This window comes from Castor canadensis, chromosome 1, assembly GCF_047511655.1.
Source record: "Castor canadensis chromosome 1, mCasCan1.hap1v2, whole genome shotgun sequence".
Lineage (NCBI taxonomy): Eukaryota > Metazoa > Chordata > Mammalia > Rodentia > Castoridae > Castor > Castor canadensis.
The window spans coordinates 51523055-51811412 of NC_133386.1; the positions used below are offsets into that span (position 1 = coordinate 51523055).

At 39.6% G+C, this 288358-nt stretch overlaps 4 protein-coding genes and 3 non-coding genes across 8 annotated transcripts; 1 reads left to right on the forward strand and 6 right to left on the reverse strand.

Annotated features, from left to right (window-relative positions):
- Nucleotides 1-8164: 8164 nt before the first annotated feature.
- On the reverse strand, nt 8165-161320 carry LOC109700795 (sodium-dependent glucose transporter 1). The gene is given in 9 exon segments (XM_074076705.1): nt 8165-9656; nt 9659-9696; nt 9698-10676; nt 14870-14986; nt 15185-15353; nt 72618-72761; nt 95141-95594; nt 97426-97570; nt 160825-161320. Coding segments are annotated over 9 exon segments (2553 nt in total). The 5' UTR covers nt 161162-161320; the 3' UTR covers nt 8165-9486.
- LOC141416766 (small nucleolar RNA U13) lies at nt 77067-77166 on the reverse strand. The gene has a single exon (XR_012441363.1). It is a non-coding gene; the product is annotated as a small nucleolar RNA U13 (small nucleolar RNA).
- A 46310-nt stretch (nt 161321-207630) lies between the features above and the next one.
- On the reverse strand, nt 207631-240059 carry Rpf2 (ribosome production factor 2 homolog). The gene is made up of 10 exons (XM_074076720.1): nt 239906-240059; nt 237659-237791; nt 234476-234513; nt 229770-229809; nt 227099-227180; nt 225040-225116; nt 223175-223274; nt 215013-215115; nt 210775-210919; nt 207631-209829 (listed from the first exon to the last, which is right to left on the reverse strand). Exons 1-10 carry the CDS (start codon nt 239926-239928, stop codon nt 209650-209652), a joined length of 921 nt encoding a protein of 306 aa, XP_073932821.1. The 5' UTR covers nt 239929-240059; the 3' UTR covers nt 207631-209649.
- On the reverse strand, nt 234254-234378 carry LOC141416574 (small nucleolar RNA SNORA28). The gene has a single exon (XR_012441224.1). It is a non-coding gene; the product is annotated as a small nucleolar RNA SNORA28 (small nucleolar RNA).
- Nucleotides 240060-244174: 4115 nt separating the features above from the next.
- Gtf3c6 (general transcription factor IIIC subunit 6) lies at nt 244175-253323 on the reverse strand. Its single transcript, XM_020169037.2, has 6 exons — nt 253058-253323; nt 252786-252866; nt 250296-250359; nt 250152-250196; nt 246775-246888; nt 244175-245440 (listed from the first exon to the last, which is right to left on the reverse strand). The coding sequence occupies exons 1-6, from the start codon at nt 253127-253129 to the stop codon at nt 245145-245147; spliced, it is 672 nt and encodes a 223-aa protein (XP_020024626.2). The 5' UTR covers nt 253130-253323; the 3' UTR covers nt 244175-245144.
- Nucleotides 244225-244331, reverse strand: LOC141416148 (U6 spliceosomal RNA). The gene has a single exon (XR_012441007.1). It is a non-coding gene; the product is annotated as a U6 spliceosomal RNA (small nuclear RNA).
- A 20271-nt stretch (nt 253324-273594) lies between the features above and the next one.
- On the forward strand, nt 273595-280267 carry LOC141424131 (uncharacterized). Of its 2 annotated transcripts, XM_074076744.1 has the most exons (4): nt 273595-274441; nt 275479-275613; nt 276588-278464; nt 279214-280267. In XM_074076744.1, the coding sequence occupies exons 3-4, from the start codon at nt 276964-276966 to the stop codon at nt 279351-279353; spliced, it is 1641 nt and encodes a 546-aa protein (XP_073932845.1). In that variant the 5' UTR covers nt 273595-274441; nt 275479-275613; nt 276588-276963; the 3' UTR covers nt 279354-280267. The 2 variants fall into 2 exon arrangements, with proteins under 2 accessions (XP_073932845.1, XP_073932835.1); XM_074076734.1 differs by having other exon boundaries at nt 275479-278464.
- The last annotated feature ends 8091 nt before the right edge of the window (nt 280268-288358 follow it).

Below are 288358 nucleotides of genomic sequence, written 5' to 3' on the forward strand. Positions count from 1 at the left end.
AGTAGCCAAGGTAGACATTTACCTTTACATTTTAATTCAAAATTCATTTTGTGTCATACCAGCCACATTTTGAGGGTTAAATTCACCCAAATGTGGCCAATAGAGAAAGTGGGCAGTACAGATAAAAGAAAATGACCATGATCACAGAAACTTCTATAGGATGGTACTACATTAGAGGCGAGCCTCCATGAGGCAGGAACCCTCTTGTCAGTGTGGCTCACTCCTGTAATGTTAGCTACTTGGAAAGCTGAAATTAGGAGGATGGAGGCTCAGGATCCCCCTGGGCAAATAGTTCATGAGACCCCCATCTCAAAAATAACTAGAGCAAAATGGCAAAAATGGAATGGAGGTGTGGTTCCAGTGCTAGAGTGGCTGCTTTGCAAACACAAAGCCCTGAGTTCAAACCCCAGTCCCACTGAAAAAAAGAAAAAGTAGGACGTACTCAACAAACGTGGAATAAATGACCAACAGCCAACATGGTAAGGGGGGATGAAATAACAGTTTTAGAGCATTTGGGGGGCTGCAGGCATAGTTCAGTGGCAGTGCTTGTGCTTGGCATGTGTAAGGCTCTGCATTCACCCCCCACAAAAGACATTTTAAGTCTAACTTTGAATCATATCTTATTTGTTTCTGTATCTCTTCCCTACCTCCTCTATCCCCATGGCACCCCCCAAATATAGGGGTTTCGTGCCAGTACCATGTTGTTTTTTATTACCACAGCTTTGCAGCATAATTTGAAGTCTGGTATTGTGCTACTTACATTGCTCTTTTTGCTCAGAATTATGCTGTTCAAGTTCTATTCTGCTTTTATGTGGATTTAGTATTGATTTTTCTAGTTCTGTGAAGAATGACTTTAACATTTAATGGTATTGCATTGACTCTGTATATTACCAGTATAGCTATTCATTTTGCCGATCCATGAATGTGGGAGGTCTTTTCATTTTCTGGTGTCTTCTTGAATTTGTTTCTTCAAGGTTTTGTAGTTTTCATTATAGAAGTCTTTTGCCTCTTTTGTTAAGTTTATACCGAGGTATTTTTTAGGCTATGGCGAATGGAATTGTTTTCCTGATTTCTTTCTTAGACTGTTCATTATTGGCCTATAGAAAATATACTGATTTTTGCATGTTGATTTTATAGCCTGCTACTTTGCCTGAAGTGTTTATCAGATCTGGGAGTTTTTAGTGGAATCTTTAGGGTCTTTTAAGTATAGGATCATATCATCTGCAAATAGGGATATTTTGGTTCCTTCCTTTGCTATTTGTATCTTTTTTATTTCTTTCTCTTGCCTGATTGCTCTGGCTGGGAATTCCAATACTATATTGACTAAGACTGAAAGTGTGGACACCCTTTTGTTATTTCTGACTTTAGAGAAATGATTTCAGTTATTCTCTATTTAGTATGATGCTGGATATAGGTCTGTCATATACAGCCTTTATTGTGGTGAGGTATGTTTTTTCTATTCCTAGTTTCTTCAGAGCTTTCATCATGAAAGGATGTTGAATTTTGTAAGACTTTTTTTTTTTTTGCATCAATTGAGATGATCATGTGATTTTTTTCCCCCTGGATTCTGTTTATGTGCTGTATTGCACTTATTTATTTATGTTGAACCATCCTTGAATCCCTAGAATGATACCAGGAATTGTGGTGTAAGGTATTTTTAATATGTTGTTGAATTCAGTTTGCAAGTATTTTATTGAGAATTTTATGTCTATTTTCATCAAAGAGATTGGCCAATAATTTTCTCTTTTTTGCTATATTCTTGTCTGGTTTTGGTATGCGTGTGACACTGGGTTCATAAAATAAGTTTAGTAGTGTTCCTTCACTTTCTAGTTCATGGCATAGTTTGAGGAGCTTTGATGTTAGTTCTTTAAAACTCTGATAGAATTCAGCAGTGAATCCATCAAGTCCCGGGATTTTCTTTGTTGGGAGACTTTTTAATATTGCTTCAATCTCATTGCTTGTTATAGATCTATTTAAGTGGTTTATATCTTCGGCTCAATTTTGGAAGATCAAATGCATCTAGAAATTTATCTATTTCTTCTAAATTTTCCAGTTTATTAGAATATAAGTTTTTAAAGTATTCCTTCCTGATCCTCTGGATTTCATTGGTATTTCTTGTGATATCCCTATTTTCATCTCTAATTTTATTAATTCAGACCTTTTCCCTCCTTCCTTTGGTCATTTGGTTAAGGGTTTATGAATACTATTTATCTTTTCAAAGAACCAACTTTTTGTTTCATTGATTCTTTATATTGTCTTTTTTAGTCTCCAGTTCATTGATTTCTGCCCTAATCTTTCTTTTTTCTTTCCATTTGCCAATTTTGGATTTGGCCTATTCTTGCTTTTCTAGAAACATGAGGTACATTTTTAAGCTATTTATTTGCGATCATTCTGGCTTTATGATGTGGGCACTCATAACTATAAACTTTCTTCTTATCATTACCTTTGCTGTATCTCAAAGGTTCGGTAGGTTGTGTTTTTGTTTTCATCAGACAACAGGAACTCTTTAACTTTCCCTCTTTTTTCTTCAATGACCCGCTTCAACAATGCATTGTTCAGTCTTCATGTATTTTAATATTGTCTGCAATTTCTTTTGCTATTGAGTTCTAGTTTTATTCCATTATGGTTTAGTAAAATATAGAAGGTTATTTCAATTTTCTTATATTTGTTAAGACTTGCTTTATGTCCAAAAATATGGTCTATTTTGGAGAAAGTTCCATGGGCTCCTCAGAAAAATGTATATTGTACAGCTGCTGCATTATTCTATACATGCCTGTTGAGTCTATTTGATTTATAGTGTTGATCAATTCTGAAGTTTTTTCTTGACTTTTGGTCTGGATGACCTTTTTACTGGTGAGAGTGAGATAGTGAAGTAGCCCACTATTATTGTGTTGCATTTATTTGTGCTTATAAGTCCAGTTGTGTTTGTTTAATGAAATTGGGTGTGCCAACATTTGGTGCATGTATGTTAATCATTGCTATCTCCTCTTGATTGATTGTTCCCCTTATTAATATGAAGTGAGCATCTTTGTCTCTTCTGACTAATTTTGGTTTGAAGTCTTGTTTTCTCTGATATTTGTATAGCTACACCTGCCTGTATTCAGGGTCCATTTGCTTGGAAATTTTTTTCCATTCTTTTACCCTAAGCCTATGTTTGTTTTTGTCAGTGGGATGTATTTCTTGTATGCAAAAAATGGTTGGTCTTGCTTTTTAATCCAACCATTGAGAATATTAACTTTCACTGTTAATTTGAAAGGTATGTAATATTTCCTGGGTTTTATTTTGTCATGTTTGCTATTTTTCAAATCCTCATTTGATAGTCTACTCATCTAGTGGGATTTTTTTTTTTTTAGTTTTGTCTTTCACAGATTAAGATTTTTTTTTAATTTCTTTTATTCATATGTGCATACAATGTTTGGGTCATTTCTCCCCCCTTCCCCCCGCCCCCTCCCTTTTCCCCCACCCTCTCCCTCTCCCCGCCACCCCCTCACCACCAGGCAGAAACTATTTTGCCTTTATCTCTAATTTTGTTGAAGAGAGAATATAAACAATAATAGGAAGGACCAGTGTTTTTGCTAGTTGAGATAAGGATAGCTATACAGGGAGTTTACTCACATTGCTTTCCTGTACTCACATTGTTTTCCTGTACATATGTGTTACATTCTAAATTAATTCTTCACAAACTAACCTTTTTTGTTTGTGCAGTATTCCTTTAAGTATATTCTGTGGAGCAGGTTTACTGGTCATGAATTCTTTTAGTTTTTGTTTACCATGTAAGGTTTTTATTTCTCTTTTAATTATGATAGATAGCTTTGCTGGATACACTAATGCAGGTTGGCAGTTCTTTTTATTTCAGGACTTGAAAAATATCATTTCATGCTTTCCTTGCATTTAGAATTTCTATTAAAATCTGCTGTTATTCTGATGGGTTTCCCTTTATATGTGACTTATTGCTTCTCTTTTGCAGTTTTCAATATTCTTTGTTATGTATATTTAATGTCTTACTTATCACATGCTTAGGGGTGTTTCTTCTCTGATCTTGCTTGTTTGGTGTTCTGAAAGCCTCCTGTACCTAAATCACCATCTCTTTCTCAAGATTGGGAAGGTTTTCTGGTATTATTTTATTGGGTATGTTTTCTATGCCTTTGGCTTCTATCTCTTCTCCTTCCTGTATACCCATGATTCATCTTTTGATGGTGTCACAGAAGACTTGCATGTTCCATTTGTATTTTCTTAGTATTTTTTTTGTCCTTGTCTGAGTGATCTAATTTCTCTATTTTATCTTTGATCCCTGATGCTCTATTTTCTTCAACTTCTTCTATTCTATTAGGAAGGCTTTCAATTTAGGTTTTTATTTAGGCTATTGAACTTCTCATTTTCAGTATTTCTATTTGATTTTTTTTCAGAATTTCCACACCTTTATTAAATTCCTCCTTCATTTCCTGTATTGTTTTCTTTATTTCACTCATTTGGTTATCTGAATTCTCTTTAATTCATGCAGCTGTTTATTTTTATCTTCTTTTCATTCCATTAAGGTGCTTATATGTGTCTTCTTTAATTTTGTTCATCATTCTTTTCATTTTTCTTTTGAGTTCATTGTTTAAGATTTCTTCTGCATCACTATCAGTCGAGTCTTTTGTTGTGATTATTGATTCATTAAGAAGACATGTGGCTTTTTTTTAATATTATTTGTGCTTCTATGTTGAGATTTATGAATCTGAGGCCAAATAATTGGTTGGAACTTTTACTCTGTATTCTTTCAGCTGAAATAGTCTGAACATTATTTCAGACAGAACAGTGTAGTGGCTCAGTTGAGGTGCTATGTCTCACAACTACACTGGGGAGCATGGCTCAGTAAATAAGCTTTTGTCCAGTGCTCAGGGTAGCAGGGCTATTCCCTGGCATTGTTCAGATTGAAGTTAATAAATTAGCTGGAATCTCTTGTAGAAGAGTTGGTTGCCCAACTGTGTTGCTTTTACTTCCTTGTGTATTAGGAACCACTGTGGCTGCAGAGAGCTTTACAGCTTGTGGGCCAGGCAGAGTTAACACTTGCTCTGTGCACCGCCTGGTTTGTGTCCCCAGGGGTAACAAGCATCAAGCCTCAGGATGACCCCTGAATGTGACAGAGAATGGGAAGAGGGAACAGTGTTCTGCCCTTGTTGGGGGAGGACTGAGGGACCTAGGTACTACCTGTTGATCTCAATACATTTACAGACTCCATTTAGAAATTCACCTTTGTTTGTGGGGGAGGAGGCTGTGGAAATTCTGTGATTCAGAGGGTCTGGTTTTAGGTCTTCAGTCCTGTGAGCACACCCTCCAGGATGCATTTTCCAGGGGCAAGTCTCCATGCTTTTTTCTCCTGCCCAACCAGTCACCTCTCTGTGGGGTATAAGAAGTTATAGGTATCACATGATTCAGAGGGTCTGGGGAACAGGGCTCTGATCTACCCAGCAATCTACAATCTGAGCCAGAAGGCAGGCCCAGGAGGCTCAATACTTTGTCAGTCACTGGTTGGAAGCTTTGTTGTCACACTAGCCTCAGGGGATGGGAATCACTCCTGGTCACGGAGGGCAGGGCCTTCTGACAGCAAAAGCCTAATGTTCATGGCTCCTGAGCCTCTGCACACCATGTAGGCTACTCAGGACCACTGCTGCACACAAGCAGTGGGTGATTTTCCCTCTGGTGTTTATTGATCTGGCCTGTAGGGATCATTTTATCTCCTCAATCATTCTGTCTATCCCCTCACTAGTACACTCAATGGACTGTACCTATAATCACTTTCAGTGAGTTATGAAGATTTTTTTAAAAATCCATTTCATAGCTTTGAGCTATTTATTTTGATTTTGACCTGAATGTGGCAGACACACTTTATGGTGAGCTACATTGAGTCACATGCCTGTTTTAGTCTCTCCCCTTAAGGTTAGGCAGAACCTATGTCTTGCTTTGAGTCAACCAAAGATGGCTAAGGTGTTGGAATGTTATTCCCATAATCACATTATGTGATATACAATTGCAGATTAGCAGACTGGCACAAGAGATTCTCCTGCTGGCTTTGAATTGGCTGCATGTTGAGAAGATCTACTAGAGGGCCACATGACAAGGCACTGTGGAAGTCCCCCATAAGCCGAGAGTGGTGCCCAGCTGACAGAAGGAAACAAGGATGCCAGTCTATGACAGTGAGAAAATCATTATTGCCAATAAACACATGCCCCTGGAAGAGATGCCCAAGCTCCAGCAAAGAATATGGAGTATACCCCGTTTTGACCCATATGAGAGTACATAATTATGCTCAGTTTCCTGAGCCATAAAAATGTGAGTTAATAAATGTATGTTATTTTAAGCTGCCAAATTTGTGGTCACTTGTTAGTAAGCAATAGAAAACTTTGGTTGTGTTTGTTGAATATCAACAACTACTTGCCTAAGAACTGATCATTAAGATGAATGCTAATTCACGGAATTGTGCTTTTTTTCAATAGGGGATCATATTTTCAAAACATGGTTTCCAATTGCTGCTACAGTTTGGATCTTTGACTCTCAAAGGCCTACATGTTAAAGGCTTGGTCACCAGAGTAGTACTATTGGGAGGTGGTGGAACCTACCAAAAGTGGGGCCTATTGAGAGGCCATTAGGCCATCAGGGGTGTGCCCCTTCCTGTCTTGTGCTTCCTGACCATGAGGAAAGTGGTCTTATTCTACCATGTGCTACCCTCATGCTGTGCTGTGTTGACAAAAGCCCAAAACCAATGTGGCCAACAGGTTATGGACTGGAACCTCCAAAACTGTGAGCCAAAATAAACTTTCCTTCCTTCCTTTCTTCCCTCACCCTTCCCTCCTTCCTTCCCTCCCTCCCTTCTGTCTTCTTTGTGGTACTCAGGCTTGCCAGGCAGGCACTCTACCACTTGAGCCATGTCCCCAGCCCTTCTTGCTTTAGGCATTTTCTGTAAGGGTCTTAACTTGATGCCCAGCTAGCTTGGACCATGATTATCCTATTTACTCCTCCTGCTTAGCTGGGATGATAGGTGTGCGTCACCACACCCAGCTTTTATTGGGTGAGGTATGGTATTGTAAATTATTTGCCCAGGCCAGCCTTGAACCACAGTTCTGCTGATCTCACCCTCCTGAGTAGCTAGGATTACAAGCTTCAGTCACTTCACCTGGACTAAACTTCTCTCTTTCTAAGTTTATAGTTTCATGTTACAATAATGGAAACTGTTTAACACAGAAAGTTTGCACCAAGATGTTGGGTCTTTGCTGTTATTATATAGCTGATTATGTGGAAGAGTCTTAGGAAATTTTATGGGAGAAAGAATAGAATGCTATAGGAGCATAATGCATGATTCTGGGGAGGGCTCAGAAGACCAGAATACTGATAGGAATGTGGATTGTAAAGACTAAGCTGGTGAGATTTCTGATGGAAATGAGAATTCTGTTGGAAATTAGTCTGGAGGCCATCCTGGTTACACTGGAAAAAAAACTGGCAGCATTTGTCCAGACTTTGTAAGAGGTTGAACTTAAATTGATGGACTAGTTTACTTAGTGGAGGAGGTTCAGAGTCAGTCAAGTATTTAGGCAGTGGACCTGAGTTTTACTGGCTACTTTGAGTGAAATTTGTAGTGACAGGAACAACAACAACAAAAAATAGGACAGAGATGAATGATTTTTTTTAATTCCCAGCTTGGCCAGATAAGGAACATGTGTAAATTTTCAGAAAGGAGAATGCAGTAATTAGAAGTAGCCAAGGATTTTGCACAGGAAAAATAGGAAAGATACATTAAGGGCAGCTAAGGAATCTCCAAGCCACTCCAAGCAACACAGGCACAAAGGTGTAGAAATGCAAATTTGTTTCAAAGACTTTCCTTTAAGAGCTCTGGGGTACCATATGTGCCCCCAAATATCTATGCATACTAGAGTAGTAACCTTCAAACATCTTCTAAAATTGGAACATAACGTCTCCAAATTCCGTCACAACATACCTAGAAGAAAACTAACTATAAAAATAACTTGCCTCCAGGGTTCCTATAAAAATAACTTTCTTCTCAACTTACTGGTGGAGTAGTTGCTTAGCATGGTCGAATGTGAACAAAATATTTTTAAAAAGTCTTCGAAAATAAAATAAGCTCAGTAATTGGATGAATTACTGTATTTCATTGAATATAAGACACTGATTAAAAATGTTATATTTTATTTATGTATATGAGAAAAAACTTGGTCACAATGTTAAATGATCACTAATTTTAAGACTATACCCTAATTTCAAAGATGTTTAAAAGATATATCTTTGGATCAATTAAATTTAGCACTAAAAACAGTATTCTTTACAAAAGTGTTAAACATTAAGTATAGTAAATTTGCACATATAATTAGTAGCACATTTTCTGGGGGCAGTACTGGGGATTGAACTCAGGGCCTTGTATTTGCTAAGCACAGGTGCTCTACCTCTTGAGACACAGCCTCAGCCCTCTTTACTTTAGTTTTTTTTTTCTACTAAGATATCACTTTTTTGCCAAGGAAAGACTCAGTCCACAATCCTCCTACCTCTATCTCCCAAGTAGTTTGGTTTCAGGTACGTGAACCATGTATGCCCAGCTTGTTTTTGAGATAGGGTGTTTCTAACCTTTATGCCTGAATTGACCTCAAACTGTGATCCTTACATCTCTGCCAAATGTAACTGGAATAGTTGCACATTCTTAAAAGCTACTTATCATTTTTCTTTCACTTTCATTTGAAAGGAAGAATAGACTGGAACTTACATTAATTTCTAGTAGATATCTTGCTCAAACTTTAAAACTTAATGATTTTCAATTTGAAAAGCATCTCATTTTAATTTCTAAAATCAGAGATCAAGACATGACATAAAGAAGGCCTACATTAAGTGCTTTAGTGTAGAGCCAGAAGGTAGAGTCATTCTTGAAGCCAGGTATCTTGAACCCTGCTCTGTGTTTCCTTCATAGAAATCAAAAGTCAAATCAATCATTAGCATTCTTTGGTCCAACACTACAAAGAAAGTAAATCAGTTAATAAAAATATCTGTCCACACCAAGTATACTCTTTAATGAAATAAAATTTATATGCCTGATTATTTGTTTAGCCAATCTATTCTACTTGTGCAACAGTTTTTGTTTGTTTGGGGATAGTGTATGGTTTTGCTATATTAGAATTTTATCCAACTTCTCCCAAAGGCCTTTACACATTTTAAATGGTGGAGATCATAAAATAATACCTAGTTAGTCTTCTGCCAAATAAGAATCTCACAGCAAGATACTACTGTACTAGACCACTTGGTAGTTTATGGAAGACTCCAGGAATTATGTAACGTTTCAAAACTTTTTAGCATTTTATGTAAATGGATCTAGAATTTGAATGTCAAAGCATGCTGAAAATCTGCAAACACTCTGCTCTGCTCTGGTTGCTTTGAAAGTGGCGATTATTCAATGAAGTCACTAATAGTCTATCTTCTCTAAGTGACAGTCCTTTCTGTCAAGGGGCTTCATAGGGCAGTCACCAGTATTAACTGAGAAAGACTCAGACCCCAGTTCATGGAGAGGAATTGGTTAGAGACATCAGCTGTGGGGTCCATTAAAATATTTCCAGATGTCTCTATTACAGAATTCTTTCTTGTGTCATTCAGCTCAACCACTTCAAAATCCATTTCATCTATTTCTCTGCATCCTCCCCTTCATTTTCTTCTTCATAGCCTAGAACTATAAGCCTGAGCTTTCTGGTCCTCACACTTTCTTTGCTGGTGCTTCAGAGGCGAGGTGGCTAATTTATACATCACAGGAAATAAAACAGCAGTGAATACTGCTGACCCCAAACAGGTGTATAGAACTACTGGCAAATCCGGGTATTGTCCCTGAAGAATTCCGATTACTGCAGGAATAGCCATATCTCCGAAGGAGGCACCAATTACAAAAAATGCTGCAGATTTCCCAGTTATGGTTGTGTACTGTTCAATCCAAGAAACACCACTAGGAAACGTGGTGGCCATTGAGGCCCCATACACTGAAGTTGCTATCCAGAGACAAAGTGGGCTCTTGTCAAACAGCACCAGAAATAAAGATGAGGTCAGACTGCTAACATTGCTCACCACAATCATGGTTCCAGGTTGTAAACATGTAGCAAAGAAGATTGCCAGGCCCCTGCAGGCTGCAAAGGTCCCCCAGAAGATGGAGTTCAAGCCAGCTGCTTCCTTTTCATCCATGCCAACATGAGTGGTTGCAAATGAGAAAATGTAAGAGCCATAGGTTATCTCAGCTCCAACATAAAAAAAGAAGAACAGGAAAAGGAGACAGAGAAGGGCCTTGTGGTATTTAGCTCTTCGATATTCCTGAGCAGATGCTGTTGATTTTTTCTGCCTTGAGCTTTTCTTAAAAAACAGAGCAAACAGAAAAAAAGAAGCTACTAGAATGTAAGTGCCAATGAAAACATAAGCCCACAGTAAATTCAGGTCATCAGGTACTCCAAATAGAAAGCCTGAGTCAGCTTCAGACGATCGGTTCAGGGCTGAAGGGAGAACGCCATTCTCTGTGTGGTTCTCAGCAGACACTGTGGTTGTACCGAAGGCCAGTTTAGCCAGAAGGGGAGCCAGAAAGGCACCCAAGGCAAAACTGAAGTGTAAGGCTTGCATGTGTGGAGCTCCTTTGTCTCCCCAAATCGCCAAGATGAGGACATTCGCACCTATCAACAAAAGACAGAGAAAATGGTTTAAATTATACACAGTAACTTAGTAATAAAACATCTCATTTACACTATCAGAAAGAGAATGAGTCCATAATTGCATAGCATAAGCACTGTTATTTCTAGTTTATTCATACATTGCTCTGAGTAAATTCTGTGAAAAGGAATTCTGACTCACTACCTTCAGAGAACAATGTGTTATAATGTCTCATACTCATATATGGATTTCTACAAGCTGGTCAACAGTTTGTGGTACTAGAGATCAGGCTTAGAGCCTTGTACATGTCAGGTAAGTGTGCTCTACTACTGAGCTACATTCCTAGCCCTCCAAAGATTTTTATAAAACAGGACTAACACCACACTAGGGGATAATATGACATACTTATTTATTTACAAGTATATAGATTTACAAATATATATATATATGTATATATATCCTAGTAAAATAAAATTTCACTAGGCAAAATTTTATTATCACATAGTGGCCAAATTACCAAAATGTCCTGTACTTGCAATTGAATTGGTAACCACTTGAGGAATATTATTTATTTATAAAGCAGATATAAAACACTTATCCTGTCATCTCAATAGATGCAGAAAAACCCTTTGATAAGATCCAACACCATTTCATGATAAAAACGCTAAGAAAACTAGGAATAGAAGGAAAGTACCTCAACATTATAAAAGCTATATATGACAAACCTACAACCAGCATTATACTTAATGGAGAAAAACTGAAATCATTCCCTCTAAAATCAGGAACTAGACAAGGATGCCCACCATCTCTACTCCTATTCAACATAGTACTGGAATTCCTAGCCAGAGCAATTAGGCAAGAAGAAGGAATAAAAGGAATACAAATAGGTAAAGAAACTGTCAAAATATCCCTATTTGCAGATGACATGATCCTATACCTTAAAGACCCAAAAAACTTTACTCAGAAGCTTCTAGACACCATCAATAGCTACAGCAAGGTAGCAGGATATAAAATCAACATAGAAAAATCATTAGCATTACTGTACACTAATAATGAACAAACTGAAAAAGAATATATGAAAACAATTCCATTTACAATAGCCTCAAAAAAAAATCAAACACCTAGGTGTAAACCTAACAAAAGATGTGAATGGCCTCTACAAGGAAAACTATAAACTTCTGAAGAAAGAGATTGAGGAAGACTATAGAAAGTAGAGAGATCTCCCATGCTCATGGATTGGTAGAATCAACATAGTAAAAATGTCTATACTCCCAAAAGTAATCTACATGTTTAATGTAATTCCCATCAAAATTCCAATGACATTCATTAAAGAGATTGAAAAATCTACCATGAAATTTATATGGAAACACAAGAGGCCACGAATAGCCAAGGCAATACTCAGTCAAAAGAACAATGCTGGAGGTTATCACGATACCTGACTTCAAACTATATTACAAAACAATAACAATAAAAACAGCATGGTACTGGCACAAAAACAGACATGAAGACCAGTGGAACAGAATAGAGGACCCAGATATGAAGCCACACAACTATAACCAACTTGTCTTTGACAAAGGGGCTAAAAATATATGACGGAGGAAAAGCAGCCTCTTCAACAAAAACTGCTGGGAAAACTGGTTAGCAGTCTGCAAAAAACTGAAACTAGATCCATGTATATCACCCGATGCCATATTAACTCAAAATGGATCAAGGATCTTAATATCAGACCACAAACTCTAAGGTTGATACAGGAAAGAGTAGGAAATACTCTGGAGTTAGTAGGTATAGGTAAGAACTTTCTCAATGGAACCCCAGCAGCACAGCAACTAAGAGATAGCACAGATAAATGGGACTTCATAAAACTAAAAAGCTTCTGCTCAACAAAAGAAATGGTCTCTAAACTGAAGTGAACACCCACAGAGTGTGAGAAAATATCTGCCAGCTACACATCAGACAAAGGACTGATAACCAGAATATATAGGGAACTTAAAAACTAAATTCTCCCAAAACTAATGAACCAATAAAGAAATGGGCAAGTGAACTAAACAGAACTTTCTCAAAAGAAGAAATTCAAATGGCCAAAAAACACATGAAAAAATGCTCACCATCTCTAGCAATAAAGGAAATGCAAATTAAAACCACACTAAGATTCCGCCTCACCCCTGTTAGAATAGCCATCATTAGCAACACCAACAACAACAGGTGTTGGCGAGGATGCGGGGGAAAAAGGAACCCTCTTACACTGTTGGTGGGAATGTAAACTACTACAACCACTCTGGAAAAAAATTTGGAGGCTACTTAAAAAGCTAAACATTGATCTACCATTTGATCCAGCAATCCCACTCTTGGGGATATACCCAAAAGACTGTGACACAGGTTACTCCAGAGGCACCTGCACACCCATGTTTATTGCAGCACTATTCACAATAGCCAAGTTATGGAAACAGCCAAGATGCCCCACCACTAACGAATGGATCAAGAAAATGTGGTATCTATACACAATGGAATTTTATGAAGCCATGAAGAAGAGCGAAATGTTATCATTCATTGGTAAATGGATGGAGTTGGAGAACATCATTCTGAGTGAGGTTAGCCTGGCCCAAAAGACCAAAAATCATATGTTCTCCCTCATATGAGGTCATTAGATCAAGGGCAAACACAACAAGGGGATTGAACTTTGATCATAAGATAAAAGCGAGTGCACACAAGGGAGATATGAGGATAGGTAAGACACCTAAAAAATTAGCTAGCATTTGTTGCCCTCAACGCAGAGAAACTAAAGCAGATACCTTGAAGCAACTGAGGCCAACAGGAGAAGGGGACCAGGAACTAGAGAAAAGGTTAGATCAAAAAGAATTAACCTAGAAGGTAACACACATGCACAGGAAATTAATGTGAGTCAACTCCCTGTATAGCTATCCTTATCTCAACTAGCAAAAACCCTTGTTCCTTCCTATTATTGCTTATATTCTCTCTTCAACAAAATTAGAGATAAGGGCAAAGTAGTTTCTGCCGGGTATCAAGGGGGTGGGGGGGAGAGGGAGGGGATGGAGTGGTTGGTAAGGGAGGGGGTGGGGGCAGTGGGGATAAATGACCCAAACATTGTATGCACATATGAATAATAAAAAAATAAAAATTAAAAAAAAAAAAACACTTATCCTGGACCCAAATATTCCAGGATCCTGGTGTGCCCATTAGAGGAAAAAGATTGCCTTTCAGAACCTCTACTGTCTGAGCATCTACAAGGTGAAAGACCAAGGCATCAAGTCTTTGGCTGTCTCTTTCATATTTTCAGATAAGCATGTAACTCCAGTCTGTTACTTTACAACAAACTAAGTCTGAAGTATAGTATATTTCCACAATCTGTCACATAATATTAGAGCTGGGTAGGGAAGGTTAGAAACTGGATTTTGCAGTAAACAAATAATCATGTGTGTCAACTAGCAGGTTTTGAAAGACATGATCACACATGGAGAATGTCCATGGTAGGAGACCACGAATTTTTTTTTGTGTGTGATACTGGGGTTTGCACTCAGTGTCTACGCTTTGAGTCACTCCGCCAGCCCTTTTTTGTGATGGGTTTTTTCAAGATAGAGTATCACGAACTATTTGCCCAGGCTGAATTCCAACCACCATCTTCCTGATCTCTGCCTCCAGAGTAGCTAGGATTACAGGTGTGAGCTACCAGGGCCCAGCTAGAGACCAAGAACTTTTGAGAGAGAGAAGAAAACAAACACAAGGAAAGTAGTAAAACACGAGTTTCTCTTAGCTCAGAGACCAGGGTGTATTTTAACTTATATATCTCCTTCTGTGCTTTCACAGCCAAATAATGTTTGCACACTTGTTTTAGCCTATAAAATGACCACTTACTCTTACTCTACATTGATAAAATGCTATGTGAAAATGAAAACCCACCTACCTGCCCTGGAGTTACCCACAAGAAGGGATCCTTCCCTGCCTGGATACTGTAACTCAACAGTGTCTCAGAGAACAAAATCCATTATGTTAATTTTATAGTTGGCTGTTCAGAAATTGGAGCTCTAACTGGCAAAAAGCATAGTTACTAGAAGGGTGGTTCTGACTGAGTGAACACATGACCAACTCAGTAAGTCTATACCATTTCAAGAGCATTGCAAGGTATTGTTTAATAATAATTCACTCAGTTTTGCTAGTAGAAAGTCCCCTATCACAGATATGACAGCAGAGGGCCACTAACCTGTATCCACAGCACCAACTGAAACACCAAAAATAGACATTGTCGCAATCAGCAATACTGCAGTCTTGCAGAAAGGGATAAGATAAAGACCAACTGTGGTGGCCAGCATTGACACCCCTGGAAAGAAAGGGGAGAATGTTAACTAAAAAATGGTATTTTCCAGGTGTGGTGGGATACACCTTTTTCCAATCTTCAGGCGGTTAGGGCAGAAGTATCTGAGTTCCAGATTAGCATGGGCTGCATAGTGAGACCCTGTTTCAAAACAAAACAAAACTCATTGACTGTCATGCAAAGTGAAAACCAGTGTTTACTTACCCAGAAGTAAAACATGATTCATACAGTCAAAAAGAACTCCACCAATCATAGAGCCACACAAAAATCCAGAAGCACGGCTCACGAAAATCATAGACAGGCCGCTAATATTGCGGTTCACATTTGTTGCCAAATCTTGAAAGGTGGGTCCGAGTATACCAACGCTCATTCCCTAAAATTAAAAAAAAAAAAAAGCTTTTTACTTAGAATCATTAAAAGAATATCTAAGAGGAAGTAAACTTTTCAACTATAAAAATGTGAGGTGGTGGTGGGGTGGCCAGGTGCCAGTGGCTCACGCCTATAATCCTAGCTACTTGGGAGGATGAGATTGGGAGGATCGTGATTCTAGGCCAGCCCCAACAAAAGTTCATGAGACCTCATCTCCAAAACAACCACAGCAAAATGGACCAGAGGTGTGGCTCAAGCAGTAGAGCGCCTGCTTTGCCCTGAGTTCAAACGCCAGTCTCTCCAAAAAATAAATAAATAAATAAATAAATAAATAAAAATGTGAGGAGGGAGATTACAAGGTGATATGGGGTAATACTTTTAAGGTCCCACAATCAGAAAAATGTATGATAATACTTTTATTACTAGAGCTATACATTCCTACGGTTTTTCTTCTATCCACAGTGCTCGAGTTTTAAAAAATTATTTAATTCCTCTGGCTTTTTGTTGCAATTCTTTTTCTTTGTGAACAATACATTTAAAAATTCTGCATAGAAAATTCATGAAATGTAATGCCAAATATTCTTGAAACAGTTTTGTTTATATATAACTTTTTAGATGTTAAAATTTTAATTATTTAAATATACTCATTTTTGATGTTGAAACAACATTTCTGCTATATAGAGTTCTTCCTCTGAACTACAAATACACAACATGCAGGTGATAAACAATTTAAGTATTTTCAAATCTACATTTTTCTTCAAAGAAATCCCAAAGCCATCAGAAGAACAGTATGACAGGCTTCCTTAGAAAATATTGCATAAACATGTATAAAATGACTTTAAAAATGAAATGTTACTGAAAGATAAAATACTGATAAATTAATTTAAATTTGGCCTAATACTATCTTCATATGTACCAAACTGTAATTGAACTTAATATGTCAACAACCACAACCTAAGTATATTCTTGTAACAAATACATAAATTTGGCCAAACATAGCAGCCAAGTTTTCAGTGAACAACAGACTGCAAACCATTCAGACAGACATGTCCAAATAAAAAAATGTTAATTTGCAATCAATCATGGCATATCTGTATGTCATTTCTCTTCTTGGCCTATAAATGCCGCCTGCCCACATGGCTGGGTGGAGTCCTCTCAATCTTTATTGGCTCAAGGTGCTGCCAAATTCATGAATTACTCTGCTAAATTTAAGTTTTTCTTTTACAGATTCACATTAGAAATGGAATCTTAAGTAGCCTCCCAGGGCCACAGAAGGATTAAGTGAATGTTCCATTCAGAATATCTTGTTTCCACTGATCTCACCCAGAGACTGGGGCTATGGGCAAGTTGTCTCTCATTTGTTTGCTATGAATTTGTGTATCAACTTCTCTAATTTCATTTGAGCATGTTTTTACTGGAGTAAATCCAGAACTACATTGGATCTGATAGTTATATACAGTTAGATGTCTCAGGTAGAATCTTGAAAATGGAACCCAACTAAGGAGTGTGGTAGTCTACTTTCTGGGACACACACTAACTTTAGGCACAATCATTATAAGCCAAGAGCCTGTGTACTTTTATGATAAAAATTGGTTAACCTTACTAGCACACTTTAGTGCTATAGTGATCATGATGGGGAAGTTTCTCCCGTAGATGAAATTGTTCACTCAAGAGAAGAAGTAGAAAAGCAAGGACCCAAATACCACAAAAGCAATGCCTTGAATTTTTTAATTGGTACACAGAGGCATTGAAAAGATTAAATGAATCCAAGTTCCCCTCTTTATAAGGCTCCTTACAGAAGGCATATGAAAAATTCTTAAAAGTTTTTCACAAATGTTAGTCAAAGTCTTTAGCCTACTGGGCAGGAAATTTTGTTCCATTGGCCAAAAATGCAATTCGGATCCAGATATTCTTTAATAAATTAGTGAATTTTATATTATTTACCAGATGCATGACCAACTTTACTAGTGACTGCTAAAAGACCTGTTTTTGCATTGATCTACCATTTGATCCAGCAATACCACTCTTGGGGATATACCCAAAAGACTGTGACACAGGTTACTCCAGAGGCACCTGCACACCCATATTTATTGCAGCACTATTCACAATAGCCAAGTTATGGAAACAGCCAAGATGCCCCACTACTGACGAATGGATCAAGAAAATGTGGTATCTATACACAATGGAATTTTATGCAGCCATGAAGAAGAACGGAATGTTATCATTCGCTGGTAAATGGATGGAATTGGAGAACATCATTCTGAGTTAGGTTAGCCTGGCCCAAAAGACCAAAAATCGTATGTTCTCCCTCATATGTGGACATTAGATCAAGGGCAAACACAACAAGGTGAATGAACTTTGATCACAAGATAAAAGCGAGAGTGCACAAGGGAGATATAAGGATAGGTAAGACACCTAAAAAATTAGCTAGCATTTGTTGCCCTCAATGCAGAGAAACTAAAGCAGATACCTTAAAAGCAACTGTGGCCAATAGGAGAAGGGGACCAGGAACTAGAGAACAGGTTAGATCAAAAAGAATTACCTAGAAGGTAACACCCACGCACAGGAAATCAATGTGAGTCAATTCCCTGAATAGCTATCCTTATCTCAACCAGCAAAAACCCTTGTTCCTTCCTATTATTGCTTATACTCTCTCTTCAACAAAATTAGAGATAAGGGCAAAATAGTTTCTGCCGGTTATTGAGGGGTTGGGGGGGAGAGGGAGGCGGCAGAGTGGGTGGTAAGGGAGGGGGTGGGGGCAGTGGGGAGAAATGACCCAAGCATTGTATGCACATATGAATAATAAAACAATTTTAAAAAAGACCTGTTTTTGTTTATGTCTGTGCAGATGATATATATATGTCTAATATCTATCATCTCCTTGTGATTTAATTGCAAAATTTGTCAGTAAGAATAATCACTAATAATAGCTAGCAGTTTAATCTCTCATATTTACAAGCAATAAAAGCACAAATATTAAAAGTAGGTGAGTTAAATAGGTATAAAATAGAATTCTCATGTAAAAGATGTTCTTCCCATGGCAAAATATTTTAGCATTCTTATCATCAAGAATTGAAAGATGAGGCTGAGAGAAATCTAACAAATAATAATTAAATTCTTAGGGCTATCAAAAAAAAAAAAAACAAGACCTAAAGGGACAGGAATAAATTTTGCCTCCTCTATAGTTTCTTATGACAGAAAGACTAATGATATTTGAAACTAGTAGTAAACATGTCTACCACATTGACTAGTTGTACTATAGAGAGCACATTCTTCCAGAAGTTATGATTCAGAAATTTGCCAATCTACACATTGTGGCAAAGCATTCACTGCTTCCTGGTGGTCACTAGAAATTGTCACTGAAGGGTAAAAATTCCAATTAATATATGAAACTAAAATTACTACAAACAACAAGGGGGAACCCCTACATGAAATTATACAAGGAAGATAAGATGTAGTTTTGATAAGGACAAATTAGAAGGTATGAAGATGTTTTGTTTTCTTAAGGGAAACTAGAGTAATTTTTGTGCTAAACTAGAATGACTGGTTGTTCTGAAATAAGAAGAAAGACTAGGACCAAAACTGGATGGATGAGAACACAGTAGAAGGTTTGTGGAAGATGAACCTTGTGAAAGAAATTTTGGTGTTACCAAGCTGGTTGAGATCAGAAGGGAATTATTTAGAAGTTTTTCTAACAATTGAGTGTTAATATCTAATGTACACGGCAAAACTAGAATTTGGTCCTGTTAAAACAAGGGTTTCTTGGAGTATTAGCTGATTCTTAAAAGGAAATTTTGAAAGTTTTTTCTTTATGTTTGAGGTACTTGGTCTGGGAAACAAAGCTTATAGGTTTCACCCATACAATTTCTTTGCTTCGTGTTATACTTAACTAGATTATTGATCATTTAAGGAAACTGAGTCCTCTCTATTAAAAGATTTAAGCTTCCTCAACAGTTATATAATTTGCCTTTGAAGTGGTAATATCACTTGAATTAAATGAAGGACTGTTTACTATGACCTGTGATCCTACTTTAAACAAGTATTTTAATCCTTTGGTATTTTTTTAAAAAATGTTTTTATTAGTATATGATAGCTATACAGGGGGTTTCACTGTGACATTTCCATATACAATATATGTATATTATAGCTTGGTTTGGCTTATTCCCTCCATTATTCTCCCTCTTTCCCCACTCCCCCTTTTAAAGTGACTTTGACAGTTTTCAATGTTCCATCTTCACATATGTATAGAAAGTACCTCAACCATAGTCACCTTCCTTTATCCTCTTACCCTCCCCCTCTTGCTATTACCTTACATGACCTGTTTTACATTCCTGTCCTTCATTGACCCTTTGATATTTTTGATGAACTCCCCAAAATCAAATTAAATTAAGTCTTTTGGCTGGAGGTGTGGCTGAAGAAGTAGAATGCTTGCCTAGCAAGTTCGAGGGCCAAAGTCTAAGTCACAGTACCATGAAACAAAATTACCATTTTAAGTCTTCTACTTGACCTTGAGTTAATGTGGGGATTTTCCAGATGGGCCCTTGGAATATATAAGATATTTCTCTTTATAAAAAGAGAGATATTAAACTAATAGGGTTTATTTGATACATTAAGGTATACGGGAGGCATTGTCAATCACTAAGCAATGCTAAAATCTCTTTGAATATGGATGTGTTATTAGTATGAGCTTCAGAAATTGTATGAAATGTTTAAGATTCTAACAGTCCTAGTATTACACTATTAGACATAATTTGAATTGATATTTTTATATTCCTATGTAAAGTCTGGCACAGGGGCCTCTGCCTGTAGTTCTAGCTGAGGCAGGATGATCAGTTGAGCCCAGGAGTTTGGGTCAGCATGAGCATCTTAGCAAGACCTCTTCTCATAAAAAAATGCTGGATTAACAAAACGGACCAAATGTTATCAATTGTATTACTACTGTAATGAACTCCAATCAGACCTTTACCTTGGCCATTTTAAATCTTGTCATTTATACAGAGTTAATTGCACAATCTGGAAATTTCCTGAGCCACTCTCAAGGACATTCATTGAAAGGACTCTGTCAAGTATAGGGCCCTGGTAACTTTAAGATCATTCCATTGCACTGAGTAAGAATTTTCAGATCTGATGAAGAAACTAAATACCTCATTAACCCAACATCAAGCAAAATAAGAAATACTCAGGAAATGACTGGGTAGATTTTCATGCTAAATTAGCACTAAAATTGTTAAGATATGCGATCTGAATGGATTCCATAAGACTGATCAAGTCTAATTACCTATTGCAGCCTATATAATAAACAGTCCTAAGTACCTCAATTGGAAAAACAAAATTCATATTTAAGGCTGGGCGCAGTGGCTCATGCCAGCAAGCCCAGCCCTCAGAAGGTGGAGACTGGAAATATTGTGGTTCCAGGCCAATTGGGCAAAAAAATAGTGAGACCCCAATCTCAACCAAAAACTGGGAATACTGGCATCTGCCTCACATATCATACATGGGAGGCAGAAGTAGGAGAATAAAGTTCTGAGTGCTCCTCCCTCCCACCCTGGTCCAGGGGGAAAAAAGAAACTAACAGAAAAACAACTACAGCAAAAAGAAGCTGTGTCATGGCTCAAGTAGTCAAGTGCCTGTCTGGCAAGCAGAAAGCCTGAGTTCAAACCATAGCACCACACACACAAAAAATCTTATTTAAGAGTTTGTAAATCTATTGCTAAGCATGGACTCAGGGATAGATCGAAAGACTGTCTGGTCCTTGCTGAGTCTTTAAAGCTTCCATTATTAACAGTTCTGCACTCAAAAGACTTCTTATGGAAAAGATGAAATGAACTATTGTGATAAAATAAGTATTTTTAATTGCAAAAAATGGCTTATAACCAATGTTTGGTTAGCCAAACATATAATTCTGGTTAAGGCAAGAAAAACTTCAAATAACATACTCCACACCTCCTGGATCATTTGAACACTTACAGATGAATTTTGATCACTTGCCAGCTTCCATGCAGATCTTCTGGTTGTATAGAGGCTTTGCCATGCAAAATGGCTGACATGTAGCTACGGTTAGTAGAAACATGTATTTCCTCATGGGAAATTCCAGGTGAAAGCTCCAGTGCTAGAGGTACTCATTTCACAGCACAAGTTGTAAAATAGTTAAATAAGGTATTACGAATACAATTGCATCAGGCAAATCTCCCAGAATGAGTTGATTACCTTAATCAAAGCTATTACCAGTTGGTGGCAATTGGATCCATTCCCACTGGAGAGCAGAGATTGACCTCTTGTAAAAGAGCCTCACATATCTCCCACTGTCATAAACTCTGACATAACTCAATACTGCTAGACTCCAGTGCATTACAGCAAAGCGCAGTTTCACTGGGTGAGAGAAGCCCTTCGTGACCCACCAACTGATGACAATCAGGAATTTCATGATTTGGAATTTTAACAGTGGATCTTTTGGAAAAACCACCAGTAAATGACTGCACTTGACTCTGTTGGAATGGACCATGACAGGCTTTTCTCTGAAGAAAACTCCAAGGCCTGGAGTATAAGCAATTCTTTATATGATGTCACAGCACCAAATCCAGTTGGCTTCCTTCTTACTACGTGAGGTTATGAACCCTTACAGCAAGCTCTAAAGAATTATTAAAAAGGTTTCCCACTTGATCTTGTCTGTGCAGACTTACAGTTTAACTAATTAACCTCTGCTCAATCACCACTAAGTGGTAGACTTTTCCAGCACCAAGGGCAGATATCGTGTCTGTGGAGAATTTGTGTATTCTGATTTGAATCTTATTCTTTGGCCTGGCACTCTCTCTTCTGAATAGTTTTCCCTGAAAGCTCCTATGCTTCCTATAATCAGAGACCAGAGCAGTCAATATGCAAAATCAGTACCCTCATTGAAGTAGATAAAGTTAGTTTTCCCTAAGAGAAAGTTTCTAAGTTCTTTTGCATTCACTCTCAGCAGTAATGGGGTACCACTTGTATAGAATTTGAAGCTAGCCTGTAAGTTAGAGGAAATGTTGGATCTTGTAGCCAATCAGACCTCCCAGTGGTTCAGAAGGGTGGAAGCCACTGTGTGAAAGGTAGATAAGAACAATAATGTTCATCAAAACCAATTAGTGGAACAAAATTTAGCTGTAGAGCTCATTGTTGCCTATGTTGAGGGCTTGCATGCGATGTTAAAGAACACTGAATGTTGTACCTAAACTTCCCTAGATTTAACACAAGGAGCAATAAAAAGTTGGCTGAGGAACTAAGAGATAGCATAGATAAATGGGACCTCATAAAACTAAAAAGCTTCTGTTCATCAAAAGAAATGGTCTCTAAACTGAAGAGAACACCCACAGAGTGGGAGAAAATATTTGCCAATTATACATCAGACAAAGGACTGATAACCAGAATATACAGGGAACTTAAAAAACTAAATTCTCCCAAAACTAATGAACCAATAAAGAAATGGGCATGTGAACTAAACAGAACTTTCTCAAAAGAAGAAATTCAAATGGCCAGAAAACACATGAAAAAATGCTCACCATCTCTAGCAATAAAGGAAATGCAAATTAAAACCACACTAAGATTCCACCTCACCCCTGTTAGAATAGCCATCATCAGCAACACCACCAACAACAGGTGTTGGCGAGGATGCGGGGAAAAAGGAACCCTCTTACACTGTTGGTGGGAATGTAGACTAGTACAACCACTCTGGAAAAAAATTTGGAGGCTACTTAAAAAGCTGGACATCGATCTACCATTTGATCCAGCAATACCACTCTTGGGGATATACCCAAAAGACTGTTACTCCAGAGGCACCTGCACATCCATGTTTATTGCGGCACTATTCACAATAGCCAAGTTATGGAAACAGCCAAGATGCCCCACCACTGACGAATGGATTAAGAAAATGTGGTATCTATACACAATGGAATTTTATGCAGCCATGAAGAAGAATGAAATGTTATCATTCGCTGGTAAATGGATGGAATTGGAGAACATCATTCTGAGTGAGGTTAGCCTGGCTCAAAAGACCAAAAATCGTATGTTCTCCCTCATATGTGGACATTAGATCAAGGGCAAACACAACAAGAGGATTGGACTATGAGCACATGATAAAAGCGAGAGCACACAAGGGAGGGGTGAGGATAGGTAAGACACCTAAAAAACTAGCTAGCATTTGTTGCCCTTAATGCAGAGAAACTAAAGCAGATACCTTAAAAGCAACTGAGGCCAATAGGAAAAGGGGACCAGGAACTAGAGAAAAGGTTAGATCAAAAAGAATTAACCTAGAAGGTAACACACACGCACAGGAAATCAATGCGAGTCAATGCCCTGTATAGCTATCCTTATCTCAACCAGCAAAACCCCTTGTTCCTTCCTATTATTGCTTATACTCTCTCTTCAAGAAAATTAGAGATAAGGGCAAAATAGTTTCTGCTGGGTATTGGGGGGCTGGGGGGGAGAGAGAGGGGGCGGAGTGGGTGGTAAGGGAGGGGTGGGGGCAGGGGGGAGAAATGAACCAATCCTTGTATGCACATATGAATAATAAAAGAAAAATGAAAAAAAAAAGAATAAAATCTATCCTGAGCTGGAGACATAGCTCAGAGATAGACCACTTTCCTAAAAAAAAAAAAAAGAAAAGAAATTGTAAATAAATCTTATTTTATGAAGGAAAAAAAAAAAGTTGGCTGAGGGGTTAGTTTGTAGAGCATGAGCTTAGCACCAGAAAGCGCTAATGATACTGCCATTTTTCAGACACTGCTACTGAATACATAAGGGGAGTGGGGGAAGAAACATATGTGTTCATGGGAGCAGCTAACAATGGTTTTGCAGGCTTCCTAAATGGTGAATCCCAAGTCTGGCTATTCCAAGGTTTTCTGATCTTCATTTTTAGTGTTCCTCCAGGTAAGTATGCCTTGTTTTATCAGGCTAACTACAAAAATGAATGCCTCTCTCAATCAGGCAATTGTACAGCCAACTGCGGGATGTGGTCACCAACAGACCCTGAACAAAGATGATCAGATGCACTCAAAGACCTTTGAGCTCTCTTTATTGAATGAACTTTAAGTTGCTTGATTTTGATCTGCTCGTTTATGGAGGTATCTGTGACAGAGTATACTTTAGTTTCTGGATACTATTTTCCTGGTAACCATCATAATAGTCTTCCTGTGTTGTAGCTCCTCAGGAGTCATGAATGTTCCTATACAGCCATCCTTTATACTTCAAATGGTCAACAGAAATGTGAAGCATAAGGAATCATCCAGCTACTTTGTCATGATAAATTATGAATCCCATAATTAGACCAAACTGGCCATTAACATGATGAAAGAAAGTGCTGTCAATGCTCAATGTTTCAATCTGTCAAGATTGAGATCTGACCTAAATGGAGGAATTGTTAAATTTGGCCTAAGGCTTCCATGCTGTACATGCAGGGATCTGTAACCACCTTAATGTGTTAATAAACTGCAACCTGAGAGACTTGAAATAGCTGAGCAATCAAGCGTTCAGTCTATCAGAGGGCAACTGCCCAGAAATGTGCAAAGGTGGCAAATCCTTCTTCTTCGGTGGCAATGTCACTTTCTTGTTTCTCTCCAAAGACACTGCATGGCCATGTTCCTATGTGGAGCTTTGTGAATTGTTGCTGGATCATTTATTTGTGCAAAGAAACCAATAAAAATAGCACATCTAGCTTTTTTTTTTAAATAGGTGTTAGCAAAACCAACTAGATGGCTTACAAATAAAATTCCTTAAACCCTTTAAGAAAAACTGTTTCTAATTCATGTCCATTTCAAGAGTAACTGATTCTAATTGCACTGCTCTGTTCCAAAGGCAGGGTGTGCCCCTTACCCAAGGAGGAGCAGCCAGGACTAGAGTGAGCACAGTTGTGCAGCAAGCACCTAGTACAAGGAGAAAAGCCAGAATATTGGCTCTACTCAAATTTGTTGGAGCCTTCTAAGGACTTACAAGGTCTTACACAGTGAGGGTCACCAAGTATCTGTAGTGATTCCTTTCTCACCCTCCTACCTACCAAAACAATCTAACAAATAATTGTGGCTCATAGTCTGAGATAGGTGACCAGAAATTACTCTCCTTAAAGGACTATTATCAAGTCATAAGGGGAATGAATTGATGGATAGTGCAGGGGTTCCGCTCCAAAAAAAAAAAAAAAAAAAAAAGCACGATCTGAAGGCTTGATTTAAATAGGATTGTGGGCAGAGGAAGAGATGTTTCTGACTCAACCACTTAAGAAGCTTGTGACTCAGAAACGTGACTTTCTGCTCTGGTCCTATTTCTGTACCTGCAAATTAAATGACTGGCTGAATTTGGTCAGGCCACGAGTTAGAGGAAATCCCAGAGAGCAGGGGTAATGACACAAGCAATCCCCCTCATGCCTTCCCATCTCACAGAGACGTTTTGCTGCAGTTGGCAAATATTAGGAAAATCACTTTGGCACTTGACAGTAACCCTCCACGATTAGAACAGTGCTCGTGCGTTAGAAGACGAAGCTGAGGCCCGGCAGATTAGCTAAAGCGCCCAAGATCACACAGTGTGCAGGTGGTGAAGGAGTTCGAACTGGGAAGGCCAGGTTCTGCCTGCCTGGCCCGGGAGGGACGCGGCTCCAGCTCTCACCAGCCCCAGGAAGCCCGCATACAGGACGATGGTGGTGAACCAGCGCAGCGCGCTCCCCGCCCGGCCACTCGGCCCCCGGGACCCCGCCATCGCCTCGGGCTCCTCCGGGTCCTCGACCAGGTAGCGCCGCTGCCCAGATGCAGGGACCGCGGCCCTGCGGACGTCCGCTTCCAGCTCCAGCTCGGCAGCTGCGAAGGGCTTTTGTTGCCTGTAGAGACCGTGGCGCTCCGAGGTCCGTCTCCAGCCCGCAGGTCCTTCCTGTGCCGCCCTCCCTTCTGCGACTGTCCGGAATCAGGACCTCGGAAAAGTGGACGTTGGACCTCGGGGCAGTTGGGAGGAGCCGACGCTGGCGTTTCATTTTGCCCCAGTCTGCGAGCCTCACGTGGCGGAAATGACGCCTCTGGCCAATGACCGACCTTCAACCCGGAAGTGAACGCGGTTGCCTTAGAAACAAGAGGAGTCTCTCAGGGAGCCCATCGCTTAGCTGAGCCCAGTGAGGTGAGTGGACCAGTGTCCAGTGTCGCAGCGGGCTGGGCTGCAGCGTCGCAGGTGATGCCTGACGAAATCCAAAACCTGCATGCGGTAACTCGCGCTCTGGGCCCGGGCAACGAAGGTCTTGCCATCGGATCTTCTTCCAATCTCCGTCCTGTTGTCTTCCTCCGCGGAGGTTCTTGGTCTGACGTCCAACTTTCACTCCACAAACACGTGTTGAACCTCGTGTCAGGTCTCATATGTCAGTTAATCCTCACAACAGTGCTGATTCACCTTAGCTCCATTTGCAGGGGGAAGGGCGAAGGCACAAAGAGCAAGTCACACCTTGCCCAGGGTCACTCAGCGCATCATTGGCCTTACATGGCCAGTGCGACCAGAGCTCAGGACACAGAGCTGGGCTTGCAAGCTGTCACCTGTCGTTATTCCTCAGACAATTGGTTGTTATATGATCTGCATGATTGCTGTCTGAGTAGTTGTGCCAGCTAAGAAAGACTGTGTGTGTGTGTGTGTGTGTGTGTGTGTGTGTGTGTGTGTGTGTGTGTGTGTGTGTGTTGGGGTGTGTTGGGGTGTGTGTGTGTGTGTGTGTGTGTGTGTGTGTTTGGTAGTACTGGGGTTTGAACTTAGGGCTCCACGCTTGGTGAGACAGGTGCTCTACTGCTTGAACCTCGCCTCCAGTCCTTTTCACTCTGGTTATTTGGTCGGACTGGGCAAAAAGCGAGACCCTATCCCAAAAATAACTAAGCAAAAAGAGCTGGGGGCGTGGCTCGAGTGGTAGAGTATCTGTTTAGCAAGTAGAGGCCCTGAGTTCAAGACCCAGCACCACTTAAAAAAAAATGTACTGAATTGGATCTGATTAGCTAGGTTTCCAACTGTTGCCTGGCTTCTTGGATGATAATTTCATTAAGAAGCAAAATAAGCTGGGCATAGTGGTTCACACTTGTAATCTCAGCACTCTGGAGGTGGAGGCTGGAGCATCACGAGTTCAAGCCAGACTGGGTTGTATAGTGAGTTTGAGGCCACTGGGCTACATAGCAAGACTCTGTCTCAAAAAACAAACAACAACAACAAAATTCAAAAAGATCAAAATTCAAAAAGATCAATCAATATTGTTTTGTGGTTTTAATGCATAATAGCTGAATTATGCTATTCAAACAAACAACAACAACAAAATTCAAAAAGATCAAAATTCAAAAAGATCAATCAATATTGTTTTGTGGTTTTAATGCATAATAGCTGAATTATTTGTTATAACTGAATAGTTTCTCTAATTCTTAAATATTTCAAATAGAGATGATTATTAAACCTTTAAAAAGTCCTGTTTTGTAAGGGGTACTGGCGTTTAGATTTGGTAAAAAGAGGGAAGGAGAGAGAGAATGAATATGAATGAATATAATGAATGAATGAGACAGATCACTTCTCAGGCTAGACCCCAAGATCAACTCTCTTCAGACCACAGCTTTCCCAGGTGAGAAACTCAATCATGAGACCGTCCAGAACTGAATAGCTACCAGAGAACTTACTGATATGACCCAACCCACAAGATAATGATCTATAAACAGAGCATGCCCTGTATGTGGTATTTCCTAGGCACCCCTTCCTACTATGTAGGACTAGTCTGGAAGCCAAATGATAGTTAGTAAGGGTCAGCAAATTACAGCTCACAGGTCCTATATGAGCACATCCCATTTTTCGTAAATAAAGTTTTATTGGAACATGATTATGCCTACTGGTTTATACACTGTTTATGCCTAAAGTTGATTAGTTGAGACAGAGACCTCATTTACTCTCTACCACTTTCTAGAAAAAGTAGGAAAAAATTAGAACAGAAGGAATTATGTATATCTTTAAAATTGTGGAACCAAATTAATTGCTCTTTTCCACTGAAAGACTAAATATTTGGTTATATTAGAAAAATCAGAATCCTACAACTGTTTGGACTATGTTGACAATTTTTTAATATCTAATGCTTATTTTAAAATATCTGGATTACAAACCTTCCCACCTCATTGTTACAATTTTAAGTTTCTGTCTTATTCACAATTTGATGAAAACACATTTGCATCACATCTCTATATTCATTACTTAGATTAAAAACCTACATATTCATTAGAAACATACATATTCATTAAAAATAACTCCTTGGTAATTGCATCCTAGGAAATCCACCATAAGAAAATAGTCTGAAGCCAGGTACCAGTGGCTCATACCTGTAATCCTAGCTACTTGGGAGGCAGAGATCCCAAGGATTACGGTTTGAAGCCAGCCTGGGCTGGCTCAAGACCCCATCTCCAAAATAACCAGAGCAAAATGGACTGGAGACTTGGCTCAAGCAGTAGAGCACCTGCTTTGCAAGTGTGAAGCCCTGAGTTCAAAGCCCAGTACCAACAAAAAATAATAATGATCTGAAATGTAGAAGAAATTTTATGTTAAAATGTTCATAGCAGCATTTGTATTTAATAGGAAAATTAAAATATTGCATGTCTTAAATATAAAAGTGGTAAGATAAAAATAGGGTGGTGATGGTTCTGCAACATCGCAAATATACTTAATGCCATGCAAAATATTATAAAACGGTAATTTTTATGTGTGTTTTACCACATAAAAATAAGAATAAAATATTTTCTTTTCTTTTATTATTCATATGTGCATACAAGGCTTGGTTCATTTCTCCCCCCTGCCCCCACCCCCTCCCTTACCACCCACTCCACCCCCTCCCTCCCACCCCTCAATACCCAGCAGAAACTATTTTACCCTTATTTCTAATTTTGTTGTAGAGAGAGTATAAGCAGTAACAGGAAGGGACAAGGGTTTTTGCTGGTTGAGATAAGGATAGCTATACAGGGTATTGACTCACATTGATTTCCAGTGCGTGGGTGTTACCTTCTAGGTTAATTCTTTTTGATCTAACCTTTTCTCTAGTTCCTGTTCCCCTTTTCCTATTGGCCTCAGTTGCTTTAAGGTATCTGCTTTAGTTTCTCTGCGTTAAGGGCAACAAATGCTAGCTAATTTTTTAGGTGTCTTACCTATCCTCACCCCTCCCTTGTGTGCTCTCGCTTTTATCATGTGCTCATAGTCCAATCCCCTTGTTGTGTTTGCCCTTGATCTAATGTCCACATATGAGGGAGAACATACGATTTTTGGTCTTTTGGGCCAGGCTAACCTCACTCAGAATGATGTTCTCCAATTCCATCCATTCACCAGCAAATGATAACATTTCGTTCTTCTTCATGGCTGCATAAAATTCCATTGTGTATAGATACCACATTTTCTTAATCCATTCGTCAGTGGTGGGGCATCTTGGCTGTTTCCATAACTTGGCTATTGTGAATAGTGCCGCAATAAACATGGGTGTGCGGGTGCCTCTGGAGTAACCTGTGTCACAGTCTTTTGGGTATATCCCCAAGAGTGGTATTGCTGGATCAAATGGTAGATCGATGTCTAGCTTTTTAAGTAGCCTCCAAATTTTTTTCCAAAGTGGTTGTACTAGTCTACATCCCCACCAACAGTGTAAGAGGGTTCCTTTTTCCCCGCATCCTCGGTGCTGGCTGATCTTGATTGTCAACTTGATTAGGTTGGAAAGCAGCTAGGAGATTAGTAAAACACACCTCGGGGTGTGTTGCAAGGTGCTTCCAGAGAGGATCAAGGATGAAGAACTGCCTTGAAGGTGCGTGGTACCATAGGCTGGGAACCCAGAGAGGGTAAAAGGAAAAAGCCAGCTAGCGCAGGAACACTCACTCTCTGTCTGTTTCTTGGCTGCCATGATGTAAGCTGCTCTGCTCCTCCATGCCCTCCCTGCCGTGATTGATTGAAAACTCAGAAATTGGGAGTCAAAATAAATAAATTCTTTCCTTAAGTGTTTATGTAGGTATTTTGTCACAGTGACAAAAACTCTAATTAACACACTCCCTAACATGGGGACTAACCTACTGGACTGCAGTTTTGGTATTCTATTCATATGTAGGTTGCATGTATTTTTAGAAGAAGAAGGAAAACAGGAAATTTTGCCTTACTAGAGAGTAAGGTGTGCATTAATGTAATTTTACTTTCAAAGTAATACATTTATATTTTTCCTCTGAAGAAAGCATTTCATTTAGTAGAAAAAGAATCTTTGGAGTTAGACAAATTAGATTCAAATCCCATTCCCCATTTATTAGCCTGGGAAAGTTATTTAACCTCTTTAAGCCTCATATTCCTGAACTGTAAAAAAAAATTCTGAGGATAATATAAAATGAAATGTGAAAAATGCCTAGTACAATAGAAAGAACTCAGAAGATGGTGGTGGTGGTGACAGTGTCCATGATAATAATAGTAAAGCAGAGATTTTCAACTCTGGAAATCCAAATGCCCTTCTTTACAACAAATATTCTTTTTTTTTCATTTTTCTTTTATTATTCATATGTGCATACAAGGCTTGGTTCATTTCTCCCCCCTGCCCCCACCCCCTCCCTTACCACCCACTCCCCCCCTCCCTCTCCCCCCCCAATACCCAGCAGAAACTATTTTGCCCTTATTTCTAATTTTGTTGTAGAGAGAGTATAAGCAATAATAGGAAGGAACAAGGGTTTTTGCTGGTTGAGATAAGGATAGCTATACAGGGCATTGACTCACATTGATTTCCTGTGCATGGTGTTACCTTCTAGGTTAATTCTTTTTGATCTAACCTTTTTTCTAGTACCTGTTCCCCTTTTCCTATTGGCCTCATACAACAAATATTCTTTTGTATCTCTTGTACTATTCTGAGATAAAATTCATAACATAACATACCTTTGGACATCATTAAAAATAAATATACAACACCCTGATTGTCATCTATAACAGAGATAATTTTTTAAAACAATTCATGGTAAAATAATACTCATTTCAAAAGGTGAGTGCTTTGATCACTGCATTATAAGGTAGAATAAAATAATCAGATTTCTGCATTTATATATGATGATTTAATACATCATTTCCAAAAAGAAGCACAAGAAAATGAAAGAATAGACATATGCATAAGCACTAGAATAAAAACAACTGTTAGTGTAAATAACCATCGCTTTGTAAATAAGAGGTAGCGGGAGGGAACCTTAATTAAAATAGGATAACATACAAAGAAAGGAACTAGTTCACCAAGAGCTGTGTTTCATAAGTATACTAAAAAAAATTCTGTACATGTTTACTGTAGGAACAACAACAAAACTCCTATCTTAAATACCACCACATTTTGAACCTATAACCTCTAATATTCTAAAAGACCTTGAAGTGCATATCCAAAAGGTGGTGAGGAATAGGAAAAGAAAAGGAAGGAAGGGAGGGATGGAGGGAGGGAGAAAGGAGGGAAGGAGAGAGAGAAAAAAAGTTGTATTTACAACTCTGAGGATAACACCAGGGTATTAAAAAATAACAGGCAAGCTCCAAATAAATAACTTCAACATATAATTTTTATAACTTAGATTTTTTGTGTGTGTTGCTGGACACTGAACCCAGAGCCTTGCACATGCTAGGTAAGTGCTTTAGCATTGAACTACAGCCCAGCCCCACAACTTAGATTTCTTTGACAACTATTCAACAGGAAAAGGATTGATATACAAAGAGCTCAAAAAACTAAACAAAAGAACAAATAATTCAACTAATAGGTAAATGAGTTGAACATACAGTTCTCAGAAGAAGAAACACAAATGGCTAGTAAAGTCATGAAAAAATATTTAACATCTTTAGCCATCAAGGAAATGCAAATCAAAACTACACTAAGAGTTCATCTCACTCCAGTCAGATTGCATTCATCAAGAAAGCAACAACAAATGTTGGTGAGGATGCAGGGAAAAAGGAACCCTCATACAGTGTTGGTAAGAACGTAAATTAGTACAACCACTATGGAAACCAGTACGGAGGTTCCTGAAAACACTAAAAATAGACTTGCCATACCACTCAGGCATATATCCAAGGAAGTATAAATCTACATACAAGAGAGATACCTGTACACCCATGTTAATTGCAACTCTGTTCACAATAGCCAAACTGTGGAATCAGCCAAGGTGCCTGACAACCAATGAATGGATAAAGAAGACATATATACACATACCATGGACTATTACTAAGCCATAAAGAAAAATGAAATTATGTCATTTGTGAGAAAATGGATGGAACTGGAGATCATCATGTTGACTGAAATAAGCCAAGCACAAAAAAGTAAAATATTGCATGCTCTCACTCATTTGTGGAGCCTAGACCTAAAATGGTTGTGATTATTAATAATGGGACATGAATGTGAAAGAGGGAGGGTCTTGAGGGGGATCCGCAGAAGGGGGAAAGAAAGGGATACTGAGGGGTGAGACAATACATATATATAAAGATAGTATATTGAAACCCACCAAACACTGTTTGAAAAAAGGGGAAATATAATGGAGGAGTGAACTTCTTCAAATTATCACAATGAAGTGCCTTCATACTATTAATGAATGCTAACTTAAAAATATAATAAAACTATTTAAAATTGTAAACACACACATACACACTGGTATGGGCTGAATACTGTCAGTCCCCTTGGAAGCACATGTTGAAGTTTAATCTCCAGTGAAGTACAAGATGGTGGAAATGCAATGACTATGGTGTTTAGAGGTGGGGGTCTTCGTTAGTGATTAGGATTAGATAAAGTAACCAGGGTGGAGCCCCCATGTGTGAATACAGAGGCTTTATAAGAAGACAGAGGACAAAACACACAGTGACATATTTTTTAAAATCCTTGATTATGGAAATTCAAAACTGCTGTATTTCATGTTATCTGTAATTTAGCAATATTTAAGTCTATTGAAAGGAATCTTGAAACTCTTTTATTTTTTATATTTGCAGTTTCATTGAAATCTTTTACCAAATACATACTTGGAAGTATTGTAAAAAGTAATTTAGCTTCTTCCTAAAGAATAGGAGACTGAGGCAGGAGGACCACAAGTTCAGGTCCAGCCTGGGCTACATAATGAGGCCCTTTCTCAAAAATAACAATAACAACAAAAATGAAGTTGATATGAAAGTCTTAATGCATTCAAAAATCTTTCATAATTCGAGTGGTACTAAATTGTGCTTTGACCTCAAGGTCATGTTTTGAAGCTCAACTCTTCCTTAGCCACCTTAGTCACCAATCTGGTGAAGTTCCTGTAAATCTTCAAGTCTAATCATCACCCCCCTTAAGTAGCAACAAAATAAGAATACTATATTTTAAATTTGACATCTTTAATCTTATTTTTTCTGAATTTCTACAAAAATGGAAATTATAAAACTGTTCAGAAATTGAGTATTTTTAAATAAGTTTATTGACAATTCCTTCAGAATGAGACTGTAGTATAAGAAAGAGCTTCATTAACTTTTCCAATAAATCTACAATATATGTCAGATCACTTCAAAATATTTTAATTTTTATGTTTTTACTATGGAAAAAATGTCAATAGAATCTAGAGTGAACACACTCTTTAAACATTCTGCTTGGGGAGCCATTTTACTTATGAATGTAGGTCAGGCACTCAAATCCTTCCTTAATATCACTGCAGTTTATGAAGTGACTTAACCATTCAGTGATCACTCAGTTCAGTTTGTTGTTGTTTTTTTGATACAGGGTCTTGCTATGTAGCCCAGGCTGGTCTTAAACTCATGATCCTCCTGCCTTAGCCTCTCAAGTGCTGAGATTGCAGGTGTGTCCCACCACACTTGTTCCAGTAACTTAGTTTTATTCCCTTTTATTAGCACTGACTACATTCAATGATGTCTTTTCTTCTTTTTTTGTGATACTGGTAGTTTGAACTCAGGGCCTTGTACTTGCTAGGCAGGTGCTCTACCACTTGAGACATGCCTAAGCCATTTTTTGCTTTAGCTATTTAGGTAGCATCTCAGGTTTTTGCCCAGGACAGCCTTGGGTATCTGCAGCCTCCTGTCTAACTGGAATTACAGATGTGAACCACCACACCCAGCTTATTCATTGAGATGAAGATTCACTAACCTTTTGCCCAGGCTGACCTGGGTTTGGGAGGGTTTCTGTTATTTCTTTAATCTTTCTACCCCTTCAGCATTCTCAGATCCTTCTTGGGCCCCAATTACATGAATATTTTCCTTTTAATACTGTTCCAAAGCTCCTGTAAGCTTTTGTCATTCTCTTCATTCTTTTTTCCCTCCAATCATGTGTTTTCAAATAGCCTATCTTTGAGCTACAAATTTTTTCTTCTTTTTGACCAATCCTGCCATTGATGTCCTTGTCACATTGTTAATTTTGCTGAGTGTATTTTTCAACTCAAGAATTTGATTTTTAATTGCTTTCATCTCTGGTCAGTTTCTTCTTTAGAATATGAAAATGTTTCTCTGTGTTTTCTTCAGGTTCATTGAGTTTCCTTCAAACAGCTGTTCAAATTCTCCATGTGAGAGTTCTCCCATACTGATTACTGCTGAGTCAGTTCTCGAACCTTCCTTTGAGTGAGGTCATGGTTTCCTGAAAAGGGCTTGACACTTGTTGGCATGCAGTGTTACCTGGGCATTGAAGGACAAGGCATTTATTCCATTCCCCTAATCTGACTGTGTGCCTGGCATTTCAGAAATCCTCACCAGGCTGCTTACTTTCTTAGCCTATAGTCATTTCCACCATTTCAGCACTGGACAGTGCCCAGGTCCTGGTTTGCTGGACGTTCACTGTTGGTGTGTTATCATGGCTTCACACTGTTCAGAAAGAACCAGTCTGTCCCACAGCTTCTCCTGGAGCCAGGGTAGGCCTAGATGCCTAGAGGGCCCCCAATTTGATAGTACCACCCTCCTCCTCTCTTATTCCATAAAATGGGTTGGTCATTACTTCAGGGTGACATGATTTCGGACGTTGAGTCAGCACCTTCTCCCCCCAGGTCTCAGACCTATCTTGGACCAGTATTTTTCAATCCCAGTACTCTTTGTCCAAAAGATTGGGAAGCGGGGGCTCTTTTTTTCTGCTAGATTTGATAAAAAGAATAGCTTGGAGTTGGGGGAAGAGCTCACCTGAGTGCAGCCTACTAAACTTTTTACTCTTCCCTAAGCCAGTTTAATTTGGTTTTTATCACTACCAACAACAAAGTCACAATAAATATAACATGGAAAGATATTTACAATTATTAAATGAAAAACTGTTTCAGAATAGGATGTGTAGTATTTCTTCACTTTCAAAAAGCATTTCCATAGATAGTCTTAAGGGAGACAGTCTGTGTGATGGTTAATCTCAATTGTCAACTTGCTTGGATTGACAAGTGCCTAGGAGATTCGTAAAGCCAACCTCTGGGTGTCTGTGAGGGTGTTTCCAGAAAGGATTAACTAAGAATAAGACCTGTCCTGAATGTGGGGTGACACCATTACACAGGCTGGGGGCCACATGGAATAACAGGGGAAAAGGGAGACTGCAGGCTGCCTCCCTCTGCTTCCTGGCCACCATGAACTGAACAGCTCTACTACACATGCTCTCCCACCATGCCACAATGGACTGAAAATGTGAGCCTAAATAAATCCTTCCTCCCTTTAAGCAGTTCTCTCAGGTATTTTAGTCACAGCTTCGGAAAGCAACAATCTGTAATGTTTTCTCTGGATGATGGGATTATGGATGCTTTTTATTTTTTATTTGTTTAATGTCTTAAGGCTAGCTTTTCACTTTGTATAAAATTAGAACACCCTGTAGGTTGTCCATGAGTCCATCTTCAGCTTCATGATGTGTTGTATTTTAAATTTAAAATATGTATAGGGAGCTTCTCTTTAATGAAGTATCTATCATCTGAGTCCTGCTGTTCCAAGGTTGCATATGGAAGTATACTCATTGCTACTGGAACATCCATTGCTTGTAGGCCCTCTCAGTGGACAAAGCTAGGAAATACATGCATGAATTCACTTGCATGTTCACATATATTCACACCATGCTTTCCACTTCCAGTCCCAGAACCACAGTGTTTATTCTACCTTCCACCTTTCCACACATGAACCACTCTTCTCTAATAGCAATGGGCCCCCTTGCCCATCTTCTATGTATTTACTTGCTGGTCAAGCCCCTGTAGGTAGAATCACTCTCCTGCCATCATGGCCCTGGCTACATGCCAGCCTCTGCCCAGTGCCAACCCTGACACCGTAGATGTACCCTAGCTGCATTAATAGGGAAACGATTAAAAGAACTTGTGGAGAGTGGAGTATGAGAAGCCTGTGAAAACTTGACATGAGCACAGCTATGTCTGATAATCTGTAGGCTGGGATTGGCACAGGCCTCCAGCTGCAGAAAGGGGTGAGGGCAAAATGCAGCACAGCTGCTTTCCCTAAGATGTTTACGTCCAGAGAGTTGTGATTGCAGGTTCCCATTCTGATAACTACAATGTCCTGCCACCCTAAGAACTGTTGCTCCACCTCGTTTGCCATTATATATAATAAATGTACTGGAGGTGGTAGAGGCTGTTGTGTGTCTCCACCAGAGCAACCATCCCAGTTGATCCCAGCTTTCTGCATGTTTGTCTTCTGTCATTTGTCTTTTCTCAATCTCCTGTTGCTCCCAGTTAGGTTTCTAGGAAGAGCTCACACAGGCTGTGAGGAGAACTAAGACAAAATCAATATGTTAATGTTGAAAAGTTTGGAAACCACTCATTTATTCAACAACTAGCTATTGAATACACATTCCATGCCAGGCACCTTTGTAAATGTTGGATATAAAAGGATAAAACAGATCAAAAAGCCCCATCCTTGTGGAATTTACTGTCTAGTGGAGAAAACAGATAAACAAGATAAATAAAGCATATAGTATGCTAGTGATAAGTGCTAAGGAGAAAAAAATTAATCTGGGAAGGGGTATACGTATCTGGGAAGGATCATGAGATTGTAGCTGGTCAGGGAAGGCTTTGCAGCAAAGGAGACTTCTGAGTCAAGACAGGAGGTGAGGGGAAGAGCCCCCCAGGCCTGGGAAGCCATACAAAGATAGAAGTGAAGGAGGCCAGAGAGAAGCAGGAGAAAAGACCAGAGAAGTAGCTGAAGCCAGGACATATGGAGCTGTGCCAGTCATGGCAAGGACTTTGGCTTCTGGGGAAAGATGGGGAACCACAGAAAGATTTTGAGCTGAGGCTGATTTTGTCTGACATGTTTTGACAGGATCATGCTGGCTGCAAGACAAAGAATAGACTAAAGGTCTATAGGTGGGGGTGGTGGGAAGTAGTGAGAAATTCTGGCTATACTTTGGAGTAGAGACAATGGAATTATTGGTACACCAAAAGTGTGTGTGAGAGGAAAAGGGGAGTTAAGAACAACTCTAAAGTTTTTGATCTGTGCAACTAGAAAAATGAAGTTACTATGAACTGAAATGAGGATAACTTCAAAAGAAGCAAGTTTAGGAGAGAATGTTAAGAGCTCAGTTTGCACATGTTAAATTGAAAGGTTCTTTTTTGGGATTCCAAGATGGCAGCTAGAGTGAGGAAGCAGAAAGGGTGCTTCCTAAAGTAAAATCTTGGAGAGACGCTGGAGATACACCTTATAGGAAAAACCACCGAGAAGAGGCAAAACTTTGACTCCTCCGCACCTCCAGCCTGCCCATAGCATCTCCACTTCATGTTAAATGGAGAAATCAGGAGGGCTCCTGTGCCACTGCCAGACTGCAGTGCCCAGACAGCTTGGGAAGACGCAGACCAAAGGTGAGCTAAGAGGCACGTGGTACTCCCACAGACAATCCTGGGCCAGATCAGCATAGCCCCCTGGACAGACCAACACTGACCCAGGGAAAAGAGAGAAACTGAATAATCAACAACAAAAAAGACTCATAGCAAAGAGGGTGGGGTGCCCTGAGCACTGAAGCAGGTGAGGGGCAATCCCTCACAACAAGCCTGCTGGAGAAGATAGGAGCGGTGGCACATGCCCAGCAACCAGGAGCAGGAAAGCTGTAAAAGTAGCAGTGGAAGGAAAACTCCACAGAAGGGGGAAACCCACTTCCCATGTGAACTGTAAATAAAAAAATCTGCCTGAGAAAGCTGGTGCAGTGTCACCTCCCCCAGTGTGCTTGGAAAGGGGAAAGATTGTAGCAGTGTTGGTCGTGCCCAGGAGAACTCTAGGTAAACAAAGCCTGAGGGACTAGGTGAATGTTAAGCTCACTCCTGAGATCTGGATAAATAAAGCCTCCAGCAACAGCAGGCTGACAGCAGCAGGTAGGTGAGCCAAAACCCCAGATAGCCATTCACAGAACTGTCTCCAGACTCTTTATTTTCTCTCTCTTCCTTTGATGAGACAACAACTGAACTACACCTGCATGATGAAAAACTTACTGAAACTGTATTGCATTTGAACTTAGGACACTTTGTGGGTTTTTTGTTTGTTTGTTTTTTGTATTGCTTTGTATGGTTTGGTTTGGTTTTCTTCCCCTTTGATGAGACAATGACAATGAGATGTCATCCTCCAGGATTGGAGGATGAGGGACTAACACCAAAATTAGTAAGACTGAAACTTTATTCCATTTGAACTTGGAGAATTTTAAAAATTTTATTATTTTTTTTCCATTTATTTTTTTTTCAATCCTCTGTCTCTCTAATCCCTGTTCAGCTTACTGTTGATTAGTACACTATCTCTCCCTGTTTATACCTTTGAAACTTTTGTTTGTTTGTTTTTGTTTTTTCTACTTGTTTGTTTTTCCCTTTTCTTTAACTTCTTTGCTTTCCATCTCTTCTCACCCTTCCATTCTAAATATCACCATTGTTATTATTACAAGCTAAAAAATACTTAATTGCACACAGTACAGGGACAGTAACAACACCAAAGACAATGACGGGAAGACAGAAAAAACAGGGAAACCAGTTTCCCCACAGCAAAAAATTAGTACAGGAACCAGATGGAAATGAAGAAAACAGATACTCAGATCCAGACTCCAACAAAATGAAGATAAACTATGCGAAAGAACCCAATGAAGCCCACAAGAATAATATTAAAGAAGAAATACTACAGGTAATCAATGAGAATTTTACAGAGATGATACTGGATAGGGTCAACTAAAATGTACGGGAGATACTCAAGAAATTCCAAGACAACAAAAATAGAGAATTTGAAAAAGCAAAAGAAGAAATAAAGGAAACCATAGAAGCACTGTATAAACACCAAAGTGAAACAGAGAACACGATTAATAAAGAGATAAATGAACTCAGGACAAAACTAGACAACATTAAAGAGGAAACGACCCAGCATATGGAAAACCTCAGAAAAAAGAACGAAACAGAATTGCAAAACAAATTGGAAGGTCAATCCAGCAGAAAAGAACAAACAGAAGACAGAATCTCAGAACTCGAAGATGAAATGGTAATTAAAGGAAAAACCAAACACCTATTAAACAACTCAAGACCTGTGAAAAGAAAATGCAAGAACTCACCGACTCCATCAAAAGACCAAACCTGAGAATCATGGGCATTGAAGAAGGAGAAGAGGTGCAAACAAAGGGAATGTGTAATATATTCACAAAATAATAACAGAAAATTTCCCAAATCTAGAGAAATCTGTTCCCATACAGATGCAAGAGGCCTCCAGAACACCAAACAGACCAGACCAAAATAGATCTACCCAACAGCATATTATCATTAAAACAACAAATACAGAGACCTGAGAAAGAATACGGAAGGCTGTAAGAGAGAAAAACAAATAACATACAAAGGTAAACCCATCAAAATCACAGCAGACTTCTCAACAGAAACATTAAAAGCATTAAGAGCTTGGGGTGAGATATTCCAGGCATTGAATGAAAATAACTTCAACCCCAGGATACTCTACCCAGCAAAACTATCATTCAAAATAGATGGAGCAATAAAAGTCTTCCATGATAAGTAGAAACTAAAACAATATGTGACTAGAAAGCCATCACTACAAAAGATTCTTCAAGGGATTCTGCATGAGGGATTCCAAGATGGCGGCTAGAGGGAGGAAGCAGAAAGCGAGCTTCCTATAGTGAAATCTTGGAGAGATGCTGGAGACACACTATGCAGGCATAATCACTAAGAAAAGGCATAACTTTGACCCCTCCACACCTCCAGCTGGTGCAGAGAATCTCCACTTCATGTTAAACAGAGAAACCAGGAGGGCCCCCAGGCCACCAGTCGCGAGCGCCCAGAAGGCTTGGGAAGACACGGACCAGGTGAGCTTCGTGGTACCGCGGTACTCCCACAGACAAGCCTGGGCCTGGGCAGCATAGCCCCCTGGACAGACTGACCCCCACCCGGGGAAAAAAGAGAAACTTAGTAATAAGCAATAAGAGCAATAAAGACACGTGGGAAAGAGGGTGGGGCACCCTGAGTGCCGAAGATTGGGGGAAGGGAATCCTTCCCAGGACTGTAAATAAACAAGCTGGGCAGGCAGGAGAGGCTCTGGCGGGAGCAGGGGCACACCCAGCAACCAGGAGCGGGAAAGCTGGTGAGAGTGGTAGAGGGAGGAAAACTCCACAGGAGATGAGGGAAGACCCACTTCCCACGTGAACTGTAAACAAACATGGTGGCTGGCAGGAGCAGCAGCACCGCCAAGTAATCAGGAGCAGGAAAGCTTGTGAAAGTGGCGGTGGGAGGAGAAATGCACAGGAGAGAGGGGAAGATCCACTTCCCACATGAACTGTAAATAAACACACAGGCCTGAGAACGCGGGTGCAGTGTCACCTTTCCCAGTGCTTGGAAAGGGGAAAGCTTGTAGCAGAGGCTCACAGGAAAACTCTGAGTAAACAACGCCTGCAGGGCCAGGTGAGTGCTAAGCTCACCCCAGAGATCTGCAGAAATAACTGCTCCAGCAACAGCAGGCTGACAGCAGTGGGCAGGCAAGCCACAGCTGCAGATACCATTCTCAGATTTTTTCTTTGTCTCCCTACCTTTGATGAGAGAACAACCAAATTACACCTGTAAGCCGAAAAACGTACTGAAACTGTATTGCATTTGAACTTGGGACACTTGGTGGGGGGTTTTTTTGAGCATGTGTATGTAGTTTTGTTCTACTTTATGCGTCCCCTTTGATGAGACAACTACAAAAGAACATCTGAGGCACCATCTCCAGGATTGGAGACTGAGACGGACACCCAAATTATTAAGACTGAAACTTCATTGCATTTGAACATGGAGATTTTTTGGTTTTTTGGTTTTTTTAATTTTTCTATTTTTTCATTTTATTTTAATACATTTTTATATATAGATTTTTCTTTCATTTACTTATTTTTTATTTTTATTCTTATCTTTATTTTTTATTTTCAATTCTCTCTCTGTCTCTCTAATGTCTGTTCAGCTTACTGTCGAGTAGTACACTAAAGCTCCCTGTTTATACCTTTGAAACCTTCTTGTCTGATACCTTGTTCTGTTTTCTCCTTCCAGTCTGTGTATTTATTTTTCCCATTTCTTTAACTTCTTGCTTTCCATCTCAGCTCACCCTTCCATTCTAAATATTACCATTGTTATTATTACAAGCTAGAAAATACTTAGTTGCACACAGTACAGGGACAGTAACAACACCAAAGACAATGATGGGAAGACGGAAAAAAACAGGGAAACCAGTTTCCCCACAGCAAAAAATTAGTACAGGAACCAGAGGGGAGTGAAGAAAACAGGTACTCAGATCCAGACTCCAATAAAATGAAGATAAACTATGCCAAAGGACCCAATGAAGCCCACAAGAATAATTTAAAAGAAGACATACTACAGGTACTCAATGAGAATTTTACAGAGATGATACTGGATAGGGTCAACCAAAATGTACAGGAGACACTCAAGAAATTCCAAGACAACAAAAATAGAGAATTTGAAAAAGCAAAAGAAGAAATAAAGGAAACCATAGAAGCACTGTATAAACACCAAAGTGAAAGAGAGAACACGATGAATAAACAGATAAATGAACTCAGGACAAAACTAGACAACATTAAAGAGGAAACCAGCCAAGATATGGAAAACCTCAGAAAAAAGAACAAAACAGAACTGCAAAAAAAAAAAAATGGAAGGCCAATCCAACAGAATAGAACAAACAGAAGACAGAATCTCAGAACTTAGAGATGAAATGGTGATTAAAGGAAAAACTGAAGAACTATTAATTAAACAACTCAAGACCTGTGAAAAGAAAATGCAAGAACTCACCGACTCCATCAAAAGACCAAACTTGAGAATCATGGGCATCCAAGAAGGAGAAGAGGTGCAAGCGAAGGGAATGCGTAATATATTTAACAAAATAATAACGGAAAATTTCCCAAATCTAGAGAAAGATATTCCCATACAGATGCAAGAGGCCTCCAGGACACCAAACAGACCAGATCAAAACAGAACTACCCCAAGACATATCATCATTAAAACAAGTTCAGAAACTAGGGAACGAATATTGAAGGCTGTAAGAGAGAAAAAACAAGTAACATACAAAGGTAAACCCATCAAAATCACAGCAGACTTCTCAACAGAAACATTAAAAGCAAGAAGAGCGTGGGGTGAGATCTTCCGGGCACTGAATGAAAATAACTTCAACCCCAGGATACTCTACCCAGCAAAACTATCACTCAAAATAGATGGAGCAATAAAAGTCTTCCATGATAAGCAGAAACTAAAACAATATGTGACCACAAAGCCACCACCACAAAGGATTCTTCAAGGGATTCTGCACACAGAAAGTGAAACCCAACTTAACCATGAAAAGACAACCAGCACCAAACCAAAGGAAAAGAAAAAGTAAGACAGTAGAGAGTAACCTCAACTTAGGTACACACAATCAAACCTTCAAACAACTAAGACAACTAAAATGACAGGAATCACTTGATCATCTCAATAGATGCAGAAAAACCCTTTGATAAGATCCAACACCATTTCATGATAAAAGCTCTAAGAAAACTAGGAATAGAAGGAAAGTACCTCAACATTATAAAAGCTATATATGACAAACCTACCGCCAGCATTATACTTAACGGAGAAAAACGGAAACCATTCCCTCTAAAATCAGGAACCAGACAAGGATGGCCCATTATCTCCACTCCTATTCAACATAGTACTGGAATTCCTAGCCAGAGCAATTAGGCAAGAAGAAGGAATAAAAGGAATACAAATAGGTAAAGAAACTGTCAAAATATCCCTATTTGCAGATGACATGATCCTATACCTTAAAGACCCAAAAAACACTACTCAGAAGCTTCTAACATCATCAATAGCTATAGCAAGGTAGCAGGATATAAAATCAACATAGAAATATCATTAGCATTAGCATTTGTTCATTAACAATGAACAAATGGAAAAAGAATAAATGAAAACAATTCCATTTACAATAGCCTCAAAAAAAATCAAATACCTAGGTGTAAACCTAACAAAAGATGTGAATGACCACTACAAGGAAAACTATAAATTTCTGAAGAAAGAGATTGAGGAAGACTATAGAAAGTGGAGAGATCTCCCATGCTCATGGATTGGTAGAATCAACATAGTAAAAATGTCGATACTCCCCAAAGTAATCTACATGTTTAATGCAATTCCCATCAAAATTCCAATGACATTCATTAAAGAGATTGAAAAATCTACCATGAAATTTATATGGAAATACAAGAGGCCACGAATAGCCAAGGCAATACTCAGTCAAAAGAACAATGCAGGAGGTATCACAATACCTGACTTCAAACTATATTACAAAGCAATAACTATAAAAACAGCATGGTACTGGCACAAAAACAGACATGAAGACCAGTGGAACAGAATAGAGGACCCAGATATGAAGCCACACAACTATAACCAACTTGTCTTTGACAAAGGTGCTAATGGTGGAGAAATAGCAGCCTCTTCAACAAAAACTGCTGGGAAAACTGGTTAGCAGTCTGCAAAAAACTGAAACTAGATCCATGTATATCACCCTATACCAAGATTAACTCAAAATGGATCAAGGATCTTAATATCAGACCACAACCTCTAAAGTTGTTACAGGAAAGAGTAGGAAATACTCTGGAGTTAGTAGGTATAGGTAAGAACTTTCTCAATGAAACCCCAGCAACACAGCAACTAAGAGATAGCATAGATAAATGGGACCTCATAAAACTAAAAAGCTTCTGTTCACCAAAAGAAATGGTCTCTAAACTGAAAAGAACACCCACAGAGTGGGAGAAAATATTTGCCAGCTATACATCAGACAAAGGACTGATAACCAGAATATATAGGGAACATAAAAAACTAAATTCTCCCAAAACTAATGAACCAATAAAGAAATGGGCAAGTGAACTAAACAGAACTTTCTCAAAAGAAGAAATTCAAATGGCCAAAAAACACATGAAAAAATGCTCACCATCTCTAGCAATAAAGGAAATGCAAACTAAAACCACACTAATATTCCACCTCACCCCTGTTAGAACAGCCATCATTAGCAACACCACTAACAACAGGTGTTGGCGAGGATGAGGGGGAATAAGGAACCCTCTTACACTGCTGGTGGGAATGTAAACTACTACAACCACTCTGGAAAAAAATTTGGAGGCTACTTAAATAGCTAGACATTGATCTACCATTTGATCCAGCAATCCCACTCTTGGGGATATACCCAAAAGACAGTGACACAGGTTACTCCAGAGGCACCTGCACACCGTTTATTGCGGCACTATTCACAATAGCCAAGTTATGGAAACAGCCAAGATGCCCCACCACTGACAAATGGATTAAGAAAATGTGGTATTATACACAATGGAATTTTATGCAGCCATGAAGAAGAACAAAATGTTGTCATTTGCTGGTAAATGGATGGAATTGGAGAACATCATTCTGAGTGAAGTTAGCCTGGCCCAAAAGACCAAAAATCATATGTTCTCCCTCATATGTGGACATTAGATCAACGGCAAACACAACAATGGGATTGGACTTTGAGTACATGATAAAAGCTTTAGCACACAAGGGAGGGGTGAGGATAGGTAAGACACCTAAAAAACTAGTTAGCATTTGTTGCCCTTAACGCAGAGAAACTAAAGCAGATACCTTAAAAGCAACTGAGGCCAATAGGAAAAGGGGACCAGGAACTAAAGAAAAGGTTAGATCAAAAAGAATTAACCTAGAAGGTGATACACACGCACAGGAAATTAATGTGAGTCAACTCCCTGTATAGCTATCCTTATCTCAACCAGCAAAACCCCTTGTTCCTTCCTATTATTGCTTATACTCTCTCTACAACAAAATTAGAAATAAGGGCAAAATAGTTTCTGGTGGGTATTGAGGGGATGGGGGGGAGAGGGAGGGGGCAGAGTGGGTGGTAAGGGAGGGGGTGGGGGCAGGGGGGAGAAATGAACCAAGCCTTGTATGCACATATGAATAATAAAAAAAAAGAGAGAAAATATTTTCGAGAAAAAAAAAAAAAAGGGATTCTGCACACAGAAAGTGAAACCCAACATAACCATGAAAGGACAGGCAGCACCAAACTACAGGAGAAGAAAAAGCAAGAAAGTAGAGAGTAACCTCAACTTAGGTACACACAATCAAACCTATCAACAACTAAGACAACTAAATGACAGGAATCACCACATACCTATCAGTACTAACACTTAATGTTAATGGACTTAATTCTCCCATCAAAAGGCACCGTTTGACGAAATGGATTAAAAAGGAAGATCCAACAATTTGTTGCTTACAGGAGACCCATCTCACCAACAGAAATAAGCTTAGGCTTAGGATGAAAGGCTGGAAGAAGATTTACCAAGCCAATGGATCCTGAAAACAGGCAGGAGTAGCAATACTTATCTCTGACAAAGTAGACTTCAAACCTACATTGATCAAACAAGATAAAGAAGGACATTCCATACTAATAAAAGGGGAAATAGACCAAAAGGAAATAACAATTATCAACCTATATGCACCCAATGTCAATGCACCCAATTTTATCAAACATACCCTGAAGGACATAAAAGCATATATTAACTCCAACACAGTGGTTGTGGGAGACTTTAACACCCCATTATCATCAATAGATAGGTCATCCAAACAAAAAATCAATAAAGAAATCCTAGATCTAAAATACACAATAGATCAAATGGACCTACTTGATGTCTACAGAACATTTCATCCAATTTCTACACAATATACACTCTTTTCAGCAGCCCAAGGAACCTTCTCCAAAATAGATCATATCCTATGGCACAAAGCAAGCCTCAGCAAATATAAGAAAATAGAAATTATACCATGCATTCTATCTGATCACAATGCAATAAAACTAGAACTCAACAACAAAAATAAAGACAAAAAACATGCAAACAGCTGGAAACTGAATAACTCAGTGCTTAATGAACAATGGGTCACTGATGAAATAAAAGAGGAAATTAAAAAGTTCCTGGAAGACAATGAAAATGAAAACACAACCTACCAGAACCTATGGGACACAGCAAAGGCAGTCCTGAGAGGAAAGTTTATAGCCATGAGTACATATATTAAAAAGACTGAAAGATCCCAAATCAATGACCTAATGGTACATCACAAACTCCTAGAAAAACAAGAATAAGCAAATCCCAAGACAATTATGAGAGAAATAATAAAAATAAGAGCTGAATCAATGAAATAGAAACCAAAAAAACCGTACAAAGAATTAATGAAACAAAAAGTTGGTTCTTTGAAAAAATATACAAGATTGACAGATCCCTGGCAAACATGACTAAAATGAGGAGAGAAAATACCCAAATTAGTAGAACAGGAATACAAAAGGGGAGATAACAACAAACACCATTGAAGTCCAGGAAATCATCAGAAACTACTTTGAGAACCTATATTCAAATATTTTGAAAATCTTAAAGAAATGGACAAATTTCTAGATACATATGATCATCTGAAACTGAACCAAGAGGATATTAATCACCTGAATAGATCTATAACACAAAATGAAATTGAAGCAGCAATCAAGAGTCTCCCCAAAAAGAAAAGTCCAGGACCTGATGGATTCTCTGCTGAATTCTATCAGACCCTTAAAGAAGAACTGATACCAACCCTCCTTAAAATGTTCCACAAAATAGAAAGGGAAGGAAACCTGCCTAACACATTTTTTGAAGTCAGTATTATCCCAAACCAGGCAAAGACACCTTCAAAAAGGAGAACTATAGGCCAATCTCCTTAATGAACATTAATGCAAAATCCTCAATAAAATAATGGCAAACCGAATTCAACAACACATCAAAAAGATTATTCACCATGACCAAGTAGGCTTCATCCCAGGAATGCAAGGGTGGTTCAACATATGAAAATCAATAAATGTAATAAACCACATTAACAGAAGCAAAGACAAAAACCACTTGATCATCTCAATAGATGCAGAAAAAACTTTTGATAAGATCCAACACCATTTCATGATAAAAGCTCCAAGAAAACGAGGAATAGAAGGAAAGTACCTCAACATTATAAAAGCTACATATGACAAACCTACCGCCAGCATTATACTTAACAGAGAAAAACTGAAACCATTCCCTCTAAAATCAGGAACCAGACAAGGATGCCCACTATCTCCACTCCTATTCAACATAGTACTGGAATTCCTAGCCAGAGCAATTAGGCAAGAAGAAGGAATAAAAGGAATACAAATAGGTAAAGAAACTGTCAAAATATCCATTTGCAGACAACATGATCCTATACCTTAAAGACCCAAAAAACTCTACTCAGAAGCTCCTAGACACCATCAATAGCTACAGCAAGGTAGCAGGATATAAAATCAACATAGAAAAATCATTAGCATTTCTGTACACTAATAATGAACAAACTGAAAAAGAATAAATGAAAACAATTCCATTTACAATAGCCTCAAAAAAAAATCAAATACCTAGGTGTAAACCTAACAAAAGAGGTGAACGACCTCTACAAGGAAAACTATAAACTTCTGAAGAAAGAGATTGAGGAAGACTATAGAAAGTGGAGAGATCTCCCATGCTCATGGATTGGTAGAATCAACATAGTAAAAATGTCGATACTCCCAAAAGTAATCTACATGTTTAATGCAATTCCCATCAAAATTCCAATGACATTCATTAAAGAGATTGAAAAATCTACTGTGAAATTTATATGGAAACACAAGAGGACATGAATAGCCAAGGCAATACTCTGTCAAAAGAACAATGCTGGAGGTATCACAATACCTGACTTCAAACTATATTACAAAGCAATAACGATAAAAACAGCATGGTACTGGCACAAAAACAGACATGAAGACCAGTGGAACAGAATAGAGGACCCAGATATGAAGCCACACAACTATAACCAACTTGTCTTTGACAAAGGGGCTAAAAATATATGATGGAGAAATAGCAGCCTCTTCAACAAAAACTGCTGGGAAAACTGGTTAGCAGACTGCAAAAAACTGAAACTAGATCCATGTATATCACCCTATACCAAGATTAACTCAAAATGGATCAAGGATCTTAATATCAGACCCCAAACTCTAAAGTTGATACAGGAGAGTAGGAAATACTCTGGAGTTAGTAGGTATAGGAAAGAACTTTCTCAACGGAACCCTGCAGCACAGCAACTAAGAGATAGCCTTGATAAATGGGACTTCATAAAACTAAAAAGCTTCTGTTCACCAAAAGAAATGGTCTCTAAACTGAAGAGAACACCCACAGAGTGGGAGAAAATATTTGCCAGCTATACATCAGACAAAGGACTGATAACCAGAATATATAGGGAACTTAAAAAACTAAATTCTCCCAAAACTAATGAACCAATAAAGAAATGGGCAAGTGAACTAAACAGAACTTTCTCAAAAGAAGAAATTCAAATGGCCAAAAAACACATGAAAAAATGCTCACCATCTCTAGCAATAAAGGAAATGTAAATTAAAACCACACTAAGATTCCACCTCACCCCTGTTAGAATAGCCATCATCAGCAACACCACCAACAACAGGTGTTGGCGAGGATGCGGGGAAAAAGGAACCCTCTTACACTGTTGGTGGGAATGTAGACTAGTACAACCACTCTGGAAAAAAATTTGGAGGCTACTTAAAAAGCTAAACATTGATCTACCATTTGATCCAGCAATCCCACTCTTGGGGATATACCCAAAAGACAGTGACACAGGTTACTCCAGAGGCACCTGCACACCCACGTTTATTGCGGCACTATTCACAATAGCCAAGTTATGGAAACAGCCAAGATGCCCCACCACTGACGAATGGATTAAGAAAATGTGGTATCTATACACAATGGAATTTTATGCAGCCATGAACAAGAACAAAATGTTATCATTCACTGGTAAATGGATGGAATTGGAGAACATCATTCTGAGTAAGGTTAGCCAGGCCCAAAAGACCAAAAATCGTATGTTCTCCCTCATATGTGGACATTAGATCTAGGGCAAACACAAGGAGATTGGACTTTGATCACATGATAAAGCAAGAACACAGAAGGACGGTATAAGGATAGGTAAGACACTTAAAAAACTAGCTAGCATTTGTTGCCCTCAATGCAGAGAAAGTAAAGCAGATACCTTAAAAGCAACTGAGGCCAACAGCAGAAGGGGACCAGGAACTAGAGAAAAGGTTAGATCAAGAAGAATTAACCTAGAAGGTAACACACATGCACAGGAAATTAATGTGAGTCAACTCCCTGTATAGCTATCCTTATCTCAACTAGCAAAACCCTTGGTCCTTCTTATTATTGCTTATACTTTTCTTCAACAAAATTAGAGATAAGGGCAAAATAGTTTCTGCCGGCTAGTGAGGGGGTGGGCGGGGAGAGGGAGGGGGCAGGGGTTTGTGGGGTACGGGGGAGAAATGACCCAAACATTGTATGCACATATGAATAAAAAAAGGTTCTTTTTTGTCAAGTAATTATGAGATGTTGGGTTGTCAGATACAAGGCTCTGGAGTGCAAGGGAGAAGTATGGGCTCTATCAGCATCAACTTGGTAATTCAAGGAAATAGGATGAGATCACCTAGGGAGTGTGTGAGTATAAAGAATGGGTTCAAAAAAAAGAGTCCAGTATTCAAGAGGTTGAAACCAGGAGGATCACAAGTTATAGCCCAGCTTGGGGTATGTAGTGAGACCCTGCCTCAAAATAGAAAGACTCTGTCTCAAGAAAAAAAAAAAGGGGGTGGGTCAAAACTCATGATGTACTCCCAATACTTAGAGGTTCTAATCCCTCATCTTCTAAGGTGAGCAGGATTCAGCAAAGGAGAGACCAGAAAGATAAGAGGAGAAGTAGGTAGGTATAGCATCTGGAAACCTGATTCTGAGATCAGGAATCAATTCAAATGCTGCTGATTGAAATAAAGAAAATAAAATGAGGACTGAAGAATGACTGTTGGGGCTGGGAAGCTTGCTCAATGGCAGAGCACTTGACTAGCATGACAAGGACCTGATTTCAATCCCCAGTACCACACACACAGACACAAAAGACTTGGATTTGGTGCTTATGGAGGTCATTAGTAATCTGATGATGAGAAAAGTGCAGTAGGATCAAAATCCAGATGGAATGGATTCAAAAGAAAATAGCAGCTCAGAGCTCAGAGATAGAACACTTGCCTATATGCACAAGGACCTGGGTTACGTACCCAGGAGAGGAAGAGAGACAGCTGAGGGTGAGAGAGGGGGTGGGGGTTAGGGTTAGGAAGATAAAATTAGAGAGGGTGATATACATTTCTTCAAGGAAAATTTTGTTTTGTATTTTGTACATAGAAATGAACCAATAGCTACAGGGGATGTGGGTTTTTAAAGTGTTTTTTAAAAGATGGGCAAAAGAAATAATAGCGCACTAACATATACGCGGATGGAAATGACTCAGTTGAGAGAGGAAAGTTGACAATAAGAGAGAAGAGACAGATGAAGAAGCAGGAGATATTTAATTTGGAAAAAGAAAAAAAGACACAAGAGGCAACCAGTCAGCTGAACATTGAGAGAGCTGACTGACTAGCATTTTGGGGTAAGGATTAGGGAGGGAACAGAGCAACAACAGAAGAGCACTGAAAGACTGGGAATGAAGATGGGGAGAACATGAAGCAATCAGTGGAAAGAAGACCTCAAAGATGAAGAACAGGTACAAGGGGATAGGAAGTTGTAATAAGAGAATATTGGGATCTCAGCTTCCCAAGATGAGGCCATTTCCAGAAATGACAAGGTTTCAGAGTTGCTATTATCAGTACAGATAAAGTTACTCACATGAACAATGCACCTTGAACCAGAAGCCACTTGCTAGAGTAACTGCTGTAATGACCGGGAAGGTTCACAGATGACTGTGACAAGGATAGATAAAACGTGGTAGAGGTGGATGATATAAGCATGGGAGGCAGAGGTCCCCAGCTGCGGAGAGGACCACTGTGGGGGTGGTTCACTTCCTATCTCTGGAAGGGTTCAAGACACTGGAGACTCTGCATCCAGGATTTTAAAGAACTCCTGAATCTAAAAATGTTTAGTCTCATCTGTAGGAGACTATGAGAACTTTCAATCCTGAAATTCTTATGCCATTGTATACAGTACTATTTTTTTGCATAAAACTTTTCTCAGAAGAGTGAATTTTATACTGCTTAGGATCAGTAGTTTTTTTGTTTTTTTGTTTTTATCTATTTTCTCCCTGATTTCTCAAAGACCCTTTAATGGCCTGAATATTCTGGCATGTAAATCATTATAGAATTAAATTAGAAACCACACATGACAACTTAAGTTTAATGTGTTAAATCCTTTTACATTAAACATAAATAAAAATTTGCTCTGTAGTTAGGGCTAACTAAATAATAAAGAGTCAGTTTTTGTCCAAGTGGGTAATTCTGTTTTGTTTTTTTTAACTTTCAACCATATAGAAATAGCTTGTGATCTAAGGTTGTGGCTCAGTGATAAAGCACTAGCTTATCACCGGTAAGGCATTGGTTCAATCCCCAGCACCGCCAAAAAAAAAAAAAAAAAAAAAAGGTTTGAGACCTTTCAACGAGTTGGAGATTTCTAACCATTCCCTGTCCTAGAGAAACAGCAATGCTCAAACACACCAGGAATACATACCTGCAGCTTAAAAACCACACAACTTATTTCTTTTCTATTCAACAGACTATTTCTTTCATTTCAGTAATTCCCCACCCAGAATTCCATAAATGTAAGCACAGAGACTTAAAGGACTTTGCTAAAAAATTTTATTGCATTTACTGAGAATATCACATTTTTCCACAGTAAAATGATCTTATTACCCAAATTACAAAGTCCTTTTCATTAAAAAAGAGTAGTTATCTGTATTAAGTTTCACATTTAAAATTCAATAACAAATGATGCTCTAAGAAGAAACATGAAATTTCTTAAAGGTACTGAAATACTGCATGCTGGTCAAATCCAGCATGATTATTTAGCATAGTCACCTATCTTTAAACAGCTATTGTGCCAAAAATGCCCTTCTGTGTGGAGCAGGAGAGAACAGGATGGCACGCTGGTGTGCGGCACACACTGCAACATTTGGTTTTGGTATCTAAGTGTGTCTTTTTAACTTCCAAAATATACAAAATCACTTAAATATTTTCAGATAAACACTGAGATAAACTAAGTTGACATGAAAAATGTCATGCTATACTAAAAGATACTTAAAATATCCAAGCTCTCCTTTACTAATACTGCAGTGTTCTATTTGCTGGAGCTGTGACTTTCAGGTTAAAATGAACTGGCAGAAGAACAGGGTGATAATGTGCAAATGGATCAAGTATATGCACCATCTTTATTCATCTTACATTTCTCATCCACCATACATTTTTACATCAGACATTATCAGAGGGATGTTGTAACTTCTAATAACCCCCGTGCCCCTGTTCTCCACATAGTAGAAAGGAGTTTTCATGAACAGAGTACACTCAACTGTGAATGCATGACCTTTTTAAAAATTATTTTTATGGGCATATATTAATTATACAAAGAGAGGTTTCATTGTGATTTTTTCATTCATGAATGCATGGTCTTTCAAAGAAAATGATAATGTTTTCCTAGATTATTTTTATAAAATATTTAGAAAACACAGTTAAGGCAAAGTCTCTAAAAGAGAGAAGGATTAAATGAAAACCTATGATCTTAAATTCTAAACTGAATCCTACTTACAGGAACATTAGGCCTTAGAGGCCCACATGGAATTTTTGGTGGAATTTCAGGTGAATATTACACAATCACCACCATGGTGCTGAGAGCTCTGGATAAATCTGGGATTTGTTGATGCTGACCCTGATGCAATACCTACTAATTTAAGTCTCTATATTAAATCTGAAAGATGAACAATACTTCTAGTGAGAAAATTTTTTAAAATTATAAAAATGTAATCATCCAAGTTTTTAGTCTGATTTTAGCCCCCCAAAATACCTAAATATCTTCAAATGTTCAAATGTCTACTTAACCCAGCCCAAATTATATATATTATGTTATATATATATCACATTATATATATATTTTTTTTCAGATTCCCACAGAGTTACAGAATATTTTTGAATGGCTTACTTGTGCTAAAAACATTGATGAGGGATGTTTTCTTCAAGATTCTTACCCTGGGAGGCCATGTTCACTATAAAGATTTCATCTGGTGATCACTTCCTTCTGAGTTTCACAATTTCGATTCTTAAGTGTTAGCAATTAATGTAAAAATTACATACTTCTAAGTACTTGAACTCAGTAATTGCTGTATAGGTGAAGTTTTCCTCTCATATATGTATACAACATACACGTATAATACTGTTGGTTCTACAATTTTGTATTGTTATACGTATTTAAAAAGAAAAAATAATTTTGAAAGGAACATGAAGTTTAGCACCAATCTTGATCTAATCTTTGTTTGGTAGGGGAAAAAGAGGCACCAGCTACGCAATCTGTTCATAGTGAGGGGTCAAAATATAACACCATTAATAACAAATTGGTCCCTGAAATAATATTCCAGTATAGACTGAATTATGAAAGACAATTTGACTCATCAGGGAAGATCATAGTAGAAAGTTTACATGTTTACACACATTTAAAGTGTTTAACAAATTAATCCTAATAACTGACAGATGTTGAAAAATGTTATCTAGTAAGAAAATAAAAGTTGTATCACAGGCTCCAAAATGGTATCATAGATCTAATTTGGTTTCTAAGCATTGTTTAGTTATTGATAGCTCCTATCACATACATGTTGCCTAATGACATTCAACTCCAAAATATTCTTTCAGCACTCATAATGAAAAGCAATGAACCCTCTGTAATTAGATTGGGAACTCTTATGCTATTGTCAGACTTAATGACAGCACATTGAAAAACCCCAGTGAGATCACTGCCATGGCCTGTGCCATGGTTCCACTAGGAGAGGAGAGATACTGCTTTCCTAGGGCGAATGGTAAGGTTCAGACACAGATTTATGCTGTCATCAGTGGTTGTCTATCCTCATGCTACTGAGAAGACCTTTTCATTGTTAAGCTGCTAGTGTCACTTGAAAAGCCACTGGTGATGCCTTTTTTAGCAAGTGTTCATTAACCTATCCAGATTATTAATTTCTTCAGTTTCTCCTGTCAAGACCTCCAGATATCAGTTGGTTACTGTTTGTTACTTTTATATCCATTCATCAGAAAAAAAAAAACACTGAAGAAATTTTACTTATTTTGCCCCATTAATCAAGTACTTAGGAAGGTTTTACTTCATTCCCAACATATTTCCAACTTAAAATAGTAAAAATACTGAAAGTTTGTTTCAGAAATGAGGTAGCCTTGTATATTATTCACTATCTTTTAAGAAAATACCATGGGGGGGATTTTTCCCCCCAGAAAGTAAAATTGTACCACTGAACTTTAGAAAAGGTCTAAAAAGAGGTTTCCTTGAATGTGTAGGTCAAGATGACTAATATTTGCTATGTAAAATTTGATAATTTTAAAAAGGACAAGCTAACTACCATGTCTGAACTTTTAGTTTCTCTGAGTGATTAAAAAATGTGACAATGAATTTTATCATGGGTCTTACTGTCTCAGGAGTTATCTGATAAAGTCTATATTTATGGTGGTTTAATAATTGTGGTTCTAACATGTATGCAAGTTTTACATTTAACTATGCACATTTGGCTCTTTACTTTTGAGAATTGTACTGTATTATTCTACAGCTTATAAAAAAGTGTTAGTCTTTGCCAAAAGTAAAATAAATGTAGCTGTGGCTATAAAATTATAGTGAGCCCAGGTGTTGTCTGTCCGCCTTACTTACCCCTGGAACCATTATCAAACTCAGCTCTAGAGTTCTTTTATCTCCTTAGATCAAAGCACCAAAAAAAAAAAAAATCAGTATAATATGAGCCAGGATAAGTCAATAGATTAGCAAGTCTTTTTCCTATGGTATGCTCTTATCTCTCTTATTACATACCATTATGAATGACAAATTGCTCTTTTGTTTAAATGATACAAAGTTTTCCTTTTTGAAGACTTGGTTAAATTGTGTGATACATTCTTTTTCTATTAGCAAAAGACACTAGCCTTTATTTTTTTTTTATTGTGGCACTGGGGTTTTTGAACTCAGGGCCTCACACTTGCTAGGCAGGTGCTCTTACCACTTGAGCCACTTCACCAGCCCTTTTTTGTGATGTTTTTTACAAGATAGGGTCTCACGAACTATTTTCCCAGGCTGGTTTTGAACCATGATCCTCCTGATCTCTGCCTCCTGAGTAGTTAGGATTATAGGTGTGAGCCACTGATGGCCAACATTACTTGCCTTTCAAATTAAAAAAGAATATAAATATAAAAGCAAAGTAATAAAATTTCACTTCCTCCTTTTAAGACAACACATTGGAAAAGCAACAATCTTTAGCCTAATATAAAATTGCTCCGTAATGTTTACTCTAACAATGAAGTTTTCAGTGTTTTAAATAATTTAAAAACTGTTTACATATATTCAAATTGGAGCTAATTAGCTCATGCTTTCTACCTGTATCTGTAAAGTCTGAGACTTTATACTAACCTCATTCAAATCCAGGCAGCTCCTTCCTAATGAGCAATCATTAAGAACTGCTTCTGAGAGGCCCACTGCATTCCTAACCTCTCCCCATGACATGCTCAAGACTAAGACTTAATAAACCTTATAAAAATATGAAAATCAAAGTAAAAAATTATGCTTTCTGATAACATTTATAGTAAGACCTTGGCAGTCTTTTCTCTCAAAGCATTTACCTTAAGTAAAAAAATTTAGAAGTTAGCACAAAAGACGACCATTATATGAAACAGTTTTCTTAAGTGTTTTAATCATGTAATTTTTAAAACTTCATAAGATGAACACTTGGAGCAAGCCATTTCCACTTTACGCAAAATTGGGTTGGGATCCATTTTGTGATTCTAAGAACCAATAAGTAGTGTAGAGCCACAGTGTAACTAAGCAAGGTTTATGGACTCTTGAGGTTTTTGAAGGATAAGGGGAAATAAAAGGAAAAGTGAAAGAATGATGAAGAAAACAAAAAGAATAGAAAGAAAGGGCATGTGGAAGGGTGTGACAGTGCACCACAGGAACTCCTTAGCCATCCATGGTGCATGTTGTCTGCCCCTAACCTTGAATCACATTGTCTTTCTATTAACATCAACTCATCTGCCTACAGGACTGTTTACAGTAACACTGGTATAAATTAAAGTTTCTTAGATGCATTTAAAAGAATTAGCATCATTAGAAGTAAACACATCTTTCTATAACTAAGTATACATTTACTTTTAAGTGTGGAAGTTGAAACTAATAGTATTAAAGGTAACTGCAAATTTGGGTGAAGCCTTTGAGATCATCTACAAACAGGTATAAGTGGATGTTATATGGATTGTGAAAAATAAATGAAGTCTCATTTCTATGAATAGAATTTGAAGCTTAATATAATCACTACTTAATTTTCGGTGGAAATTGCAAGTCTTGTAGCAGGGCTATCGAGTGAGCATTGAAACTGTAATCAGAGAGATTTATAAATTTTAAAGTATTAGTAATCTGGATGGTATATTATTACCACTCAACTGGATGTGTCCAGCTGAGTACTAAAACATACGTGTATATTCATTTTGTATATAAATATCAAATATACAGGATCTGTAAGTGAATGGATCCCAACAATATCCCCTGCAATGAAGTTTAACCAAAATCTTTCTGGGAAGTCCTTGGGCTTCTGTGACAACAGTATCTGATCCAGTTTTCCATAAAGAACAATTGATCCCTTTCTTGTGTTACCATTGGTTGACCTCAAATGCCAGAACTTTTGAATCTGAGAATTTACTGAGTATTACGAGAGTTTGGTGATGAGATAAAGAGTTCTGACACTGGCAGAGTAGCTCCAGTGGTAGAGCACCTGCCTAGTAAGTGTGAAGCCCTCAGTTCAAACCCCAGTACCACTTTAAAAAAAAAAAGCTCTGACACTATTGTTTTCCCTAGAAAAGTGTTTGGATTGAATTAAAAAACTAGAAAAACTAGTTCGTTAGGTAATTTTATTGTAGCAATAATATTCTGCTCAGAAATTAGAATTTACTGTGACTAAACTCTTATTTCTTGTTCTAAAAACACATTATTTATGAATATTAGCATTTTTATATTCTTGGTTTATATATTTTAGTTTTGAACTTTCCTTTCCAAATAACATATTCCTAAATACTTATTTCATAGAATTTAGCATCTTACTTTCATTCCTTTTCTAACTTTTTATGATCACAGCAGAGTATCCTCCATAAAAATCTATTAGAGTTTTTTATTGTTGTAGATCAGATTGAGTCATTCCATTAAACTGCAAACTACACCTGTGCAATGTTATAGTACAAATACTAGATGCTGAGATCGAAGTATTATTATTACTTAAGTCACTTTGTTCTTTTGTGAAAACTAATCAAGCAAGACCAAGTCTTTGGGTTTCAGATTATTACCAGCTTTCTATTGTAAAAATTGGCCAAATTTTGAAAGAAAAAACATTTTGGAGGTCTTTACATAGTAAAATTTCCATTTCAGAGTAACCTTTCTATAAACTAGGAGGGTGTCTTTAGTAATTGTTGATGCTGAGAATGTAGGTAAGTTAAGTTGGTTTCAGAACACTTGCCTGGCATATGCCCTAAAACTGTAAAAAAAAAAAACAACAACAAACCAAAAACATTTTTCAATGGTAGGTTTAATTATTGGTCTTAGTTGTATGCTTTTATTGAACTTTTCAAAAGCATCAGTGATGATAAAAAAGATGTTTTCGATAACTGAGTGTGAATAAAGGACTTGCTAATGTTATATTACAGGGACTTAATGCATATTATCATGTCTCAATTCTCTTCTAAAAGTTTAAAACAAGAACATGCAAGGACAGTATGGTCAACATGTAGATCTTTTTTCTGCAACAGACCTTTTGCAAACAAATTGCCAAAGACACTGAATATGAGATACAAAACTACTGGAAGTAGTAAATTGTAACTATGTGTATGGCATTGTAAATTGCTGAATGTCTTCAAAATCATTACCAAGCATGGTGGAACACATCTGTAATCCTAGCTACTCAGTAGGCTGAGGCAAGAGGTTCATGAGTTCAAGGCTAGCCTGGGCAAAATAGGTTCTCTCTCTAAAATATGAACAAACAAAACAATCAAAATCGTTTAAAATCCTGTTAAAAATAAATCTCACATTTCACATTTATACTGTGAACCTTCACGATGGCAGATGAGAATGGTGTTACTGAAAGGAAACATCACTGGATTTTCTAGATTTCGATTAACAGCCTTACTTCCCCCTCCAGCCCTCTGCCTATCTCTCCCTAACAAACCAACAGCTACAAATTCAAATGCTCCAGATAGCCCATTTCTTAGGTAGATGGAGAATGGGTAACTGTCTTTTAAAGACAATAGAAGATAAAAAGTAGTGAGATAATAGAATTGAATTTCTCCCCCAACAGGTAATTTAGAAATGGAGATTCTAGAGGTACTTTAGAAAATAATAGCATTATTTTCAGGCAAACAAAGCTACATTCAAATTAAGATTTGATATTCATCTATACTTAGGATTCAAATACACTATGCACATTATTTTTAGTGGTCTAAAGAATAATTTCAAAGACACAGGAGAGTGTTCCTATTTTTGATCATTAAATGAATAATGATCATGGCATGACTTTAGTTTTAATTTTAGGTCTTTGAAACTAATAGCTTTCTTATAATAGTTAATATATAAATAGAAAAAAAAAAACCAGGAAAGCTAATGAGGAATACACTAGAACAAACACATTCACACAGCATATAACAACACTTCAGTCAACAAAGGACTGCAGGTACAATGATGGTCCCATAATATCATTCTATCACCTACTGACATTGTACTCATCTTAGTTTGTGTAAGTAAACTCTATGATATTCACATAACAATGAAATCACCTAACGCTGTTTTTCTCAAAACATCCCTGTCATTAAGCGATGCATGACTGAACACATGAATGCAAATTTTTGCTAGAAAAATTTGGAAATGTAAGAATTGTTTCTAAGTATTTTTAACCTTTTAAGACCCATTAATTTCATAAACCAATTTAAGCAACTGCTTCTAGCAGAAAGATATTTTCTTGATGAATACAAAGGGTTTTGCCCCCCTGCTTAGTAAGACTGTTTAAACACCAGTGCTAATAAACCCAGAAGTCAGTTAAAATTGCCAGAATATCTTTCATGCATTCTATTTTACTTTATTGTTTACACAAATCAGAAAGTTTGGATGTTTCTGGCTACTGGAATAAAACACGTTGCAAACCCAAAGGGAACAAGCATAAATGGAAGAAGTGCCTGACTTCTGAACTGCTTTGCCTCATACAGAAGGTCCTTTCCATCTCACATATCCATTCTGAGTGCATTGCTAGCATCTCTTCCTGGAAGGTCTCTTGACACTGGAGCAAGTCAAAATCTCCCAATTTCATAGTTTAAATATTTAACAGTAGACTTGAAGCTTAGGTAGATCTGTTATTATTTAGAATCCAGGATTAAATTTTGCAAAAAGTTTCCAAAATGCAAAAGAAATTAAAACACTGGAACTAAAGACACCATATGAAATACAAAGTATTTCCAGTCCTAACCAAACTGCAACCCTTTCAATATAGCTCGAGGTATTTAAAAAATATTTGTATAAACTAAATAGCATTCACAGTTTCCAAAGTGGTTTTACTGAGATAGCATCAAATGTTCACAATATTTGACTTTCAGACATGTTTTCCTGTAACAGTCTCTTCCCTCACACTCCTGGAAATATAAGACAGCTATTTGGTAACAGAAAATGGTTCTTGTAGTAATAAGTGTTCCATTTCCCAATTATTGTGCTATTCTGAGGATGTGATTAAAAAAATAAGAAATTTGCAATTCATATAAAAGGAAAACTTGCTTAAAATTCAAAAGCAAGTCTAGTCTTGTGGAGGTATGTAGCACATTAAATAATAGAGTCAGATTCTTTCTTGAAGATTCCAGGCGAGCTAGACAAAGAGTTTTGATTCTCCAACATTTTCTCCATCTTTTCTCCTCCAGTGGTTTGACTGATCTCTCTTTGCTTCTTACTATGGATCCATGGAACAAAGCAAAGTACAGCGCCTCCAATAAGGGGAGGGATCCCCGCAAGGTAGAATGCCACATTATAGGAGCCCAGCTTGTCACGAAGCAAGCCTGAGAAGGGAAACAGCTGTCACCAAGAGACAACAAGTTTGGCTCTCAGAGCAGTCACACTGATGGCTTAGGCCCAGCCTCATAATTTCATCTCAGCAGAACTGGTTCACACAGATCAGATATCAGACATTTTTTAAAGAAAGAGACCTGAAATATAAACCTTTTCTGATATGAGGAAGGAAAAATAATTTCCTATCTTTAATCTTGTCACAACATACAGGCCTCTGAATTTTCACACTGAAATGCTACTTTGGAAAAATACTTGCTACTAAGATTTGGTTTTCTTAGAGCCCAGCAGAGGTTATCTGAGATATTCCAACTGTGGTGAAAGGTCCTTGACTCAGATGAAAGCAGCAGAACATCCAGCTGAAATTTCTCTCAAATGTTTACAGTTCAACCAACTTGGGGCCCATTTGATTTTAAACTATAATCCAAAAGCTCAAAAAATTATAAATCTAAGAGTTGGAATTTTAAAAAGTTAGTTTGTTAAATACACTTCGGAAGGATATGAAGGCTTGTTAGTCCTTGAGAAGAAAAGATATAATGTATGTTGGCACTCTACTAGACCATGGGCTCTGCTTCTGCAAATTATAATTTAGAGCATTAGTTAGTTCTAATTTCAATAACAACAAGGATGTGGAGTTTTAAAAGGATTTTTAGTGTTTTAAACTATATAACTTTACTTGTCTGAAATATCCAGGGAAGAATATCTACTGAATATCTATATTTGACTTTGTTAAATAAACAGCTGAGGACGTGTCCAGTTGAGTACCAATGCATACAAATTAACGTGGACACTCATTCTGGATATAAACATAACATACATAGCATCTCTAAATAAGTCTTCTGAATCAGAATGTCCCACATGTAACTGAACCTTTCATTCTCATGTACACTAACAACTGCTGGATGACTATGACACCCTCAGAACCTACTGGTGAGCTAGGGACTCTGTGCTGTCAGTTGCTGTGTGTTGGCTCTTTTGCTCACTTTGGAAGCTTCCTGTTTCCTCCCTTATTCTTGGTTCATTAGCAGTCACTCGTGGTACCAGACACCACGCCTACTACAGTGCTGCTTGTAAACTACTATGATTTGAAAACCCTAAAACCAAGCTTGTAGGATATAAAAATAAGAGTGACTAGTGTATTATCCTGGAGCAAACAGGAAGAAGTGGAAGGTTCTCTAGGAAGACTGTCAGCTTTAGGACTTAAACTCTGTTCACTCTGCTTAATAGTAACTCTGCTTGCTTGATTCATGAATGGGAGTATAATTTCAGATGTAAGAAAGAATTAAGCTGAATTTTCACTGAGGCCCTTGAGTAGACACAGATGACAGTACATAGTTTAAATTTTATCCTAATTCTATTGAATTTTCTTATACAAATTCGCGCTGGCACCCAAGTAACACTGAACATGAGACATCTTTATACTATCACTCAGAAAGAAGATTTCTAAAGGTGAAATTCACTTAACATAAAATTAACTTTTAAAAGTGAACAATTCAATAGCATTTAGTAAATTTACAATGTTGTACAACCATTACATCTACCTCATTCCAAAATATTTTCATCATGCTAAAAAAGAACTCTGTCCCCATTAGTAGTTACTCTCCAGTCCTCCTTCCCTCCAACCCTCTGTAACCACCAATCTCTTTCTTGTCTCCATGGATTTAACTATTCTGGATATTTTACATAAATAGAATCATAAAATATATGGCCTTTTATATTTGGCTTTTTTGACTCAGCATAATGTTTTTAAGGTTCATCCACCTGGTAGAATATATCAGTACAGAATTTCATTCCTTTCTATGGGTAATAGTCCATGGTATAGATATGCCACATTTTTCCATTCATCCAATGATGGACAGCTGAGTTTTTTCTATTAAATGTTATTTTTCATTAATCATTTTTCAGAGGAATAGTATCTCTTACACAAAGCATACATATCTAGAAATCTTTCAGGCTCTTCATCTTTTTAAAGAAGACATGCTCCCATTTGTTTAAAGCATATATAAAGTAAAAGATAGTAACTGTGAAAACTGAAGGGCTTGGGATACAGCTCAGTGGAAAAGCGTATGCTTCTTAGCTTGCCTATGTACTGGGTTCAATGCTCAGCAACTCCCCACAAAAAAAGAAAAAAAATTTTGACAATTTAAAGTCTAGAAATTTACTGTTATAAATTTTATTGAGGGTTCTAGATGCTAGGAAGGATAAGAGGGGCTCCCCAGCCAACTTCTTACTACTACATACTACTTACTGCTAGTCTTATTAAAAATGGGTGAGGGAAGGCACACATAAACACACACACACACAAAACCTCAGAGGATCAGTAATAATAAATTATAGTATGCTTTACGTATAAGTGCAGCTCAGGACCTGAAATAGAAAATGCTATGAATTAATATAACTACTGGAAAATTATATTTACCTGCAATGGGTGGGCCCACAGTCATGGGTATAGACATGAATCCAAGAAGAAATCCGATTGCTTGGGAGACATCCTGAGCACCAACTAATTCAAAGGCAATGGGGGCCATAATAGAAATGAAGCATCCATCGAAGAGACCCATGATGAGACAGACGGCAATGAGGGCCCCGAAGACGCTACACAGGGGGATCATCATGGACATCAGACCAATGAAGAAAAAGGAGAGCACCTAGGGCAGATGGCCACATGTCAACTCTGCTTTCAGGACAAGGGGCTCCTTCTTTCCCCTTGACCTTACAGAATCTACTCTCCCAAGATTCTCTCTCACACTTTTTTTTGTGAATTACTAATGTCCTATATGAATACACAATTATACCATGATTTTAAGACACAGAACTCAATTTTATAACTATAGCATAATTTCATCTTATTTCTACATATTTATAATTTTCCCCTCATTTTGGTTATTATAAGCAGAATTGTATGATAAACATCACTGTACATACATTAAAGAAAAGATGTTCCTTATTAGCTAAGTTGAGCTCTCACACTTTCTTAATAGTTCCATTAAGGGACAAGGAGAAGGTAACTATTTTATATACTTACTTTCATTGCTAGCCTGCAAACTCTTTGAAGTCAAAATTTGTTTAAAAAAAATCAAGTTCGAGTTGGTGGAGTGGCTCAAGTGGTAGAGCACCTTCCTACCAAGCATGAAGCCCTGAGTTCAAGCCCCAGTACTGCCAAAGCAATGAATGACAAATTTGGACTAGATATTATGAGGTTTAGGGATTGAGCATGTGGTCAGTGCTCAATCAGCTCAAATTCATACATCAAACACTTTTTTTTAACCTTTGAAATTATACCTCATAGGCAAATATTACAGACATGTTTGAGCACCTCAGAGTTAAGTTTCAGAATATTTATTTGGACCCACTGAACACTTTCATCTTAGTGTTAGTTTATATAATAAACTACTGTTTATATAATAAACACCTGATTTTGTCTGCCTTTTGGTAGGCACTGAGCTTCAAATGAAATGTTTGAGATGCTGCCATAAGTATGGTGGGTACAAAAAAGAAGAACAGACAATTCAGTAACTTTTTAGTTACAGAGCTAATTAAAAACTGTATAGGAAAAATAAAACATGTTGAAACTATTCTAAGAAGTGAAGAGGGGAATAAAGAAGAATGATGGAGGGGGTAAATTTGACTAAGATATATTGTAAGCACTTTTGTAAGTGTACCAATAATATAATAAAAATAAACAAATATAATAAAAATTAAACTGAATAATTCACTAATCAAAAGGAGAAATGTAAAAAGCATAAAGTTGTTAGGTTTTTTTGTCATAATATTATATGCTCTAGAAGAAAGAGTCCTCCATGAGTTAGTTCAGGTTTTAAGAAAGTACATGCACAAATAGCAGCTATCACTTATTTAGTGTTTATGAAGTTACTTTCATTGTTCAGTCACTTTCTGTGTATTATATCACTGATGATCCTTATAGAAATTTATGAGTTGAGTACTGATGCTATCCCCACTTTAGAAATGAACACAGTGATGCTGAGAGAAGGTAAGTAATGCACCCACAGCATACTAGATGGAGCTAGACTAGAACCTGTGGTCCATGTGGACAGCAGCAGGGAGCAGACAGAACTGTTTCGGTAGGGCTCCCTCCAGTGACAGTGGGGGTAGGGAGAAGAGAACAAATGAAGCACCCATGTGGATCACTGTCTCATCCCTCCTGTTCTTCACAGGACCCATGGGGACACTGTGCAGTGCCAAGCTGGTACTGCTCATCAAGGCGGCCACACACAGCCTGAGGCTCTAAGGATGCAGAGTGGGAGCGGGAGGTCAGATTCAAGAACGCAGCTTCCATAAACACCACCACAAGAAACATGGTCTTAAAAATCATGTCATGTTGTTGGTGGAGTGTCTCAAACAGTAACAGCACCTGCCTAGCAAGTGTGAGGCCCTGAATTCAAACCCTAGTACTGCTTTAAAAAAAAAAAAAAAGAAAGAAAGAAAAGAAAAAAAAGAAACAGTTTGAAAAAAATTAAAAACAAACAAAAATCATGTCACGCTCAGGCTAGGGATGTGGCTCAAATGGCAAAGCACCTGACTAACAAGCACAAGGTCCTGAGTGCAAACTAAAGTACTGGCCAAAACCAAACAGACAAAAAAACCAAACTAAACAAAAATAAGGAATCATGGTATTGCCAGGTGCCAGCAGCTCACACCTGTAACATCTGTAATCTTAGCTGTTTGGGAGGCTGAAATCAGGGAGGATCTCAGTTTGAGGCCAGCCCAGGCAAATATTCTTGAGACTCCATCTTCAAAATAACCATAGCAAAATGAATTGCAGGTGTGGCTAAAGCAGTAGAGCACCTGCTTTGTAAACACAAAACCCTGAGTTCAAACCCCAGTCCCACCAAAAAAAGTGTCATGCTCCAGATTAGTTAGTTCTCTTTATGACATCAACATAACATATAGCTGAATATATTTCTCCTAAAATATGGCTTTAAAATAAAATTATGATTAGTTTAAGAATTTGAGCTGGTTATTTGAAAAATGAGTCTGACATTTCACACTAGCATTTATTTTTTCATTTGCTTGCTTTCTTGAGACAGGATCAATATGTAGCACAGGCATACCTTGAAATCACAGTCCTCCTGCCTCTGCCTCCTCAAGTCTGGGATTACAGGACTATACCACTATGCCCACTTAAGATTTATTAATTTGTTACTTTAAAGTAAATCTTTTTGGTTTTCCTTTAAGAATTGAGCTTATATTGGGCTGAGAGCATTGTTCAACAGGTGGAGTGCTTGCCTAGTATGCACAACACATGGGTTCAATTCCCAGTACAGAAAAAAATATTGAGCATATAGAAATGTACACATTTATCCTTTAAGCATTTGTCAGAAAAATAACTTCTTTTACCTTACTTATAGCTGTAGTAAGAAACAATGCTTTTCCCAGATCTTACTTCCCAAAATATCTCCAAGCTGGTGAGAACATACTTGCTGCTGATGAGTAAACACGATTCCTTATATGCAAGGATACCTGGGCCCCAAAGATCACATGCCAAGGTTTAACAACCTGTCCATATAGAGGTTCAGTACTTCCTCATCACTTACCAAAATCAATATTGATCTGTAAATACTGGGACCCAGTTTAAAAGACAAATTTAGCATTACACACAATCTTTTTTCTTTCCCTTAAATACAGCATCTGGTTAGATTTATAAAAGGGATTCAGAAGCCCCTAATTCTCTTGTAGACTCTGACACAGACGTGTAGGAAGATGGTTTCAGTTTAGCTATCTATATTGCTTTTGTTTTCTTAAAACCATCCAAGATAATCTGTTTTGTCATAATAGTGTAGTCTCTAAAAGAAAGTTCATGTACCTAAGAATAACTATTTTTTGCTAATACCTTTCCCATTTGAATCATAAAGAAAGCATTCTTGGAGAAATGTCAGTTTAAGTTTTGCTCAGGAATCTACATGTAACTGGAGAGGAAAAATAAGCTACACCTGAATAAGCAGAAGGCATTTTTGGAGACAGACACACAATTGGGCACAATTAGACTCAAGTGTGTTGCTGTTACTAGATTTACTTAATATAAAGTTTCCAGACTTTCAGAGCCTGCAGCTAGGCACCCAAGGCAGAAAGCAGCTGTCAGCAAAGTCCTGTTCATCCTCACAAGCTAAACAGAGTATTTAGGTCATAGTGGGTGGATGGCTTCTTTTTTTAACCAGCCATTTTACTCTTCTTTTATTCTACTGTCTCTGGGCACATATCTTATTTGGCACCAACTTTTTTATTTTTTAAATTTTTTTGGCAGTACTGAGGTTTGAACTCAGGATCTCATGCTTGCTAGGTAAGCTCTACACTTGAGCCCCTCCGCCAACCCTTGGATGGCTCTTTCTGAGGCAGAAAGGTCACAGTTCTTTTGAAGTGCTTTATGGGGAGTCTGTTCAACCATCCATCTGTCCATCCATTCCCCCGACCCCGCTTAGCACATGAGTACTTTCCTTTCTGCCTGCTGGAGAACTGGTACTTGAATATTCACACCAGTGCACAGTTTAGATGAGCCTAAGGGGCCTCTGACTCCTTGTTCAAGCTGGGGAATAGTTAAGTATTTGGACACTATTTCAAAATAGCTTACATTTGGTAGTCTATACCTTCATCCCAAGGTATACAGACTTAGGAAAATATAAAATGCTAAAATGGAGTGAAAAACAAAGTTAAGCAACACTGATCAATTCATTCTACCTAAACTGGAAAGGGAAAATTTAAATAGGAAGATGGATCTGAAAGTCATTTTTTCTAGATTACAAATGTAACTCATTAATACAGTCTTTAAACTTTAGAGAACTGTAGACAGTAATATATGAAAGGCTTTCTGCAACCCCTCCCACTCCCACCCATGTTCTCTTGGCAATTTGGTTTATGCCCTCCCCATGCCATTCCTGTGCAGGCACATGTTATCTACTTTACATGGACGGACACAATGTCCACACTACAGTATATCCATGGCACAAAGAAATATGATACAACAGAAATGATATAAATCCCAAGTTTTCAATTCTTTCATAGTTATAACCTTCAAATCTTTCACTCTCACCCTTCTAAAACACTTACAAAGACACAAACACATGTGTAGTAATTTAATGGTCCCCAGAAAAACTAGAAGGGCACATATAACCCTTCTAGTTTTTAAGAACATACTCCAGGAGCCTTTGCAAGCTTTTCTTTAACCTTCTGTGTAATGCAATCCAGACATCTCTTCTCTGCCAGGAACAGAGACTTCACTCAGCCTTCAGAATCATTAGGTTGATAACCAAAGACCTCTAATTCAGCATAACTAGGGTCTCCTTCCTTGAGATTTTCCAAATCAAGGCTTGCCTTCTATACTTACATAATATTAAAATATAATTTAAAAACACCATACACTTTGGTCAGGTGTTTTATATAAATTGTCACCAATAATCTGCCAGTTCTAGCTGGGCGCTGATGGCTCCTGTCTGCAATTCTAGCTCCTTGGGAGGCTGACATTGGGAGAACTGCCCCAGCAAAAAATTAGTGAGACCCCCATCTCAATGGTAAAGAGCTGTTACTGTGGTATGTACCAGTCATCCTAGTGACCATAAGAAGCATAAAACAGGAGGATCACAGTCCAGGTCAGTCTGGACAAAAAGCAAGACCCTATTTCCAAAATATCCAGAGAAAAAAGGGCTGGAGGTGTGGGTCAAGTGGTAGAGCAAGCATGAAGCCCTGAATTTGAACCCCAGTACCACCAAAAAAAAAAAAAAAAAAAATCTGCTGGTTCTAAAGACAAGGTAGTGGTAGAATAAAATGAACTCATCTCACTCCAGAGTCTGTGTTCTTCTTCCCTGTGGCCTCCCAAACCCAAGATGACTGAACTTAGACCACAAGAGGGCTGTGAAGTATGTCTATGTCACTAATATTCCAGACCTGCCTGCTACTCAGAACTGGTTTCAAGGGAACAAGGAGAGAAGAAAACTGTCACAGCCCTATGAGTTTGAACTATAAGAGACAAAAAGATCACATATGTTTGAGAAATCCCACTACCAACAGAAGTAATGAAGTAAAGGTAAGCAAAAGAGCTAAGTCAAAAGGCAGACAGCCCGGGATGGAGGGAGAAGCAGAGAAAGAACAATGAACAAACAGGAAGAGCTAGAGTCTGTGGCAGTAAAGAAAACTGAGTCAAGAATCAAAAACCTTGGGCTAAGAAAGCCAGGAAAAAGCAAAGACAGAGGGGCATGACTCCTATGACTCATAGACAACCTATGACTCCTTCATAGGTTGGGCCTGTGTTATCTCCTGCACTCTTGTATTCACAAGACAAAGCTCATCAGTGACTCCCAGCAGCCACAAGACACAAAAGGACTTTTTTGCTTCTTAACTGACCTCTTTGAAATATAGTAATCCTGCCCATGACTCAGCATGTCATGTCACAAATACTGCTCTACTTCTGGATGAAACAAATTGGATAAGGCCTAAAATAAGCCAGATTATAGTTAACTTTTCACCCAAAATGAAGTGTCTGACCCTCAATAATTACTTAACTCACTGCTATATGTGGACCAAATACAGAACAAGTTAGGAAAGGCTCTATTTTCTTTTGAAAGTTACTTGAAACTTGGGTAGTAAAATATATCCCTCAAATGTTACACATGACCTATTTGTCCCTTCTGTAGGGGTGAAAAGTTTTCAAAAAATGTTTTGAGGAAATGTTGATGTATAAACTCTACCATGATTTCATCCACTCTAGTCTAGTCTTCCATCATCCCTTACCTGGACCACTTTACCATCTCCTAAATGCTCCTGCACTCTTGCAATCTCTCCCTGTAATCTATCCTATACACACACACACAGCACCTACAGTGCCTTTAAAATGAAAAAACCAGACCAACATTCTCCAACAAAGCCCCACTATAATTAAAATAAAATCTGTTCATTTTGGTTCTCAAGGCCAAGACAGCTAGCCCTTCTTAGCTTTCCAACCTCTTCGATGCCACTCTTTCTGTCCCAAATACACTTAGCTTTTTCCTGCCCCAATCCTGCTCAAGGAACTCAGGGATCACATCTATCCTGCTTGTATCACTCCACCAATGTCAGGGTGATAAATGGGGCAAGGGGTATTCTCAGACTTCTTTGAAAGAACTAAAGCTGAAAGTCTGTAATACAATAAGTGTCCATTAGAGGGCCTCCTTGACACTTGAGAACAGGATTAACTGTTCAGTTAAATGCTAGATAAGGATACCCTACAATGAGGTATTCTTAATAAATGGAGGAATGATCATAATACAAAAAATACATTTTTAAAAGAAGCATACAAACATATGTTAGGCCCTGAGTTAGATCCTAGTTGTGTGACCAGGCTCCTTCCCATGACAGCCTGCCTAGACTTACATACGCATAGACACCCACAGTGAGGAAGCCTCTCTATTCCTCATTGTTCACATCTATAAACGGAAATAGAGACGATACCTAAGGTATCAAGGATTGATGAGATAATGCATGCAGAGCACTAATTTATGGCGTGGCATGTGAAAGTGCTCAATAAGTGCTGGTTATTACCTGTAGCCAATGAATGTCTTTTCCAATCATTTTTCTGTTCCCAAACTTCACCTTTTTTTCCAAAGCACTGGTCAAATGCTGCTTCTCATGCTTAATCCTAAGTCTTCTTTTGGCTTTCCTTTGCCTTCCTTCTCTAAAGCCAACCTTTTGGAAATACACAATTTCCACATATTCAACTGATCATGATCAGACTTCTGCCACTCCACTGGAACTCCTCTCTGTATGGTCTCTCTGTTGCTGAATCCAGTGAAAACCTTTTAGTCTTCTCACTAGCTACTGACACTGCTGGCCACGCTTGGCCCCTAGAAGCACTCTATTATCAGACTTTTCCTATCAAGCTTGCCACTCCCTATAAGTCTCCCTGGTCTTTCCCTCACCCCAGAGAGCCCATGAACACCAAAGTTCCATAGGTCTCTAATGCACCCCGTGAGCTCCAATCTCAATTTGAGTTTTTCATCAGCACCACACATTTTACATGGCAAAAATGAACTCATTATCCAATTTAGTGAATTACTGATTAAGACACCAAAACCATCTACTCTGTTACCCAAGCTAAAAGTCTCAGGCCCAGCCTAAGTGGCTCTAATAAACACACATTCTAGTATCCTCAGTTTACTCTGTTTGATCCGCCTTGGTTTTTCCTGCCTAGGCTACTTCAATAGTCACCAACTAGTACCTGTGCCTCTACTCTTTTTTTAATAATAGCTTTATTGAGAGATAATTAACATATCATAAAATCCACTGATTTTAAGTGTACTATTCAGTGAATTTTAATATAGTCACCGTGTCTGTACAACCTTCATCACTATAATTTTAGAACACTTTCATCACCCTGAAAGAAATTTCATAGAGTAGCAGTTACCAGTCCTTCCTTTTCCCCAGCCCCCGACAACCACTAATCCACCTCTGTCTGGATATTTTATATAAGTGGAATCATTCAACATGTGGCCTTTTCTGATTGTCTCAACTCTCACCTAATCTTCCACTCCATTCTATTCACGATTAACCACACTTTATAAAACACAACTCATGTCAGCAGCCCCTTGCTTAAAATCCTTTTATGGCTCCCCATAGACTGCAGAATGAAGTACATCCTCATTTATGCACGTAAAGGACCCTCCCACCCTGGCCCTTTCCTCAGGCAACCCATATACTATTCTCCCTTCATTCCATTCAAACATTTAGTTTCCCAGTCATACATGCCATGTCACTCCTCCACATCTCTGCCCATGTGGTTTTCTTTGCTTGGAACACCCATCTCTATCTTTATCTATCCATCTATTTATCCATTCATCCATCCACCCACCCATATATAACTATAACTCACCTCCTGTGTGCACAGGGCCTCATAAATGCTAGTCAAGCAGTCTACTACTAGCTACATCCACAGCATTTTAACTACTACTTCCCTTTTAAGACTGCTCAGACCCTTGGCAGTGATTCCAATTGTCTCAGGGCCCCTATCTATCATACTCACTGTTCCACTGTATTGCAACACTATTTTATCTGCCTCCACATGAGACCTTTAGCTGTTGTGGATAATAGGCTAGCTTCATTTAACTCTGCAGCATTTAGCACAGGGTCTGTATGAAGAAGTCACTTAACTACCTGTTGATTGAGTGTCTTGGAATTAACATTTGTTTATATATACCCCATAACACCCAACAGGCAATTTGCAATAAAGCACCTCAAAAGTCTTCTTCGTTTCTTCTTCCTCCTCTCCCCTCTTCCTCCCTCCTCCACTTCCTCTTCCTTCTTCCTCCTCCCTCACTCACTCTCTCTCTCACACACACACATGCACACACGCACACACACATACATGTACACACAATTATACAAAAGGTACCAGATCTTCACGTGACTATGAGAACTATGCCAAAAATAAACAATTCTTCTTAGAATCAGCAATAGGCAAAAACATTTTGGTTTGGTAGTGTTCCCTAACAGAACAAAGAAGATTGTTGTTTGAATGCCAATATCTTATGTTTAAAACTCAAGCTTGTAACTGACTTTGTCCTTGAAAAACTGCCTGTAGAAGTTAAGTTCTAGAAGTATTTTTCATATGTCTGAAAGAAATTAAGCATATAAATACACTTAATGAGCCATCAGACACTAAGAATAAATCTGCTAGGGAAGAAAAATGTAAGAAAGTACCTGTAGATAAACCTTCTTCACACCAGGCACATAATCTGCAATGCGGCCAAAGAGAAGTCTTCCAACTCCTGAAGTGATGCCAATGCACATGAGAACCACCTCTTTATTCTTTTCATCTTGAAATTTTTCATTCACATGTTTCATCTGTACACCAAAGAGAAAGAAACCACACTAAATATACAGGAAAACTTGACAAGGTTTGATGTTCTGCATCAAATATGTTTGTTTCTCTACAGTATTAAAGACTTTCACCCCCTTGCAAATGAAAATACTTATTTATTCTGTGATAGGTTTTCAGGAGCACATATGAAGAAATTCTAACATGATTTAGTTTGCATAAAAAAGAAGACTTCTGGGCTGGAGGAGTGGCTCAAGTGGAGGGTTGCGTGCCTGCCAAGAACAAAGCCCTGAGTTCAAACCCCAGTACTGCACCCAACACATACACTAAAAAAAGAAGAAAGGAGTTCTTATAAGAAGTTTCAGTAACTGTTACTAGCACGCACTTTATTTTTTTTCTTTTTTTTTTTCCTTTTATTATTCATATGTGCATACAAGGCTTGGGTCATTTCTCCCCCCTGCCCCCACCCCCTCCCTTACCACCCACTCCACCCCCTCCGTCTCCTCCCCACCCCCTCAATACCCAGCAGAAACTATTTTGCCCTTATTTCTAATTTTGTTGTAAAGAGAATATAAGCCATAATAGGAAGGAAGAAGGGTTTTTACTGGTTGAGATAAGGATAGCTATACAGGGAGTTGACTCACATTAATTTCCTGTGCATGTGTGTTACCTTCTAGGTAATTCTTTTTGATCTAACCTTTTCTCTAGTTCCTGGTCCCCTTCTCCTATTGGCCTCAGTTGCTTTTAAGGTATCTGCTTTAGTTTCTCTGCGTTAAGGGCAACAAATGCTAGCTAATTTTTTAGGTGTCTTACCTATCCTCACCCCTCCCTTGTGTGCTCTCGCTTTTATCATGTGCTCAAAGTCCAACCCCCTTGTTGTGTTTGCCCTTGATCTAATGTCCACATATGAGGGAGAACATACAATTTTTGGTCTTTTGGGCCAGGCTAACCTCACTTAGAATGATGTTCTCCAATTCCATCCATTTACCAGCGAATGATAACATTTCGTTCTTCTTCATGGCTGCATAAAATTCCATTGTGTATAGATACCACATTTTCTTAATCCATTCTTCAGTGCTGGGGCATCTTGGCTGTTTCCATAACTTGGCTATTGTGAATAGTGCCGCAATAAACATGGGTGTAGCACACACTTTATAATCTAACATAGAGCTATTCATCAAAGGAAGACAAAGACTTTCGAGTACTCTATATAACTGTGGTCTCAAGGTTACCCCAGACACAGCATATTATCTACCCCCGAAAGACAACTAAAGGTCAATTTTGGAGTTTTATTTCTTCTAATGAGCTGGCATCCCTGAAATAAGTTTTAGCAAAGCTTCCATGACGAAAGTATGAGCTTCCCTGGTTATGTATCTGTGTAGCACTAGAACAGATAAAGATACAGGAGCAGTTTCACACAATGGTTAAAAGATTTAGACCTCTGGAGAGTTGGTTTGCATGGGCTCAAGTCCTGGTTCCATCCCTTATCAAACCTGTGACTTTGAGTGAGTTCTTAATCTATAGGATCTCAGTTTCCTTTTCTACAAACTGGAAATAGCAGCAGTACCTAACTCAAAGGTACTATTTTATGAGGATCGAGCAGAAGGCCTATGTCTGTAGCTAGAGGGTTGGGGGTATAGGTAAGTGGTACAGCGCTTATGTGAGGCCCTGGGTTCAATCCCCAGCACTGGAAAGAAAAAAAAAAAGAAAGAAAGAAAGAAAAGAAAACAAAGAGTGCCTGGCAAAAATATTGATCAGGTATTAATTTTAGTCTTTTTAAAACAGGACCTTTTGGAGCCAGTTGCTCTAGAAGTGGAGGAAGAGGGAGAGGGAGAAAAGGACTTTTCCTATCCATTTATAGTCTACTTAGAACAGTGACTACAGTAACCTTTCAGCCATAGATAGCTAGTAAGCAAGTTTTGACTGTTCCGTAACAACCTCGGTATTCACTATCCCTTATACCAAACATTGGAAGTCTGCAAGGAAATTTCCCACCAAGCTCAATGGCCTACATGGTTACAATGTGGCAGTAGACTTTCTGAATGACATCTCCTTAAGACACTTCTGTTTAGCTTTTTATTTTTGTGTGTTTTTTCAAATAGAGTCTCGCTATGTAGTCCAGGCTGGCCTCAAATTCACAATCCTCCTGCCCCAGTTCCTCCCCCACACAGCACTGGGATTATAAGCATATACATACCACCACGCCTGGCTTCACTCAGTTTGTTTTACATTTTAAGACCATTTGTATATCACACCATCTTATTTCTTTCTTCCCTTTCAAAATGGTAACTGTTCTAACCTCTCTATTTTCACATTGGTCTAGAATAATCTCCTAAATATGGCTTTAATCTCATGAGTCCCTTCTTCAAAAGGCTGCCCACTGCTGACATTTTATACTCCTTAGTTTGGTATTCAAAGCTCTTATAATCTGTTGCTAATCCATCTTTGAACCTTTATTAACTACTGATTCTTGGCTCAGAAGCTGAAAATTTAAGTGTCTACAGGACCCAGGCAAGTTAACATAAAGTAGTAAAACATTCACCAGAGAGACAAGGCATATACTTCAGTTGATTATTACTACCAATGTTGCCAATTCTACCTCCCAGGCCCTATTTATATATATATATAAAACCAGAAAGTCTGGATTTTATGTGGAAATGCTGGCATCTAACTTAAGCTTGGAACATTGTTTATCCAACCATACAAAAGCCAAGCAAAATGTATCTGCAAACCGCATTAGGCGGGCTTTGATCTCAGCCCTAACCCCAGGTGGCCCAATAGGGCAGGTTTATTCACAATGTTGCTTAAACATGCTAATATGTTCCTACTCTTCTACATCTCTGCTGCCTATCTACCCTCCAAGACTTCCTTTCTTCTTGTTATTATCTAAAGTTACCATTTAGTTCAATATTGCTTACCTTGCCTTACTAGCTCCTTACTGTGCACATTCTCTTGACTAAATTCTTCACATCAAAGAAGATATTTTCCACTTGCCTGATTCAAAGGCACCACAAAGTCAACATGCCCTTTGCTAAACTCACCTCCCCTTCACTAACTGCCCTCCCTTTTTGCCCCTCATTTTAGTTAATGCTATTCTGGGCCACCTACCCATAGTAGAAACCCAAAACCATCCCAGATTACTCTGGCTTCTTTTCTTCAAATTCAATAGTCATCACCAAATCTCTTATTGGACACTTCCTGTGGTCCCTGTTCCCCTGGTATTTTAGTTCAGGTTCTTCTCACTCCTTACTGGACCACTACAGCAGCCTTGTAACATGCTTCTTGCTAAGCCCTCACCCCTAAATCTCTCCCCTCTAGCCTATATTCCCAGAGGAGACTAGATTAAGTTTAAAAAAAATTTAGATTAAAAAAAATCTCTTAAATATCATATTTTTGGGAAGTACTGGAGTTTGAACTCATGCTTGCTAGATAGTTGCTCTACCACTTGAGTGACTTTTTTGTATTGGGTATTTTCAAGACAGAGTTTTGAGAACTGTTTGCCTGGGCTGGCTTCGAATCTCAATTCTCCTGATCTCTGCTTCCTATAATAGGCATGAGCCATTGGCATCCAGCTTAAATGTCACTTTGAGGCTTAATATTCTCATATGGCTCATAAGCTTCAGGATAAAACTTCAACTCCTGGCTTGACAAAGACCTCTGCTTTGCCATTGTAGCCTCACCTCCAGATACCTCCTTCAGCACACTATGCTCATGCTGTGTGGGTAACCGAGCACTGAAATATGGCTAGTCCAAACCGAGATGTGCTGTAAGTGCAAAACATGCAGAGGAATTAGAATTCTGTGGGGTGAAAAAAGCATGCATATAACTCAATAATTTCATATGACTCCCTGTTAAAATAATATTTTAGCTATGAGGTTAAGTGAAATATGTTGTAAAAACAAATGTCATCTCATTTTATTTTTTTAATGTGGCTACTTGAAAATTTAAAAGTTCACCATGGCTTGCATTATTTCTTTTCTTTTTTTCTTTTTCTATGTTATGTTCCTTAAAGAAACCCACTATGGTTGCAAAGATAAAGATAGCTGCTGATGAAGGGGACCTCAAACTTTTAGATAAAGTTGATAGAAATGGAGACCTGTTCTATAGGAAAATGATTTAAGACAGGTGTGAGATTATGTACATTTATTGGCTTTACTTGACTTTGAATCCAAACGCTAATGCATCAATTCACCTAAGGAAGCACCAAAAAGATCTATTATGGCTTTTCCCTCCAGTGCTCAGGATCAAACTCAGGGCTAAGCCAATGCTATACCACTGAGTTACACCCCAAGCCCCTATTTTAACAGTTATTCATTTTTTTGCCAAGTTCACGTCAGAAGGGTAATGTGCCAACGTAACAAGGTTTGAGGGAGGCATATGTTATGCAAAGGCATGAACACCCAGTCATCACACTACGAACCAAAAAAGCACCTATTTTAACTTTTAAAGAGACTTTCTTTAATATTTGCAAAAGACTAAATTTAGCAGTCATTCATCTGATGAAACTAAGAACACCTGTCTACCAAATTGCTATTATTTCTTTGTTAGTACAGCTTTTGCTCCTCCCCCAATCTACTTTATAATCTTTAAAAGAAATAATAGGGTGAAATGTTTGAGATATTCTGAAAGAGGGTAAATTGGGTAAGTTAAAATTATACTAAGTGGAAACTTAGTTCTTTAATGATAAAGGACATTATTTCATCGAATTTTGTTACTGTTGTCACTGTCGTTTATAAAGCAAGAATTTCGACTTCCATTATTACTCCCTGTCCTTCCACTAAAACTGGCAAGCTAAGAGTTTCTCTGGTCAATAAGTGAGGGAATCTGGGGGCTAGAGGAGCCAACACTGCGCATGCTGGATCTAGGACTCCTTGAGATCCTTCCTCACTGAGACAGCCAGCAGTACCCAGGAAGTTTGGTGTGTTCCATTGGTGGCCTGGGTTTCCCACCACTGCTGTGATCTGTTTTATAAATTTCTGCACCCTCTCATCCTCTAGGGACCACCATTCACTTTGTTTGGCAGAAAACATGACACTGGCAAAACTAGTATTTCTAATAGTCACATGGATAGAGACATAAAAATGTTGAACAGATATTTTCATATTTAACCTTATTTTTTAAATGAATACAAAGCTTATGTTAAAGTCAACCGTCTATCCAGGAGATAATGTTATTTTTAGAACAGTTGTTTAAATTTAACTTTATTGGGGGCAAGGGGTATAGCTCAGCAGTGGTCTGTGTGCTTGGCATCTGAGAGGCACTAGGTTCAGCCCCCCCCCATACCAATAAATGAATAAATAGCTAAGTTAATTTCATCTTTTAAGTGAGACTTTGAATGCACAAGTGTCTTCAGGGCAGGAAGTAGTGTTTTACTTCTGCTCTCAAACATGTTTAATCCAGGGCTGCACAACTCTAGGAATTAACAAAGTCTGATGACTGACACCTTTGATACCACCTACTTCTGAAATATTTTCTATCATTCAAACAATGGCTTTTTCTGACCACAGAAGCTAGTCTTACAGATTGTGTGAAACACTAATTATCGTTTTGTTAACCAAGAACTGATATCCTTAGAATATATGTGCCCACTCTATATCCACAGGTCACAGATAAGACAACCCAGTTCAGTTTCCCCTTCCTCTAGACATCTCCAACTTAAATAAATGCTGGTACACCTCTCCATGTAGATGACATGTAGTTGGTTTCTGACCAACCAACTGAAAGCAAGCTCCTCTCCCCTCACCCTGCCCAGGGGTAGAGTAGGTCCCATTTTAGAGATCAAGATAGCAGCCCATGAAAGCAATCATCTCACTGGAATGGCCTCTTCCCTAGGTTCTATCCTCCCTACCATTCTCCCCCAGTGCAAGACATTTGGAGGACATCAGATGAGTACTTTCATTGAGAATTCATGGCAGAGTCCTCTGGGCCCAAGAAATTCAACCACAAAGGAAGTTAAATGGGTGGCCATAGCACATCCCAGCAGTATAGTGAAAATCAGTGGTAGCACATATCTGTAGACCAAAGATGCCATGGGTCAAAAAGGTCCAATACGTACCTGCTGTACTGTGCTATTTGGTCATGCTACCATGGTCACTATATCACCCATCCTATCTGGTCCCCATTTTACAGCATGAGTGCTTTTTGTTTAATATCTGTTATGTAACGTTTATATAATTGCATAAAGAATATAATTAAAATTTCAATATATATATATACAGGTTAGACTGTACATCTTTGGGGAAAAGTAGTTAAAAAAGAAAGGAACTACTGGAGACTACAACATGATTTGTGATAGTGGACTTGAAGTGACAATGCACTGACTTAACAAAACATAAACAAAGACCATACCATGACACCAAGAAAGCGGAGCAAAAACAGGTCCAATGCAGCACCGCAGACTGAGATGTCTTTGCAGAACTGAACAGAAAGATAAAAACAAAAACAAAAATCCCACAATCTTTACCCTTCCCTATTGTTGCTGTTAATTGTGTTCTTCGGAAGATAAAAGAGATTTCAGTCAGGCAACATCTGTTTGATTGTGATGATTTTGATCCCCACCTTTCCTCCTGCGATACACATCGTCAAACTGCATGCTCATTTTGTCTCTAGGAAAATAAACTCTACCATTAAAGTTTACATGGCAAATCCAAAAATGGGCTAATAAATGCTATGTAATATTTTCAGTGATTATAGAATTCAAACTGATTCCTTCAACTCCTACTTTCCACGAGGGATACTCCTCCTCCTCACTGCTATCAATGACAGGTAAATGTGAGCTTGTTGCCGTGCATTTGTGTGTAGTGTGCAGTATAATTTCTAAGAATACATACATCTAACATTTGAAAAGCCATTGCATAACTCTAGAAGAAAATTCTGCTTAAGTATACTTTTTTAAAAAGGTAAACTCAAATAACTGAGGCTGGCCCCTTTAAAAAATAGATGTATGCTTGAGAGAGAGTAGAAAGCCTGCTAGAGTGGTTAATGGATAATCTCAGAATTTGTTGGAAATCAAAACTTTACACTACCCTTTGACTTCAAAATTGGATTAACAGAAATCTGAATGGAGTGAATTCAGTTTTTTCTTCATTTAAAAAAAATGACAGTTGTGTTCTTTATCTCCGTTTTTGCTTTAAAAAGAAGAGAGAAAGTAAATTATAGAAGTGGAACATTCCTTCGGAAATTTTGCATGAGCATTGTATGCCGCCAGCTAGTCAAGTGAAGTGATTAAAGGTGGAAGAAAACTAACTCCGGAAATGTGTGCACATAAAATTAAGCCCTTTACACCGAAACACTGAAATAAAACTTTATGGCCACTCACAGATGTTCATGGATTGGATCAGACTCAAAATGTCACTTCAGTTTGTTAAACGTAATCAACTGTATTCTGAGACTAAAAACATCTCTAAGAATGTGCTAGAAGAGAAAAATTTCTATACCTGCCACCATTTTTAAGGACTAACACCTTTGGCAGCCCAGCGACTGTTTTTCAAGTGGTATTTGTCTTGTGACTAAACTTGTGCTGCAGGGATCTATGGTTTCCTCAGCAGCTGACTACAAGAGCAGACCTTTGGCCTCCCAGGACTCTAGGAGGCATGGGAAGCTGGTAGTTTGTTTTCTTTAAACAGCTAGCCTTTCCATTTCACTAAAATGGGTTTCCATGGTGTTGATAATGATACATGGCACTGTTAAGACATGAAATAAACAGAATTGAGAAAAATGAAGTTTCTGGAATGAAGACTATTTATTTAAAAGAACAGCTCAGAAAGAAGATGGTTTGAATAATCTTAGTCTGATTTTTAAAACGTTTTCTAATGAAAAAAAATTTTAAAAGCCTTTGCTATTTTCCCTTTTCTGATTTTTAGAAAATAATTTTCTGTAGAATATATATATATGCATAACATATATATGTATATATATATTTCTTTATATATAAATAGATATCTTTGACAGAGCATCATTTAGATAAGATCAAGATTTAGTAAAATTTCTAGAGGAATTATCAGCCAAACCTAATTTGGATTTAGATGGCTGTTTATATAACCTTAAGTTTTAGAGTGGGGGTGTAGCTCAGTGGTATAGCAATGATCAAGGACCTGGATTCAACCTCCAACACTGCAAATAAATAACCATGAACTTTAGAATTTTAAGGTAGACCTCATCTTAAAAGAGAAAATAAATTACTATGATTTTTAGGCAACTTGGAATTATTTAGTTACCCTGTTAATGTCTGTGCCAAAAAAATTGCAAATTATAGAAAAAATATTCTAGCTGGGTGTTATGATGCATATCTTTAAGAATTCCAGCACTCAGGAGACAGAGGCAAGAGGATCTGGAGTTCAAGACCAGCCAGGGCTACATAGGGAGATCTAGTCTCAAAATTCTTCCTGAACAATTAAAGGGATTTAATCTGTTGGTTTATTTAAATTTTATTCATTCCACCTAAATCCAAATTTGATTCTGAAAGTTTTTCTTGAAGACTCATTCCTGGCATTCCCAGATCTTTGGTTCCTGGCTAGCAGACAATGGTCTATGAATTAGGACAGTGTCAGTAGTAAAAGAGTTGGACTGCCTATAGGTGGCCACCAAATAAGCCATAGTGCTTCTGAAGATACAAAGTGGTTCGCAGACATGAACTCTTGCTTATGATTTAAGCTTTTGGAGGGGTGGGGGGGCAGGGAGGTATTTAGGTTTCTGAGGTATCATGTGTTTCCAGATTTTGCATTTATTTAAAAAGAAGGGAAGAGAGGAATGTGCTCTGTAAACTTATTTCTGGGTTGAAGCTGACCTGGTGATAAATTCACCTATTAGCTAAATGCTCGTGAAAATAAAAGGACAGGTATGGGTATTGGAGTCTAATCAACAGCTGAATTACATGAATTTGGAAAAATAGTCCAAAGTGAATAAAAGCACCCAACAAAAGACTCATTCAAATAAGCTTAAATTTTAGAAGTTTAGATAGGCTTCATCTTAAAATGGGAAGGATAAAATCAGAAAGCATTACTTAAATCAATTTAGGGCAATCTGATAACTGCTTATTTGATGATCCTGGCAATAATATCAGTAAGCCGGATAGTTTACAATTTCTCGAAATCAGTTCTATTTCTCCTTGCACAATGAAAGATGTATAGTCTGTTGGCTTATTGAAAGTTTAATTTGTTTAGTTTAAGGTTTCTCTGATTTTTTAGAACAAAAAACTTAGGGCATTAATTATTAGGGTTTTTATTTTTGGCCATCTTGGTAATGAAACCCAAATACATACAAGGCAAATGTTCTATCATGGAGCTACATCTCCAGTTGTTATTCAGCTTTAGTTTTTGTTTTTAGATAGGGCCTCACTATGTAGCCTAGGCTGGCCTTGAACTCATGATCCTCCTGCCTTTGCCTCCTGAGTTCTGGGATTATAGAGGTGCACCACTATACCTGACTTCAGCTTAATTTTGTCCTTCATTATGAGTTGAAGAAAACCTGATCCTTCCATGAACAATTCTACCTTCTTGTAACCTCTCCTCCATAAGAGTTAGATTAATGATGTTGGCTAGAGAGCTACTCTGCCAGTCTCCTGTCCACTTCTCCCTCCAGTCTTGGTCAGTCACACATTTCTGAGTCCTTCCTTTTCTGATAATCCTAAAAGCCATCCAGCTTCTGACTCTCTCCCTACTATCATCCATAAATTCAAATTTTTTACCCAAATGAAGATTAAAATTTGTTAGGATTAAGCCTAAGTCAATTTTCCTTCTACTGTGGTCATTTCTACATACTTCTGAGATTGTCTACCCTAATTGCTCCTTTTCTTATTCTTACTTCAGAGTTGGGGGGGGGATGTAATTCATATTATTTTTTAAATGTTCAGTTTTGTCTTGTTATTATGACGTGTTCAGAAGGAAGAGGATCATGCCCTGTAGGAAGACAGATAAAGAGGTGCAGGTCTGGGTGGTCTAGATTTGAAGGTGTCCTGTCAGGTACAAAGGACACCTCTAGAGTCCCAAGGTCTAGACGCAGGAGGAAAAGAAATGTTTTTGGAGTCAAATTATGAGCTCTGCTCCTTACTCATTCAAAGATCTTGGGCAACAATTTCCCAGTCTCAAATACTGAATATTGGTTCACCCATTTGAGGGAGTTTTAAAAATCTGTAAGCACTATGTTTACCTTACTGATATTGTGCCCAAGCATTAACTTTTTTTAAAAATTACTTTTTTTATTGTAAATTTTACATCACATAAAATTTGCCATTTTAACCGTTTTTAACTCTACACTAGCATTAACTATACTCATGTTGTTGTACAACCATCCATCTCTAGAACTGTTTTCATGTTCCCAAACTGAAACTACATACCCATTAAATAATAACTGCCTATATCTCCCCCTTCTCTTCTATCCCCTCCCCCACCAAAACCACCATTCTAATTTTTGTTCCTATGACTCTGACTACTCTAGATACTTCATCTAAGTGGAATCACACAGTATTTGCCCTTTTGTGTCTGGCTTATTTCACTCAGCATAAGTGAACCAAGGTTTATCCTTGTGGTAACATATATCCCAAGCATTACCTTACTTCTTTTATTTCTCTCGTGTTATAGGCAGAACTTAACTAATTTTTAAAACTATGTGTATAGGTAGGTTTTATCATTAGGAAGTTTACTGCAGAAGAGAAAAGGAGGTAGTGTCTATGACACACTGCTTAATGAAGGCTGCTTAAGTTAGGAACCTTACAGGATTGCTGTGAAGGTAAAGGTGATGCAGATCTTAGAAAGCACCTCACCAGGAAGAGGACAGAGCAGGGCATTAGGTAATTCCTAATTCTGGGCAACTCCAATTCCAATTCGAATCCCAGGATTCAGAGCAGGCCTTAAGAGATGAAGAGTGAAGGAAGGAAATACTTGGCAGAGAGAAGCAGTAAATGCTTGTTGAAGCTAAGAACTTTCCTATAAGGAAAAGCTGGCAAGGATAAGAACAGGGATTTGTGAAAAGTCCCTGAGGGGCTGAAGGAGCATAGGAAAGAAAACTATGTGCTCATATAAAGAGAAATAATTTAAGTAGCACCCTGGATACCTGATTTATGCTGAGTACATTACAATGAATCATAAATTCAATCATTAATATATGACACTATTTAAAATTCTATAGATCTGTACCTGAGTCAAGAGGAATACAGACTACCTGACAGGCTGTGGTCACCCTTGGTACCCTATTCTTCTGGAAGCAGCAGGGACACAGTGCAAGAACTAGGGGGACTCAGCAGGACTATGTATCATTTGCATCCATTTACATATGGCTTAAGATATTTGAAATTTGAAACTGTATCATTGTAAACTGTTTTTTATTTCTTTTAAGTTTAAACCTCACATGGTCTGAGAAAGTCTCTTACTAACATTCCTTTCGTCATAAGATGGAAATAAAACTTTTGTCAACTTCAGCAGGTTATATGTTGAAGGGCAAACATGGGGGAACAAAACCCCAGAAATCTAGAGCACTGCTAAAATGTAAAGTATCTGTGAGTAGTGAAATTAGTAGACCTTGTATGTCAGCAGCCCAACCAGCCAATAAGCCCAACCTGAAATCAATCAAAAGCATAATGCTAGGTAGCAGGTCTGGGGCAACGAAGAGGAGAAGCTTCCCCTACCCAGGTGGAGTCCCTCTCCTCCCACCCCATTTCCCCTCCTCTCTCCATTATCTGTTTCTTCATTAGCATTTCCTGAAGTATAAGGAGTCTTCCACACAAAACTCCACCAGGTATTTTGTAGACAAATCCACAGTTTTTATCAGTCTTTCCCATACTTATATTCGACATATTGTGCAGGGCCTAACAAAACACACTACTGCAGCATTCCAATGTAAGTTAAAAATAGATATTCAGGGGGTATTTGTGGATTTCTTTCTCCCTTACAAATGTTAAATCTTTTAGAGGCTGAGCCAGCACTCTAGGGATAACTGCTGTACCTGAATAAACCAAACCATCCAACATTTCTAAAAACTACTGTTGAGTTATCTATAAATGTTTATTTTGGGCTAAGGATAATTTGAAACATGTGACGAATGTTCTCTGCCTTACTAAAAGCTCTATTGTAAATGATCCATTGTCTGGAGTTCTCACATATTATGTCTTCTCTTTCTACCATGTTCCTAAGTTTGTGTATTTTTTCCAAAATAGTCAAAAAGTACAAAAAGCAACAAAATCCAGCTCATTTTGAAGGTGTTCTATAAATATCTAGCATCACCGTTCATGAGTCATAGTGGCCAGAGAAGTAAAGATTCCTATTCATCTCAAATAGAAGAATTCTGGTTAGAATACTGCCTAAGGTACAGTGAAAAAGTGGACACATTTTCACAATCAAATTACAGTAGATGTTGAGATCTGAAGGGAAATAAAGGCAAGGTTAGAAAAGCTAGAAAAGCGGAGACACCGTTGAAAAAACCCTGAAAACAGTGGGGACACAGAAGGGAGGAATGACCAATCGTTCACTTAATAACCACACAAGAACTGAGCAGTACTAGTATATTTTTACAAGAGTTAAAGTATGTAAAGAAAAGGCAATGCTTGGGTTTTACAGCAAAATATGCAATTATTTTTAATTTTCAACATGCAAATCTAAAAATATTACATCAGCTAAAAGCAAGTTAGATAAAAGCATTCAGCTATTGCCTGGTCTTAGAGAGAGAGAGTGGAGAATTTCTATTTACAGGCCTCCCAAGTCTTCCACTGCCCTTTATGTGTCCAATGTGCTTGCTGTCACCTCAAAGAAGGGCCTCTGACTGCCCAAACTACAGCTGCCTCCCACCATCACCTTCCATCTCATTTTGTTTCCTTCAAAGAAAATCTATTTGAAAATTGCCCTGTTTATTTATGTGTTTGTTTACTGAGTTACTTGAGAGAGACTATATCTGTCCTTACCCTCATCCCTATATCTACAATGCTTGTGGCACAAAACAGGCACTCAGTATTTGTTGAATGAATGAATGCTTGAATCTGTTCACCTGAGTTGTAATTATAGGAAGTTACACATAGACAAGAACAAAAACAGTGACAGAATGGAAAAGCTAGTGTAAAGCTAAATCTATTCTAAAGGCATTCCTGTTACTTACTGTGCAACCTTGAACAAAGTTCAAATTCTCTGAGCCTTGAGGTCCTTATCTATTAGTGGGAAAACCAGAACTGGCACTGATTCCTTCATGAAAGGTTACTGTGAGAGTTGAATAAGAAAATGTATGTGTGAAGTAAATACCTTCATGTACTTTCTGGGAGATTGTTAGGAGGGGAATGACTGATATAACATATATATATATATATATATATATATATATTCACACAGTTAATCACAATGGAAATTCTGGTGTTTAGATTAGTAAAAACTATAGAAAGAAATATTCTTATAAGCATATTGTGAATGAATATGCTTATGCTTATAGGCAAAAATATTTAAATTAGAAAATCCTGATTAAAAAGCAAAATGATTATTTTTATTCTTTAAAGTACCAAAACAGTCTACATAATTAATGTCAAAGTAATAATCAACATAAAGATAATTAGAAGAATAAACCAAAGCCCAAACAAAGAATATAAAGGAAGGAAGAAAAGGAAAGAAATAGAGAGGGGAAGAGGGAAGGAGGGAGAAAGAGAACAGAGAAGACAGGGGAGAGGGAAAAGAGAGAGGGTGAGACTGAGTGGTAGAAAGAGAGAGAATGAAACCTTTAACTCCCTAACCACCAGGCCAAAACCAAAATTAAAATCTTAACTTTAGAGTCTTTTAGCCTAGTAACAATGCTAAGAAGATTGAGATAGGGCAACTCTTCAATTATATAACTTCAACTTCAATTATACATTTTTAATATACATTTCAATCAAATCATATATTTTCAATTAAAAAAAATGTACCCAAAACTACAGCCATCACCTACAAGGCTGGGAACATGTAATGGGCCAAGGCTTTGGTGCCATCAGAATCTTAGGGTGAACAGAGATGAGCACAACCATTCCTGGTCCAGTCAGTATACAGTGACCTTTAGTTTGAAGGGCCACTACTGTGAGCTTGCATTCTCAAGGAAAATCTGCTACACAACACCCTTGACCCTGAACTCCAAATATATCCAAGAAAGAAAGACAACAAGACCAGTGCAATTGGTATTGGCAACTGTGAGGAACTGGACTACTGTCAAAAATGGTAAAGTTAGCTAGGATTAGATAAGAAAACAGTTCATTCCTCTAATAATTTCATTCCTACAATGTGTTTGTTTACAGTGTAGGCTGTACTGTCTGTTTTCCCCCCATGGATATTCTTGGACATTAAACCTGGTTTTGCCATTTTTATAACTATGTGATTTGTGCAAACAGTTTTAACTTTCTGCCTTAGTTCCTTCTCCCATCTTAAAAAACAAGAACAAAAAAGAATACGACCTGCACAATCCCTTTGAGCTCCTAAATTACTGTTATGAATTTCTGGAGGCTTACATGTTACTTAAAAGCCATAATCTTATGAAGAGCCAGCTCAAGCCCTGGCTGCACTGTGTGCCAGCCTGACAACCCTGAGCTAAGCAAGCTGCCTCACCAGCCCTGCTTCCTCTGCTGAACAGGAGCGGTGACGCTGTGCATCTCATGGGTATTCCCAAGACCATGTTTCTGCTAGTTTCTTATAAACCAAATGTTAATAAAAATATGGGCAATTAAAAACAATGAAAGAAAATGTGGACAAGTGATCAATGTTCCATCTGTTTGAAAGGAACTGGTGAGATGAAGCCAAGTCTTGCAAGGCTTTGAAGACTGAGCGTGCTGAATCTCCACCAGTGCTCAAGTCTGCTGCTGTTGTCCTTGCTATGTTCTGCCAAGAATCAGTTCTACTGACCCAGCTGCAAAGACAGCTGGATGGCATAACTGTCCATGTCTAAACCTCTGCACCCGCATGTTGAGTCTTCTTCCAATGTGCAAAGAGGAAATAGAAACTTCCTGCTTAAAGTGAGCTGCCAATGGCTGGGGGTGGGAGCAGAGGACCAGAAAGGTACAGCAGAGATAGAAAGGCCAAGGGAAAATGGACAGCAACAAGAGCAGCTGTAGTAACTGCAAGAGCATCTCCAAAAAGATGTCCAGAATTAAACCAGCACAAACTGACTCTTTGTGGATCAGTCCACCCTCTTCACCTCCTATAGAGCCAATGGCAGTCAAAAGCCAATGTCCAAGGACAGCTTTAAAAAGGGAAGATGCCTCAAACTAACATTTGTTTTGTTCTTTGCTTGTTTTTTGAGACAGGGTCTCACTATGAGCCCAGGCTGGTCTCAAATTAATGATCCTCCTGCCTCAAGACTTTCAAGTACTGGGTTTACAGCTGTGAAATACCATGCCTGACCCTCAAATTAAGATTTTTATTCTTGCTCATCCTGTATCTTAACAACTCATTTTATGTAGGTATAAAATATCATGAAAGGACTCGTACCTCACCTGCACGATTTAGATTCTCCAAATTTGAACAAATCTCAATAGCAATCCAAGGATATGAGAGAGAAGCAAATGTGGTATTATTCAAAAGTATACATTTTATCAAATAAAATCTGAGATACTTAAACAAAAAACAAACAAAAACCCTGTGAAATTTACAAATTAACTAAAGAAAAGGACAGTTTTTCCAACATGTTAACTCTTTAGGAGATCCTTTCAGGAGACTAATAAACCAACAGTGGCCTCAAGAAAATTTATATGTGACCCTAAAATTCAAGCAGTTTACTTTTTTCCATTTTCCTATAATAGCATGTATGTTAATCAGACATAGGAAATAGCTTGCTGTAAATTTGTACGTGTCTATTTTTGTTCTGATATGCTTAATGTTTATTGTAGACAATAAAACTGAACACAAAACTCTGTATGGTCCACACTCTGCTTGTCACAGGTTGGGAGAATAATTTTGTATGGTCACAATTATTCTCATATTCACAATGCATTAGAGAAGAGAAGAGGAGGTGTGGGGACTAAAAAAAAGGTTATGTGATATCCTTTCATCCATTACTTTCAAATAAGAACTGATTTCCTTCAGAGTCCTCTCCCTGGCTGTAAATCATGCTCCAAGTTCTGCTTCAAGAGAACAGAAAAACAACTTTGGTCTCGGCCCAGTGTCTCTAAGGTGACCTGATAAAGGCACAGAAGACGCCTTCTTAAAAAAAAAAAAAACATGGGATTTACATGTGTGTCAAATCCCAGCCTGAGCGTAACTCAAATGAGTGATGCTAACTAAGAACAGCCTCACAGAGCCACTTCCTTAGCTCTAAGTATGTACAGTTTCTGTCTTTTTCTTTTCCAGTACTGGGGTTTAAACTCAGGGCCTCACATTTGCTAGGCAGGCTCTTTACCGCTTGAGCCATGCCCCAGCCCTTAAGTGTTATTCATTATACTTATTACAGTCATCCTTGCAATGGCTTGAGCTTTTGGGAGAAGGCTTGACACATGACCCATTCTTGGTAAATTTTACCCCAGTCTCCCCTTGAGGAAACCACTAAGAGAGAGTTTGCTCTTGTCCCTATTTGCATGCTCAGCACCCTGCACTCTGGCTGGAGCAGAATTCCTGAGCTGCTCTAGCCAGCAAGGTTTCACAGCCACCATCCAGTGTTGACCCATGGCAACATTTAGCATTACTCAAAGCTAAAAAGTATCTGGAGGTTCTACATGCCCCATTTATTGGCTTGTTTGCTTCAAAAGTTCATTTGTAGCTTAAAAATAAGTGGACTTGGGAGTCAATTGTTTCCTTAGTAAGAAAATGATTGTCATTAATCTTGTATCAGGTGAACAGGATCTCTGTAATGGGTCAAAGTTTCTTTTGAGAACTTTCTGTCACAAAACCAACCCACTTATATCTTATCACAGATCTTTTTCTTAGAAATCAAGCCAAGCTAATGCTGGGCATGGTGGTGCACACCTGTAATTCCAGCACCTGGGAGACTGAGGCAGGAGAGGCGAGTTCCAGACCAGCATGGACTAGAAAGACTCTGTCTCAAAAAATCAAAAACCAAACAAATAAAAATCAGACTACTGATCAGTATATTACAGATTTCAACATCTAAGTCAATCATCTTGATAGATAACTATATAGGTTTAAAAGCCTAGAAAATACAATTCAACTCAATGTTATGTTTTAGAATCAACCAACATAGATACTTAATGGCAGATTTTCAAGGTCAGTAGTACTGGAGAGATATGAAAGCAATTGAAACTAAAGTCACTAGTTTTATATTGAGTCTGGAGCATCTCATGCTAGTGAGAAAAGTTAGATTATCATTGTCACCCTTAGGCACCTGCCAGTCATCTGACTGATGTGGTTATGTGCAGTGCTCTACAAACCAAAGCTATTTAGATTTCTGGCTGGGCTACAGCTCTGCACCCTGCATCCTATTTTTAAGCACACCACCTCAGGCTCTGTGGGATTTCCAGCTGGCAATGAAGACACAGTTGCTTCAGAGACACAGAAATCCCTCCTATTTATAATCTTAGCATCGGCATAAAGCTGTGGTCAAAGCAGAACATGACAATGCTCCCTCCCGCCAACTGACAGCATGAATAATTCTTCCAAGGTTTACTGAGTTTGAGCTTGTTCGTTAAGTACTGAGTGAATAAGAACACCATCATGTCATATAAAAATCATTATGGCATGAAAGCAGTAGAGCTTAAAGATTAAAATGGTAAGAATGGAAATACCACTTGTGTCACTTTAAACTTATCCATAATCTATCTAGTCGGCAAATATTTGGGCACCCACTGTGTGCTAGGCACTGTGCTAGATGCTGGAGATCTATCATTGAACAGAGAAAGATACTTCACTCATGGTTTGAGGAGAGATATATGTATATAAAGATAGTGAGCAATAATCATAATAAAGTAAAAATATGAGGGCAGGTACCAAGTACTATGAAAAAAGAAAAAAAAGAAGAAAAAGAAAAAAGGTAATGTAAAAGGGTTTGGGAATGCTGGGATGGAGGGAGGAGGAGGATTTTTAGCCAGGTGGCCAGGGTAAGCCTGATTAGAAGGTGAAGGGCAGGAGCTGAGTGAGCAAGAGAGACCAGGACAGAAAATCAGAAAGATAGGAGGGTCCAGATCATGGAGGACCTGTAGGCCACTGTAAGGACATTAGATTTTACTCTTAGAAAATGAAGATTTCCTCATTTCCACTGAAGGATTCTGAGCAGAGTGACAAATGTACAAAGGCTTCTGTATGGGGAACAAGCTACAAGTGGCAGGGAAGGAAGCAGGAAGACCAGTTAAGAGGCCAATGGAGAGATCCAAGCTAGCGGGGCCTGGGCTAAAGTGCTAACACGGAGGACAGTGAGAGATAACTAGAAAGGAGAGCCATCAGGATTTCCTACCTTGATCAGGGGTGTGGTGAACAAGAAAAAGGATCTAAGGATGGCTCCAAGGTTTGGGGCCTGATCATCTGGAAGGACGCAACTGCCATCTGTGATGAGGATGGTTGGGAGCAGAGCAATTTTGTTGTGGGGGCAGGAGGTGGCTAAGATCAGAACTTCAGGGTCAGACATTTTTGTCTGAACATAAAGGAAGACTGAGAGAAGAGGTCTGTGCTACAAATATACATGTGGAGTCACTGGCATATACATGATGTTTGAACTCAGGAGACTGGGTGAAAGTACCAGTGGAACGCATAGAGAAAAAGCCCTAGAACATGCCGGATTTTCAGGAGCTGGAAGGAAAGTCAGGAAAGAAATTGAGAACAAGCGGTGAGGAGGTAGGAGAAAAACCAACAGTGTGTCATGCTCTTGGAAGTGAAGTGAATGGTAAGGAGGAACAGTAAGAAGTTAACTCAGGACACAAAACAAAAAAAGCTCTCAAACTAGATATGGTGGCACACACCTATAATCCTGTTACTCAGGAGGCAGAGATAGGAAGGACCACAGTTTGAGGCCAACCCAAGCAAAAGTTAGTGAGACTCCATCTTAACAAACAAGCCAAGTGTGGTGGTTCACAGCTGTAATCCTAACTACATGGGAGGCATAGGTAGGAGAATTTAAGTTCAGGCTGGCCCCAGGCAAAAAGTGTGAGACCCTATCTGAAAAATGACTAAAGCAAAAAAGGGCCGGGGGTGTGCCTCAAGTGGTAGTGTGCCTTTCTAGCAAGCAGGAGGCCCTGAGTTCAAACTCCAAACTCCAGCACTGCCAAAAGGAAACAAACAAGAAATCTCTCGTGCAAAGGAGGAAATTCCTGAAAACTGAAGCAGCTGCTACTAAGAATGGTTATTTAGAAGGTTAGACCTCATCTAAAGCCATATGTAAGATTTGTGTCCGTATAATGAGACTGTAAGTAGAGTATGCCTAAGAGAGGTAATTTGACATCTTCACCTTAAAAAGTCACCTACAAGAAAAAGATAAAACCTCCACCCTTGCTTTGAGAACATGTATATTCTGTCTCAAGTTGTCATGTATAGTCTAATAAGATCTTAAGATTTTAACAGAGCCATGGGAGCACTTCATTGCACTTCTGAATCTTCACAGATCTAAATTGAAATATTAGTTTCCTAGTTGATCAAAGATTCAGTTTTAACACAAAACCTCATGTTCAAGGTCCAACTCCAATGCCATGAAGCATTTCCTAACTACTTTAGCAAGTGAAAATCATCTTTCTCCTGTGAATGTATACCTCCCCTTAAAAGCACCTAGCAGGCAATCACATTGTCTGAAATTTTGAAAACTGAGGTATGTGCTTTACATATATTTTTTAATCCTTATAACAACTCTGCAAGGTGTATTTATCTTTATTTTACAGATGAGGAAAACAATGCTTAGAGAGGACGCCTGCGGTTGTGCAATAGGAATGGACAAACCAGGATTTAGCTCCAGGAACTTCTGCCTGAAGCCAATAACCACACTGCCTCTTGCATAAAGTATCACATTAATAACTATCAGTCACTTCCTCTGGGCCTTAAGTAACTTATTTCACCTTTCAGTGCCTTTTGTCTTTTCACTGAGAAAATTAGGATGATATTTTGCATTGTTGTGAAGATTAAATAAGAGAATGCATGTAAAAGTGCTTTGTAGACTGTAAGTTTTTGTTATTACATTTACTAGGTTCATGCTTCTCAAAACAAGTTGATATGTTATATATGTTTATCCCCTTCAACAGTCAATAAAGGGTTGAGTGTGAATTGAACATCATCTACTAGTCTTTGGAAGGATTTGAGATACTTTCTCCCCATTTCAAAGGAGGAAACTAGCATCCCCTGGGTTTTAAGTATCCATAATTCAAATCTTAAATTACAACAAAGTAACAAACTCAGTGCATCCACCAAAGACAAGATTTAAACAGCATGCATGGCATTTAATTGTCTAGTGTTTCCCAAAGGAAAAATGTCAACACATTTTTGTGAGAAAATATGCTTGCAAGGAGGAAAAATAACAAAAAAGGCATGATTTATTAATGGAGTTAGACACCTCATAGTTCTGCATAACATCTGACTTGACACCTCCTGATTACAAATAGCATCCAGAATATTGTATAACTCATAACTTATTGCCCTCTATGAAATTCAATTTACCTTAAGAAAAAGATCAATAACAAATTTATTAAATTTCCTTAGGCATATGACTTTCTCTCCAATAAAATGGATGCACATATCAGGTGTTAATCCAGGGAAGTGGCCCAATGTGCTGTTAAACAGTACTGTACTAGATTTCCTACAAGGTGAGGATGGTACAAGGAAACCAATCCCTGCTCTGCTATTTACTAACATGGGATTCTTGAGGACTCACTCAGCATCTCTGTTAATGATGGATATGTTTTCTAGTCTGTAAAATGGGGGTTAATATTATTTATTTTGCCTACTTTATAGATTTATTGTGAAGGCCAAAAGAAGTAATACATGTGAAATAAATTTATAAACTATAAACATATAACCAGAAATGGCAGCCATTTCTGCCAGTTGCTCTTTAATAAGCATCTACCATTAGCAAAGCTGAGATACTGATTTCTCTGGGTATGTTCACCTTATAGTACCAAAAAGAAAAACAACAACCACAAAACCTGGTGTGGTGGCGCACATAGTAATCACAGCATGCAGGACTCAAGTTCCAGCCCAGCATGGGCTACACAGTGAGACCCCAATCAGGGAAGGAAGGGAGGAAGGGAAGGAATTTCTAAATCCTTGAGAAAGGACACAATAAATATTTTCTTGACTAAGAAGCTACATAAGAGACAGGTATATTACAACAAAAATTAGGTTCAGATGTTTTAGACACATCTTCCTAAAGTCTGAAAACAGACTATGAGCTCTGACTGAAGCCACATACGAGGTAATTTTACCTAAAACCTAAGTCTATGAAAAATGCCAAGTGGCTCTGAGCACTATGACCTACTCCTTTCCTATGTCTGCCCATTAGTCATCCAGTTGCTTCCCCAGCTATCCTGGCAAGAGGAGAATAAGGAGCATTGAGAAATCCAAACTATTCTTAGATTCAAGACATGCCTACCATCTCTCCGTATTTTCTTGGCCTAATTACTCTGCGAAGTAAGTATAGGAGCCCACAGGGCTGATGATGTGCCTGCCAATTGATCTGTTGCTGCCAGTAATTCTGAACTGCTGAACTTTCACCAAAACACCTTAAAAAAAATTGAATGAATGTTCAAAAGTAAACTATAAGCTAAAAAAAAGACCCAAGTTCACATATGCAGTATACATCCAAGAGAAAAATTGAAGCTAGTGTCATTTCTGTTTGTCGTCATCGACACTGAACTATATACACTTTCTCCACAAACAACAAGAAAAAAGGAAGAAACATAACGAGCGCTTTTGATCCTGCTGAGGGCAAGTACTTTAACACTGCTTATTTTTGTTTTGTGTAAAGAGGCTAGATTTTTGCCTTTGAACCAGAGATCAACAATATAAAGTGCTTGAGTACTTGAAATCCTAATCTCCCTAATTTTTAGAACTTTCCTCCCATTTATCACACACTCCTCTCAATAGTATTCCATTTTCCCAGAAGTGTTCCACAAGTACATGTAATGCTTTTTTGTTGGTGTTATTACCTTATTTCTGCAAACTTCTGTTGAAAAATAATTAATTTTGGCAGTAATTACACTAGCTTTTTTTATCCCTGATTAAGACTAGTAAACCACTTCTACAGGAAGTAGCCATCAAATGTTTCATATCGATATAACTTGTTCTAAGATTTTAGCCTTCCTTTCTTACTGTTTTTTGTTTGTTTGGGTTTGGGATTTTTAAAATACTGACACAGATCATGAAACACACTCTTTGTTTAATGGCCAAATAGATGTACTAACTTTGTCATGAGAGATCTTTAAATTCAAGGGTCCCCAAATTACAATCAGGATAATGTCTGAGGCCAACTTCAACCTGATCTATCTTGCTCTTCTAAATTTTCCTGTAGGAAATGGTAATGCCAATTTCCAGCAGAGCCAAAGATACATACTTACCAAGTGAACATAAGGCACAAAGTAGCCAAAAAGTGCAAGTGGAATTCCAACTGCCCACACTGCATAAGCTGTCACCTTGAAGATGGTAAAATTGAAAATTTTTTTTGGAGGACTGAATTTTCTCCTGGAAAAAAGGAAGAATCTTCTCCCTTCACTCTCTTTATCTTTGGCACTAGAAACGAGAGGTCGATAAGTAAAGCCAGCCAGAAAGAGAACAAACATGAAGATGCAGAGGACCCGCAGGGTATAAAAGAGACCCACGCTGTCAATCAGAACCCTTAAAAGTAAAGGCAGCAAAATTGTGAAGATGCTGCTGCCAGCAGTGACAATGCCATTCACCAGTCCAAGGCGCTTCTTGAAATAGTGTCCCAAAATGACCAATGAAGGCTGGTATGCAAAGGAGCAACCGCAGGCAAATATGATTCCATAGGTAAGGTACAGAGGCTCGATGGAACTGTACGGATATGAAAAAGATGAAAGCAGCTTTAATTATTTATATCACATGTTGGTAGAATAGAACATTACATAGTAAAAGTGGGTTTTAATTAATCAATCAATATATTTCCTGCAAGTGAAAATTAACCAAAAATAAGGGGTAAACTTAATAAATCAGGAATGTGGCACTAAGTGTGAGGGGCATGGTGCAAGGGGTAGAGTGCCTCCCTAGAAGTTGTGAGGCCCTGAATTCAAACTCCAGTACAGACAAAAAAGAAAGAAAGAATGCAGCACTAAAAATAATTTAATATGAATGTGTGAGAAATGACCATTAACGTCATCAATGATTTTGTCACCCCTTCTCTTTTTCATGATGTTGGGTGAACCACATGGTGTTGTTAGGTGTGAACTGTGCTCTCCACTGCTCAGAAATAAAGTCAGCACCCAGAAGAGCCTCTGTAAGATCCTCAGTGATTAAACTAGCAAAAAACCTTGTCTGAAAACTCATTATTTTGTGGTATTTTCTCAGGTACTTACTAAGCAATCTAGTAAAGAAAAGGCAGCATTTGATACTGTCTCCCCAGGGTTATGTCAAGAACATACACAGAGAACATCTGTGCCTCATTTTTGCTGGCCTCAGGGCTGCACACCAACATTCACCCTGCATTGCACTATTCCCAGCATTGTGCAAGATAACAAGAAATCATATTCTGATTGTTGAAAGACTGAATTAGTGCCTTCACTATTGATTCCAGTTTGTAAGCTTTAAGGCCGCCTATGTCTCAAACAAATAAAGGATTAAAATTTTTTTAACTTAACTAAATAATTGAACATCTCTTGGGAAGAGGCTCACTTTAGATTTGAGGAAGGGGGTTATGTAGTAGAAGGTGAAGCAAGTGAAACTAAGGAGGGCTTCTGTTGATTGAAAGCCAAATATTTTTAAAAAGAGCTGGAGATGTGGCTCAAGAGGTAGAGCGCCTCCCTAGCAGGAATGAAGTCCTGAGTTCAAACCCCAGTACCACCAAAAATAAATAAGCAGGGCAATAAATGCAAATTTGACTTTTTCAGTCCCTATGACTAAAGCATGTTTCAACTACAGCAGTAGGAAGATAGGCAGGAAAGAAAGAGAAAGCACTAAAGGAATGCAAGTGATCTTAAGAAGTACTCTTGTTAATTACCTCCTGCTAGCCAGGACTACACATTAAACCGGGGTTTCTCTGTGGAATAGTCTAACCATGCAAGGGAATTCCCAGGAGAACTGGCGCTGTTTCACAGAGTAACGTGCCCATCAGCTCCTAGTAGTTAGTGCCTCCTCAAAGCCCAACATCTTTTCTACTAACAAATACAGGGAAGAGTACTGGTATTGAGTTTTATTTTAAAGTGTATTTGACCACGTCATTTTGCCATGATATTTAAATATTTTAACATAACCTTTTTCTTTAAAAGTATAAACAGGAATTCTCTGCCTGGGTTGGAATTAATTTTTTTTTAAATTCTTGGTCCCATTAATAAAAATTTTTTTGTCAAGCTTATGAACACCACCACAAAACATTTATTGTACCTCTTGGGGATCAGATGGAGCTGACTGTAACCTGGAGTCACTGCTCTAGATAACTTGCAGATAAAACTGATTCCTTTAGGACTTTTATGTGAATAGAAAATAAGAAAAGGACAAAATTTTTCTTGGCTCTGGGGAACACTATATCCTACTGGCATCTAAATCTTAGGCACTGCAAGCAAAAGCATTCAAATTCTCAAGCTCTGATTTGCTGCTATAGATAACAGCTCATTTCAAGCAATGAAAAGGAGGTGGTATTTAACAGTAATTCAAAAGCAACGGAATTCCTTACCTTACAAAAGAACTGGACATGAGTCCAATGAGGCCCACAGCAGCACCCAACACAGCTGTTTGCCGACAGCCAAATATGTCTGTGAAGACGCTGGCTATTGGGCAGCAAAAGAAAATCATCCCCATGGAGAGAGAACCTACCCAGGCTGGAAAAGAGGGGAAGAGAAAGGAAGGAACATTATGACATGGAAAATTATATTTGCATTTATTCCATTGTATACAATACACATCTCAAAGAATATTAATAAAAAGGTATAATCCATACTGCAAAATAAGGGAAAAGTTGGAATAAATTGACAACAAATCTGAATCATACCTCAAACACTGGCTAATTATAATTAGCTTAGCAATTATATATATTTAACTGAACTCTTGAGAAGTTCATGGTTTTAGATAAATTAAACATTTCCCTATAGCCCTATCTATTTTGATACTTACTTATGGTTATAAACAACTTCTAATCTATGGGAAGAAATTTTTTTCTTTGGTGGGACTGGGATTTGAACTCAGGGCTTCATGCCTGCAAAGCAGGTACTTCATCACAAGCCACACCTCCAGTCTATTTTTCTCTGGTTATTTTGGAGAAGGGGGGGTCTCTCAAACTATTTGCCCAGGCTGGCCTCAAACTACGATCCTCCTGATCTCAGCCTCCCAAGTAGCTAGGATTACAGGTGTGAGCCACTGGTGCTCAGCAAGTAATTCATTTAAAAAAAAAAATAAGGCCAAGGATGGTAGAATATGCCTGTAATCTCAGCACTCAGGAAGCCAAGATAGGAAGAGCTTGAGTCTGGGGCCAGTCTGGGATACATAGCAAGATCCTGTCTTTAAAAAAACAAAAAACAAATAAAGAGACATGTTTAGGACATACCTGGGTGGTCAAACTGTAAAGAAATGCACACTGTGATCAGAATAGTGGTTAACTCCCGGGTGGAGTAAAGATGTAATTATTTACCCAGTGGTTAAGAAGCAATCACTCACATGGGCCTGGCTTAGCTCTCTCCATAAGGAAACTGACTGATACACTAGTGGACAGTTTTTGACCTGGATAATAGTTACTGGGTATTTAGTTTATAACTATTTATCAACTATACATATATCTTATCTTTTATGAAAGTATATTATTTTTCACAATAGAAAATAAGAATCAGAAGTCATAGCTTCTGCTTCTGAGAAAATTCAAAGAAAATCAAAAAGAGAAAGAAATATTAAGTATAAATAATCATAATTTTTAACCAAAGAAATGAGTGTTCTCATAGGATATCAAGTCTGTAAGTTCTTCCAAAAATGTATAATAAATTAATGGGGCACATGGGCTGCAAAAGAAACAGTCCTAGTTCAGGTCATCAACTCTACAATTACATATGTCCTTGGGCAAGTCACTTTCCTTCTGAACCTGTTTTCTTATCTTGAAAATGAGTCAAATGTGTATCTTTCCAGACTTATTAAGGGATAGAAAATATACATCTAAACCCCAGTATCTGGCATATGATGCTTAATAATTTAGTATTTTAACAATGACAATAAATTGTTTATCTTATAAAATGAAGCAGATAGTCTCAAGAACTCCACTCAGCTCTCTGAAAGTTTCCTAGTTTGTTTCTCTATTTCCTTAGCAAAGATAGGAAGCCAAGGCAAAGATCATTCCTCAACACTGGGTTCAAGTAAAGCTTCACCATATTAGTAACTTCACTTCTTTGCCTTCTTGCATTTTAAATTACACACACAGTATTTTAATCAGCTGTATTTCTAAATCTTTTCTTCCCTTACCAGAAAAAAAGACTGTACTCTTAAAACACAATGAAGACACTATGCAAATGGGGCCATGTTATTTAGTAATATTCAACAATTAGTAGTGGAGATTCAAAAAGAGCATTAGAGGCTGATTGGCCAATTAAGTTTGCACACCCCAACACCACACCTGCAGAGCCATCCAATATGGGTCTGCTTAAAAACAGATGAGGGTATTTTCAGTCTACCTTACATAAAAATTTCACTGAATCTATAATAACTTAATCCCACTCAAAAGAGTTTAGTAATTTGTTTAAGAAACAATTTAAGGGTTGCAGGCATGGCTCAAGAAGTACAGTGTCTACCTAGCAAGTGTGAAGCCCTGAGTTCAAACCCCAGTACATCCAAAAAAAATTAATATTAAAACTAGGCAAACTAGAAAAAAAAATTCAAACATCCATTTTTAGATAAAAGCACTTTCACAAGTAAGATGCCAACACGAAATCATAGATCACATCAAGAAATCCTAGAACATAAAGTTACATTACATATAATGCTCACATGAGTCATGGTACTTTGAAGGAAAAAACCCTTGCACAAGTATTCACTGTGGATTCTGGTAAAGCAGTACATATGTTTTTATCTTCTAAATGTATGTTATCTTTCACAATAAAAAAAATAATAATTAGAAATAATAACTTCTTGCTATGATTCTAAGACAATCCAAACAAAAGAAAGCCAAAGACAGAAAAATAAAAACATTAAGTACAAATAATCATAATTTTGTGCTAAAGAAATGAGTGCTCTCATAAGCTATCAAGTCTATACCAAACATGAAAACTTATAAGCTTCGTTTAATAAACACTAACAACAAGATATAATCAAACACATCTTCTTGTCCTGACTATCCTCTTAAAGTTTATTCAGTGAGGAACAGTTTCCCTGTCACTGGATGAGCACTTCAGCAGGCCCAAATGCTTCTTTTTGTCAATGTTAAATAACAGAGAAGCCTGCAGTCGCTCCAGGTAACAAACCAGTTTTCACTTGGTAATTAAAAATTGTCCCCAGTCCCAGGGATACTAAGAAGGATTTGAGATCCACTGCTTCTCTTCTCTCCCACAAACTTCTCCCTACCCCTAGCTGTTGGTGACTGTGGGAGAGAGGGAGGCTAGGGGAAGGAAAGCAAGAAGATTTCAACTTGAGTGGTACTGTCAAAAGGATTACGTCTGAAGTTGAGTCTGTTTTTCTCAGATCCACTTTTGTAGGTTCTTTAAGACTCTTGCCTTAGAGTTCCTTCTGGCTATAGCTCCAGTAACCTGGGTAATTCATTCTCCTCCTGGCCTTTTGGCTGTCACTGTTGGAGCCTCACTGTCCTTCAGGCTACCTCTCTCCTTTAGAGCCCTGCCTCTGATCTTCAGGAGACACTCATTTATCCTTCATAAATCCTAACACAGCCACCTCCTGTGTAGCTCCTGCTATGGGAGTAGCTGGCAGGCACAGCTCTCTCCTTGTTGGACATCTCAGGCAGTCAGTCCCTAGTCCTCTCTGCTCCATAAGAGAGAAATGGGGGGACTCTTCAAATCTCCAAGTGATCTCTCTTAAGCCCTCTACTAGACATCAAGCAAGAGACCATGAGCCCTTACATTTCCCCCAGAGTAGTGGGAAGAAGCCACAATAAGATTTTCTCCAGAATCCTCAGCGCACCTGGCTAAGAACAAATTAATTCTTGAATGAATAATTGCTTACTATTGCAAACTATTGCTTACCATTACAAAAATGTTTTTGTAAAGTTTAAACATGGCATCCAAAGAATTCAGTCTAATTGTTTATGAAATTCACCACAAAAGTGAAGTCCTAAATTCAATCCTCAGTACTTTAAAAAAAAAAAAAAGGCTCATCTCAGTGGCTCACATCTGTCTGTAACCCTAGCTACTCAGGAGGTGACATTAGGAGAAATGCAGTCCAAGGCCAGCAGCAGGGGAGCGGGTAGCAAGATCTGCATCTCAACCAATAAAAGTTGTGCATGGTGGTGTTCACCTGTCATCCCAGCTATAGCAGACATGTAAATAGGAGGATTGTGTTCAGACCAGCCAGGACATCAACAGAAGACCCTATTCTATAAATAACTAAAGCAAAAAACTAGGAATATGGTTCAAGTAGTAGAGTACCTGCCTAACAAGCACAAGGCCCTGAGTCCAAACCCCAGAACCACCAAGAAAAAAAAGTTGATGGTCTCCTATAAAACAAATAAAATAAAGCCAGTGAGATGGCACACACCTATAATACCAGAACTAAGGAGGCTGAGGCAGGAGAATCACCAGTTTCAGGACAGCCTGGGCTACACAGTGCTATTCTCTTCCACATCTAATTATGATTATTAATAATAAAGTTTCAACAGAGCCAGATGTTGTACTGAGAATATATTTGTTGTAATCAGATTGTTTTGGCTAATCCTTAAAATGTTATCATAGGGTAATACTTTTATTAAATTCATTTAATAACTGAAAAACTGAAGCATGTAGTCACTACATCTGGTATGACAAAAAATATTCAAATGCAAAACAGCCTTAGTTTATCTATGTCAGTCTATTAAACACTCACACAATGTTTCCTAAAATTGTTGAAAAAATAAATCTTTTATAGTGGGAAAGGTACTATTTAAATTATTTTTATGTTGTATGTATATACAACATTCTCTCCCTTCCTATTAAAATGCCTATTATATTGTCATTAAAATGTCTATTATAATGTTATTACCCAAGGCTACTGAGAATATAAAAACAACTAAGAAATTTCTCTACTTTTCAGTAATTTTCAGTCTGGTGGCATATATGCAAATATAGCTCTAATCAGAACACCAGATAGAATATTCTAAATGCCTTAAAAGACATAGATGTCAAAAAAACGTATAAGGAAGACATCAGAATGTGCTGATGTACCTTATTTGAATATGTGTATTTCTGCCATTGTAGAGAAACGCATCTCAGAAATCATGCAGAGAAATCTTTCTCAAATACCAGGAAACTTCCTCTCTAATTTCCCTATCCAGACTCTCCATTTCCTACTCCATTCTCAGACCAAAGACACAGTTCTCAGTGTGTGGCCAAAGGAGGACACAATCACTCAGAGGATGTGGTTTGATACTCTAAAAGATTTGTGGGCTGGAGATACAGCACAGTGGTACAGTGCTTGCCTAGCATACACAAGGGTTTAATTTTACAGTAGTACTGTAAAATTAGTTAATTTTTAAAAATAAAAAGAGAGGACTGGTGAAGTGGCTCAAGTGGTAGAGCACCTGCCTAGCAAGTGTGAGGACCTGAGTTCAAACCCCAGTGCCACAAAAGAAACCAACCCCCCCAAAAAAAATAATAAAGAGAGTAGCAGTATATCTGCCTGCATACTAAATAAAACAAAAGTGTTATAACTATGCAAATATAAATGACTGCAAGGTCAAAGTGGTTACTATTGAAAACACCAAAAAAGAAGATTTTCTGTAGTTAAAGATCTATACTTTTTTTCCCATTTTGGTGGACCCAACTTGCATTTCCACTCAATTTTGGCCTCTTTCAAGACATTTTTGTAATAATAACAACATCTGTAGTAACTCAATATTCCTCTAAGAACCTTTAATTGAATGAAATAATAGTACACAAAACCTGTATTAAAATATAAAATTTGGGGGGGGGAAATGTTGTTATCTGGCAACTACACAAAAATTCAGCAATGGATAAATTACGCTTGCCTTGACTATTTTATTGCCACCTAAAGGTTATCTGGTAGCTAACTTGAGAATGGTTTAAAAAATATTTGCTAATCAACTTCTGTTCACAGTGTAGTGACCATGCAAACACTTCTGTAGATACCAGTTATAAAATGTTTCCCCTCCTCCAAAACAATATAGAACAATGGACAAGCCTAAAAAACAGACAGGAGTTGGAAGACAGTTTTAAAAGCTGTAATTGGCTAAAGAATTGCAAGACGGTAACCTTTCTTGAGAACCAACAAATTATGTACGTGCTGAGATAGACAGAGAAGGGAATAGACTAAACAAAAGCATCTGGAAGTTATAAGAACTGCAGAAAAATTAGATGCTGGCCACCACAGACAGGCAGAGTTTGCTGTGTGAGCTTCGGCAAGCTATCTACTAAGGAACAAAGCCTCCATAATCCTCAGAAGAACACCACAGAATCAGTTACTTCAAAATGTTATCTACAATGTCTAAGTTTTAACCAAAAATTACAATGCATGCAAAAAACAGACAATTGACATAAACTGACTCTGAATGGGTTCAGCAGACAAAGATTTCAAAATGTCTATTATAAGCATGATGGAAGAATTAAATGTAAAAAGTAAAATTGAGTGAACAGATGGAATCCCAACAGTGAAATGGAAACCACAACAAAACAGAAATCCCAGAGATAAAAAGTGCAACTAAAAAATGCATTTGATAGGCTCATATTAGCAGACTGGAGATGAAAGATAAGAAAGGATCCAAGACTGTAAAGGTGGAAATTACACAGTCCAAAGATCATAAAGAATAACATGAAACAAAATTATCAAAGAGAGTATCATCAGTGTTAGCGCTTTTGTCTAACATGCATAGGGCCCTGCATTTGATCCTTAGCATTGCAAAAACAAAACAAAACAGTCTGGAGGCATGGCTCAGGTGGTAGAACACCTACCTGACAAGTACAAAGCCCTGAGCTCAAACCCAGTACAGCAACCCCCCCCCAAAAAAAAAAAAAGAAAGAAGTGATTGGGTTAACAAATTATGTATATCAATATAATCAAATATTATACAGCAATAAGCAGGAGTGAACTACTGATAAATACAACAATATAGATGAACGTTAAAATAATCCCAGTGAAAGAAGCTACACTAAAAGGGAGAATAATTCCATAAAGTTCTAAAACATAAAAATTAATCTATAGTGTCAGTTGTTATCTGATAGGGAGTAAGAAAGAATTATGGAAGGAAATAAGAAAACTCTTAAGGGTAATGGATCATCATCTTGACTGTCGTAATGGTTTCACTGGTAAATCAAAACTCATCACATTGTATACTTTAAATATACAACTTATTATATATGTCTATCATATCACTCAATAGTTCTAATAAAAGGGAAGTGAAACTATATGGAAGATTAACAACAACAACAACAAAAACTGCTGGTATAAAAACAAAACAAAAGCAGGCAAACAAAAAATCATAAGGCTATAAAAGTCTGGGTGACAATATCAACCATCTAAATTCAGTTGACATTTGTAGTTCTATAATGTCAACAATCACATAAAATTATTTACAAGTAAAATCTTAATCACTATCAGGATGGAGTAGGGACAGATGGAAGAGTATCTAACATTTCTGCAGTACCTCCTAATCCATGGAAAGGACCTGCCACCAAATTGTCATTAACTCGAGCAATTCCATGAGTTATAATCTTCAGCTTAAAGCTAGTGTGATACTTAAGTCTGTAATCCTAAATACTTGGGAGGCAGAGATTGGGAAGATAATGGTTCGAGGCTAGCCTGGGCAAAAAGTTTGCAAGACCCCATCTCAACCAATAGTTGGGTGCAGTAGTGTGTGTCTGTCATCCACAGTTATTCCAGGAAGCACAAATAAGAGGATCATGGTACAGGCCAACTCAGACAGAAAAAAAGACCCTATCTCGAAAATAACCCAACAAAAAAGGGGCTGGTAGAGTGACTCAAGTGGTAGGGTGCCTGCTTAGCAGGTGCCAGGCTCTGAATTCCCTCAGTACCACCAAAAAGAAAAAAGATATTAGAGTATGAAGCAACTTCTCAAGGTTATGCAACAACTTTGGTGGGATTCAGACCAAATATTCCAATAGTCACCAGGCATAAGAAAACATGCACAATAAAGGAAATGCAAATTAAAACCACACTAAGATTCCACCTCACCCCTGTTAGAATAGCCATCATTAACACCACGAACAACAGGTGTTGGCGAGGATGCAGGGAAAAAGGAACCCTCTTACACTGTTGGTGGGAATGTAAACTAGTACAACCACTCTGGAAAAAAATTTGGAGGCTACTTAAAAAGCTAGACATTGATCTACCATTTGATCCAGCAATACCACTCCTGGGGATATACCCAAAAGACTGTGATACAGGTTATTCCAGAGGCACCTGCACACCCATGTTTATTGCAGCACTATTCACAATAGCCAAGTTACGGAAACAGCCAAGATGCCCCACCACTGACGAATGGATTAAGAAAATGTGGTATCTATACACAATGGAATTTTATGCAGCCATGAAGAAGAACGAAATGTTATCATTCGCTGGTAAATGGATGGAATTGGAGAACATCATTCTGAGTGAGGTTAGCCTGGCTCAAAAGACCAAAAATCGTATGTTCTCCCTCATATGTGGACATTAGATCAAGGGCAAACACAACAAGGGGATTGGACTATGAGCACATGATAAAAGCGAGAGCACACAAGGGAGGGGTGAGGATAGGTAAGACACCTAAAAAATTAGTTAGCATTTGTTGCCCTTAACGCAGAGAAACTAAAGCAGATACCTTAAAAGCAACTGAGGCCAACAGGAAAAGGGGACCAGGAAGTAGAGAAAAGGTTAGATCAAAAAGAATTAACCTAGAAGGTAACACTCACGCACAGGAAATTAATGTGAGTCAACTCCCTGTATAGCTATCCTTATCTCAACCAGCAAAAACCCTTGTTCCTTCCTATTATGGCTTATACTCTCTCTACAACAAAATTAGAAATAAGGGTAAAATAGTTTCTGCTGGGTATTGAGGGGGTAGGGGGGAGAGGGAGGGGGCGGAGTGGGTGGTAAGGGAGGGGGTGGGGGCAGGGGGGAGAAATGAACCAAGCCTTGTATGCACATATGAATAAAAAAAAAAAAGGATGATTTATCCCAAAAAAAAAAAAAAAAAAAAGAAAAGAAAACATGCACAAGAAATCATCACTCAAGAAAACATCATGAGGTACCCAAAGTCAGGTAACATTAATAGATATTTGCCCACCTCAACCAACCCCAAGAAAAGCTCATCATCAAGCTAAGACAGGACAAAATCCAAACCTCCAACAAGATGATACTTCCATACATCATTTTATACCCCAAGCAAAAATAACTCTACAGTTAGAATAACAAAAAAGGTATGAAAAAAAGTAATAACTGCCCCCAGCTGAACTGCAAAAATGGACTAGCTGCATCTTTTAAGGGTCCAGGTTTGGAAGCAGGGATTGGCAACTGAAGAATAAAAAGCACTGAGTGCCCCTGGGGAGACAAAAACCCACACTAAGCCACAGCTAGAGCTTATGAAAGCCATACTGGGTGAAAGGAGGCTGGAGGCAAAAGGAACTGAATGGGAACTGTGATTTCTACACAGACTAAGGATTGAGACATTTACAAGCCTCTAGGAGACAGAAAGGCCCTGTTTAAGGACCCACATTGTCTCTCTGGCTGGGTTTGAGACTTTCAGTGTTAGTACAGAGCAAGAGACTTTAAAAAAGGCCTGCTTCTAAACTGGGGACTTTCAGGTAGAACAAAGTGCAAACCACTAGGTAGGGAGGATGAGAAGATAAAGAAGCAAATGAAACAATGTAACTCCTACCCAGAATGACTCAAATTCCAAGAACTAAAGCCAATCTAGCCTAAAAACCACCAATAAGTAGACCAATCTGAGTCCTACTCCACAATGAAAATGTTTATATTTTTCAATAAGAGCAATGAATATATGGCTGAAGTAGTACAGCACTTGCCTAGAAAGCATGAAGCCCTGGGTTCAAATCACAACACCATCAAAAAAAGAAATAATTTTTGTTTTAAAAGAACAAGAAATTCTAAAACAAATGAGCAAAAAAGAAACAAAGGAAAGTGCATTAAAAATATTAGAAATCCTGGATATGAAAAAGTCATTGAAATGCAAAAAAAAATCCAAAAAGGCTGTGCTATAGCTCAGTGAAAATAAAAAGAAGGGAAGGGGGAAACAGGTGGGGGGAACAGAGGGAGGGAAAGAGAGAACATTGTGCAAAACTGAAAATTTAAAACCCCAGAGACCAGGAAGTAGAGAAAAGTTTAGATCAAAAAGAATTAACCTAGAAGGTAACACACATGCACAGGAAATCAATGCGAGTCAACTCCCTGTATAGCTATCCTTATCTCAACCAGCAAAAACACTTGTTCCTTCCTATACTCTCTCTTCAACAAAATTAGAGATAAGGGCAAAATAGTTTCTGCTGGGTATTGAGGGGGCAGGGGGGAGAGGGAGGAGGCGGAGTGGGTGGTAAGGGAGGGGGTGTGGGCAGGGGGGAGAAATGACCCAAGCCTTGTATGCACATATGAATAATAAAACAATAAAAAAAAAAACCCAGATATTTCATGGTTCTGGAATTTAAGCTTCACTTCACATTATATTATTACTAGTGCTTTTAAAACATACCCTCCCGTTATTTCCGCATATTGCTAATATTTTTTATTAGTTCATGTTTTATTAATTCATACACAATTACTTGTCTTCCAATTTATTGAAGCAGTAAGTTAGTAAACACTTGACACAATAATGTTTGTTGAAGTGGCTGGCGATAAAAACTCCAGCACCACATTCACCCAAAGGGCACTTTGGACAAAGGTGATTAATTTTGTCATTTTTATCCACCTTACAGTATTTCAGAACAGCCAACTTTTTTGATGCCTGCAGATAAGACTGAAAGATCCCAAATCAATGATCTAATGATACATCTCAAACTCCTAGAAAAACAAGAACAAGCAAATCCCAAAACAAATAGAAGGAGAGAAATAATAAAAATAAGAGCTGAAATCAATGAAAAAGAAACCAAAAAACCATACAAAGAATTAATGAAACAAAAAGTTGGTTCTTTGAAAGAATAAGATCGACAGACCCCTGGCAAACGTGACTAAAATGAGGAGAGAAAAAAACCCAAATTAGTAGAATCAGGAATGCAAAAGGGAGATAATAAACACCATGGAAGTTCAGGAAATCATCAGCGACTACTTCGAGAACCTATATTCAAATAAATTTGAAAATCTTAAGGAAATGGACAGATTTCTAGATACATATAATCATCCAAACTGAACCAAGAGGATATTAATCACCTGAATAGATCTATAACACAAAATGAAATTGAAGCAGCAATCATGAGTCTCCCCAAAAAGAAAAGTCCAGGACCTGATGGATTCTCTGCTGAATTCTATCAGACCCTTAAAGAAGAACTGACACCAACCCTCCTTAAACTGTTCCACGAAATAGAAAGGGAAGGAAAACTGCCTAACATATTTTATGAAGCCAGTATTATACTTATCCCAAAACCAGGCAAAGACACCTCCAAAAAGGAGAACTATAGGCCAATCTCCTTAATGAACATTGATGTAAAAATCCTCAACAAAATAATAGCAAACCAAATTCAACAACACATCAAAAATATTATTCACCATGACCAAGTAGGCTTCATCCCAGGAATGCAGGGTGGTTCAACATACGAAAATCAATAAACGTAATAAACCACATTAACAGAAGCAAAGACAAAAACCACTTGATCATCTCAATAGATGCAAAAAAACCCTTTGATAAGATCCAACACCATTTCATGATAAAAGCTCCAAGAAAACTAGGAATAGAAGGAAAGTACCTCAAAATTATAAAAGCTATATATGACAAACCTACAGCCAGCATTATACTTAATGGAGAAAAACTGAAACCATTCCCTCTAAAACCAGAAACTAGACAAGGATGCCCACTATCTCCACTCCTATTCAACATAGTGCTGGAATTCCTAGCCAGAGCAATTAGGCAAGAAGAAGGAATAAAAGGAATACAAACAGGTAAAGAAACTGTCAAAATATTCCTATTTGCAGATGACATGATCCTGTATCTTAATGACCCAAAAAACTCTACACAGAAGCTCCTATACACCATCAATAGCTATAGCAAGGTAGCAGGATATAAAATCAACATAGAAAAATCATTAGCATTTCTATACACTAATAATGAACAAACTGAGAAAGAATATATGAAAACAATTCCATTTACAATAGCCTCTAAAAAAATCAAATACCTAGGTGTAAACCTAACAAAGGATGTGAACGACCTTTACAAGGAAAACTATAAACTTCTGAAGAAAGAGATTGAGGAAGACTATAGAAAGTGGAGAGATCTCCCATGCTCATGGATTGGTAGAATCAACATAGTAAAAATGTCTATACTCCCAAAAGTAATCTACATATTTAATGCAATTCCCATCAAAATTCCAATGACATTCATTAAAGAGATTGAAAAATCTACCGTGAAATTTATATGGAAACACAAGAGGCCACGAATAGCCAAGGCAATACTCAGTCAAAAGAACAATGCTGGAGATAGCACGATATCTGACTTCAAACTATATTACAAAGCAATAACAATAAAAACAACATGGTACTGGCATAAAAACAGACATGAAGACCAATGGAACAGAATAGAGGACCCAGATATGAAGCCACATAACCAACTTGTCTTTGACAAAGGTGCTAAAAATATACGATGGCGAAAAGCAGCCTCACAAAAACTGCTGGGATAACTGGTTAGCAGTCTGCAAAAAACTGAAACTAGATCCATGTATATCACCTGATACCAATATTAACTCAAAATGGATCAAGGATCTTAATATCAAACCACAAACTCTAAAGTTGATACAGGAAAGAGTAGGAAATACTCTGAAATTACTAGGTATAAGTAAGAACTTTCTCAATGGAACCCCAGCAGCACAGCAACTAAGAGATACCATAGATAAATGGGATTTCATAAAACTAAAAAGCTTCTGCTCAACAAAGGAAATGGTCTCTAAACTGAAGAGACCACCCACAGAGTAGGAGAAAATATTTGCCAGCTACACATCAGACAAAGGACTGATAACCAGAATATATAGGGAATTCAAAAAACTAAATTCTCCCAAAACTCATGAACCAATAAAGTAATGGGCAAGTGAACTAAACAGAACTTTCTCAAAAGAAGAAATTCAAATGGCCAAAAGACACATGAAAAAATGCTCACCATCTCTAGCAATAAAGGAAATGCAAATTAAAACCACACTAAGATTCTACCTCACCCTTGTTAGAATAGCCATCATTAGCAACACCAACAACAACAGGTGTTGGCGAGTTTGCGGGGGGGGGGGGGGGGAAGGAACCCTCTTACACTGTTGGTGGGAATGTAAACTAGTACAACCACTCTGGAAAAAAATTTGGAGGCTACTTAAAAAGCTAGACATTGATCTACCATTTGATCCAGCAATCCCACTCTTGGGGATATACCCAAAAGGTTGTGACACAGGCTACTCCAGAGGCACCTGCACACCCATGTTTACTGCAGCACTATTCACAATAGCCAAGTTATGGAAACAGCCAAGATGCCCCACCACTGACGAATGGATCAAGACAATGTGGTATCTATACACAATGGAATTTTATGCAGCCATGAAGAAGAACGAAATGTTATCATTTGCTGGTCAATGGATGGAATTGGAGAACATCATTCTGAGTGAGGTTAGCCTGGCCCAAAAGACCAAAAATCGTATGTTCTCCCTCATATGTGGACATTAGATCAAGGGCAAACACAACAAGGGGATTGGACTTTGAGCACAAGATAAAAGCGAGAGCACACAAGGGAGATCTGAGGATAGGTAAGACACCTAAAAAATTAATTAGTATATGTTGCCCTCAACACAGAGAAAGTAAAGCAGATACCTTAAAAGCAACTAAGGCCAATAGGAGAAGGGGACCAGGAACTAGAGAAAAGATTAGATCGAGAAGAATTACCTATCCTGTGCACACATGCACAGGAAATTAATGTGAGTCAACTCCCTGCATAGCTATCCTTATCTCAACCAGCAAAAACCCTTGTTCCTTCCTATTACTGCTTATACTCTCTCTTCAACAAAATTAGAGATAAGGGCAAAATAGTTTCTGCTGGGTATTGAGGGGGTAGGGGGGAAGAGGGAGGGGACGGGGTGGGTGGTAAGGGAGGGGGTGGGGGCAGGGGGGAGAAATGACCCAAGCATTGTATGCACATATGAATAATAAAAATATAAACAAATTAATAAAAAAGAAACTGCCTGATGAAATCCATTATTACAACTACCATAAGGACAATGCCAATGTTTGCTTATTACTCAGTACTTCCTCTAAGAAGCTAAGGGGTGCCAGGTGTGGTGGTCCATGTCTATAATCCCAGCTACTCAGGAGGCAGGGGCAGTGGTATCACAAGGCTCACAGCCAGACTGGGCAAAGGTAGTGATATCCTGTCTCAAAAACAAAACTTTTTTAAAAGGAGGGGTGGGGGATGAGGTGGGGAAAGGATGTGGGAGGGTGATTATAGTGCAAATACTGTGTACACATGTATATAAATGGAAAAATGATATCTGTCAAAACTATTTTGGAAATGGGGGAATAAAGGAAAATGGTGAGGGGGTGAATTCAAGTATGATATATTTTATATGTTGTAAGAACGTTTGTAAATGCCACAATGTACCTCAGCCCAGCACAACAATAAAAAATAAATAAATACAGGGAGGGGTGGGAATGGGGACATAGTTCAAGTAGTACAGCACTTGCTTGTCATGTACAAGGCCCTGGGTTCAATCCCCAGTACCACAAAAAAAGGGGGAGGATAACAACCACTTTGCTTCCCTTAAGTAATAGGGAAATTCTATTCTCTTTACATATCTACCACGCTTGCCTGCTTTTCTTTCCTTTTTTTTTTTTTCTGTTTTTTGAAAGTGTTGGGGTTTGAACTCAGGGTCATACGCTTGCCGGCAGGCACTCTACCACTTGAGCCATATCCTCAGCCCATTGGTATTACTTTTTCAAATAGGGTTTGTGCTTATGCTTAGGGCAACCTGGACTATGATCCTCCTATTAACATTTCCCAAATAACTGTGATGACAAGCACATACTAACACGCCCAGCTTTTTCTGGTTGAGATGAGGGGTCTCATTGTTTTTTTTGCCCAGGTTGGCCTTGAACCTCGATCCTCCCTATCTTGGCCTCCCAAGTAGCCAGAAATACAGGTATAAACCACTGTACCCTGCCTTCTTTCATTTTTTTATTGCCAGGTAGCTTAGAGTAAAATTTGTTCTTTGCATTGTGACAACAAATAGACTATGATGGTTTATGTACTGGATATTATTTTCCACTTGGTCTTAACATCACATTCCATATTATATTTTCAAATTTGATTTATTTTCTGTTTCCATCTTACTGTTTTACTTGTATAGTGTTTTATGCCTCTGAAAACCACATAAAATCCTTTCTGGAATGAGGTAGTTAGTATAAATTCATACACATATAATCCTATTACTATAGTTGCTTAATCTTTGAAGTAACAGCAGGATTGATAGCCTATACAGGGAAAATAGTTAATAGGAAAATATTTTACTAAGTTGTTATAAAAGGTATTGAAAAACATTCTCCAAAACAGAGAGGAAATTCTCAGCTGTTCTTCACCTGCACATCATTTCTTCACAAGACTAAGACATACTTTAAAATCTGAACCATCCCCTAAAAGCATCCATTCTCTCTACAACCTCCTCTCCCCCACGGTGACCTTTTGTCTTTTTTCTTTACTGCAGGAACCATGTCCATGTGAGTGGTAGCTGGACCAAGAATGAAAATCATAACAAATAGTGATCAGAAACACTAAAAAACGCTGGAGCAAGTATCTTGTCTCTGAAAGAAGAAAGAAAAACTAACACTAACTGATCAGCTGCCATGTGGCAGATGATGGTGGGGCACTCCATACACGCCACTTCATTCAATCTTCAAAGCAACCCCAGGTGAAGTGGCCAAAGCTGAGAGATTAAGTGATTTCCCTAAGAGTGCTCCACCTAAGTGGAAGTCTCCAGATTTACGCTCCAGACTGTCTGGCCCAAAGTCCTGCTCTGTCCTTCTCACCACTCCTTATAAACAAGCACACTGAGTTTATAACTTCCTGTCAGTGTACCTAAGCTGGGGACCCCTTTTAAAATGCAAGAACAATTTATAACCCTTTCTACCAGATAATAAGGACCCAACAAAATTCCTTAAAATGCCTTTCGGTGAACAAAAACATCAGAACCCAGCTTTTTCAGAATGTTCTACTATATGGTCTTCAGTGTTCCCCCTCCTCTGAGCTTCTCTAGCACTTATCATTAGTGTTATTGATCCAAGGTTCTTGACCTTATCTATACATTGTCTTTATGCACCATGTGCACACGCGCACACACGCAGGCACACACATTTTGACTCTCCAAATGTAAGTTTCTTAAATGCCACTACCATGCCTTATATGTGTATCTGCTATTCTTCATATCATGGTAGGCATGCAAATAGTATCCAATGAGTGAGTGGGACATTCAATTCTTGAAAAGGAAGAAGTTGCTTCTAGATATGAGATATCTAACCTCTCTACCTTTCTCAAACAGGGCTGGATCTCCTTTGACCATAGTAAAGACATTCCTCCTGCTGTCCAGCAACATGCTCTCTGAGGAACCAGAAGAAAAGCTCTTACACATAAAACTAAAACTGCTTACAACAAGGTATCAACCATTTCTAAACTCTCTCACAATGAAACAACAGCCTTGATTCAAAAGATTCTTCTTTGAACTTCTCAGGACAGCATTGTTCTGATTCATAACACTAAATCCCATGTAACAATGAAGATTTTTTTTTAAAAAAACTATGTGTAATAAAAATGTTGACTAGATAGAACTAAGGACCGAAAACTGAAAGGAAGCATACTTCCACTTATCAGATTTGTACCCAGCACATTCATTCATTCAACAAACATTGATGGAGTGTCTATAACGTATGAGCTGACAGGAGTCTAGGCACTGAGGAGACAGTGGGGAATAAAACAGATACAAATCCCCATAGAGAGGCTTTTCTCCTGAGAACAAAAAGCTAGGAAGATCAGTGATAGGCAAGTTGGCAAAACCAGAACTTATAAACAGGAGACTAACCCAGCAAAATCAAATTTGACAGAGAACAATACAGCATTTTACACTTCAGGTTCAGTGCATTAAATGGACAGTTACGGATGAGAAGGGAATATAATGTTGGAAGTACACTGCTGGGCACTGGGCATCTTCACTCCCTAATCTCTAGAAGCTCTATTCAGGACAGACAGACAAGGAGAGAGCAGGGAATAGGGCGCACCACGTACTCTAGGGCCTCTTAGAAGTGGTGTCCTGCCCAGATGTAGTTAGACTCCCTACTACCTTTTGGCTGGGATTTGAACTCAGTGCCTTAAGCTTGCTAGGCAGTGTTCTAACACTTCAGCCATGCTCCGGTCCTTTTTTTTTTTTTTTTTTTTTCAGATAGGGTTTTGTGCTTTTTGCCTAAGGCCATGCATCCTGAATAGCTGAATAGCTGAGAGTACAGACAGGTACCCCCACACCTGGCTTGTTTGTTGAAATGGGATCTCACTAACTTTTTGATCAGGCTGGCCTCAAGCCACAATTCTCCTGATCTCCACCTCCTAAGTAGCTGAGATTACAGGCACCACATCCAGCCCCCAGATATTCTTTCTTTAAGATATCTTAAAGGTTAAACAGGCTTTATTCAAATAAAGGACGTGGGAAAGAAGCAACAGCATGCCACGTAAAGGGACAGCACACGCAAAATAAGCATCTGCAAGTGACTCCCTAAGGATGCTGTCAGAATCACAGCAAGGCTAATTCGTCAGTCCAAGAAACACAAATTTTATCCTTTAGCTCTTAGGGAGTCATCAGCAGGTTTTAACCTGGGATGACAAGATTGAATGGTACTTTAGAAATTTCACTCTGACAACAGTTTGAAGAGAAACTCTCATATGGGAAACTGGGAGGAAACAAGTTAGAAGGCTGCAGCAAGTGACAGGTGACAATGATCTCAACTTAGAAATAGTGGGGTATTCCAAGGGGACAGATTTGAGGATTGTAAGAGACAGAATCCACAGAATTTATTATTCACGAGATGTAAAAAGATGAAGGCAGTGACAACAAGAAATCTGGCAAAGTGACAGAGTGAAGGGAGAGCAGAGACAAAATCTAAGAATAAAGAAAATGAATAGGTTTGGGGAGTGGGAAAAAAGGGGAAGAGGATGAGTTTGTTAGAAAATGAAAGCACCTTGCTCAAAACGCCCGAATGTAAAGCAAATCTGTTTCCAACAGTACTCCTCAGAAAAGAAATAATGACCTTATGAAAATCTTATCATGGAACTTTCTGAATGGCTATATTTTGAACAAATCATTGTTTGGGGGAAAACAAGTGAGCCAGAAACTACTTTAAACTACTGTGGGGTTTGGATACTACTGGAGGCCACCTGAGGGAAGGAACTGGTTTAAAAAGAACAAAGAAATTTAACACAGACTTACAGTTTTCCTGAAAGCATACCTCACATTTACAAATTTCAAAAAGCAACACAGTAAGTCATTATACTGTGGAAAACAAAGTATGTACCCACAGAACAAATTGAAAAACAACTATCCTAATGTGCAAGTAGAGACTCGTCACAGGGAACCTCCCTCATTCCTGGCCTCTGACCCAGGGAAGTTAAGGCAAGGACTGTCTCCACACCCTCAGTGACTATTCCTGAGGAAGAGGACCTACCTGACTGGTGCCTTCAGTAGAAGAAACAGTCTGCTCAGCTAGCCTTCTCTGGGCTTCTCGTGTCTTTAGAAGTGGCCTATCCTTAGGAGGTCTAAATCTTCCCATTACCTATGACATTAACTTACCAGGCAAGTTACAATGCAAGAGAGGTTTGCACTGATCAGCTCACCCCTACTAGCCATACCAGCCTCATCCTTTAAATGAAGAGGCAGGTATTACATGTCCACAGATGGTGATGATAACGGCTGAAATTTATTTAAAATGTACTGTGCTAGACTGTGCTTCATATTATTAAGTTTCTTAGTCTGCTTTGTGCTGCAGTTACAGAATACCAGAGACTGGGTAATGTATAAGGAAAAGTAACTTATTTCTTACAGTTCTAGAGGCTGGGAAGTCGAGATGAGCACCCAGCATCTGGTGAAGGCCTCATTGGTATGTCATAACAGGGCTGAAGGCATCACAGGTGGGAGAAGAGGAAAAGGGAGAGAAAAAAGAAAGAAGTGAGAGAGGGAATGAACCTATCCTTTTATAAGGAATCTACTCCCTTGATAACCACATTAATACATTGATGAGAGTTCTCATGACATAATCACCTCTCAAAAGTCCCATCTCTCAGGGACTGTCCAGGAGGTGGGGGAAGGCGAAAGGAGAAGGTACTGGGCGGGGGGGGGGGGGGGGGGTGGTAAAGATAGAATAATAAAACCTACCATATGCTGTTTTAAAAGTGGGGAAGAAAGGAAAGTTAAGGGAATATAATAAAGGAGATGAATGTGTTCAAGGTACACTACCTGCATATATGGAATCACCACAATGAGGACTCCTTGAACTATTAATATAATGCTAATTTTTAAAAAGTCCCATCCTTAACACTGTTGCATTGGGGATTCAATTTCTAAAACATGAACTTTGGAGGACAAATTCAAACTATAACATTGTTATTTTAATAGCCACAATAATTCTGTGAGTTACTTACTTGGTTGAGGAAACTTTGGCACTGAGATGTAAAAATATGCTCAAAATCACACAAATATAGAAGGTGGTGAAGCTGGAATTAGAGCCCAGAGCCCTCATTCTTAGCCACTCTACTAAACTGCCTTTTAAGTGACTTAACCAAATATAATTACATAGCCTACATTAAGAGGATAAGCAAAGGGGTAGTATAAAAGAGTTAAATCTTCATCCTCCACTGAAGGAAGTATGTAGATAAAATCTAACTTTGAAAATTCAAAATATAGCCATAAGCATATTATCTAGAAATAGGAAGATAATCTTAAAAATAAATGAAAATGTTGAAAGCAGTTACCTTTGGAGTAGGTTTGCCCAGGAGAGGGGGAGGGGGACAGAAGAATGCTACTTTATTATAAGCCCTACAGAAACCTGATCTTTTATACTATATGCATATATAACTTTGATAATCATAAAAAAAATGAACTTTAGGGAGAAAACTGATAACAACTTTGTTATAACTAATGAGGGCATATGACTATGTCTTTGCCTTTAAAAATCATATGATCCCATTATGATGAAATGACTTAATAAAACTGCCCAGCAAATAGCCTATACTGAGAATGACCCTGCTGAGAATAGGAACATAATGGTTGTGTGGCCTGTCTCAAGATTTGAGAACTCTTATGATAATTCCTAGGCACAACATGAATTTGTGGACCAGGTATCAAAGATAGAGGCAGGTTTCTTAAGGCAAGTCAGAACACAGCTTCCCCGGATTTGGGGTGAGGAGGGGAGAAAAAATTTCATGCTCATAACAATTTTGTTTGAGCTAGGATCATAGTTTAATTACTAACTGGCCAGAACTCTTCAAAGCATAAAGACATTATTCCTTTTAGCAATGAGAATATTTGCAGGGTACAGGGAAAGGTAGAGGATTAAAGGAGTAGCTACAGAGGAAACTAGAGAAGAAAGGTCCTGGCTATAATAGGTTGCTTTGTGGAGCAATGTTAATTCTACCAAGAAAGGCAACTAACAAACTAGTATAGTAGAAGTAATTATTACCAAAAAATCCTTTGTGGCATTCTGGAGAAAATCATAAAGCTTTATCTTAATATTACTTAATAGCAGCATGTGCTGCTTTATTTATTTATTTATTTATTTATTTTGTCTTTTCTTTTTTGGTGCTGGGATCGAACCCAGGGCCTCACACATGCTAGGCAAGTGCTGTACCACCGAGCTACATCCCAGCCCGCATGTGCTGCTTTAAAAATTCAAAAGTATATTATACCTTACACTCTGGCAATAAAGAGTAATAGAGATCATTCAAGACAAGTCACAATATCCTCCTTCCCTTCAAGAGAGAGGAAACGACTGTTGACTGCATGCAAAGGGGTTTTAGTACAAGTAATTTAGGTAGGTCAACTCCCGGGGAATATTTCCCATAAATCTCAAGCCATCATTCCTCTATAGCTCAACACAGAACTTTGTATACATTATCCCCTAAAGTCTTGTGCTAAGTAGGATTTATTAAGTGCTTACCATGCACCAGGCACTGTCTCAATGCTTTATATGCATTACTCGTTTAATACTCCAACAACCTTTTGTGGTGTTTGGTACAGAACTCAGGGTCTTGCACATGCTAGGCCAAACACTCTACCACTGAGTTACATCTCCAGCCCTTGTTTTTTTGAGACAGGGTCTTGCTAAGTAGTCCACGCTGGCTTCAAACTCACTATGTAGCCCTGGCTGGTCTCAAACTCATAATCCTCCTGCTTCAGCCTCTTGAGTGCTAGGATGATACATATGTGCCACCATGCCCGTCTTGACTGAAGTATTCTTATTATTCTGAGGCAAAGACCGAGTTAAAACAACTTGCACAAGGCTACAATGACAACAGAGCAGAGGCAAGGAACTCATACAGTCTGCAGCCTATGGTTCTTGACCACTGCAGGAACAGCCCAAATTCTGTAAAGAGTCACAACAAACCTTGGAGCACTCTGGGGTCTCTCCTAAAATAATCATGAGCAAACAGGTCTTCCTCAACTAAAAGTACCAACCCACACAGACAAGTTTCAACCTAACAGATTTCTATCTCAGTGAATCAAATGCCTCTTGCTCATGACTGTTGGCCTCTCAAATAGCTAACACTTCAGTCCTAAGTACCAACTAAACAAAACAGTCCTGATAACAGCATTCCTATTCACAACTGATTCTGTCAGGGAGTTACTACTGAATAGCAGGAAACTTAGAGATAAGAACATTTGAGCTGCCAAAATAAACCATACTCTTTACAGACAGGCTGGATTACAAGACAAGCCTCTCGCTCGCATTCTTCCTTGATGGTATATATAGGATCAGGATCATCTTTTATATAAAGCAGTTTATTAAGACAAGTTGAGCTCATAACTAAGAGGAAAAATAGTTTAAAAGAAAGACAGAAATAAGCCAGGACCATTCATCCTTGGCTCTGTTCTACTATGTTCTAGATATCTTGATTTTTCTGCTGTGAACTGAAGTATCTAAAAAAAACTACATCTATATTAAAGATCCGAGCTAGGCACCGGTGCCTCACACCTGAAATTCTATCTACTTGAAAAGCTGAGATCAGGAGGATTGCAGTTTGAGGCCAGCAAATAGTTTGAGAGACTTCTTCTCCAAGATAACCAAAGCAAAAATGGACTGAAGGTGTGTTCAAGTAGTATGGTACCTGCTCTGCAAGAGCAAAGCCCTGAGTTCAAAACAAACAAACAAACGAACAAAAAGCTCTTGTAGACAGCTTGACCTCGGCTGACTAGAAAACACTGTGATTGTAGACAAGTAGAATGCTGTAGGTCACAAGCCAAAATTATCGTGGGGTATCTTACACCCTTTAATAGCTAATGACCTTAACTTTTATATCTGAACTAACATTCTCCTAACTAACAGATAAACTTCTCAGACTGTATTACTAAGCTTAGCAGACCTCTAGCCTGCACCAACCCTAAGGCTAAGGCTAACATCCTTACATAATATCCTGCAGATTTCCCTGCTTTGCTATATACCACCTACCTGATACTTTCACAATGTAATTGGTAAATGTATTGATTTATGGTTTTCTTTTGTTCTGTGACTTAGAAAAGTCCATGGAACCTGACATTCAGAGTAACTTGAACCCATGTCACTCACATTTAGCTTGGAATAAACTATTTTCTTATTTCTTTTAATCCAGAGTTACTATTTTACAACACTGCCATAGCACAAAAGAAAGATTCATCCCAAACTTATCTCTGCCATTCTGTTTAATATCAAAATCAAATGTAAATACCAGGCATCTGTTGAAAGTATAGCAGTGAAAAGGGAGCCTGATGACCAAGCAAGGCCTCAGTACAGGTGGGATGCAGGCAGCAGTGCTCCCTTAGAGTCCCATAGAGGACCCTACTCTGGGCCCTTGCACAACTTATTAAAGAGTACATGGACACTCAGCACCAACATGAGACGCACTCATTCTTGTGCAGGCGCTGGAGCAGCACATTTGCTGTTCTGTGGCCACAAAACAAAAAGGGATTTCACATAAATGCCATCATGTTGTGGCTACACCATTGCTGAACTTGAGACTGACATTGCTTTGGTGTGTGCAGAACACTTAAGCAGTGAAAGCACTTAGGTTTAACAACAACTAATTATTAAATCCTTCCTCTGACAGGGCATGAATGCAACGGATTCCTGCACAATGGGGCTTCATTTCCAAGTAGTGCTCAGTGTTCATTTCCTTGCTTTCCTTCTTGTTCAAATTCATGGTTCAGGTTATATTCACTAATGAGTATGGTATTCATAGTCACTGCACATGGAAAGAAACATATTGCAGTATTAAACAACTCACATTACTCATATATATATCTGAGTAAATATATATACACACACACGTTGGTGGACCAACGTAAGTGAAACATGATACTGGTTATTTATATTGGAAATTAATAGACATCAAATACTAGAAATTTGATTTTATATATTTAATAAGACTTGACTAAATGTGAAAAATAAATCAAATTCTATTTTAAACACTTTTTACTTAAAATTAAAATTCTTGGGCTGGTGGAGTGGCTCAAGGGCTAAAGTGCCTGCCTAGAAAGTGTGAGACCCCGAGTTCAAACACCAGTACCTCAAAAAATAAATAAATAAAAATAAATTCTTGAGCCTGGTATGGTGGTACACACCTATAATCACAGCGCTCAAGAGGTGCAGGCAGGAGGACCAAGGTCAAGACCTGTCTGGGCTATAGTGAGATGTTATCTCAAAAAAAAATTAAAATTCTTATACTATTTTGCCTTTTGATTTTTTCTCACATAACCATTTAAGTGAAATATCATTCACATCCCATAAAATTCAAACTTTTAAAGTATACAATTCAATGGTTTTTAGTATATTCAAAAAGTTATACAACCATCATCATCTAGTTCCAAAACATTTTCCTCACAGCCCCCCAAAAGAAACCCTAGACTTATTAGCAACTATTCTCATTCCTCCCTCCAGCCCCTGGCAACCACTTGTCTACTTTCTGTTTTTATGGGATTGCCTATTCTGGTAATTTTGAACAAATCTAATCATACAGTATGTGACTTTTTGTACCTGATTTCTTTCATGCAGTATATTTTCAAAGTCCATCCATAGTGTAGCCCATGAGTATTTCATTCATTTTTGTGTCTGGATAATACTCTATTTATGGATACACCACATTTTTCTTATCCATTTATTCATTGACAGTCATTGGATAATTTCTACTTTTCAGCTATTAATGACGCAACTATAAACATTTGTATGCAAATTTTTATTCAGTTCTCTTGGATGTATACACCTAAGAATAGACTTGCTGTGCCACATGGTAATTCTTTGAGGAACTACCATTTTCCACTGTGGCTGCATAATTTTACATTCCCACCAGAAATTTGTCAGGTTTCTGTTTTCCCATATCCTCACCAACACTGTTACTGCTCATCTTTTTTATTTTAGCCATCCTAGTGTGTGTGAAATGGTATCTTGTAATTTTTATTTGCATTTCCCTAATGACTAAGTAGGTTGAACACCTCTTCACGTTTTCATTGACCATTTATGCATCTTTGGAGAAGGGCCTATTCAAATCCTTTGCCCATTTTTTTTTTTGAGGAGGCAGGAGGGAGATATTGGGGTTTGAATTCAAGGCCTCAATCTTGCTAAGTAGACATTTCTACTACTTGAGCCACACCCCTACCATCCTTACCCCCCTTTGCTCTGGTTATTTGAGATAGGGTCTCACTTTTATGCCCAAGCTGGCCTGGACTGAAATGTTCCTATTTACACTTCCCGGGTAGCTGAGATGACAGGCATGTGCAACCATGCCTAACTTTCAGGGTCTCCTCAATTTTTTGCCCAGGCTGGCCTCAAATAGCAATCTTCCTGATCTCCACCTCACAAACAGCTAGGAATTACAGACATGAGTCACTGTGCCTGGCTCTTTTGCCCATTTTTAAACTGTCTTCTTAAGTTGTAAGATCATTTACATATTCTGGATATTGGTCCTTTAATATATATGATGTGCAAAAAATTCTCTCCCATTCTGTGAATGACTTTTTCACTTTTTGATAGTGACCTTTGGAGCACCAAACTTTTTCATTTTGATGAGGCACTATTCATCCATTTTATTGTTGCTGCTTGTCCTTTAATGTCATATCTAAAAACCTGATGCCTAATCCAAAGTCACCAAGATTTACACCTATGTTTTCTTGTAAGAATTTCATGTAAGTTGTAGCTCTTATGTGTTTAATCCATTCTGACTGATTTTGTATGTGGTGTGAGGTTTTTTTTTTTTTTTTTTTTTTTTTTTTTCAGTATTGAACTCAGGGCCTACACCCTGAGCCACTTCACCAGCCCTTTTTCATGTTTTTTTTTTTTTTTTTTTTTTTCAAGATAGGGAATCATGAACTATTTTGCCCAAGCTGGCTTTGAACCATAATCCTCCTGATCTCTCCCTCCTGAGTAGCTAGGATTACAGGCATAGAGCCACTGGCACCCAGCTAATTAATTTTTAATATTTAGAAAAAAATATTTATTAAAGATTCTTCTTTCCCCACTGAGTTGTCTTGGCCGGCTTATCTTAATTTTTAATATTTAGAAGAAAGATATTTTGAAGACACAATTTTTATTTCTATAGTTTTATAGACATAATTGTTGTACAACAGGCTACACATAAAGTGTTCAGTGAGAAGTTTGGGTACATGCATACACCTGTGCAAACACTGCCACAATCAGGATGATGGATATATCTACATATCTATCGCTGCAAGAGATTTCTCCTGCTTCACTGTATTTCCCTTCTCTTGCCCCTCCCCAGGTAACTGCTGATCTGTAGATGAACCTGCGCTTTCTGGACTATTATATATGTAGTCATATATCATGTGTTTTATTTTTTACTTTTACATCTGCTTTATTTACATTATCATTCCGGTACAATGCTTCAAATATAATTTCTTTTTAAAGACTGTACTTCTTTAGAGTAATTTTTGGTTCACAGAAAAACTGAATGGATGAATGTTTCCCATATACCTCCTGCTCCCACACATGCATAGCCTCCCCCATATCAACATCCCTGTCAGAGTAGTGTATTTGATGAACGTGATGCACCTACACTGACATCACTGAAGACTACAGTTCACATTAAGGTTTACTATGGTGTTGTACATTCCATGGATTTGGACAGATGTATAATGGCATGTGTCCACCATTATAGCACAGAGCAGTTTCACTGTCCTGAAAGTTCTCTGTGCTCTTACCTATTACATCTCCCACTCCTTGACAATCACTTGTCTTTTTACTGCCTCCACAGTTTTGCCTTTTCCAGAGTGTCATACAGTTGGAGTCATGTACTACATAGCCTACTCAGATGGTCTCCTTTCACTTAGCAATGTGCATTTGAAGTTCCTCTGTGTTTTTATACCTACATGGCTCATTTCTTTTTAATGCTGAATAATATTCCATTTCTGAATTTACCACAGTTTATTTATTCATTCACCACTGAAGAACATCTTGGTTGCTTCCAAGTTTTTGAAATTATGAATAAAGCTGCTATAAGCATCAATATGCAGGATTTTGTATAAATGCAAATTTTCAACTCAACTAAGGAGCACAGTTGTTGGACTGTATGCTCAGAGGGTGTTTAATTTTGAAAAACAGCCAAACTGTCTTTCAAAGTGGTTGAATCATTTTGCATTCCTCCCAGCAATGAATAAAATTCCCTGTAGTGTCACATCCTCACTAACATTTGGCATTGTCAGTGTTCTGGATTTGGGCCTAACAGGTGTGTAGAATCTGTTATTTTAATTTACATTTTGTCTAATTACATGATATAGACATCTTCTCATGTTTGTCATCTGTAAATCTTCTTTACTGAGGTATCTGTTAAAGTCCTTGGTCTTTTACGAAACAGAAACTCACCACATAGCCCAGGATGGCCTCAAACTTGCGATCCTCCTGCCTCAGCCTCCTGAGTGCTGGGAATATATACATGCACTACCACACTCAACTTCCATTTTTTTAATTGGGTTGTTTGTATTCTTGTTTAAATTTCTTTTAATTATGCATAAAATTGTACTTATTTATAGGGTACCAATTATATTTCAACACATTTATATTGTGCAATGTGCTAATCAAAGTAAAGACACTTATCTCCTCAAATATTATTTCTTGGTGATGAAAACATTCAATACCTTCTCTTCTAGCTTTTTTGAAATACACAGTATATCATTTTTTTATTCCCAAAACTATGCAACCACTAAAAGAAAACAGAGGAAACATTTCACAATCCCTCTTTTTCTCTTTCTCTCTCACACACACACTACTGGGGATCCAAACCAGAGCAACAAGCATACAAGACAAGCTATATCTCTAGCCCTTCATCTTCTCATACTCTTGGCATTGCTTTACACAGATCTGAAAATTTAACTTTAATGAAGTCCAGCTTATCAGTTATTCATTTCATGGATCATGCCTTTTCCGTTGTATGTAAAAAAAAAGAAAAATCATCACCCTACCCAAAGTCAACTACGTTTTCTCCTGCAATTTCTTAGGAGTTTTATAGTTTATGTTTCAAAGCTATAATTTTTGTGAAAGGTATAAACTGTCTAGATTTTTTTTTCAGTATGAATGTCCAGATGTTTTCAGCACCATTCATTGAAAAGCTATCTGCTCTTTTGCTTTATATTGAGTTGTGAAGCAGGGAAGGATCTGTCCTCTAACTTTCTTCTTCTCCTTCAATATTGTGTTGATTATTCTAGGTATTTTGCCTTTCCATATAAACCTTAAAACAAATTGGTCTATATTCACAAAATAACTTGCTGGAATTTTAGTTGAGATTGCATTAAGTCTGTAGATCAAGTTGGAAAGAACTGACATTTTGACAATAATGAATCTTCTTATGCATAAATAGGGAATTTCTCTTTTATTTGGTTCTTCTTTGATTTATTTCATCAAAGTTGTATAATTTTCCTCATACAGATCTTAAACATATTTTTAAAGATTTATACCTAAGTATTTCATTTTGGAGGGGGTGATAATGTAAATGGTATGACATTTTTAACTTCAAATTCCATTTGTTTACACTGAACACAACTACGTCTTTTTATATCCTTAGATCATTACTGTGACTAAATCCTAATACTAGAATATCAAAAGGTAACAGTGATTTTGCTGAAATAAGGATTAAAAACTATAATTTTATAGGATAATCACATACTCTACAAATATGTCTATTTTAGTTTATTACTCATTCAAACACCACAGGCCTATCATCTATAAATATTTAATTTTACAGATACATACACACACACCAATACTGTCAGAAGAGTTCAAAGGGAACAAAGGGAAAAGAACACCCCAAAGGGCCAGTTGCACAGCCAAGTGCTTTGCATGCAGCAATCCTATAAAAAAGGGAGCAGTAACTACATTTCGCTGGCAAGAAAACTGAGGTTGACAAAGATTATGTAATTCTCCAATGGCACAGAACTGGTTAGTAATAGAGCCAGTGCAAGGTCAGTTCTCTGAAGATTCATTCATTAGATATACCAAATTTGTTCATTTATCAATGGCAGAGGAACAATCTAGGAATTAGAAAAATAAGCAAACCATCATAAGACAGCCAGATTCTAGTCTCAGTTCTTTGATATCACATATCCCTGCATGAAACATACTCATGCCATCCTAACAAAAGCAGCTATTTATTCATTATAACTCTTAATGATATAAATTTTCTGAATTCTCCAAGTATTTGACAATATTAGTAAATCTTATATTTACTGTTAGGAAAAAGTACTTGTGGGCTGGGCATGGTGGTCACGTCTGTAATTCCAGCGATTCAGGAGGCAAAGGTAGGGGAACCACAGTCTGAGGCTAACTCAGGCAAAAATGCAAGCCCCTGTATGAAAAACATTAAAAGTAAAAAGGACTAGGGGCATAGCTGAAGTGGTAGGGCTAAGTATAAGACCCTGAATTCAAGCCCTAGTACCACCAAAGAAAAAGAAAAAAGTATTTGGGTTATTTTATACTTATCTAATGTTTATCAGAAACCAAACACTGTTTAAGTGTTTTAGAAATAGTCATTTAACCCTTGTAACAACCCAATGAGGAAAGCATTATTATCTCTCTTTGGTCCCAGGAAACCAAGGCACAGAGAAATGGACTTGCCTAAGCTTGCACAGCTTAGTAAGCAACTCAGCCAAGATCCAAAAACAGGCACAATTTGAGCATACTGCTCAGTACTTTTCATTGCTGGCTATCTATTAAAAACATAATCCTGGTGGGGAAAAGCTACTTAATTATAATAGATGTGATCAGAGTAGATTGATGGGAGCTTGGATGACAGCCAAGTGCAACCCAGGTCCAAGGCCTGGGTGGGCATGTATATACACCTAAAGAGAGAGGTACCTGGTAAGTAGCAGTAGCAAAAGTGAGAGGCCTTTCTGCCTGGCAAGGTTGCAGCCTCCCCAAGGACAGATTAATACCTACCAGGCCACAAAGCAATTCTACAGACACTCAATAGGATGTCCGGTACTGAGAGTACAACGGTGGTCATTCAAGTGAAGCACTCCAAAAAAGGTAGAGGCCAATCAAAAAAAAAAAAAAAGAAGAAGAAGAAGAAGAAGAAAGAAAGAAAAAGAAAGAAAGAACAGCTTGAGAAAAGATGCCCTAAGCACTTTTGTATGTAAAGCCAAAGGAAATGGCAACATGTCAGTGAACAGGTTCACTGGAGACTGTCTCAACTGTCTTCTAGAGGCCACATAAACAAGCTCCCTCATACAGAAAAAAGCTTTTATGTGAGTTTAACAGGAAGAGCTCTCTCCCTGAAATCTCACAGCACAACTTCACTGTGGTGGCATTTCAATTAAAAACACATTCCCCTGACCTGAATATTTACTACAACACTGCCATTTGATTACATTTTGTCCAATGGTGGGGAGGGGACAACACGGGACAGGACTTATAACATATGAAGAAGTGTTTTCAAACAAACTACAAATTCTGATCTAATGATTGTACCTCATAATTAAATATTCCCAATCATAGCGCCAATGTAGGCTTCCTTAACTTGAAGAAGTATTGATAACTAACAACACAAAACTTGATTTGGGAATTCTAGTTATAAAAATTATTTTTCTCAAGGTTTTGTTGTGTAAGATGACCTCAATCAGATCAAATACAAGAGCACTTGCCTACCATGCTCAAGGTCCTGGGCTTGATCCCCAGCACTGTAATAATAAATAAATTCAAGTACTTTGAATTTACTCAGTTTTTGAAGGAGAAAGAGGAAACAAAGACCTTCTCTATACAGGATTTCAAATTTGCCCTGTTGCTTTTCACTCAAGTTATCTCCTGTTATACCCAGAGGCTAAAGAGAAAAAAGACAATTTGGATTGGGGAAGCCATCAATTATAATCCTGAGTATGCAATTCCATCCTAAGGTTGTTAGGAATTATACTGAAGCCTTTGAATGCCATATGGCTAGTCTACAGTTAGACATTTGAAACTTAGAAACCACTTTGAGTTAAACAGAATTTAAATACAGAATAACAGCTTTATCACAAAAATAGTACTTGTCAAGTACTTTGTCCTTCCACTCTGATAAAACTGGTTTTATACTCAATAAGTAAGTATTAAACATGAAGCCACTCAGAAAACAAAATGCTGATAATTCTGACAAGCTATAAAGCACTGACTATTCACTAAGGTTTTAACTGCAATTAAAGTACTGTATCAGGTGGAGATTGTTTTTCCTCCTAACTCTGAACTCAACCAGCTTGTTAGTTTCACATGGGCTCCAAATCACTTATTTTCCCATTTTCCTCCCTGCCTTTCTTGGAAGCCTGACAGACCTTCTGGAAAGATGAACTTTTCAAGGTCCAAACACACACCTTCTCCTTCCAAAGCCAGCTCCAAAACTGACATGGGTTGCAGGGTAAGCATCACCCCAATCAATTATTAATGCCTCATAATCTTTGCATAATCTAATCTTTTCCTTTTCACTGGAAAGACTTAACCTTAAAAACCTGTTACTTTAAAATGCCAAATGAAAAATGAGTAGACACTCCATGACTATGTATATACTTCATGCAAAAAGACACAAAATTAAGTAAACGTGAAAAAATAAAAATTTGTTCAGGTCAAATTTTTATTGACTTACAAATTTTTTATTTATTGTTTAATTTTTAAGAAAAAAACACTGAAGAGGTAATAATCACAAAGGTCTCCAATAACCCCCTTTCTATGAGACAACACGCTTCTGTGGAGGATATCAGAGCTCTGCTCAACATGCAGCCTTCCCTTCAGGGGCACACAGGTGGAACTCTTCAGAGCAGGAGGCTTATAGTGTGGCACTGTGGAATTAAATTCATTTCTTCTTTGAACTATTCGATAGGCTGCCTTCTCCCAAAGAAAAAGGACCATTCCCCCTTCTCATCAGACCACTAAAGAAGCAGCATGTAACTACTAAACATTTGATTGTGAAGAAGCAGTCAGTAGCACAGTCTCCAGTGTACAGTTAAGTATAGGTTTGGACCCTGCATTACTGACCTGCTGGGGGACCTCAAGCATATTAACCTCTCCGTGCCTCATTTTCTTCACTGGTAAAATGGGAAGGATAATAGAATAATGGGAATAAAACAACTTGGAGCTGGTTGTTAGCACTCAAGAAACATTTGCTACTATACTAGTTATAGTAGTATAATGCCAATTGATAAATTCAATTATAATAGCTAAACTGACAGAATGAATTTTTAAAAAGACTCCTAAAGAACTAGAGACCTGGGTTTTTTTTGGCAGGGGGGGAGGGAGGATTGGGGTTTGTTTGGTTGGTTGGTTTTTTGCAGTACTGGGGTTTGAACTCAGGACCTCACACTTGCTAGGCAGGCATCTACCACTTGAGCCACACTACCAGTCCTAGAGCCCCGTTTTGAGAAGAAAACTCAGGGCTATCACTGCCCCTTTCGGCCACAGTAGAGATGAGAAATATCTAACAGTCGAAGGCCTCACAGCAAAGGCAACTGCACTGGGGTTATCCTGCCTGGAGTGAACAGGGTGAGTCAGGGAGAAACATAGCCAGCCTAGGCTGGCTCACCCACATCAACAAGCATCCCTCATCTCCATGGACAAAAGAATCTTGTGTTTTCCTTTCACTCCCCCTACTGCCTAATCTTTATTAGGACAGGGTTCAGAAATAGCCTCTTTACCCTCCCCTCTACCCTCTCCAGACCACTTCATGCTATTAGAACAAGTTCAAAAAACATAAGTCACTTCAGAAATGACTGTTGAAAGAATGCATCATAAATATCATTCATTATCACATAGGAGTACACAAGCAGCAACACTGAGCCATGCTCAAATTGCTGATGGCATCATACACAAGTTGTTTGATACAGAAGGCTCTAAATTATAACAATACAGGCATATCTTCTGTATCTTTGTTTCCTTCACTAGGCCTGGCCAACTGTCTGCCCAAAATAGGACACATCACTTCCCTGCTCAAAACCTTGCACTTAGAAGAAAGAAACCCAAGCTCTTTACTCTGGCCTGCCTACAAGCCCTTCACTACCTGGCCCCTCCACACTGCACAACATCTTTCTGTTGATAATCTGGTAAAACATGCCACCATGATCCCTACCTCTCAGGTCTTTGCCTTTCTGTTTCCTCCTTGGAAACTACTTCCCCAGATTGCAGATCAAATGTACTTCTTGTTAAATGACTTCCTTCTCATGCTTTTATCATTTTACTTTCCTCAGTCTTTGCTGCTTCAAGAAATTCTTAATGACTCAATTACCATTTCACCACTAAAATGTAATTCCATTAGAGTAAGAATCCTACCTTGCTCACAACTGTGCTCCTGATACCTAGCACATAGAAGCTTTCAAGTTTTATTGAACCAAATAAATGAGAAATAACCTCTACAGATGCTAATACTACCCAATATTTAGTGAGTATCTATTACATACTCCTACTGTTCTAAATACATTCTACTCATTACTTCATTTAAACTGCCCAACAATCTCACACACACAAAAATTGCATGTGTGTGATACTGGAGATTGAACCCAGGGCCTCACATTTGTTAGGCAAGTATATTCTACCACTTGAGCTGTGCCCCTAGCCTAAGGTCCCCCATTTTAAAGATTAGAAAACCAATGATTTGGCCTGGAGGTATGGCTCAGTGGTAGAGCACTTGCTTAGCATGCAGGAAGGCCGGGGTTTTTTTCTTTGTTTTTTGGTGGACTGGGGTTTGAATTCAGGACTTCCATCTTACAAAGCAGGTGCACTACCACGTGAGCCACACCTCCAATCTTTTGCTCCGGTTATTTTGGAGATGGGAGTCTTAAAGACTATTTGCCTAGACTGGCTCAAACCTCAATCCTTCCAGTCTCCGCCTCTCAAGTAGTCAGGATTACAGGCATAAGCCATTAGCACCTGGCTGGCCCTGGGTTTGATCCCCAGAATGGAGTGGGGAAGGGAGATAAAAAGGCTCAGGAGAGATTAAGTTGCTGCAAGGCCACTCAGCTGGTAATTGGTAAAGCTGGTTTTGTGGTCTGATTTGTCTAAAAACATAATTCATATAAAACTATATGAATACATATTCTTTTTTAAACTATATTATTGTTTTACTGGAGGTACACTGTGACATAACAAAAGTTCTTGCAATATTTCATAGTTAAATTCACCACCAGAATACATATTCTTAACCATGGTGCTACAGTATATCCAAGTCAGATTCGTTCTTCATCTACAATATGATAATAACCTTGTCATCTCACCTAACAGGTTTATTATGAGGAGCAAATATAAAAACAAATAGGAAAGTATAATATGCTATGAAGATGTATTACAACATCCTAAAATAGCCATGGATTACCTAACATGAATCTAACTAGGTCAAAAAGAAATGTGGTAAGCAATAAAATTTTTTAATCTCATGCTTTATCTCTGGCACAGCTGTCAGCAGTAACATGAATTTGACACTCCTATACACATTTCAACATGAGTCAATGTATATTCTTCCCACCTATCCTTCATCAGCAACTGTAAAAGTATAATGTATGAGAAGAAGCTAATCAAAGAATTAGCAGCCACCAAGAAGAATCATGAAAACAGCAATGGTGGAACACACTTGTAATCCCATCATTCACGAGGTAGAGGCAGGAAGATCAAGAGTACAAGGCCAGCTTGGGGTACATGGTGAGAACTTGTCTTAAAGCGGGGGGAGGGAAAAAGAGAGAGAGAGAGAAACCATGAATACTTGGTAAAGTCAACCTCACCTTTCCAGCCAAACACCAGCCTGCTTGATGCTCACTCATCATATGGAAAAAACTGAGGGAACACCCAGCCTGGAACACTGTTTTGAACAGTCTTCAAAACCTTTAATATCCTTTATCCTAAGACCTTAATTCCTACTAAAATAATGAAGTAGTAAGTGGTTCTCAATAGTAAATTTTTTTAAAAATGCACTAACTAATAATTTTGACATTAATGACAAATATCACATACATATAAATATACACCATGAAATGTGCCTGTGTCTGAGCAAAGGCACTACTGACTGAAGTTCCTCATTGCTATGTCTGTCCTCTCTATGAATTTATAATATAAATCTGTACATTACAGCATTCAGAGTAGAAAGAAATGGAGTCCAAAGATCTAGGTTTATGTCCTAAGTTTTCCAGATACCTTCTGTTTGATCTACTCATCTCAGCCTCACTTGCCTCATCTGGACAGTGCCTGTTGGCCAAGTTAGGATTAAGGATATTATTTATGTAAAACTGCAAAAGCAAGTATAAAACAATATACAGATTTTATATTTTTATATAGTGAGTGGCAGTAATTCTAACAGAAAATATTCATCACAAAAGTAACTTGTATTTATATTCAGGAATAAAGAAGCCAGGTATAATGGTAGATACCTATAATCCCAGTACTCCGGAGTCTAAGGCAGGAAGATTGAGAATTAGAGGCCTATCTCAGCTACACAACAAAGTTCTAGATCAGCCTGGGCAATGCAGTGAGACTGTATCTCAAAAAAAAATAATAATAAAATATTTAAAAAGTTGTAAAAGACACTAATTTAACCACATAAATATCCAAAAAATTACATTGTTTTATCCAGTATGTCTAGAAAACTGAACAAAAGGTGAAGAGATTCTAAGGGCAGTTTGATGAGACATGAATAGAGAAGCTTTTTGGTGAATGCATCAATCAGATGAGTTTTTCAGTGATCATAACAGCTTACTGTAAATGTGTCCTGTTTCCTAGAAATTTCCAAGGAGTAAGTGATTACAACTGTACTCCCACACTCATTTATCAAGCATATTACCATTTCCAAAGATTTACCCACCACTCCTGTTAATCCCGGAGATACTGAGAAATTATTGTAATTTAATGAAACACTGCTTATAAGGTTAATAATGTGAGCCTGAGTGTGGTTAGTTATAGAAGTAGAAAGACCTCTGGACTAAAATAAATCTCATCAGATTTCATCTACTGAAATGTGTTTGAGGAATTTGGAATAAAAAATAAAGACTCTGGGTTAAAATTAATCTTATTAATAAAATTTAAGATATTTTAACAAAATACCTTCCTTGGTTAAAATATTTTCCTAATTGTATTTCACCTTCCCATGGTATGACCATCTTTAATAAGCTGTGCCATTTAGTCATCAGCACCTAAGATTCAAAGTCTTGCTAATTAACAGTGAGGAAAATTTCCAGAGACTGTGCATGAACTGAACTTGAACTCTGGAAGTTATTAATGGATCTAAGAAGAATAAAGTTAAGCAGAATCCAGGAACATTTGTTTTTCCTATAGAGTATTTAAAGAACATTTTCTACTTCATATTTTTAGACTTGTTCTTGTATCATACTAAAGATTACACTAGCCAGGCAGTGTTGTCTACCTGTAATCCCAACACTTGAGAGGCTGAGACATGAGGATCACAAGATATGTAGCCCAGGCTGGCCTTGAACAAGACCCTGACTCACAAAAAAAAAAAAAAAAAATTTTTAGGAAAAGCATACACTAAGAAGTATTACTCCTTGTCATTCCTACTCAATAACCTAAGCCAAAGCAAAGTTTTAAGGAGTCAAGAAAAGCATTTATACTGAGCATGGGGACACACCTGTAATCTCAGCACTCAGGAGGCTAGGTAAGGGGATCATGAATTGGAGGTCAACCTGAACTACATAGAGAGACCCTGTCTAAAGAAAAAGAGAAAGAGAGAGGGAGGGAGGAAGGAAAGGAAGAAAGAAGGAAGGGAGAGAGGGAGGGAGGGAGCAAGACAAGAAGAGAGGAAGGTCTGTGTCCAACTATTTAGGAACTGTTATTGGTTGTTAGTCTAGTGCAACACAAGAGAATCAGACAAAAATTACTGTTACCTCCTAGCACAAATGCTCTGACACTGGGCCAAATAACTGAAGTAGTAGTGAGTCTCAGCCAGCAAGTCAGTTCTGCTGGACTGGGGAAGGCATTTCTTCTCCAGAGGAAGTCAGTCTCAGAGCCACACTAACACATACTTGAGCATGGACATGAATTACACAAGAAAATAAATAACTGATCCAGTATGCAATGAGAGGCCCACAGGGAAAGATTCTTTTACACAGCAGTAATCTGGAGAGCCATCCTCATAAGCATTAAAACAACCTCACTGTGGTCCTTACAATGTTTGGGATTATCAGGCATAGTTGCTCATGGGAGAATTATATTTGACAGGGAAAGCAAAGTAGGTAAGTTAAAAGAAATAAAACTCCAAAAGCAAAGTTATTACAGATCCAGGCAGAGATCAGCCTGATAGGATGACAACAGGTGGGAGAAATGGGCTCAAGAGTCTGACAAGCACCTGACAGTACAAACATACACGGGGAGGAATAAGATCCACATCATATTAGGTTCCAAGATCCTGCTGATCTGTTGAAGGAAAGTTAATATGCAACGTGTAAGACAAGTGTAAAAATATACTGTGAACAGGTGAGACAATGTTTATTCTCCAAACAGAATGGTTCTCAGTAATGAAGAATTAGTAAATAAAATACCAAAAGCAGTATCTACTGATTATGCTCAGCCCCTCTCTTCCAGGAGATGGGTGAGGACTAGCTAGCTACTGAGGGTGAACTCAACCATGGGCAACAGCCTGAAACAGAACCCACTAGTTCTCTCTAGGGAAGCAAGAAGCGGGAGCTGTGCTGAGCATGATAAGAACTTGATAACCCAGTAACAAGAGCCCTTAACCTAAACCAGGTGCTAGTCAATATAGAAGGGCTGCACCTGCAGGATCTCAATTGTGCCCTAGAGGCTTTAAAGAGCACAGGATTCACTAAAGGCCAGGGTTCTTCTCTACCAGCCCAATAGGCATTAAAGTTCCTCTTGTTCAGAAAATCAGTGGCGAGCCCAGCCACAATCTGAACTCCTTTCTGACTGATAGCATGTTGGGTTCCATCTTTGTTTTGTCTTTTTGTGGTACTGGAGATTAAACCCATAGCCTCATGCACACTAGGCAAGTGCTTTACCACTGAACTATAACTTCATCTCCGGGTTCCATCTTTAAAATCACAAAGCATATTGTTCTTTGACTATGCAGCTAAGTGGGTTTCCAAAGCATGCCAAGAAGCAAACTAGACTAAAGCTAATGGACAGAAGCAGGTCCAGGCTCAGGACACACAAAGGCAAGAACACAGAGGGCTGTCAGTGAAGGGAATGAGTAAGTGAAGGGCCCTATTAAGGCAGGAGGACTCATAACAATAACAAGGGCAAGTCTTGGTCAAAAAGTCCACGGGCTCACAAAGTCAAACAGAAAACCGAAAGTCACAGGGATGGGAAAGAAACTCAGTTCTGAGTAGAAGTCACTTCTAGTAGTATATGCTGAAATGAAAACCACATGCTTACTACAGTAATGATGCATCCTGGAAGAATATGCCATACACAGTGGGAATACACTATCCATACAGGGAATATAATGCACCCAGTGAGATTACTCACCCAACCAAAAGGCTGCACATGATCTAATTAGCAAAAATCAGATTTCACTCATGTTCATGTGAACTACTAACAGTTTATGTACAGGGCTGGCTCAAGTAGTAGCCTGCCTGCCTTCCAAATGCAAAGCCCCGAGTTCAAACCCCAGTGCCAACAAAAAAAAAAAAAAAAAAAAAAAAAAAAAGAGCGAGTTTATGTGTAACTTTGAAACAGACCAACCCAGGCGACCAATATTGTGCAGGGTCACAGTACAAATAAAAAATTACTAGCACAAATTTTACCATTATCCTTATGTTATGCAATGCCAGTTTCAAATGCAACTACAAGAGCATTTAACTCTTTTCAGGCACTGGTAGCTCACGCCTGCAATCCTAGCTACTCCAGAAATAGAGATCAGAAGGATGGTGGTTTGAAGCCAGCCCCGGCAAACAGTTCATGAGACCCTACTTCAAAAATACCCAACACAAAAAAGGCCTGGCAGAGTGGCTCAAGTGGTAGAGCACCTGTCTACCAAGCACAAGACCCTGAGTTCAAACCCTAGCACCATGGGAAAAAAAAAGAACATTTAACTCATTTCCACAGAACATACATACCTCTAGTCATCCAGCAGAGAAAATCCCAAGGCAGCCTTAGGAATGTTGGAAGGAGGAAAAGGTGCTTCCAAGCATATAGCCAATAAGGAAAGTACAGATCCTCATAGGGGCCTGGAAGGATGACCACCTCACAAAGACCCATCTCCCACCCCACCCTTACCACAGCCCCACAAATATGTGCTCAGGCCTAATAGAAGGCATTCCCCTCTAGCCACCCATTAGAGGGAGACTTTAAGGAAATAAAGAAAAGCACCTCCAGCCCACCTGGAGGCTTTAAATTTCCACATATAGACATATTAGGTACCTGCATTGTGGGTGAACCAGTGGCTAACCCCTCCAGCCAACTGCCCACCAAATGCACCAGTGTGCTGCCAGCCTGGGGTAGGGATGACTACCAACACTCCTCACATTACTGTGAGATACCAGCACCGAACCCCAACCTTCCTTGAACCTATAACCAGGCCTCAGCACGAGGTGGACGGTGATAGCAGAACTCCCCCATGTGACTTAGTAATTGCCCCAGGTGAAAGGAGACAGTAGACATGAGATGGGAATCAAAAAGAGGAAGCAAGACAGGACCTGGGGTACCAGGGAACAGAAAACTGGCTACCAAGAGCCATTCCTGTGGAGGTAGGAAGCAGGATATCACATGAACCATGGCCCAAATCTCCAACACAGGCTCCACTGTTCCAATGGGCTTCACTTACAAACCAAGATCAAATGTAAGATGATGAAGAATTTCAATAGAGTACTAATCCAAATATAGGACCTCTTTTTGGGGTAGGAAGGAAGAGGAGGCTGCTTACCTCATGGCTGCCAGGAAGCAAGGAGAAAGAAGGGACCAGGATCCCAACAACCTTTCAAGGGCATGCCCCCAATGACCAATTTCCTCCTACTAGGTTCCTCTACTACCTCCCAACAGTTCTATCTGCTGGTGACCAAGCCTTCAAATACATAGCCTCTGGTGGACATCTAAGATCCAAACTATAACAAGTATTGAAGAGTAAAAATAACTTGACCCTTTAAAACAAATATTTTCCAATCAGTTTTTTTTTCTTGTTTTTTAGCAGCACTGAGGTTTGAATTTGTGGGGCAAGTATTTTACCACTTGAGCCACAACTCCAGCCCTTTTTGCTCTGGTTACTTTGGAGCACCTACCTAGCAAGTGCAAGACCCTAAGTTTAAACCACGTACCACCAAAAAAAAAAAAAAAAATTGGGGGGGGTCTATTAGAACTGGGCTGGTTTTAGTCCTTTAGAAAGTAAATGGTCTATACAAATGAGGTATATGATTGCTGCATTAATCAGCATCTCATTACTATAACAAAATACCTGAGAAAACCAACTTATAAAGAGTAAAGTTTACTTTGGCTCAAGATATTGGAGGTTTCAGTCCATGATCAACTGACCCCATTGTTTTGGAGCTTGTGTTGAGGCAGACTATCATTGCAGCAGTTCATAGCAAATCAAAACCACTTACCTCATGGCAAAGAAGCAAAACACAGGAAGAGGAAGGGGCCCCCATCCCACAATTCCCTTCAAGGGTACATCCCAAATCACCTAAAGACTTCACACTAGCCAGGCACCAATGGTTCAAACCTGTAATTTTAGCTACTCGGGAAGCTGAGATTGGGAGGATTACAGGTCAAGGCCAGCCCAGGCAAACAGTTCACAAGACCCCATCTCCAAAATGGACTGGAGATATGGCTCAAGCAGTACAGTATTTGCTTTGCAAGCGTGAAACCCTGAGTTCAAACCCCAGTCCCACCAAAAAACAAACAAACAAAAAAACCACTTCACACTAGGCCCTATGACCACCAAATAGCATGCCTTCCTGGAAAGCAAGCCTTGATCACATGGACCTTTGTGGGGAGACTTAAGATCCAAACTATTGCAGTTGCCAAGAACATATAATCCACTTGGTCCCCTCAATCTTGGCTACATTGAACTGTACAAGATTGTCAAAGTTCCATTCTGTCTTCATCAGCAATATGCCCTCTGTGCATACTTTCAGTCTTACTCCTTATTCTCATTCCTTGTTTTTATCTTCCTAGGGACCTGCAATATCTTCTGAACAGGCATGAGGACATTTCCTTAGTCAAAGTTGAACCAGCTTTTCTGTTTGTGTGGAACAGGAAAAGACAATAAGATCAGTTGCTGAGAACTTGTGGTGTGGCACAAGTGATAGACCAACTGCTTTGCAAGCACAAAGCCTTAAGTTCAAACCCCAGTCCTGTCCAAACAACAACAACAACAAAAATTAGTTACTGATAACTATTCTCAACACGACCCTTCATAAGCTACTTTCCCAGTGGTCCATTGCTGGCACACACCACCTAAGATCATCTACCCTTGAAGTGCTAGATGAAAATAGAGTAAATGAATAAAAACAGCCCTAACGCTACCACAGCTTTCATGAAATTTAGTGATGAGGCTACACATTTTACCAATTGCACATTTTCTTTCTATTGTAATTATATTTATTAAAATTAGGTATTACTAACAAGAAGCTTTATAAAGGCCAACTGTCTGAATAGTAAAGCTCATAGGTAAATGTTTTACCTTTACTATAGGTACAGGTATTTTATTATCAACATTTCCTTAATTATATTACATATTCTCTCACATTTATCACTTCTTTGGAGAACTGCCTATTTTTGTTTGGGGGTGGAAGTCTTTAAGAAAAAAAAACTTAAATGATAGTGACACCAGTCTGATATCCTATTCTTCCTGAAAAAGAAGCCCCTAAAGTGGAAAAAATTTGGTTCTGCTCTCCTTTTCATTCCTTCTCCTCATACACTTTAGCAGAAAATGAACTAGACTTGGATTCCTAAGACATAGGCTATAAGTTCACTGCTGAGTCCTTGGGATTTGTCTACTTATCTATTAAGTGAAGGAGCTGGATTAATTAGTCAACAAGGTCCCAGAGATCTAAAAGTCTTTCAGTCTATTGTCTTTTCCTAGTCTCCCTCCACTCATCACCAGCAACTTTTCTACCTATGATAGCAAGATGGCAACTCTGCATTAAGTATGGGATTTGTGGGTTTTGCTGAAGGCAAAAATCAAAAACAAGAATAGAGAAAAGAAATGGTACTTCACATCATTAAAGGGATCCATTTCTGTATAAATGATAGAATTAGTTAAGATTCTACTATCTCAGGGTCAGACTTTGGCTCTGTTGAGGATGTTAATGGCATTATTGCAAACAAATAGCTTCAAAGCAAATACCCAAATATTGACTAAAGTAGATACAGTTCAAAACCTCGGTTTATTTGGTAGTACAAAAGAATAAGCCAGTCATGTTGGCTTTGATCCTCCCATTTCTTTTACTAATCCTCTTCAATATTCCAACTTCCATCCAACTGTGCTAGGCCAACTCTCTAAAGGACAAAATTAGTTGATTTGTGTTTCCTGCTAATTAAGGCAATTTTGGTTTAAAATGCTTTGATTTTCATCCTCAAAAGAGCCACTGTTAGTCTTCTAGTATCCTCAATCTTTCCCTTTTAAGAGAAATTCAAGTTTCTCTTAAAAAAACTGACTTCTCAAAGAATTAAGATTTTTACTTGTATTTATATACTTACAAATAGGAGAAATCCACCCCAAATTCCTCCATTCCAATTATTTCTTCATTTTCCCACAGTCCCTTCCATTTTGTTCACGTGTATTCATATTTTAGTCATGCGATGTATCCTACTTTCACCACTGGCACTGCCAGGGTGCTACACAGCAAACATTATCATTTACAGTTGGAACAGTCTATAAGGTACATCACCATCATGTAGGTAACCACTTCTGTATTTGGAGCACTTAAGCTGACTTCAGAGTTTTACTTTTTATAGTAATGGTATAGTAACCATATTCATGCAGTTAACCTTTTATTTCTTACAAGTTATTAGGCAAGTACTAGGGAGCAAGAGTATGGGTCAAGTGATGAGATTAGATTAGATATGGATTTGTTTGGTTGGTTTCGATAGTGGTGGTAGTACTAACGTTTGAATTCAGGGCCTCACTACTTGACCTACAACCCCAGCCATTTTTTTGCTTTAGTTATTTTTCATATAAGGTCTCCAACTTTTTGCCCAAGGCAGGCCTGAACAAAATTCTAATGCTCCTACCTATGCCTCCCGAGTAGCTGGAATTACAGGCATGTACCACTACTCCCAGACTTATTCGGTCTCTTCTGTCTTTTGCATCCAGGCCGTGAAGTGAAGGATTTGTTCTACCACCCATTCCCCACCATGATGTGCTGTCTCACCAGGCCCAAAAGCACTGGGGCCATTCAGTCATAGACTGAAACCTCCAAAACTGAACCAAAATAAACGTTTCCTCTGTACAAGTTGATTACCTCAGGTATTGTGTTAGTACCAAAAAGCTAACACTGAAAACATGATAGTAACTAAACTTGATGACTGAGAAATAACAATGACAGTTTCCGGAAAATCTGTGCTGTGGCTCGTTTGCCAGCAGCTCTGCCTACTCCATAGTTTGGCCAGAAATGCAAGCTGCTTGAGTTTGCCAGGTAAGCACTGAGACCCCGACCCTTACACAGCCAGCTCCTCTAAATCACCAGCATAAGGCAGGCCCCCATGGCGCGGGGACAAGGCAGTGGCATTTACACAACCAAGACTGCAGCTTCATTCATTGTTTCTTCTGATTGTTCTTCCCTGCCCTTCCTCCACTCTCCTCTCTCCCTCCTCATACTCCTCTCACTAATACGTTAGTCAAGGAAGTCCAAAAGACCCATGCCCACTGTCTGTCTGGTCTACAAACACAAACACAATAAAAAGCCACAGTAATTTTGCAGACACATAAGAAAATTTCATTATTACTTCCTATAATTAAACTCCAGTTTTAGCTTATTAAGAGTTAAAGGGCAATAGAACGAGAGATCTTGATAGCTTTTTCTCTGTTCATTTAATCTAAAAACAACTTGCTGGGGGCATATTTTATTTTATCTACCTATTTATCTGTCTGTCTATCCTATCACTATGCTGAGGATGAAACTCAGGGTCTTGAACATAAGAGGCAAGTGCTCTACCACTAAGCTTATACCTCAGCCCAGATTTTATTTTTTATTAAAAGAGCCTCAAAGGACTTTTCTACAAATACACACAAAGTGCCCTTACCTTCAAAATCAGAGGACAGTCTGTCATAATTCTTACAAAGGTAATGTATTAATAATTAATTCTTAATATATACATATTTTCCCCCATTATCTCTATTTAATAAGTCAACTGAAAAAAATGATAACACTTTAGTACCAGTGAAAAGAGAAATGGCCATATTTACTCATGTTTGTTAAAGTATTACTGAACTCATTAATAAATACAACCAAAGAAAAGGAGAATTTAAATTCCTATAAAACTATTGTCTATAAAACTATTTTTTAAATAAAGGTAGTATTTTAAATTCTCTTGTATTTAACATCAGGTAATGGAACCAAATGGCCCAGACAACTGGGTTTTCTCCCTCCAAAACATTACTGTAAGCCCTAAAATCCACTGGTGTTGTGGTGTTTTGAATGCCCTACAACTGAAGTTCCTGTTACCTGCTGATATATTTGAAGTATGTTTGAACATCAATTATTGGAACATTCTTTCAACTCTCAAATTTGATCAACTCACTTTCTCTCCAGCTATACTAATTAACATACAACTTCAAACTTTGGGATTATTGCTGCCAATTCTGTACAGCCATTTGTTTAATGCACAATCTACTCTAATACCTTCTTAGATGAAACTGCAAATAAAAGCTCTTTTTTATTTCTACTAATTAATTAGACATTGGAATGCACCTACAAACTCTATTACTATGTGGCTACAAGTTTTGCCTACTTCATATGAGGCATTCAGAAAGAACTTATTAACTAAAATAAGCAATTTCTTGCAGCAAAGGACTTTCAAAAAGCATAACAGAGCCTGGAATGGTGGTGTGTGCCTATAGTCCCAGCTACTTGAGAGGCTGAGGCAGGAGAATCACTTGAGCCAAAGCGATCAAATCCAGCCTGGGCAACAAAGCAAAATCACTGTTTCAAAATAATAATAATAAGTTAAAAGACATCAATGAATGCCGGCTATGTGCCAAGCACTGTGCTGGACAGTACAGACATCACCATAAACAAGTCAGACAGCTCCCAGCCACTGCACTTGTGAACCTTCTACAGTTAGGAAAAAAAAATCAATAAATAATAATAGGGCTACAAAGTCAATGCCAAAATTTGTGCTTTACCTAAAACCTGCCAAAGTTAAGCTTAGTACGTACTATTGTCGATACTTCAGTTTAAAAAATAAATATACTATACTCAGTAAAGGACTTTGTTGAGTTTACAGATCGGTAATGACACAAAGGGAGGAAGAGAGAAGACAAAGTCACACCTCAAATTAAAACTGAAGGATAATGGTTATGGGTATACAGCACTGTGAATGTACTTAATGCCTCTGAACTACAGAATCAAAATTTGCTAAACTGGTGAATTTTATGCCATATATATTCTACCACAATAGAAAAAAAAAAGTTGTAGCCAGGTGTAGGTAGCTCATGCCTATAATCCTAGCTACTTGGGAGGCTGAGATTGGAAGGAACACAGTTGAAGCCCAGCTCAAGTAGTTCTCAAGACCCCATTTCCAAAATAGCTAAAACAGAATGGACTGAAGGTGTGGCTCAAGCAGTAGAGTGCTTGCTTTTGCAAGCACAAAGCCCTGAGTTTAAACGCCAGTCCCACCAAAAAATAAATAGTTACATGTTTAATTGCTAACTTAAAACATGATCATTTCCAAGTCTCCAAGGATAATATACAAGGTAGAGAGAAGCCACGATCTGGCATGACAGTGAAAATGGACAGAAATTGCTTGGCTTTCATTATCTTCTAAACTTATATCAGTTGATCAGTTCACTTCCTCTGCTCACCTATCAAAGCCCAGCGTGGGGAAGGAGACACAATCTTAGAAACTGGCTTCACTACAAACACATGGTTTCTAATCTTGGTGAGATTCTCAGCCCTTATCTTTTCACTAATTAGCTCCAAACCTTTGCCATTTTCTTCAAATCTGCTCCCCAACTCCAGCTACATCTAAAGACCTTTTCCCCTCAGCTTCCTGGTCCTCACTAAACTTCTGTACATCTGCTCCGGTTCTTTCTCTCCAGGTCCCGAGTAGGTGGTCTCTCTGGCCAACATCCCAGCACTTCAGATGTGTTCTGGATTCCCTTGTCTCTGACCTGCCCACAAACCTTATTCCATTAACAAGACTGACTTGCAGTGACCTCACTTGCTCCTTCTCTACAGGCTTTTTTCGGGGTGGGGGGGAGCAGTTGTTTTGTTTGGGTTAGGAGGGTTGTTTTTGTTTTTCCAGACAGGGTCTTATTATGTAGCCTAGGCTGTCCTCAAACTTGGTTCTCTTGCCTCAGCATCCAGAATGCTTGGATCTGTGTCATCACACCCAACTTGTTGGCTCTTCTTTAAAAATAGGAAATCTCAGCCATATTTAACCCTCTTGATTACAGTACCAACATTCACCCAATTCCTTGTTCAGTAGTAACTTTTTTTGGGGGGTGCCTAGGGACTGAACCCAGGATCTCATACATACTAGGAGAGGGCTCTACCACTGAGCCCCCCGATTTCTTTTAATTAAAAAAAAAGAAAGAAAGAAAAGCATGGGCTGGCAGAGTGGCTAAAGTAGTAGAACACCTGCCTAGCAAGTGTGAAGCCCCATGTTCAATCTCCAATACTGCCAAAAACAAACAAAAAAACCCTGAGTATTATCCTCTTATGAAACTGAAAGTATGGATACAGAATAAAATTAAAATAGAATACACAAAAACACATGTCCACTCAAAGACTTGCGCACCAAGATTTGTAGCAGCACTATTCATGATAGGCAAAAATCAGAAACAACCCAAATGCTCAAGAACATGTGAATGAATTTTAAAAACTGTGGTATGGGGGCTGGGCACGGTGGTACACATCTGTAATCGCAGCTCCTGGAGAAGCAAGGACAGGAAGATCCTGGTTCAAGGTCAGCCCAAAGAGCTTGGGGTTTAGCTCAGTGGAAGAGCGTTTCCCTGGCAAATGCAAGGCCCTGAGTTCGGTGCCAGGCACTGGAAAAAAAATAATAAATTAAGGTGAGCCTTCTAAAATGTGGCCTAATTAAGATGTTTAAATCTTCGTTTCTAAATCCTAATTTATATTTTTGTTCTTTTAAGGTGAGTCAATGCTTTACATAGTACTGTTTCTCAAAATGATACAAAGCCTGTCTACTGACTGGAAACAATACTTAACTGAATTCTGATTTATTTACAGAAACCCTATCAAGACACAACTTGCAGCATATGTAGGCAGGTAAATTGTGTTATCAAAACGGCATTTGATTGTTATAAAAAAAAAAAAGCATCTACATAGCCCCATATATTCTCAAATATGAAGGTTTTGTGGGAACCTCCCAACTGGAGATCTCAAACTGGTGAATACTAGTCTTCTTTTGGGACACTGTACCCAATGGAAAATGTGAAGCAAGGACTCTCGTTATTCCCTTAGGTTTGGAATTTACACTTTTCTTTATTCCCTCTCCTACCCCTAGCATCTAATAAACACCATACTTAAACAATACTGACTCCTAAAATTACTTAAATAGTTAATGTATAAATAACTAGAATCACAGCCATAAAAGACTTCCTAAACAACCTATATTCAAACGAATTTTATATTATTACTAGTTTGCCTAACTCTAATAATCAAAAACGCATGCTTGGTTTGCAAGCCTAGACCTTGAAAGCAGCTTTTGTTGATCCTCACTAGAGGTAAGGTCTGAACTTTGTCTACAGCCTACCTGAAACCCATCACAAGATACTGTAGTGGTGTGCATTCCCTGCCGTCCCCATTTCCAGAGTTGCAGAATGATCACACTGCAGTGCAGAAGGAAAAGGCTGAAGGCAACTTGTTCCTACTCACTTATTATTAGGTTTAGAAAAGCTAATCAATTTTGATAGCTGTACTAACTCACTGACTTATTTCCAAAAAACTAAGGATATTTCCAGCTCAATAGAGTAATTATCCAAAGATGAGTGACCAATGATTAATTTGTCCTCTTAAGTGACCATAAGTAATGGGGATTACATTGCCTTGACATTTTCCCATTACCCATTCTCAGTTGCCAGCAGACACCAGAAGTCATAATGATGAATTAGAGGAAGAAGACATGTTAGTGGGATTAAGTATTACTTTTACCAGATTTTTTTTTTTTTCAAAACATGGTCAGCCTTTTAAGTGGCTCAATGTTTCCTTCCTAATCACAGGTATAAATCACAACTACCACACATTCAAAACTAACAGTACACTCACATAAAAAGTTAACACTGAGTTGTAGAAAACCATGTTTTAAAGTCAACACCAAAAACTCATATTGCTCTTTGTGGTTCCTGACCTTTGCTATCATCATGTCTTTTTGTTTGGTGTGTTGGCATGGAATCTAAAAGACCATAGCGCTTCTATTTCTCAGACTCTTGAGGAACAAACAAAACAAAATACGACACTTTAGTTGAACTTCCCTTTTCCTCTCCTGCCCATAATCGTTAGAAATCAAATTTACTAGTCAGCAAACCATTAATTACTTCAGTTGCTCTGACCAAGCACAACAGCAGAGAAGCACAGTCAAAATGTTGCCTGATACTTGTTTTAATACAGACCTTGTGAGTGAAGGAAAATGGTATTAAATAGTTCCTGGAAGGGACAGGGTATGTTTTCACTTACAAAAAAAAAAAAAAAAAAAAGGCAGATATCTGCTTCTTACACAACTATCAATTCCCTTCATCCACCCCCTGCTTTTACTGGTTCTTTCCCCAGAGTCACTGCACCTGCAGCACCTTCAGCTGGGTTTCAATCACAAGCAAACAATTCAGGACCTGAGTCCTTAAAGATTACAACATAGCATGTGAGTCAACACACAGGCCCACTTACAGGCATTGATTGGGCCAACTTGCTCAATAACAATAGTGTCTGACATATTTGTAGTGCTTTGTGCATCTAAAAGTGTTGTGACTGTCTATTATCTTACTTGAGTCCCCCAGCTCAGTGTGTCACCAGAAACTAAGGCAAAATACACTTGTGTCTGGCCAAGCGGACAGTATTATCTGAATTAGTATTATCTGACTCCCAGACCAAGGAGTGCCACAAGATGACACCTCCTTCCCTGTCAAATATCAGGTGTCTGAGCGTGCAAAAACAAAAGTTTCCTTAAACGATAAAATGTTCCACCCTAGTCCTTGTCAACATAGAACTTAATTTCATTTGTTCTTGTTTTCTAGTAGCTTTCCTAGACATTTTTTTAAAAAGAGTAGAAGCTATACTTAAAAGAACTGGCTGCTTTAATTATGAGTTGTGAATTAAGTAGCTGGCTTAGTTACTAAGTTCTGTGCAGGGTAATCTATAAAATAACATCATCTGCTTATTGAATGGGTTTTCTACCACTGTCTATACTTTACATTTAAATTTGAAATATAAAAATTAAGGGCTGGGGTGTTGCCCAAGTGGTAAAATACAAACTTGAGGGTCAGAGTTCAAACCAATGCCAAAAAAAAAATTTTTTTTTATTCTAAGCTATTCTCAGTGTCTCTTGAAGATTTACAGACTGGCATAAATACATCATGAATGAAGAAAAAGTAACATGTCAAAAATCTTAGCAGCTATGTTAAACTAAAAGAAAAAACTAGTCTTCATGACTGGGGGTATGACTTAAGTGGTAGAGGGTTTGCCTAGCATATGCAAGGCACTGTGTTCAAGCTCTAGTACCTCAAAAGAAAGAAAAGTCTTTAATACTACATTTTGAAAATACTAAAAACCGTGAGAGTAAAAATATAATTCTGAACAGAGTGGCTCAAGTGGTAGAGTGCCTGCCTAGCAAGCACAAGGCCCTGAGTTCAAATTCCAGTGCTGTCAAAAAACAAACCCATAAAAAATATAATTCTGACCTTTTGAAAAATGAAAATTTGAATTAGAGAAATGTAAATGCTAGAAAGATTATTTCAATGGAAACAACTTGAATTACCAAGGAACATCCCAAGATCTGATTAAGATAGAATTTCTGGGTTTCTATCATGTCATATTTCCTATAGAGATATGCCCTTTCCAAAGCTTTTCCTCTGGACTCAGAGTCACTCTCAGGCCCCCAACGTGTATTTCCAGCTATCTGGGTTTTTGTTGTAGTTTGTTTTGAGACAGGATCTCACTAAGGTGCCTGAGATCCTCCTGCCTCAGCCTCCCAAGTGCTGGAATTACAAGTATGCACCACCACAGCTGGCTTCAGTTACCTGTTTGACATCACCCCTTGAAGTCCTACCAGCCTTTAGTATTCTACATGGCTAAACCCTGAGCCAGCCTTTCTCTGGCAGCTCTTCCTCCTCCTCATACCCCTGATCCTGCCGAGGGCTCCATCTAGGACTATTGACATAATTTAGGAAGTCTAGTACAAAATAAAAATGTATGCTTCTCTGGTCAAAAATTAATCAGATACAGGCATCATCTCTGTTCCAGTGTTCCTCATCTTTTTTCACACCCATCATTGGCCTAAATTCCCCAAGTCTATCCTTTGAAATGCCTCACAGCTAGCTTATCTTTCCCATTTCCATTGCTGCCCCTCAAATCTCACCGAGCTTTTGGTCAGGGACTTCCTAATTAGTGTCCCTCCTATTTCTTTCTTCTGCAACCCAGAAATCTTTTTAAAGCATTTCTTGAGAAACCCTCAATATCTTTCCATGGCCTAGCTATTAAATAACTTCCAAACTTAAGTTGGGATTCAGATCTATTTCCCAGGTCCTCTATTTTTTTCCAGCCTTACCTTCTATGACTCCACTATGTGTCCTGGGCTCTAGTCAAACCAAACTCCATGACATCCACATAATAAGCCCCATGGTAGCCAAGTACAAAGAACCTGTGTCCTGAAGCCAGAGATTTAAGTTCAAATCTTACCCTACTATTTATAGACCTTAGTAGTCTATCTAAAACAGAGATATCAGAATTGTTCCACCAAAGGATTACTGGATAGATAAAAACAAGGCAATTTAAAACACACAGTAAAGCACAGAACAAGCATTCAGTATTAGAGGTGCCTCGGAGTCCTTGCCCAGGCCTTGCACTTGGAATACCCTTTTCTGTTAACTCTGCTAAGGAAAGCTACCAAAAACTGCTTTCACACACTGTTTCTTTTTGGCATAAATCTTGAGCCTTTTACAAAAGTCACCTTCATGATGCCTTCTTTTAATCAGTTTAGGCAGAGGTCATTTTACCCTCCTCTAAAATCCTGAATCTTGTTTGCACTGCATTTAACATGTACCACATACCATGTTAGTGTTGTTTAAGTGTAAATCGTTTTGTCTTCCCTCATAAACACTCAAGAGCACAGAATAAAGTAAATTGTTTCTTGCATGGCTCTTAGTACATAGTTTGTGCTCAACAAATTTAAATGATTTCCATGTCCTCTTAAAAATAAGGGCAAAAACAATTTAAAACACACACATACTTATAGCAAAATAGTGAACTAATTAAAGTTATTTTCAATAGAATTAGCCTGGATCCAGAGGAGAATGAAGCAGTTGACAGCAAAGAAGGTGAAAAATATATGGCTGCTCTTCAGACTTCAGCTTCTGAAGGATAAGATGTCACCTTGAAGAATCATGAAGTCCTTATGGCCAGGTTTCCAGATGGTTAATTTCCATGCCTACATCAACCCCAAAAGAGATCTTAACACACATGGGCTGAGAGTACAAAGGAAAGGGAACAAGGGCATGCCCTCCTGCCAAGGCATGTCAGGTAAGAACCTAAGACCCAGGATAATCTCATGCCTTCCTAATACCCCATGGTAGAAATATTATACAATGGTAACAAGGTTTTACCTGAACACATTCACTGGTACACGTCCTCTTGCACTTCCAGATCTTATCATGTGTAATCACCAAGCCATTTGCTGTTTCTAAAGGGCTCAAAGACTGGGAAAGTACACAGTCTTATAAGCAATAAAACATGAGTTTACACTATCTTTAAAAATACCACTGGCACTTATTAAATTAGCAAATATTAATAACAACAAAACCTAACACTAGTAGGGCTTTCAGGGAGCCAGCACCTTGCTAGTAACACAGTAAACTGGTTCCAGTTTTCTAAAGAATAATCTGGCAATGAGTAACAAGTGTTATAAAGTTGTTCATACCCTTTGAACCAGTAATCTCACTTCTGGACATATACCCCCAAAGAAGCAATCCAAAAGGGTAAAAAGCAACTTATCCAGAGATGTATACAGATATGCTACCTCCACTGCATAACACTGCCCGCTACTCAAACAGCCAACAAAGTGGCCTGATCAAATACCTTAGGGTAGACAACTGTGCTAGAACACCACAATTAGCAAAACTATTAAGAAGGTACACTATGGGAGACAGAAAAAAGTACTTTAAAAATGTTTGCTGAGTAACAGAAAAGTAAATACATATAAATCAACATTTATCTGTAATTCTGAAATTCCAAACTCAAAGTTTTTTAAGATGGTATCAACACTTACTGAAAGACAAAACCTAATTTGAACTAATACAAGGCTACTATGATCTCTCTTTTTCCCACTTACTATGAATATCCACTTATTTTGCTACAGGAAAACTAATGTATTTGATTAAAAAGGACCTCAGATTTGTCTACATATACAGATATACCAAGCTACTTTTCTGAAAATTCAAAAAACCTAAACTCCAAAATAAATATGGCCTCAAAAGTCAGATAAAGGATTGTGACTTTATACTGTATATATGTTACAGGTATGTGTACATGCATATATATGTATAAAATAACGTGCATATATGTGCACTGATGCACATCAATTGCAATCTCAACTAAATGTTAAAATTCTCTGGCTTTCCTAAAAAGTGGGACTGGTACATCAGTGTAGGAATAAGACACAAAGAAACACACTGACAACTGCCATACAATACAGGATGGGGGAAAAGGATGAGGAAGTGCAGCAGAAGGGGATTACATCAACTTTAGCACAATGCATGTACAGGTATAACACCAAGGCAAAAATTCCACTAAACAACAGACAGACACCTAAACAATGAAGGACAAGAATGAAAAACAGGTTACACTAAGGGGCGAGCAAAGGAAGGGGAGGGTAAAAGAATGAAGTACAGGTGAATACCTTGATGTACTTTCTATACAAGACTGAATATGGAATATTTAAACCTGTTGAAATCACCATAAGAAGGGAGATGATGGTAGAAAGAAGAAAAATGGAGGGAATGACCAATTTGGGTTATAATACATATATGCATAGAAATGTCATAATGAAACTCCCTGTATAGCTATGTTAAACAAACAAAAATGACTTTTCAAAAAATAAAGGACAGGCTGGGTGCCAGTGGCTCACACCTGTAACCCTAGCTACTCAGGAAGCAGAGATGAAAAGGATGGAGGTTTGAAGTCAGCCCAGGGAAATAGTTCATGAGACCCTATCTCAAAAATTCCCAGCACAAAACAAAACAGGGCTGGTACAGTGGCTCAAGTGGTAGAGCACCTGCCTACCAAGTGTAAAGCCCTGAGTTCAAACCCCACTCCTACAAAAAAAAAAAAAAAGAGACTGATCAAAAATTTAAATCTTCAAAGTATTACTTTAACACTTTTAAGTTTAAATGAACAATTAAAACATAACCATTTTTTTTATTCTGACAGAGACAACCCCCCCCCCCGCCCCAAGACTTTCTGTTCTGGTGGTAAACAACAAATGTAGAAAAAGCTGTCTATTTGTCTTTGTTCCCCATATAACTAGACTGTGCACCAGAAACACATAAGAAATAGGACTGCAGATTACAAGTTACTTATCAATACTGGATTTAATGTTTCCTGTGTAGTTACTCATAAAAACACAAATGAGACACAGATCTCTCTATCTGACCCTTCCCCACCCTCACACTTTCCTCAAAAAAAGAAAAAAAAAACAATAACTTAATATATAGCCCCTGGCTGGGGCTCAGGTTAGTTAGAACCATATAATCTAGCTCTTAACTGTGGCATTTGATATTAAAAATATTTTGAGCCAAAGTAAAAATAATGACCTTATTTAAAAATCAGGTCCCAAATGACCCAAGCCTTGTATGCACATATGAATAATAAAAAAAAAAAAAATCAGGTCCCTTTACTAGTTCCATCCTATTCCACAATGAACAATTTTCTCTAGAAAGAGTAAAACATAAAACCTAACATAAAACTACATACAACTGTTATTCATCACAGCAAAACAGCTTATTCTTACAGCAAGTTTACTATTACAGTCATTTAATAACTACCAGGCTGCGAGTGCTGCTGTCAAATTTGCAGTGTTACGATACTACATATGGATAATGGCGACTTTCTGCCCCCATTTACACTAAAACATCAAGTAAGTTTGTGGAACATCCTTGTTTAAACAACCACTGGCAAATGTGAATCCTTTGGGATACTACTATTTAAAATTGCAACATGAGGTCAAAACAAAAGGATAATTAAGCAAGATGAAACTATTTTTACTGCTAAAAATATCAGCAGGGGCTGAAATACAGCTCAGTGGCAGTGCCACATGCCCAATGCACCTGTGAGGCAAGGGGTCAATACCCAGCACCAAAAAAAAAAAAAAAAGCACCAGACTTACTCACTCTACTAGGCATTAAGACCTATCTACCCGGAAAAATCAACATTTCCATTTAATGAGTAGTGGTTTCCTTTTATAAAACATCAAAATTGGTTTTTGGATCCAATCTAAGTATGTTACAAAAATAAATTCTGGTTTTCTGAACTCTTGCAGTTCATTGTTGAAGCAATTTACTCTTTGGCAAGAAAAAAAATAGGCACTGGTTGAACTTCAGACCAATGTACCTTTCCCTGATTTTTACATTAATTTAACCAATGACCTTTCATTTAGATTTAACTATTTAAAACTTTTTGGTTTTTTTTTTTTGGTGTTACTGGAGATAGAACCCAAAGTGCCAGGATCTCACACATGCTAGGTAAGCATTCTTCTACTAAGCTACTGAACTATATCCCTAGCTCTCTAAATTGAATTTTAAACTCTTTAGTGAGTGACTCAAGTAGAGGGACTGGAGAAGGAGGCAGCACAGAGCACAGCTCCCCTCACTAAAAGGAACATATCAAAGTTCCAGAAAAGCACAATTAGTAATTTCTGAAATGCATACTCAATTTTATAATTTTGTATTTAAAGAGGAAAAAAAGGGAACCTTAATTATTTCCATAACACAACTCAAAATAAAGCCTGACAAAAACCATGGCTGGTGGAATTAGGGGTACTTACTCAGAAAATAGGATAAACTACCCCTAGAGATGAGTACCAAAATTTTCAAAGACCAGACTGGGGGGGGGAGGGTGACCCAAGTGGTAGTACAGCTGCCTAGCAAGCACAAGACCCTGAGTTCTTTCCCCAGTACTGGAAAAAAAAAATCAAACAGTATGAGATTTAGGGGGTGCTTTGATCCATATACAGTATTTCAAATCTGTAGCTCACATTTATCTCTGTAATTAAAAATTAGTGAAATGAAAAGAAGACTCAGTCTGACTCAGGAATAAGGCAAGTCATCTCCTCAGCTCCTTGTTTCTATTCTCCATTCCAAGATGAGGAATTACTTTTGATGCTAATGAAGCTGCATTAGCCAAGGTATGGCTTGCACATTTGGCAGCCTCTAAGCAACACTCCTTTCCTCTGTCACTGCAGACTGACTGGCCTGCTCTTTTGCGTGGTGAGTCTGAGCAGTTCTGAAGCACACTGCCGTTGCCTGTTCCAAATCTCTGCCAGAGAAAACACCCTGCGTGGGTGGCACCAGCTAAGCAGGTGCTCAGAACTGTGGTGTGCTGACTATCCCAGTTATGTTTGGAGTTTAGTTAGTTTTTGTTGAGGTTTGTTTGTTTAATTTGACTATGAGGTCCGTTTTCTGGTTGAGCTCTAACGACTCTAACTGGAATTCTTTTCCAAAAATGACTTCAAATGATTTTTTTTTTTTTTAGTGGTAGTAGAGTTTGAACTCAGGGCCCTACATTTGCTAGGCAGGTACTCTACCACTTGATCTACACTCCCTGCTCAGCACAGCAGACACTTTTAAGGTTCTAGAGAATATACATGTAAATATGCAGGAAATAGTTTTAAGAGGGAAAAAGGCACAGTTCTATTTTCTACTTATACAATTTTTGTATAGGTACAATTTTCCCCAGCTAAAAAGATGATCTTCGTTCTAATTTAATGGCTGTAAATACTGCTATCATGCAGTCCAACCCTAACATATGCAAACTGCAACTTCCTTATCTATAAATGACACACTACAAGGCTAGTCTAAAAACTAAGCCAGATACAGTGGCACATATCTGTAGCCCCAGCTACTCAAGAGACTGAAGCAGAAAGATCACTTGAACACAGACATTCAAGATCAGCCTGGGCAACATAGAGAACCTGTCTGAAAGTATATAAATGAAAATTAAATGAAGTAATATATATGAAAGCCCCTTCTTTGTGGTAGAGGACCATGAAAACTATCACTTACGTAAATATGAATTATCTTTGAAATACCTTTCACATGGGCATAGTGGCACCCAACTGCAATCTCAGCACTTGGGAAGAGGAAGCACAAGTTTCAGGCCAGCTTGGAATACATGGCAAGACCCCATCATTAAAAAAAATTAATTGAAATAAAATAAAGTACCTTTCTCAGAATACTAAATTATAATAGGCTGAAACTAGGTCCTCTGTCTTCCACATTAAGCCTAATTCATAACTCATTTGAATTCATTCTCAAAGAAAATTCCAAAACTCTGACATTCTAAGTGCTTCAAAAATGTAATGAGTTGCATGTAAAATAACTTATGTCTCAGGGTTGTGACACAGAATAAAATGGCCAAGCATTTCATTGGAATCTTACGAGGACTAACAAGCACAACAAGGAGAGGAGTGGCACATAAAGGCACAGAGGCAAAGGCAGTGAAACAAATCTGGGTACATACAGACCTTTGGCTTAGCTGGAGAACACAGAGCAAAAAGGAAACAGTGAAGGGCAAGGATCAGAGCTTTGCAGGAGTTTGATGTTTTCCTGAAAGAAATGAGCATCACTGGTGGCATTTAAACAGAAAAATGATATGGTCTAATAATTAAAAAAAAAATCACTCAAGCTGGGCACTGGTGGTCCATGCTACTCAGGAAGCAGAGCTCAGGAGGATCGTGGTTCAAAGCTAGCTTGGGCAAACAGTTCACGAGACCTGATCTAAAAAAAACCCATTACAAAAAAGGGTTGGTGGAGTGGCTGTATAGCCCTGAGTTCAAACCCCAGTTCTTGAAAAAAAAAAAAAATTACTGAAGTGTGTAACTGAAGCCAAGCAAACCAGTTGAGTGGTTCTCACAGTTGAGGCCCAAAGTGATGAAGGTATGAATTAAGACACAGAATGAAAGAAAAGGAGGACTGATGTATAAAGCATTAAGGAGGTAAACACAAAAGGACTATGCTATAAAGGAAAAGGAAAGGGAAGAAATAAGGAATTAAGATGAATTTCAGGTTTCTAACTTAAGCAACTAGAGGTGTCATGAACTGATCAAATAAATTTGTTATTTTACTCCTGTTAATGTGTCTACTGTCAAATTTCAGCAGAGTTAAAGACCTAAGCCTTTGGAGGGAAAAGCGTGAATTTCATTATGATAGATATGAAAATAATTGTGAATATGAAAACATGGGGTTAAACAGTCAGGAAGCACTGACTTGCAGTTTCAGAGGTGCTGGTAAGATACAGTGAAAGGTGATGCATGATACATTATCATTAAATGCTTTTGAAAACTATTTTGTGATTACAACTGTCTAAAGAGTAACTTGTCACAGTACAGAGAGGGAGAGTTGTGTTACATTACGCCCAAAGAGCCAAACAGAAACAAAACTTTTCTTTTAAACTGCTAAAATTTTAATATCTTGATTTACACTTTAAATATCCAAGAGGGCTCAGAAGGTTGAGATCAGGAAGATCATGGTTTGAAGCCAGCCTGAGGAAACAGTTTGGGAGACTCAATCTCAAAAAATATCCAGCCCAAAAAAGGGCTGGCAGAGCGGCTCAAGTGGATGAGTGCCTGCCTACCAGGTGTGAGGCTCTGAGTTCAAACCACAGCATCACCAAAATATATATATATGTATGTATATATTGATATATATATGAATATGATCTCCAAGTAGGGAATATAGAGTGCAATATTTCCCAAACTTACCACTACTTACCCTCTACTTTCAAGAAAGGCTATTAAAGAACACATTTGGGAATTACTGAAAAAAACTAAAGATCTTCTTAACCAAGACTGTGGATCACAAAGGATATTACTAATTACCCTAAATGCTGATTCTAAAAACATATTTTAAATTGCTATTTTTAAAAAAAATCAAATATACCATTAAAACATTTGTCTTTCTCCCGGAAGAAATTAGTAGATAAGTAAACAAGATCACAGACAGTGTCTCATGACATTGCAACTGGATCAGAAGATAGAGGAACTCAGGCTGGGAGCAGTGTCCCATACCTGTAATCCCAGCTACTCAGAAGATAGAAATCAAGAGAATCTCGGTTCCAGGCCAACCTGGGAAACAGTGAGACTCCATCTCAACAAATAAACTGGATGTGGTGGTAATCCCAGCTATGCAAGAGGAGGACTGTGGTCCAAGGATAGTCTGGGGAAAAAAAAAGGTGAGACCCCATTTGAAAAATAACTTAAGCAAAAAGTGCTAGAGATGTGGCTCAAGTGATAGAGACCCTGAGTAGTTCAAACCCTAGTACTGCAAAAACAAAAACAAAACTCTAGTCATCAATTCTATGGACTTTTCTGAAGAGTTAAAACAAAGTAGTTGCAATTGCTAGAGGAAAACAATGTTCCAGTTAACTGTAGTATCTATTTTAGTATTCTAAAAACTGTCCGATTCCCCTCAGGCCAGGCAAGAAGCATGCACATGTGAACAGATAAAAACTTAACTGAAAACAGACAGCAAGCTCAGCTCACTTCCTCTGACCTGCCACAACTACTACACCACCAAGTGACATGAGAGGCACATGAGTGCCACATCATCTGGCCACCACAACGGGGCTGGGATGCTGCATTGTTTATTGGTTCCATTGCCCAACCGTGTATTTCCTGCTGGCTTCCCCTTTCCAAAGTCTTAATTTCAGTGCAATTTATAATCAGAGAAAGAGGCCATCAAATGCCTTTCCTAGCCCCACCCCTCCTCTTGCCCCCCCTCCACCTGCTGGAATTTCCTCTGAATTTCAGCCTCTCAGAATAACATTGAGGACTGTTATATCGCAAGTACCTCTAGGGAGTGTTCAGTCACTTCCTTTGTGTTACTCATTTGTAGTTTAACAGATCCTAAATTCTTTGGAATTGGCACCATCTCCAGTGCCCTGCACTGAGCCCAAAAAAGAGGGCTTAGATAGTTAGCAAACATTTGTACAACAATGAGGATAAACAGTAAGAGATGAAAACTCACACCTTATTACAAATAAATTTCTTCTTTCCCAGCCCTGTCCTGAGAAATTTTGGCTGGATCATCTGTTATGTAAGAAGAATGTAGACAGTCCTGAAGAGAAGTGAACCTAAGAAAAGCTCCTACTAGCTCTGCCTGTAAAAACTGTTCAACTAGTGGATCAATCTAAGGGAGGAAAATTGTTCAAAGGAAGCCCCAGACATTTGCTTGAATACCATATGAAAGTACCATGTTTGTCTGTGGAAGTCTCTCTACACTTCAAAAATCTTTTAATGAGCTGGCAGAGTGGCTCAAGTGGTAGGGCGCCTGCCTAGCAAGTGTGAGGCCCTGAGTTCAAATTCCAGAACTGCCCTCCCCCCAAAATCTTCTCCCCTCCCCAAATCTTTTAATGAGATATTAATTGGCAATTGTTTATTGACTATAAGGTAAGACATGTAACAGGACCCCAGTCTTTCAGACTTCTTTCAAATCCCAGAATGCCTGGTATAGCACTCAAGCAATCACTAGTCAGCAACATAAAAAACTAGATTTACAAAGTGTTACCATGTCAGTGCTATATGATCACTGGTTAAAAACCTACCTCCTAAGGTCAGATAAACCAGAAGTTAAAATCTGGCTCCCCTGCTTAAACTCTGTAAGCCTGAGTTTTCACACCTGAAAAGAAAGGTATTAATAAAACCTATTTTCATGGAGTTGCAAAAAAGATTTAAATGGGAATGCATATAAAGTGCTTAGCCACAGAAACTACTCAAGAGTAAGTGCACCATAGTCAGACATGGTGGTGCATGCCTGTGATCAAGTTTGAGGCCAACCTGGGCTACACGGACAGCCCCTGTAAGAAAAAGAAAAGGAAGGAAGGGAAAAAAGAAAGAGAAAAAGAAATGTGCACCATCATTTGGAGACCTCGGTTTTTATTTCCCCACCACCTCCCTTTGTATTCTCAGGCTAATTACTTACTACAAAAAAGCTAAAGAAAGGGAGGAGACAGATTGTCCTCTAAGAGCAGGACTATCAACTATGAAATAGCAGTAAAAAACAGATCAAACTTGGAAAAATAAAAGCCTTAAACAAATTCTAGACAATTTGTGCTTTACTTGAAGCTTGTATGTTTAATTATTATTGTCTCAGCTGCAGAATATTAAAATGAAAAGTCTGAACAGTCAGATTTCAGAACAGGTTGGGACTGGAGCTGTGGCCCCAGTCTTAAACAAACAAAAACCCACTATTTTATAACCATTTTTTCTCAACTGAGGTTAAATCTGCTTTTCCTTTTTTCCCCTCAGCCCTTAAATTTATCAGTCATATGTGTATTACCAAGCACCCATGTAATAGTCATTATTCAATCTAGCTGCTGTGTGATACAGGGCCATCACAAGTACACAGAGTCTCTTTGTAGGAGTTAGACAAGAGCACTCAGAACAGGCTAGTTTGGGCAAATCATACATGGCAATCACACACATAAGCACTAACATCTTCATACACTTAACTGGCATACGTGCACAACTGTTTAAATAGTACACATCCACACAAACACAAAGTTGACTGAAAGAGTTTAAAGAATGAACTGAATAAATGGAGAAAGATTCATCAAAACTGAATAAACAGGCCTGGTGCAATGGCTCACCCCTATAATGCTAGCTACTCCAGAGGCTGAGAGCTGGAAGATCATAGTTTGAGGCCAGCCAGGGTAAAGTCATCAGAAACCTCATCTCAACCAATAAAAGCTGGGCATGGTTGGCTCAAGAAGCATAACTGGGAGGATGGAGGTCCAAGTCAGCCCAAGCATAAAGGCAGACCCTATCTCAAAAATAACCAAAAGGGGCTGGGGGCGTGGCTCAAGGGGTAGAGTGCCTGCCTATTAAGTGTGGGACCCTGAGTTCAATTCCCAGTACCACAAAAGAAAAAGAAACAAAGAAAGAAACTGAAAACATGGAGTTCAAAAGTCAAAAGAGCTCAAGAGACAAAACCAATTTCTTTCCTTTCCCTCACTGCTATAGCTTGGATCTAGACTGTCTCCCCAAGGCCCATGTGTTAAAAACTTGGTCCCTATCTTGGCGCTACTGGGAGGTGGTGGAACTTTTAAAGAAGAGGAGTCCAGTGGAAGACTGCAGGTCATTGAGGGCATGCCCTTAAAGGGGACTGTGGGACACTGGTCTTCCACTCTCTCTTTCAGTCCTGGTCATAAGGTCAATGATTTTGTTCCACATTTGATGCCACCCATAACCTGCTGCCTTACCACTGGCCCAAAAGAAAAAGCCAACCAGTTATGGACTGAAATCTCCAAAATAAACATCTCTCTTTATAAGTTTATTATCTCAGGTATCTTACAGTTAAGGAAAGCAACTGACTAACATACCACCTTTAGCTACCTTAACCAAATGGAACTTTAGTGATGGGTGCTAGTGTCTCTCTTTCAATCTGTGTGTGTGTATGGTTGTATGTGTGAAAGAAAAAACTCAGATGAGTTTGCAAAAACACTGGTAAACAAGACAACAGTTGTTTTGAACTGCATTAAAATCTGTAATCCCAGGCAAAAATATGCTAAATGCTGCAATAACTAGTCTTAAAATATTACCTGTGAACTGTGTCAAATCTACCTCCTTCTTGAGTTTCTCCCTCCCACTCAATACTCACATAGAAAAGACACAAAATTATTTTTGTTTGCTATTGTACATGCAGATCTATCCTGCATTTTTACAAGGGTCACCTTCCTTAAATTAAAAACTAAGGATGCATTGTTACATTTTAACACTACTTTACCTAACCCTATGACCTGCACAAAACAGCATCTTCAATACTTATTTAAGGAATAGAAATTTCAGGTTAAATATGGCCTCTTATTCACATGCGCAAGGAAACAATGCACAAAGATATTCATTGCAGCACTGTTTATAAGAAGTTTGGAAGCACTCTAAATACCCATTAAAAAGATGCATAAGTACAATATATTCATATAATGAAAACCACATAAGTTTAAGGGTTGGGAGTGTAGCTTGGTGGTAATGTGTTTGCCTAGAACACTACAGGCCCTGTGTTTCATCCCTAGCACTGCAAACAAAAGAAAAAAATGCTTTTTTTGTTCCTTGTATGCACACTAAAGACCTAAGGAATATTCACTCCAAAAATAGAAAATTAAAAATATATATATTACTGCCTGGTGTGGTGGATGGCTCCTATAATCCCAGCTGAGGCAGGAGTACCAAAAGTTCATGCCCACCCTGGGCAATGAGAGGAAGGTAAAGGGGGAAAGAGGGAAGAGAGGGAGAGAGAAAGGAGGAGAGAGGTATTACTGATCATTTAAAGTTCCCCAAATGACATGTGGGAGGGGAGTGGTGAAGGAAGGAGATTAAAGTGAAGGAATACAGTTGATGGACTTCATATAACTGTAGGAAATAAAACAAAGAAATCTCTTGCAATTGCTAGAAGTGGGGCAGGGAGGGGGTCGAGGGAGAGAGATGGTGAGGACCAACTAACCAATGTACAATATAAACCTACTTGGAATTGTCACAATGAATACCCCTGTACAACGAATATATCCTAATTCAAATTTAAAAAATAAATAAATAAAGTTGCCCAAATGGCAGAAAAGGCGCCTGATTTAGTAATGGAAATCACTTGAAGCTGGTGATGTGCTCTAGCTCCATTCTGTTACCCAACAACACACTATTTCACGGAGCTGCAGTTTTCTCACCTCAGTGGAGTTGCCAACACCTGCCTTGCAGGATGAAACGAAATAATTAACGGAAAAATGTTATGCAGAAGGTCTTAGACTTGTTTTTTGTCTAGTCAGTCAGAAGTCTGGTAAGAACGCTCTTACAGGCGAGAAGTGCTGAGTCGGCGCCTTTTGCATGTCATAGACTACATGGCAGAAAACGTCAAAGAGCACAACAGGAAGGGGCAACCCCTCGCCTTCCTTTTCCCAGTCCCGGGGGCGGCTGCCTCCTATGCTTTCTATATTTAGCCCAGAGAGCAAAACAGGCGGAGAGAGCGAGAGAGAGGGCACCGAACCGTGGCTTTCCAAGGGCTCCTTTCAAAACTGCCCGTGACCTTGGGATACGTTTTTTTCATCTCGCCAAACTCCCGCGCCGTTCCCCAACGTACACACACCCCTCTGCAGCGCAGCCAGCAGGCCGATGAACCACCACCCAACAGTCGTTGTCACAAAAGAGACGGTAAAACGGTCAAGGCGACGTTTGTGGGTACTGGAAGCTTCTGTTTGTTTTCCAAGCACTGTGGACTCAGCGCTTTCCTCTGCAGAGAGGAAAGGAGGAAGCCCGGGGCAAGTAAGTTCTGCCACTTGCTCCCAAACACCTGCATGTGGATTCCACACAAAGACCCGTACCCCGAGGCCCCAGGGCAGCAGGCTCGGTCTGCAGCAGGACAGACCCACCGGTCACCTACGCCGCCACACGGGGACCCACCGAGGCGCACACGGGGCGCCGACACGCCCCGCACTCGGGATGCGCTCTGGGACCCCAGGCTCCCCCGGGGCTGGCCGCAGCGCCTCACCTGTCTTGAAGACCATCTTGTCATCGTCCTTGGACGCGAAGGTCTTCAGCATGGACACGAAGAGCACCCCACAGGTGTTCTGGATGCCGAGCACCGATCCGTTGCACCACATGGCCGCCAGCATCACTAACCAGCCCCAGCCGCCCTCGGGGGGCTCCCGGGGCTCCGCGCCCGCCGGCCTCGCCAGCTCCACCTCCACCTTCTCGGCGGCTGCCTCGGAGCCGTCCGAGGGTCCCGGGACGGACAGAGGAGCGTCCCCCAGGAGTGCAGGGCCGGGAGGCTGCGCCTCACTCGTGCCCCGCGCGGCGGAGGCGGGCTCCTCCTGGGAGGGAACCATGGCCCGAGGCGGCCCCCCTCGGATACCGAGAGAGCGCGAGGGCGCAAGCTCCCGGCCGGCTCGCGGAGGAGCCGCGAGAGCCGCGCGGGCGGACTGGGGAGGCCGAGGGGAGGGCGCCGGAGCCCCTGAGGAACGGGTGGACTGGCGGGCGACGCACCGCGCAGGGGCGGCCGCGAGGACGGCGACGGCGCGCGAGCGAGCGCCTCAGGGCTCAACACTCAGCCCCAGAGTCCACCGCCCCGCACCCCGACGGAGCCCGCTGCCCGCGGCCGCTTCTTAAAGTCGCACCCCGCACCCCCCGCCCTGCCGGTAAGGGGGCGTGGCCAACAGCGGGACGTGCCTCGGAGCTCGCAGGTCATTGGTCGTCAGAGTGCGGAGGCGGGGCGCCCCGTGGCGCATGGTCCCAGGAGCCTGCGGGTGGCGGTGTCTACATGCGCGTCTACCGCAGGGCCTTCTGCTGAGCCGGGGATCACAGAGGTGTAGTGTAAGTATTAACCGAAGGGGCGCGTCGCCTCCTAGGTGACGGCTGGGTGGGTCATCGATCAGGTCAGCAGCTTGCTACACAGTGTGACAGCCACACTGACGCTGCCCCTTGGCTTTGTGCTGGTTTGGGGTTTTGGCGTTGGCCTCTCGAGCTAAGTATAATGTATGAAAGACTTTATGCCACCTGCCTAGTTAACAAGGAAATCGGAAGGATCAGAGGCCTTTTTTTAATTACTTCAGTTCCGTTCTCTTGCGTTCCTGTCCAGTTTCTTTTGAAGACTTGCCACGTTGAAGATGTCTTTTGGAAGACAAGGACTCCAATTCTAAAGTCTTCAGCCAACATTTTTGACAGACAGCTAGCTAAAAAAAAAGAAAGAAAGAAAAAAAAAAGCTTTTTAACTATACACAGTTGTTTTCACTCTAAACAGAAATGAAAACATATTTGAGGTCACTTCTTAATTTCTCAGTTACTCAGATTCTTCACCCCAACCAAAAACAAAATCTGCTAGTTACTGATGTGCCCACCACTGTGGTGGGATGCAAATGCAGGCGACTGTGATGGATCACATTTCTGTCTGAATTCATAAACTAGTAGGAAAATACAGAGTCCTGCAATACACAATGAGGTTCAGCTGATCAGTGTTATATGTGTAACAGAGAGAGGTGGTATGGGACCATTAAACTCTCTTCAGAACACCAGAGAATAGCCTCACAGCAAGCACCCCTTAAGCTGAGCCCTGAATTATACACAGGTCTTCAGTGGACAAGGATAAGCAAAGAGCATTCCAGCTAGAGAAAAAACCAAGGAAAGCAGGATGTGCCTGAAAACCCAGGAACATAGCTTAAGCGTGAGTTGCTTTAGAGAGGAAGTTAAAATAGGGCTACAGTTTGGATATATGATGTCCCCCAAAAGCTTAGGCCTCATCCTGAAAATTAGTGGTGCTATTAGGAGGCAGTGGAAACTAAGGAGAGGATCCCTAGGGGAGGTTTTAGATCATTAGAGACCTTCCCTCCAAGGAGATTGGGAGACCCTGGAATCTTCTCATTCCTGGCCCTGACATGAATAGGCTTCCTCTGCCACATGCTCTCACCATGTTGTACTGCCTTGCCATAGACTCTAAAGCAATGGGGCAAACTAATCATGGGCTGAAGCTTCCAAAACGATGAGCCAATATAACCTTTCTTCTTTTTAAGGTGATTATCTCAAGTATTCGTTACTGCAACAGAAAGCTGACTGACAAATAGTAAACAGGAATGGTAAACAAATGCACAAAATAAATGTGCAAGGATCTTATAGCAGTATTGTTAGAAATAAAGAAAACTTAAAAGCAAAAATGTACCAAAAATTTACAGGCTCACACCTGTAATCCTAGCACTTAGGAGGTGGAGACAGGAAGATCAAAAGTTTAAGGCCAGCCTGAGCCTGTATAGAAAGACACTGTCTCAAAAAAAAAAAGGTACATCAGTAGAAGATCAATTAAATATATATTATATAACCTCTAAAAGTTACAATGTTTGCCTCTGCTTATTGACTCTGTGTCTTTGTGTGTGTCTATGTTCTGGGGATGAACCCAGAGCCTCATGTATGCTAGATAAGTCCTTTACCACTGAGCTCTACCTACAACACCTATTTATTGGCTTGCTATTATTATGAAAGAAAATGCATCAATTATGTATACGTGTATGGATTATAACCTGAATATAAAATAAACACCCTTGAGTCATGCTATATAAATAATTGACTAAATAAACAGGGAGGAGAATAAACAAATCTCTCCTACATAAGAATTTCCAATAATATATTAGAAACTCTATCTCTAGGAAGTAAAGTACAATGTTTCATCCATTAATGATGGGCTGTGCACAGGGACTTCCTTCTAAAACATACTGTATGCTGTTGGTGTGGCTCAAGTGGTAGCGTGCCCGCCTAGCAAGCATGAGGCTCTGAGTTCAAGTCCCAGTATCACACAAAAAAAAATACAAAATTTACAGTATGGAAAGAGGGAGAAACTTTTCCTAAAGAGTACAATATGGAAATGGGGTTGTAACTTTAGAGTGCAGAAACTGACAGATGCTACCTTAGCCAGATGATGAAGTATGTACCCCTGATCTGATGTGATGAAAATGATACTTTACTTCATCTCAGTACCCACAAAACCTATTACCACAGTCTAGCCATCAGAAAAATACTAGACAAATCCCAACTGAGGGACATTTTACAAGATACCTGATAAGATTTCTCAATTTTTTCAAGGTCATCAAAAACAATGTCTAAAAAAACTGCCGGAATTAGAAGGAGCCTAGAGACATGATCTACCCTGAATGAGATCCTGAAACAGAAAAAAGGATACTAGGTAAAAACTAAGGAAATCTTGAGTGAAGAATGGACTTTAGCTAATAAAGATAATATATCAATATCGGTTCATTAATTATACATGGCATTCCAATAAATGATGGTAATAGGAAAAACTAGATGAGGAAATCTGGGCACTCTCTGTACTATCTTTGTAATGTTTCTGCAAATCTAAAACTTCTAAAATATCAAGTTTATTTTAAAAGACTGTATACATCATGACCCCACTCTTGTAAAAATGTATATGTATGTGTACATAACAATGTATGAGACATGATACAGTTTACTTTCAAAGCTTTAGTTCATATATAATCATTGTATATGCTGAGACTTTGAAATAGTATTTTCAGTATATAGCTCATTCTCAAAATATGTTCTTATTTATGTGTCAATATTATTTATAACTATTATGCAGTGGTCCTCTATTTTCAGATTAAAATTTCACATTTCTCAGAGGGAATTGATTCAGAAACTGTGACTTAAAGGATTAAGAAGTTAATGTTGAAGACTGGTGTGGTGGTGCACACATATAATCCCAGAACTCTGGAGGCTGAGGCAAGAGGATCATGAATTCAAGACCTGCCTGGGCCAAAGCCAGACTCTATCCCAAGGGAGGGAGAAAACTTAATACCTATAAAGCACTTAGCACACTGGTACATAGTAAGCCCTTGGAAAATGTTAGTGGTTATCACCATTATTACTATTATGACCTCATTGTTTTGTATTGACTCCCCATCACCACTGTTTTATTAGAATCAAAGTAATTTAAATGGATATTTATTTGTTTCCCCTCCAGTGCTTAGAATCAACCCAGGGCCTAAGCATGGTAGGTAAGTGCTCTACACTGAGTTCCATTCCAATCCCTGGATGTTCGCTTTTTTTTTTTTTTTTTTTTTGTGGTACTGGGGTTTGAACTCAGGGCCTTCACCTTGAGCCACTCCATCAGCCCTATTTTTGGGTTTTTTGAGAGAGGGTCTTGCAAATTATTTGCCTGGACTGGCTTCAAACTTCAATCCTCCTGATCTCCACCTCCTGAGTTGCTAGCATTACAGGCGTGAGCCACTAGCGCCAGCTGCATTCTTATAATACAACTTTTATTTAATCACAAAATTCTAGGTCAGGATGCTAAAATATAAAACATTTAAATAGGAACACAGACTTCTTTGTCCTCCACTATTATGTTATCTATCCATTGAAGAGAATTTTCATTTTCCATCAACTGCTCTTTCCCCAACACACATAAGGTGCCATTGACCAAAATCTGATAGAAAGTCTCTCATTACTAATTTGATCTGCTTGGTAAGGTTGGATCAGTTACTCCAAAGCAAAGTATGCTTCCAGACCATGGGCTGAGTGAAGGATGGATGCATAAACTTTAATGGTAAAAGCTGAAGTTCCAGCCCCACTCTCCACAGATTTCCTTTGCCTTTCTCAAGCTTCTAAGTTGTTGAAAGAAAAAGATGTCACAGGGCTGAAGATACAGCCAGGAGGAGAGTGCTTGCCTACCATGTGCAAGGCCCTGGGCTTGATCTCCAGCATACAAAAGGAAATTAATAGAATGAAAGCACTTTGAAAACTATAATGTACCTTAAACATTAAAGTATTACTTTAGGTGTCGGAGGTGGCTCATGCCTGTAATCTTAGCTGCTCTGGAGGCAAAGATCAGGAAGATGAAGTTCAAAGTCAGCCCAGCCAAAAAGTTATCAAGACCCAAATCTCAATCAATAAGCCAGGGATGGTAACAGGTGCCTGTCATCCTAGCTACTCCGGAGGCTGTAGGTAGGAGGATCACTGTCCAAGGCCAGCCCTTGGCAAAAACTTGACACCCCATCTGAAAACTAACTAGAGCAAAAAGGGCTGAGGTTTGGCTCAAGTGGTAGAGCGCCTGCCTAGTAAGTGCATGTCCTGAGTTCAAACCCCAGTATCCCCAAGAGAAAAGTATTACTCTAGGCTTCTATGCTCTGTAAAAAAGATATTAATTCTGGAGGCTCCTAAATTGTGCTAAAATCTTATGAAATTAGGCAAGTTTGTGTTTGTTTGTTTTGCTAATATCAAAGGGAAAACAAATCAGATTTTCTTGGTTGAATGTTTTAAAAAAGAAAGCATTTACTACCAATAAGCTATAGAATTAAGTCACTGCTAAATGAAGCAGTTTTAGGTTTACAGATAAACTTTTTTTGTTGGGGGAGAGAACTGGGGTTTGAGTTCTGGGCCTCCAACTTACTAAGCAGGTGCTCTACTGCTTGAGCCACACCTCCAGTCCATTTTGTTTTGTTTACTTTGGACATGGGGTCTTGTGAGCTATTTGCCTGGGCTGGCCTCAAACCTCAATCCTTCCAATCTCAGCCTCCCAAATAGCTAGGATTACATGTGTGAGCCACCAGCACCTGGCTTTCACATCCCATTTCTATGTCTGTGCCTATTACTAATTACACTGTATTATTAGATTGACCTCTTGCTCACCTTCTCCATCGAAAAATGAGAAGCTCTTTATATATAAATACCTCACAATGATGGTATGTTCTTTAATGAATTCTTATTAAGTGATTTGAGATCATCAGATAAAAGGATTTATATTCTCAGGGTGCTGGTGGTTCATACCTGTAATCCTAGTTTCTCAGGAGGCAGAGATCAGGAGGATCATGGTTTGAAGCCAGCCTGGGCAAATAGTTCCAAGAGACCCTATCTCAAAAAAATCCCTTCACAGAAACAGACTGGTGAATGGCTCAAGATGTAGGCCCTGAGTTCAAGTCTCAGTACCACACAAAAAAAGGATTTATATAATATAAAAGGATATAACTGTTCATTAAGCCTAAGTACAACAGTACTTTACTTTATGTGGGCATTTTCAGCTGTAGTTTTTATTGAAGTTACTATCTGTTAACTAAAATATCACTGCTTGACTCCTTACTCTATTCAGAAATACCAACCTTTCCTATTTAGGACAGTCTCACTTTTCACCTAAACACTAGCTCCTTTCCATTCTCCAAAAAAAAAGTTCCCTCTGTCTAGTCTGGTCTAACACAAATGCTCATGAAACATTTGAATTAAATTGAACATACTAATTTCTAAAGTGCTGAATTATGTTGTCATAGGCTTCTGGTTACACTATTTGTAAATTCAATGCATGATACCGGCTGCTTTGCTATCATCTTAGTTTTTTGGCAGGACCAGGGTTTGAATTCAGGGCTTCAAACTTATAAAGCAAGTACTCTATCATTTGAGCCACACCTCCAGTCCATTTTTTCCCAGTTTATTTTGAAGACTGAGTCTCTTGAACTTGCCTGAGTGGGTCTTGAACCACAATCCTCTGATCTCAACCTTCCAAGTAGCTAGGATTACAGGCATGAGCTACCAGCACGTGGCTTGATTAATGTTTTAAATCAAGCAGCCAAATGTAGCTTTGCATTACCTTAGTGACTATGGACAAATTTGAAGCCTTAATCTTTCCATGCTCTACTCTCCAAATCATAAAATAGGAATCATGGTAGAATGATAACTGTTTTGTAGAATTACTACTGAACTGCTGCGATATGATAAAAATTAAAAACACAGAGACCAGCAGGAGGAGGGTGAGGGCTAAGGGAAGGATGGTTGAGTGAATAGGGTCAAGGTACATTGTATACATGTACGAAAATGTTAAAATACCATAATGACACCCATTATTTTGTACAAATAATATACAAGAATAAAAAACAAACACACAGCCAAACAGTGATCCAAGCCTATAATCCCAGAAACTCAGGAGGTAGAGATTGAGAGGATCATAGTTTGAGGACATCTTAGGCAAAAATATTTGTGAGACCCCATCTCAACCAATGACTAGGTGCAGTGTTATACACCTGTCATCCTAGCTACTGGGGGAAGCACAGATGGGAGGATCAAAATCCAGGCTGACCCAGGCATAAAGCCTGACCCTATCTCAAAAATAATCAAAAAAAAAGGCCAGTGGAGTGCCTCAAGTGGTAGAGTTACTGCCTAGAAAGCCCAAAGTGCTGAGTTCAGCCTCCAGTACTGAAGACGACAAAGAAGACAATGACGGTGATGACAATGATGAAGAAGAAAATGGCTCAAGTGGTAGAGTGCCTGCCTTGCAAGCACTTAGACCCTGAGTTCAAACCTCAGTACCACCAAGAAAAAAAAAAAAAAGAAAAGAAAAGAATAGCAGAAAAGATAAGAGAAAAAAACCCATAAACACAAGATCTAGAGATCTTACTGTGAATACCTTGATTAAAAACACATGCACAGGGCTGTGGGTGCAGCACATTGGGAGAGTACTTGCCTAGCATGTGGGAGGCCCTGGATCCAATCCTTAGCGCTACAAAAAAAATTACAAAAAATAACCAAAAAACTTAAAAACAAAACACATGTGCAGAGTGAGTTAGGGATGCAGCTTAGTGATAGAGCACATACTTAGCTTGTGTTAGACCCTGGGTTCAATTTCCAGCAAACACACACACACACACACACACACACACACACACACACACACATCCCTCAACACTGGTTTAAACAAATGAGAACTGAGGTATTAGGCACAGAAAAATTGTCCCTTTAGAAATGAATTAACCCTGGTTTCTACTCCCTCACTTCTTTCAGAAGCCCCCACAGCCTGTTTGTCCTCTAGTATTCCCGCAATCCTCCAACTCCAAACAAATAAAAACAGGGAAGATATGCTTCTTCCCTGGGTCCTCCAAATACAATTCTGTCAACCCTAATTCCAGAAAATCTTTTTGAGGTACAAGGGTTTGAACCCAGAGCTTTGCACATCCTAGGCAAGTGGTTACCCACTTGACTGGCTACCCCTGCCCTCCATTGTAGCAACTGGTTCCCTGATGAGTCCTTATCATTTTTCCCTGGACTGTCACAAGACTGCCTTCACTGATGGATTAATGGTGTGGAATCCCGATAAAAGGATGAGTTTTGCCCACCCCCCCCCACCATGTTATGCACACACTTGCATGGGCTCTCTTGCCCTCTGTCTTCTGCCCTAGGATGACCCTCACTAGATGCTGGCCCTTCAGTCTTGTTCTTCCCACCCTCCAGAACTGTAGGAAATAAATTTCAATTATTCTGCTATAGCAGTACAAAATGGACTAAAACTAAACCTCCTTTCTCATTTTCTAAATAGTGATTTTGTTTCTTTGTTTGTTTTTTAGAGACAGGACCTAGCTATGTAACCCAGGCAGGCCCAGAACTCAAAATCCTCTTGCCTTGGCCTCCTGAATACTCGGTTTACAAGTGTGTACCACCATACCCAACTGAATGGTAAAATCTTTTTTTTTTTTGGTGGATTGGGTTTGAACTCAGGGTTTTGTACTTGCAAAGCAGGCACTCTACCACTTGAGCCACACTTCCAGTCTATTTTGCCCTGTTATTTTGGAGATAGGGTCTCTCAAGCTACTTGCCCAGGCTGGCCTCGAACTGTCATCCTCCTGATCTCAACCTCCCAAGTAGCTAGGATTTGGGCTGGAGGCATGGCTCAAGTGGTAGAGTGCCTGCCTAGCAAGCACAAGGTCCTGAGTTCAAACTATAGCACCATAAAAAAAAAAAAAAAAAGAAACCAGGTAACTAGGATTATAGGCATGAGCCACTGACACCCAGCTCTCCACTTCTTTGTTAAAAAAAAAAAAAAAGTCCCAAACAACATTCTAAGGCCCCAATTTTTTTGACAACTGCCTCCCTCAATAAATGGGCCTAACTTCCTTCTTGTTTCTGTTTGAGCAGGGTCTTGAATGGTGAAGTCTTACTCTTCAAGGTTCAGTCTAAAATGCATTTTGCCTCTCTGAAGACCTATGGATTCTTTCTATAGGCTTCCATATTTTATTCAGAGCAATTTTCACTCAGTAGAGTGGTTTTCAGTCTCCTTAGCAAGAGAAGGAATTTTCAGATAGGTCCGATCATAGCTTGGAAATTTTAAACCACAGCTTCATTATGCACAGTGTAGGGGCACAAATATTTGTTAAACTAAACTCAATGGAATTCAAGAATAAACTTAAACACATACTGGGGCTGGGGATATAGCTCAGTGACAAAGTGATTGCCTAGTATGCACACCTATAATCCCAGCATTGAGAGGCTGAGGCAGGAAGGTCACGAGTTGATATGCCTGGGCTCCATAGGGAAACCATCTCAAAAGATAATAACTGGCAAAAGATAAAGATGCCTGGGTGCAGCTAGAGCCACTTACTAAATAGGGACTCTGGGGCAGGCCACCCCCAAAGGTCCTTGTTACTCAAATCTGTAATCAGCAAACATACCTACCAATTACCATGTAGTAGGAACCTTCAGGGAAAAGCCACAAACCCGCAGGCCTGCTATATTCCCTTTCAATTTTTCTTTCCTGTGCATTTTCATACAACACCAGTGTCACAATTTTATGGACTTAATTGTGTGTCTCCTCCAAATTCATATGCCAGAAGTCTATTCCCCAGTTCCTTAGAACGGGACCTATTTGGAGACAGGAAGAGCCTTTGAAGAGGTAAGTAAAATGAAGTTCTTAGAGTGAGCCCTAATCCAACATGACTGGTATCCACAGAAGAGAAAATTAGGGTGGGGGACATGGCTCAGGTGGTAAGAGTGCCTGCCTAGCAAGTTCGAGGTCCTGAGTTCAAACCTCAGTACTGACCCAAAAACAAGGAGATTAGGACATACAGAGAAACAGGAATAGGCCATGCGAGAACACAGGAAAAAGCTCACAGTCTGCAAGTCAAGGAGCGAGGCCTCAGGAGAAACCAAACTTGGTGCCAACACCTTGATCTTGGACTTCCAGCCTCCAAAACTGGGGCACATCATATCATAATTTCCCGTGTTTGTAAATCTTCTTCAAACACAGGTGCTAATGACAAGAAAGCCTCCTTCTGCAGAGAGGGACCACAATTTATTGAATCTATCCGTAATTTATTTTCCTATCATTATAGGATAATAATTTGTACATGCAAGTTATTCTGAGATTTTCATTATTATGAATAATACTACAACAAATATCCTTTCACACAGATCTTGGTATCTGGGATAATCTTTTAGAATAGAGTTCTAGATATAGGATTACTGGTGAAAAGCATATGAATATTTTAAGGGCCGAATGTATTGCTAAATTTTAAAGCAACTTTTATCAATTTACACTCTTATCTGTGTGGTAGAAAAATGTCCATATTAGCATATCCCAAGAAGTATTAAATAATATGATTATTTTTAAGTCTTTGCCAATTTAGGATTAACCTGAAATCTCATTGTTAACTATTTTTCAAATCTTTGGTTATCAGTGAGAGAAAGATCTTATTTATGACCTCCTCTTTTTTTTTTTTTTTTTGACACACTATTTAGCCCAGACTGGTCTTAAACTCACAAAAAATCCTCTTGCCTCAGCCTCCTGACTACACCCAGCCTACAAATTGTCTTTCTCCCTCCTTGCACCTCCTCCGCACTTTACTGGGGATTGAATTTAGAACTTGCTGGGCAAGCACTCTACCACTTGATCCATACCCCAAGTCCCCACATTTTCTTCTTGATGGTTACTCTGCATTTTCCAACAAAGACATCAATTTGAAGTGATATTTATGGATATCTTTCTGTGCAGGCCCCATCATATGGTGTTAGGAGTATTCTCAGACATTGCATTTGCACATATGCCTTGGGAATGAATTTTTTTCCCATGAAAACTTCTAACTGGTTATTGTTGAATAAGTAAAAATCAATTAAGTTTTTATTATGTTTATGATAAATCTGGAGAAACTTAAATACAGTCCTTCAATTATAATTAAATGATTTTTTAACTTTGATCTGGCATTGACAATAAAGCCTACTCAAGCAAATTAAAATAACACAGCTAGTGGAATGGCTCAAGTGGTAGAGTACCTGCCTAGCAAGTGTAAGGTCCTGAGTTCAAACTCTACCACCAAAAAAAATTAACATAAGCCTTAAAAATCTTTTGTCATTTTTACGGCTTAGATTAGATCCATAACATCCCATATTTTATTGAGATTCTACATTTTAAATGGATACACTTTAAATGGGTGTACACATTTGCTCATTTTACATTTCTAATTGAAAATAACAACAACCCTGGGCTCAAGTCTATAATCCTAGCTTTTTGGGAGATGGAGATTGGGAGGATGATGGTTCGAGGTCAACCCTGGGCAAATAGCTTGAGAGATCCCCGATCTCCAAAATAACCAGAGCAAAATGAACTGGAGGTTTGGTCAAGAGGTAGAGTGCCTGCTTTGCAAGTGTGAAGCCCTAACCTCAAATTCCAGTCCCCCAAAAAAGAAAGAGAGAGAAAAAGAGAGAAAATAACTTCAGTGTTTCTTTTTTTCTAATGCAACAATTTTGGTTCCCAAATATTTGGTTTTTATGTAAAATATCTGTAAAGGTATGTTGTGAATCAAGTTTTCTCCTTTTGAGAACCCCACCAGCTTCCTGAGCTCTGTGCTGTGGAGTTTCTGGAGGACAGATCAGAGCCAATCTCAGGCTCCCCAGACATTACAGGCTGCACTCTGGGCACCTCCACCCTGGGAAGTGTGACATGGCCACAGTCTGGTCTTCGGCTCTTTGTGTTCCAGAATCCAATTACTTTCCTTTACCAAGACCATTTGTCCTCTAGGGAGTCATTCAGTCAACACAAATTCACAATGTAACTGAGAACTTGCATTACTCTTTCTGAATGTAATTTCATGTACTGTTAGGCTAACTTTTTTTTTTTCTCCGTACCAGGGATTGAACCTAGGGCCTAAGGAATGCTAGGCCACTTGAGACACAACCCTATCCTTTTTTTTTTTTAAACCATATTTTTATTTGCATACATCAATAGTTCAAGGGGGTGCCCCCAACTCTTTTGCTTATATCTTATTTCTGAGATGGGAATCTCACTAACTTTTCTCAGCCTGGCCTCAAACTCATAATCCTGCTGCCTCTACCTCCTGAATAACTGGGATTGCAGCTGTGCACCACCCCGCTTGGCCTCCAACTTAATTAATCTTATGAGTTGTGCAGTGCCATATTTTCCCAGAGGGAAAAGTCTGTGTGACAAAATCTATTACTATCAAACTGCTCTTAGGGGATTCAAAACTAAGTTAAGAAGATTACATAATCTTCAGAAAAAATGTCTTCAAGCTCTGCTACCCTGATGCCCTCTACCCCACCCCAATTCCATCTACAGAAAACCCAGGCTACAGTTGCAAAAGCACTTGGAATCAGAAAATGAGCTTCTGTCTGTTCACATCTGTGTGACCATGGCCCAGTCATTTGCTTTCAAGAGCACAAAACAGTTCCTGGGTACCTAACCCCAGTCCACCCAACCACACTCCATCATTACATAGGAGGAGCCTTACCTCAGTCCTGCCACAGCTTACCTCAGGCATACTTTAGTAACACTTATGAAGTTCGAGGAGACCCATCCTTTACTTAGTCTTGTCTTTGCAAATACTCTCCAGAGACAACTGAGCTTTAAATGCTTAATCAGCTTCATTTACATACAGGAACATTGCCCAACCCCATCTCAAGTTTTAGGAGTGTGTCCTGTGGGTGGCCCGTAGCTCCCTTTGTCCATCTGTACCAAGTGTCCCCAAACTATGGCTGTATAACAAACATCTGCTCAGTGTAGTGCCCAGCCTTCAGCATAGGCCTTTCCTATTTGTTGAAGTGTGCTGAATAGAACTAAATTTACCATTATAAGAAGAAAAAGCATATTTGATTTTTGACTTTTGGTGACAGTAATCTCTTTCATTGTATCATAGTAAAATTTGGGGTAAAGAGATTTGAACTCAAGTCCTGGCTCAACCACTTACAAGCTGCTGGCCCTCGGCCCAGAACTGTTGAGATGAAATGGAATAATGACCAGAAACCATCTGTGACCTGTGCCTCAGTACAGACCTGCTAACATCATTCTTGTTACTGGAAGTGTCTTTACTTATAAATGGTTCTTGAAAATTTGTATCCATAGGATCATACAATATTACTGCTTAAAGAAAGGATCTTATTATTTGTCTAACCTCCTGCTCAATGAAAGACTATCTCCTAACTCCTAACAGTGAGCCTAAGGGCCTGGGTTGTGTAAGAAACTGTGTCCATGTGTGTAAAAACCCACAAGGTGTCATGGAGTCAATGATGTTTAACAGCATGGCTCTCAGCAACCCCTTAGCCCCTCCTTGGCTCACCCAAGGACTCTGCATGACACAGGCTCAATATAAACACAGACTGCCTACTTGGGTAGAGGCTATGGGGTGGCGTCATGGAAACATGTCCTCCCAAGTTGCAGTGGAAATAAATCCCTGAGGGACCGTCTTCAGTTCAGACATAGGAAATCTAAAACACCAGGCAGAAAATCAAACATGTCTTACTGTGAACCATGGTTAGAAACACATTTGATGTCAGAACCAGTACACACATGCACACAACTTGGAACAACAGTCTATCAGAACAATTTTTCCATTACGACGTACAAGACAACACATTCTAGTCTATTTTTTAAAACCTGCTGGTAAAACCTCAGAATTGATTTCATAGCCTACTAATAGATTGGGATTTGAGGTTTAAAAAATGCTAATCCAGACCAATCCTTTCATTTCACAAAGGAGGAAATGGAGGCTGGAAAAAACTGAAATGACCATCTTTTGACTTTCTGAATACACAAACCACTCCAGCCTGACAGTGACAGGATCCCAGGCTTCCTGATCCTCAGGCTGGCCTTCCTGAGTACCTTGGATACCAGTCCTCTGTTAGAGAGGAGTTAGATGAAACTTCCCTCGAGTCCATCTGCCCTGCCCTCCCCCCACAGCTGTGGCTACACCATTAGGAGCCCTTGGGGGCTCTTCTCCCATGGGCCTAATATATTTGTGACCATAGAAGACAGGGCAGATTGGAGCAGGAGCCATTAGTGCTGGAGAAGGCATCATGTCTTACGTCTCTGTCTCTGCTCAGGATCCAGCACAGTTCCGGCAGGACACTTGGTAGGTGCTCATATATGCTTATAGAATGAGTGAGTGACATTTACACTGTAAGCACAAGCAGAAGACCTACAGAAAATTAGCTCTGACTGGATTCCAGACTCTCCCATCAGAATCAGGCGGCTCAGAAGGACAATCAGAAGCAAGGACTGAGCTAGATTCAGAATATACAGATGGCCACAAATCAGAATCAAGAATGGCAGAAAAACTCAGGTGCTGGTGGTTCATCCCTGTAACCCTAGCTACTCAGGAGGCAGAGATCAGGAGGATTGAGGTTTGAAGCCACTGCAGACAAATAGTTCCACAAGACCCTTCACAAGAAAAGGGCTGGTGGAGTGGCTCAAGGTGTAGGGCCTGAGTTCAAGTCCCAGTACTGGAAAAAAAAAAAAAAAAGAATGACAGAAAAGGGCTGGGGTGGAGCTCAGTGGTAAAGCACTTGCCTAGCATGTGAAAGGCCCAGAACTTCCAAAAAAAAAAAAAAAAAGGCAGAAAAACCATAAGATTTTAAAATATGGGAGATTTTGTGGGGTGTTTTTTTTCTGTTTAGTTGCTTTTAATTTCCTTATTTTTATTAGCATATATTTATTGGTTGTGGGGGGGTAATTTTTCAAATAGGAGCTTCTAACAAGTCCCCCACCCCAATCAACCTCTTTGCTTACTTCATTTAATAAGGAAGAAAAAGAATGACAGAAAACATATTTTCCCTGGCTACCACAAAATGTACTTTTTCACTTATATGCCAGGGGTATTTAGAGGACAAATGAGAATGGATTGCTGAACATCAGTAAAGAAGGGTTTTCAGAGAAAGCAACTGAAAATAGACCTATGATTCATGTCAAACAGTACAGAACTAAACTACATTTTTGGAGATATAGCATCTAGAGTTGTACTGCCCAATGTCATAACCACTAGCCTCAAATAGTTGTGAGTTTAAATGTAAATAAAATTGCTGGCACCTGTAATCCTAGCTACTCCAGGGCAGAGATTGGGAGGATCAAGATTTGAGGTCAGCCCAGGGAATAGTTTTCAAGACCCCGTCTCCAAAATAACCAAGAAAAATGCACTGGAAGTATGGCTTAAGCAGTAGAGTACCTGCTTTTTAGGTACAAAGCCCTGAGTTTAAGACTCAGTCCCACCAAATAAATAAATAAATAAATAAAATTTAAAATTCAGTTATTTATTCTTACTAGCCATATCTCAAGTGCTCAAAAACCACTTGTGGCCGGCCAGTGGCTACCAAGTTGGATAGGCACACAACATTTCTGTCACCACAGAAAGTTCTACTGGACAGCACTGGCCTCCTGAGCAAGGTCATAGTACCTCACTGCTCTGGTGTAGACAGTCAGGCTTGTACATTAGCCTTTAAATGAAGCATTTAAAAATTGGAAAAGGGTAAGCACAGGCATCATTTGAGGAATGATTCAAAGGATGAGTCATTTAGCCCCAGAAGAGGAAAATTCAGTAGGGCTGTGAATATTCTCTTTTAAATATTGAAGGGCTGTCATATAAATAAGAAATTAGTATTGTCACATGTGATTAAGGATAGAATGAAATCAAAGTTAAGGCCAAAGTTAGTAGGGAAAAGATTTCTGGCTCAGCAGATGGAAGAACTTCTTCTCCGTTAGAGCTGCCCAAAGGCAGATGGGACTGTACCATGAAGGGATGAGCTCGCCACCCTGGGAGAGCATTCGTTGTGACCCTACTATATGCAGAGCGCTGAGTGAGACTGATTCTTAGCAAGTCTGGTTCTTGAGAATAATAAAGGATAGTAAGCTGGATGTGGCAGCTCATGCTTGTGACCTCCCCCCACTCAGGGGCTGAGGCAGGAAGATTGAGAGTTTGAGTCCAGTCTGGGCTACAGGCTGACAGAGTAAGACTCTCTGTCAAAAAACAAAAAAACTGTAGATTAAGTGGGATGCCTGAACATTACCAGTCAACAAATAATTCAAAAATGCAGGGTGGGGGAGGAGGGCAGGGTAGAGAAATAACCCAAACAATGTATGCACATGTGAATAAATGAATAAAAAAAAATTCAAAAATGCTTATGAGGGCTGGGGTTACAGCACAAGTGGTAGAGCACCTGTCTAGCAAGCGTGAGGTCCTGAGTTCAAACAACAGTACTACAAAACAAACATAATGCTTATGAAGACTGATCACAAGAAATAAGGAACTCCAGTTCTCTGACCTGAAGTAATATCATACAAATACAATAGAAGTCAACATTTTCCTTTCACTTTGTAACTTACAAAATAACTGTCAGCTTCCACCTCCACTCCTTTCTGGGTTTTGCTTCTTCCAGGATAGGAATATAAGAACAGATACTCTTGTTTCTCTCTTTTTTCCCCCTGGTGCTGGGGATAGGACCCAGGGCCTCATACATGCTAAGCAAACTCTCTACCACTGAGCTACTTCCATTTTTTTTTTTTAATTTTAAAAAGTGTGTGTATCTGTGTGTGGTTGGAATGGGACTTTGAGAGCTCCCCCTCTTTTGTTCATCAACATTTTCTAATTTTTCAATAAAGACACTTTATTTATCATAGAATGAAACAGAAATATTTTAATACAAAATAGATTTTTACCATTCATGATTTTACCTTCAAAGTAATCTCTCTAAGGGAAAAGTTATATGTACTACTCAATTTCTACAATAATAGTACATGTCTATACTGTCTGATAACTTTCACTTTGTAGCCATGAAGCAGTTGGGAGTCTTTAAGGATAAATTTTGACTTCTCTCTGACTCATTTTGGGAGTTGGGAATCTGCTAAGCTTATTTGCAATGTGGTTTCTGGTCACATTTTCAGTTTGGGATTTCTATCCTGACCTGGCATGAGTTTTGATAGTCAAACAGCCTTTGAACACTATTTATTATGCATATAGTTATTAATGGTCACCTTATATGATATAAAATGTGAGAGTTGATTTGGCACACTTAATAAAAGTGTCTCAAAAGTAGTAAGTTTTCAAAACTTGACAAATTGATTCATTTCAAAATTGACTTACTAAATTGTCATTGAATCTTCCTGAAGGTCAACAGGAAAAAGATAGCAGTTCGCGTAAGCACGAGCGTAAGGTTATAATTTAACTAGTGATTCCCATCTGAGATCACTACATTCCTACACAGAAAACAAAATGTTTGTTCAGCAGTTTTAGGTGGTTTCTTCTTTGGGATTTGAAGGGATTTACAATTAAACAATAATGAATTATTCTAACTACTTTACTAAACTTTAGAATGGAACCTAATTCACAGATAACAGTATAACAAAGGGGGTAATTTGGTGATATGGTTGTAGTCCTTTACCCAACTACAGTGTGATTAAGTCACCAAGGTCACATGTTTACGAGAAGAGCAAGGTTTTAGAACATGAAGTTCTAGATCTCTGAAATAATCAAGGAGCCCCTTTGAGTGTTTTTACAGAATCCTATGGGTTTCCTTTTCAGTTTTCAGCCCCAACGGTCTCCAGTTCTCACATGTTGTGGCTTGTTCTTTCATTGCTATCTCTTCTACTCCTCTCATTCATTCGTTGTTCATCTTTGAACATCTGTTCCATGTCAGTCACCATATTAAGTGTGGACAGAATAACCAACACATTGTAACCATGTGTCATTAACAAGTCTCTTTCACGAACTCTGTATCACTTGGCCATCTAGTATGAGCTATTCAAAGTCAAGAAAGGATCCTCACCCTCACATCATCTGGGACTTAGTCCATTTGCTGAATGGATAATAAATGAATGAGTGAATGCACAAAATCTCATATCCCTGGCCTGTACTGTTTTGAGTTTTCCTAAGCTTGTCAAACATCTGCTTTTCTATTTATTTATTTTACCTTGGAAAACATTTTTGGTTCTCACTCGTTCCTTTCTCCATATAGAGCAACACCTTCTAATGACACCCAGAGACAATAGTCCACCTCCCCAGAAGTTCCCAACCTGCTGCTTGTGTTCTTTTGCTGAGACTGCCTTGGCTAACACTCTCTAGGTGAGGACACACCCCTGTGCCCTCTTTGGGAAACCACCCATCTCTTCATCATGACTTTGACAGCTGGACCATGACACAAATTTTATCAATCTTATTACTACTGTTGTAGAATAATTTTAAATGTGATAAGAAGCTGTATAACTAGGCTTTCCTTATTAGATTAGAAACCAAGAAGGTAAAAAAGCCAAGAAACCTATAAAACAGCTGTGGAAACTACAAGCTACTTTGCTGATGTTTGGTGCTTAGGGTGAGACTGACAGGCAGAGCTGGGAAGCAAATGGCATCTGGAGACTGAAGTTATCTACGAGCCCCACAAACAGAAGTGCTTGTTCCATTTTGTGTGCGGGGTTTCATACATGCGCTGTACCTTTTTTCTCTTTTTTTAAAAATGATGATCAATACTTCCCCAAATCACCCCCCAGATTTTGAATCCTTTCAGAGAACTGCCTTGAAAACAGCCCTGAGAAAATAACACATCAACAACAGCCGGGTACCGGTGGCTCACGCCTGTAACCCTAGCAGAGATCAGGAGGATCACAGTTCAAAGCCAGCCCGGGCAGTTAGTTTGCGAGACCCTATCTTGAAAATACCTAGTACAAAAAGAGCTGATGAAGTGGTTCAAGGTATAGGCCCTGAGTTCAAGCCCCAGTACCACAAAAACAAAAACAAAAAAAACAGCCTTAAGGACAGATAAGATGCCGCCCCCCATCCCACACACACAAAAAATACGATGCCCTCCTTTCCTACTGAAACTGATGGCTTTCCAACTTCCTTGTTAATAAAGATTGTTCCAGGTTTTACCTAAATTATCACATTAATCTTTACAAGATGTGGGGTTTTTGTTCGGCTTTTGTTTTTGTGGTGCTCAGACTCAACCCCAGAGCTTCACAAAGACTCTGAGCTACATCCCAGCCACAAAAATCCTTCCTGATAAAGGCTGTCAAAATCATTTGCCAGTCTTTTGGCAACAGACCTCACTGACATCCCAGGGCACTTATGAGATTTTACCTTGTAGACATGACATTCAGACATAGCACATGGGGGGGTGGGGAGAGATAGGAAGAGGATGAGCACTGGCTGCTTCTACAACATCTTTTACCACCATGGCAAACGAAGATCCAGGGAGACCTTGCTGGAGGGAGGGCTGAAGTCGTGCTTCCAATTCCAGGCTTTGGCATCATCCATACTAGGGCCCGGGAAGTGTTCTGCCACTTACTAGCAGTGTGACTCTGGGTAAGACATTTAACCTCTGAAATCTGTTCCTCATCTATAAAATGGGATGATAGTACCTATCTGATCTGGTTGTCAGAAAGACTAGATGAAGGGCAAAGTACCCAACTTTTGGATGCTGCTGTTCAGTCCCCTACAGCCTGGCATTTTGTAAGTGTTCAATAATTGGTGGCTAATGTTTATCACCCTATACCAGTATTAACTCAAAATGGATGAAGGATCTTAATATCAGGCCCCAAACTCTAAACTTGGTACAGGAAAGAGTAGGAAATACTCTGGAATTAATAGGTATAGGCAAGAACTTTCTCAATGGAACCCCAGCAACTCAGCAATTAAGAGATAGCATAGATAAATGGGACTTCATAAAGCTAAAAAGCTTCTGCTCAACAAAAGAAATGGTCTCTAAACTGAAGAGACAAACCACAGAGTGGGAGAAAATATTTGCGAGCTACACATCAGACAAAGGATTGATAACCAGAATATATAGGGAACTCAAAAAACTAAATTCTCCCAAAATTAATGAACCAATAAAGAAATAGGCAAGTGAAGTAAACAGAACTTTCTCAAAAGAAGAAATTCAAATGGCCAAAAAAACACATGAAAAAATGCTCACCATCCCTAGCAATAAAGGAAATGCAAATTAAAACCACACCACTAAGATTCCACCTCACCCCTGTTAGAATAGCCATCATTAGCAACACCACTAACAACAGGTGTTGGCGAGGATGCAGGGGAAAAAGGAACCCTCTTACACGGCTGGTGGGAATGTAAACTAGTACAATCACTCTGGAAAAAATTTGGAGGCTTCTTAAAAATCTAAACATACATCTACCATATGATCCAGCAGTACCACTCTTGAAGATATACCCAAAAGAATGTGACACAGGTTACTCCAGAGGCACCTGCACACCCATGTTTATTGCAGCACTGTTCCCAATAGCCAAGTTATGGAAACAGCCAAGATGCCCCACTACTTACGAATGGATTAAGAAAATGTGGTATTTATACACAATGGAATTTTATGCAGCCATGAAGAAGAATGAATTGTTATCATTCGCAGGTAAATGGATGGAATTGGAGAACATCATTCTGAGTGAGGTTAGCCTGGCCCAAAAGACCAAAAATTGTATGTTCTCCCTCATATGTGGACATTAGATCAAGGGCAAACACAACAAGGGGATTGGACTTTGATCACATGATAAAGCAAGAGCACACAAGGGAGGTATGAGGATAGGTAAGACACCCAAAAAACTAGATAGCATTTGTTGCCCTCAATGCAGAGAAACTAAAGCAGATACTTTAAAGCAACTGAGGCCAATAGGAGAAGGGGACCAGGAACTAGAGAAAAGTTTAGTTCAAGAAGAATTAACTTAGAAGGTAACACACATGTACAGGAAATTAATGTGAGTCAACTCCCTGTACAGTTATCCTTATCTCAACCAGCAAAAACCCTTGTTCCTTCCTATTATTGCTTATACTCTCTCTTCAACAAAATTAGAGATAAGGGCAAAATAGTTTCTGCCTGGTAGCGAGGGGTAAGGGAAGGGAAGGGAAGGGGTGGGGGGAAGGGGGGAGAAATGACCCAACATTGAATGCACATATGAATAAAATAAAAATTAAAAAAAAATTGGTGGCTACTCTTGCCTCAGAGAATCACAAAGGAGACTTGGAGGTGGAGGTCAACAGTCATCCCACCACTAGGCCTTGGAGTTATAGGAGAGGGCACAGGCAGGCAAAGAATGGTCCCATAAACCCACACATGAGGTGAAATCCACAGATTCATATGCCATCTGTACCTACACAAGTGCCAAGTCAGAGGAAAGGCAAGGATACTTGGGGTAGAGCTGCCTCTCACCCCCAGCCCCCAGTTACCACCAGCTGCCGCTTACTGAAATCAGAGGCAGGAGCAGCATCCTCCAGGAGGAGACACTGGGAGGCTGGGGTCTCTACTTGCTTTATTAAAGTGCTTTCTCTCTCAGCCCATGTGATCCTTTTCATGCATGCAGCTGCACTGAGGAAAATGGACACCTCTGCTGAGCCTATTGGAATGCATATGGCCCAGAACCAGCTGACCTTATACAGTCTTTACAGGTTATAATTAATTACAGATATTAATAGAATGTCTGTGTTACCCAAGATCGAAAGCCCTGTCCTCAACCTGCTCCAAATCTGGCACAGAAGACACAATGATGCCAAATGGGGCAGGTAACTTGGGAGAACAGCTTGGGACTTAGGAGAGGGACAGAAGGAGGAATGACTGCATCCCACTGGAGGAGGGTCTGGGGACATTCCATGAAGCAGGTGGCTGCTGAATGAATGGGAAGAGAGGGTATATAGACCACAAGAGAGTATTTTATTTGCTTTCCTTCCTTCCTTCTCTCCTTTTCATCCTTCCTTGCTTCTTTCCTTCCTTCCTTCCTCCCTTTCTCTCTTTCTCTTCTCTTCTTCTTCTTCTTTCTCTCTCTTCTCTCTCTCTCTTCTCTTTTCTTCTTCTTTCTCTCTTCTCTCTCCTCTCTCTCTCTTCTCTCTCTTCTCTCCTCTCTCTCTCTCTCTCTCTCTTCTCTCTCCTCTCTCTCTCTCTCTCTCTCTCTCTCTCTCTCTCTCTCTCTCTCTCTCTCTCTCTCTCTCTCTCTCTCTCTCTCTCTCTCTCTCTCTCTCTCTCTCTCTCGTTTTTAGACAGATTCTCCTTATTATGGCCCAGGCTGGCCTGAAATCCCTGCCTCAGTCTCCTGAGCACTGGCATTACAGTTGTGCACAACACCTGGCTTGGCATAGACTATTCTTCAAGCAAGTTAGCTAACAAAGTGAGAGAGGGCATTAGCTAGAAAGAAACAGGATTAAGAAAGGCTTGTTTTAAGACAGGAGCGATAGAACCGGGGGCATGACTCAAGTGGCAGAACCCCTGGCTAGCAAGCTTGAGGCGCTGAGTTCAAACCCCAGTACTAAAAAAAGAGAGAGAGAGAGAGAGAGAGAGAGAGAGAGAGAGAGAGAGAGAGAGACCTGAGCATGCATGTAGGCTGAGGGAGAAAGCAGAGCTGATGGAAGGGGCAAATGGGGCAAGCTCTCAGAGGGACCAGGGGCCATGTGGTGCTGGAGTGGCCTATGAAGAGAGTCAGCTCACCCTGTGACTTGGGAGAAAGTTGATGAGGCTAGTTGTAAATGTAGGTAAAAAGTGAGGGGGAGTAGTTTCAGGTTCTTGGAGCTTCAAGGCTCCCTTTCTTCAGTGAAGTTAAGGAGCTGATTTCTGAGACTAAGGAGAGTGTATTGGTTGAGGTCTGGGGAAAGCGTGAAGCTTTATGTAAGCTTTGCACTGAAGACCGCTGATTGGCAGGGGGTCCAGCTGCAGTTGGAAACAGAGGTTTTCTTTCTTTTTTTTTTCTTTTATTCATATGTGCATACAATGTTTGGGTCATTTCACCCCCTCTTCCCACCACCCCCTCTCTTATCCCCTACCCCCTACTTTATCCCCCCGCCCCCTCCCTCTCCTCCCCAACCCCCTCACTACCAGGCAGAAACTATTTTGCCCTTATCTCTAATTTTGTTGAAGAGAGAGTATAAGCCATAATAGGAAGGAACAAGGGGTTTTGCTGGTTGAGATAAGGATAGCTATACAGGGAGTTGACTCACATTAATTTCCTGTGCGTGTGTGTTACCTTCTAGGTTAATTCTTTTTGATCTAACCTTTTCTCTAGTTCCTGGTCCCCTTTTCCTATTGGCCTCAGTTGCTTTTAAGGTATCTGCTTTAGTTTCTCTGCGTTAAGGGCAACAAATGCTAACTAATTTTTTAGGTGTCTTACCTATCCTCACCCCTCCCTTGTGTGCTCTCGCTTTTATCATGTGCTCAAAGTCCAATCCCCTTGTTGTGTTTGCCCTTGATCTAATGTCCACATATGAAGAACATACGATTTTTGGTCTTTTGGGCCAGGCTAACCTCACTCAAAATGATGTTCTCCAGTTCCATCCATTTACCAGCGAATGATAACAATTCATTCTTCTTCATGGCTGCATAAAATTCCATTGTGTATAAATACCACATTTTCTTAATCCATTCGTAAGTAGTGGGGCATCTTGGCTGTTTCCATAACTTGGCTATTGTGAATAGTGCTGCAATAAACATGGGTGTGCAAGTGCCTCTGGAGTAACCTGTGTCACATTCTTTTGGGTATATCCCCAAGAGTGGTATTGCTGGATCATATGGTAGATGTATGTTTCGATTTTTAAGAAGCCTCCAAATTTTTTCCAGAGTGATTGTACTAGTTTACATTCCCACCAGCCGTGTAAGAGGGTTCCTTTTTCCCCTGCATCCTCGCCAACACCTGTTGTTAGTGGTGTTGCTAATGATGGCTATTCTAACAGGGGTGAGGTGGAATCTTAGTGGTGTGGTTTTAATTTGCATTTCCTTTATTGCTAGGGATGGTGAGCATTTTTTCATGTGTTTTTTTGGCCATATGAATTTCTTCTTTTGAGAAAGTTCTGTTTACTTCACTTGCCCATCTTTTTTTTTTTTTATTCATATGTGCATACAAGGCTTGGGTCATTTCTCCCCCCTGCCCCCACCCCCTCCCTTACCACCCACTCCGCCCTCTCCCTCTCCCCCCTACCCCCTCAATACCCAGCAGAAACTATTTTGCCCTTATTTCTAATTTTGTTGTAGAGAGAGTATAAGCCATAATAGAAAGGAACAAGGGTTTTTGCTGGTTGAGATAAGGATAGCTATACAGGGCATTGACTCACATTAATTTCCTGTGCGTGGTGTTACCTTCTAGGTTAATTCTTTTTTATCTCACCTTTTCTCTAGTTCCTGGTCCCCTTTTCCTATTGGCCTCAGTTGCTTTTAAGGTATCTGCTTTAGTTTCTCTGCGTTAAGACTTGCCCATTTCTTTATTGGTTCATTAATTTTGGGAGAATTTAGTTTTTCGAGTTCCCTGTATATTCTGGTTATCAGTCCTTTGTCTGATGTGTAGCTGGCAAATATTTTCTCCCACTCTGTCGGTGGTCTCTTCAGTTTAGAGACCATTTCTTTTGTTGAGCAGAAGCTTTTTAGTTTTATGAGGTCTCATTTATCTATGCTATCTCTTAATTGCTGAGTTGCTGGGGTTCCATTGAGAAAGTTCTTGCCTATACCTATTAATTCCAGAGTATTTCCTACTCTTTCCTGTACCAAGTTTAGAGTTTGGGGTCTGATATTAAGGTCCATGATCCATTTTGAGTTAATATTGGTATAGGGTGATAAATATGGGTCTAGTTTCAGTTTTTTGCAGACTGCTAACCAATTTTCCCAGCAGTTTTTGTTGAAGAGGCTGTCTTTTCTCCATCATATATTTTTAGCGCCTTTGTCAAAGGTAAGTTGGTTATAGTTGTGTGGCTTCATATCCAGGTCCTCTATTCTGTTCCACTGGTCTTCATGTCTGTTTTTGTGCCAGTACCATGCTGTTTTTATGGCTATTGCTTTGTAATATAGTTAGAAGTCGGGTATTGTGATACCTTCAGCATTGTTCTTTTGACTGAGTATTGCCTTGGCTATTCGTGGCCTCTTGTGTTTCCATATAAATTTCACAGTAGATTTTTTCAATGTCTTTGATGAATGTCATTGGGATTTTGATAGGAATTGCATTAAACATGTAGATTGCTTTGGGAGTATAGACATTTTTACTATGTTGAGTCTACCAATCCATGAATGGGAGATCTCTCTACTTTTTATAGTCTTCCTCAATCTCTTTCTTCAGAAGTTTATAGTTTCCCTTGTAGAGGTCTTTCACATCCTTTGTTAAGTTTACACCTAAGTATTTGATTTTTTTGATTCTATTGTAAATGGAATTTTTTTCATATATTCTTTCTCAGTTTGTTCATTATTAGTGTATAGAAATGCTAATGATTTTTCTATGTTGATTTTATATCCTGCTACCTTGCTATACCTGTTGATGGTTTCTAGGAGCTTCTGAGTAGAGTTTTTTGGGTCTTTAAGGTATAGGATCATGTCGTCTGCAAATGGATATTTTGACAGTTTCTTTACCTATTTGTATTCCTTTTATTCCTTCTTCTTGCCTAATTGCTCTGGCTAGGAATTCCAGCACTATGTTGAATAGGAGTGGAGATAGTGGGCATCCTTGTCTAATTCCTGATTTTAGAGGGAATGGTTTCAGTTTTTCACCATTAAGTATAATGCTGGCTGTAGGTCTGTCATATATAGCTTTTATAATGTTCAGGTACTTTCCTTCTATTCCTAGTTTTCTTGGAGCTTTTATCATGAAATGGTGTTGGATCTTATCAAAGAGTTTTTCTGCATCTATTGAGATGATTAAGTGGTTTTTGTCTTTGCTTCTGTTAATGTGGTTATTACATTTATTGATTTTCCCATGTTGAACCACCCCTGCATTCTGGGATGAAGGCTTCTTGGTCGTGGTGAATGATCTTTTTGATGTGTTGTTGAATTAGGTTTGCCATTATTTTATTGAGGATTTTTGCATCAATGTTCATTAAGGAGATTGGCCTATAGTTCTTTTTGGAGATGTCTTTACCTGGTTTGGGATAAGTGTAATACTGGCTTCATAAAATATGTTAGGCAGCTTTCCTTCCCTTTCTATTTTGTGAAAAGTTTAAGGAAGGTTGGTATTAGTTCTTCTTTAAAGGTCTGATAGAATTCAGCAGAGAATCCATCAGGTCCTGGACTTTTCTTTTTGGGGAGACTCTTGATTGCTGCTTCAATTTCATTTTGTTATAGGTCTATTCAGGTGATTAATGTCCTCTTTGTTCAGTTTTGGATGATCATAAGTATCTAGAAAGCTGTCCATTTCTTCAAGATTTTCAAATTTATTTGAATATAGGTTCTCAAAGTAGTCTCTGATGATTTCCTGGACTTCCATGGTGTTTGTTGTTATCTCCCCTTTTGCATTCCTGATTTTACTGATTTGTGTTTTTTTTTTTTTAATCTTCATTTTAGTCAGGTTTGCCAGGGGTCTAATGATCTTGTTTATTTTTTCAAAGAACCAACTTTTTGGGAAACAGAGGTTTTCAAGTGGTCCTAGTCCTCACAGAAGTGTGGGTTCTTTTAGCAAATGACAGAGGGCCCATGTGTGCACCTGGACGTAAAGAGGCTGTAGAGCAACAGAAAGTGGGAGGAAAGGGAGGTAAGGGTCAGATCATCCACTGTGCTGATCAAGGTTTGATAGGAATATCTGAGTCAACAGAAGACTGCACTGCTGAACAAAGTAGGAAGCAGTGAGAACAAGGGTCCCAGGAAGGGAAAGAAGGTGTGAGAGGGATAAGAATGAGAATATATAATCATTGCAAAGACACAGCGCTTTGTTGGACAGCGTCCCCAGAAGTTCACGACCACCCAAAATCTCACAACATGACCTCAATCGGAAATAGGGCCTTTGCAGATGTAATCAGTTAAGCTGAGGTAATGCTGGATTAGAGTGGCCATAAATATGATGACTGGTGTCCTTGTAAGAACAGAGAGACATGTACACAGAGGGGAGACTGCAATCCCATGGTATCCTGCAAACTATTTTTATATCTCAACTTCAAATAGATAAAAATAAATATTTTATTTTTAGAAAAAAAAAAAAAAGACAGATTTAGTGAGTGATGTGTGTATGAACCAAGGATTGCAGCAAACTCCAGAAGCTAAGAGGAAGGGAGAGACATGGAACAAGATTCTCCCTCATGGTCTCCAAAAGGAAGTAACCCTGTGGACACCTGGGTTGGGGACTTTTACCTCCAGAACCGTGAGAGAATAAATTTCTATTGTTACAGGGCCTTTGGTTTGTGGTGCTTTGTTTCAGTGACCCAAGGAAAGAAAAAGAAACAAGCACAGACAGGAAGAAGGTGGTAGTTGGAGACTTGGGACTGAGGGTAACAGACAATGTCCTCCTGCCCACTCGTGTGCTCTGTCCTGCTGCTGAAATACTAGTGAGATCCTGAAGGGACTTGGCAACTCATTAGGTGCTCAATGGTGGGAGAGGAGTTGTGTCATAAGAAGCACAGCCATGGAAGGAGAGGCCACCTGGCCTTCTCATTTCTTGGTTCTGGAAAGGGCACTGTCATGGTCCCCAAGAAGACAACTTCTCACAGCTTGGGGAAGGAGTGGAGGAGGGAACTGCCCTGAAGAGTTTGTGGTAAGAAAATGGAGGTAGTTAGAGATGAAGGCTTTGGAAGTTTGAAAGTGAAAGAGGAGGTGAATCTGTGCTGGGCTACAAGGAGGCATGTTCTTTGGTTGTCAGCACCATTTGGCAGCTAACAGGCTATCTTGGACTCAAAAATATTGCTATCATTTTTTTTTCCTCCTCCATCTCAGCTTTTTGTTTTGTTTTTTGCAGTACTGGGGCTTGAATTTAAGGCCTTCCCCTTGAGCTACTCCACTAGCCCTATTTTTCTGAAGGGTTTTTCAAGATAGGGTCTTTCAAACTATTTGCCCAGGCTGGTTTCAAACCTTGATCCTCCTGATCTCTGCCTCCTGAGTAGCTAGGATTACAGGCATGAGCCATCAGCTCCATCTCAGTTATATTAAGTCAAACCACACCTCTACTGTAATCTTGGTGATTACATCCCACTACCTGAGTCTGCAACAGACAAGAAAACAGAAGTGGAAGGAGGCTCAAAGGAAGGACTGCATGCCTGTGACCATGAGAGAGAGTGTGTGTGTGTGTGTGTATACAGGGCATGCTTAGAAACTGGGCGTCTTGGGGCTGGAAATGGAGACCTGTGTTTCACGGGCATGAAGCTGGGTTCAATCCCTAGCATCATGAAAAAGGAGAAAAGAAACTGGGCATCTCAACCTAATGATTTTCTTCGGTACACTCATGTTGCTTCTTTCTCAGATGGTGGCTCCCCTCCCCACCTGTCCCCACTCTGCCCAGGTGATGATCATCCCCTGGAGGTGCAGCAATAATGGTCACCTTTGGGGAGTCCTGGACTGGGGTCTCCTCTGGGCAGCAGGGACTATGGCTCCAGCGAAGCTGATTAACTATGCTCAGGTGTGTGTGTGTGTGTAGGGGCACCTCCTCTACTGTCTATAGATCACAGCCATTGCTGTTCCTGTCCCTGCTGGAAAAGGACCTGACTCCTAATGTTTCATGATCTGGCTCTGACAGAAATTCATTATTATTCTTTTTACTCATTTTGACCCTTTGGCCTACATTCCTGGCACAGACACAAGAGCAGGTTAAAGCTAATACCTTGCTCTAATGGAGCTCTGGAGATCAAAGCCAGAGGATCAGGGCAGGCACTCTCTTCCAGGAGCCTGAAAGGCATTTTCCTTCTGCACAATTTTGATGTCCCCCTCCTCTTGTTTGTTCAGAGGATTTTTACCAGAATATGATCCTCTCGTTCCAGCTGCAGCCTGATGAGTAGAGGATTCATGCTTATTCACCAAACCTTTAAAAAGACCAGGATGAAAATAAAAAACAGAACCAAGTCAAAGGCTTGGCTGTTTTATCACGTATACCATCATCTGTATAGCCCAGTTCTGTCTGATTGAGACAAGGATGAGAAGAACTAGAGAACTGGGCAAAGGAAGGCTTCTCTCCTGAAGTACCTCTGGTCTGCATTCTGTGAACAACATTTGAAGACAGTACAGCCGAGTAAAAGTAGAGAAGAAATGTGTATCTGTCATTCACTCATTCAATGTGTTGAGCAACCTACCTGCTGTGCAAGGAAGCCCTGCGCCTGAGTAGTGGTAAAGGTTAAGGGTTAAGGCATGCAGAGAGGAAGGAGTTGCAGATAATGCCTGGAGAAGTTGGGAGGGCTCCAGGGAGGAGGTGATAATTCAGGTAGCCTATAAAAACATGCTACTAAAGAACATATTTTATTCAGGGAACAGTAAGAAGCTGAAGACTGTTGTGTATGGTGGTGCATGCCTATAATCCCAGCACTTGGCGAGTCTGAAATAGAAAGATCATGAGTTTGAGGGCAACCTGGGCTATCTCAAAAACCAAAACTAAAAGGAGGAAGAGGAGAAGGAAAAGAAAATGAGAAAGAGCAGGGAAGGAGGAGGAGGAAGAGGAGGAAAAAGAGAAGGAGGAGGAGGAAGGGAAGGAGGAGAAGGAGAAAGAGGAAAAGGCAGTGCAGTGGTAGATATCTGACCACAGAAACAGACTGGGACTAGATCATGAGAATCTTCTACCACACAAGAAATTTGGAGTTTATCATGTGAATGGAGCCTTGCTGAGAGCAGTTAAGTGGTTATCTGCTTTACTACCTGTAGCTGCTGAATGGGGTTTCCATTTGTGAGTGACAGATTGAACTAAAGGCAGGGAGACTGAAGGGTGAAGGATGATAGGCAGAAGGGATGGAGAGAAGAAAAGAGCCACCAGGGCAGAGGCGGGAAGAGAGGTAGAGGGAGGGAAGGGAGTCAAGGTGAACTCCAAGATAGGTTGGGTGGCTGGGTGGGCGGCAGCACCATTATCAGAGACGGGCAGTACCAGGTGAGTAGCAGGCTTGGCAGGGAACCATATGTTCCCGTCAAACTGTGTGATGTACCTGGGAGCCCTCCAGCAGACACCTGGCAGGCAGACTTTGTCAAGGCAGGTTTGGGTTTTTTTCAGTGCTGGGGATGAAACCCAGAGAACCTCCCAGGCTACTCAAGTGCTTCACCTCTGAGCTATCCCTGCTGGCAGACACCATAGAGCAGCAGGTAAGGACATAGGGACATTGAGCACAGATGGGGGGACACAACGACAGGTGGAGAGTCAAAAATAAACGCTACCAGACAGAAATTAGGAGCTGCCAACCAGAAAGAACTTAGAAAAGCAGGTGATCCAAGATGTGGGAGAGAGCTTTAAGGAGTGGGAATGTCCACCCAGGAACACTGAGGATAAACACCCGTGGGGAAGGAGCCACTCTTTTTTTATTTTCTCTTTCAGTACTGGGGATTGAACCGAGGGACTCAAGAGCAAATGTTCAGCACTGAGCTACCTCCCCAGCCCCCAGCCTGCCCCATAGCTTTTCTGTCCAGAACTAACCCTCTCACCACACAGGGAGTCAAGACCATGTCGGGGTTAGTCCTCTTCTGGACAGTTCTGTCACTTTCTTTTGTTTTCTTTCAGTACTGGAGCTTGAACTCAGGATCTCATACTTGCTAGGCAGGTACTCTACCACTTGAACCACACCTCCAGCCCTTTTTTTGCATTGGGTATTTTCAAGATAGGGTCTCTCAAACTATTTTCCCAGGCTGGCCTCAAACCTCAATCCTCTGATCTATGCCTCCCAAGAAGCTAGAATTACAATGAACCACCAACACCCAACACTTATTTTTTTGGGAGGGGGGGTATTTTTCACCATTGTGAGACAAAATAAATAATAAAAGAGAAATCAGGCCGGGCGCTGGTGGCACACGCCTGTAATTCTAGCTACTCAGGAGGCAGAGATCAGGAGGATCGAGGTTCAAAGCCAGCCCAGGCAAATAGTTGGCAAAACCCTCTCTCAAAAAAAAAAAAAAACCTATCACAAAAAGGACTGGTGGAGTGGCCCAAGGTGTAGGCCCTGAGTTCAAACCCCACTCCACCAATAATAATATAAAATAAATAAAATGAAAAAGAAAAAAAATGTCCCCAAACACCCTGTTCTGTCCAGTGTGTTGGGCGTCCTTCCAAAGCTCTTGTGTCTGTATTTAAAAATGAATATTCTCACTTCTCCCCCTACTGGTAGCAAACCATACAAACTGCCTGCATCTTGTTTTTTTTTCACATGACAGTGTACCTTGGAGCCTGTTCCAGGTTGCCAAACTAAAGTTGCCTGGTTGTTTTTAAGTAAAGCCATTTCTTAGCAGGCAGCAAATGGTAGCTCTCCCAGAGGCAGCTGGACCCTGTCCTGAGCCAAAGTGCCAGGAAGCAAGAGGCCTGCCTACTGGAGCTGCAATGAGAAGCAAGAATGTCAGCCCCCAGACTACCACCTTCCACCCACATGCTGGGACACTCAGAAATGCAAGAGACAGAAATGTCTCATTAGTAAATGAAGGCATATCCAGACATATCCAAAGAACACCGACTGGAAGAGTAAACTTTGCTCCACAAATAAGACTGTTTTCTGTCTCTTGTTTACTGACTCATGTGAGTCAACCAGCTCCAGGAAACCTGTCAGATCTTCCCGACCTTCAAGCCGATCCAATGCTTCTAAGGCAGATGGCCTGATCCGAAGATGGTGGACCAGGTCCATAAGCCCCACCTTGCCAATAAACATCCCGTGCCCACCCTGCCCTGTCTCCTTGCCATGGCCCTTTTCTTCTAGTGGTCTTGAATTTTCCGTCTGCCCTAGCTCAATTCCACTTACGTCTTATCACGATCAACCTGTCCATGCATTGGATAATTAGAAAGGCTCCAAAAACCTCTGAGGTTTGATATAATAATATGAAGAGTCCAAAAAAGAGGGAGGTTATGGAAGAGAATGTGGGCAGTAGCAGGAGCATTTATTTGCAGGGAGCAAAACTTTCTGATTTGTCTGAACTACTAAGAACCTCGATCCTCAGGGTCTCACTTTGACCCCAACCAATGGGAAGAATGGTTTTCTTATGTTTATACTGTTGAGGGGATCCACAGAGTCTCGTTGTCTGGCTCTTGGTCTCAAGTTTGTACAATTCCTTGTATGCCAGGCACAGTGCTAGGAACAATCAATACAAAGATGAAAAGGCAGAGGCTCATGGTCCAGATGGTGAGGCAAGACATTGGCATGAAAAGTCAGATATCAATACAAGAGAGATCACTGGGCTGGTGGAGTGGCTCAAGAGGTACAGCGCCTGCCTAGCAAGCATAAGGCCCTGAGTTCAAAATCCAGTGCCACCAAAGAGAGAGAGAGAGAGAGAGAGAGAGAGAGAGAGAGAGAGAGAGAGATCATTGGGTAATAAGGAATGAGTGCCAACAGAATAATACAGATTGAGGTTGTAAATTGTGGGGCTTTGGTTGAGGGTGTGGCTGAGTAGTAGAGCACTTGCCTATCATGTGCAAGGCTCTGGGTTCAATACCAGCACAGAAGGAAGGAGAGAGGAGGGGGGGAGGGGGGAAAACAGGCTAGGTGAAATACACCTGTAATCCCAACACTCAGGAGGCTGAGGCAGGAGTATAGCAAGCTCAGGGCCAGCCTGGGCTATATAGCAAGACCCTATGTAGCAATAAAACAAAACAAAAAACAAATTATGGGCCTTGACTCATTTTATTTTTAGGATGTTACCCAAGCTGGTTTTGAATTCCCAAGCTCAAGTGATTCCCCCACTTCACCCTCCCAAGTGCTGTGGATATAGTGTGCCCCACCATTTCCAGCTTGAAAACAACTTTAGTGGGTAACAGATGTGATCAGAAATTTTTTTTTGAGGTGCCTCACACATGCTAGGCAAGCGGTCTAGCACCAAGCTAAACCCCTACCCCAGAATCTGTTTTAAGGTGGAGTATCATAGACTGGAAAATATTAAAGCATGCAACATAGATTTGAGTACTGTGTTTGAAACTCTTTTTCAGCTACATATCAAGTCGCATGTGTTCAGGTTGTACTATGAGGTAGATTTATTACTATGGATTACAGATTCAACGTTTAAAACCGACATCAGGAGTGGCCAATATAAATCTGAGTAACCAGGATAAATCCCTCAAAAGTATAGGACTTAGCACAGAGTAAGTGCTCCAAAAATATTCATTGAGATTGCAGGCCTACAGGACTTTAAGACAAGGCCTATTAAGATGGTGCATGCCTGTAATCCCAGTTACTTGGGAGAAAGATGTAGGAGGATCATGAGTTTGAGTCTGGGGCCAACCTGGGCAACACAGCAAGATCCCTGTCTCGGGGGTGGTGGGGGGAGAGAGAGAGAGAGCCTGTTACCAGTGGCTCTGAATAAGTGATATCCATGTAGGCACTGCTCAGGTGACATACCTTATATTGAATACATTCACTATGGTCCCACTCTAATTCAGGTCCTTCACATCATCTCAGGTCTGAACCAATGCAAAGGCCTCGAAATTGGTGTTCCCTCTTGTACTCCAGACCTCTGTATCAGTCAGGACTGTATGCAGCTAAAACAGGAATTCCTATCTGGTCATTTAAACAAATAGGAGATTTATGTGTCTCGAATAAAATTCTCAGTGTGGGCAGACCAGAGCTTGTATTACTGCTCAGGATAACTGAAAACCAAGTCCTTTCTACTTATCTGCTGTATATTGCTGGCATGATATTTTCATCCTCATGGTTGCCAGATGGCTACTGCACCTCCTAGTGTCCTATCCATTTTCCAGGATACATATAGAAGAATGTATAGGGCAAAGGCACGTACCTTTTTATCTACAGAACAGTAGCAGTAGCCTCTGTGAAGTTGAATTCCACTTAGTAGACTTCTAGTAATAACTCACTGGCCACTTATACTGTCACTTGGGTACCCCTTGTGCCAACAGAACTAATCAATTTGCATTTTGCCTGGACACATTGATGCCTTGAACAAAAAACAGACTTTTGTTAGTAAAGAACTGATATCTAGATGCCTCTGTCACATCCCCTTCAATATAGTCTCTGATTCAAATCCTTTGAACATTTTCTACTGCTGTTGAGTAGAAAGTGGGAGGTATGGCTCAAGTGATAGAGCGCCTGCCTAGCAAGCGCAAGGATCTGAGTTCAAACCTTGGTACGGGGGGGGATAGAAGAGTAAATCTGAGGTGTATAACTTAAAATTGGTCTGAGCTGGGTGCCAAAGCCTGTAATTACAAGATTATGCCTGCAATCCCAGATACTTGGGAGAGGCTGGGATCAGGAAGATGGAGGTTCAAGGTCAGCCCAGGCAAATAGTTCATGGGACCACATCTCCAAAACAATCAGAGCAAAATGGACTGGAGGTGTGGCACAAGTGATAAGAGTGCCTGCTTTGTGAGCATGAAGTCCTGAGTTCAAACTCCAGTCCCACCAAAAAATTTTTTAAAAAGATAAGAAAATAAGTCAGAATTTTGTCATCTTCAGATAATGATGCATCTTTTTCTAACGCCATTGCAGACTCCATCCAGGTCATTAAATGAAGATCTCTAAATGCATTTAAATCCTTCGGTGTTCCCTTTGTAATAATTCAATAGGAAAAAACACCATATAGAAACCACACTCTTGGGAAAGTGTTGTGGAAGGAAGGTAGTTCCACTACCTACCACAAAGGCAGACCTGTTCAACAAAGGATTACCCAATGGAAAAGCAATCTGCTCCAAGTTTCTAACCCAGCCAGGAAGAAAAACAGTGTCATAGTCTCCACATTCAATGAGAAAGATGAACATTCAGAGCAGTGATCACCCTGCCTTGGCTGGACAGAAATAGCTCCTCTTCTGGAAACTCCACACCTGCCAGAGTGTTGATACAATGCTATAATCTCTCAAAACATCTAGGTTTATGCATAGGCAGGAGAACTGATCAAAAATAAGGATTTAAGCAGGGTGCCAAGGGCTCACACCTGTAATCCTAGCTACTTGGGAGGCTGAGATGGAGAAGATCACCGTTCAAAGCTTGCCCAGGCAAATAGTTAGCAAGATCCCATCTCCAAAATAAGTAGAGTAAAATGGAGTGGAAGTGTGGTTCAAGAGGTACAATGCCTGTTTTTCAAGTGTAAAGCCCTGAGATAAAACTAAGTTCTACAAAAAAAAACTTTTATCAAGGATATTACTTCTACTTTAAAACTTATTTGTGAGAGTCTTAATATTCCCTGCCTTAAGCATGGAATAAATTTTCTGTGTTCTTTTTCCTGTGTCTATTGTCAGTTTCTTTCACAGACTAAAATTATCAAAACTTAAAAGGCAAAAAAGTTTAAGACTTCCAGATCCAGGCATGGTGTCACATGCCTGTAATCTCAGCACTCAGGAAACTGAAGCAGGAGGATTGGCAGTTCCAGACTAGCCGAGGCTATATAATAAGACCCTATCTCAAAACAAAACAATACCTTCTCTATGGTTTTGGTGACTCAGATGGGACAATAAAAGTCACTGCTCATTTCACAGGTTAAGGCTGGAGACACTGGACCCTGACTAAGCCAGCACAGATCTAAGAACACTTATTTTGAGCAGCTATCATCTACAGCTCACAGCAGTCTGGAAAAGATGCAAATGGCAAAAGTGGCTATGTTGCCAAGGTTGGCATGAAAGGTCTCATCTTCAGATTTGACCAGACAATTGGAAGGAAGTGAGGACTCAGTTTTTGAAGCCCATGGAGAAACAGGGAGTAGTATTATCATGTTACCCCCCAAACCAAGACCCCAGCAGCCTCCATCTATTCAGAAAACCCAGAAATTCCCTCATCTGAAAAGTGCAAGAGCCAGACACCTACTTGGGTTGGAAACTCCTGAAAGGTAGAGCCCAGTCAGCTGGCTCTCTGAGAACACCCAATGGCTGCTATTCCCTCAGCTGCTAGTGGCCTCTCCCAGGGTGGGGCACATACAGAACCTGTCTGCCACACACCATGAGGACATGCAGCTGCCCAGGATCCCAGGACAACAAATGGAAAAGCACAGAACAAGGGTGGGAATCAGTCATTCCTTTCTCTCTTCTGTCCTGCTTGAGCCACTCCTTCAGTCCATTTTGTTCTAGTTATTTGGACATGGGGGTCTCATGAAATACTTGCCCTACTAGCTTTGAACCACAATCCTCCCAATCTCATCCTCCCAAGTAGCTAGGATTACAGGCATGAACCACTGGCGCCTAGCAACCATCTCTTTAGTTTTTGGAAGTATGTCTATGGGGTTAACAAAATTCAGGACTGCCAATTTGGACTGAGGACCTTTCTCCATGTGGCTGGGCCCCAGAAAAGATGTTGTAAGCAGCAATTAGAAGATTTTGTATGACAGTACCAGCTTGCTTTGAAGTCCAAAAAATAAATCTCCTAAAGAAAAATCCTCTGGAAATCTAATTCCCTGAAAAAGGTGACGAAAAGAAAGAAAATACCCTTGCTGGGATTGCCTCCAACTCTTCAGGATCATTAAGGCTGGGGGGCTGGGGGGAGGAGCTTGAGAGCCAGAGGAATGTTCTCCACACTCCTGCTAAAGCTTCTCAGCTGTTAATAAGTTAACATGGGGCCATTAATTCTCGGAGTGTGGGGGTGGAGTGGGGGCAAGGGTTCTGGGGGTCAGTAAATAACATTATAGAAAAAAAGAAAAAACTTACTTGTGGTTTCTGCCCTTAAAGTTTCTGGGCCTCTGAACATGTTTAAAGTGAGTAAAACTATTGTTTGCCTATTTCTGATAAATGAATAAGATGTAGATCAAATTGGCTAATTGTTCCAAGAATTATTATATCAGGGCTTTTACCTCCAAAAGAAATCCAAATACTACATTTCCCACTTATCTCATTTTGTAAGTGGAGACATGCCCTATTTTAATGCACCATTGTGGACTGGTGGAGTGGCTCAAGTGGTATATCACCTGCCTAGCAAGCATGAGGCTCTGAGTTCAAACTCCAGTGCTGCCAAAACAAAAACATTATTATGTTTTTGAAAAGTAAATCATCTCATATCTAAAGATGCCAACAGTTTTAGGGATCCTTACACTGAATTTTGTGCACAGTATTAGTTAATACATGTTTTTGTTTTGTTTCATTTGTTTTTGGAGGTACTAGAGTTTGAACACAGGTCCTCATGCTTGCTAGGCAAGTGATCTACTACTTGAGCCATTCCCTCAGTGCCCCCCACTTTGTTTTGCTGTAGTTATTTTTCACATATGGTTTTGCATTTTTGTCTAGGGATGGCAATCCCCCCATATATGTGGTCTCAAGTAGCAAGGATTATATATATATTATAGACATACATCACCACACCCAGCTTGTTGGTTATGATTGGGGTCTCATGAACTTTTTGCCAGGGCTGGCCTCAAACTGTGATCCTCTGGATCTCTGCCTCCTAAGCAACTGGAATTACAGGCCTGCCTGCACCAACATGCCCAGCCATAAATACGTTTTTAGTGTAAATATTCACTTTGTAATTCTATCTTTGTAAGAACTAGATTTTAGAGGCTTAAATTTGTTTCTCTGTAGATTCGGAAAGCTCATCACTAGTACAACAGTAAGTAGCCGATGCAGTAGAAATGAAAAACAGTATGACCAAAACATGGGAGGGAAGTTGGTCAATGGGTGCAAATGTCTTGACTTTGTGCTGATTAACAAGTAATAATGTGGCCTGGGCAAAGGTAGTGAGGCCCCATCTAAAAAAAAACCTAAAGAAGAAAGGGCTGGGAATGTGGTGTAACTGGAAGAGCCTAGCAATCACAAGACCCTGAGTTCAAGTCAAAAAATGGTAATGTGTCAAGTGCAAGGAATGAAATGTGGAAGGGCTATGAAGTCAACAAAAATATGTGGTCTTTCCTTTCCTTTATCTTCCTCATCCAGTCTGGCCTCAGACTCCTAGGCTCAAGGAATCCTCTTACTTCAGCCTCCCAATTGCTGCACTACAGACTTCATCTTCCTTCTGCCTCCCATTCTCCTCTGTTCATCAAGGCTCCAAATGTCACCAGGTAAGCTGCTATTTGGCACCCCCTCCTGGCCATCCTTGCCTGCCTCAAACAGGTACAAGTCTCCTCCCTCTTCCCCTCTGTCCTAAACTCCAACTTCCACCTGGCAGTGGTTACTAACTACTGCACTGGGCTTTAAAAGGTATGTGCGCAATTAATTCACACTTGTGTGTAAACACTGGGGTGATATTCCCTGTCATTTCTACTAGAGCATTTCACATTCAAAAAGCTCCCCCAGAGGCTGCGATATTTTAACTCAAAGAAATAATTCCTTAGTGGGTGGATTGAAAGGACTTTGGTTTTGTATGTGCATCTCTCCACTCTCCTCTCAACCCCACTCCCGTAAGAGAAGAGAACAGAAGGCACGAAGCCAAAGCAACCAAGAGAAAAAGAAAAACAATATAAACTGAAGGCAAGCAGAAGAAAACAGGAAGGCCCAGAGCAGCAATTAATGAAACAGCGCTAGAAAAATCAATGCAAGTTAAAGTGGATCTTTAAACGCATCAGTAATACTGACAAAATTTTAGCAAGACTGACCAAAGTGGGGAGAGGGGAGGAAACCCATTACTAAAATCAGGAATGAAAGAGGAGTCATTACTACTGACCCTAAAGGAAGAAAACAAATGAGAAGGGAAGACTATGAGTAACTGCGTGCCAATGAATTAGCTAAATCTGATGAAATGGACACATTCCTGGAAAGACATAAACTATTAGGCCTTAAGAAGTAATGGGAAATCTGAACACAATGTAACAAGTAAAAATGTTAAATTAGTAATAAAATTAATCTATCCCCAAAGAAAAGTCCAGATTTCACTTGTGAAATCTACTAAGCATTTTAAAAAGGAACAATACCACTATGGTATTATTTTATTATAGTATTATGGGTGGTATGATGTATCTCAAAAAATTGAAAATAGAATTACCATACAATCTAGAAATTCTACTTCTGGATATATACCCAAAAGAGCCGGCTGGGCGCCGGTGGCTCACACCTGTAATCCTAGCTACTCAGAGGCAGAGATCAGGAGATCATGGTTCTAAACCAGCCTGGGCAAACAGTTCGAGACCCTATCTCGAAAAAACCCATCATACAAAAGGGCTGGTGGAGTGGCTCAAGGTGTAGGCCCTGAGTTCAAGTCCCACTACCACAAAAAAATTTGTTTTAATAAATAAAATAAAACAAAAAAATAACTGAACGTATGGTTTCAAAGAGGTATTTCATGTTCATGGCAGCCTTATTCACAACAGCTAAAGGTGGGAGCAAACTTAGTCTGGTTTTTGTTTGTTTTATTTAAACTTTTATAGTTTTTTTCTGTATTTATTTTTATTTTTGGTGGGACTGGGGTTTGAACTTAGGGCTTCACACATGCAAAGCAGGCACTCTACCACTTGAGCCACAACTCCAGTCCATTTTGGTCTGGTTATTTTGGAGATGAGATCTTAAAAACTATTGCCCAGGCTGGCCTCAAACCACAAAACTCCCAATTTCAGCCTCACAAGTAGCTAGGATTACAGATGTGAGCCACTGGTGCCTGGCTTCTTTTACTTTTTCTTTTTTTAATGTGGTGCTTGGGGTGGAACACAGGCCTGGTGCATGCACTGTATCACTAAGCTACACCCCATCTTGTGCTACTATACCAGAATACTTGAGATTTGGTGAGTTATAAAAAGAAACAGAGATCAATTTCTTAGCGTTCTGAAGGCTGGGAAATCCAAAATTGAAGGGCCCACATCTGTCAAGACTCTTTAAGCTTTGTCCCCTAATGGAGGTGGGAGGACAACAGAGGCAGAAAGAACTGAACTCACTTTTGCAACAAACGCTCTCTCACAGTAACAACCTGCTTCTGCAATAACAACGTTCATTCACCTGTTCATTCATCTGTGGATTGAAAAGACAACCCACAGAATGGGAAAAAATATTTACAAGTCACATATCTGAAAAAAGACCTGTATTAAGAATATACAAAGCCAAAGAACCCAATTAAAAAAATAAGAAAAGTGTCTGAACAGACATTTCTCCAAAAAGACATACAAGTGGCCAATAAGCACACAAAGTGATAATCCCCATCATTAGTCATTAGAGAAATGCAAATCAAGACCATAATGCTACCACACCACCCAGTTAGTAGAAAGGATGTAACAAAATAGAAAACAGTGTTGATGAGAATGTGGATGAATCAGAACTTCCATATATTGGTGGAACTTTAAAATGATACTGATAGTGTGGAAAATTGTTTGGTTGTTCCTCAAAGTTAAAAACAGGGGGTTGGGAGTGTAGCTCAGTGGTAGAGCACTTGCCTAGCAAGTTGGAAGCCGCAAAAATAAAAGTTAAACACAAAATTACTACATGACCCAGAAATTTCTCTCCTACTTATATACACAAAAGAACTAAAAACAAATAAATGAATATATATACATGAATGTTCAAAGCAGCACTACTCACAACAGCAAATGGTGTTAAGAATCCAGAAGTCTGTTACAGATAATAGATATCAAAATGTGTATCCATGCAGTGGAATTTTATTTGGCAATAAAAAATAAATGAAGTACTACACAGTGGATGAGTCTTGAAAATGTTATGCTGAGTCAAAGAGGCTAGTGAGAAAGTGTAGCAGGGAGGAGGATCAGAAGAAAACAGACTAGGCCTGAGTCCTGATAAAGCAGCAGGGAGGTAGGGATGGAATAGCAGAGAGATAAAACCTGAGGAATTTGAACATGAGGAAGGTCACGTAGCACTGGGGAGGGGAAAAAAGTCACATAGCACTAGGGAAAAGTAGCCTGTAGAATTTAACAATAAAACGTTGCTTCCTGCTAAAGTGCCTCATGTCCCGTATCTCAGCTAGCAACTTCCCGCAACAAAAAGACCACTTAATAGCCGGGTGCTAGTGGCTCTTGCCTGTAATCCTAGCTACTCAGGAGGCAGAGATAAGGATGATTAAGGTTCGAAGCCAGCTGGGGCAAATAGTTCTGCAAAACTCTATTTCAAAAAACTCTTCACAAAACAGGGCTGGTGGAGTGGCTCAAGGTATAGACCCTGAGTTCAAGCTCCAGTACTGCAAAAAAAAAAAAAAAAAAAAAAAAGGACCACTTATTGTATCACTACCCCATTTCGATGAAATGCTCAGATTAGGCAAATCCTAATTCTCATTAGACAGGGAAAGTAGATTAGTGGTCATCTGGAAAGACAAGAATTTGAGAATGATGATAAGGGCGGACATTTATTATTTTTCTGTTACTGGGCCAAAACACCTGAGATAATGAACTTAAAAGGAGGAGGGATTTATTTTGGCCCATGGTTTCAAAGATTTCCATCATGGTTGCTTGGACCTATGGTGGTAACACAATACACAGCTGGTGGTGGAGGAGGCCTGTTCATCTCATGGAGCCCAGGAAGCAAGGACAGAGAATAAGGAAGGGACCCCAGTCCCAATGTCCCCTTCATGGTAACTCCTCCAATCACCTAACTTACTTCCATTAGGCCCTACCTCCTAAAGGCTTCAATACCTCCTGAAGATTCCACCATCTCCAATAGCACCATAGACTAGGGACCAAATCATCAACACATGGGTCTTTGGTGACATTCCAGATCCAGACTATAGCAGGAGCGGAGTGAGGTAATGAAAACATAAAATTAATCATGGTGAAAGTTGTACCATTCTGTGAATATACTAAAAGTCACTGAATTTTAGACTTTAAATGTGTGGTGTATGAGTTATATCTAAATAAAACTATTTTAAAGAGAGCACTAAATACTTTAAAAAAAAAAACCAAAAAACTAGGCTGGGGGAAGTGGTGGAGCACCTGCCTAGCAAGCATAAGGCCCTGAGTTCAAATCTCAGTACCACCAAAAAAACAAAACAAAACAAATAAATCAAACTACTTCTTGGAAGGAACACCATTACTCCTGGCAATGAAACTAAAGGGACATTTTTGCAGATGTTTTCATGAAAGAGGAGCCTATAAAATATAAGATGATACCCTTCAGTAAGCATGGTGACAACTTCAGTAATGAATGACCCCCTTAGGGCGAATACTTAAACACCACACCATCTGAGAGCAACTGCACTTTCAGGTATACATCCAAAAGAATCAAAAACAGATATGCCAACAGTATCTTTCTATATTCATGAATATTCAGAGCAGCATTATTCACAATAGCAAATGGTGGAAACAATCCAGAAGTGTTCTGGACACGACACATACCTTGTTGAAGAGTTTCTATAACTGTTCCCCCAATCCAGCCCCTCTCTCTTTCTCTCTCTCTCCCTAATATTAAAATATAATGCAGGTTTGCTGAGAAAGATATGAAAAGAGGTTAAAATCAACCATTTGATTTTACCTAGAAATGGTTGCTCTTTGAATTTGGCTTCTTAAAGTTGGGGCTAACCTACACAGGGGAAAAAGTCATTTGCAGGAAAATTACTTAAAATGGGAACAAACATTTCATAGTAAATAATCTGTGGCATGGGGAGGAGAAGGTTTGATTTGGAGTTTATCTTTAAAACTAAAAATAATGAAAATTTATAGGATTCATAGTTTTTTGTAAACGTGAAGGGTTCTAACCTTTATTTGGGGGATTTCTGAACATATATAGCCTGGTTGGACAGACTTCCTTTACCTCTGACAATCCCAGGAAGTGTTGTTTTCATATATGCATCTGATTACTTCACCAATTTTTCCAATGGCCTGCCTTATCTTTACCAGTACTAAGTGACAATGAGTTAAGATTATATTCCCTGCTATGTTCATACAGTGGGGCATTACTCAGCCATAAAAAGAAATGAAGTGTTCATACAATCTACAACATGAGTGAATCTTGAAAACATTATGCAAAGTGAAAGAGGACTGTCAGAAAAAAATCACATCATAGCTGGATGCCATAGGCTCATGTCTGCAATCCTAGCTACTTGGCAGCCTGAGATCAGGAGGATACCAGTTCCAGGCCAGCCCAAATAGTACACAAAACCCCATCTCCAAAATAACCAGAGCAAAATGCACTGGAGGTGTGGCTCAAGTGGCAGAGTGCCTGCTTTGCAAGCATAAAGCCCTTAGTTCAAACCCCAGTCCCAGCAGTGAAAAAAAATCATACTGTATGGTTTCATTTATACAGAATGTCAAGAATAGGCATATCCATAGACAGTGGAGTAATGGGAGTAGGGGATAAAGGGGAATGACTGTTAATGGGTACAGAATTTCCTTTTGTGGCGATAAAAATGCTCTGCAATTAGATAGTGGTGTTTACTGCACAATTCAGTGGACATACAAAAACCAATGGATTGTTCATTTTTAAACAATGTATGTATTTATTTAGGTGATACTGAGGTTTGAACTTAGGACCTCATGGTTTCTAAGTAGGTACTCTACCACTTGAGACAGGCATCCATATTGAACTGTCTACTTTAAAAGGATAAATTTCATATATATGAATTTTATCTCAACTAAAAAAATATTTTAAATATTTCCTGGCAAATTCATGGAAAGCCACTGTTCTCTGCTGCTGGTGAATACAGGGCTACCTGCTTTGATAATCAGCAGTCTGTGTTGAGGATCCTGAGGGTGACAAGGGCTAGAAGGGCAAGTCATTCCATCTTCCCTGAGGGTGCTGGCCCATAGCTCAGGAGCCCTGGAATGTTACGTACTCCTAGCCATCATGTACCCTTTTCATACAAAGAAGCTGCCAGTAAGTTGCTCCTTCTGAGGACCATAGTGCACTGGTCTTTTACATCACAAGAAATTGAATTACAGGTCATGAAGTTATACAGTACTGAAAATCTACCTTTACTCTTACTTACCACTATGGAAGTACATAGGCAAATACTGACGCAGGTCACAGAAGGGTGACAGCAACAGGTATCTCATGGCCATGGGTGTGATTTTCTCCTTTTCCTTCTCCCCTTCCTCTTCCTCCTTCACTGGCTTTTTTTTTTTTTTTTTTGCGGGATTGGGGTTTGAACTCAGGACTTTATGCTCACAAAGTAAGTGCTGTACTGGAGCTACACCTCCAGTCCATTTTGCTCTGGTTATTTTGGAGATGGGGTCTCTCAAACTATTTGCCCAGGCTGGCCTCCGACAGAGATCCTCCCAATCTCAGCCTTCCAAGTAGCTATGATTACAGCCTCTTCCTTCTTCTTTTGTTCTATTCTTGTTAAGTTTGCATAATAATTGCAAAAACCATTAAAATCAGGTATAATTAAGTCTAATATATATTTTAATTATGTAATTGTGTCTTTTATCTGATTAGTGATTAAATGATGAAATTACATAATGCCTCCCAAGGATTAATGCCTTGGTAAGCATCATTTAACCTCTTCCCACTATTATTATTATTGTGGTGGTTGTCATTGTTGAAATGCTGGGGACTAGATTGTGTTTACTTTAAGCAGCAACCCAGGATTGAGATGTACAGCACACATTTAAAAGATGAGATTCCTTTCATAGTCACGCACCAGCATCACACATGGAGCATCAAGTAATTTAATAAAATCAAGGTCCCTGTGGGAGCTGTCTCTTCATGGCAACCCACTTCTATGGGATGGCCTGCCTGTCTTGCTCTATCACTTGTAACTCCAGGCAGCAAAAGAATTTTCACACTTTCTCTCAGTGCCATAAACTCTAGGCTTTCCGAAAGGCTGAGACACAAGCAGGTTGTCACCTAAAGGGGTATCTCTACTTAGTCAAGTCAGCATGCAATTGCTTTGTTAGATAAATAACTCTGGGGGAACCAGGTCAGGGATTGGGAAAATAAACTGTTTTTTGCTCAAGTTGAATATGAATCTTCAGTCTAGGTCAATTGCAGCAGTGATACAAGTTGTTCCTTGCTCTTTTTCTGAGCTCACCTGCAGTGTTTGAGGAACAAATCTAAGTACAAGCTTCAACCTTGGCTGGCCTGCAACTCTGATCACAGGTTCCTCCCTCTCCTCAATGATGTGTGTCCATAGGAGATTCTCATGCAGCCCTAAGTCCCTCCAGGGTGGAGGGCATACTTCCACCACCATCTGGCCCGCTGCTTCTGTCTGAGCCTTCAAGAATCAATCCCAATTCAGTGACACTTATAGCTCAGAGGCTTTGATCTTAGCTTGGCAAAGCCCTACCTGCTGATTTCTAAGAGCTTTGGCATTTCCCTCTTACCTGTGTTTTGGGAGAGCTGGGGATTGAACTCAAGGCCTGGCGCATGCTAGGCAAAAGCTCTCAATGAGCCTCATCTCCAACCCTGTCTCTTTCATACAGACTCCAGCCCTGCTCACAGGCCGGCAGAGCCAGGCCTTTCTCACTGTTTTTAGAACCTACTTTCTGATTCCCAGCATATGTTCGAGGGCAAAATGGGTTGGGTGAGAAAAGACTAGTGTTCTTCAAAGGAAGTTGTACAGAACAGCATTAAAGTGAATTTATGCCAATCTTAGAATTTTTCTTCAAAGGGTTTTGAAATAGAAAAAGTGTACAGAATTGTTCCAATTCAACCAAGGCAGACAGCACAGAGACATCCTTGCTGTTTTTCACCTTGAACAATCCATATTGACATAAGGGGGAATACATTTAAAAGTAAGTTGACTTTGTCACTGCTAACAGAAATCTCAAGCCAGCAAGCCCATTTCATCTTCTTTTTCACAGTAGCTTATTTTAACGCCTGTGAAGTAATAAATATTCTATGCAAATTCATAATGTACACATGCTAGCATACAAGTACTTTATACACAATTATGGGATATTTTGGCCCTTTCTATGATCCAGTCAAGGTAAATTAAGAATAAGAACTATTTTTGCACTGTCCCTTAATTTTATGATGAGCAAAGCACCAATTTCTGAAAGTCTATACAAAAAAACCTTCCTCTATTGATCAAATTTTAGCAGTGATTTTAACAACTTCCATCTTACGGCTTTTCTGAATTCTCTTCAGATTATATAAATCTTTCAACTTTTACTAATTAAAACTGGAAAGGAAGATGGAAAACAGGTAATTGAACAGACAGTTGAACATAGATTTAGGTAAGTTTCCCCAGCTTTTTTTCTTAAATAGGGAAATAATATCTCTAGTTTGGATTATGTTCTATACCAAAAACAAAACAAAACAAACAAACCAGGGCTGGGGTACAGCCCTGTGGCAGGGCTCTGAGTTCAATCCCTAGCACCAAAACCAAGAAACAATACAAATTTCATGAAATCATAAATCATTAACACTTTAGAAAAAAATAAGAGGGCTGGGGATGTGACTCAACTGTCAGTAGAGCACTTGCCTAGTAAGCACAAGGCCAAGTTCAAATCCAGACACTGCAAAAAAATTAAAAAATTTAAAAAAAAAATACAAAACTTTTAAAAAAAGCTAGGTATTGGTGACTCATGTCTACAATCCTAGCTATTCGGAGGCAAGAGGTTAGGAGACTCATGATTCAAAGCCAGCCCCAGGCAAACAGTTCAGGAGACCCTATCTTGAAAGTACTCAAAGCACTGGTGGAATGGCTGGTGGAGTAGCTCAAGTGGTAGAATACCTGCTTAACAATGTGAGACTCTGAGTTCAAACCCTTATGCCACCAAAACAATTAAAGAAAAAAACGAAGTTTAGTTTATAAAATAAATAAATAAATTACTTTCCACATCTTCCAAAACCCAAAGTTAAAGAATGAGGAAGATTCTGAGTTTGATGCTAGTTTTAGCTACATAAAAGACCTTGTCTCAAAGGGAAAAAAAAGAAAAATCCAAAGTAAAACTTAAAGAATTTACCTCTTCCACCAAAATAAATACTGTATTTAAATTATGTTTTTTTCCTAGAATTCAAGAGTAACTGGAAATACAATATACTTCCTACAAAAAAAAACAAAGCAATGCAAGTGGTAGATCGAGGATTTTAGATTATTCAACTATGGGCATTTCAATACCTATTAGTCTATCATAGATAAAAATTACACATGTCTGCAATTCCAGTACTTGGAGGTAGAGGCAGGATGGGGGTTCTAGGTTAGCCTGGGCTGCAGAGACCCTGTCTCAAAAACAAACAAAAAAAAACCCCCATATATAACAAACAAAAAACAGGAAATACAGGAACTCATTATCAGATCTTGAACAAGAGTGTTATTAAAACAAACACCTTCAAGATAATGTCCAACATACATAGAGAATATGCAGCCATTTGTGGGTTAAGATTGGCTGAGTAACCACCTAGTAAGTACTAGGGTAGGTCTTCCTAATGGAGAGGGGTCAAGGCATGGCAGGATCCTTGTGAGGACCCATTCTTTGCCTCCTTAGTTGATCTCCATTGCCATTGGCTGGATAGTCAGAGGGAGGGCACTTAGAAAGAACCACATCAATTTCTGATGCCCTTTTTCATGGCTCCACTTCTCTAGAACTGTCAGAAAATGAATCATTTTAACTCTTTCCCTCACTTAGACAGAAAATGCAAATGCCTGCTTCAGATGCAAAGCTGTCTGGTTTTTTGTTAAATGTGTAATGAAGCAACATACATAAATGAGTGGTGTCAGCTTCCATGTTTCTGGGGAGAGTACCTGCCATCTGGAAAGAGACAACGAGATATGTGACCATGGAACAGGTTTACAAGAGAAGGGAAAAGATACAGAAGTGTTGGCAGGGCAAGCTCACATCAACACATGCACACACAGGAATGGAAGGGCAGGGAGCTGTTTGACTTGTGATCGAACAGAGGAGCACTTCCTACCTCTCTAAAATACTTATGTATACCTAAAAATAAATAAATTATTTTTTATGTGTTTGTAGTTTTGTTTTCTGTTTTTTTAAAACAACCTAACTGGCTAATGCTTCTACAAAGGAGTTTTTTTGCAAAGGATTCAATAGAGGAACCTAAATTCATCATTCTGGGAAAACAAATTAGAAAGGATCTTTTCATTTTCTCAGGTAGAGGGCTGATCTTCCAAGAAACTTTCAAGGGGGCATAGTGGCATATGCCTGCAATCTTTGCACTAAAGAAGCTAAGGCAAGAGGATCTCAAATTTGAGGCCATCCTGGACTACAAAGTGAAACCCTGTCTCAGAAAACAAAATAAAAAAACTTTAATACAACAAGCAGTTAGGCTTTGGCTTATTCCACCTCCATCTGCAAATACCCCAGCCCCTTCTTGCAACCTTTAGCTCCTGAGGGCTCCCCAGTTCTTTAAAGTGCCCTTGACCTTACAACTCACGTTCTTTCCTCTCTCATTTCTACTCCTATCAAAAGTTCTTTTCTGTAGTCAGTGGTAGAGCTTGAGGCCTGGGTTAAAATAACCAGTAGTACAGTAAGGGAAATGATCAGACAGTGGACAACTGTATGGGAGATTTCTTTTTCAAAATGTAAGACTTAAACCTCAAATGAGTCTTTTAACTGGAAAGAGCTCAAGAAAAATAACAGAAAAGTGAAAAATAAAGATCAACACCAAGTTATGGATATGTATTGGAAAATAGGGCTAATTTTCAAGGGAGCTTATATTGTGTCCACAGCTCCTTTGAGTCTTTTCTGCTTTCCATGGCTCTTCCCCTTGAGATACTACCATGGGGACAATGGGCAGATAAGCTCTCAGGCTTTTAATCCACAACCTGTTATTTACTAAAAGCATGTTATGCATCTTTCCTTACCCTCCTACTCATTGCAGGAACCAGATCAGCCAAAACGACCAGGTGTACCAAAACATCTCCAAGGACAATCTGACCACTGATCCATATCATTATATAAGGAAGGAAGAAAAAAAAAAAAAAAACCCTCATATTCACAACCAGTGGAAAATTACCATGCCCCAGCCTGTGTTCCTACTTCTTGGTTTCCACATCAGGCATCAAATAACCCAGATATTTTTTAAAAGCACCAGTTGTGAAGGACTTGCTTCACTCACTTACTCACCAAATGAAAAGTTTGGGAGGGTAGGGCATATCACTTCAGAGAAAACAGCATACAAAAATTTAACAGCACAAGTAAAAAGCTTACTTTAAACTAATCGTCAGTACATTACTGTTCACAAAAACATGTAGCAAATGTTGTAAAAATATACAACACTTTAAGAAAACTGGAAAGTTCTTTTAAGTAAATAAACTACAATAAAACTGTAGTTTTTGGCTAAGTTCCACTAACTTCTTTTAATTCTCTTTGATTTTTTCTCCTGGTCTTCTGCTATCTTTTCTGCAGGTCGCTTCTTCAACCCCTTCATTTTCCTGGTTTGCAGTTTGCTTAGGTCTTGCTTTTGCATGTGAATCCTTCCATAAGTTGTACCAAAAGTATCCTGGGAAATATTTTTCTTCTTCTTTGGCTATAAGACAAGAGGAAAACTGTGTGAATATGTAATTTTTAAAACAGCTTTCTATTGTCATGAACTGGTAAAAATGTACTATACAACTATCTTGGTAACAATTTCCATTTGTGAGGACCCCCCTCCATGTCACAAAAACACATGTGCACACAAAGATGTATAGCTCTATACATCTTTCTCCTCAAACTTAAGTATACACACGAATCATCTTAGGACCCTGTTAAAATGCAGATTCTAATTCAGTAGCTCTAGGATAGGCCATTACTAACAATTCCCAGGTAAACTGTCCTATCCCACTATCAGAAGCAAAACTACACCAACCATTGCTATAGATCAACAGAATTTCCTGTTTAGCTTAAGAAAGTGTAACATTTCAATCTCTACTAGCATTCCAGAGTTAACATTTCTACTTGTTTTTAAAACACATTTTATGTACATTGTTTATATACCTAGTGCTGTAAATCCCCAGCCTTCACAATGACCCAAAACAATTATTTTTTTGCTGAAAATGGCAGTCTTGGCTACCAGAAAACTCTGAGAAAACTGGTTCTGCAACCGTTTTCACTATTCTTTTTTTTTTTTTGGTGGTACTGGGGCTTGAACTCAGGGCCTTCAGCTTAAACCACCCCACCAGCCCTATTTTGTGGGTTTTTTTTTTTTTTGAGATAGGGTCTTGCAAACTATTTTCCTGGGCTGGCTTCAAACCTTGATCCTCCTGATTTCTGCCTCCTGAAAAGCTAAGATTACAGGCGTGAGCCACCAGCAGCCGGCATTTTTCACTATCCTTTATAGCCAGACGGGTTCTCCTTTTCCTGGCTCTAAGTCTAATTTAATCTACTTTATTGTTCTCTTCACATGTCCTTTAATAAACTATGCCACAAACCTTTTATGGAAAGAAAACTGGAATGTACAAATAAATATGGCTCCATGTTACAAGTCATGTACCTTGAGAGCTTTTGGCATTTTCATAGATAATTTATAAAGGTCATCTGATGCCAGGTGTGTCCTCCTCAGAACCAGATCCATTGAAGGTCCCATCTCTTCCAATTCAATCCGTGGTGTTCTGCAACCAGATTTCTTCAACAGCAACCTTTATGAAATAGGAAAAAGGAATGATGCTTTGATTTTTTTAAAAAGTTCTGGGGGGAGGAAGGTCTTCCCCAGGAAATATTTTTGCAAGGGATTTATAGTTCCATACAGAAATATTCAGAAATGCAAAGGTTCTTAAACACTTTATACATTCTACCTTCTGTGTCCTTTATTTTTAAAATAAACAAAAAATTACACAATATTGTTGATAAACAGCAAGTGAGAGCATGCCTGAGCCAAAAAACAGACCCTACCTGAAAAATAACTAAAAAGTAAAAAGGGCTGGGGATATGGCTCAAGTGGTAGAGTGCCTTTATGCTAATGGATTTGCTTTTCTTTAATGATAAATTAAAGTTATCTATCAACTGTTAATACCTTAAAATTAACTTGATTACTTTTTGTAATAGAGAACATGTATTAATAGAAGTTGTAAATGATTTTTTAGATATTAGCAAAATGAAGAGATTAGATAGTCATAATAAAAACAATCAAAAATTAAAATAATTCTTTTACCCTTATCCCATTCTAAAGACAGTTACTTCAATTCTACTGTCCAGAATTTTCACATCACATGTTTAATGTCCAGCTGTCTCCCCCTCCTCCTACCTAGGAGCGCTATTGGTTTTTTTGCCTCGGGGATTGAACCTAGAGGCAATGCTTTACCATTGAACTACATCCCCAGCCCTTCCAAAAAAAATCCTCAAAACTCAAGAGCAGCATTCAGCTAGGCATCAGTGGCTCATGCCTATAACCCTAGCTATTTGGGAGGAAGAGACCAGGAGGATTGCAATTTGAGGCTAGCCTGAGGCTATCTTGAAAATTCCCAATACAAAAAGGATAGGAAAGTTCAAGTGGTAGAGTTCAAACCCCAGTTACCTGCCTCCTTCCCATTCAGATGGGCTCAGGCTGTAGATACTCTAAATATTTGCCTGTTTCGTGAGAAAGACTGACATTATTGGTTTTGTTCGAACTGTAATTTCCAGGTTCTTCTTCCTCTCATATACCTCTCTTCGACTGACATTAAATGTTCTCATTAAGTAAACTCTCTTACTGAAAGGTTATGTTTGCTTTTTAAGGTAAACTAACACTTCCTGCTTGGCATTTTCTCCCCATAAAACCTAACCAATACCATGACAAAGGCATATGTGGCATAAGGATCTGTTTCATATTAGTGGTTATAACTACATAGAAAATAAAATTCTCAAAGGAATACAAATTGTACCCACATATGAGAAATTAACTATTATAGGATATTACAGTAACACAATTATTCAACTAAAAGGGCATGCCAAATGCTGGAGGTGTGGCTCAAGTGGTAGAGCACCTGCCTAGCAAATGTGAGGCCCTGAGTTCAAACCCCAGTTCAACCAAAGGAAAAGAAAAAGAGGGCATGTTAAAGGTTATATTAATATAATTTCATGTTCAGAATTCCTTTCCTCTACAATGCACAAAACCATTTTATAAATCTTATTAATCTTCATAAATAATGTATATGAATATTAATTATTACCTTTTACAAATTGCCTAAGGGTTAATTTGCACTAAGAGAAAGAAGATACAGCAGCACAGCTCATGAGAATGCCTGAAGCACAAAGTGAATACACTTAATTCCCTGGCATAGTCCCAAGTATATCTGCACTCCTTTCCTCCCCCCATAAAGGAGCACTATTGATCTGAGGGACCTCAGAATTACCTGTATGGTATCAGTACACTCTGCAGAGAAATAAATGGAGGTCCTAAGAAGTGTGACCTGAAATCAGGTCACTAGCTCAGAGGTGACGCCCATCACTCATCCCCAGAACCATTTACTTTTCCCACCCACACCACCTCCCAAGCAGGGCAGAGCAGAGAGGCTAAGTTGAGCTACATGTTTACTGACTGCAGTAGCAGCTCATTCTCCATCATACCACCCATTCTGTATTTCAACTCAGCAGCTAGCAGGCATTATAGAGTACATATGGAACATCCATGATTAAAATCTCATACTAAGATCTCTGATTTTTTAAATTTCAACTGTTTTTTCATTATGAAAGATGTCATGCTACAAATTTCAACATTTTTTAAAATTATGAATGATGTCACGCTAACTTAAAGGTGTTTTCAACAAACCTTTTCTGCTCATTTCTTTCTTTAAAAACTATTCTTTTCACTGAAAACAAGTACTGACACAAGTGAATACTTCATGCAAAACTTCATCAGGAAAGTATTTCAGGCTATTGTTAACATTCTTTCTTACTTGCAAGGATTTTATGTGTTTCTGGGACTTGAACCCTGGATCTTGTGAATGCTAGGCAAGCACTCTTCCACTGAGCTACACAAGCCCCAATAACCTTTTTTTCAGTATATTTATTTATTTGTGAAATGGGGTCTCACTATGTAGCCCCAGCTGACCTTGAACTCCCAATCACCCTGCTTCAGTGGCTGAGTGCTGGGATTACATGTGTACATCACTCCTCCCAACGTAAGAATGTCTATGTTAACGATTTTTCACCTTTAATTTCTTATTATCTAAATAACAGCCAACTACTTTATAGTATAATACACTTCCTTCTTTTTTGGGGGGTGGGGGCGTTTTGAAGATCAAACTCAGGGCCTCACATAGGCTAACCATGAACTCTATTTACCACTGAGTTACATGCCCCATCCCCTAATATACTCTTGAAAACCCCAAAAATCAAGAAAGGAAATGCAAACAAGACTTAAGGGGCTTCCAACCGTAACCAACTAAAAATTATCATAAACTCCTAACTATAATTTGCGATTGTTGTATATTTTATTGTATTTTGCCTTATTATTCTTAGTTTGCTTTTTTGAAGCTGTTGTAGCAGGGTGTTAAATCCAAGGCCTCAGACATATTAGGCAAGCACTGGGTTACTTCCCTAGCCTGTTACTTTACATTTAATGAAAATAAAAAACCAGAAATTACACTAATCATATGATAAAAAGAACTAGGCATCTCTGACAGTACAGGTAAGACCAAGAGGGAAATTATTAATTGACAAAAAAGGTAAGATTTAATTTCATTTGGATGCTAAATGGAAATAAGCTTGTCAGCCACCTATTTCATTATGAAGAAAAACCAAACATTATAAACCATGTTTGCTGGGTGCTGGTGGCTCACACCTATAATCCTAGCTACTCAGAAGGCAGAGATCAATGAAGGATTGCAGTTTGAAGCCAGCCCCAGGCAAATAGCTCGAGGCACCAGACCATTACAAAAGGGTGGTTCAGCTCAAGGTGTAGGCCCTGAGTTCAGGCCCAGTTAATTAATTAATTAACTGATAAATTAATTAATTTAAAAACAAAACAAAACATGTTTGAAGGCTAGGAATGTAGCTCAGTGGTACAGTGCTTGCCTACTGTGCATGAGACCTTAGGTTTGGTAGCCCACACTCGGGATGCTAAAAAAACAAACAAACAAAAAGTATAAAATGCTGAATACAAACAGCACTGCCATAGAGCTCCTGGCTCATGGAATGTAATGCCATGTCATAGCTCAAAACACCCATGAAAGTCTGCACTCACTGTGCAAAGAAAGACAATGTGGAAGGTCAGTGTCTTCTCTAGCAAAGTGTGGGCTCTTCTAGCCAATGTCAACTATTTTGTTTTGTTTTCATACAGGGTCTCACTATGTAGACTAGACTTGAACTGGAGATCCTCTTGCCCCAGCCTCCTAAACACCACTGTGCCTGATTCCATCACTTTACTCTTTTTAGACTACAGTTTTCAGATTTAGGATTTTAAGATTTGCTTTGGTTGGCCTGACTTATGGCTGGTGCTCTAAATCCAGTCGAGAACAATAAAAAGCTACTGTTATAAAGCTAGAAAAGGTCATTACTGAGTTAGTGTTCCAGGCAATGACAGAATGCAGCATTAGATGCTTGCCATCCTGGAAAGGTAGAGTTTCAGAGGCAAAGGTTAACGTGGGAACAACAGGTTCAGGATTAGCACAGAGTTGCTACTGTTAGTACTATTCTGCAAACTCACCAAGCAAGCTTTTGGGCAGATGCCAGTTTTAAACTTGACCTTTCTAATATAGTCAGACTATAGCACTAACGCTGAGACTAAGAAAACCATTCAAGAAAAGCACTTACTTGTAGCTTCGAAAGTAAACCTTTCCATTTAATGCAGTGAAGTGCAGAACATACTCTAATCCAGCCAGGCGGATATTGGATACTGTGGGTCCTCTGAAAAAATCTAAAACAAAAAAAAAATCACAAAATACCACACTTTCAGACGTAAAGATTTTTTTTTTTTTTTTTTTTTGGCGGTACTGGGGTTTGAACTCAGGGCCTCACACTTGCTAGGCAGGTGTTCTTATCACCTGAGCCACTCTGCCAGCCCAATACCACACTTTCAAAATTCAGTTACAGAGAGCTGTACACCAAATGCTCCATTTGGCTGGCAGAGTGGCTCAAGTGGTAGAGCACCTACCTAGCAAGCGTAGGGCCCTGAGTTCAAGTCCCAGCATCACCAAAAAAAAAAACCAAAAAAAAAAACCCATCATATAAAATGTCACAAACTTAAACATGAAAACTAAATGCTCCATTTGACCTGAAAAGATGGGCAGCACAAAAAATGATCCCCAAATAATGTGTGACGGTCTTACTTCTCAAGCACTTAATCTCATGATTTTATTATGCATAACTTTTTAAAAATGAAAATGAAGGCATAATTTTTCTGTTTGTGTAACGCTAAGGATTAAACCTGGAGCTTTATCCATGCTTAGCAAGCACTCTACCACTGAGCAACATCCCCAGCCCTTGGTTTTTTGAGACAAGGTCTAGTTATGTAGCTCAGGCTGACCTCAAACTTATGATTCTCACATTCCACACCCACCTTGGTGCTGAGATTACAGGCATGCACCACCCCACATAGCAAGGCATAAAATTTTAATCTACAATATAAATAGGTGAAGATTCCAGAACTGGAACAAGGAGAGTAAAAGATGAGCCTGAAACATGAATGGGGCAATGGATTGAAATGTGTCTAAATAAAACACTGACCAAAAAGCTGATCCTAAACTGGTCAGGGCTGATGGGTGAGGTAAAAAGGGAGATATTAGAAGTACAGATAAGGATAAAAACCCAATTAAATAGATGTAAGGAGTTAAAGATAACTCCTGATTTTAGACTGAGATGGAAAGCTTCAGTTTAAATGTTTTTTTCAGTTTTTAATTCCATGAAAAATATTTCAAGTATGTTTGTATCCATGAATAAACACAGTGGAAAGGGGAACAGGAGGCTGACCAGGATTTATGTAGTAAAGACCACAGGATTTCGAGTCAGGGAGCATAATTGGATCCTGATTCTGCCACTTCTTATCTCTTCATCTGTCTCAACTTCCTTATTCGTAACATGGGACTAATATTACCTTATGTCCTGAAAGCTTGTGTCTTCTCAATATTGACATCTTAATCCCCAATGTGATTATAATTAGAGATGGGGTCTCTCAGGAAGTTATTAAATTTAAATGCAGTCTTCAGGATGGGGCTCTAACCCAACAGAATTTGTGTCCTTATACAGAAAAAAAAAAAACAAAAAAACCCACTAGCAAACCTGCTTGCTCTCTCCCTCTACCCCTGGGCATGAATTAAAAATAGGCCACATGAAGACACAGTGAGAAGGTAGCCATCTGCAAGACAGGAAAGAGAGCCCTCATCAGATACAGAACTGGAAGGAACCTTATCCTTGCATTTTTGGTCTTTGGAACTATGAGAAAATTCATTTCTGTGGGTGATGCCACCAAATCAATTGCAACAACCACCTTTGTGAGGCTGCAGAAGTTAAATTTAATAAACTACCTGACCCAATAGATAGTGGTTATTTTTATATTGCAATTTTTCAAGTGGAGTAATTAGGAAATGAAAAAGGTTAAAGTGGTAAAGTGCTTATGTAGCAAGTACAAGGCTCTAAGTTCAAACCCCAGTACTGCTGCCCACTTAAAGGTTAAAAAAAAAATTAAAACAAGGGGCCAGGTACAGTGGCTCATGCCTATAATACCAACTACTCAGGAGGTAGAGGTTGGGATGACCACAGTTCAAGGCCAGCTTGGGCAAATAGTGAGATCTCATCTCAATCAATAAACTGAGTGTGGTGGTATGTGTCTGTCATCCCAGCTATGTAGGAGGCCATAGGTAAGAGGATCACAGCCTTAGGCCAGCCTGGGCAAAAACATGAGACACTATCCAAAAAATAACTAAGCAGGATATGGCACCTGCCTAGCTAATGCAAGGCTCTAGTACCCCCCTCAAAAAAAAATTAATGCAGCTATGCCACTAATATAAATAAAGGCAATGAAGAAAAAGTAATCTAATTAAGTAGTTAAATAATATAAGCATAAAAGAGCATCTAATAATCTTTATATACAGGAAGTCACATAAACTGGGCATCAGGAGGCAGAGATCAGGAACATGAGTTTTTGAGAACCTATCTTGAAAAAAAACCTTCACAAAAAAAAAAAAAAGGCTGGTGGAGTGGCTCAAGGTGTAGGCTCTGAGTTTAAACCCCAGTACCACAAACACACAAAAAAAGTCCACATAAAAACAGAAATTATGAAAATTAGAATGGACTTCAAAAATAGATATGCCAACACCAATGGCTCACGCCTGCAATCCTAGCTACTTAGGAGGCAGAGATCAGGAGGATCATGGCTCCAAGCCAGCCCTGGGAAAATAGTTTGAGACTCTAGCTAGGAAAAAACCTATCACGAAAAAGGGCTGGCAGAGTGGTTCAAGTGGTAAGAGCGTTTGCCAAGCAAGAGTGAGGCCCTGAGTTCAAATTCCAGTGCTGCCAAAAAAAAAAAAAGGTATTTACTGGTTTTCTTTCAAGAAAAGCAGTTCCAGGACTAGGGACTTAAGTCAGTGGGTGCTTACCTCGGTTTGGTCCCCAGCACAACTTTACAAAGAAAAAAGAGGAGGGTGGGTGGGAAGGGAGCAGTGCCCAGTAGACTTGTTACACAAAACTATGTAATATTTAAGAAAGCAAAAAGGAACTTTCTATAAGGAAGAAAGTCCTTTCCGTACTGATTTACCATACAGCTATACAAGCATTAAGGACATTTTAGTCAACAAACAACATATATGACAGTGGTCCCATAAAATTACATCACCCAGAAATGTCATAGTCATTTTAGTTTGTATAAATATATTCTCTGAAGCGCAATTAGGTGCCTTTTTCAGAACATGCACCTAATGATAAATGAATATGACTGTATTTCACTTAAACACACAATATAAACTAAGAAGCTGTTGTCATACTTATTTCTACAGAGAACCCACTGCCATTGGTGGCATACAATATCATTCCATTCCTCTTCTACCTTTCTGTTTCTGCACCCCAGATTCCTTTTGTTTTTACTCCCTTCCCTTATCGTTGCATTATATGGTCATTCACGCCATCTAGTGGAAGCAAAAATAATGAGAAGTTAAGACATAAAAACTACTAAAGCCACAAATGTAGACTCACTCCTGTAATTCCAGGTTCTGGAGGCTGAGGCAAGGGGAGCAAAAGCTCAAAATCAGCTTGGGCTACATAGCAAGACCCTGTCTCAAAAAAAAAAAAAAAAGCCCTACTCAAAGGCGAACAAAAGCCTTCTCCGTTTTAATAAAGGATAAGGAATCTAGTGGACAGAGACAGAGACAGGAAATCTGGGTCGATGGAGTACAAGTAACAGAAATACCAGCTGAAAATCTGGCTGAAGTCTAACCTGAAAAAATACTCTTTTGGGACTTGTAATGTTTAAAGAAGGAAATACTATTCATCGCCATTTATGTGTGAATTTGGTTTATAGAAAATAGGTGAATCTATACCACAAAGATTCTACAAGGGAAGATGGACAGAAGAGGAAGAAAAGATCAGACTTTGGGCTTCAATTCTGGAATACTTACTTACTTCTATGAGCCCCTTGTCTTCCCATCTGTGAAATGGTAATGTTGCCAAATCCCAGAGCTTTTGTACAATTAAACAGATAACTGATGCTCAGTTTCTTTTGAAAGTAAAGTCATTATTGGCTTAGGGGTATAGTTCAGTGATAGAGCTTGCCTAGTATACACAAAGTCATGGGTAAAACCCTTAGCATCATAAGAAGAAAAAATAGCCATAATTAATAAGAGAAATAAGATGTTGTGAAAATTGTGATCCCAATAATAAGACCATAAATAATCCCAACAAGGAGTCATGTGTGGTGGTGCATGCCTATAAAGTATCCACATAAATGTCTATCTACCACAGACCATTTTTAGTGGGCTCAAATTTAATATAATTTAATTTATGTTTCCAATTCTTCAAAAGTGATCTAGGGCAAAGAATATAAAATTTTTTAGAAGGGCAACTTAGGGTAATAAGCCTAACCTTGTAAGAGTGGTACATGAATTCCCTCTAAAATCAGGAACCAGACAAGGATGCCCACTATCTCCACTCCTATTCAACATAGTACTGGAATTCCTAGCCAGAGCAATTAGGCAAGAAGAAGGAATAAAAGGAATACAAATAGGTAAAGAAACTGTCAAAATATCCCTATTTGCAGACGACATGATCCTATACCTTAAAGACCCAAAAAACTCTACTCAGAAGCTTCTAGACATCATCAATAGCTATAGCAAGGTGGCAGGATATAAAATCAACATAGAAAAATCATTAGCATTTCTATACACTAACAATGAGCAAACGGAAAAAGAATGTATGAAAACAATTCCATTTACAATAGCCTCAAAAAAAATCAAATACCTAGGTGTAAACCTAACAAAAGATGTGAAAGACCTCTACAAGGAAAACTATACACTTCTGAAGAAAGAGATTGAGGAAGACTATAGAAAGTGGAGAGATCTCCCATGCTCATGGATTGGTAGAATCAACATAGTAAAAATGTCGATACTCCCCAAAGTAATCTACATGTTTAATGCAATTCCCATCAAAATTCCAATGACATTCATCAAAGAGATTGAAAAATCTACTGTTAAATTTATATGGAAACACAAGAGGCCACGAATAGCCAAGGCAATACTCAGTCAAAAGAACAATGCAGGAGGTATCACAATACCTGACTTCAAACTATATTACAAAGCAATAACAATAAAAACAGCATGGTACTGGCACAAAAACAGACATGAAGACCAGTGGAACAGAACAGAGGACCCAGATATGAAGCCACACAACTATAAGCAACTTATCTTTGACAAAGTAGCTAAAAATATACGATGGAGAAATAGCAGCCTCGTCAACAAAATCTGCTGGGAAAACTGGTTAGCAGTCTGCAAAAAACTGAAACTAGATCCATGTATATCACCCTATACCAAGATTAACTCAAAATGGATCAAGGATCTTAATATCAGACCCCAAACTCTTAAGTTGATACAAGAAAGAGTAGGAAATACTCTGGAGTTAATAGGTATAGGTAAGAACTTTCTCAATGAAACCCCAGCAGCACAGCAACTAAGAGATAGCATAGATAAATGGGACCTCATAAAACTAAAAAGCTTCTGTTCATCAAAAGAAACGGTCTCTAAACTGAAGAGAACAACCACAGAGTGGGAGAAAATATTTGCCAACTATACATCAGACAAAGGACTGATAACCAGAATATGCAGGGAACTTAAAAAATTAAATTCTCCCAAAACTAATGAACCAATAAAGAAATGGGCACATGAACTAAACAGAACTTTCTCAAAAGAAGAAATTCAAATGGCCAGAAAACACATGAAAAAATGCTCACCATCTCTAGCAATAAAGGAAATGCAAATTAAAACCACGCTAAGATTCCACCTCACCCCTGTTAGAATAGCCATCATTAGCAACACCACCAACAACAGGTGTTGGCGAGGATGCGGGGAAAAAGGAACCCTCTTACACTGTTGGTGGGAATGTAGACTAGTACAACCACTATGGAAAAAAATTTGGAGGCTACTTAAAAAGCTGGACATCAATCTACCTTTTGATCCAGCAATACCACTCTTGGGGATATACCCAAAAGACTGTTACTCCAGAGGCACCTGCACATCCATGTTTATTGCGGCACTATTCACAATAGCCAAGTTATGGAAACAGCCAAGATGCCCCACCACTGACGAATGGATTAAGAAAATGTGGTATCTATACACAATGGAATTTTATGCAGCCATGAAGAAGAACGAAATGTTATCATTCGCTGGTAAATGGATGGAATTGGAGAACATCATTCTGAGTGAGGTTAGCCTGGCTCAAAAAACCAAAAATCGTATGTTCTCCCTCATATGTGGACATTAGATCAAGGGCAAACACAAGGGGATTGGACTATGAGCACATGATAAAAGCGAGACCACACAAGGGAGGGGTGAGGATAGGTAAGACACCTAAAAAACTAGTTGGCATTTGTTGCCCTTAACGCAGAGAAACTAAAGCAGATACCTTAAAGCAACTGAGGCCAATAGGAAAAGGGGAACAGGAACTGGAGAAAAGGTTAGATCAAAAAGAATTAACCTAGAAGGTAACACCCACGCACAGGAAATCAATGTGAGTCAATGCCCTGTATAGCTATCCTTATCTCAACCAGCAAAACCCCTTGTTCCTTCCTATTATTGCTTATACTCTCTCTTCAACAAAATTAGAAATAAGGGCAAAATAGTTTCTGCTGGGTATTGGGGGGGGGGAAGAGGGAGGGGGTGGAGTGGGTGGTAAGGGGGGGGGGCAGAGGGGAGAAATGAACCAAGCCTTGTATGCACATATGAATAATAAAAGAAAAAAGAAAAAAAAAAAAAAGAGTGGTACATGAAAAGCTCAAATACAATTAAATAAATTATTGAAACTTGAGCTGCACCTTTCAAGCCCCAGGGTACTCATCCTCCCTGACAAGGAGGTACCTGAACAGTAAAGAGAAGAGGAGCAATAGCGTCAGTAACAAGCTTCTTTTTTAAAGAAATTAAAAATAAATAAATAAGCCAGGCATAGTGGCAAACATCTATAATCCTTACTACTTAGGAGGCAGAGACTGAGAGGACCATGGTTCAAGATCAGCCCAGGGTAAGTTTGACTCCATCTCCAAAATAATCACAGCAGAATGGTTTCTCCATTCTTGCAAGCATGAATTCCTAGGTTCAAACTCTAATCTCACTCCTGCCACTACCACCACCAAAATAAAAACAGTAACTCTACCTTGGATTTTAAGAAGGTGACTTGGGAGCACATGGCAAAGGATATAGTTAACTACACTCATTACATAAACCTTCAGAACTACCACGGTTCATTCACTAAGAGTAAGTTATCTATTGGGGCTGGGTGTGGATGTCAGAGGTAGAGCATGTGTTTAGCAAGCACAATGCCCTGGGTTCCTTCCTACCAAAAGAAAAAAAAAAAAGTCATATAGGGATAGAGGCACAGTTCAAGTGGTAGAGCACCCTCATAGCCAGAGCAAGTCATCTTAAAAACCATCCTCACAAGGCCCTTGTGAGAATGAAGTACTCAATGCAAAGTGCCAAATCTGGCACTTGATGGTAACAATGAAGTATAAACTGCTGTGTGGGGTTCCTGAAAAAGAAACTTGCAAGGATAGTAGAAACCAGAAAAGACAAGAAGAATGTTCAAAAGAGATTTTCAAGAAATCACTTTTTTAAATAACAGGAGATAAAGCAGAAAGTTATGGGAGCTAAAACTAGTGACAAAGTGGATGATATATAATGATCATGAAATTTTAATTTATAATTTTCTAAATTTAATCTAATGATACCTGCAGTGATAGGAGATGGTTGCAAGCATTTTGTAAATTATAAAACACAATATAAGCATTGCTACAGCATCAAAGAATAATAATCATCTATAGAGTACAGGAATCCCTTTAACTCTATGGAGATAATTAGTTTCCTGCTATTGGTATAGGAAAAATAAAATAATAGGGCCAGGCAAGGTTATGCCCCAGCACTTGGGAGACTAAGCAGGAGGATGGGGAATGTGAGACCAGACTGGAATACATGGCAAAACCCTGTCTCAAAAGGAAGGAGGGAAGGAAGAAGAGAGTAAGGGAGGTAGAAGAAAGCAAAAGGAGAAAGGGGGGAGGGGTGGGAGAAAAAGAATAGCCAAAAGAGAAAAGATCAAAAAGGAAAAGGAGAACTAAAAACTTGTATACTTGGAGTGAAGTGGCAAAGTGCCACAAATGACAGTCTTACACTGCCTACTTGAGTTAAAATACTTACCGGGGCTGGCAGCATGGCTCCAGAGGTAGAGTACCTGCCTAGTAAGTATGAGGCCCTAAGTTCAAACCCCAGAACTGAAAAAAAAAGAAAACTTACCAATAAGAAGATTTTTTAGTCTTCTATAGTCTTCTGTTACATCAAAATCATCACCAGCAAATATTAACAAGGGTTTTGTTCCCTCAGGACATTTACTGTTCTATGAAATGAAAAAACACTGTAATCATGTAATTATCACAGTCTGAACTCTTTTATGCTGACTTTAAGGTAGTCAATAATTAATACAATAATGTTTTCAAATTTTATTAACTAAGCTGGACACCGGTAGCTCACACCTGTAAATCTAGCTACTTGGGAAGTTGAGATTGGGAAAATAGCAGCTCAAGGCCAGTTCATGAGACCCCCGTCTCCAAAACAACCAGAGCAAAATGGACTGGAGGTGTGGCTCAAATGGTAGAATGCCTACTTTTCAAACATGAAGCCCGGAGTCCAAACCTCAGTCCTTGTCCCACACACACACACAAAAATTTATTAACTGTACTAAAAGTATGTCTGCAAATACTAATTTTAGACTTAAAAATAAGTGGAATTTGGGGTCAGGGACATAATTCAAGAGGCAAAGTACTTGTCTAGCAAGCATAAAACCTGTGTTCAAACCCTAGTACTGCCCATAAATAAATAAGTAAATAAACAGAAGGAAAAAAATGAGGAGGATTCAAACTTACAGATTTTCATGCTAAAAAATAGTTGAGTAGGGCACAGTGACATGCACCTGTAGTCCCAGCTACTTGGAAGACTGAAACAGGAGGATCACTTGAACCCAAAATTTCAAGACTGGACAACACAGTGAGACCCTATCTCAAAATGATGATGGATAGACAGCCAGAAAGACAGATAAAATTCTTTATCCTGTTTATTTACATCACCATGTAACAGTATCAAAGAATCATATAAACTACATTTTAACACTATTCTTTATAGAGAATAAAATTAAGAGTTATACTTGCAAAAAAAAAAAAAAAAGTGCCAACTAACCAGCCAACCAAAAATTACTTCCTAGCAATCAACATCCCACTTACAAAATACATTCAGTTATAATTTCTTCGAATTATTTCTACTACTGCTACATTAAAAAAGAAACTGAGCACCACTATTACATTCCCCTTCTTACAGTAAAATAAAATTGTATTTCTATGCTAGAGCATGCCAACTTAAAAACATGAAGTTCTTTATCTACACAATTCTATCAGGGTCATTCTCATTCTCTCTCTAGAGATGACCCACTTTTAGTGCATTAAAAGTGTATTCCTGCTTTTACGTCGGGACCTTGGAGCTCAGCTGTGTTGGCAGGAACAATGGCGCTGTCTTTCTGTGATGAATCACAGCAGTTACGTGAGATGCCACAATGCGTGAGAAAACCTCAAAACATCTGAGATATTTAATGGGAAATAACTTGATTAAAACCTGACAGTCTTAACAGCTTCCTGGACGTTGATGAGTAATGAAGTTATAGGTGTCACTGAGCCACTTAATTCTGGATGAGAATTGTTGTCCTAAGAGGCCAGTTAGCTGTAAAATTCCTAGGATGGAGCAACTTCTGGCCAGTTTTCTGTGGCATGAAAAGTTGGTGATAAGATAAACCACCAAGACAAAGAAAACATGATTAATTTTTTTTTAATTGAAAAGTGCAGCATGAGAGCATGGGATATTTTTAATGAAAAGTTCATGGACTTCAGCTTATAAGACCTTGTCAAATTGTTCTGAATAAAGGTTCAATATGACTTGTAATTAAAACTGAAAGTTTATACTGAAAAAAATAAAAAAGAAAGAATAGTCCTTTTCAAATAAACTTTACTATCACTTTCATTAAAAAAAATTCTATCAGTATTCTCTACCACAAGATATCACTACTGGCCAAGAGCAACAGTACAAAATGCTTTCTAGTTTTATGATCACTATCTTACCTTAATATCTTTCAGAGACACAAACTTCTCAATACCTAATTCAATCATATCCAGCACATGGTAGTCATACATACGACCTAAAAGGAAAATGAATTCTTAGCATGTATTTTCCAAAACAGCTGCTTTATATGTACCCACTTACTTATTCAAAATGCCCTAATATCTGCCTCTTTTCTTTCTCACTAGACTCCCCTAGTATGCTCCCTCTTTCTTAATTTTCATTTCTACTTAAATTGAATTGTTAGTATATCAGCCATAGAAAAGATTCTAGAGAAAATTTACCACAACCCCTTTATTTTATAGAAAAAATAAATGAGAGAGGCAAGCATGGTAGTACAAGTCTGTAATGCCAGCAGAAATGGAGGAAGAAGAAATCACAAGTTCAAAGTCAGTCTGGACTACATAGCAAGACCCTTTGGGAGGGGTGAGAATAAATGGGGGCAGTCAGATATGCTAGTGCATATCTGTGATCCCAGCTACTAGGGTGGTGGAGATAGGAGGATCATGAGTTTGAAGCCAGCCTGGGCAATAGCAGCAGCAAGTCTCTATCTTCAAAACAAAACAAAAATAAAGGGCTGGAAGCACAGCTCAAACAGTAGAACGCTTGCCTAGCATGCACAAGGCCCTGGAATCAATCCCAGCATCTAAAAAAAAGCAGGGGGAGGGGGCATGCGGGAAGTGTAGCTCAGTGGTAGAGTATGTGCTTAGCATAAGTGAGGCCCTGGGATCAAACCTCAGCACCAAAACACAAAAAGCAAAAACCCAGAATAAACCAAGACCCACAGAAGGTAAAGGCTTGCCTAAGCCAGTAAGCATGCCAGATCAAATCTTGATACACCCAGGCAAGAGTTCTCTAAATATATTTATTCAAGATATTAGGGAGTAATTAATTTATGTGGATAAATGCACTTTGCTTTTTTCTTTTTTTCTAACTAATCCTGTTAGTACATATATTTTTCATATTAGAAAAATGTCTACAATTTGAGGTAGGTTTTTTCCTCCCAATTCCAGTTGACCCATGGTATGTGGGAACTCAGTGACACTCAATTTAAGTACAAGGTTACCTACAATTGAGTAAGGGAGGATGCTGAGTCATAAAAGGCCATACTACATCCTATTTAAACCAGAAGTATTTCCCACAGACAAAGAAGCAATGGTGGTCTAAGAATAACCAAGAAGCTCTTTCATATTCTTTCTAGTCTTACTTCCTTATCTTGGATGCCTATTATGTACATATGTATGTCTGAATTATCTATCTATCTATTTATTTATTTATTTGTTTATTTATGGTACTGGGGTTTGAACTCAGGGCCTTCAACTTGAGTCACTCCACCAGCCCTATTTCTGTGGTGGGTTTTTTTCAAAATAGAATCTCATGAAGTATTTGCCCAGGCTGGCTTCGAACCACCATCCTTCTGATCTCTGATCTCCTATCTCCTGAGTAGCTAGGGTTACAGGCGTGAGCCACTGGCACTCAGCATTGGTTGGGTAATATTTATATGCCCCATTCTTTTATCTGGAAAGTGATATATACAGATTATCACTTTACTACTGGTCCTCCAGCCCTCAAAATAATTTTATTCAATATCATAAGGATAAAGAACAAAGAAACCTAATGGGATGCCACTGGCTCATGCCTACAATCCTAGTTACTTTGGAAGGTTAAAATCGGGAGGACTGCAATTTGAGGCAGCTTGGGCAAATAGTTCGTGAGACCTCAACTCCAAGATAATCAGACCAAAATGGAATTGGAGGTGTAGCTCAAGTAGCAGAGTGCCTGCTTTGCAAGTTCAAAGCCCTGAGTTCAAACCCCAGTCCCACAAAAAAAAAAACATTTTACTGGTTACTCTTGAATCCTAAACTTCACCAGTCAAAAAAAGCCTCAAAAAGGAGGATCACATTCTAGGCTGGCTTGGGCAAAAAGATCCAATCACAAAAATAACCTGAGAAGAAAGGGATAGGGGCATGATTTAAGTGGTAGAGATCCTGCCTAGCAAGCATGGAAGCCCAGAGTTCAAACACTAGTACCACCAAAAAAAAAAAAAAGTATGACACTTACCTATTACTAGATTATTTGGTCGCTTCTTGTTATGGGAGCCAAACATGAATAAAGAACAATCTGACTTCTTTGAAAAGAATTCCTATAAAATCAAACAAACAAAAACCCTTAAGAATCTTACCTCTGAACTTCAAAAAGCCTATCAGTTGTTTTCAGTGGAAGTTAATGGAAGTAGGTAGGAATATACTCAGGAAAAGCATAACTTCAGGTTTTCTTATTTGAGTTACTTAAGACTAAAAATACATGAAAACTACTATGTTAACATATAAAACAGTACCATTTATTTTCAGTAATGTCCTCACTTTGGAGTAGTACACTGTTTCATTAGCTGAACAAGTTCCTTCATACTTACAGAATATCACCATTATCAACAGCACATTAGCATACATAAGAGCTATATGAATTTATCAATATAATATAATGGTTATAGGATGGATTCAGGAGTTTGCAATGCATATTGCTATTTTTCACTGCAAACAGTAACCACACAGGGATCTGGACTTGGAACTTCTATGCCACTCCAGCTGTAACTAGTTTCATGTTGTGTACCTCACTGGTACTGAGCGACAGATTCATGATGTTCCAATGTAAGAATTATCTTCCGCTTGTCTCTCAGTAGTACTGGTTTCCATTACAGTCATGATGGTTCCTTTTATTCTATGCCTATACTCTATTCAACTTACTGAGATCATCAATACTAGCATAAAAATTGATTCCATGTGTTATCCAAAACTCAAGTGGAAAGTCTCCTAAATGAATACAAAATTATGACTCTCTGAAATATGAACCCTTAATTTGGTTACCATTCAATCTAGTATCTCAGCAAAAAGCTACACCTGCCTATCCATGCCCAGTATGAAGGACAGTCAGAAAGTCCAAGAATCCAGACTCTACCATTTGCTATAGCATCTAGACACATTAACTTCTCTGAGAATTAATTTTATCATCAGAGACAATAACACCTCCTATAAAAACCTGCAAGGGAGCACGGAACCAGTGGCTCATGCTTGTAATCCTAGCTATTTGGGAGGCAGAGATCAGGAGTATTGCAGTTTGAGAACAGAGATCAAGGGCAAAAAGTGAGATCCTACCTCAAAAACACCCAACACAAAAAAGGGTTGATGGAGTGACTCAAGTGGTAGAGTGCCTGCCTAACAAACATGAGGTCCTGAGTTCAAACCCCAATATTTAAAAAAAAAAAAAACAAAACTGCAAGGGCCATATGGAATGTCACATGTGAATGTTCTCCCTCTACAATGTCTGGTAAAAAGGAAGTATTCAAAAAATATTCACGATCTAGGGCTGGCAGAGTGGCTCAAGCTGCAGAGTGCCTGCCTGGTAAGCACAATGCCTTGAGTTCAAACCCTAGTACCCACCCCAAAAAAAATTCATAGTCTAAATCCATAGGAATGTGTTCTTAAAAATGTGTTTAAAACATTCTGTTATGACTAATATCTCAAAGTTTTCACAAAACACTCTTCATATATGAATGCTTACATATGCACATATGCATATAGATATACATACACATACACACACACACAAATCTCTGTTGTATGAATAGTCAAATTAGCAGTTTTTTTTTTTTCGGGGGGTGGGGGCAGGTTTGAACTTAGCTTCGTGCTTGCAAAGCAGGTACTCTAGAGCTTGAGCTGCACAGCAGTCCATTTCACTCTGGTTGGAAACAGGGTCTCATGACAACTATTTGCATAGGCTAGCTTTGAAAATCTCAGCCTCTCAAATAGTTAGGATTACAGGCATAAGCCACTGGCACCCAGCTTCAAATTACCTTTAAGAAGGCCAGAAAGTAGGGCTGGAGTTTGAGAGCAACCTAACTACATAGTAAGACCATGTGTCAAAAAAAAAAAAAAAAAAAAGAGCAAGAGTATTTACATTTTCTATGCTTTTTGGTGCTAGAGATTGAACCATGCTAACCACATCCTGTACATTGAGTTATATCCCCATATATGTTCTTTGTTTTGAGGCAGGGTCTTGGGTCTCTCCATGTAGCCCAGGCTGTCCTTGAACTCAGGATCCTTCTGTTTCAGCTTCCCAAGAGCTGGGATTTCAGATGTGCACCACCACACCCAGCTATGTTGTTAGGTTTTTTTATTCTTTTTAATAAATCTTTTTTTTCTTTTCTTTATAGTACACAGGGATTGAACTCACTCCACTTGAGCCATCTCCTCTCCCCCAGTCCTTTTGCTTTTAAGCTTGTTTTTCAGATAGGGTCTTGCATTAATTTTGCCCAGGCTTGCCTCAAACAACTATCCTCCTACCACTACCTCCCAAGTGGTTGAGACCACAGGTAAGTACCAACAGACCTGGCTTTTTTTTTTTTGCTAACCTTTGCCTGGGCTGGCCTTGAACTTGGATCCTCCCATCTCCACCTTCCAAGTAACCATGATTACAGGAGTGTGCCACCATACTTGACCCTGATTTTTACTTTTTCTTCTTAGTAGTACTGAGATTTGAACTCAGGGCCTCACACTTGCTAGGCTCACACTGCTTGAGCCACACCTCCAGTCCATTTTGCTCTGGTTATTTTGCCTAGGCTGACCTCCAAGTGTGATCCTTCTAATTACTGCCTCCCATATGCTAGGATTTCAGGCGTAAGTCACCATGTATAGAGGCATATATGCTGTCTTAAATCAGAAACTCTTGTACTTACCAGTGATGTCTGATCCTCAAATGGTCTTGTAATATTTTTCCTAAGAATATTAAAAATGATCACAATTTTACTAACTTTGATAAATAAATTCAATTAAGCAAATATACTGATTAAATAATAATTTTATATTCAAATGATAAAAAAAACTGCAAAGATACTTGTTTCGATATTTCTTTAGGACCTATTATATGTCAGGCACTCTTCTAGGATCTAGGGAAGCTTCATAAAGAAGTTACTTTTATGGCCCTTATATTCTATAGGAAAAAAATAAATGAATTTATAAAGCATAATTATTGTGACAACAATAAAATAGAATACTGTGTTAGTGTAGAAAATGACTATTTGAGCTGAGACCTGACTAATGAGTAAGCCACAAACGAATTTTGAGGTTAATATTATTGTAAGATGGAATAGAATATGTAAAGAGAGGATGGGGGTTAGCTCAGTGGTAGAGTGCTTGCCTAGCATAAACAGGCGCCTTAGATTTCATGCCTAGCACTGTCAAAAAAAAGTACAAAGAGTCTGAGATAGACACAAACTTAAAGACTATTCAAGCAACAGAAAGAAGGCAAGCTGAGTGAGCAAAGAGGATAATGGTGTTTGCATGGGGGTGGGGAGGCTTAATGAGTTCAAAGATGTACACAGACAGGCCTAGATCATATAGGGCCTTATTGATCAAGATAAGGAATGCAGATTACATATTAGAAGAATGGGAAATACTGGAGTGTTTTGGGCAGGAAAGCGATGTGATCAGATTTAAATTTTCTTATGAAAGCATTGTTCTAGCTATAGTATGAGAATATAGTGTACCATAAAAAAGTAGAACAATTTAAGTTAACAAAATAATGACAGTATTGGACTATAACCCTGAAGAATGTAGAGTCCACATTGATAAGTAACTAAAGAAATATAGAAAGGACAGACTTTCCTTCAGAATTTTAATTACTTTTGTTTAAGCTACCCAGTCTGTGGTTTTGTTGTGGCAGTCCAAGAACACTAACATAAAGTGTTTTATGAAATAAAATTACATGAATACTAAAAACAATACGCAGTTGCTTTTCCACATTTCTCTATTCACTCTTTAAGACCTCTAGACTAAAACAGAGGTTGGCAAACTTAGGGGCCAACCTTTGCTCTTTGTAGCTCAGCTAAGAATACTTTTAGATTTTAAATGGTTGAAAAAATTAAAAAGAGTAGCACTTTATGACACAAGAATATTATATGAAATTCAAATTTCAGTGTTCATAACCTTTTTAAATACAAAAAGAATTTCAATTAATATATAAAGAGAGAAATAGAAAACCACTACTAGAGCAACACAGTAATCACCACTGTATACACAGTCAACTATGGACATTACCATTAATGGACAAAAGCTTCAGGAAAAAAAAGAGGACACAGATGGTACCCATACATTCACCCAACTGTGAATAGAAAATATTTGGGAAAAAAACCTGCATTTGTCTGCACGTGCAGATTTTTGTTTCTTGCCATGATTCCCTAATTGATGCAGCATAACATCTGTATACAGAGCATTTACATATTAGACATTATGAATAATCTAGAGATGATTTCAAGCAACCAAATATGAATAATAAACAAATACTATCATATGTATGAAGGACTTGAGCATCTAGATTGATATCCCAAAGGAATCCTGGAATCCATCCCAACAGACAATGAGGGATGACTATATCTGCATAGTCGCAAGTACCTCCTCCAAATATTTACTAATTACAACAGGAAAATTAGTAACTGTATGGTGGAAAACCCAGGAGATATCACTTTAATCAAGGTTAATGCCACCAGTGTAAGACATAGTGACATCATATGTATCCCCTGGCATTTTATTTACTGAGAAAAGCATATCACTTTTGTGGTTTTTGTTTGTTTGTAGTACAGGGGTTTCAACCCAGGGCCTCCCACTTGCTAGGCAGGCATTCTACCACTCCTCTAGCCCTTTTTTGTATTGGGTATTTCCCAGATAGGACCTCACAAACCATTTACCCAACCTGGCTTCAAAACATGATCTTCCTGATCTCTGCCTTCTGAGTAGCTAGGATTATAGGTGTGAGATGCCCTTCAACAAAAACTGCTGGGAAAACTGGTTAGCAGTCTGCAAAAAACTGAAACTAGATCCATGTATATCACCCTATACCAAGATTAACTCAAAATGGATCAAGGATCTTAATATCAGACCCCAAACTCTTAAGTTGATACAAGAAAGAGTAGGAAATACTCTGGAGTTAGTAGGTATAGGTAAAAACTTTCTCAATGAAACCCCAGCAGCACAGCAACTAAGAGATAGCATAGATAAATGGGACCTCATAAAACTAAAAAGCTTCTGTTCATCAAAAGAAATGGTCTCTAAACTGAAGAGAACACCCACAGAGTGGGAGAAAATATTTGCCAATTATACATCAGACAAAGGACTGATAACCAGAATATACAGGGAACTTAAAAAACTAAATTCTCCCAAAACTAATGAACCAATAAAGAAATGGGCATGTGAACTAAACAGAACTTTCTCAAAAGAAGAAATTCAAATGGCCAGAAAACACATGAAAAAATGCTCACCATCTCTAGCAATAAAGGAAATGCAAATTAAAACCACACTAAGATTCCACCTCACCCCTGTTAGAATAGCCATCATCAGCAACACCACCAACAACAGGTGTTGGCGAGGATGCGGGGAAAAAGGAACCCTCTTACACTGTTGGTGGGAATGTAGACTAGTACAACCACTCTGGAAAAAAATTTGGAGGCTACTTAAAAAGATGGACATCGATCTACCATTTGATCCAGCAATACCACTCTTGGGGATATACCCAAAAGACTGTTACTCCAGAGGCACCTGCACATCCATGTTTATTGCGGCACTATTCACAATAGCCAAGTTATGGAAACAGCCAAGATGTCCCAGCACTGACGAATGGATTAAGAAAATGTGGTATCTATACACAATGGAATTTTATGCAGCCATGAAGAAGAACGAAATGTTATCATTCGCTGGTAAATGGATGGAATTGGAGAACATCATTCTGAGTGAGGTTAGCCTGGCTCAAAAGACCAAAAATCGTATGTTCTCCCTCATATGTGGACATTAGATCAAGGGCAAACACAACAAGGGGATTGGACTATGAGCACATGATAAAAGCGAGAGCACACAAGGGAGGGGTGAGGATAGGTAAGACACCTAAAAAACTAGCTAGCATTTGTTGCCCTTAACGCAGAGAAACTAAAGCAGATACCTTAAAGCAACTGAGGCCAATAGGAAAAGGGGACCAGGAACTAGAGAAAAGGTTAGATCAAAAAGAATTAACCTAGAAGGTAACACCCACGCACAGGAAATCAATGTGAGTCAATGCCCTGTATAGCTATCCTTATCTCAACCAGCAAAACCCCTTGTTCCTTCCTATTATTGCTTATACTCTCTCTACAACAAAATTAGAGATAAGGGCAAAATAGTTTCTGCTGGGTATTGAGGGGGGGAGCGGGAGGGGGCGGAGTGGGTGGTAAGGGAGGGGGTGGGGGCAGGGGGGAGAAATGAACCAAGCCTTGTATGCACACATGAATAATAAAAGAAAAATGAAAAAAAAAAAAAATAGGTGTGAGATGCCAGAGCCTGACTTTGTTATTATTATCAAAAAAAAAAATAGGTAACACTGGACTGGTGGAGTGCCTCAAGTGGCAGAGTGCCTGCCTAGCAAGCATGAGGCCCTGAATTCAAACACCAGTATGGCAAAAAAAAAAAAAAAAAGATCTGACTAATACAAATGTCAACAGATTTACATCACTGTTTTAGCATGATGCTGGTGGCTCACGCCTATAGCTACTCAGGAGGCAGAGATCAGGAGGATTGTGATTTGAAACCAGTCTGGACAAAATAGTTTGCAAGAGCCTATCTCAAAAATACCCTTCACAAAAAAGGGCTGGTGGAGTGGCTCAAGGTGTAGGCCACTGAGTAATGAGTAGGTACTGAGTTCAAACACCAGTACCACGAGAGAAAAAAAAAGCTAAGGTCAATCTATTCATGAGAAAACTTTAGACAAACCCAAATTGAAGGATAATTTACAAAATCACTGGCCAGTACTCATCAAAGACAAGGACAGACTGAAGAACTTTCACAAATTAGAGAAGACTATGAGTTATGATAATGAAATGCAATGCAGGATTCTAAAAGAAAAAAACCAACCAAATAAGTCTGTAGTTTATTTAACATTACTATACTAATGTTAATTTTTTAGTTTGGTAATTGCACTGTGGTTAGACAAGATGTTAACAATGAGGGAAACTGAGTGAAGAATATATAGGAACTCTATTATTTTTGCAAGTTTTCTGTAAATCTCTATTTCAAAATAAAATATATACACCATGATTACGTCTATGTAAGAATATTCAAAATAAATTTAAAACCAAATAATTAAAATAATAATAGTTTCATATGAGGAATACATCTTTTTGTAAGAAAAATAATTTTTTATACTGTTTAAGTCTATATAACAGCTTGTCTCATAAAGGAGAGAGCACCGAATAGAGGAGACTTTCTTGCTATAGCAAGCTCAAATTGTGTCAGACAGTTTCAATCATCTGCCACAGAGTGTTGCTTGCAAAGAAAAAAAATTTTTTTTTCTAAATCTTCCATAAAGTGATTGTTGTTACTTTCATAATGGGTAATTCAAAGTTTAAAAAAAAAAAAAACTTACTTTTTATATAGAACTCCATACGGCTTTTTCAGTGCATACTGTAAAACATAATTTAAAGCTTTCAAAACAAAACATTCTGAAAAGCAGAGATAAAATAAAGCATTCTCTCATTCATTCTATGAGGCTGCTCTCGTCCCTAAATCCTGTTCTGATGTCTTCTTCTTGGCTCTCTTTTGATCATTTCAATAATTTGTAACACAGGCTTGATATTCTAACTTACACTGGACTTTCCTAACTAAAGATTCCTATACCTTTCAATAGTCTATACACCTTAAATCTTTTTTTTTTTTTTGAGACAGTGTCTTACATAGCCCAGGCTGGCCTCAAGCTCACAACCCTCCTGCCTCTCATGTGTTGAGATTATAGACATGCATCACATCTGCCTTCCCTTCATTTCTTTAAACTCTTATATTCTCTCCATGTAAACAACTTGAAAGCAGAAAGAAGTAGAAAGAAAACAGAAAAAACAAATCCTATCAAAAAGGGCTATAACTGAAATAACATTGTCCGAGATAAGAGAACCCAGAAATAGTCATATAGCTAAAGTTTAAACACAGCCCTTTAAAAAATTCCTGTTATTCAACCCTGTTCATTTTTTTTTTTCTACTTCTTTCCACCAATAATCATGTTTTACCTATATGGCCAGTACTGCTCTATCATAGGGTCTAGCAAATATCTAATGTACTGCCCAGTATTAGAGAAAGGGGTCAAAATAAGGTGAAATGATCATTCACCAATTCATCAGTGAAATCAATCTTTTTTGTTTGTTGGATTTTGGAGACAGGGTCTTGCTATGTAGCCCAGGCAGGCTGGCCTTGAACTGTCAATCCTCCTATCTCTACCTACAGAGTGCTGAGATTACAGGTATTCACCACCACATTAAACACTAAAACTTTCAATGATTCTTAGCCACATGTTTCCCTATTTCAGTGTAATATAATGAACATTGCCACCTTTTCTTGATGACTCAGAGCCATCATTATCAATATTAATTAGTGCAATAATCTGAAATATTGTGCTGCTCTTAGAGCTTACTTAAATAGATAGGGACATTCTGCAGACAGGATACAGAAAGGAGAGGGGCCAGGTCCATCAATACAGTGACATTCAGACAAACACATTTCAAAAAAGGATGAGCACATATTAGGTATTCAGATATCTGAACTGACTATTATGTTTAGTAAGCATATGGAGTTTAGTCAGGTTTAAAAACATATTCAAGTCGGATGCTGGTGGCTCACACCTATAGTCCTAGCTACTCAGGAGGCAGAGATCAGTAGGATCGCAGTTCAAAGCCAGGCTGGGCAGAAGTTCAAGAAACCCTATCTCGAAAATACCCAATACAAAAAAGAGCTGGCGGAGTGGCTCAAGAGGTAGAATGCTTGCCTAGCAAGCATGAGACCAAGTTCAAACCCTAGTACTGCAAAAAAAGAAAAAATTCAAGCTAGATGTGGTAGCATATAACTGTAATCCCAACACTTAGTAGGCTGAACAGGATTCTCAGTATGAGGCCAGCATGAGTTACATAGTGAGCTTGTCTCAAAAACAAACAAAAACCTAACAAAATACAAAACCAATGAACCAAAACAAACAAAACAAAAATCCATATTCAATTTCTTAGTTGATTTAACTCAAAGAATCAAACAACTGTACTCAAATCTAAATACTCAACTACCTATTAGATATCGCCATATCCTGTACCTTTCATTCATTAGTTAAACATTTATTAACCATCTACTATGTCCAGGTAGACACCAGGTTATAGAGATTAAAAAAAAAAAAAAATCCAGAGTTTTACCTTTACTACTTAAATTAGGTGCCCCAAGCTGAACTTTATCACCTTTTCCTCCAAATCTTCCCACCTGATACATTCTGTAATTGGTATTATTGCCATCAGGCACCCAAGCCTGAAGCCTGGGAAGTTCCACTTCTTGCTAATGCCCAAACCCTTCTGCCCTCAACATCTATCCTCTCTGACTGGCTCTCATTTTCATCATCACCATCAGATTCTAGATGCTCTTTACCAGGTTGACAGCATGTTCTCTCAACCCTTCCTAATCAAGCCAGTAAAGCAGGTTAATCTGTGCTGGAAGGTACAGCTCACTTGGAGAACCTGTGCCTAGTCTGCACAGGCCCTGTATTCTATCCCCAGCACCACAAAATTAAAAAAAAAAAAAAAAAAGGGGAGAGGAGAAAAACTGATCATATCTCTCACTTAAAATCTTTCAATGAAAATAACAAATAATTTTAAAAATGTTTCAATGAAGTTGGGCATGGTGGTGTATACCTGTAACCCAAGCAGTCTGGAGGCTGAGTCAGGATTTTAAATTCCAGGCCAACTTGGGCTAAATAGCAAGTGGGTCAGCCTTACTATTTTTTGAGACCTTGTCCCAAAAAAAAAAAAAAAGTAGAACCAAAAAAACCTTTCAATGACTTCACAGAATTTTCAGAATAAAATCTCAAATCCATGTTACTGCACAATCCCTGCATCCTTTTCTAGAGTCATAGTCTACTCTCCTTTGGCCAACCCCAGTTATTTGTAATTCTCCAAATACAATATGCTCCTTTCCACCTGCTTCTTCACAAGCTTCTTCCTCAGCCTTGTAAGCTTCCTCTCTGCCTTCTTGTTCCAATTCCTCCTTCAAAATGAAATTTAAGTGTTATTTATGGGCAGTTCAGCTTGTGTGTGGGCCCCCACTATGTGACTGGATTTTTTTTTTTTTTTGACAGTATTAGGGATTGAATCCAGGGCCTTAAGAATGCTAGGCAAGTACCCTATCGCTTGAACATCCCTGGCCCTTCCCTATGAGATTTTAACTCTTATTTCTCATCCTACCCTAGGCATGCTTCCAAAACAGCACTTAAATTCACAATGGTTATAATTTACATGTCTTTGTTGAAGTTCACTAAAGGACAAGACTATAGCTTACCTGTTAATTCCCAGAACCTAGGACAGTAACCAGTGTTGCTCAATTAATAATACAGTAATATGCAGTTATGTTACTTGACAAATAACCTTCAATTTCAACTCTTCTCTAAGACTAGTAGGTCTTAAGATAGGCAAACTTATCTTACTTAGCCCAATACCTTTTTAAAAAAAAAAAAAAGGATATTCCAGGCCACTCTAGACTACATAGCAAGACCCTGTCTCCTGAAGAAAAAAAAGCAAATATAGATACATACCACATCTTTGAGTACTTGAGTCACTGTGGCATTTGCATTTCCCCCTTTAATCAGCATGGCATTTTTAATATTTTCACTGAGTTTTGGTTCTCTCTTCTCAAGGAATCTCTTGGCCCTTTTTGTTTTGGGTTTTCTGTTCAGAAAAGTACAATTCATAACAACTTGAACATTTTCCTCATATTATACAACCACAACTTGATGAGCAAACTCTTAAAAATCAACAGAAATTACATTCACATATTTATGTTAGGATTCCATCATTAAATAAATTCTCACTTTTTACAGAGATATTAGTAAAAAAAAATCCCATTACTACTGTTAAATGTTTTATTAGCTTTTCTTAAAGAACAATTTCTCTTTGATATTACCAGTATTCTTTTACTACTGCCTTTTCCTAAACTTTTTTTTATTAAAAATTAAAGGACTCAAATGAATAGTTACTTTTACTCTGCTATATTTTTCAAGCTTAAAATAGACAAATTACCCTGTACCTTATCACAAAGAACTGCACATTAATTGCTGATCAACCTGTGTCCACTGATTAAACACTGGAGGCAAATTACTGTTCATCTTTCTTCCAGGTTTAAGATCACGATGCCTGCCAGGAAGTATATACTGTCTGACCATAACATTATTACTATTGAAGGGAATAATAATAGTTGGCATTTTTACAGAATAATTCTGTTAAAGGTAAATTTTCCCCACAACCCTATGAGATAAGTACAATTACTATCTTCAGTTTACTGTGATGAGACAACTAATACTAGAAAAGTAATGTGCCCACAGTCACACAGATGTGTAGGCCATTGTTCAAAATGAGCTATATTTAAAAACTCCTGTAGACCAATCACCTGGCATAATACGAAAGTAAATCAAATTCACTACTTTGATTTTATGATGTTATTATATATTTCTGTTCAGAAAAAAGGCTTCACCTTTGCCTCCTGTATGGTGAACATAATGCTTTTCAAATAGTTCCCTACCATCTATTAATAGAATTCCTCCACTAAACAACCATGACCCTCCTCTTGGAGGTTTTTTTTGTGGTTTTTTTTGTTTTTTTTTTTTTTTTTTCCTGTACTGGGGGCATACACCTTGAGCCACTCCACCAGCCCTTTTTTTGTGATGGGTTTTTTCCAGATAGGATCTTGTGAACTATTTTCCCAGGCTGGCTTGGAACCACAATCCTCCTGATCTCTGGCCCCTGAGTAGCTAAGATTACAAGAGTGAGTCACCAGCACCAGGCTCCCTCTTCCAGTCTTATGGTCACTCAGAGAAGGAAAAGAAAAAACAGAATATACATCCACTTCGGTTTCCTATTTAGAATTTAAAAATTCTCCTCCAGATAAAACGTCAATAAAGCTTCTAGTCACATACTAGTTGATCAAGATATACATTACTTATTAAATCAAATCAGGAAATTAGTAGTTGTCTATAATAGTAGTAAGTGCTATGTGCTCCATCGTCCATGTGGTTTGTTACTTCTCACTAGCCAACAAGGAATGGAAATAGCAGCCCCCATGCTTTATCAGCGGTTTGTCTATTAGTAAACTAGTCTTATTCATCTTTGTAATCCCAACACTTCCGAAGTATGGGAAGTAAGCACAATCTCTGAACGACAAAAAAGAATCTGTCGTTTACATTGCACTTGTAAATCGAAAAAAAAAACCTACATCAAATAACAGCAGGAATATTTAGGAACTCTGTAAATACTTTTTGACCAAACTTAAGAGAGACATCACCCATGAGTAACTAGAAGTGTACAAAGTTGGAAGGAAAAGAAAACGCTAATGAATGTGTTCTACACGCTGTAGCAAAGGTCTTAAACATGCGTGTGCCAAATTCTCACAGCCCAATGACGAACGACTATTAAGATACCTATCTTACAGCGTAAACTCACATTCAGGGAGGAGGTTTAATGTCCAAAGTGGACGCGCCCGGATTGTCACCTAGATCTGTCAGATGCCGAAGCCCGCACTCAACCTTCCCTCTACCATCGCCCTCACACTTCAGAAGCCTTTTGTTTGTTAATGGCTGAGGTAAAAGCACCAATGCCTCAGATGCTGGGGCGACAGCTCGGCTCCTACTCCCTGCACGGGCTGGGGAACCGAGCGGCGCCTACCCAGGCACGACTAGCAAACCGCGTCGGAAAGGACGGCGGTCACCGGGGAAGCAGAGGCAGAGTCACTCTCGCCACTGCAGACCGTCTCCCCAACGTCCCCCGCTGGCGGAGACCAGCGTACTTACACAACTCGATCCAAAGCATCCATCTCCACCACAACCGGAGCCCGGAACACACACGTGCGCCGTGCGGTTGCGCGAGACGCACGCGCGCGCGCCGACTCCGGCGGAACCGGAAATGCGTCAGGCAACCTTCCTAAGACAGACGCGCCGCGTTTGCTGGCGGCCATTTTGAGTAGGAATCGCGTCCTGTTTCCTTGGTTACGGAATTTCGCCTTGGCTTTTTTCCGGAAAAAAAAGATGTAACACTTTAAGTAACATCGTCTATATAAGTGGAGTAAGGCATTCAGGAACCAAGTGTTCTTCAGGGAATCTCCCAGGCTGCTAGAAATGTTGAAAGCAAGGAAGATATTCATGTAGTTACAAAAAATACTAATGTCAAATGAGCACCACTGACTTAACTGTGAGATCGAAGGAGGCACAGTTGCCTAATACACAAAAGATATGTCGAAAATACTGCTGATTGTGATTTCCCCACAGACTCTTGTTTTTTCTTGGCATACTGGGATCTGAACTCAGGGCCTTGGCTTGCTTGCAAGCACTCCATCACTTGAACCATGCCTCCAACCCCTCCCCTCTCCCTTTTTATTTTTCTGATAAGGGCTTGTACATTGTGCAAGAGCTGGCCTCCAACCGCATCCTCCCCATCTCATGCCTTCAGGCATAGCTGGATTACAGTTGTGAGCCACCACGCTAGGTCTCCCCTCTCTCCATATTTTTTTTTCCAACTAACAATAATGGCGTTTGGATAAAACTCATTGGCTGTGATCCTACTATGGTGCAAAACTTGCAAAAAAAAAATTACTGCCATGTAATTCAAATATGAAATTCAGCCCTTTACTGTGTACAATTCAGTGGGTTTGGGTATATTTACAGATGTGCAACCATAACCACTATCTAATTGCAGAACACTTTATCATTTCAAAAATAGCTCCAAGTGGGGTGTGGTGGTATATATCTGTAATCCCAGCACTCAGGAGGCTGAGGCAGGAAGATTGAGAGTTCCAGGCCAGTTTAGGAAACATAGTGAGACCTGTCTCAAAAAACAAAGACGCTAGGCACTAGTGGCTTATGGCTGTAATCCTAGCCAACTGGGAGGCTGAAATTGGGAATATGGTGGTTCAAGGCCCATTCAGGCAAATAGTTCATGAGACCAATGAGATGTCCATCTCCAAGGTAACCAAAGCAAAATACACTGGAGGCATGGCTTAAGTGGTAGAGTGCCAACTTTCCAAGTACTTAGTTCCAATCGCAGTCCCAGCAAAAAAATAAAAATAAAAATATAAGGACTATGAGTAAAGGCCATGGATTTAATTCCCAACACTGGAAGGTAAAGAAAAAGGTCAGCAGGACTGCATTCAATTCCTTTTGGAAGATCTAAGGGAAAAATCTGTTACTTTCCTAGTGAACTTCTGCTTCCATTGTCGTATCTTTTTCTCTGATGCTCTGACACTCCTGATCCCTCCCATGACAAACTTTATGATTACATGGGCATCACTTGATTAATCCAAGATAGCTTGACATCTCCTGTTCCTTAATCATGTAACAAATTCCCTTTGGCCATGTAAAATAACATTCACAAGGCTGAAGGGCGGTTCAAATAGTAGAGCACCTGCCTGTAAGGTACTGCCAAATAAAGACCATGCCACATGTGGAAAAGAAAGATTTATTGGAACCAGACCGCAGGGCTGTCACTCTTTTTGGGTTCAGAGTGAAGTGACTTGGCTGAAATGAGTAGTGGGCTTTATAGGAGGGGCCAAGCCATGGGGCAGGGAGTCTCTGGTCTCTGATTATCTGTGATCACCAGATGGAACAGGTCGACATGCCTGGCTAGTTGAGTAACTGGAAGTTCCTAAGTTGTTTTGCAAGCTGAGAAACAATCAGGCAGGGAAACAAGCTTGGGAGAAACAAATGGTCATAAATCAGGGGGTCTGGTTTCAGTGCTAGCCTCTGGACCTTCTGCCCACCCCAAGAATGCCAGGTACCTAACACTGCCTAACAAGCATGAGGCCCTCAGTTTAAACCCCCCAGTACCACCAAAAAAAGAAAGAGAAACTAAAGTAAGTGATGATATTCTTCTGTTGTTTCTGATCTTAGGGGACAAACATCCAGTCTTTCATTGCTAAGTATGATGCTGAGTGTGGGATTTTCCTCATGCCTTTTATCAGGTTGAAAAAGTTACATTAACTGCAGATAAAGATTGTAGAATTTGTTCCTAGTGTTTTTTTTTTTTTTTTATGATGTGTATTGGATGTTGTCACATGCTCTTTCTGTACCTATTGACTTTGGGCATATCCCTAGGAGTGGTATTGCTGGATCATATGGCAGATCTATTTCTGGTTTTTTAAGAAGTTTCTATACTGTTTTCCATAGTGGTTGTACTAGCTTACATTCCCACCAGCAGTGTATGAGAGTCCATCCAACCCACACACACACACCCCACCACTACTCTCGCCAACATTTGTCACTGTTCTTGGTCATATCAATTCTAACAGGAGGGAGGTGGAATCTTAAGTGTGGTTTTGATTTGCATTTCTTTTATGTCCAGGGATGGTGAGCATTTTTTCATGTATTTTTAGCCATTTGGACTTCTTCCTTTGAAAAAGTTCTGTTTAGTTCAGTTGCCCATTTCTTTATTGCGTCATTGATTTTTGGGGAGTTTAGTTTTTTGAGTTCCCTGTGTATTCTATCAGTCGCTTGTCTGATGTACAGCTAGCAAAGATTTTCTCCCATTCTGTGGGTGGCCTCTTCAATTTAGAGACCATTTCTTTTATTGTGCTGAAGCTTTTTAATTTCATGCAGTCCCACTTGTCAATCCTCTCTTAGTTGCTGAGGTCCTGAGTTTTTCTATGTGGGAAAAAAATTTTTTTTTGTAGTACTGGGGTTTTAACTCAGGCCCTCATGCTTGCTAGCTAGGCAGGCAGTCTACCACTTGAGCCATTTGGCAGCCCTTTGTGATGGTTTTTTTCTTTTTTTTTTTTTTGGAATAGGGCCTCAGGAACTATTTGGGCTGACTTTGAACCGAGATCCTGATCTCTGCCTCCTGAGTAGCTAGGATTACAGATCTGGGCGACCAGCACCAGCTATGTGGGAAATTTTTTGATTACTAATTCAATCTCTTTTCTTAAGTCATAGTTGGTTGAATGACGCCCCTCTTCCCTCTCAAAGAAAAAGATATAGGTCACATCCACATCCTTAAAAACCTCTACCTTATTCACATTACAAGTCAGGGAGATTACTGGATTCCTCCCCCCCCACCACCAAACTGTGGCTTGGAAACTACCTCTAGGCAGTATGGTGGGGCAGTCATAGGGATTTCCCCATTTGTTCACCCAGACAGTTTAGGCATCAAAATTTTCTTTGACTGTGGCATTCAGAATAAAGGCCTCCTAAAATGACTATATCCTAATCCCTAGAACCTATGAATATGTTAGTTTACATAGTAAATAGGATTTAGTAGATGTTATTTGGTAGTACTGGATTTGCACTCAGGGCCTCACACTTGCTAGGCAGGCACTCTACCACTTGAGTCACTCACCAGCCCTGTTTTGTGTTGGGTGTTTGAGATAGGGTTTAGTGAACTATCTGCCTGGGCTAGCTCTGAACCACGATCCTCCTAATCTGTCTCCTGAGTAGGGAGGATTATGGGCGTGAGCCATCGGCACCCTGCTGGATTTTATAGATATTACTAAGGATCCTTAAATCAGATTATCCTGATTTTCCAGGTGGGCCCCAATACAATCATTAGAAAAGGGACCTTAAAAGAGGGAGGCAGAAGTGTACTGGAGAAGAAAATGTTAACAGATGCAGAAGTCAGAATGAGAGAGAGATTTGAAGATGTTCACTGCTTCCTTTTGAGTATGAAGGGACAACTAGCCAAGGAATGCAGACAGTCTCAACAATCTGGGAAAAACCAAGAAAAGGATTCTCTCTGATGTTTCAGATATCTTGTTATAGCAGTAGAAAACAGATCAAAACACTCCATAGAACTAATTTCTCTTGAAACCCTAAGTGTACCTTCTTTGCAATAAGGAATACGACACTTACAGAATCCCAAAACCCATGGGTTTTTTTCTCTTTTTATTGTTTTGAGACAGTGTCTCATTATGTAGCCCAGACTGGACTGTAACAGTACTTTTGGCAGTACTAGGGTTTTGAACTCAAGGCCTTCTAAGTACTCTTATCATTTGAGCTATGCCTGCAACCCTTTTGCTTTAGGTTATTTTTCAGATTGGATCTCGATTTTTGTGCTTCCTAAGTAGCTGGAATTACAGGTGTGGATCATACCCAGCTCCCAAAGCCCGTATTTTCTCTTTCTTTTTTTTTTAAATATGGAACATTTCACAAATTTCTGTATCATCCTGCGCAGGGGCCATGCTAATCTGCTCTGTATCATTCCAATTTTAGTATATATGCTGCCAAAAGCGAGCACAAGCCCATGTTTTCTAATGGGCATTTACAGTACTTGTTAGTCATCCTTGTACAGATACAGTTTACCAATAAGGGGTCTTTTTCTTGTTGGAGCTGGGGATTGAACACAGAGCTTCACACATGCTAGGTTAGCACCGTATCACTGAACTATACCCCCCAGCCAAGAAGTTTTTTTGTTTTTTTTTTTTGGGGGGGGGGCAGTACTAGGTTTAAACTCAGGGCTTCATGCTTGCTGGGCAGGCACTCTACCAGTTGAGCCACATCTCCAAACCCAAGGTTATTTTACCAAGGAGAAAGAGAAAGGGTTTTGTTAACTCTATTCATAGCAGTCCAAGGTAATGTAATTGTATCGGAACCCAATCTTCTATCTTCTTGTTCTGCCACTTATGGCTTCTACTTCTAAGGTAACTTTAAAATTCAAAAATTCTTCCAGCACTTGAGATGTACAGGCAGGAGGATTAAAAGTTTGAGACCAGCTGGCCACACAGCAAGACTGTCTCAAAAATAAAGAAGAAAGTGGGGCGGGGGGTGGGGGGGTATAGGAGAAGGAAGGGGAGGGACTTGGGACTTGGTCAAAAGGCAAAAAAAAGTACTCATCAGAAAAGGGAACCCAAAGTCATTTAAACCATATTTTAAAAATTTTAAATCATGTCTTATACTGAATGATTCTGGAATATCAAGTTGTGCTGTGACTGGAAGTTTGCACATAGCCAACAAAAACAGTAAAATAATGAACCTACTGAAAGCTACACAGCCAATTATTTTACAAAACAGTATTTTTAAAAGTTCATGACTACTCATTATGAGAAACATTTTATCTAGGAGTAATTTCTAAGGCAGCATCTTGAGTTTCTATAAAGACAGGACCTTCCATCTCAGAAGGGGTATCAACAAGAGGACCAGAATCCTCTGTTTCCAAGTGCAGTGGTTTCTCCTGCTCATAGATCAGGTTTGAGCTGACTTTCATTTGAGTCTCTTGCTCTTCCAACTCCAAAGGTTTATCAGGGCCCGGAACTACAACTTCATCTTCATTTTCATGAACAAAGCTACAAATCATATTTGGTCTATAGGAAAAGTCATTCTCCTTCATTTGTAGCCATTCTACTCCATCTAATTGGGGGACAAACCAAGAAAGAAACATGAAAAATAAATTTTAATTAAGCATATTTTTCTTTAAATATTCTATGAATATGGCAAAAAAAAAAAAAAAAAAACCCAACATAAGCCAACTGTAACTACTGATAAAATAATCATGCAATTTTCATCTTCTCTTGGAGACCCTAGAATGCCTATATGGTATGCATCATCAAAATCACTAGAAGTAATCAACTTCAATTACTGCTCCATGCCTTTTCCAGAATTAAATTCTCAACTCATTCTGAGAAATAATATGTGCTCTCATTGCCATCTCATGCCTTCAGAGAAATTTTGTCACTTTCCTACAATTTCTTCCTTATTTATCTGATTTTCATAATACAACAGATGATACCTTCCATTTTCTTTTCTTTGGAGGATAGAGTGGGCTGGCTGTTGGGGACTGAATCCAGAGCTTTGAGCATGCTCCACACAGGCTCTGTCACTCCTCCCCAGTGACAGTGTTACCTCCCCAGCCCCAGTGTGATTTACCTTCTGAGAAGGTAAGAGTCATACCTCCTGTCTATTAATATCCAGTCTTTGTGGATATTAAGTTTCTTCCCCCTCCCTTGGGACAGAGTCTGGCTTTGGTCCAGGCTGGCCTTGAATTCAAAATCCTCCTGCCTCAGGAAGCATGTACCACCACACCCAGATTCATATTTCAAAACTCCTCATTGTTGTTTCTGATGCAAAGCTGACAGATTTCTTTCCTTCTTTTTTTGGTGGTCCTGGGGTTTGAACTCAGGGCTTTGTATTGGCTAGGCAGGCACTCTGCCCTTGAGCCACACTTCCAGCCCCAGATAAAGGTTTCTTATATGCCCCCAGTATCTTAAGCTGAATTTTAAATCTAGGCTTAGTACTTCTCATGTAGCAACCTTATTTAGTCATTAGTTTTTGTTTTTGCTTTTTTTTTTTTTTTTTTTAAACAATGCTGGGGATTGAACCTTAGCTTCATTCATGCTAAGAAACACTATCACTGTTAACTTTTTTGGTTTTCTTGCCGTTCCCTCACAAAGAGGCTTATTACACTCTTAGAAAGTTTTTATTTATTTACTTACTTAGCATTGCTAGGAACAAACACAGGACCTGGAGCATGCTAAGCAAGTTGCGGTACTAGGGTTTGGACTCAGGGCTTCACACTTGCTAGTCAGGCTCTCTATCACTTAAGCAACACTACCAGCTGCTCAATTTTAATATACTAAACATATTATATAGTTATTAATAAAAAGCACACAGAATGTCCTGACAGCACTGTGTCATTGTCAAAGCTAACACTAGACACTCACTTTCAGGGAATTAGGTGTACTGACCTGTATTCTCTTCTCCTTCTTTCTTTTCTGTCAGAAGGGTTCTTGTCATGCTGAGTTTCTTCATTGTATGGCATTTGTATTTTAACAGTGCTTTATCACTGCCTTCTGCATCCACTAGAACATAAAATGAACTCAATTACTTCACTGCTTGATAATCGGCAAGGAAAATAATAATCTTAAACCTCAATAATTCCGGTTTAGGGACTCTAATTCATACCTCCTGCTCAAAGCACAAAGAAATGACAGGTAGTACCTACAATTCTACCTCTCAAAATGAAGGAATGAAGACAGACTTATTACTTGAAGCCAAAGGATGGAGTGGGGACATTTTCAATTATAAAAGAAAGCTGATAAAAAAAGAAGTGCTGCTATGCCAAGTACTGGTGGCTCATGCCTATAATCCAAGCTACTCAGGAGGCAGAGATCAGGAGGATCAAGGTTCAAAGAGAGCCCGGGAAAATAGTTCGTGAGACCCTATCTCGAAAAAAATCCATCACATACACACAAAAAAGCGGGGGTGGTGGGGGAGCACTGCTCTCCAACGCCAGCACTGTCTCTCACTCGTTGAGCTCCAGCCAGAGGAGAAGGGGGGTAAGTAAGGAGCTCTATGTACCATGGCCCATGGTAAAGAGTTCAGGAAACAACTGGCTACAAAAGCTGCTCACAAAAGTGTGCCCTCTACCAGGAGTGAAGAAACCTCTGAACTTCTGATTTGCAAACTCCTCTCCCAGGGTCTGGTGTGAAAAATTGCTCAGGACTTCAAAACAGATCTCCACTTCCAGAGCACAGCTACTGGTGCTTTGCAGGCCTTTTTGAAGACGCCCACCTGTGTGTTATCCATGCCAAATGTGTGACAATTATGCCAAAAGACAGCCAGCTAGCATGCCACATACATGGAAAACGTGCTTAAGAACCACCAAGGTGGGAAACACATCATTCTTTAAACAATTTTTTTTCTCTTCTTCTTATTGTCAGTAGTTCTAAATGTTAGATCTTTTTTCCCCATGGGGTCAAAAGGTACCCAAGTATATGACTGCAAATGGAAAACAGGGGACAGACATCAGGTATTGGCAATTTTTCCATTTTCATTTGTGTGGATTTTTAATATAAATGCAGGGATATAAAGCATTAATGTAGATCAAATGTTTCAGTGACCAAGTGTCAGCAGTTCAACTTTGTAACAATTATAAATAAACCTGTTAAATTTTTCTGGACAATGTCAGCATTTGGATTTTTTTAAAATAAGTTTCTTATTGATGACAAAAAAAAAAGGGCTGGCGGAGTGGTTCAAGGTATAGGCCCCGAGTTCAAACCCCAGTAGAGCAAAAAAAAAAAAAAAAAAAATGCTGCTACAAATTGTGGGCCCAGACAGGAGAGAAGATGTGGTTCTGAGCCAAATGTGAAGCACTGGAAACTCTCATACACTGCTTTGTGAGGGTAACCTGATGCTACACTTTATAGACAGTAACATTCTGATAGCTATTAATTTGAACCATACAAATTTTTTTTTCTTTTATTATTCATATGTGCATACAGGCTTGGGTCATTTCTCCCCCCTGTCCCCACCCCCTCCCTTACCACCCATTCCGCCCCCTCCCTCTCCCCCCCCCAACCATACAAATTGCTACACTTTTCTAACAGCTATTAATTTGAACCATACGAATTGTTGATATTCAGCCAAATTGGTAATTAAAGATAACACACACTCATCAATCTTTTTTTTGTTTTTTTTTCCCAGAACTGGGGTTTGAATTTATGGTCTCACAATTGCTAGGCAACACTCTACCAGTGAGCCACTCTGCCAGCTCTTTTTTAATGTTTTTTTTTTTTTTTTTTTTTTTTAAGAGATAGGGTCTCAAGAATTATTTGCCCAGGGCTGGCTTCAAACTGAGATCCTCCTGATCTCTATCTCCTGAGTAGCTAGGATTACAGGTGTGAGCCACCAGTGCCTGGCCTTATCAATCTATTTCTAAATGTAAACCTTGAAGACATTTTTACAAATAATCATAAGGAGACAAAAGAATACGTATAGCAGCATTTTTGTAGTGGGACAATGGGCCTAATTAAGGCTGTTAAACCAGAAGTGATGGTGCATACCTATAATCCCAGCACTCAAGAAGCTGAGGCAGAAGGATAGAGTCTGTTGCAAGCCTAGGGCTACATAATGAGACCCAGTCTCAAACAACTAAAAGAGAAAGGAACTAAAAAAAAAAAAAGAATTGTGGACTCTGGGCTAGGGGTGTATGTAAGTCAGTGATAGAGTGCTTGCCTAACATGCACAAAGCAGTGGTTTTATCCCTAACAACACACACACACACACACACAATGTGGACTCCGAATCTAGACCACCTAAGTTCAAAACCTGGCTCTTCATTTACTTCTTGTAAGACTTTGGAATGTTATTACCTCTCAGTGTCTCAGTTTCTTCAACTATGAAATGAACATAATAATGTCATCTATTCAAGCACTTGGGAGGAAGATCACACATTTGAGGCCAGCTTGGGCTATGTAGCAAGACACTACCAAAAACCAACCTGCCCCCCACCCCAAAAACAACGACAAAAACTAATTCAAAAGATAGAAGGGAGTATATTTGGAATGGGTTATATAGGGTTAATTATATCTGGAATATTTTTAAACTATAAAGTCAAGTTTGACAAAAATAGGTGGATCTGATACACCTACATAATAGGTACATGGATGTTTAATTTTTTTTTTTGGAGAAATTAAACCTTTATTTTTATTTATTTATTCATATGTGCATACATTGTTTGGGCCATTTCTCCCCCATCATCCACCCTCTCTCTCTCACTTACAGGCAGAAATCTGTTCTGCCCTTTTCTCTAATTTTATTGAAGAGTAGACATAAGCAGTAATAAGAAAGACATAAGCGTTTTTGCTAGTTGAGATAAGGACAGCTATACAGAGAGATTCCCAGCATTGCTTCCATGTACAAGTATATTACAAACCAAACTGACTCATCACTACCAGACCTCTCCACTACTTCCCATACTGACCTCTGTCACTTAAGGTTACTGTATTAGCTCCTCTGCAGTGGGGACATCACACGCTTTCAAGTTTTGGGTTTCCTACCTATCCCCATTCCTCCTGTATATGCTCTCCCCTTAGCGTGTGACCCAAGTCCAACATTGCTGCATTTGCCCTAGATAATTTTAATACTTATTATTTATAGCATGTTTAAAGCTGGGCATGGTGGTACACACCTGTAATCCCACCAATCCTCTCAAGAGGCAGAGGCAGGAGCTTAACAAGTTTGAGGCCAGCCTGAGCTACCTATGAGACCCTGTCTCAAAAGAAAAAAAATATGTTTGAAATAGCCATAGTAAAAAAGTTGGGCCAGTATTGCAATTACCTACCATGTTCAACATTTTCTTCAAATATAACACAGGTTCCAAGAGTATCTGCAGAAAATTTAAAGGTAAATTGTTGAAAACTGACAGAGCTATCTTCTCTGAAAGTCATATTTAAAAAGGAGTTTCATCTGCCTCACATTATCCTACCTTCATATTCCCCAGCAAAGACATAGCTGTCCACTTGAAGAATGGGCCTCTCAGTGTCAATTCCCTATAATAGAATAAAGGACCATAAAAATAAAAAAATCATTATAAAAAGCCTTCAAGAGGCCTATACAGGAGAAGGGGACAACAGAGAGGGGAATGAGAAATGGGTAGGGTAATATGATCAAGTACATTATATGCATGTGTTAAAATGTCACAATGAAATCTATTTGTTTTGTACAATTCATATAGATTTAAAAAAAAAAAAACTGGGCATAGTAGCTCAAACCTATAATCCTAGCTATTTCCAAGGCATAGATCAGAAGGACTGAGGTTCGAGGCCAGCGTGGGCAAAAAGTTCAAGAAAATCCTTCTCAACCAATGGCTGGCACAGTGGCACACACCTGGCATCCCAGTTAAGTGGGGAAGCACAAATAGGACAGAGGTCCAGGCTGGCCTGGGAAATAAAGATCTGGGGGCATGGCTCAAATGGTAGAGGGCTTGCTAGTCAAGCTTGCTAGTAGTATGAGGTCCTGAGTTCAATCCCTAGTACTTCAAACAAAACCATCCAAAAGCATACCAAAAAAAAAAAGCTTCAATATGTATACTTGTTACCAAGGAAACTGATCTTTACAACTGGGGAACCAAAAAAAACAAACAAAAAATACTGGGATGGGGAAACTCTAGAGCATCTTGTTCTAGCAAATATAAAGTAAGCTACCAGTGCTCTGATCCCAGCAGCTACCACTGGAAGATAATTTATGCCCAAGTAGCAAGGTCTGTTTTAGTCAACATCCCCTTCAAACCTAAAATAAGAACAAAGAGCAGCCTGGTGTTTTGGTACTTGTCTATAATCCCAGGAGGCTGAGGCAGAAGAATTTAGAGTTGGAGGCCAGCCTAGGCTACAAAGCAAGATCCAGGCCAGTCTGGGCTAAAAAGTGAGACGCTGTCTTAAAAAACAAAAACGAAAAACTCACAGGAAGTTTTCTGGTCAGTAGCTCAAAGGTTTTTTAGTAAAATTGTAAGGACCAGGGTTGTAGCTCAGAGTAAAGCACTTGCCTAGCATTGCTAAATAAATAAACAAAATCCACACTCATGACCAACTAGAATCCTAGATTACCCCAACAAATTGATAAAAAGCCTAATTCTTTTTTCTGTCAAAGGGCAGCCTAAATTTTCCTTAATCAGTGCAGTACCCTTCTTCACAGCCTAAACCCCTTCCCCTTCAATTAAAGGTTCTGCCTGAGAGTTCAAGCTCTTCACCTCAGGTTTATTTCTATTGCCTGTGAAACAGAAGTTCCCTCTCATCCAGTATCAGTTTTATCTTCCCACCTTTCTCCTACATAGCTTAACCTCTATGCACACCTGATTATCCTCTCTCCTTTGTTTTTCCCATCTCACTTTCTAAAATAAGGTATCACACTGTTCTGCAGGGCGCTAGTCACTGGTTTAACCAACTCCATTTTGTCCTTCTCTGGCTCTATTTTGGGCTCTTTAATTTTTTTCCTCTTAATTTTTTTCTTTCTTGGATTCCAAAAATGGCAGGACTGATCCATAAATATCTTTATGACAAGGAATCAAAACTACTCTCAAGCAACAGCAAGCCTTCCAGAACAGATCATCCCTCCCACCCCCCAAAACAAACAAAACAAAAACCCCTGAGGGCAGTTACCCATGGACTAAGGCTTGAGCAGCAGTAATCATCTCATGGGAATCAGACTGCTGCCTGTCAAATGATGAGCGTGATTATCAATTTCTCCAGAACCCCTTGCAGAACCGTAACTGAGAGACTGACTGATCAGACCCTAGCCTGACTTATGCAAACTCCAACCCTCCACTTCTTTTCCCTCTCCTGTAAAACCTCAAAATTTGCACTTGGGGGGGTCACTGAACCCCTTTATCTGTTCTTTCCAAATGGACTCGTTAATTAAATCGTGTGTGTGGGGGGGGGTGGAACTGGGGTTTGAACTCAGGGCTTCCTGCTTGCAAAGCAGGCACTCTCGCTTGAGTCACACCGCCAGTGCATTTTGCCCTGGCTATTTTGGAGATGGGGGGCGGGGTCTCTTTAACGATTTGTCGGGGCTGGCCCTGAACCTCGACCCTCGCGACTGCAGCCTCCCCGGTAGCCAGGATTACAGGCGCGAGCCACCAGTTCCCTCCCGGCGACATCTCCTTTCTCTGTCCCTCTCCACTACTAGCCTCTGGGTACCGGGAAGGGTGGCGGGTCCAGTCTTCTGGGATTCCTGGGGCCCGGCTTTTGCCCAAAAACTCGAGGCGCAGTCCCACAGCAAAGCGTCACCCCGGTGTCTCCGTCCCCGGCCAGGGTCAGGCACTGCACCTACTCCCACAGCTCGCCTGCACCGCTAGGACGAGCCGTGAGAGTCCGCTGCCTTGCGGGTGGCAGGAACGTCAGTCTTTGCAGACGGGACGTTTCACCATTCACGTTTTAACTTTAAGAAAACCGCGACAATCCCCCCAGTCTAGAAGACTCACCAGAATCTTGCATTTGTTTTCGCACTTTGAAAGAAAATCTGAGTCAATAATTCCCGAGAGTTCCACGAGAACGAACTGCTCCTGGTGGAGGACAGGGGTTATCACGGCGGCCCGCGGGGTCTGCCCCGCGCCGGCCCTGCTCCCTCCCACTGCGGCGCGGCAGCCAGGCCCGGGGCAGCCCCCGCCCACGCCCGGCCTCCACTCCCACGCCGCGGGGCCGCGCCCCCCGCCCCGGACGCCACTGCAGCCCCGGCTTCCGGACCGGCGCTCACCGCCTCCTCTGCCTCGTCGTCCTCGTCGTCCTCGTCCCAGTCCTCCCAACGCAGCTCCTCGGTTGCTGCCATGGCCCGCGCGTCCTCCGAGCCTCCGTCACTGACCACGCCCGCGCGGGGCCGCCATCTTGAGTACGGGCAGCAGCGCTCTGAGATTTGGCTCCTTCCCGCGCGAGCCGCCCCTGCCAGAACGCAAGATGGCGGCCTCCGGCTCGAGTGCCCGAGTCCACGTGGAGACCTCCCCTCCCCCCAACGTGTCTCCCCTTGTTCTGTTCCCTAAGGCAAGAGCGGAGGTCCTGCCGCCTGGAACCGCCGGGCCTGACCCAGCTGGGAAGAGGGGACTGGAGAGGCCGAGGGAGAAACCACGTGTGCCAGGAACTGGACAGCCAGGCCCCGTGTGCATTCCTGCGAGTACTTGTACGGCGGGAGCGCTGATCCTCAATTCAGGGTCTCTTGGAGCCAAGTCAAAGACACATTCAGTTCAACACGTAAAAAGCGCCATCCTAACAGCTTTAAGATACAGAAAGTGAGCTTGGGTTTTGGGCCTGCAAAAGCATAGGAGGTATCAAGTGCTGCAAGAAAGATTGTCAAGGGAACATTTTTATGAGAACCAGGCACAAGAATTTTTTAAGTATGTCATAGATTTTTCTGATTATACAATAAGTGGTCTTTAGACTTAAGACAGGATGATCTGGTGGTTAAGAAGACCCTTCATGGGCTGGAGGTGTGGCTCAAGTTATTAAACTGAATGTGAGAATAAACTAAAGTCAGGTCTTTTCTGTAAAAGAGGTTAATGTATAACATTATCATTGTACAGATGTCAGCTTACCCAAATTGTTGCCTGTGTGCCCTGTGACACGTCACTTAACCCTGTAAATTCGTGTTTTAAACAAAGGGCTATTCTTCGTAACTGAGCAAGTTCCTGTTATCACCAGGTGTCCTAGTTTCAAACACTGCTTCCTTAAAGCAACTATTGTTCAAGTAAATCTTTGCTCTCTCTGCCACAGGTTGCTTGCCTGTCACACCCTCTTTTCAAATTAGCCAGCTGTAAAGATTGTGAACCTTAAACCCCGTCCATTTAGGGTGAGGGACAGACTGGTGTTAGAGATAAATCCTGAGCTGACTTCCTACCCAGTGTGCTTGCTAACTGGACTCTTTGACACACCCTTCAGTAGAAGTAAATTTTGCCTTGCCTGTTGACTTCTGAGTTGTGTTGTTTCTCTCATGATACCCCAATCTGGTAAAGATATTTCTAACATGAAGACCTGAGTTCAAATCCTAGTACTGACAAAAGAGAAAGACCTTTTATGTCTGATACCACTCACATTTTGCTGTGTTATTAACAGCAAGATCTTAGGCAAAATGACTATTGTGAAGATAAATGAAATAATACATATAAAATAGAATTAGCCCAGTATTTGGCACATGGTGAGCATTTAATCTATTATAAGTATTTTAGTATTACAGTAATTTTGGTATACTTAAAAAAACATGCTGGTATATATCCTTATAAACTTTTGTTCATATACAAGCATAATTTTTTTTTTTAATGAACAAAGAACAAACTCATTGTACAAATTTCAAACTAGGGCCTCAAGCATAGGCAAGCACTTCTGCCACTGAGCTACATTCCCAATCCTGCACAACTGTTTTTAACTTGTTTATTATTATACTTCATGAATGTTTTCTATGATTAATATAGATTGAATGTGGTTATAATTTTTGGTAACTGGATGATACTTGTGATTTTCATAATCCCTCATTTTTTTTCACATTTAGAGTGTTTTACAATTTGTAGATATTGTAAGCAACACTTTAGTAAACACCCTTGTATGTATATTTTTGCCTACTTGATCAATGAAGTGAATTAGATTTCATAGCTTAAAATTTCTTTTTTTTTAGTAAGAAAGCACACTAAACCTAGAAGTTGTACATTCAAATGAAACATTTGTGAGGAGGGATAAATTGCTATCCTTTCTGAACTTCAGCTTTCTAGGGTTTGTTGTTTGTGTTTTTTGTTTCGTTTTTGTTTTTTTAAGACAGGGTCTCACTATGTAGCTCAGGCTGACCTCAACTCACTTTGTAGTCCTGGGCTGGCCTTGAACCTGTGATCCTTCTGCTTCAGGGTCCCCAGTGTTGGAATTAAGGCATCTGCCTTTATGCCCAGCTACTAAGTTTCTCACAATAATCAGGAGAAGGAATAGTCTTCAGGTAGCTCAGCTTTCTAATTTTAAACATACCAGATGAGGGAAGGCAAATTGCCTAGCTATCTTATTGGAAGAGATAAGGTCATTAAGTATGGTATCTCCATTAATTACCCTACCATGTTAGTAAAATCCTTTGAAAAACCCAGACTTTATCATTTTGGTTTTAGGAGTCAAAGGGAATTGTTCACATCTTAGGTTAACACAACATGGGCACAAAGTGCTCACTGAAAGGAGATATGTTGACAGTGGCTAGTCCTGTGCCTGGAAGCTTTTGTGTGATTCTTGGGGTATTGCAAGAAAGGAAGCAGTTATGAGAAAAGAAAATGATAAACACCTGCATGTTGTACAAATCCTGTAATGGAGGAAAACTTTCAAAGTGTTCTAAGTAGTGAAGTTATATTGCTAAGAAGTTATGGGCAATAAAATGGGACAATTTACCAGTCAGATTAAAAAAGAGCCATGTAAGAGAAATCACATGGGTTTCTGCAGGCACAGTTGGAGCTAGTGGAAAAAGAACCAACAACAACCTGTGTGTGTCATTTGGAGAGGGAGGCAATAAATTTTAATCACAATAAGAAGAATCATGGGTGGTAAGGGAGGGGGTGGGGGCAGGGGGGAGAAATGACCCAAGCCTTGTATGCACATATGAATAATAAAACAGTAAAAAAAAAGAATCATGAAAAAATTCAGAAATATAATTTCTGAGAAATATAAGTGGGATGTTAGGCAGAATATTTAAAAGTCTGCCACTAGGAGGAGACAAATGAATTAAAAATTGTTTAACATGCTCTTCTTCCTTGATAGCATGTTATCTAAATTAAGAAAAGCCTGCGTGAAAAATATATTTAGCAGCAGAGCTCTAAGAGTAAAGCGCCTTTAGTATTAACATCTCCTTTTAGAAATGAACATTTTGCACTTACATAATAGTGGAGAATAGTTTGAGAATCGTCGGCTCTTTTTTATCCATATCTTTCTCAGTTTTGGATCTGAAAACTTAAGTGCTAAACCAGTAGTTCTCAAACTTGAGCTGCATCAGAATCACCTGAAGGGCTTCTCGGCATTACCAGTTTTCAAGTCCTATGCCCAGAGTTTTTGATTCAGCAGGTCTGGTATAGGACAGGACAGAAAGGGAAAATGTATTTTTCTTTATTGGGGGTTAAACTTGAAAGTGTCAGTTTCTAACAATTTTCCAGGTAATACTGATGCTGTTCCAAGTTTAGTTTCATGTGACCATCAAAGGGAAGTTTCTCCAGGGAAACCAGAAAGCATTTTAAATGGAAAGAAAGCTTTTTTGAAGTTAGTCAGGTATGAGAAGATGAGACCCTGGATAAGATAGTGACTGAGAAAAAGAAAAGGAGAGGTCAGTGACATTCCCATTGAAAAGTAACAAGACTTGGGTGATTACCTAAATGGAGAGGCCAATAGGAGAAGGAAGTTGAAAAAAAATCTCCAGTTAGGAGCCCAAGAGTCAGTTCAGAAGTATGGTATTGGCAACATGAGGTAGCTTGTCCTAGTTGCTCTTTCCAAACATAAGAAGGGTAATTAACCAGGCCAGTGTTTCTCAGGGGTGGTTCCCAGGTCATTGCAGTCAGCCTTACCTGGGATTGGATCAAAAATGCAAATTTTCAAGCCTTACCCAAGACTACTAAATAAGAAACCCAGAGAACTCAGCAAGTGATTCTGATTTACATTAAAGTTGAAAACTGAGCTAGGGCAGTCAGGTTTTGGTTTATTTTGTTTTGTTTTTCCTTTCAAGAATTTTGAACTGTGTTACATAGAGTCTGTTGATTGTGGGAGAGAAGCTGAAAGTTGGGTCTAGAGAAATTATGAGTAAGCTGGAATTATGAGTAAGTAGAAGCTATGACTAAATGAGGTAGTTGCTGGTAGTCACAGAGGGAGAAAGGATTGGTGACACACACCCTCATGGCTGGGAAGTACTGCATGCCTGTGGCAGCTGGGAGTGACATAACAGCCTGGTCTCTGTGCATGGGATTTGCCCACTTCCACTGTCATTCCCACCAGGTTGCTATTCTGAGGTTTCTGTGATGTTCTTATCTCCTTCATTCTCATATGTATCCTTAAAATAGACCTCACATTATTTGAGGTAGCCCAAGTAAATCTGGGTTCCTAAAACGTGAAAAGATGATACATAGTTCCAAAGTAGATTGAGCAAAAGTTTAAATTGATAAAAAAAAGTCACTTTTTAAAAAAAGTATAGGTTTTTAAATTCTTTTTTTAAATAAAATTTTCTACCTTAGTTTTAAGTTTTTATAATTCAGTAGTGTTAAATATACTAATGTTGTACAACAAATTTCCAGAACTTTTCATGCAAGAATGCTTTTTGCAAAGAATGACTTTTTTGTTTTATTTTTGAAGTGCTGGGGATCAAACCCAGGACCAGGTGCATGCTTAGCACATACTCTACCACTGAGCTACACCACAGCTCACAACAATGACTTTTAAATAATTGCTTTTTTTTTTTAACTTTTTTTATTGGCCTCCTCCTTCGGGCAGTCACCCTGAAAAAGTACTATTACTTTTCCAACTGGAATGTCTGGATCTCTCCTCTCATTTCCCTTAGTCATTGCCCTAAGCCAGGTCTTAATGTCTTACCCTTAATTTCAATGTCTTCTATGAATAATATCTTTATCTTTTCTTTTATGTTTCATACTGATTTAAAATAACAACAACCATGCAATTCTGATAGAGTTGTAAGCATAAAGATTCCATCAACTAGCCAGAGTGTTGGTGGCTCATGCCTGTAATCCTAGCTACTTGCGAGGCTGAAATCTGGAAGATCACAATTTGAGGCTAGCCCAGGCAAATAGGCCTTGAGACCCCCCCATCTCCAAAATAACATGAGCAAAATGGATGGGAGGTGTGGCTCAAGCAGTAGTGTGCCTGCCTAGCTAGAAATCTCTTAAGTATTGAGTTCAAACCCCAGTCCCACCAAAAAAGAAAAAAGAATACATCAACTGTTAGTGAGGCAGCAGCCTTGTTTGGTGTTGGCATGTCAGTTACTTTAACCAGGGGCTTTAATATTCATCTGGTGAGGAGGGGTTGAATTAGAAGGGAAATGTCTACCTTTCTTTCCTGACATTGCTTATGCCACTTTGTTTTGATGTTTTTTTTTTTTTGAGTCAGCATCCCGATATGTAGTCCAAGCTGACCTCAAACTTGAGATCCTCCTGCCTCAACCTTCTGATTACAGGCACCACTGTGCCCAGCTTGCTTTATCATCTTGATAGTATTATTCTTTATTCTATTTTTTAAATATTACTTATTTAAATAGCTTGGCCTTGTATTTTATTATCAATACATTTCAAGAAAGGAAGTAAAAGTTTTAAAAACAAACTTGCCCAGGCTGGGGATGTGTCTCAAGTGGCAGAGCACCTGCATGGGAAGCGCAAGGTCCTGAGTACACCAGTACTGGAAAAAATTAAAAATTGCCCAGGCTGAGGCATAGCTCAGTGGTGGAATACATGTGGTGAAGCCCTGTGTACAGTCCCCAGCACCAAGAACAAAAGGCAAAAGATAAAAAACAAAACTAAAATGTGCTTAGTGTTACAAATGTTTTCTTTCTTTAATCTATTCATTTAATTTAATTATGCTTTATTTATCTAATACAATTATTACTTATGGTAAATGCCCTATTTTCAGAGCTTTACAAATAGTTTATCTAATTTTCAAAACATGAAGTAGGTGCAGTAATTATCCCTGCTTTACAGAAAAGAAATCTGGGGCACAGAGAAGTTAGCTCTTTTGCACATGATCACACAGAAAGTAAGTGACAAAACAGAGATCTAACAAGGTAGTTTGAAACCAGAGTCCGTATTACGGACACTTTACCTCTCAACTCCCTAATTCTCTGAAAGATTCTAACAGCTCCTCACAGCCTATCAATAAAACATCACCTTCCTTAACATAGTGTTTAATATACATGCTTTAACTACTTTCTGAGTCTCATCTCTAATCATTTCTCTCCCCTTATAGTCTATGGCATCATCACTCCTCTTTCTCTCATATGTATGTAATTATTGATTGTAATGCATTTAATCAATTATTTACTTTCATTACCCTGAATAATGCTTCTGTGTTGAACTTAAAGTGTCTGAATTGCTCTTTATACTAGTCACTAGTTTTATATACTTCTGACTCTTGCATTTCTTGCTTGTTTCTGGCACATTATTCAGGTGAACCCTCTCACTTTTCTTTTTTTTTAAGATTATCATATTATTGCTGTACTGGGGGTACATTATGACATTTACAAAAGTTCTTACAATATGTCATAGTTAAATTCACCCCTCTATTATCCTTCTCTATCCCCCTCCTCCCATGTTTTAATTTTTAATGGCAGTTTGGCTTATATCAGAACCTACCATATCTTATCAAACCTCACACCCTTTCTTTCCACCCACGAACTAACCCTTTTCTTCAAACCTAGTTGATCTTGTGAAACTTTACATCCTGCCTTATTTTCTTTTTGCCACTGTCATTTGCTCCCCAGGTTAACCTTTTCTCCTCGCCCATTACTTTTCTTGCTTCAAGAAACTTGTCCTGGCTAGCCTACCGTAAACTAACATTCCTCCTTTAAACCCACAACTTTAAATCATGCTGTTTGCATTCTGCTTTATGTTTGTTAGCTCATGTGTTGTTGTTTTTTTTCCCTTGGCTTGATTTTTTTTTTATAGTGCACACAATATTTGGGTCATTTCTCCCCCCTTCTTGGCTTGATTTTAAATGCTTTAAGTTTTTTGGCTTCTTGGCTTCTTTACATGGTGCTGTGTGTTAAGGTTATTGAATTAAGGGCTGGATGGATGCATTAATTAAATAATGTGAAATGGTTTAACTCAGAGGAATTTGAGTAAAGTGCTTAACTAGAATTTAAAAGTCATTCTGAGTCCAAACAGCCTTGAGGATTATGTTGTGGAGGGTTCAGTGGAGAGTCCTACCTCTGTACTATGCACTCCTCCTTGTTATTGGTTGGAATTATGCATTTTGGCTCTTACTCATTCACTGCTTACCTTTCTTCTTCTTTTTATTTTATTATATCTTATTTTGTTTTGTTTTATGTTATTTTATTGCAATACTGGGGTTTGAACTCAGTGCCTTATGCATCTAAACACATGCTCTGTCATTGAGTCACACTTTCAGCTTGAATACAACACAAACAGTCCTTAAAATTAGTACAATTGTGAGTTTAAAGTGAGTACTTAATTTTCTTGAGTAGATGAGTAAATTACAAAGAAAAATTCTTTTCCGTTAGAAGGAAGAGCGCTCTTTCCCTAAGTCTGTATTTCTCAATGTGGTACTAGACCATCTCTAACAGAAACACCTGGGATGCTTGTTAAACACACAGACCAGGCAGGGTACTGGTGCTCATGCCCTTAATCCTAGCTACTCAGGAGACAGAGATCAAGAGGATTAAAGTTCGAAGGTAACCTGGGCAAAATGTTCACAAGACTGTATCTTGAAAATACTGAGTTCAAACCCCAGTACGGCTAAAAACAAAAACTCACAGACTAAGGCTCTTAAAAATATAGATTGTTGCTTAGTGATAGAGTGTGCTTAGCGTGTGTGAGGCCTTGGGTTTGATTCTCAGCATTGCCAAAAAATAGTAAAAATATAGGTTCTTCAGTCAACAATAGACCTCTTGAAATCAGAATGGGAAGGGGGTATATAGACCAGAAATCTGCACTTTTAACAAGTGCCTTCGGTGCTTTCTGAATTTTGAGTACTATTGCCCTAGATAGAAGGTAGGGCTAGTAAATAAGATTCATGAAGGTGGCTGTTCAGACCTGGACACTGGGGCTAGACTTCTTGGGTTCATAAAACTTCACTACTTACTACTCTAGGTGCACAGTTTACCCTCCATATACCTGAGTTTCCTCATGTACACAATGGGAAGAACGGCACAATTACCTCATAAGTTTATGGTGAGCATTAAATGGTCCCACATATTAAGGTGCTTGGCACGGAGCCTGACAGCGGAAACACTATTTATATGTTCACTATTGTCAGAATTTTAGGCGTCCAACTTTCCAACAAAATCATACATTTCTGTGTAAAGCCTGACTTATTGTAGAAAACCCAGCATACAGAGTTAGTCCCTTCTTCTTGTCTCCTTTTCTGTTTTAGAGAAATAGACACCTCAGACCAGGACATTGCCTTATTGCAGAGAAGCTGCACAAAGAAAGCTAATCTGATCACATGCTGATGAGCCAGAGACCGGTAGTCTTTTGTTCCTACAGCTTCCCCATAATTAAAAATCACATAAAAAGGGCAGGGATTCAGATGAGTCTAACATATTTTCTCACTTACCAGAAAGTGTTTGGGTAACTACAAAGAATAACAAAACACAAAGGCTATTGTAGCAACAACCCTTGGCCAAGGTATCTCCTGTCCCAGGTCTCTATGGAGATTGTATTAACTCCAAGAGCCTGTTCTTCCTTCTCTCTCCGAGAGGTTTGCTAGCGTAGAATAGTTGGAAAATAGTCCCAAGACCAAGCCAGAGAGTTTATAACTTCCTATCCCTTACCCTAACGCAGTGAGATGGGTTCTGCTAACTGACCACTCAAGAATGAGTCTGGGGGAGACTGTGTGCCTGGGAAGTTTAGGATAGTGTCTTTGCAATGGGCTGCCTATTGGCGTGAGAATGAGACTGGATATGATAATCAAAACTAGGCTTGCTTCTTACCATGTGACTGCTGGAATGATACTTAAAATTAGAATTTCTGGCCATACGCCAGTATCTCACACCTGTAATTCTAACTACTCAGAAATCAAGAGGACTGTGGTTCGGAACCAGGCAAATAGTTTTCGAGACCCTATCTCAAAACAGGCCCTGAGTTCAAACCCCAATACCACCACCACACACACACACACACACACACACACACACACACACACACATACACAAAAAGATTGGAATTTCTGGGCTAGCGGTGTGACTCAAGCAGTATAGCACTTGCTTTGCAAATGCAAAGCCCTGAGTTCAAACCACAGTCCCACCTTAAGAAAAAAAAAGATTAGACTTTCTATTTCCCCATTTGTAAAAAGGAACTTCAAATAGAATGTTAGTGTTAAAAGGAACTTCTAAAATAATTTAATATAACTCCTTTAGTTTTATAGAGGCTAGATGCTGAGAAGTTGAAGGACTTATTCAAGGTCAAAGAGCTTGTCAGTGGTTGATCCAGGAATAAAACTTGAAGAATTTAGTTCATTGTGCTATTATAAGGCATAAAATTGAATATTACTAAAAATTTTGCTTAAAGGCCAAACTTTAAATGCCATGTTATTTTCCTTTTAAGTAGTAATTATTTTTCTGACAATTTAGCTAGTGATTAAAAACACAAAGTATTATTTTCTAACATTTTATCTAATGAGACTATAATAGAAACTTTATTGTTAAACAAAGTATAGACAATTAGAAGTCAGGCACCAGTGGCTCTCAACTGTAATGCTAGCTACTTGGCTTGTTTTTTTTTTTCAGTTGGACTGGGGTTTGAACTCAGGTCTTCAAACTTGCAAAGCAGACACTCTATTGCTTAAGCCACACCTCCAGTCCATTTTGCTCTGGTTAGTTTGGAACCTCAGTCCTCCCTGACTCACCCTCCCAAGTAGCTAGGATTACAGGTGTGGGCCACCAGCGCCTGACTATTCTTAGCTATTTGGGAGACTGAGATGGGAAGATTAAGGTTCGAGGCCAGCCTGGCAAATAGTCCAAGAGACCCCCATCTTCAAAACAATCAGAGGAAAATAGATTGGAAGTGTGTCTCAAGCAGTAGATTATCTGCTTTACAAGCATGAAGCCCTGAATTCAAACCCTGTCCCACCAAAAAAAAAAAAAAGATATACAATTAGAAAGTGACGATGAATACATAATTTCATTATTTGATATCATAAATTTGATATTTTAATGAGTCTTAATGCTTTTTAAAAATGACTCCAAGGGGACGGGGGAAGGTGGGAGAAATGACCCAAACATTGTATGCACATATGAATAAAAGAAAAAAAAATGACTCCGTTATTTTATAGGAATTATATCTCAAAATGATTTTAACTTTCTATCACTCACCAAAGTGTGTGTGTGTGTGTGTGTATATATACATTTTTTTTTGTGGTACTAAGGTTTGAACTCAGGACTCACGCTTGCTCAGCAGACATTCTACCACTTGAGCCACTCTGCCAGCCCTTTTTTGTGTTGTATATTTTTGAGATAGGGTCTCATAAACTATTTGCCCCTGCTGACCTTGAGCCATGATCCTCCTGATCTCTACCTCCTGAGTAGATAGGATTATAGGTGTGAGCCACCAGCACCCATCTAAAACTTTTTGTTCAGTTTTTTTGTTTTGTTTTTTTTGGTGGTGGTGGTACTAGGGTTTGAACTCAGGGCCTTGCACTTGCTAGGCAGGCACTCTACCACTTGAGCCATACTCCCAGCTTAACTTTAATTTTTAACTGGAAAAAATATATTGTACTCAGTAACCAGTAATGTAATCTAAGTATCGGTCTTTTCAGCAACACCTACTCACACAGATAATAATCATTGCTGATAGCATCATTTTCAAATTGTATCATCTTCTGATTGAACAATGGTAGATAAAAATCTAGCTTTAAGAACAATTAAGATAGTCTTTTACCTCAATAGATATTTATTACAGAGCACACTGGTGCTCGAGTGGATGGAAAATGAAAACATGTTCATATTTTGCTCATTTGAGAGTTTGTTGAACTTAAGAAAGATATATTTTTCTTCCTATTTTCCCCCATACATGAAGCATTTTCTTTCAGAGTGGGAAGCAAACTAAAACTGTATTCACTTATAGATGAAGAATCAAAAGATTAATTTAAGGCTGGGTGTTCAAGCAGTAGAGCACCTATTTAGTGAGCACAAGGCCCTGAGTTCAAAACACAGTGCCACCAAAAAAAAAAAAAAGATCAATTTAGAAATCTAAAATGACCACTTCTGAACTTGCTAAGAATTCAGTTTTGTCTTCTGTGGTTTTATTACTATGTAACCTTTGTTAGAAGTTTCTCATTTTGTGGAAGCTGTGATGAAATCATAAATAGGTTTGAAGTGAAAGTTTCTCTTTCTTGCAATGATTGTCTGGTATATTGTCTTCCAGTGATGTTCACGTTCATTAACATCTATTCCATTCAATGGATGCTCCCAGTACCTATCACCTTAAATACTTTCTAGCCAGATCTCTGTGTGAATCCTGATTCCCCTGACATCAATAACCATAAGCTTTGTGAGATCCTATCAAGGGCTCAGTGTGCAACTAACACAGGTGTCCTTATGTTAAAACTGCAGGAGCTCTGAGGGGCAAAGGAGGGAAGAGGGTCACAGTAATTCTTGGCATTATCAAGCACACTAGATTTTCAGCATTATCCTCTGTGAACATAGCACCCTTGTGTAGGAAGTTAGTTTTCATCACTACATAGATCAGCATGGCATCATCAGAGAGCAAAATGGCCTGCTGCAAGCCAACCCTGTTTCTATGAGCAAGAGTTTTATAGCAACAATTTAATAGCAGCAATTAAACTCTTGCTCCTGTTTCTAAGCATAGACCTTTGGAACACACCTCATTCTCATATTTAAGAAGACAAATTTGTGAACACACCTAAACTTTAGCTATAACCTCATCATTCTGAGCTTTCCAATGTGAAACTGGCTTCCTACCAGATGAACAGAACATGACTTACTGTTTTAGTAATGTCTACTATTATGAGGTTACCATCATCTTTCTGGTGTCAAGGTAGCTCTGGTTAAGGTTCAAAGAAAAATATCTTACAATGTGATCATTAAGTAAGACACAATTTTTATTATGCTGATAGTCAAAAGACCAGTGGTTAAAAAAATTCAAGTAACCTTATCGCCAGCTATTGGAATGTAACGCCAGTTAATAGTTTTTAAGCAGCCCTGGTGTGTGATACTCTTACGTGTTTATGAGTGTGGAAAGAAGTTAAAAAGTTGAGGGCTGATGGAGTGGCTCATGTGGTAGAGTGCCTGCCTAGTAACCATGAAGCCCTAAGTTCAAACCCTAGTACCACCAAAATATAATTAATTAAAAAGAAGTTGATGATGTAATTTAATTAGATTGCACTGATTTATGAGGCTGTGATTTTTCCACAAGCTGTTTCTTTTTCTTACTTTGATGTAGGATAGCTCCTGATACTAAACAAAAATTTCCAGTATTAAAAATAGCCCAAGTTAGGGCTATGGTGTAGCTGAGTGCTAGAGCACATGTCTAGCATATGTAAGGCCCTGGGTTCAATTCCTAGCATCGAAAAACCAAAAAAGTACTTGATTAAGTAGTGTCATTGAAGCTTCCTTGTATTTTCACCTCATTTATTGTTTTTTGTTGTTGGGACTTGGGTTTGAACTTATGGCTTCATGCTTGCAAATCAGGCACTATACTGCTTGACTCACACCTCCAATCTGTTTTGCTATGGTTATTTTGGAGATGAAGTCTTGAGAGCTATTTGCTCAGGCTGGTCTTGAACCATGATCCTTCCAAGTAGCTAGGATTATAGGCGTGAGCCACTGGTGCCCAGCTTCACTTGCTGTTTAAAGTAACATCTTTAAGCAATGAACTTCACCAAATATCATCTGAACTGGATGCTCTCCTGCTGCTTTTTAGTTTATATTTGTTTTCTCCAGTGTTACACAGTTTATTTTTTTTAAAGGAGGGAGGTGTCTGCTTTTAGTGCCATAGAACTCCCACAATAATTCATCACATAATGTTCTTTGTGGAAGTCACTCCATTAACTTGGGAGCACAAATGGGCATCACCAGTCACTTTTCATTATCCTCCCAATAATTTCAGGTGCACCTTAGGAAGAAGAAAACAAAATTTTATCCACATTATAATAAATTAACAGGATCTATTTGTCTTTCATGAAATCTGTGTTCCATGAAATGCTGCCCGCTATCTGGTCAGCAATATGAGAGTACAGGATCATGTGTTCTTACTTAATAGTGTGTCTGTTGGTGTCAAGCATAAAAACAGTACACACTGCAGAAACTTGATAGGTATTTGACAAACTGGAGCAAAATCCAGTTTCTGGTAAAAATTCAATACAAAGATGCAAAACAGTATTAACATGGGGGAAAAGAGCAACGTTAGTTCTTCTAATATTCCTAATGTGAAAGCCACATTCCTAAATCCAGTCAGGTCCTTTTTTTAAAGTCAAAACTTGGAAAAAAGTATAAAATATATGCAGAACAAGTAAGTTAAAATTTCTTGTGTTTTGTCGTGTTTGGTAGCATTGACATTCTCCTGGGAGAAGTAACAAAGGCTCATTTTATTTATTTTACTGTTTTTACATTTACTTACAGGTACAAAGCTCATTTTAACAACATTTTAGAAAGATTTACACTACTAATAGGGAGGTAGGAATGGGCAGCAGAAACTTCATAGAGCAGGAAATATATCAATACTAACCTGCTCCTGGATTCGTCATGAAATAGGAAATTGAAGAATTGTCTGAAAAAATAAATTACAATATAAAACTTGCATACAAGTGTCTTTCTCATTAAAGAAATGAGCCTTATGACCTTAAGAGTATTCTTTATCAAACTTCAGTTGTTTCATTTATAAAATGAGAAAACTAGATTGAATAATATACTAAATCTCTTTCCACCCAGCTTAATGTTTTTTCAAAAACAAAAAGATCTTGTGGTTGAGACAGGAACTGACAAAAATTGGTTACAATGAGAATAATTATAAGAATGACAGAATAAAATACAGTATCATTCATTCAGTATACAAATATCACATTCCATTATTCACCTGACATCATCCCCAGTTATAATTCTCCCAGAATTTGCCATGAAAATGTTGCTGGTGGTAAAGGCTAAGGAAGTTATTAGAAAGAGCAGTTTGTGACCTCTACCCATTGTTTTCAGGTTCTTGTCATCGTCTGAGAAATAGTTCAGAGATGAGCCAAAGTAAGGAATTGCAGGGAGGAAGTTTTATGACAGAGTGGAAATGCATACTCCAGGGGTGAGTGTGGGCTTCTCAAGAGAGTTGTACTTTGCAGGCTTTCTTGGTGGGATTTATACTAAATCTGGGGGGTGTAGTATAGGGTTAAAAAGATTTGTTTTTGTTTTTTGATTAGGATAACTTGACAAGGAGAATTTCAGTTCTTTGACTTATCAGGGTACAGGTTAGAAGGTTAGACCTGACATTTGCAGTTGAAGCTGTTTTTCATTTAACACAAAGCCCAGTTTGAGGGTCATTGATCCCACACCAAGATACCATACAGTTTCTAGGCTATAAGTTCTTGCTTTTTACATTTCTTGTTTTTCTTTAAGTTCTTCCCTTCTGACCCCTTCCTGCTCCCTGGGCAGTCCCTATTTCAAAAGGAACATGCTGTGTTCTAGAGATAGACTGTGTAACAATATGACAGTCAAAAATTCTTCCTTCCACAATGAAAAATAAGGAATTTACTGTGGCAGTTCATAGTACTAGCTTATAGCCACCCCTAGACTTCAAATACTTGTTTTCTAGGAGGGAAATGCTTTGGGAGTGACACCTGTACTCCCACCTTGGTGCAGGATCCTGTAGCCTGCCTCAGGTCATACCCAGGCATAGTCTTCTCTGTGCAGAAGCAGATTGGAATCCAGCTTTCTGCTCTTCCCTCTTTCTGCCAGTTATTAGTCAGTCTCCACTATGTTGTAATCTCTTGGAGGGCAGGGATACACCCTGTTCGTGTCTGTATAAAACTCTTGCATAATGTTTTATAGGTTGTAGGTACTCAATAAGTATCATTTGATGAATCTCTTTCTGAGGTCTATAAAATAATTGTGAAACTAAGTTTTTAAATGATATTTCACATAAAACCATATAATATCCATTTAGCATCCAACATCTAAAATATGCAGTTTTCCTAATGCTCATTAAAATTTGCCCCTTTCTTTTAAGGGTCAGATCAGGTTCACCCTTCTCGGTGAAGCATTAATTGGTTGTTACAGCCATTAGTAATGGCTTTCTCTTATTCGTTGTACCACTTGACTGTCTTAACATAATAAGGGATTTACTGTTAAGGTTCATACCATTTGCTTATAGCAATTTTCAGAATCCTTCAAATACTTGTTTTCTAGAAGGAAAGTACTTTGACAGTGGCACCTTTGCTCCCAACTTCGTACAGGATCTGGCAGCCTATCTTAGATCATATTTAGGCTTAGCCTTCTCTTACAATATTTTAATGTCTTAGTTTTCCTGGAAGCCAGGGGATTCAGAAGAAAATCAAATAGAAGGGAGGAAGAAAGAAAGAAGGAAGGGAGAGAGAAAAGGAGAGAGGGAAGGTAAAATATTTTTGTATGAGTTAATTGTGAACATAATATACAAAGGATAATGTGTCAGCTTTCTGTCACTGCCACATAATACCTAAGAATAACAATTTAAGGAGGAAAGATTAACTTTGGCTCATGACTTCAGAGGTCTCAGTCCATGGTCACCTGGCCCTGTTGCATTTGGGCTTGTGGCAAGGCAGCAAGCACATCATGGCAGGGAGTGTTTACAATAGGAAACTGCTCACCTCATGGCAGCCAGTAAGCACAGATGAGCTAGAGGAAAGGACAGGGGTCGCAATATTCCATTCAAGGTCATGCCCCCAATGACCTAACTTCCTTCCACTAGTCCCAACCTCCTAAATGTTCCAACCCTCCCAGTAGCATCTCAAGCTGGCCACCAAGCCTTTCAGCACATAGTCTTTGGGGACAACTTAAAATCCAAAGCATAACAAGTAACAAAAGGATAGACAAGCAGATATTGAAGACATTATAATTTATGGGGTTAATCTGAATACATACAACTGAAAATATTTACAAACTATATAACAGAAATACAAATGTAATATATAACCTTTCATCTCCCTCAGTACTGCCAAAAAATTATATCTTTATACTCAGATCCAGAACTAGTTAAAGAAGACTTGGGAAGGAGAATGGCAGGTATAGGAGAGAGGAAGGAAAGAAGAAAGAAAAGGCAAGATGAAAGTGGTTACTATGAAAGAGGCATAGTATTAGTGAAGCTTTCATGTGAATGTGGATGGCCCTGGGTGGTAGTTATCAGACTGGGTTTCTGAAGTAAAGCTCACACTCCACAATAGGTTAAACAACTGGTTGAGTTAAGAGAAGGGAAGAAAGAAGAAAGAGGAGAAAAATGAGTAAGCAAATTGATAAGGGACCTTAAGGCTCAATCTAAACAATCTTCAGTTCTTATGAGGAGCTACTGAAAGCTTTTAAGATGTATAAAAAAGGACTTTTGAATTTGCGCCCTCTGGCTTGCTTGAGTCACACTTGAGACACACTGTCAGTTCTTTTTACATTGGTTATTTTTGAGAAAAAGAGTTGCTTTGTGCCTGGCCCAACCTGGACCTCCTATTTGTGCTTCCTCCATAGCTGGGATGACAGATGTGTACCACTACACCAAGCCATTGGTTTAGATACATCTCTTGAATTTTTTGTCTGAGCTGGTTTCAAACCACAATCCTTCTGATCTCTGCCTCCTGAGTAGCTGGGATCACAGGTGAAAAAATGACTTACAATGCATCAAACAGTGCTTGAGGACAATGACTCTTCCTATAATAATAATGGCTAACATTTATTGCACACTTATGTGCCAAGTACATATACATAAATGCTTTATACATAGCCCATTTAATCTTATAACAAGTTTATGAAGAAGACACCATTATCTCTATTATATGGGAAAGGAAAGTGCTGAGTTACAGCTCTGTTAAAATAACTTGTTTCTTGAAGGTCCCATTGCTTCTGAATAACAGGCCTGAAATATGAACTCAGGCAGTCTGATCCTAAGCCTGTTATTCCTAACTATTATATAAAATGCCTCTCTCCATAGAGCTATTTACTGGATGAGAGATATAGGAGATTGATCAGGAGGTGGTAGTAGTCTAAAGTGATTATACTTGGAGCAATCACAGAATTGCAAGAATACTTGCAATCACAGAAAAAGTAAAGGAAGTGATGAAGCTGAGAAAAATTCCCATGGGAGGATCAACCAGACTTGCTGCTAAATGTATTTGAAAATGGTGATAAGAGAGATTAGGGAGATAAGGGTGATGTTTATATTATTTCATTCCAAAAATATTTATTGAATACCTACTATATGCCAAGAACTGTTAGGTTAAGAAACAGTGAACCAAATAGACAAAGTCCCTGCTCTTATGAAGCAAAAGAGTGTCAGTACTCTATATATGCATAAACTTTGTCCAGAAGGAAACATAAACTCTCAATACTGGTTGTTTAGGATAGAACTAGATAAATAGAAGAGAAACCTATGTAATTTTTTAATTTTTGTCTATAGAGAGGGTCTCATTATGTAATCCAGGCTGGCCTCCAACCTGTGATCCTCCTGCTTCAGTCTTCTGAGTGTTGGGATTAGAGGTATGTGCCAACACATCCAGCAAATATATTGAATTTTAACATAGGGATATATTAACTATTTAAAATTTTTCTTGGGGGTGAATTCAACTATGATATATTGTAAGAACTTTTGTAAATGTTACAATGTGCCACCAGTACAACAATAATAAAATAAAATAAAGCCAGCCACCAGTGGCTCACACCTGTAATCCTAGCTACTCAGGAGACAGAGATCCAGGAGGATCATGGTTCAAGGCCAGCCCAGGCAAATAGTTCATGAGATCCTATCTCAAAAATACCCAGTACTCACACACACACACACACACACACACACACACACACACAACACACACACAAAAGGACTGGTGGAGTGGCTCAAGGTGCAGGCCCTGCGTTCAAACCCAGAACTGCAAAAAGAATTTTTTTCCTTTTGAACTGAGGTACTAAAACTGTGCTATGTATTAAGACACACACACACACACACACACTTGCCTGTATACCCACAGACTTTCTGGAAATTCATACTAGAAACTGGCAAAACTGGACATACCTGGGGAGAAAATGGCTAGGTAGGAATAATGATGAGAGAGAATGACTTTCCAGGCTATACCCGTGTTAGTTACTTTTCTCATTGCTGTAATAAAATACTTGACATAAGCTGTTAAAAATGTCCAGGCACTGCCACATTCACAAATCAGACATGTGATTAAAAGCTGATAGGCAAGGCAAAATTTACTTCTGCAGAAGGGTGTGCCTCTGATCAAAATCAGGCAAGCAAGCATACCAGGTAGAAGGAACACCTCAGTTTTTATCCCTAACACAAGGCTGCCCCTTGCTCAGATGGGAGGGAGCTTGAGTTCACAGCCTGCGCAATTGACTAAGGTTACCATTTGGGGAAGGCGTAAGGGAAGGGCAGACATGATTGGAAAGCATAGACAAAAAACCTTAATTTGATTGGTGCACACCAAGAAGACAAAGAGTGACTCATGAGGCATGGAAACCTAGGAATCCAATAAACCAAAACCTAAAATGGCTGCTGGCCTAAGATGGTAGCACCAAGTGTATAATTAACCCACAGGTCAAGGAGGCCTTGGGGCAGGAGAGCAGAAATTCCTTTGGATAAAGGTTATCTTAAACTAGCAGTTTGAGGTTAGGACACCCAGTACAAACAATTCTTTTCTGAAAGCAGAAATCTTACAGTGTTAGGCGATGCCATAGAGCACATAAGCAACTGGGGAAATTAACTGATATCCACACAATGACAGACATTCTGTAGTGTGGTGCCCCACTTGGGCCCAAACCCATGACCCTGAGATTAAGACGCTTATGCTGTACCAACTGAGCTGGCTCTTTGACAGAAAAGACCCAATTTAGTTGACTCTTACATAAGCTTATGCTGACTCCCGGTTTTTAATTGCATGCATAAGATGCAACCCATATACATAAGGTGTTAAGTAGAGGTCTTTACCTGAGAGGTCAGAGTGAGGACAGATTTTCCTTTACAAGGGCACACCCATTTTCCATCCCAAACCCAGCTAAGAGACTGTTGGGGGAATTTACAACTGCAATCCTGACCATAAAATGACCATAAGAGGGGATGTCCAAGGATGGTACTGGGTGGGAATAAGGAGTTCAGCATGGAGTGACCCCTTGTTAAGGATGGTTGAGTCCTGTGGTGTTTTTTGTTTTGTTTCTTACTTTCCTTTCCATTACTAGCTTGCCTCATACCCACAAAGTTGGGTAGAACATCATGGCAGTGGGAATGTAAGGCAGAGCAGCTTCTTCACCTCTTGGTGGACAGGAAACAGCACACCACAGGAAGGGGCCAAGAATAATATACCCCCAAGAACCTGACACCAGTAACCTGGTTCCTCCAGGACCTTCAAGAATAATGGGGAACTTAGGCTTTAGCACCTGAGCCTATGGGAACACTTCATATTCAAACCATCACAATCTTTTTGTATCATTTGCATTTTTATGAATTCAATTTTGAGTATTCTATGTACAAGTATTAATTTAAAAATTAAATGCAGCCAGGCACTGGTGGCTCATGCTAGTAATCCTAGCTACTCAGGAGGGAGATCAGGAGGATCACAGTTCCAAGTCAGCACAGGAAAATAATTCAGGAGACCCAATCTCGAAAATACCCAACACAATAAAGAGCTAGTAGGAATGTCTCAAGTGATAGAGCACCTGCCTAGCAAGCATGAGGCCCTGAGTTCAAGGCCCAGTACCACCACCACCAAAAAAAAATAAATAGTAAGCAGAGACCTAGGAATGAATAAAGGGTTCTTTTTTTGGAGCAAGAGAATGCCACAAGTGTTTTATGTTTTATATTCTAGTGTGTTTTCCCTAAGTTGTAACTCTACCAAAATTAACATTCAAAGAAGAGGAGTGTTTCTGTGCATGTCTCCACAGTGGAAAGGAACTAATAAAAAAAAAAAAAAGGGACTCAAAATATTTTGGTCTTTAGCTAATGTGGGAAAAACTCCTCAGCTATCAAAATTCTCTAGATAAGGTTTCAAAAAATGCCTAAGGCAGTTTCAGTCCATACAATAGACACGCTGTTGAAACAGGTTCAGGTGGTGGCCAACCTCCACCCAAAGGCTGCAGGGTTTTTGTGCTTTCTTGTAGAACTAACTAACTATGACATGGCAGCTTGTACTGTGTTTTTGATCTGAATTGATCCATTCAGTCCCAAACAAAATTTGGATGATAAATCTCATTCTTTCATAGAATGAGCATGGTCAATTTAATTAGAAAGTTTAGTTCTCATCCTGGAGTGGTGGCTCATGTTAGACTGAAAGAGGCACAGAATGGATGTGGGGGACAGCTCAAACACCAGCACAGGGTTTATTTGTGGAAAAGTGGTCCTGTGGAAGAGGGTCCCCAGCAAGGACTGGGGACAGCCCTTATAGGACTTGGAGTGAAAGGATGTGCCCTTTGCCCCAGCAGATCCCCATAGCAGAAACCAGTAAAGCCAGCACAGGATGCCCCGTGCAGGATAAGATAAACAGGATGGGGGCAGGTAAAATGTGAAAAATGTTAAAAAATGTGAGCAGATTGCGAAAGACGACTAGAAGTACGTGCAAGATGTGCCCTGCCTGCTTGCTAAATGTAACCGCGTGCGCGAATACTGACCCTTGAATCTATAGGCTAAGAAGTAATGTACTCTTAAATGGATAGGCTGGAAATGTATGTGGTGTTACAAACTCATTGGCTATGTACTGTGCGGGCTTTTGCTGTAACAGCCGGTAGGGGCCTATATAAGATCTTCCCTAAAGAGGCTCGGGGTCTTGTCTGCCCAATCGGACCTGTGTGTCTGTGTGGGAGCTTGACCCTGGCTTGCCAGCTCAATAAACTCTGCTTTGTTGATTGCATTCACGCGTGACTCTCTGTCTCTCGGAGGAATAGGATTCTCGGACCCTAACATTTGGAGGTCCCACCGAGATACCCTTTTTTGAGAAGGCAGACCGTCCACGAGAAAGCAGAGGTGATTCCAAGTCCTAGGCATTGGGAGAGTCTGAGATTCTCATTTGGAGGGAACTAATTGGTAGATGATTGTTCCCGTTTGGGCAGCAGTGGGGATTTGGCCAATCCCCAGGGAGATTCATCCTGGGAATCTCGTTAAGGGGACCACAAGGTCCTGCTGGGAGAGGCTTTCCTCTCATTTGGGCTCAAGCATTTCAGGAATCCTGGCGCCAGGTGAAGAACTAATTGAACTAGTCAACCGACCACCCGTCAAGTGGACGCCTTTCAGCCTGATATCCAAATTGGACGGTGAGGAGATTGAATGGGGTGCGCACCAGCGTGAGAGAAGGACCGGTTCAAGTGAGTGGTGGAGAGTGTTCTGTGTGTGTGGAGTTATTGTTGCTTTCACCCTTTTTGTTCTATCTCTCCTGGTGGTTGCTTCTCATCCCACAATGGGACAGGGACAAGCAACTCCAAAGTCTTTGATTCTCTCTCACTTTCCAGAAGTCAAAAAAAGGGCATTAAATGTGGGTCTGGTCATTAAGAAAGGTAAGTTCGACACCCTTTGTTCTGCAGAATGGCCCACCTTTGGAGTCGGATGGCCCATTCAAGGTTCCCTCTCCCTAGACCTGATCACTAAGGTCAAGGCTGTCGTTTTCCGACCAGGCAATCAAGGCCACCCAGATCAGGCACCCTACATTTTGGTTTGGGAAGATTTAGCGGGGAACCCCCCCCTTGGTTAACAGCTTTTCTGACTCACCCCTCCAGTTTGGCTCCCGGGGCTAAAACCCCAGTCACGCCTGCCTTGGTCGTAAAAGAGGAAGAGAAACCTCCTTTTCCCTCCCTGACCAGTCCTCAAAATAGGACACCCTCTTTACCACCCCCGGTCTTACCAGAGAGTTCCCCCCTTTACCTGTCCCTCGCGGGGGTAGAGGAAGATCGGCCGCCCCCATACGTGACTCCCCCTGGTCAGGCCAGTGCTCCGGAGGAGGAAATTTCCTCATCCTCCTCAACAGGACTGATGGCCGGAGGAGGAATGGGTCGAAGACTCCGCCCCCGAGGGGTACGGGAAAGGGAGGGAGAAGATGGGCCCTCCTCGTCAACACATGGGGAGGAAACTGTCCCCACATTTCGAGTCTGGACGGTAGGCCAAGGAGGACCGGGAGGGGGGCAACAGTTTCAGTACTGGCCCTTCTCCTCCAGTGATCTATATAACTGGAGGATGCAGAACCCACCCTTTTCAGAAGACCCTAAGTGTCTCACAGATCTCCTGGAGTCCGTCATGCATACACACCGCCCCACATGGGATGACTGTCACCAGCTGCTCAATACTCTTTTTACGACAGAGGAGCGGGAGCGCATCCTCCACGAAGCTAGAAAGAACGTCTTGGGGGACAACAGGAGACCCACAACCCTCCAACCGGCCATAGACGAGGCCTTCCCCCTACGCTGCCCTGATTGGGATTTCGGGACCGCAAAAGGTAGGGAGCATCTCCAAATCTACCACCAGACTCTTATGGCAGGTCTCCAAGTGGCCGCTAGGAGGCCCACCAACTTTGCAAAGGTAAAGGCAGTTGTCCAAGGGGAAAATGAAAGCCCGGCCTTCTAGCCGGAGAAGAGGACTGAGGGAGACGGGGCTCGGACCCCCTCCCCGAGTCTTGGGTAACTGTATGTGTGGAGGGGAAGCCGATGCGGTTCATGGTGGATACCGACACCCAGTATTCAGTCTTAAACAAGGCATGTGGGCCTTTGAACAAGGAACGAACAAGTGTCGTTCAGGGGGCCACGGGTACCCAGTTATGCTCATGGACTACCAAAAGAAAGGTAGACTTAGGAAAAAACCAGGTCACACACTCCGTCCTGGTCGTCCCTGAGAGCCCCGCTCCCTTGCTCGGACGGGACCTGCTCACCAAAGTAGGGGCCCGTATCTATTTTGAACCAAATGAAATAATTGTGACTGATCGGGAGGGGAGCCCGATACATGTCCTGTCCCTATCATTGGCTGATGAATATCGACTGTTTGAGAGCCGACAGGAGCCAGGAGGGGACATAGCCCAATGGCTAAAAAGGTTTCCCACGGCCTGGGCAGAGACTGCGGGAATTGGCCTCACCAAACACCTCCCTCCCGTAGTTATACAATTGAAGGCTTCCGCTCTTCCCATTCAGGTAAAACAGTATCCTATGCCCAAAGAGGCTTGAAGAGGCATAGCCCCTCATATCCACAGGCTAATAAAGGAAGGAGTACTGCGGCCTTGTTGGTCCGCCTGGAATACTCCTCTGCTCCCCGTCCAAAAGCTGGGAAGCGGGGACTATAGCCTGTGCAAGACCTGCGAAAGGTAAATGAGCGGGTGGAGGACATTCATCCAACTGTACTGAATCCCCATACCTTGCTCAGTCACCTACTGCCCTCACAAGTATGGTATACAACCCCTGATTTGAAAGATGCTTTCTTCAGCATTCCATTGTCAGAAATCAGCCAGCCGCTATTTGCATTCGAATGGCAAGAGGATGGGGGCCAGACCGGACAGCTCACTTGGACCAGACTGCCACAAGGATTTAAAAATTCTCCCACCCTGTTTAACGAGGCCCTGAGCCAGGACCCGGAGCCCTTTCGCCGGAGTCACCCGTGAGTCACTCTACTACAGTACGTTGATGACTTACTGTTAGCGGCAGAAACCCGAGAGGAGTGCAGCGAGGCTACTGAACACCTGCTAACAGAGTTAGGTGAGCTGGGATATCGGGCGAGTGCCAAGAAGACCCACATCTGTGAAAGGTCAGTGACATATCTGGGTTATCGGATCGCAGATGGGGCAAGATGGCTGACTGATGCCATGAAACAGACTATTTTGACTATTCCACCCCCCACATCCACTAGGGGAGTGAGAGAGTTCCTGGGCTCCACAGGGTTCTGTAGACTCTGGATTCCGGGATTTGCGGAGATAGCCAGACCCCTATATGAGGCCACCAAAGTGGCTCCAGATTGGAGGTGGGGAGAGGAACAACAGCGGGCCTTTGACCAGCTAAAGGCCGCCCTTCTCCAGGCCCCTGCCTTGACCCTACCAGACCCCACAAAATCGTTCACTCTGTTTGTGGATGAAAAAAAGGGGGTAGCCAAAGGAGTCCTGGCCCAACAGTTAGGTCCCTGGAAGAGACCCGTGGCATATCTTTCCAAGAAATTAGACGCAGTAGCATCAGGATGGCCCCCCTGCCTCCGCATCATAGCGGCCGTTGCCATGTTAGTGAGAGAAGCAGACAAATTAACCTTTGGACAGGTCCTCCGGGTCACGGCCCCTCACCCGGTGGAGGGGGTCCTTAAACAACCCCCTGGGAAATGGATGACGAATGCCAGGCTCACCCACTACCAGGGGCTCCTGCTGGATTCCCCTCGGATCACCTTCGCAGATCCTGTAACTCTGAACCCTGCCACCCTGTTGCCCAACCTGGAACTACAGACACCTGTCCATGACTGCAAGGAGTTCCTCTCCGAAGTTACCCAGGTACGGGTTGACCTAAAGGACACCCCACTGTCCGGCTGTAAATTAAACTGGTACACTGATGGAAGCAGTTTTGTCCAAAATGGAGTCCGAAGGGCAGGGGCAGCAGTGGTCGACCAAGAAGGAAACACGGTATGGAGCAGCGCCCTCCCACCCGGAACCTCAGCCCAAAAGGCAGAATTGATTGCCTTGGCCGATGCCCTGGAAAGGACAGAAGGAAAGCGAGTCAATATCTACACCGATAGCCGCTATGCTTTCGGTACCATCCACATCCACGGAGCCATCTATCGCGAAAGGGGATTTCGCACAGCAGAAGGGAAAGGCTTAAAAAACCTGGCCGAAGTCCAGCGTCTATTAATAGCAGTGGAAAAACCGAAGGCAGTGGCAGTGATGTATGTCCCAGGCCATCAGTCTGCCAAGACTCCGGAAGCTGTCGGTAACAACAGGGCGGATCAAGAAGCTAGGAGAGCAGCAATGGTGAGTCCCTCCGTGGTCGCGGCTATAGATGTGCCTGTCCCTGAGCTCCCTTCGCTACCTCCCCGACCAGAGTACTCCTCGGAGGATTTCACTTGGATGAGAGCCCACTCCCTCACTAGAAAAAGGGAGGATGAATGGAGAAGCGACTTGAAAGACAAGCTAATCCTGCCTGAGAAACTCGGCCGATTCCTGTTAGCTAACTTACATAAGTCCACCCACTTGGGGCGGAGAAAGTTGCTAGACTTGCTGACATCTGCACAACTCCGATTTCCAAACCAGACCGCGGCCGTCCGTCAAATTGTGGAGGATTGTGCTAGCTGTACAGCTATGAAACCAGGACGAAGGGAGGGGCACCACACAGGTATTCGGGAACGGGGGAGGGCCCCGGAAAGAAGCTGGAAAGTGGATTTTACTGAAGTAAAACCAGGAAAGTTTGGGTACAAATATTTGCTAGTGTTCATAGATACCTTTTCGGGCTGGGTGGAGGTATTTCCTACAAAGAGGGAGACGAGTCAGGTAGTGACAAAAGCCTTACTAGAGGAAATCATACCCAGGTACGGGGTGCCTGAGGCAATTGGGTCAGATAACGGTCTGGCTTTCGTTAGTAAAGTCCTGCAGGGACTAGCCCAGGCTATGGGGGCAAATTGGAAACTACATTGTGAATATAACCCCCAGAGCTCAGGGCAAATAGAAAGGATGAATAGGACACTAAAGGAGACTTTAGCCAAATTGGCCCTGGAGACTGGTGGTGATTGGGTGACACTCCTTCCCTTGGCCATCTTCTGAGTCCAAAACTCCCCTTATGTCCATGGGCTAACCCCCTTTGAGATCCTGTATGGGGCTCCACCCCCCATCATTCAAAGGACCTTAAGCCCGGGACTAGGTGATCTGGCCCCAAATTACCTGACTATGCTACAGGCTCTAGCTAAGGTGCAACAACAAATATGGCCCTTAATTCAAGCGTACCATACTACTGAGAGGGTCCCGACTCCGAAACATGACATAGTCCCAGGTGACATGGTATGGGTTAAAAGGCATCAGTCCAAAACCCTAGAGCCTAGATGGAAAGGACCTTATGTTGTACTGCTTACTACCCCCACCGCCCTCAAGGTCGATGGAATTGCACCATGGGTACACCACTCCCATGTGAGACGGGCACGTCCTCAGGAGGAGCAGGGAAATTGGACCGCACGACAGCATCCCACAAATCCACTCAAGCTCCGGCTTATACGGGATGCTCCAGAAAATGAAAACACCCCAGATGCTCCGCAGCCCTCCTAGAATGGGATCATCACCTGGGTCCACTACACCCACATCAGACCGGCGGACCCGGTAGCTGTGAAGGAAGACTTCCTGCCAACAAGAAGGGTGTCCCACCACAAGGACAATTCCTTCAAACTCAAACTTCAGCAAACTGGACCTCGGTAACCTTATTCCTTTTTCTAACCCTGTCCACCACTTGCTTGGGGCATACAAATCCACATCAACCTTTTAACCTGACCTGGATGATTGTAGATGTATCCACAGGAGACATTCTTAACCAGACCTCCAAGGTGACCCCTCCCAGCACCTGGTTCCCAGAATTATACTTTGACTTAAGGGCCTTATTCACTGGCAGGGGACAATGAGATTTGCGCCAAAGTTACTTCTATGTCTGCCCCGCTCCCCAACCCAACCACAGAAAAAAATGTGGAGGAATCGCAGACTATTATTGTAAGTCATGGGGTTGTGAGAGCTCAGGGGACATATGGTGGCCACCCCCCAAACAGGGGGACCTTATTCAGTTAAGTAGAGTCTCTCAATCTGGTATTACATACCACCAACCTAGACCTATAAATAAGGGATGCCCAACTCCCCCCAATTGTAATCCCATTATAATAAATTTCACTAATTTAGAAAAAAAAAGGCGACAAATTAAAAATTGGGTAAATCCTGGGGAGTCAGACTCTACAAAACAAATCATCCAGGAGCCCTTTTTACCTTGCAGCATGTGTGACAATCAGTCTCTACTCTAACAATAGGACCTTGTATTCTAAACTGACTTGTGACTTTCATCAAAAACCAAATTAACACTGTCCAACTTCTGGTCCTCTGCCAACAATACCAGGCTCTTCATCCCCTTAAAAATGATTCCTCAATATAGCCCAAAAAAAAAAGGGGGAAATGAAAGGATGTGCCCTTTGCCCCAGCAGATCCCCATAGCAGAAACCAGTAAAGCCAGCACAGGATGCCCCGTGCAGGATAAGATAAACAGGATGGGGGCAGGTAAAATGTGAAAAATGTTAAAAAATGTGAGCAGATTGCGAAAGACGACTAGAAGTACGTGCAAGATGTGCCCTGCCTGCTTGCTAAATGTAACCGCGTGCGCGAATACTGACCCTTGAATCTATAGGCTAAGAAGTAATGTACTCTTAAATGGATAGGCTGGAAATGTATGTGGTGTTACAAACTCATTGGCTATGTACTGTGTGGGCTTTTGCTGTAACGGCCGGTAGGGGCCTATATATGATCTTCCCTAAAGAGGCTCGGGGTCTTGTCTGCCCAATCGGACCTGTGTGTCTGTGTGGGAGCTTGACCCTGGCTTGCCAGCTCAATAAACTCTGCTTTGTTGATTGCATTCACGCGTGACTCTCTGTCTCTCGGAGAAATAGAATTCTTGGACCCTAACAGGAGTAGATATAGGGGAGTGGTTTGGAGGGGAAATTTTGCTGGGTAGGAAAATTTTTCTAGAGTGGAGTTAAGGGTTGCTAGGGTAAGCTAGAGGTCATAAGTGGTAATGTTAACAGTGCTGGTGCAATCTGAAGACTTCCAAATTCTTTGCGTCTCGCCAGAAAAAAATCCATGGTGGGACACAAGAGTGTAAAAGGTTTATTAAATGTTAGGGAAAGGGAAATACAAAGGGAAGCATGGTGGGCTCAGGTGGGGTCTGCTGGCAGAGAGAGCCTGCTTTTCTTTTTCAGGTGCTTTTAAAATGTAAGCTAATCTATGGGAAGGGAGAAACCAGGAGATTCTCATCCAATAATCAATGAGTGGAAGGGTGCTGGGGGGTCCTGCCCATGTGTGGGTGGTCTGGGCCATCACTGGGCAACCTACATATAAGTCCCAAATTTTCCCTACTTCTAGCCTGCTTCAGTAATAAGATAGATAAGTTTCTCAGCTCCAGACCCTCTGGTTAGATGCAGCTTGTCATTTCTCTGAGGCTAGATGTGCTCATTCCAAGTGGGTAGGGGGGTGTATCCAGTGAGCTAGCTGCCTGCAAGGGAGAGGGGGATCTGATCCTAACATGGCTTCCTTTTTGTTCACCCTAACAGCTCACTCCTGTTATCCTAGCTACATGGGAGGTAGAAATAGGGAGGATCATGTTTCTAGGCCACCCTGGCCAAAAAGTTCACAGTCATCAATAAAAGCTGGGCATGGTGTCAGGTGCCTGTCATCCCAGTTATATAGGAAGCATAAATAGGAGGATCACAGTCCTGGCTGACCTCGGGCATAAATCAATACCTTATTCAAGTGGTAGAGTGCCTGCCTAGCAAGTGCAATCCCCTAAATTCAAACCCCACTGCCAACAAGAAAATTTAGTTCTGTTGCTGAAGATATTTTCACTTTCAAGGTGTTGGGGGCCGGAGTCAAGAGTTCTTTCCTTCATGGGCCAAAGAATTGGCTCATGAGGCAGTGGATTGTCTCATGAGACAACAAGGTCAGCATGCAAAGTAGGATTTATTAGAGAGAAAGGAAAAGCTTCCCCTAGAGACAGACATGGAGCCCAGAAAATTGGTAGCCTCCTGTCATTTACAAAGGTGGGGGGGTGTTTCTTATTTGCTCATTTTTGTTGGGGAGGGGAGTCAGGAGTCAGGAATGGAGTGGTCTTTTGAAATATTTGCAAGAACATATATACAGTGCTGCAAAAGCCTCCTGTTTATTGGCCTTGTGGCATTTTGAGGCATCCCCAGGGGGACATGACTTGTGAAGCCACATGTCCTTTTACAGGATGTAGGGCTCACAGTGCCTACATGGGGGATGGGGCACTGACTCATTTTGTCTTCTGATCCCCCAGACCCAACAAGTCCCCCTCTCTGAGATGAGCACCCAACTGCTGTTGGGAAAAAGGATGGTGTCTCATATGGCTAATTCCTGCTGACAGTGGGGTGGAAGAAGGAGGAGAGGTGCAGGGGCACTCATCTGGGGTTGACCCGTGTGGTCTCCAGTGGACTCTGATAGAACTGGATGGAGGGTTCATATAGGCAGAGGTGAGTGTTCCTTGACTAAGAGCTGGAATTTGATCCGTTGGATATGTTGAGATATGAATCTGGAGAGAGCATTTATTATACAAGGCCCAAATAGGAGTGCCAGAAGAAGCATAAAGAGAGGACCAGCTAGAGGTAATACTCAGGGAGTCCAGCTCCACATGTTGTCCCAGAAGGGGCATGAATTGGCTAATTTCTGTCTCCTTTTTGTAATACATTCTCTTAATTGTTGGGCCATGTCTCTGACCACCCCAGATTTGTTAGTATAAAAGCAACACTCTTCGTCTAGCAGGAGGCATGTTCCACCCTTTTCAACATTTAATAGGTCAAGTGCACACCTATTTTGGAGCACTACTCATGCAAGTGAATCTACTTGGTCTTGTAAAGCCTCTAAGGACTGTGTAACTTGATCTATGTCATCAGAAAACTCTTTTGATAATTTTTGGTAAGTATGGACTGATGAGGCAATGCCCCCAATGCCAGTACCTATTCCAGTGGTGATCCCCATGGCTACTAGTAGGGGAATGATTTGAATGACTCTCTTTGATTGAGTGTAAGCTGCTAGAGGAATAGGGAGAGATTGGTTGTTAGGGATAATATTGATTTGTGGGGTTAGAAGGGCTAGTGTGCAGATTCCCCTCCGATCGGGAGGCAGGCAAGCATAGGCTGTGGTTCCACAAACAAAGTAAGTTCCAGGAAAGGGTGAACACTGAAGATGAAATTTTAGATCAGTTGACAGTGTTATTTTTACACAAAGCTCTTTAAGAATTTTCCCCAGTGACCTTGACCCATGTAGGCTTTGGAGGCATTGTGGGGCTGGATGGGTCAGTTTACCTTGGCATTACAGGGTTTTATTAGGGGAAGGCCTGATATTTTACCTGGCAAAGTTCCAAATGAGTCCATAGGGGTAGCCAATACCTGTGAGAGACAGGGAGAGGCACAGCCAGCAGTTCTTGGCTAAAGAGGGATTTGTATAGTGTAGGAGGTGATGGGTGGAATTAAGTAGTCTGTATATCTGGGGGTCTAAGTCATAAGTCCTATTGGGTTGAGGGAGGCCTTCAAGACAGTTGTTTGGGTTAGACACCCAGCAGACATGGCCTGTCACCGTAGGGCAAACTGGATTTGCATAACTCCAATAGCTGCTAGTTGTTAAATTTCCAATTGAATATTTTCTCCCATTTATATAACAGGAAAGGACTCTGTTCCATAACATCTTTTTGACATATGGGGATAGGTAGAGGTGTAGGAACATTGTGGCAATGGTGGGTCTACAGGGCCTGGAATCGGGTTAGCAAGAGGTATGGCTGTAACTAGAGGAGAAAGGTGGGTCGTTATACATGGAGGACAGGGGCCAGAACCAAATCTCTAGAAGGCACGGCTGGATAACAGGTATTATAAGAGTCCCAGTATGGCCCCATTATGTAGGTTTGTTCCCCGTGGAGACAGAAGGTGGATCCTTGTTTGACGCATAAATCAAGTTGATTGCCCCAAGAGGGGGGGGGCGATATACTTTGCATCTACAAGGGGGGAGTAGGGATCCATTGTTACAGGGCAAGGTAAAGCACAGATTATGAGAGTAAGTGGAGCACAGGGAACAGGGAACACAGGATAAGATATCCGCCATTTAAGGCCAATCAATGGAGCCATGTCTACTCAGGGGGAGAGGTCACCCACAAACCAACACTCAAGGTAAGGGGAACAAGAATGTAACCAACCCACAAGAAGAGAGAGAGAGAGAACATAAGTTATGTGTCCAACATGGTTCTTTTGAAGAGGTTTTTGAGGTCTTCCAATGGTTCACAGAAGTAGGCTAGTGAAGCTAAGTGTGGTTTTGGGGTGGGCTCATCAGGCTCCAGTGTCCAACGTTTGGCTTGGGAGATGTGAATCCAGGAATCCAGTCAAGCAGCCTTAATTCCCGTGGGGGTAGATAACAGGACTGGTTATGGCCCCTCCCAAGGAGCTTCAGAGAGGCATGAAGAAGTTTAACTAAGACCATATCGCCTGGGCAAAATGGTGGGGAAGAGCGTCCCCTTGGCTCATCTCATCTCAGCTCAGAAAGAATCTGTTAGAATTTGGTTGGCTGGGTGGTGTGGAACACCAAATTGGCAGTCCCAGTGTCCAGAAGGAGATCATTTCAAAGAATGGTCTCCCATATAGTGCCTCAAACAGTGGCAGACCCAATGAGTTTGGGGTATTTCTGAGTCGGGTCAGGACCAGCAGTAACAGCCTTGGCCAGGGGAGGTGATTTTCTTGAACCAACTTAAACAAATGTCTCTTAAGCAGTCCATTGGGCTGTTCCACCTCACCAGAGGATTGCACAGTGGAGGTGGTATTTGATTCCCAAAGCCTTAGCGATCCTCTGGGTGACTTTGGCTCAGAAGGCCAGCCCATTGTTGCTCTAGAGAGTCTGGGGAAGTCCAAATCTAGGGATAATCTCATTAATTAGGACCTTAATTACCTCCCGGGCCTTTTCAGAGGAACAGGGGAACAGTTCTACCCATCCAGTAAGTGTATCTACCAAGACAAGGGGTAATCTAGAGGTTGGGCCTCCTGGCAGGTGAGTGAAGTCAAGTTGCCAATCTTCCCCAGGATATGTGCTTTGTCTCTGGGTCCCATGGACAGGCAGGGCAGAGTTGCAGGGATTATTGTGTTGGCAAATTTCACATCCCCTGATAATATCTTGGAGGGTATCTTTGAGTTTTATCCCTCAAATAATTGACTAGCCAGCAAGACAGTCTTATGAATCCCTAAGTGATAGGATTGATGTAAGGGTTTGAGGACCTTCCATTGGCTACTTTGTGGAAGAAATAGCTTGTCCTCAGGAGTTATCCACCATCCCCTATGGTCAAGGTGATACTCCTGCTCAGAGACCAGTTGGAGTTCAGTGGGTAAGTATTGAGGATGATCAGCAAGGTAGGGACAGATGTTCCCATAAAAGGGGGGGCTTGAACACAAGGTCTTTGGGCAGCCTCATTTACTGCCATGTCAGCTGTATTGTTTCATTTTGTTATTTCATCCCTGGATTGTTGGTGCCCAAGGCAAAGAATTACTGCTATCTGCTTTGGGAGTAGGGTTGCCTCTAGGAGGTCTAGGATAGCTTGAGAGTGTTTAATGGGAGATCCTGCTGTAGTTAGTAATCCCCGTTCTTTCCAAAGAGCCACATGGGCACGGAGGACCAAGAAGACATGCTTAGAGTCTATATAGATCTTGGCACTTTTTCCCCATGATAGTTGATAATGCCTTGGTGAGAGCTATCGACTCAGCCAATTGGGCACTAGTGGAAAGAGTCAGGGACTTATCCCATAGGGTCTGAGTGAGAAACACCAAAGCTGCCCCTGCCCGTCTAATTCCCTCTTGGACTGATGAACTCCCACCTGTGAAGAGGGTGAGGTCTGGATCTGGAAGTGGCTGATCAAGGAGGTCAGGCCTAGCTGAATAGCATTCAGCTAGTACTTCTTTACATGTGTGTGTGATTGGGCCCTCCTCTGTGGGGAGAAAGGATGCCAGATTTAAAGCTGAACACACTTGGAGGCTTATATATGGACATTCTAAGAGCTGAGCCTGGTATTTAAGCAGTCTGTTATCTGACAGCCATATCTCCCTCTTAAGGTTAGGAGTCCTCCCAGATCATGAGGAGTGTAATAGTCAGGGGCCAGCCAAGAATTAGTTGTGGGCCTCTGGGATTAAGAGACAGACTGCTTCCAAGGCATCCTGGCCATCTCTTAGGTACATTGTCTATTTGCTCAGATATCCCACTGGTTATGGGGTGGGTTCTTGGAGTTAAGTGAGTACCCCAAGAGCTATGCCTCCCTTTTCATATACATATACCTGGAAACAGTCCTGAGTAGGCAAGCCGATTGGAGTGCCTGTTTGAGAGTTTGGAAAGCCTTTTTGCTCTCGGGGTCCCATTCAAATAGGACTGAGAGTTTTGTTGAGCCTCTTTAAGAAGCCAATATAAGGGCCTAGCTAAGTCTGCATATCCCAGAATCCAAATAGGACAGAACCCAGTGACCCCTCAAAAGGCTCACAGCTGGTGCAAGGTCTGGGGCAAGGGATACCCCAAAATTGTCTTAATCAGTTCAGGACTTAAGGAACAGATTTGCCCCTCCAGGATCATGCCAAGGTAGGTAAACTGAGGAAGGCATAGTTGGGCTTTTTCTCTTGAGACCTTGAAGCCTTGAGAGGCCAAAAAGTTTAGAGGGGATTCAGTTGCTCTGGAAACAAGAGGCTCAGTGGATTCACCAAGAGTAGGTCATTGACATATTGGAGAAGAGTGACCCCTGGGTGTTGCCAATCCAGTAAGTCTTTGGTTAGGGCTTGCTTGCCCAAAAAGGTAGTGGCTGTCTCTGAAGCCATGAGGAAACACCATCCATGTCAGCTGTTGTGAGGGATTGGTGGGGTCCTCAAAGGCAAACAAGGGCTGGCTATCAGGATGTAAAGGAATGCAGAAGAAGGCATCCTTTAGATCTAGCACAGAGTAGTATTGAGCTTCTGGGGGTATCTGGTCCAATAGAATATAGGGGTTGGAAACAATTGGATGAAGGAGAACAACAGCCTCATTAATGAGTCGGAGGTCCTGAACCAGCCTCCATTTATTTGGCCCTTTACAGACAGCAAGAATAGGAGTATTATAGGGGCTTGAGCATTCCACTAAAAGTCCCTGCTGTTTTAGGGAGTTAATAATGGGCAATATACCCTGTTACTGTTCAGGCTTTAGGGGATATTGCTTTTGATGGGGGAACTGGAGAGGGTCTTTTAGCTTTATTTGTACAGGAAGAGCAGTTTTTACTTGACTGACAGTTATACTATCAGTCCAAACTGTGGGATCTACCTGTTCTTCAATGAGGGGAAACAGAAGTATTCCCCAGGGGGGGAGTAGACTTTGGACCTTAAGTTGGGGCAGTAAGTCTTGCCCCAGCAGGGATATTGGAGTTTCAGGGACCACGAGGAAAAAGTGACAAAAGTAGAGGTTCCCCCAGGAGCAGGCCAGTGGCTGAGTGAAATAACACTCAAAAGAGTGGCCAGATATGCCCTGAACAACTATTTCATTTTTGGACCTGGGACCTGGAGAGAAAGGGAGGACAGAGAAGCGGGCTCCACTGTCCAGGAGAAAAATGACCTTTCACTTCTCTATCATGATGGTAACCCGTGGCTCCTCAGTTTTGATATCAAGGAGTAGAGCCTGGACAGGAGGCTCCAGGACCCATCAATCCAAGGGAGGTGGCACCCTGCCTTCCATCTGGAGATGGGGGCACATAGACCTCCAATGGTTGCCCTTACATATGGGGCATGGTCCCAGAGGGGTGTGGGGCTGTCTTTGACGCTTTCTATGGAAGTGTCCTTCCTTTCTGCATTGGTAGCATGTCATGGGAGTGGGGCCCTGTCAGGTGGGGAACTCCCTGAATGCTGCAGTAAGGTCCTGGTCTTTTTTATCCTTACCTCTTTTTATAGTTAGGTCCTGGTTGTAATACACCGAGGTGGCAAGCTGCACCAGTAGGTCCAAAGATCTTTCTTTTTTGGCTACCACCTTTTGAAGTTTTCTACAGATGTCAGGTGCCTATTGAGTCAAAAATTTATCCTTGGGGAGAACCTCCCCGACCTGTGACTCTGGGTCCACAGTGGTATGTTTTTGAATTGCATACTTAAAATGCTATAAAAAGGCAGAGGGAGATTCATCAGGGCCCTGTTGTACAGTAGTCACTTGGGAATAGTTTAGTGGCTTGACCTTGGCCCTTTTTAGTCCCTCCACTACTAGGTAGATAAAGCGATGTCTCCTCCATTCATTCCCCAGATCGTTTGGGTCCCAGCGAGGGTCTGCTTAGGGAACTGCTTATGCCCCTGTTGGTATCTGGTCTCTCTATTCCCTCATTCCCTGGGGCTAGGGGTATAGGGGTCCCATTAGATGTGGAAATCATCTCCCATTTGGGTGGCCTGGGCCAAAACTCACTGCTTTTCAAGGGAGGTAAGGGTTTGGCCCAGTAAGAGCATGACATCTTTCCAAGTCAAGTCAT

Excerpts from the sequence above, each read along its gene's own strand:
- Rpf2 (XM_074076720.1), bottom strand. The coding sequence starts at position 239,928 with ATGGATGCTTTGGATCGAGTTGT. Across the intron at positions 237,792-239,905 it reads GATGCTTTGGATCGAGTTGT|AAAACCCAAAACAAAAAGGG; the intron begins GTAAGTACGCTG and ends TTTTCTGAACAG. Across the intron at positions 234,514-237,658 it reads CTCAAGTACTCAAAGATGTG|TATGCACTGAAAAAGCCGTA; the intron begins GTATGTATCTAT and ends TATGTTTTACAG.
- Gtf3c6 (XM_020169037.2), bottom strand. The coding sequence starts at position 253,129 with ATGGCAGCAACCGAGGAGCTGCGTTGGGAGGACTGGGACGAGGACGAC. Across the intron at positions 252,867-253,057 it reads ACGACGAGGCAGAGGAGGCG|GAGCAGTTCGTTCTCGTGGA; the intron begins GTGAGCGCCGGT and ends GTCCTCCACCAG. Across the intron at positions 245,441-246,774 it reads AGAAGGAGAAGAGAATACAG|ATGGAGTAGAATGGCTACAA; the intron begins GTCAGTACACCT and ends TCCCCCAATTAG.
- LOC141424131 (XM_074076734.1), top strand. The coding sequence starts at position 276,964 with ATGAAACAGACTATTTTGACTATTCCACCCCCCACATCCACTAGGGGA. Across the intron at positions 278,465-279,213 it reads AAGGGAGGGGCACCACACAG|GTCGATGGAATTGCACCATG; the intron begins GTATTCGGGAAC and ends ACCGCCCTCAAG.